Source organism: Ranitomeya variabilis, chromosome 3 (assembly GCF_051348905.1).
Source record: "Ranitomeya variabilis isolate aRanVar5 chromosome 3, aRanVar5.hap1, whole genome shotgun sequence".
Lineage (NCBI taxonomy): Eukaryota > Metazoa > Chordata > Amphibia > Anura > Dendrobatidae > Ranitomeya > Ranitomeya variabilis.
In genome coordinates, this window is record NC_135234.1 from 414,216,173 (window position 1) to 414,471,908 (window position 255,736).

Genomic DNA, 255,736 nt, shown 5'->3' on the forward strand with positions numbered 1-255,736 from the left:
AGCAGGAAGTGAGAAAAAGAGGTCTCCGTTTTCTGCCGGCTGTGAGAGCAGAGAGAGGTGTGCGGCACACTCCGCAGTGATAGAGGCAGCATGGAAACGTGCCCCAGTAGTGAACGCTCCAGTGAGCCAGTGATTGTTCAGAGTGCTGCGCGCCTAGCCAAGCAGAGTGCAGTGCTCACGCGGAGGAGCGGGTGCCAGTGGCAGGACCGTGATGTGCGTTCCCCATTGCTGATAGACGCGCAGCAGCACACGTGTGAGACAGAGACAACTGCAGCACTCCCCATTTGGCTGCACAGATTTATGGACTAGGGGCTCAGAGGGCAAAACCAGTGACCGCCCGTTGCCGCCAGAAGCTGGACCATGATTTTTTGTAATTCATCTGAGGATACCACGCCGGCCATTGCCGATGCTCCAGCTGCCATCAGACTGTATGTGGATGAGGCCCAGAGAAGATGATGATGTGTTGTTTCAATACTAGACTGTTGCGTTAACCGCTTTACTTCCCTTGTTTATTGTTTAGTAGCTCCATGCGAGGAGACCATTGCCATCCTTCTTGTTAAAAACTAAATAGCATTGTTATACAGCTTTGTTCTGCAATGCGTGCGTTACTGCATTCCTGCACCTGCTTACAGACGCAACCCAATAATCCTTTGAACAGACGTACAGTACATGAGTGCCTCCTGAAAGCAATGTTCCCATTATTAGGAAGTTGGTACTCCCATACTGTTTAACTATGCATTGAATGCAAGGCCTGCACTGCACCAAATTTAGACACACCCCAATATCCCTTTGAAAAGACATACAGGAGGGCCTCCTGAAAGCAATGTTCTCATTATTAGGAATTTGGTCCTCCCATACTGTTTGCCTATGCATTGAATGCAAGGCCTGCCCAAAATTTATGCGCACCCCAATGACCCTTTGAAGAGACATACAGGAGGTCCTCCTGAAATCAATGTTCCCATTATTAGGAAGTTGGTCCTCCCATACTGTTTGCCTATGCAGTGAATGCAACACCTGCCGCATATTTGGATGCACCCCAATAAGCCTTTGAAGAGAAGTTCAGGAGGTCCACCTGAAAGCAGTGAATTGCAGTGTTGATATTGAAGAACCGGAAGTGGAAAATTGCAGTGTTGAGGTTGAAGAACCTGCAGTGGAGAATTGCAATATTGAAGCTGAAGAACCTGCAGTGAGTTGCAGTATTGAGACTGAAGAGCCGGCAGTAGAGAACTGCAATACTAAAGTTGAAGAACCTGCAGTCAATTGCAGTGTTGAGACTAAAGAACCGGTAGTGGAGAATTGCAATATTGAAGCTGAAGAACCTGCAGTCAATTACTGTGTTGAGGCTGAAGAACCGGCAGTGGAGAATTGCAGTGTTGAAGCTGAAGAACAGGAAGTTGAGATTTGCAATATTGAAGCTGAAAAACCTGCAGTCAATAGCAGTGTTGAGGCTGAATAATCTGCAGTGGAGAATTTCAATGTAATAGCTGAAGAAACTGCAGTGGAGAATTGCATTGTTGAAGCTGAAGAACGTGCAGTGGAGAACTGCATTGTTGAGGCTGAAGAATCTACAATGGAGAATTGCAATGTTGATGCTTTCCTGACGGTGTTTGAAAGGGTTGCCAAGAGGGAGAAATTCCTGCCAGAGCAGTGGGCACACGTAGTGAACCATACTTTACAGGGGACCCCAGAAAGCATACTATGATTTAGCTATGCAGTACACTAAAAAGAATGGCAAGCTAAAACGGACAGTCTTGTACACTTGGGGGTAACAATGACTCTCAGGGACTAGCGGGTTCACCTTTGGCCGTATCACCGGGACAAACCACCGTGCTCCCAAATATTTGACCTGTTGCACCTGGTCCAGAAGTCCTCTACGCCTGCACAAATGGTAGAACGGGTGGTGATGGACTGGTTTGTGCTCTCCCTGCCAAGGCCCGTACAGACTTGGGTTGCCCAGGGTGATCCCCGGAATGCCGATGAACTTGTCGGACTGATCGAGAGATACCAGCTGATGGAAGGTTCCGTGGGAAAGCAGCCCACTCCATACTGGGGGTCCCAACAGGGGGGACGGAGACTCAAAAGAGGGTGGGTCTCCCATACTGTTTGCCTATGCAGTGAATGCTTAAGCTGCCTCAAATTTGGACGCACCCCATTACCCCTTTGAAGAGACGTTGAGGATGGCCTCATAAAACAATTTTCCCATTATTAGGAAGTGGGTCTCCCATACTGTTTATCTATGCAGTGGATGCAATGGCTGCCAAAAATTTGGATGCACCACACAATACCCCTTTGATGAGACGTACAGGAGGGCCTAATGAAAACAATGTTACCATTATTAGGAAGTGGGTCTCCTATAGAGTTTGCCTATGCAGTGAATGCAAGGGCTGCCAAAAATTTGAGCTCACCCCAATACCCCTTAGATGAGACATGGAGGAGGGCCTAATTAAAAATGTTCCCATTAGAAAGGAGTGGGTCTCCTATACTTGTAATGCCCATGCACTAAGTGCATACTGTATAACCATTTTTTTTTTGGTACGGGAATCAAACACCCTTTAAAAAAATTATGTGAGTGTTGCATCACGGACCAGTCACCCTGGTGATCTGGTGGTGTAGGATGAGGATGAGGAGAAGGAGGACAACAGTAAACAGACTAAATCAGTAAGCGTACAGCCATGTGTGGGTGTGAAGAGGTGCATGAAAATAGACGTCCCAAAAATAGACACAGGATTTCAGTTTATGTTACGCTGCTATCATTCAGTGGTATAGAGAAGTGTGGCCCCAGTCCAGCCCTTGTTCATTTTTATAAGAGTCAGCCTGTCAGCATTTTCAGTTGTCGGGCGGATGCGCCGCCACCAGCGGCACTAAAAACCCGCTTTGACAAAACGCTAGCGGCAGGGCAGGCCAGGACCTCCAAGGCGTAGAGAGCCAGTTCATGCCATGCGTCCAGCTTGGATACCCAATAATTATAAGGCACAGAGGAATCACGGAGGATGTTGGTATGGTAAGCAAGGTACTCCCTCAGCATCTTCCAAAACTTTGCACTCCTTGTGAGAGTAACCCGCGTCTCAGGGCCAGTGCGAAGGTAGGGTCTGAGAAAACTCTCCCAGAACTTTGTCAGTGTTCCCCTGCCTCTGCTGGATTGGAGTTGTGTCTCTCTCGCCTGTACTCCTTGGTTGTCCAATAAACTGTGACCTCTGCCACCAGCATTTTCAGACGGGAATTTTTAAAATAATTCTGCAACAAGGGCCCTCTGGTACTGCCCCATTTTAGTGGACCTGTCTGCCTCTGGAATAAGAGATAGAAAGTTCTTCTTGTAGCGTGGGTCTAGAAGTGTAATCAACCAGTAATGACTCAGCAATAAATTACTTGGCACTCAGGAGAACTTTTTGCAAGATAAGAGATTCATTTATTCAGTGCATCCAGTTCAACATAAACGTTTTCGTTTACTGTCGTGTGACAGTACAACAATTGTGGCGGTCTAAGTAGATCCGGCCCAGTGTAGCGTGAGTCGTGAGCCTCGTTCAGGGGATGCTAAGAACTGTGAACGTGTTAACGAAGAGATTGTGGTGAAGTGAACATGACAAGTCTTGTCAACGGACAATCAGGGTGGGATACTGATTGATAGACCACCCCTACACGATACATAATATGAAGTAACCTCCCAAGCTGCGAAGTCGTGCAGGGTGAACTGCCTAGAACATAAGAACATAGACACATAAAAACATACAAAAATGCCATTATAAAGGTTCAGTGCATGGTGACTAAGCATAAAGAAAGTAAAAGTATAAAGAATCAATCACGCTACACCGGGCCGGATCTACTTAGACCGCCACAATTGTTGTACTGTCACACGACTAGTGATGTCCTGTGTTTATTATTGAGCAGAATGTATCATGCTTGTATTTATACTGTGCATCATGTGTTTTGTCTAAAAAACTTTTTGTATTTTTACATATGTATTTCAGTATTCAAAAAAAACCTGTCTGATGAAGGTCTTGTGATTAGACCGAAAACGTTTATGTTGAACTGGATGCACTGAATAAATGAATCTCTTATCTTGCAAAAAGTTCTCCTGAGTGCCAAGTAATTTATTGCTGATGATTGACGGGTTGGATACCTAACTTGAGCACCTCCAAGAAGCCTAGAGTGCCGTGTCTACTATTACTACATATTGAATCCTTACACGAGCACCTCGGACGATGTCAAGCGAGACCTTCTCCTTTAATGCAACGGAAGCGGCAGAAATCCTTTCCAAGGTGACCGCACCTAGCGATTTTCTTCAAATTCCCACCAAAGAGCTTAAGAATCGCGACTTGGAACGCGAGTCCAGACGAGCAGTTAACCTAGAACTGCATATTATTACGATAGCTGAGTACCTCCGAGTCCAGAGGATCCCACGGGGCCTACGGGTCCCTCTACAACTTACTTACTGTACAAAGTTTGAACACATTTTGAACAAATGTTCAGCAGACCTGATGACTTTAACTCTCGCTTACCTCCAAAAGAACCTGGATACGGTAAACACTCAAATAAATGCCATAGAAAACCAACTGATCAGTACCATGCCCCAGGAAGAGTTCCAGGAACTCAAGCTAAAGAACCAAGAGCTATTACAGTCACACAGATTGGAAGTGGAAAAGAGGAAAAGATCGAAGTTTCTACGAGATACCGAGGATTATTTACAGAACCGAGTCTACCAGTGGCGAGATACTCGGCATTCCACCAGACGACACAGCTCTCTAAGCTCTTCTGGCTCCATCGACAGCAGGCCCGGCACTTCAAATCCCTCTACTTCCCACTCTTCTTCTTTTTTAGGGCACAATTGCGGCCGTCAAAAGGGAAAACAAGGCGGGGGGGCCAATGCCGCCGTGGAATCCAGAAACCAGATGGCGACACGCTCGCAGGTAAGGACCTCCCTCTGGTAGTCAATATTTCTTCAAAAAATTTGGACACAGATCAACTGGCCGTACTCCAAAAGGGCTTATCCTTCTGCCCAATGTACAAGTTCAACTCATTTGAACTCAGCATGGACCTACAGAGGTTTTATCGGAACCTCAGGCTACGTGTCCATTTCTCGGAACAACCTCCTGCATTAAATCCCTCAAGGCAGGACAAGACCTTACTTGAACTCCGTGACCTGGGGCTACGAACCCACAGCTTATATATGCCTCCACGTTCTAATCCACCAGTGGAAACTTTTGTTTCCCTTGTTGAAAGAGACATTCACACATTGACTCGTGAGATGGATCGGGGGAAGTTCCAGTTCCAAACCAATCTCTCACATTCAGAGAGACTTTCACTGGAGCAACTATCGTCGGATAAGTCTCTTATAATTAAACCAGCAGATAAGGGCGGGGCAACGGTAGTTATGGACAGGGCTGATTACCTTGAGGAGGTCTCTAGACAATTAGGGGACACTACAATATATAAAGTATTACCACGCAATCCTTTGAACCAGTTGGTCCTAAAAATTGCACCTATTATAGACTTCCATTTCCAAGCAGGCACTATCGACAGTAAAATGAGGGATTTCCTCATTAAAAAGGACCCCATTACCCCCATATTTTATATTTTACTTAAAATCCATAAAAGACTAGTCAAACCACTGGGCCGGCCCATCGTGTCCTTGACCGATTTTGTCTTGTCACCTATGTCAATGGTGCTTGAAAAGATTCTAACGCCACTAATTAAAAACACATGCTCTTTCGTGCTGGATACTAATGACTTTATACAAGTCATCAGATCCCTGGGCCCTATATCCCCCTCCTCACTTTTGATTACTTGGGATGTCAACAGCTTGTACACGTCGATAGTTCACGAAAAAGGCTTGACAGCCGCGGACAGACTCCTGAGTGATAACAAAGTGGACATTAAAATTCGTCATTTCTGTGCCGATCTTTTGGGCTTAGTACTTAAAGAAAATTACTTCACGTTTCAGGACACCTTCTATGCCCAGCAACAAGGCACAGCAATGGGCGCGAACGTAGCGCCCCCTTACACCGTAGCATACATGGCGGCCTTTGAAAATGACTACGTGTACAACCATCCCTTATTCATGGCTCATTGCAGGGTTTGGCGGAGATATATCGACGATATATTTTGCGTCTGGGATGGCCCAATTGATTCACTCTTGCCTTTTAACCAACACATTAACAACATATGGCCCGAACTCAGATTCTCCATACAACATGACATACACAGGATCAGCTTTCTGGACACTTTGATTTACAAGGAAAGGGAGGGTAACTTGGCGATTGATTTATTCACTAAACCTACGGATCGCAATGGCCTCTTACACTTCACCAGCTGCCACCTACCCTCTGTTAAGAACTCCATTCCCAAATCGCAGTTTCATAGAGTAGATAGGATTGTCTCTGACGTAGACGTTAAAAAAATCAGACTCAGTGAGATGGAACATTAGTTTACTGAGAGGGGCTACCCCCAAGGGGTGTTGACGGACGCTAAACGGAATTTGTCCAATAGTAAACCCAATGATAATCAAAAGAGAATCCCCTTTGTTTCTACTTTTCACCCTTTTTCTGGTTTAGTACAGTCTACTATTAGGAGACACTGGAACATCCTCACAAAAAGCTATCCCAATATTTCAGAGTTCAGGATGCCGTTCCTGTCATGTTTTAAGCGAGCTAGGAATCTTAAGGATAGGCTTGTCAAGGCAGACATTGGCCCAGGCACAGCGGTCCCCAAGCAAACTTTCCTTCAAACTCAGAAACGAGGTACATTCCCCTGTCTGAACTGCCTTCAGTGCAGTAATGTACAGAAGGGCTCCTGTGTTTTTCACCCACAAACTGGAAAGGTGATTCCAATAAAAGGTTTCTACACCTGTGAATCCACATTTGTGGTTTACCTCATAAAATGCCCATGTGGTTTGGCCTATGTGGGGGAGACCACGCAAACAGTGAGGGATAGGGTGGCCCAACATAAGTCCACGATTCGATGTAACAAGACGCATCTCCCCCTCCCATATCATTTCTCTGAAAAGAATCACAGCATTGCCCAGCTTCGATTCCAGGTTCTGGAACAAATAGACATGCCTAGGAGGGGCCAAAATCGTATCAAAATGCTCCAAAGGAGGGAGGCATTTTGGATTTACACATTACAGACTCTAGAACCCAAGGGATTAAATAGGGACTACGACGTCTCAGCTTTTTTGTAATATACTGTGAACATGAAGAATGTATTGGTGATGTACACTATGTTCCAAATTATTATGCAAATGACATTTTTCTCTGATTTTTCTAAATGGTCGGTGCAAATGACAATCAGTCTAATAAAAGTCATCACCCAATAGAGTATACATCGAATTTTATTGAAGAAATCTCCCAATGATAACAGTATAATCTCTAAAATGAATAAAAACTCAAAATGCACTGTTCCATATTATTAGGCACAGTAGAATTTCTAAACATTTGATATGTTTTAAAGAACTGAAAATGCTCATTTGAAGAATTTGCAGCATTAGGAGGTCACATTCACTGAACAAAAAAGCTATTTAACTCCAAAACATCCTAACAGGCCAAGTTACATGTTAACATAGGAACCCGTCTTTGATATCACCTTCACAATTCTTGCATCATTGAACTTGTGAGTTTTTGGAGAGTTTCTGCTTGTATTTCTTTACATGAAGTCAGAATAGCCTCCCAGAGCCGCTGTTTTGATGTGAACTGCCTCCCACCCTCATAGATCTTTTGCTTGATGATAATCCAAAGGTTCCCGATAGGGTTGAGGTCAGGGGAAGATGGTGGCCACACCATGAGTTTATCTCCCTTTATGCCCATAGCAGCCAATGACTCAGAGGTATTCTTTGCAGCATGAGATGGTGCATTGTCATGCATGAAGATGCTTCTGCTCCTGAAGGCACGTTTCTGCTTTTTATACCATGGAAGAAAGTTGTCAGTCAGAAACTCTATACATTTTGCAGAGGTAATTTTCACACCTTCAGGAACCTTAAAGGGCCCTACCAGCTGTTCTGGACCAAAACATGACTCCTCAACCTCCTTGCTGACGTTGCAGCCTTGTTGGGACATGGTGGCCATCCACCAACCATCCACTACTCCTTCCATCTGGACCATCCATGGTTGCTCGACACTCATCAGTAAACAAGACTGCTTGAAAAATAGTCTTCATGTATGTCTGGGCCCACTGCAACCATTTCTGCTTGTGATCACTGTTTAGGGGTGGCCGAATAGTAGGTTTATGCACCAAAGCAAGCCTTTGAAGGATCCTACACCTTGAGGTTTGAGGGACTCCAGAGGCACCAGCAACTTCAAATAACTTTTTGCTGCTTTGTAATGGTATTTTGGCAGCTGCTCTCTTAATTCAATGAATTTGTCTGGCAGTAACCTTCCTCAATATGCCTTTATCTGCATGAACTCTGTTTCAGTCATAAATCTCTTCATAGTATGATGATCACTCCTAAGTTTTCGTGAAATATCTAATGTTTTCATACCTTGTACAAGGCATTGCACTATTTAACACTTTTCAGCAGCAGAGAGATCCTTTTTATTTCCCATATTGCTTGAAACCTGTGGCCTGCGTAATAATGTGGAACATCATTTTTAAGTAGTTTTCCTTTAATTAGAATCACCTGGAAAACTAATTATCACATGTATTTAAGATTGATTTCAGTGATCCATTGAGCCCTGAGACACAATACCATCCATGAGTTTATCTGAAAAACAAAACGATTAAATCTTTATAACACTTAAATCCAATTTGCATAATAATTTGGAACATAGTGTATATTTTATGTGACCAACAATGTCTTGATTTTAACTGCTTCTTGTTTTCTTCTTGTGCCTCCACAGAACCGTTAATTGCACCCTATGCACTGAGCACTGGTTTTCCCTCACATGGTACAGTATTCCTACATTATGCCATACCAATATAGAGTGTTAGCTTTATCTCTATATTGTACCTGTGTGACCACCATCCAGGGATTTGCTATGTCATACACGATTATTTCTACCATCTGGCAGACTATCTGCCTCAGCGTTTACTCATAGTTCAGTTCTATCCCCCCTTTTTTCTCAGCGGTCCGGTCTTCACATAAACTACCCTGCACTGTGTCTCTACCGAGGTAGGGTCTCCGCCTTCATACACACAGCCTTTTTTAGGCTCTTGCTCCAGTGCGCAGGTGCCGCAAGCTCCATATATCTCTGAGGTTTTCCTCTTATGCCGGCATTCTTCCTGCGCATGCGCTACTTGCTTAGTCATGTGATTCCTATGACGCAATGGGTCAGGTGACCCTCTGTCAGCGCGCACTTAAACCCGGAAGTGCCGCTGCTGGCTCAGCAGTTCCAGGAGCAACGTGACCCCTGCAGCACGGCGCCGATGCCTCCAGTGGTAACAGGTACACCAGTGCACTGCACTAGCAGCCCTCCGCCCCTGTCCCTGACATTCTTCCAATCTTGGTTACCCATTTCCTGCCTTTCTCCTTACAGCGCTATCGCCCCTGCGAGTACCTCGCCTCTCTGCAGCGCACATTCCCTATACCTCTAGGCTATCCAAGGTAACACCTTTTTTTATTTTATTTTTTTATTTTTAAGACTTGGTTCCAGTTTTTGGGCTTCTGTCAGTGCTCTGCGGTACTTAAGAGTACCTGTTCTGTGATGTTTTTCTTAGACGGCTCTTTTGTCTCCTGGACTCTGTCTGACATTGGCACCATTGTGGGCCCATACAGATATTTTGTGACTTCCAGGTACATATATCCTGTTAGGACCTCCGGGGTGACACCTTACCTCTACTCTGTACACGGCACCATGCGATTTAGACCTGCGTATTCAGTATTAATGTAGAAGTATTCCTGGTGGTCACACATAAGTGTTATCTTTTACTTTCCTTATGCTTAGTCACCGTGCACTGAACCTTTATAATGGCATTTTTGTATGTTTTTATGTGTCTATGTTCTTATGTTTTAGGCAGTTCACCCTGCACGACTTCGCAGCTTGGGAGGTTACTTCATATTTTGTATCGTGTAGGGGTGGTCTATCAATCAGTATCCCACCCTGATAGTCCGTTGACAAGACTTGTCATGTTCACTTCACCACAATCTCTTCGTTAACACGTTCACAGTTCTTAGCATCCCCTGAACGAGGCTCACGACTCACGCTACACCGGGCTGGATCTACTTAGACCGCCACAATTGTTGTACTGTCACACGACTAGTGATGTCCTGTGTTTATTATTGAGCAGAATGTATCATGCTTGTATTTATACTGTGCATCATGTGTTTTGTCTAAAAAACTTTTAGTATTTTTACATATGTATTTCAGTATTCAAAAAAAACCTGTCTGATGAAGGTCTTGTGATGAGACCGAAAATGTTTATGTTGAACTGGATGCACTGAATAAATGAATCTCTTATCTTGCAAAAAGTTCTCCTGAGTGCCAAGTAATTTATTGCTGATGATTGACGGGTTGGATACCTAACTTGAGCACCTCCAAGAAGCCTAGAGTGCCGTGTCTACTATTACAACCAGTAATGACTGTCACCCAAAATTTTGAGAACGCGAGGGTCACGGGAAAGGCAGCATAAAATAAATTCAGCCATGCGTGCCAGACAGACACCAAGTGGACGACTGACCTTGCTCTGCTCCTCCTCCCTGTCCTGATGCCATCCACGCTGAACAGATGGTATGACAGTTGTGCTTTTAGTACCGTTTATAGTGCATGAAACAAGCTCCTAGTCTTCCTCCTCCTCCTCTTCCTCATTGTCACCCAATCCAAACCACATTGGGATGAGAAGAGGCTGGGCCTTGTGTAATCACCCTGTATGGTTCCTTGCTCCATCTCATTGTGCTCCGCCTGCAATGCATCCTCTTTGATTGTGAGCAGAGAGCGTTTCAGAACACACAGAAGCAGGATGGTGACTCTAATTATGGCGTCATCGCCACTTACCATCTTGGTGGAGTCCTCAAAGTTTTGGAGGATGGTACATATGTCTGACATCCATGTCCACTCCTGAGGTCTTATGTGTAGAGTCTGAACTGAATACCGATGGCCTTGTTGATGCTGGTAGTCAACAACTGCCCTCTTCTGCTCACAAATCCTTTCCAACATCTGCAGTGTAGAGCGCGGCAAGGGTGGCGGAAGCTGTAGCTGACCTTCTAAAATGGGCGTACTTTGACAAGCAGATCTGGCAGCTCTGGGTAGGTTTTGAGAAACCGCTGAACCATGAGGTTAAGCACATGGGCCAGGCATGGTACGTGTTTTAGCTTGCCTTGTTTCAGGGCCACCACCAGGTTCCGGTCATTGGCACACATGACCATGCCTGGCTGTAGGTTCAGCGGTGTCAGCCACAGATCTGCCTGCTCTTTTAGAGCTGTCCACAACTCTTCAGCATTGTGTGGTTTGACACATAAGCATATTAGCTTCAGCACAGCTTGTTGCCGCTTGGCTGAGGCAGTGCTACAGTGACTGATGTGGTCATTTCGAAGATGGAGGCTGAAGAGGAGGAGGAAGTGCAGGACCTGTAGACTGTGGGGGAAACCTTGATTGATGTAGGGCCAGCAATCCTTGGATTCAGGAGGACGTGTTCCATCCCAAGGTCCGACTGGGTCCCAGCTTCCACTATGCTAACCCAGTGTGCCATCAGCGATATGTACGCACTTATCCATTATCTTATTTCAGGTCCTGAATGCAGAATTAGGCATACAGGACCTGAAATTACGTCACGGCTTGCTGTGATTGGTCGCGTCGCGGTCACATGGGCGGCACGCGACCAATCACAAGCCGTGACGTAATTTTAAAATGCGCGCGTTTCCTGCCTCCCGTGACGTCACGGCTTGTGATTGGTCGCGTCGCCCATGTGACCGCGACGCGACCAATCACAAGCCGGATCGTAATTTTAAAATCCTGAATGCCTAGAATTAGGCATTGAGGACCTGAAAATTACGTCACGGCTTGCTGTGATTGGTCGCGTCGCACGCGACCAATCACAAGCCGTGACGTCACGGAAGGAAGTAAACGCGCGCATTTTAAGCAAAGAACGCTGCCGGTTCCCTCGGTGAGGTCCAGGCTGCGTCGGAGAGGTGAGTATAGCAATATTTTTTATTTTAATTCTTTATTTTACACATTAATGTTGTTTCGATACCGATACCCGATACCACGAAAGTATCGGATCTCGGTATCGGAATTCCGATACCCGCAAGTATCGGCCGATACCCGATACTTGCAGTATCGGAATGCTCAACACTACTTGTGACACTTTCCCACCATCGCCTTCGTGTGACCGTGGCTGCTCAAATATTTGGGCAATATTTTCAACGTTCACTACAAATGGCTGAATTTGGAGCAAACTTATATGTGATCCGTGTGAGGGAAAACCCCAGTGTAAAATATCTGGCCTGTAGGTAAATATTTTTTTTCAGCAAACTGGTGTCAATAACTTGACTAAGACACTGCAACAAAATTTAAATTGAAGCCTGAAATGGCACAATTTTGACCGCACTGATATGCGATCCATGTGTCGGACAACACCCCAGTGTAAAATATCTGGCCTGTAAGTAAATATTTTTTTTTTCAGCAAACTGGTGTCAGTAACTTGCCTAAGACACTGCAACAAAATTTAAATTGAGGCCTGAAATGGCACAATTTTGACCGCACTGATAGGCGATCCGAGTGACAGCTAAACCCCTGTTTAAAATAGCTGTCCTGTAGGTAACTATTTTTTTTCAGCAAACTGGTGTTTTATCTAAGACACTACAACAAAATTTAACTCTAGGCCACAAATGGCAGAATTTTCAATGCACTGAGATGTGATCCATGTGACGGCCAAACCCCTGTTTAAAATAGCTGGATTTTTTAGCTGTAATATAGAAAGGATCTCGCTGTATTCTGCAGTGCCAACCAACAAATGGAGCAGAAAAACGGTATGCCCTGGAATGCTTTTAAAGAAAATAATCAGGATTAACATCCCCAAAAAATTATTCCTGGCCCCTGGGACTATGTGTTAGGGGTCGAGTTCCTGCCTCTGCACAGGGGGAATCTCAGGCCATCTCCGCTGCGGTCTCCCATTCTTCTCCTGCCACAGTGGAGCCTGCTCAGCAGAGATGTCGGTCCCAGCGTCTCACTCAGTCTGACTCTGTACAGAGAGTTACTGCTGCTTTTCCAGCTTCTGCCATTGAAGTCAGTGCTGGGCAGCGGCGAGCAGACGCTTCTGGGACTAAGTCCTGCTTTTCTCGTTCTGAGCATGCCCAGAGTAAGATCTCTCAGTGGAGATCAAGGGTCACATGGTCAGACACTGCAGCTAAGGCCATTGGTCCTTCAGGAAGGTCCTGAAGGTGCTCACGCTCCATTGGTCCTTCTAGGAAGGTCCTGTACGTGCTGCAACTATTTAAGGCTCGCATGGCCTCACGGCCATGCGCTAGTATTGTTCTATGTTGTACTTTGCGCCAGAGTGGTCACGTATGTTTGTGTTCAGGGACCCAGCTGAAATAAGCCCCTAGAAAGCTGGCACCTCCGGCGAGGAGTTTGTGTGTTTGAGTATTCAGGCACCTGGCTGAAATAAGGCCCTAGCATGCTGGCACCTCCGGCGAGGAGTTTTTTGTGCATGCATGACCACTGACTGCCCTCGTTTGGGTAGTTAGCCTGTGCCACTGTGAAGTTTAACAGGGCGCAGTGCTTTGAGTTCACGGCTACTCTGTGAAGTAACAGAGGTAGCTCATACCGCCATTTAGTTCCGCCATTTGCTAGCAGCAGGTTCTCCCGCACGGTGGACCCCGGGCTACGAACGTATATATTATAATAAAGTCTCTATATCCATTCGGTGCGTTCCGCTAGCCCTAACACTATGTATATAAATATCTGTACTAGGCGGCAGCAGCAGACAGAACTGGAATGGACCCTTTTGCTATATGCAATGAAGTCTGCCACATACACTGCCTGCCTGCCTGCCTAGCACTGATATTTACGGTATATACCCACATACACTGCCTTCCTGCCTAGCACTGATATCTATATACACCTTAGGGTACTGTCACACAGTGGCACTTTGATCGCTCCGACGGTACGATCCGTGACGTTGCAGCGTCGCTTGATTATCACTCCAGCGTCGTAGACTGCGGTCACACTTTGCAATGCACGGCGCTGGAGCGATAATTTCATGACGTAGTTGCGATGTAGAAGTCATACGGGACATTGGGAATATCGTGCACACCTTTGTTACATGCTGCGATCATGCCGCCACAGCGGGACACTTGACGACGAAATAAAGTTTCAAACGATCTGCTACGACGTACGATTCTCAGCGGGGTCCCTGATCGCAGTAGCGTGTGTTGTGAACTCCGTTTTCAGGCTCCCTCTTGTGGTCACAGATGGTATTGTGTGACTTTGGTTTTTTGGCTCCCCCTGGTGGTTTGGTTTATTATCCTGCGGGTCTGCTGGATCAGCTGCCTCGTTATTCACCAGGGAGTCTCCTATTTAGCTCTGCTTCACTTCCACTTGTTGCCGGCTGTCAATGTATTCAGTGCTATTCTGATTACTCCTGATTATCTCGTTTTTTTGCCTCTTCAGGATAAGCTAAGTTCTGTTTGAATATTTTTTGCTCATCTGCCTGCAATATGATTTCTGTGTATGATGAGTCTAGTCCAGCTTGCTAACATGTGATTTCTTTTTGCTGGTAAGCTCTGGGGTACGGAGTTGCTTCCCCCGCACCGTTAGTTGGTGCGGGGGCTCGAGCAATCTCTGCGTGGATATTTTGAATAGGGTTTTTTTATTGAGTGCACAGTTCCCTTCCTATTTTCTGCTATCTAGTATTAGCGGGCCTCATTTGCTAAATCTGATTTCATCTCTGCGTTTGTGCTTTCCCATTAACTCACCGTTAATATTTGTGGGGGGCTATTCTATATCTTTGGGGTCATTCCACTGAGGCAAGAGAGGACTTTCTTTCCCTCCAGGAATAGTCAGTTTCTCAGGCCGTGAAGAGACGTCTAGGATTTTTAGGTAACGTTCCACGGCTGCCTATAGTTGTTTGCGGATAGGATCAGGTTGCGGTCAATCTAGTTACCACTTCCCCAGAGCTAGTAGTCTGTTCAGTTACTTAGCTAGTCCGACCTGCGATCCTTGCCACTAGGATCATAACAGTACAGCCGGCCTATAAAGTGTTAATTGCATGGCAGAAGCAGGAGAAAAGAAGCTTGGAGATATTTATTTATTTATTTTTTTGCTGCCGTGTGTCTAGCTGCTGTGTGTCTGGCTTCTCTCCTCCTCTTAATCTTGGTGTGGCTCCGAGTTCAGCTGCTGATATGGATATCCAGAGTTTAGCCTCCAGTGTAGATCATCTTGCTGCAAGGGTACAAAGTATTCAGGATTTTTTTGTGCACAGTCCTATGTCAGAGCCTAGAATACCTATTCCGGAGTTGTTTTCTGGAGATAGATCTAGGTTCCTGAATTTTAAGAACAATTGCAAGTTGTTTCTTTCTTTGAAACCTCGTTCCTCTGGGGATTCTGTTCAGCAAGTTAAGATTATTATTTCTTTCTTGCGTGGCGATCCTCAAGATTGGGCTTTCGCATTGGCTCCAGGGGATCCTGCATTGCTCAGTGTGGATGCGTTTTTTCTGGCCCTTGGATTGCTCTATGAGGAACCTAATCTTGAGAACCAGGCTGAAAAAGCGTTGTTGGCCCTCTCTGAGGGGCAAGATGATGCAGAGGTGTACTGCCAGAAATTTCGGAAATGGTCGGTGCTTACTCAATGGAATTAGTGTGCCCTGGCTGCAAATTTCAGAAAAGGTCTTTCTGAAGCCATTAAGAATGTCATGGTGGGGTTCCCTACGCCTGCAGGTCTGAATGAGTCAATGACTCTGGCCATTCAGATTGATCGGCGTTTGCGGGAGCGCAAACCTGCGCACCATTTGGCGGTGTCTTCTGAACAGACACCTGAGTCTATGCAATGTGATAGAATTCTGACCAGAAGTGAACGGCAAAATTATAGATGGCAAAATGGGTTGTGCTTTTACTGTGGTGACTCAGCTCATGTTATCTCAGCATGCTCTAAGCGCACAAAAAAGATTGATAAATCTGTCACCATCGGTACTTTACAGCCTAAGTTTATTTTGTCTGTTACCCTGATTTGTTCCCTGTCATCTTACCCGGTTATGGCTTTTGTGGATTCAGGTGCTGCCCTGAGTCTGATGGATTTGTCATTTGCCAGGCGCTGTGGTTTTGTTTTGGAGCCTTTAAAATTCCCTATTCCACTAAGGGGAATTGATGCTACACCATTGGCTACGAATAAACCTCAGTACTGGACACAAGTGACCATGTGCATGACTCCTGTTCATCAGGAGGTGATTCGCTTTCTTGTATTGCATAATTTGCATGATGTTGTCGTGTGGGCCTGCCATGGTTGCAGACTCATAATCCAGTCCTGGATTGGAAAGCAATGTCTGTGTCAAGTTGGGGTTGTCAGGGAATTCATGGCGACGCTCCTGTGGTGTCAATTGCTTCATCCACTCCTTCTGAGGTCCCTGCGTTTTTGTCAGATTACCAGGATGTATTTGATGAGCCTAAACTCAGTTCTCTACCTCCTCATAGGGATTGTGATTGTGCTATAAATTTGATTCCTGGTAGTAAGTTTCCTAAGGGACGACTTTTCAATTTGTCAGTGCCGGAGCATGCTGCTATGCGGAGTTATATAAAGGAGACTTTGGAGAAAGGACTTATTCGCCCCTCCTCCTCCCCTCTTGGTGCGGGGTTCTTTTTTGTGGCTAAGAAGGATGGTTCCTTGAGACCTTGTATTGATTATCGCCTTCTAAACAAAATCACGGTCAAATTTCAGTATCCTTTGCCATTGTTATCTGATCTATTTGCTCGCATTAGGGGGTCTAGTTGGTTCACCAAGATAGATCTTCGTGGTGCGTATAACCTTGTGCGTATTAAGCAGGGTGATGAATGGAAAACTGCATTTAATACTCCCGAAGGCCATTTTGAGTACTTGGTGATGCCTTTTGGACTTTCTAACGCTCCTTCTGTCTTTCAGTCCTTTATGCACGACATCTTCCGCGAATATCTGGATAAATTTATGATTGTGTATCTGGATGATATTCTGTTTTTTTCAGATGATTGGGAGTCCCATGTTAAGCAGGTCAGGATGGTGTTTCAGGTCCTGCGTGCCAATCCTTTATTTGTGAAGGGCTCAAAATGTCTTTTTGGAGTCCAGAAGGTCTCTTTTTTGGGTTTCATTTTTTCTCCTTCTGCTATTGAGATGGACCCAGTCAAGGTTCAGGCTATTCATGACTGGATTCAGCCTACATCTGTTAAGAGTCTTCAGAAGTTCTTGGGTTTTGCTAATTTTTACCGTCGCTTCATTGCTAATTTTTCTGGTGTTGTTAAGCCATTGACGGATTTGACCAAGAAGGGTTCTGATGTTACTAATTGGTCTCCTGCGGCTGTGGAGGCCTTTCGAGAGCTGAAGCGCCGGTTTTCTTCAGCTCCGGTCTTATGTCAACCAGACGTCTCCCTTCCTTTCCAGGTCGAGGTTGATGCTTCTGAGATTGGAGCGGGGGCTGTTTTGTCGCAGAGAAGCTCTGATGGCTCTGTGATGAAGCCATGTGCTTTCTTTTCAAGAAAGTTTTCGCCTGCCGAGCGGAATTATGATGTTGGTAATCGGGAGTTGTTGGCTATGAAGTGGGCATTTGAGGAGTGGCGACATTGGCTCGAGGGAGCTAAGCATCGTGTGGTGGTCTTGACTGATCACAAGAATTTGATTTATCTCGAGTGGGCCAAGCGGCATCGTTTGCTATTCATAATGTGTTCCATCGGTCGTTGTTGCGGAGGTATGTGGTGCCTGTGGTTCCTTCGGTTGAGCCTCCTGCCCCTGTGCTGGTTGAGGGAGAATTGGAATACGTGGTGGAGAAGATCTTGGATTCTCGTATTTCTAGACGGAGGCTTCAGTATTTGGTTAAGTGGAAAGGCTATGATCAGGAGGATAATTCCTGGGTTGTCGCCTCTGATGTTCATGCGGCCGATTTGGTTCGTGCCTTCCATGTGGCTCACCCTGATCGCCCTGGGGGTTTTGATGAGGGTTCGGAGACCCCTCCTCAAGGGGGGGTACTGTTGTGAACTCCGTTTTCAGGCTCCCTCTTGTGGTCACAGATGGTATTGTGTGACTTTGGTTTTTTGGCTCCCCCTGGTGGTTTGGTTTATTATCCTGCGGGTCTGGCTGGATCAGCTGCCTCGTTATTCACCAGGGAGGCTCCTATTTAGCTCTGCTTCACTTCCACTTGTGGCCGGCTGTCAGTGTATTCAGTGCTATTCTGATTACTCCTGATTATCCCGTTTTCTGCCTCTTCAGGATAAGCTAAGTTCTGTTTGAATATTTTTTGCTCATCTGCCTGCAATATGATTTCTGTGTATGATGAGTCTAGTCCAGCTTGCTAATATGTGATTTCTTTTTGCTGGTAAGCTCTGGGGTACGGAGTTGCTTCCCCCGCACCGTTAGTTGGTGCGGGGCTCGAGCAATCTCTGCGTGGATATTTTGAATAGGGTTTTTTTATTGACTGCACAGTTCCCTTCCTATTTTCTGCTATCTAGTATTAGCGGGCCTCATTTGCTAAATCTGATTTCATCTCTGCGTTTGTGCTTTCCCCTTAACTCACCGTTAATATTTGTGGGGGGCTATTCTATATCTTTGGGGTCATTCCACTGAGGCAAGAGAGGACTTTCTTTCCCTCCAGGAATAGTCAGTTTCTCAGGCCGTGAAGAGACGTCTAGGATTTTTAGGTAACATTCCACGGCTGCCTATAGTTGTTTGCGGATAGGATCAGGTTGCGGTCAATCTAGTTACCACTTCCCCAGAGCTAGTAGTCTGTTCAGTTACTTAGCTAGTCCGACCTGCGATCCTTGCCACTAGGATCATAACAAGCGTGTCAGACACAGCGATATCGTAACTATATCGCTGGAACGTCACGGATCGTGCCGTTGTAGCGACCAAAGTGCCACTGTGTGACATTACCCTTAAAGGGAATCTGTCACCCCATTTTAAACCTGTAAGCTAGGCCACCGCCATCAGGGGCTTATCTACAGTATTCTATAATGCTGTAGATAAGCCCCCGATGGAATCTGAAAGAGAAGAAAAGCAAGTTATATCATACTCACCCAGGGGCGGTCCCGATGCGGTCCTGTCCGATAGGCGTCGAGGTCCGGGTCTGGCACCTCCCATCTTCATACGATGTCGTCCTCTTCTTTGCCTCCTTTCATGGCTCCTGCGCAGGCGTACTTTGTCTTCCCTGTTCAGGTTACATCGGGGGCTTATCTACAGCATTACAGAATGCAGTAGATAAGCCCCTGATGGCAGTGGCCTTAGCTTATGGGCCTAAAATGGGGTGACAGATTCCTTTAATTAGTCCGCAGAAGGACTGTTGGTTGAGATGGATTTGGGTATTACAGATGGTATACCCACACTAACTAATAAAATTGAAAATCTGTCACTTTCTCAGCAGCAACTCTCCCTACACTGCGTGATTTCAGAGCTGACTGTCACGAGTAGGGCAGCGGCAGGTCTGATAGAGACCTGATGACGCTGTGCGGGCAGCCAATCACTGTAATGCCACAACCAACATGGCTGCAGCAGTACAGTGTGTGGCAGACAATCCCTGCATGTTGATTGGCACTCTAAAGAGCGCCAAACATGGATGGCGGGGACTCGAGCTCCCGCCGAGCAAAGACGGAAATACTCGGTGAGCTCTGAGCATCGCGAGCACTGCGGTGGTTGGGCGAGTAGTGGCGAGCAGGCTCGCTCATCACTAATGAGCACCACTATTGTAGGGTACTTTATCTGTTATTCTGACCTGTGACCTATAGCTATAGCCTATACATTTCTGGATTTTGGCTTTTCACGTAATTGATGAGGCCTTTTAACTTTTTTTTTTATATATATACAGTACAGACCAAAAGTTTAGACACACCTTCTCATTTAAAGATTTTCATGACTATGAAAATTCTACATTCATTCACACTGAATGCATCAAAACTATGAATTAACACATGTGGAATTATATACTTAACAAAAAAGTGTGAAACAACTGAAATTATGTCTTATATTCACCTTTTGCTTTTATGACTGCTTTGCACACTCTTGGCATTCTCTTGATGAGCTTCAAGTGGTAGTCACCGGGAATGGTCTTCTAACAATCTTGAAGGAGTTCCCAGAGATGCTTAGCACTTATTGGCCCTTTTGCCTTCACTCTGCGGTCCAGCTCACCCCAAACCATCTCGATTGGGTTCAGGTCTGGTGACTGTGGAGGCCAGGTCACCTGGCGTAGCACCCCATCACTCTCCTTCTTGGTCAAATAGCCCTTACACAGCCTGGAGGTGTGTTTGGGGTCATTGTCCTGTTGAAAAATAAATGATGGTCCAACTAAACGCAAACCAGATGGAATAGCATGCCGCTGCAAGATGCTGTGGTAGCCATGCTGGTTCAGTATGCTGTTGTGAATTCTGCTCTTGGGCTCCCTCCAGTGGTTGTAAGTGGTAGCACTGCTGTCTCTGAATCACAGCATTTATCAGGTGTTTTCACCTTTTGCAATTTGGACGGGGCTATTTAGTCTTGCTTCACCCTTTAGTCAGTGCCAGTTGTCCATTGTTCCTGGAGGATTCACATCCCTGCCTGGTTCCTTCTGCTTTTCAGTTCTTTTCATCAAAGATAAGTTCTGGCCTTGATTTGCTGTCCACATGTTGTGGTCTTATTGCTCAGTTCCTTTCTATGTTTTGTCCAGCTTGGTCTGTATTAGGATTTTTTTAGCCAAGCTGGTATCTCTGGAGATGCAGATATACCCTCCATATCTTTAGTTAGCTGTGGAGTTTTTGTATTGTCTGTGGTGGATATTTTCTAGTTTTTAATATTGACCGCATAGTACTCTGTCCTGTCCTTTCTATTTAGCTAGAAGTGGCCTCCTTTGCTAAATTCTCATTTCAGTCTGTGTATGTTTTTTCCCTCTCCTCTCACAGTCAATATTTGTGGGGGGCTGCCTGTTCTTTGGGGATTTTCTCTGAGGCAAGATAGTTTTCCCTTTTCTATCTCTAGGGGTAATTAGTCCTCCGGCAGTGTCGAGATGTCTAGGGAGCGCTAGGTACATTCCACGGCTACTTCTAGTTGCGGTGTTAGGTTCAGGGTCTGCGGTCAGTATAGGTACCACCTTCTCCAGAGTACGTCCCATGCTGCTCTTAGGCCACCAGATCATAACGGTACAACTGGCCATCAATGAATTAACCGCATCTCAGAAGAAGGGAAGGAAAGTGCTGAGCCATTTTTTTTTCTGTAGTCTGTTGTGTTTTTTTTTCCTCTTCCCTCTTTGCCTCTGGGTGGCTCAAGAGTTTGGCGCTGGTATGGATGTTCAGGGACTGGTTTCTCGTGTGGATCAACTTGCTGCTAGAGTACAGGGTATTTCCGATTATATCGTTCAGACTCCAGTTTTAGAGCCTAGAATTCCAACTCCTGATTTGTTTTTTGGGGATAGGTCCAAATTTCTGAGCTTTAAAAATAACTGTAAACTGTTTTTTTGCTCTGAAACCCCGTTCCTCTGGTGATCCCATCCAGCAGGTTAAAATTATATCTCTGCTGCGTGGTGACCCCCAGGATTGGGCATTCGCCCTGGAACCTGGGAATCCGGCGTTGCTTAATGTAGACACCTTTTTTCAGGCGCTTGGGTTATTGTATGACGAACCTAATTCTGTGGATCATGCTGAGAAGACCTTGTTGGCCCTGTCTCAGGGTCAAGAAGCGGCAGAATCATATTGCCAGAAGTTTAGAAAATGGTCTGTTCTGACTAAATGGAATGAGGATGCCTTGGCGGCAATCTTCAGAAAGGGTCTTTCTGAATTCGTTAAAGATGTTATGGTGGGGTTCCCCACGCCTGCTGGTCTGAATGATTCTATGTCTCTGGACATTCAGATTGATCGGCGCTTGCGCGAGCGCAGAGTTGTGCACACTATGGCATTGTCTTCCGAGCGGAGTCCTGAGCCTATGCAGTGTGATAGGATTGTGTCTAGAGCTGAACGACAAGGATTCAGACGTCAGAATAGGTTGTGTATTTATTGCGGCGATTCTGCTCATGTTATTTCTGATTGCCCTAAGCGTACCAAGAGAATCGCTAGTTCTGTTACCATCAGTACTGTACAACCTAAATTTCTGTTATCTGTGACCCTGATCTGCTCATTATCGTCATTTTCTGTCATGGCATTTGTGGATTCAGGAGCCGCTCTAAATTTAATGGACTTAGAATTTGCCAGACGTTGTGGTTTCCCCTTGCAGCCTTTGCAGAGTCCTATTCCTTTGAGGGGCATTGATGCTACACCGTTGGCTAAAAATAAACCTCAGTTTTGGACTCAGCTGACCATGTGCATGGCGCCAGCCCATCAGGAAGATTGTCGTTTTTTGTTGTTGCATAATTTGCATGATGCTATTGAGCTGGGTTTCCCATGGTTACAGGTGCATAATCCGGTATTAGATTGGAAATCTATGTCTGTGACTAGTTGGGGTTGTCAGGGGGTTTATGGTGATGTTCCTGTAATGTCAATTGCCTCCTCCCCCTCTTCTGAAATTCCTGAGTTTGTCAGATTTTCAGGATGTATTCGATGAGCCCAAATCCAGTTCCCTTCCACCGCATAGGGACTGTGATTGTGCTATTGACTTGATTCCAGGCTGTAAGTTCCCTAAAGGCCGACTTTTCAACCTGTCTGTGCCAGAACATACCGCCATGCGGAGCTATGTGAAGGAGTCCTTGGAGAAGGGGCATATTCGGCCATCTTCTTCACCATTGGGAGCAGGTTTTTTCTTTGTTGCCAAAAAAGATGGCTCCTTGAGACCCTGTATTGATTATCGCCTCTTGAATAAGATCACGGTCAAATTTCAATACCCTTTGCCTTTGCTTTCTGATCTGTTTGCTAGGATTAAGGGGGCTAGTTGGTTTACTAAGATTGACCTTCGAGGGGCATATAATCTGGTTCGTATTAAGCAGGGGGACGAATGGAAAACTGCGTTTAATACGCCCGAAGGCCATTTTTAATACCTTGTGATGCTCTTCGGACTCTCTAATGCTCCATCTGTGTTTCAGTCCTTCATGCATGATATATTTCGGAATTATCTTGATAAATTCATGATTGTATATTTGGATGATATTTTGATTTTTTCAGATGATTGGGAGTCTCATGTGAAACAAGTCAGGATGGTATTTCAGATCCTTCGTGATAATGCCTTGTTTGTGAAGGGGTCTAAGTGCCTCTTTGGAGTACAGAAGATTTCTTTCTTGGGCTTCATTTTTTCTCCCTCATCTATAGAAATGGATCCGGTTAAGGTTCAGGCCATTCATGATTGGATCCAGCCCACATCCGTGAAGAGCCTTCAGAAATTTTTGGGCTTTGCTAATTTTTATCGCCGTTTCATTGCCACCTTCTCCAGTGTCGTTAAACCCCTGACCGATTTGACAAAGAAAGGAGCTGATGTTACTAATTGGTCCTCTGCGGCTGTTTCTGCCTTTCAGGAGCTTAAACACCGATTTACTTCTGCCCCTGTGTAGCGTCAGCTGGATGTTTCTCTTCCTTTTCAGGTTGAGGTTGACGCTTCTGAGATTGGGGCAGGGGCCGTTTTGTCTCAGAGGAATTCTGATGGTTCCTTGATGAAACCGTGTGCCTTCTTTTCTCGAAAGTTTTTCGCCTGCGGAACGCAATTATGATGTCGGCAATCGTGAGTTGTTGGCTATGAAGTGGGCATTTGAGGAGTGGCGACATTGGCTTGAGGGGGCCAAGCACCGTATTGTGGTCTTGACCGATCATAAGAATCTGATTTATCTTGAGTCTGCCAAACGGCTGATTCCTAGACAGGCCCGATGGTCCCTGTTTTTCTCCCGTTTTGATTTTGTGGTCTCGTATCTTCCGGGTTCTAAGACTGTTAAGGCTGATGCCCTTTCTAGGAGCTTTTTGCCTGATTCTCCTGGAGTCCTTGAGCCGGTCGGTATTCTGAAGGAAGGGGTGATTCTTTCTGCCATCTCCCCTGATTTACGACGGGTTCTTCAGAAATTTCAGGCTGATAAACCTGACCGCTGTCCAGTGGGGAAATTGTTTGTTCCTGACAGATGGACTAGTAAAGTGATTTCGGAGGTTCATTGTTCTGTGTTGGCCAGTCATCCTGGGATTTTTGGTACCAGAGATTTGGTTGGTAGGTCCTTTTGGTGGCCTTCTTTGTCATGGGATGTGCGTTCTTTTGTGCAGTCCTGTGGGACTTGTGCGCAGGCCAAACCTTGCTGTTCCCGCGCTAGTGGGTTGCTTTTGCCTTTGCTGGTCCCTGAGAGGCCTTGGACGCATATTTCTATGGATTTTATTTCGGATCTTCCGGTTTCCCAGAGGATGTCAGTTATCTGGGTGGTTTGTGACCGGTTTTCTAAGATGGTTCATTTGGTACCTTTGCCTAAGTTGCCTTCCTCTTCTGATTTGGTTCCGTTGTTTTTTCAGCATGTGGTTCGTTTTCATGGCATTCCGGAGAACATTGTGTCCGATAGAGGTTCCCAGTTTGTTTCTAGGTTTTGGCGGGCCTTTTGTGCTAGGCTGGGCATTGATTTGTCTTTTCTTCCGCATTTCATCCTCAGATAAATGGCCAAACCGAGCGAACTAATCAGACTTTGGAAACTTATTTGAGATGCTTTGTGTCTGCTGATCAGGATGATTGGGTGGCTTTCTTGCCATTGGCCGAGTTTGCCCTTAATAATCGGGCTAGTTCTGCTACCTGTGTTTCACCCTTCTTTTGTAACTCTGGTTTTCATCCTTGTTTTTCTTCAGGGCAGGTTGAGCCTTCTGATTGTCCTAGGGTGGACTCTGTGGTTGACAGGTTGCAGCAAATTTGGGCTCATGTTGTTGACAATTTGGTGTTGTCTCAGGAGGGGGCTCAGCGTTTTGCTAACCGTCGTCGCTGTGTTGGTTCCCGGCTTCGGGTTGGGGATTTGATCTGGTTGTCTTCCCGTCATGTCCCTATGAAGGTTTCTTCCCCTAAGTTTAAGCCTCGGTTTATTGGCCCTTATAGGATTTCTGAGATTATCAATCCAGTGTCTTTTCGTTTGGCCCTTCCAGCCTCTTTTTCCATCCATAATGTTTTTCATAGATCTTTGTTGCGGAAATATCTGGTACCCGTTGTTCCCTCTGTTGATCCTCCTGCCCCGGTGTTGATTGATGGGGAGTTGGAGTATGTGGTTGAGAAGATTTTGGATTCTCGTTTTTCGAGGCGGAGGCTTCAGTATCTTGTCAAATGGAAGGGTTATGGCCAGGAGGATAATTCTTGGGTTCTTGCCTCCGATGTTCATGCTGATGATTTGGTTCATGCCTTTCATTTGGCTCGTCCGGATCGGCCTGGGGGCTCTGGTGAGGGTTCGGTGACCCCTCCTCAAGGGGGGGTACTGTTGTGAATTCTGCTCTTGGGCTCCCTCCGGTGGTTGTAAGTGGTAGCACTGCTGTCCCTGAATCACAGCATTTATCAGGTGTTTTCACCTTTTGCAATTTGGACGGGGCTATTTAGTCTTGCTTCACCCTTTAGTCAGTGCCAGTTGTCCATTGTTCCTGGAGGATTCACATCCCTGCCTAATTCCTTCTGCTTTTCAGTTCTTTTCATCAAAGATAAGTTCTGGCCTTGATTTGCTGTCCACATGTTGTGGTCTTATTGCTCAGTTCCTTTCTATGTTTTGTCTTGTCCAGCTTGGTCTGTATTAGGATTTTTTTAGCCAAGCTGGTATCTCTGGAGATGAAGATATACCCTCCATATCTTTAGTTAGCTGTGGAGTTTTTGTATTGTCTGTGGTGGATATTTTCTAGTTTTTAATATTGACCGCATAGTACTCTGTCCTGTCCTTTCTATTTAGCTAGAAGTGGCCTCCTTTGCTAAATTCTCATTTCAGTCTGTGTATGTTTTTTCCCTCTCCTCTCACAGTCAATATTTGTGGGGGGCTGCCTGTTCTTTGGGGATTTTCTCTGAGGCAAGATAGTTTTCCCTTTTCTATCTCTAGGGGTAATTAGTCCTCCGGCTGTGTCGAGATGTCTAGGGAGCGCTAGGTACATTCCACGGCTACTTCTAGTTGCGGTGTTAGGTTCAGGGTCTGCGGTCAGTATAGGTACCACCTTCTCCAGAGTACGTCCCATGCTGCTCTTGGGCCTCCAGATCATAACAGTATGCCTTCAGTTTTGAATAAATCCTCAACAGTGTCACCAGCAAAGCACCCCCACACCATCACACCTCCTCCATGCTTCACGGTGGGAACCAGGCATGTAGAGTCCATCCGTTCACCTTTTCTGTGTCGCACAAAGACACGGTGGTTGGAACCAAAGATCTCAAATTTGGACTCATCAGACCAAAGCACAGATTTCCACTGGTCTAATGTCCATTCCTTGTGTTCTTTAGCCCAAACAAGTCTCTTCTGCTTGTTGCATGTCCTTAGCAGTGGTTTCCTAGCAGCTATTTTACCATGAAGGCCTTCTGCACAAAGTCTCCTCTTAACAGTTGTTGTAGAGATGTGTCTACTGCTAGAACTCTGTGTGGCATTGACCTGGTCTCTAATCTGAGCTGCTGTTAACTTGCGATTTCTGAGGCTGGTGACTCGGATAAACTTATCCTCAGAGGCATAGCTAACTCTTGGTCTTCCTTTCCTGGGGCGGCCCTCATGTGAGCCAGTTTCTTTGTAGCGCTTGATGGTTTTTGCCACTGCACTTGGGGACACTTTCAAAGTTTTCCCAATTTTTCGGCCTGACTGACCTTCATTTCTTAAAGTAATGATGGCCACTCGTTTTTCTTTACTTAACTGCTTTTTTCTTGCCATAATACAAATTCTAACAGTCTATTCAGTAGGACTATCAGCTGTGTATCCACCAGACTTCTGCACAACACAACTGATGGTCCCAACCCCATTTATAAGGCAAGAAATCCCACTTATTAAAACTAACAGGGCACACCTGTGAATTGAAAACCATTCCCAGTGACTACCTCTTGAAGCTCGCCAAGAGTGTGCAAAGCAGTCATCAAAACAAAAGGTGGCTACATTGAAGAACCTAGAATATAACACATAATTTCAGTTGTCTCACACTTTTTTGTTAAGTATATAATTCCACATGTGTTAATTCATAGTTTTGATGCCTTCAGTGTGAATGTATAATTTTCATAGTCATAAAGATACAGAAAAATCTTTAAATGAGAAGGTGTGTCCAAACTTTTGGTCTGTACTGTATGTATATATATTAATTAAAATGTACAGTATATTTTATTGAATTCTCTCCCTGCTGCAAGTATATTATTAAAACTGTGTATAATATTATTAGTCTATTTTTAAAACATTTTCTTACTGAACTGAATATTTAATTTAAAAAAACAGCTGAAAATGCAAAAATGGTAAGCATGTGAAAGTATGCAAACAATGTCTAGGACTAAGCAAAGCACAATTTTTACATACAGTACAACAGTCTGCTTACTGAGAACTGCAGCTAGAAGTGTCTTAAGTGTAGTTTTCCTTTTTCTGAACAAATCATCCATTGTCTAGACCTGCTAATCTGGTCATGGTTGGAATGTGCTGTGGATCTTTCCTTGGTCAGCTAAAGGAAACCAGGTGAGAAAGAGCAGTTCAAGGTCACTTTGATGAAAGGGATGGCCTGATGAGACTTTTGAGGTGTCAAGTGATTTCTGTAAAAGATTCAAAATTCTGTTAACCATCTTGGTTGAACAGCAGCAAAACATGGACTGGCAAAGAACAGAATAAAGAGAGAACACAACAGTTCTTCATATTAAGAAAGTAGACATTTGACTGTATTTACTTAAAGGAGTTATATAAGACAATTTTTTTACTATTAAAAACCTACAGGCAGGTAGCTGCTAACATAGGTAGCAACTAACTGCCTGTTCTACCTGGCTCTGGCTCAAAGGGGTCACAGACCGATCCTGCTGGCGATTCAACTGCTCCACATCAACACAGCAGCGCTTCCTCTTCTGGGCTGCTCTGTCAAACGGACATGACTGCCGACATCATGCTGATTAACAGATGGCTCCCCTCAGTTTGCAACTACCTACCTGTTAGTTCTTAGGCCCACAGTAGAAAAATTACAGTATATAGTCCTACCAGGTAGGATAGGGTTAAATCCTAGCTCAGCAGGCTCTAGTTAGGTGCACTTGGCTAGTTCTGCATGTAAACAGGCTAGGTGTTCATCCAAGTCAATCAGCTGGGTGGAAGCTGACCAGAGTGGATTTGCGTTGGAACTAAAGCCAAAATGTCTCTGAGAAGAGATTGCACCAAACTGCAAGTATCAATGGTTACTATGGATGATAGCTGTTGTGTTTGACTGGATTGGCACTAGCTTAGCCGTGTGTGAATAGCTAGGGTCTGTTCTGTTTAGTTAGCTAATGGATAAGGCTCGGCTTGATAGGACAATGAATTCTGAATGTTATAGTAAAGCTGGGGTCACACTTGCAAATTCAATGTGAGAAACTCACATGAGTCTCTCGCATCAAGTCCTGGCACTGCCGCCGGCACTTGGGACCGGAGCGTGCAGCTGCATGTATTTCTATGCTGCTGAACACCCTGGTCCCAAGTGTTGGTGGCAGTGCCGGGACCTGATGCGTGAGTTTCTCGCATTGAACTCGCAAGTGTGACCCCTGCCTTAGGCTCTCCTGGTGATGTTTAATCCCTTTCACACCTTAGGCTGGAGTCACACACAACATAGACAAAATCAGTCCGTTTTAGAGGGACGAAAATCACACAAATGTTTCCTGAACATTGATCCTTCTGTCATCCGATTGGAATGCGAGGATGCACCCATAGACTTCCATTGGCGAGTCCAATCCGATAATCGGTGACAATCGCAGCACGCTGCGATTTTCTCGGCCCGAGGAAAACGGCCGACAAAAAATCGGCTGATGGGAGCTGGCCCATAGATTAACATTAGTCCGAGTGCAATGCGATTTTTTATCGCATTGCACTCGTCTGTTTAAGTCGCCAGTGTGACCCCGGCCTTAGATGTATAGCTATACGTATGAGCATGCCATTTTTCCTGAACATGTCAGCTGATTTGAACAGTTGACATGAGCTCCTAACAGCTGCCCTGCTGTGTGTAAGACAAGCAATCAGATGATCGTAGTTCAATGGAGGCTATTGAAGCAGGTAAAAAAAAAGTTTTTATAAATATTAAACAAATAAAAAAACATAAAAGTTCAAATCACCTCTCATTCAAAATAAAACAAGAAAAAAAAAATATTTGGTATCACTGCATTCAAAATCGCCTGATCTATCAATATATAAAAATAATTAATCAGATAGGTAAACGGCGTAATGAGAAGAAAAGTAAAAACGCCAGAATTAAATCTTTTTGGTCGCCGCAACATTGCATATACATCAAAATGGTATCAATAAAAATGTCAGCTTGGCACGCAAAAACTAGGCCCTCACCCAGCCCCAGATCACTAAAAATGGAGACACTACAGGTCTCGGAAAATGGCGACTTTTTTTTTTGTAAGAAACTTTAGATTTTTTTTCATCACTTAAATAAAAAAGAACCTATACATGTTTGGTATCTACCAACTCGTAATCACCTGTGGAATCATAAAGGCAGGTCAGTTTCAGCATTTAGTGAACATGGTAAAATAGCAAAACAAAAAAACAATTGTGAAATTGCACTTTTTTTGCAATTTCACCACACTTTTAATTTTTTTTCCCCGTTTTCCAGTACACTATATGGCAAAACCAATGGTGTCGTTCACAAGCACAACTGGTCCTGCAAAAAAACAAGACCTCACACAGCCATACTGACAGAAAAATAAAAAAAAGTTATGGCTCTGGGAAGTAAGGGAGCAAAAAACGGAAAGGATGGACACATGGACCCAGGGTAAAGCAGGCTGGAAGGCACGTAAAACATTTGGACCCGGACAACTGGTTATGCTGGACAAACAAGCAATTCAGGACATTCTAAAAGCCACAGAGACAGAAAATTCTCAAATAACAGTTTGATGTTCACAGCAAACAATGAGTTAACCCGCAGAGCGCTAGCGCAGTTTTAGCCAGTAGGTCTAAGGGTTTGGAGAAATCACATGAGTTTGCAAAGATAAAATGGAGCGCAGTGATTAGTCTCTGAAATTAATGTTAGTTCATAGTACTTACTGCAAATGATGGGTTAACTAGTTGGTCTTGTGGAGCTGTAGGTGCTACTTACAGAATCAAAGAAGTATGAGAATATAGTACAAAAAGAAGACTCTGGATATTCACAGAATTCAAACTGCAGCTGAAAACAGTACTGTCTTAAGGGCTCATACTCACCTGTGAGAAACTCGGATGAGTCTCGCATGTTAATACCCAGCACTGCACCTGCCACTCAGATCGGAGCGTGTGGCCGCATAGGAATACATGCAGCCGCACGCTCCGCTCCTGAGTGACGGGTGCAGCGCCGGGTATTGACATGCGAGACTAATCCGAGTTTCTCACAGGTGAGTATGAGCCCTAACATTCAGAAAAATGGGTGTGTCCATCTAAATATTAAAAGGACTAGGGATATTATGTCAGTGAGACATACTGGGTAGCACCCAACATGTAACACAGCAAAGGATGGTGGCCATAGGAGAAAGGAGTGGAACCCGGCCCAGTTGAGACAGGTGCATAACATTTTCCAGCAAATTCTAAAGGAAAATATTCAGACATCTGTCCATGACTTGAATTTCAAGAAAATGGGTCATGCAGCAAGACTATGATCCAAAAACACAAGTTGTTCTAGAAAAGAATGGTTAAAGCCCCATTCCAGCATTTGTTAGTTTATTCACCGCAGGAGTGGTGCTTTAAACATAAGCCCTCTGACCCCCGGTCATATGCTCACCCTCCAGTGTCTTCATCTTTTTGTGTCCGGTCCCGCGGCGCCATCTTGTGAGCACAGCTTCTGAATGGCCGGAACTCATAGGCTACTTCATAAGTTCTCAATGCAAGTTTATGAGAGTCAGAATGAGGGTTACATTGATTAGTAACCTCCGGCTTGCTCCATAAAACAAGGTGAGTATCAGACGAGGCAGGAGACTTGGATTTTCAGCACCACTCCAGTGGTGAAATAAAAAGAAAATGCTAGAGTGGTGCTTTACAAAAAAAAGTTGTTTTTTGAATGGTCAAGCATTTTGGAATGGTCAAGTCAAAGTCTTGACCTTAATCCTATGTAAATTTTGTGGAATATCCTGTAGCAAGCAGTTCATGGAAAAAACAAACATAATAGAGTTGACACTGTTTTAGGCCGGTTTCACACGTCAGTGGCTCCGGTACGTGAGGTGACAGTTTCCTCACGTACCGGAGACACTGACACACGTAGACCCATAAAAATCAATGCATCTGTGCAGATGTCATTGATTTTTTGCGGACCGTGTCTCCGTGTGCCAAACACGGAGACATGTCAGTGTTCGTGGGAGCGCACGTTTTACACGGACCCAATAGAGTCAATGGGTCCGCGTAAAACACGCACCTCACACGGACATTCTCCGTCTGGGGTCCGTGTGGCGTGCCGGAGACAGCGCTACAGTAAGCGCTGTCCCCCCCACATGGTGCTGAAGCCGGTATTCATATCTTCCCTGTAGCAGCGTTTGCTATAGAGAAAATATGAAGAATAGTGTTAAAAATAAAGATTTAGGTGTCCGCCGCCCTCCCACCCCCTGTGCGCCCCCCCGCTGGTCAGAAAATACTTATCCGGGTCCCCCGTCGGCTGTCGCTCCTTCCTGGTCTGGCCGCGCCTCCTACTGTATGCGGTCACGTGGGGCCGATCAATTACAATCGGTGGAGCCACATATTCATGACTGTAAATGATCGGGCCCACGTGACCGCATGCAGGAGAAGCCGCGGCAAGACCAAGAAGGAGCGACAGCCGACGGGGGACCCGGGTAAGTATTTTCTGACCAGCGGGGGGGCGCACAGGGGGTGGGGGGGGGCGGCGGACACCTAAATCTTTATTTTTAACACTATTCTTCATATTTTCTCTGCAGCAAACGTTACTGCAGAGAGGATATGAATCGCAGCTTCAGCACCATGCAGAGTGGGTACCACGTTTTATTTCATTAAACTACTTTTAAATCATGTGTGTGTGTGTTTTTTAACCCTTTCCTACAATTGGATTAATAATGGATAGGTGTCATAATTGACGCCTCTCCATTATTAATCTGGCTTAATGTCACCTTACAATAGCAAGGTGGCATTAACCCTTCATTACCCCATATCCCACCGCTACAGGGAGTGGGAAGAGAGTGGCCAAGTGCCAGAATAGGCGCATCTTCCAGATGTGCCTTTTCTGGGGTGGCTGGGGGCAGATGTTTGTAGCCACGGGGGGGCCAATAACCATGGACCCTCTCCTGGCTATTAATATCTGCCCTCAGTCACTGGCTTTACCGCTCTGGCGGAGAAAATTGCGCGGGAGCCCACGCCAATTTTTTCCGCCATTTAACCCTTTATTTCAGCAGCTACAGCGCTGAAATTTTGCACATACACACTACTAACATTAGTAATGTGTAGTGTTGAGCGATACCGTCCGATACTTGAAAGTATCGGTATCGGAAAGTATCGGCCGATACCGGCAAAGTATCGGATCCAATCCGATACCGATACCAATACAAGTCAATGGGACTCATGTATCGGACGGTATTCCTGATGGTTCCCAGGGTCTGAAGGAGAGGAAACTCTCCTTCAGGCCCTGGGAACCATATAAATGTGTAAAAGAAAGAATTAAAATAAAAAATATCGCTATACTCACCTCTCCGACGCAGCCGGGACTTCAGCGAGGGAACCGGCAGCGTTGTTTGTTTAAAATTCGCGCTATTACTTGGTTACGTGAATTCCCGGCTTGTGATTGGTCAGGTCGGCCATGTTGCCGGGACGCGGACCAATCACAGCAAGCCGTGACGAAATTACGTCACGGCTTGCTGTGATTGGTCCGCGTCCCGGCAATATGGCCGCCCTGACCAATCACAAGCCGTGACGTCACGGGAGGCTGGACACGCGCTCATTTTAAAATGGGCGCGTGTCCAGCCTCCCGTGACGTCACGGCTTGTGATTGGTTGCGCCGCGGTCAACCAATCACAAGCCGGGAGGCTGGACGCGCTCATTTTAAAATGGGCGCGTGTCCAGCCTCCCGTGACGTCACGGCTTGTGATTGGTTGCGCCGCGGTCAACCAATCACAAGCCGGGAGGCTGGACGCGCTCATTTTAAAATGGGCGCGTGTCCAGCCTCCCGTGACGTCACGGCTTGTGATTGGTTGCGCCGCGGTCAACCAATCACAAGCCGGGAGGCTGGACGCGCTCATTTTAAAATGGGCGCGTGTCCAGCCTCCCGTGACGTCACGGCTTGTGATTGGTCAGGGCGGCCATATTGCCGGGACGCGGACCAATCACAGCAAGCCGTGACGTAATTTCGTCACGGCTTGCTGTGATTGGTCCGCGTCCTGGCAACGTGGCCGACCTGACCAATCACAAGCCGGGAATTCACGTAACCAAGTAATAGCGCGAATTTTAAACAAACAACGCTGCCGGTTCCCTCGCTGAAGTCCCGGCTGCGTCGGAGAGGTGAGTATAGCGATATTTTTTATTTTAATTCTCTCTTTTACACATTTTAACATTAATGTTGTTGCGATACCCGATACCCGATACCACAAGAGTATCGGAATCCCGGTATCGGAATTCCGATACAGCAAGTATCGGCCGATACCCGATACTTGCAGCATCGGAATGCTCAACACTAGTAATGTGGAATATGCAAAAAAAAGGGGGATATGAGATGGTTTACTGTATGTAAACCATGTCTCATATCCTGTCGGGTTTGTGCAGGAGAAATGAGAAGCCGGCAATTGAATTAGCGGCTTTAATGCTATCTAGCGCTGCATTAAATATAAATATACATATATAGGTGTCTCACTGACATATATATATGTATATATACACATTCTATGTGTATATATCTAGTCTATTCTAACCTGTCAGTGTGATTTTACTGTACACCGCGCTGAATTACCGGCTTTTCAAAGGACACCGGTGCGTAAAAATCGGACAGAACTCGCATGGTGCGAGTGCTGTGCGATTTTTTTCTCGCACCCATTGACTTGCATTGGCGAGTCTCGTCCGAGAATCGCAGCAATACGCAGCATGCTGCGATTTTTTTCTCAGCCGATCCAGATTTTTCTCAGTCCGATTTCGGCTGAGAAAAAAATCGCAAATCAAAAGACACCTATTAACTAACATTGGTCCGAGTGCAATCCGATTTTTTATCGGATTGCACGCGTCCGTTTTCCTCGCAAGTGGAAAGGGACCCTAAGGGTACCGTCACACATTGAAATTTTCATCGCTGCGACGGCACGATCCGTGACGTCGCAGCGATCGTATGAATATCGCTCTAGCGTCGTAGACTGCGGTCACACGTTGCAATCACGGCGCTGGAGCGATGCCGAAGTCCCCGGGTAACCAGGGTAAACATCGGGTAACTAAGCGCAGGGCCGCGCTTAGTAACCCGATGTTTACCCTGGTTACCAGCGTAAACGTAAAAAAACAAACCGTACATGCTCACCCGTCGGTGTCCTTCAGGTCCCTTGCCGTCTGCTTCCTGCTCTGAGTGCAGCCGTACAGTGAGAGCAGATCGCAGCACCGCTGTGATCTGCTCTCACTTTCCGGCCGGCACTCAGAGCAGGAAGCAGACGGCAAGGGACCTGAAGGACACCGACGGGTGAGCATGTACGGTTTGTTTTTTTACGTTTACGCTGGTAACCAGGGTAAACATCGGGTTACTAAGCGCGGCCCTGCGCTTAGTTACCCGATGTTTACCCTGGTTACAAGCGAAGGCATCGCTGGATCGCTGTCACACACAATCCAGCGATGTCAGCGGGTGATGAAGCGACGAAAGAAAGTTCCATACGATCTGCTACGACGTACGATTCTCAGCAGGATCCCTGATCGCTGCTGCGTGTCAGACACTGCGATATCGTAACGATATCGCTAGAACGTCACGAATCGTAACGTCGTAGCGATGGAAATTTCAATGTGTGACGGTACCCTTAGACACATGCAGCACTGGTGGGTTACTCCTATTCTGACCATTGCTATAGTCACACCTCAGTAACTGTGATCATTATGTCCCTATCAGAGATTCTCAATTGGATTAGTATCTGGGGGATTTCTAGGTCAAATCAACACCTTGAACTCTTCACTTCATGTTCCTTATAACATTTCTGATCAATTTTTGCAGTGTGGCAGGAGCTGATCTTGCAACAGGTAGGTGTTGCATTTCAATATAACATCCACAGAGCGGCCAACAGTTCCAGATTCAGTGAGACTGTCTCGATTTCTGGGTGCAATCCCACTGTCCCCGCATGTCAGGGTTTTGTCCCAAATTCTACTCATTCTCTCTGTTATGTCTTATTCTTCTTGGTGGGCAGGGCCAGCATCTCTCTGCATACACTTATAATTAATTAAACAATTCTCTTCTTTTCTTGTGATCTGATCTCTCCAGGAATCAAACCCACAAATTGTATAATTGCAGGCAGCAGCTAAAGAGCCACAGGGTATACTGTCAAAGATGAGATGATTTTCTGTATGTGAAGCTGCATTGCAGGCTCTGAGGCCACATTCAAATTATATTCGTACATAAAAATAAAACTTTTTATACCAATGTATTCCTATGTCCCTGTAGCCTAGAGGGAAAAAAAATAAAATATTTTCTTTCTTATAAGAATGTATTCCTTTTTTTAGCCATTTAAAAAATTTAATTTTCTCTTCTTTCCTTGTTGTCTTCCCAGGACTCAAACCCACATCCTGTAGCATTGCAGGCAGCAGCATGAGCCAAAGCCTGCACTGACAAGAATGGAAGGATTTTCTATACTTGAAGCAGCATTGCAAGCTATGTGAACCCACAGGCAGATATGATGCTGATACATAGAGATACATCTATATATAGCAATGTATTTTTATGTACCTGTATTCTAGAGGGAAAATAAATCAGATTGTTTAGTATTTTATAGGAAGAAAAAATCATGAAAAACAATTACAATAATGTCATACTGCACTTTAAAAAAAACCAAAATGATTAACATCACAAATCAGAGTCGAATTTGGTGTCCCTGTAATCATAAGAACCTGAACAAAACACTGATCAGATTATTTATGGTGATTGGTAAATGGCGTAAATTGATTTTTTTTCTCCATTAAACCCATCTACTATATAATTGTCTAAGGGTCACTTCCATCTGTCTGTCTGTCACGGATATTCATTGGTCGCGGCCTCTGTCTGTCATGGAATCCAAGTCGCTGGTCTCGGCAGCTGCCTGTCATGACTACCGCGACCAATCAGCGACGGGCACAGTCCGATTATTCCCTCCCCTACTCCCCTGCAGTCATTGCCCGGCGCCCGCTCCATACTCCCCTTCCCCTCCAGTCACCGTTCACACAGGGTTAATGGCAGCGGTAACGGGCCGCGGTGTAACACACTCCATTACTGCTGCTATTAACCCTGTGTGTCCCCAACTATTTACTATTGACGCTGCCTATGCAGAATCAATAGTAAAAATGTCATGTTAAAAATAATAAAAAAAACCCAAAAACCTGCTATACTCACCATCCGCCGCCTTTCGGGCTCCTCGTGACGCTACGGTGACCGCTCCATGCAAGCGGCAGGTTCCAGTCCCAATGATGGTACGCCAGAAGGACCTTCCATGACGTCACGGTCATGTGACCGCGACGTGATCACAGGCCCTGCGACAAGGACCTTCCATGACGTCACGGTCATGTGACCGCGACGTCATCACACCCTGGGACCGGAAGCTGCCGACTCCTGTCATCACGGTCATGTGACCGCAACGTCATCACAGGTCCTGCGCGCCTGCGCTAGAAGGACCTGCCATGACGTCACGGTCATGTGACCGCGACGTCATCACACCCTGGGACCGGAAGTTGACGCCTGCACCGCGCACAGGACCAGGACTTCAACGGGCCTTCGGAGGGTGAGTATATGTTTATTTTTTTAGCTCTGTATACTACGTGGCTCTGTGCTGTATACTCCATCGCTGTGCAATATACTACGTGGCTGGGCAATATACTACGTGGCTGGGCAATATACTACGTGACTGGGCAATATACTACGTACGTGGCTGGGCAATATACTACGTGGCTGGGCAATATACTATGACTGGGCAATATACTACGTAACTGGGCAATATACTACGTGGCTCTGTGCTGTATACTACGTCGCTGGGCAATATACTACGTCGCTGGGCAATATACTACGTGGCTGGGCAATATACTACGTCGCTGGGCAATATACTACGTCACTGGGCAATATACTACGTGGCTGGGCAATATACTACATCACTGGGCAATATACTACGTGGCTGGCCAATATACTACTTGGACATGCATATTCTAGAATACCCGATGCGTTAGAATCAGGCCACCATCTAGTAATAATAATAAACTTTTTTTTTATATAGTAGTAACATATTCCACAGTGCTTTACAGTTTGCATACATTATCATCGCTGTCCCTGATGGGGCTCACAATCTAAATTCCCTATCAGTATGTCGTTGGAATGTGGGAGGAAACCGGAGAACCCGGAGGAAACCCACGCAAACACGGGGAGAACATACAAACTCCTTGCAGATGTTGTCCTTGGTGGGATTCGAACCAAGGACTCCAGCGCTGAAATGCTAACCACTGAGCCACCGTGCCCACCCATAAAAAATGAAAAAAAATGTAATATTGAGACTGTGTTCACATGTAGCATAAATACTGCATTTTTTGTAGAGCTTTATTCTGCACGTTTTCTGCAGGTGTCCACACAACACGACGCAATAACAATCTTCTATGATAATTGCACGTTTCCTGCATTTCTTTAATGCATTTTCCCCCTTATTTGATTTGTTTTTGGTGCAGATGTGAAGGATCGCTTTTAATACTTTTTTAATAATACAGAAAAACTTTGATTTTGCACTTAAAAATGCAACAGTGTATTTTTACATGCATTTTTTCAGGCTCCACATAGAAGCCTATAGGGAAAAATGCACCTATACCGCACAATACAGCAGCGTTTTTAGATGCACTGAGGGTCGGAGTTGTCATAAAGTCACATACATTTTGATTGAACAGTTAGGCCATGTTCACATGTAGCATAAATGCTACGTTTTTTCAGTTGTTTTTTTCACAGAAATTCCTTTGTGTTTAACTGTCCAAGCAAGGTAGATAATAATAATAATCTTTATTTATATAGCGCCAACATATTCCGCAGCGCTTTACAGTTTAACAGTTTCAAACACAACAGTCATAGGTAACAATGTTAACAATACAATAATAAAGCAAAATAAGACAACCCTGCTCGTGAGAGCTTACAATCTACAATGAGGTGGGGGAGATACAAAGTACAGGTGTGTATTTACAATAATGTATTTACAATGATGGTCCAGCCATCTTCAGGGGGTGGGGGGTAGATGGAGATAGTGAATGGGATACACACGCACAAACATAAAATGACTTTGATTAGTTTGATTAGTTAATGTGGTAGGCCACTCTGAACAAATGTGTTTTGAGCGAGCGCCTAAAACTATGCAAATTGTGGATGGTCCTAATATCTTGGGGTAGAGCATTCCAGAGGATTGGCGCAGCACGGGAGAAGTCTTGGAGTCGGGAGTGGGAGGTATGGATTAGTGCAGAGGTTAGTCGAAAGTAATTTGCAGAGCGCAGCGGTCGGCTAGGCCAATAGACCGAAATGAGGGAGCTGTATGGGGGTGCCGCACTGTGGAGAGCTTTGTGGGTGAAAACAAGTACTTTGAATTGTATCCTGTAATGAATGGGCAGCCAGTGTAATGACTGGCGAAAAGCGGATGCATCTGAGTAACGATTAGCCAGATGGACAACCCTGGCTGCTGCATTAAGGATAGACTGGAGAGGAGAAAGTCGAGTAAGGGGGAGGGCAATTAATAGAGCATTGCAGTAGTCAAGGCGGGAGTGGATCAGGGCGACAGTGAGGCTTTTTGTTGTCTCCATGGTGAGAAAAGGGCGGATTCTAGAGATGTTCTTTAGGTGTAAGCGGCACGAGCGGGCAAGAGATTGTATATGGGATGTGAAGGAGAGATTGGAGTCAAACAAAACACCCAGACAGCGCGCCTGCTGCCGGGGTGTTATTATGGTGCCACCCATGGAGAGGGAAATGTCAGATTTAGGGAGGTTAGTAGAAGGCGGGAGCAGAAGAAGTTCAGTTTTGGAGAGGTTGAGTTTCAGATAGAGAGCGGACATGATGTTGGAGACTGCAGACAGACAGTCAGTGGCGTTCTGTAGTACAGCGAGGGTAAGGTCAGGGGATGACGTGTATAGTTGTGTGTCATCAGCATAAAGATGGTACTGAAAGCCAAATCTGCTGATGGTCTGTCCAATTGGGGCTGTGTAGAGGGAGAAGAGAAGGGGGCCAAGGACTGAGCCCTGAGGTACCCCGACAGTGAGAGGAAGAGGAGATGAAGTGGAACCAGAGAACAGAACACTGAAGGAGCGGTCAGAAAGGTAGGAGGAGAACCAGGAGAGAGCAGTGTCCTTAATGACTAGTGAATGGAGCCTAGAGAGTAGGAGAGGGTGGTCAACAGTGTCGAAAGCTGCAGAGAGGTCGAGAAGAATGAGCTGAGAGTGGTCACCATTACATTTCGCTGTCAGAAGGTCATTGGTCACCTTGATGAGTGCAGTTTCTGTTTGAATGTAATGGGCGGAAACCAGACTGTGAAGGGTCTAGGAGGGAATGAGTGGAGAGGTAACGGGTAAGGTGGGAGTAGATCAGGCGCTCCAAGAGTTTCGAGATGAAGGGGAGATTGGAGACCGGTCTGTAGTTGTTTGTTTGTTTGTGCAGGATGGGTCGAGGGTGGGTTTTTTTTAGTAATGGACTAATGATAGAGTGTTTGAAGGAGGAGGGGAAAATGCCAGAGGAGAGGGAGAGATTAAAGATTGTAGTTAGGTGAGTTGTGACGACTGGAGAGATGTGATTTCATGAAAACTATGCTACTGAACTGTGCAGTTTTGGTGATATTTTTCTCCAAAGCAGAGATGTCAAACTCAAATACACAGTGGGCAAAAATTAAAAACTTGGACAAAGTTGCGGGCCAACTTTCATATTTATAACTAAACTAGCTGAAATGTCCGCCATTGCCCGGCCATAGTAACTAACTGTGGTTAGTTATAACAAATTATAATGATTATATTGCACATAAAAACATTTCACATCATATATTCAACACTACAGATTTGCAACACAAATTAACTAAATTATTACCCAAGTATTGAGAGTATTTTATTTTCAACTCATTCAAGAGCCTTTTGATAAACAACATTTTTGGTTTTTCCTTCCGGTGCAAAGATGAACAGATTTTTGGCATTTCCAACTCTTGAACAGGCCACGTAAAGTTGACCATGAGAAAAGAATGGAGATTGCAAATCGATCCCTACTACTTTCAAGGACTGTCCCTGAGCCTTGTTAATAGACATTGCAAATGCCAATTGAACTGGAAACTGGAGGCGTTTAAAATCAAAAGGCAAATCAGATGGAATGAGTGGAATTCCTGGAATGAAAATGTCCTCTCCTTTGGCACATCCTGTCAAAATGGTTGCTTCAATTACATGTGTAAACAGGTTCTTAATCAAAGTCTTGTTCCATTACACAACTTTGGTGGATCTAAATTTCTCAACAGCAGAATAGGTGCTCCTGGTTTTAGAAAGAGTTTATGCGGAGGAAGTCCTTGTGGTTCCAAAAAGTTGAGGAACTCTACTGGATAGAATAAGCAGCTTTTGTTCTGATGTCTGCAAGTCTTGCTTCTCTGCTGATTGAGAGCATCAATAAAGTAAATCATGGCATGAGCACACCGGTTCAAAAGCATACCTGTGCCCAGGTTGTAGAGGAGATATTGGCGATATGCACACTGAGATGTATGGGACAGCACAAGGGGAGTACACGCTGATGTAGGGAGGAGAGGAAGGAACTTCCGGCTCAGGTGAATGGTGGTCAGGAAGTGCATCATAGCTGGGGAGTGCGTTACTACGGGGCGTATTGTATTCATCCTTGTAATAACCAGGGCATGTGCCGGAGAGGAAACTTGAGATTTTTAGTTTACCGGCAAGCCAGCTCTAGTAGACATTTGGCATTTTTCTCCAGGCCAAATATAATTACACTGATTTGGCCAGCAGGCCTGAGATTGACATCTGTGCTCTAGAGGCTTCCATGTGGAGCCTAAAATAAAATAAAAAGTAAAAAGCTACAGTCATTTTTTTAAGTGTAGAATACAAGCTTTTCTGTACTATAAAAAATACATTAAAAAAACACTGCCTCACATCTGCACCAAAAATGCAAATTTTACAAATTCCAACACATCAACTTGTAGAATTGACTTTTCCCTTGCGGTATAATATATCCCACCTTGTGGTAAGTGCCATAATGAATGTTAATCACTTCACCTCTCAATAGTTTTAATGTTATGACTTAGGCTACTTTCACACTAGCGTCGGGCTCGGTCCGTCGCAGTGCGTCGGGCCGAGGTCACCGACGCTAGCGTTGTCTCCGCCGCACAACGGGGGCAGCGGATGCATTTTTCCAGCGCATCCGCTGCCCCATTGTGAGGTGTGGGGAAGTGCGGGGAGGTGGGGGCGGAGTTCCGGCCGCGCATGCGCGGTTGGAAAAAGCGGACCGTCGTGAGCAAAAAACTTTACATGTAACGTTTTTTGCTCCCGACGGTCCGCCACAACACGGCGCAACCGTCGCATGACGGTTGCGACGTGTGTCAATGCGTCGCAAATGCGTCGCTAATGTTATTCAATGCAGAAAAAACGCATCCTGCAAGCACTTTTGCAGGATGCGTTTTTTTGGCAAAACGATGCATTGCAGTTAACGCTAGTGTGAAAGTATCCTTACTGTTGTATGAGGTAAACAGTCTCTAGATGGCAGCACACTCTAATCAAACAAGCACAGAATAAGTGAACACTAGAGTTGAGCAAATTTGTTCGGATTCGGTTCCGAATACAATCGGCAGCGAATATTGTTTTTGCAATATTCGTCGAACACAGCCGAACATCATTACAGTCAATGGGAGTAGAAATTACAGTCATTCAGCACAAATAGGGTACCAATATTGCACAAATATAGCAAATTCAGATTCGGCAACTGAAAGCGAACAAATTCACTCAACTCTACTGAACACCAACTCCTGTTACCTAGAAAACAATGGTATTGTGAGGGTAAGGCTAAGTTCACACTGGACGCTTTTGCTGCATATTTTTTATGTTAATTTTCAGCTGCTTTTACAGTTCCAACAAAGCCTATGAGATTTCAGAAATCTCATGCACGCACATTGTCTTTTTTTGTCATCAGTATTTTGTGCTTTGCATGTTTTTTTGGACACAGAGCATGTCACTTCTTTTAGCTTTTTTCAATGGGTGGTGAAAAAACACACCAAAAACGCACGTATCAGGTTTTTGCAGCATTTTTTGTGCCAAAACTTGATTCTTTGGAATAGGACTTGTTTTTTCAACACTAAACTTTGCTAATATGCACAAGAGACAACTCTACCATGCCAAAACCGCATCAAAAATGCAAGAAAAACAAAGTAAAACATGCTTTTTTTCTGCAGCTTGCAGCTTCTTTCCTGCCAAGGGAACAGGTTTTGCTGCAGAGAACTTAGTGTGAACTTACCCTAAAAAGGGCAGATACTCAGGGGCAGAGCCGGCTCCAGGTTTTTGTGGGCCCCGGGCGAAAGAGTTTCAGTGGGCCTCTTTAACAAACACCACGATTCATGATGCACAGATACGGCAGAGAAATATAGGTCTAGTACAATGCCAAAGATTTCACTTACTTCTTACATTACATGAGTGATATCTATTGTAAATTCTACAATAGCTCAGAAACCAGACAGTATAATGAGCACCACATAGTGCTCCATACAGAATGAGCCCCTTATATTGCTCCATACACGATTATGGGCACCTGATCTTACAGTATAATGAGCCCCATATATTGCTCCATACAGAATAATGGACCCTATATAATGCTCCAAACAAAATAATGAGCCCCATATAAGGCTCCATACAGAATAATAAGCCCCATACAACTGGCCACATAAGATACTCCATATAGAATTGGCCCCATAAGATGCTCCATATATGATGAGCCCCATAAGATGCTCCATATATAATGGGCCCCATATGATGCTCCATATATAATGGGCCCCATATAATGCTCCATATGTAACTGGCCCCATATGATGCTCCATATAGAATTGTCCACATACAATGCTCCATATGTAATTGGCCCCCTAAGATGCTCCATATATAACTGGCCCCATAAGATGCTCCAAATATGAAGGGCCCCATAAGATGCTCCATATATAATGGGCCCCATATGATGCTCCATATATAGTGGGCCCCATGTAATGCTCCATATGTAACTGGCCCCATAAGATGCTCCATATAGAACTGGCCCCATAAGATGCTCCATATAGAAGTGGCTCCATATGTAACAAACACCATAAGATGCTCCATATATAATTTGCCCCATAAGATGCTCTATATATGATGAGCCCCATAAGATGCTCCATATATAATGAGCCCCATATGATGCTCGATATATAATGGGCCCCATATAATGCTCCATATATAATTGGCCCCATAAGATGCTCCATATACGCTGCTCAAAAAAATAAAGGGAACACTAAAATACCACATCCTAGATATCTCTGAATGAAATATTCCAGTTGCAAATTTTTATTCATTGCATAGTGGAATGTGTTCAGAACAATAAAACATAACAATTATCAATGTAAATCAAAATTAATATCCCATGGAGGTCTGGATTTGGAATGATACTCAAAATCAAAGTGGAAAATCAAATTACAGGCTTATCCAACTTCAGTGGAAATGCCTCATGACAAGGAAAAGATGCTCAGTATTGTGCAAGGCCTCCACGTGCCTATATGACCTCCCTACTGTACAATGCCTGGGCATGCTCCTGATGAGGCGGCGGATGGTCTCTTGAGGGATCTCCTCCCAGACCTGGACTAATGCATCTGCCAACTCCTGGACAGTCTGTGGTGCAACATGATGTTGGTGAATGGAGCGAGACATGATGTCCCAGATGTGCTCAATCAGATTCAGGTCTGGGGAACAGGCGGGCCAGTCCATAGCTTCAATGCCTTCATCTTGCAGGAACTGCTGTCACACTCCAGCCACATGAGGTCTGGCATTGTCCTGCATTAGGAGGAACCCAGGGCCAACCGCACGAGCATATGGTCTCACAAGGGGTCTGAGGATCTCATCTCGGTACCTAATGGCAGTCAGGCGACCTCTGACGAGCACATGGAGGGCTGTGCGGCCCTCCAAAGAAATGCTACCCCACACCATTACTGACCCACTGCCAAACCGGTCATGCTGAAGGATGTTGCAGGCAACAGATCGCTCTCGACGGCATCTCCAGACTCTGTCACATGTACTCAGTTTGAACCTACTTTCATCTGTGAAGAGCACAGGGCGCCAGTGGTGAATTTGCCAATCTTGGTGTTCTGTGGCAAATGCCAAGCGTCCTGCACGGTGTTGGGCTGTGAGCACAACCCCCATCTGTGTACGTCCGGCACTCAGACCATCCTCATAGACTCGATTTCTAACTGTTTGTGCAGACACATGCACATTTGTGGCCTGCTGGAGGTCATTTTGCAGGGCTCTGGCAGTGCTCCTCCTGTTCCTCCTTGCACAAAGGCGTAGGTATCGGTCCTGCTGCTGGGTTGTTGCCCTGCTATGGCCCCCTCCACGTCTCCTGGTGTACTGGCCTTTCTCCTGGTAGCGCCTCCAGCCTCTGGACACTACGTTGACAGACACTGCAAACCTTCTTGCCACAGCTCGCATTGATGTGCCATCCTGGATGAGCTGTGGCCACTTGTGTGGGTTATAGAGTCCATCTCATACTACCACGAGTGTGAAAGCACAAACAACATTCAAAAGTGACCAAAACATCAGCCAGAAAGCATTGGCACTGAGATGTGGTCTGTGGTCCCCACCTGCAGAACCACTCCTTTATTGAGGGTGTCTTCATAATTGCCAAGAATTTCCATCTGTTCTGTATTCCATTTGCACAACAGCATGTGAAATTGACTGTCAATAAGTGTTGCTTCCTAAGTGGACAGTTTGATTTCACAGAAGTTTGATTTACTTGGAGTTATATTCTGTTGTTTAAGTGTTCCCTTTATTTTTTTGAGCAGTGTATAATGGGCCCCATGTGATGCTCCATATGTAACTGGCCCCACAAGATGTTACATATGTAACTGGCCCCATAATATGCTCCATATAGAATTGACCCCATAAGATGCCCCATATATAATGGGTCCCTTCTGATGGTCCCCATATATTGCTCCAAAAAAGAAAAAAAAATGAAATACTCACCACTCATCAATGGCCACTGCTCTGCTCCGGACTCCTCGGTGTCGCCGTCTTCTGGCTGTCTGCATTGTGACTGTTCATGCAGAGGGCACACACTAGTCACGTCATCAAGCCCTCTGACTAGTGTTGAGCATTCCGATACCGCAAGTATCGGGTATCGGCCGATACTTGCGGGTATCGGAATTCCGATACCGAGATCCGATACTTTTGTGGTATCGGGTATCGGTATCGAAACAACATTAATGTGTAAAATAAAGAATTAAAATAAAAAATATTGCTATACTCACCTCTCTGACGCAGCCTGGACCTCACCTAAGGAACCGGCAGCGTTCTTTGCTTAAAATGCGCGCTTTTCCTTCCTTCCGTGACGTCACGGCTCCTGATTGGTCGCGTGCCGCCCATGTGGCCGCGACGCGACCAATCACAGCAAGCCGTGACGTAATTTTCAGGTCCTTCTAGGCATTCAGTATTTTAAAATTACGTTCCGGCTTTGTGATTGGTCGCGTCGCGGTCACATGGGCGACGCGACCGATCACAAGCCGTGACGTCATGGGAGGCATGAAACGCGCACATTTTTAAAATTACGTCACGGCTTGTGATTGGTTGCGTGCCGCCCATGTGACCGCGACGCGACCAATCACAGCAAGCCGTGACATAATTTCAGGTCCTGAATGCAGAAATAGGCATTCAGGACCTGAAATTACGTCACGGCTTGCTGTGATTGGTCGCGTCGCGGTCACATGGGCGGCACGCAACCAATCACAAGCCGTGACGTAATTTTAAAAATGTGCGCGTTTCATGCCTCCCATGACGTCACGGCTTGTGATCGGTCACGTCGCCCATGTGACCGCGACGCGACCAATCACAAAGCCGGAACGTAATTTTAAAATACTGAATGCCTAGAAGGACCTGAAAATTACGTCACGGCTTGCTGTGATTGGTCGCGTCGCGGCCACATGGGCGGCACGCGACCAATCACAAGCCGTGACGTCACGGAAGGAAGGAAGAGCGCGCATTTTAAGCAAAGAACGCTGCCGGTTCCCTCGGTGAGGTCCAGGCTGCGTCGGAGAGGTGAGTATAGCAATATTTTTTATTTTAATTCTTTATTTTACACATTAATATGGTTCCCAGGGCCTGAAGGAGAGTTTCCTCTCCTTCAGACCCTGGGAACCATCAGGGATACCGTCCGATACTTGAGTCCCATTGACTTGTATTGGTATCGGGTATCGGTATCGGATTAGATCCGATACTTTGCCGGTATCGGCCGATACTTTCCGATACCGATACTTTCAAGTATCGGACGGTATCGCTCAACACTACCTCTGACCTGAACGTCACAGTCAGAGGAGGCGGAAGATGCTGCAGTGCTGAAACAGGGAGAAGTGAGCATCACACATGCTGGGGCCCGGAGCAAGCGGGGGTCCCCCTTGTGGGTGGCAGCACCGAGCCCCCATACAGCGCTGGGGTCCCCGATTGCGAATTGTCCCCCCCCGCTCAGGGCTCCAGCACTTGCCGAGGTGCTGATGCCGGCCCTGCTCAGGGGCTTCCACCAGTTAAGGCTTTCACCTCTCGCTTCTATGAGTTACTTCCTAGATAACATACAGTGGGTACGGAAAGTATTCAGACCCCTTGAAATTTTTCACTCTTTGTTTCATTGCAGCCATTTGGTAAATTCAAAAAAGTTTTTTTTTTTTCACTTTAATGTACACTCTGCACTCCATCTTGACTGAAAAAAGTCAGAAATGTAGAAATGTTTGCAAATTTAATAAAAAAAGAAAAACTGAAATATCACATTGTCATAAGTATTCAGACCCTTTGCTCAGACACTCATATTTAAGTCACATGCTGTCCATTTCCTTGTGATCTTCCTTGAGATGGTTCTACTCCTTCATTGGAGGCCAGCTGTGTTTAATTAAACTGATAGGACTTGATTTCGAAAGGCACACACCTTTTTATATAAGACCTCACAGCTCAGAGTGCTTGTCAGACCAAATGAGAATCATGAGGTCAAAGGAACTGGCCAAGGAGCTCAGAGACAGAATTGCGGCAAGACAGAGATTTGGCCAAAGTTACCACAGAAATTCTGCAGTAGTCAAGGTTCCTAAAAGCACAGAGGCGTCCATAATCTTTAAATGGAAGAAGTTTGGGACCACCAGAAGTCTTCCTAGACCTGGCCGTCCAGCCAAACTGAGCAATCAGGGGAGAAGAGACTTGGTGAGAGAGGTAAAGAAGAATCCCAAGATCACTGTGGCTGAGCTCCAGAGATGCAGTAGGGAGATGGGAGAAAGTTCCACAAAGTCAACTATCACTGCAGCCCTCCACCAGTCAGGACATTATGGCCTCCTCAGTGCAAAACATATGAAAGCCTGCATAGAATTTGCTAAAATAAAACACATGAAGGACTCCCAGACTATGAGAAATAAGATTCTCTGGTCTGATGAGACAAAGATAGTGTCACTGGAGTACTGGGTAGACTAAGGCTGGTTACCCGGGCCCCTGCGATATCCCTCAGGCTAGGGAAATCCTGTCTGTCCCTTTCCCAGAAGTTACACTAAAGGTGTGCATGTCTGGGCCGCCAGGCCTGACCCTGTCTCCTATTTCAGCCCTAAGCTGAAACCACCACCCGCCACCCAGTGAAGAGACCACACACCAATCCCCACAGAAAGCACAGACAGGGAAAACTGAAAAACGCACCACGCCCCGCAGACACACAGGAATACACTATAATGTGCACAGGGAAAAACAAATACAAATATAGGAAGGAGAAATATGACAAAGGATAATACACCACCAGATACGATATTCCTACAACAAGACCACCACTCCAGACCGGAATCACTAGGCACAAAGCACAAGCTATAATCGGCGACGCCCAAAGTCCAGTACGACTATTTAAAGGCCGTGGGCGTGACCCAGCCTCCAATCAAATTACCAGCTAGATTAACCCCAAGCAAGCTGGATAAAATCTAGCCGACGCCACTGAGCGTGTAGTGGACGTATGTGGAATTACCGCTGTCTGTCGGACGCCCTAGTGTGAACAGCGTCCGACATGACAGATAGGTGATAATTCTAAGCGGTATGTGTGGAGAAAACCAGGCACTGCTCATCACTTGCCCAATACAATCCCAACAGTGAAACATGGTGGTGGCAGCATCATGCTATGGGGTTGTTTTTCAGCTGCAGGGACAGGACGACTGGTTGTCATTGAAGGAAACATGAATTCAGCCAAGAACAGATATATCCTGGATGAAAACCTCTTCCAGAGTGCTCTGGACCTCAGACTTGGCTGAAGGTTCCAACAGGACAATGACCCTAAGCTCACAACTAAAAGAACAAAGGATTGGCTTCAGAACAACTCTGTGACCATTCTTGACTGGCCCAGCCAGAGCCCAGACCTAAGCCCAATTGAGCATCTCTGGAGAGACCTGAAAATGGCTGTCCACCAAGGTTCACCATCCAACCTGACAGAACTGGAGAGGATCTACAAGGAAGAATTGCAGAGGATCCCCAAATCAAGGTGTGAAAAATTTGTTGCATCATTCCCAAGAAGACTCATGGCTGTACTAGCTCAAAAAGGTGCTTCTACTCAATACTGAGCAAAGGGTCTGAATCCTTTGGCCATGTGATATTTCAGTTTTTCTTTTTTAATAAATTTGCAACATTTTCTACATTTCAAGTTTTTTTCAGTCAAGATGGGGTGCACAGTGTACATTAATGAGAAAAAAATGAACTTTTTTTTAATTTACCAAATGACTGCAATGAAACAAAGAGTGAAAAATTTAAAGGGGTCTAAATACTTTCCGTACCCACTGTATAAGAGTCTAAAAAATGTTACGTTACAAAGATATAAAGTTTTCATATGTGGATCAATAATGGGATTATGCAGATTTCACCCCTCTGCCTGCTCCCAGAAGGCTGCTATCGCGTTTGATCGCAGCATTTAGGAGACTAAAGTGCCGGTAGCGCTGCATGACTGCTCCTGGCACTTAGTGGCGGGCGTCAGCTGTCAGAATCAGTTGACACGCAGCAGTGATCGCCCCCGCGCACAGCCCGTGTGCACGGGCGATCGCAATGACGTAATAATACGTCCCTGGTCAAATAGGCCCAGGGCACAGGGACATATTATTACCACAACTGTCAGAAAGGGGTTAAATGCTGCTGTCAGAGTTTGACAGAAGCATTTAATATGTTAACAGCCGTGGGTGGATCGCGATTCCACCCGCGGCTGTTCAGGGCACATAACAGCTGGTTAGATCAGATGTCATGTGCCAGAAAAGGAGCCTGCACCAAAGAGGAGATGGCCAATATTGGATATATCCGTCATTGGACATTAAGGGGTTAAACAAGTTTGTCTGGGATCACTCAAACTATGGATTCATTTTAATACCCTAAGTAAGCCTAAAATGAAAGGGGGGAGCGGGTATGCATAATATTGAACGTTATTACTAACGTTGCTGAGTGAAAATTGCAAATTTCCTATTGTTGTGCCTTTACATTGTAGTGCCCAGTAAGTTGTAATGCGCAGCTCTTTCTTCTGGAGACATGCACCCGTTAGGCTACGTGACGCAACCAACAACGCATGTACACAATGCAGCGTTTTGCGACGCATGCGTTGTCATAAGATCCTACAGATCGGGACTTTCGGCGCAGGGAAAACGCTACAAGTAGCGTCCCCTGCGCCCTGTCTTGTGCGTCTATATGACGCATGCGTCGTAAAATGCAGTACAACGCATACCGGCGCATGTCCATGCGCCTCCCATGTTAAAGATAGGGGCGCATGACGCATGCGTCGGTATGCGTCGACGACGCTGCACCCAACAACGCAAATGTGAACGTAGCCTAAATGAGGTGGGCTCTGATCGCTACAGAAATGCCAAATGCTTGAACCCTAAATGCGGTTTAGGCACACTCTGGGGCTTATAAGGGAGGGGGCATTGAGATTTGGGAGTGCAGAATCCCCTAAATTTCTTTTGGGGGCCGAGGATACATAGTGCTTTTCCTGAGCCAATTGCTACAAGTAACATGGAAGCCCCTATATTTCCGTTAACAGATGACGGACCTAAGTAAGGACTTGCTTTTTCTGTGGATTGAGTATAAGCTTATGTTGGGAACATTTTACATACCATTTAGGATCACATTTATCCGTCACTCTACGCTGAGCACTTACTTTGGGATTTAAATCTAAGTCTCTGAATGACGTAATTCAGATGACATGCTGGACCAATCCATTCACTATAACGTAATAATACGGGGACAAGGGGACTCCTAACTTGCCTCCAAGCCGGCCGGACACTGCCTGCCCTGTGATCTGGTACCCTGGACTGTGGCTGCCTGAAGTCTTCAGTAAACAAGGTAAAGAGACTGCAAACCTGAGTCCTCGTTTCTTGCTGCGCCATTCACCATCTTCCATCTACACACTGAGAGCACTGGGGATACACTTCACCTGTGGGAAGTTATACCATCTAGCTGCCATAACATCACCCCAGAGGACCCCCTTAAAGCAGCGTCGGTCCCCACTGACCGAATACCACAGGTGGCGTCACGAACATAAACTTTATTCCCTTTAAAGACCTTTCCCTTTTACATGGGTGCCCAGGGCCACGGACCGGGTCGCCACCATGACATCCCCCTGTGAAACACCGGACCCGGTACCCCACGGCCCTGGCGGGGCGACTCATGTGCACATAGCCGAAAATCTACACTATAATCTGGCGCTCCTTCCCTTCTGAGCTTTGCACTGTGCCGGAAAAGTAGTTCCTGATTACATGTAGTGCATTGGCGCACTCAGGCAAAATTGCTTAACAAACTACAACATTTTAGTGGTAAAAATTTAATTATTCTTTCTTCCCCGCCCAATGGTATAAAATTATGTGAAGCACCAGGGGGTTCAAGGTGCTGACCACTAGTCAAGATTAGGGTTGAGCGACTTTCATTTTTTTAAGATCGAGTCGGGTTTTGTGAAACCCGACTTTGTCCAGAGTCGAGTCGAGTGCAGTCGGACGATTATCGCTAAAAGTCGGGGATCGACCGAAACACGAAACCCAATGCAAGTCAATGGGGAAGCATAGTCGGCAGTGAGTGGAGGCCAGGAAAACACCTACAGTGCCCATTTTAATGCCAAAAACATCCACTCTTGTTTCTGAAGCTTGTCAATCTTAATTAACTTTATAATAATAGTTGGGCATTGGAACTTGGGGGTCATTTTGCAAAAGTTGTGGAGGGTAGGGCTGGTTCAAGCTTTTAGTGGGCCCAGGAAACGTGGACTACGTCACGGCGGTGGAGCAGTGAGAGGTAAGTATGTCAAGTTTGCAAGTGCTGTGATCCTAAGCAAGCAGGGAGGCCCCCTCGTTGGCATTGGCACTGGCACAGGGCCCCTCAAAGTACAGCGGTGTGTTTGCACGGCAGGGGCGCCTCCCACCAGCAGCGACACTTTTGCGTACTCTGAGGGGCCCTGTGCCAGTGACGTCGCCAACGAGTATACCCCCCCCACCTGATGAAGGAACCTGCACTTTCATCTGCACCTTCCTCTTTGTCCCTGTGTAAGGTGGTATAACATGCGGGAAGGGGAACCTTACTTTCAGCAGGGTCAGATTCTGGCTGTGTAGAGGGCAAGGGGAATGTAGTGGTCTAGGTCAATGTACCAGCAGACTCATCTAGCAGTGGCTGGGGAATGGGCAGGATGAGGAAACAGATATAGGGCCAAAGAATAAAGTAGGCTAAATGCAGTTCAAAATTGGTAACAGGACTAAACAGGCGGCATTGCTTTGTTGAGTGGAGTAGCAAACCCAGGAGCAGCAGACACTGTTTTAAGGGCACAAACACACTAATAGGCCAAATGCAGTTTAATATTTGCTACTGTAGGCCAAAAGCCAGAAGGTAGAAGCTCAGCTTTATTCAGTTGAGGACAACACCAGGCAGGGGAAGACACCGTTAGTAGGCCGGAACCACCAATCTTTTAAAAAACAGCACTTAATGAGAGCCAGAAGGTAGAAGCTCAGCTTTATTCAGTTGAGGACAACACCAGGCAGGGGCAGACACCGTTAGTAGGCCGGAACCACCGATCTTTTAAAAAACAGCACTTAATGAGAGCCAGAAGGTAGAAGCTCAGCTTTATTCAGTTGAGGACAACACCAGGCAGGGGAAGACACCGTTAGTAGGCCGGAACCACCAATCTTTTAAAAAACAGCACTTAATGAGAGCCAGAAGGTAGAAGCTCAGCTTTATTCAGTTGAGGACAACACCAGGCAGGGGCAGACACCGTTAGTAGGCCGGAACCACCAATCTTTTAAAAAACAGCACTTAATGAGAGCCAGAAGGTAGAAGCTCAGCATTATTCAGTTGAGGACAACACCAGGCAGGGGCAGACACCGTTAGTAGGCCGGAACCACCGATCTTTTAAAAAACAGCACTTAATGAGAGCCAGAAGGTAGAAGCTCAGCTTTATTCAGTTGAGGACAACACCAGGCAGGGGCAGACACCGTTAGTAGGCCGGAACCACCAATCTTTTAAAAAACAGCACTTAATGAGAGCCAGAAGGTGGAAGCTCAGATTTATTCATTTGAGGACAACTTGAATTAGGGACTGCAGACAGACTTACCAGGCTGTCCCCTGTGTGGACCATGCATCCAATACATTAACCCATTGCGCCACAAAGGACACGTAACCTTCCGTGGCCATGCCTACCGCTCCATGTGTCTGCTGTCAGGTGTACCTTTGGACTCACAGATTGACAGAATGAAAGGACAATGTGGTCTTTAACATGCTGGTGGAGGGGTGGGATGGCTTTTCTCGCAAAAGAATTGTCAACTGGGTAGCTCATAGCGTGGTACAGCGTAGTCCATCATGGCTTTATTAATATTAAATAAAATAAAAAAATAGGCTCTATGCACTGTAAAATAGGTTCCAGGGGTACACGGGCAGCAGTGGTCAGGTCAGTGGAGGCCTAGTGGAAGGAGGGACCGCAGACAGGCTTCCAAGGCCCAACATAATAAAATGGGCTGGCTGTAGGCACTGTAAAATAGGTTCCAGGGGTACACGGGCAGCAGTGGTCTGGTCAGTGGAGGCCTAGTGGAAGGAGGGACCGCAGACAGGCTTCGAAGGCCTAACATAATAAAATGGGCTGGCTGTAGGCACTGTAAAATAGGTTCCAGGGGTACACGGGCAGCAGTGGTCTGGTCAGTGGAGGCCTAGTGGAAGGAGGGACCGCAGACAGGCTTCGAAGGCCTAACATAATAAAATGGGCTGGCTGTAGGCACTTTATAATTGGTTCCAGGGGTACACGGGCAGCAGTGGTCAGGTCAGTGGAGGCCTAGTGGAAGGAGGGACCGCAGACAGGCTTCGAAGGCCTAACATAATAAAATGGGCTGGCTGTAGGCACTGTAAAATAGGTTCCAGGGGTACACGGGCAGCAGTGGTCTGGTCAGTGGAGGCCTAGTGGAAGGAGGGACCGCAGACAGGCTTCGAAGGCCTAACATAATAAAATGGGCTGGCTGTAGGCACTGTAAAATAGGTTCCAGGGGTACACGGGCAGCAGTGGTCTGGTCAGTGGAGGCCTAGTGGAAGGAGGGACCGCAGACAGGCTTCGAAGGCCTAACATAATAAAATGGGCTGGCTGTAGGCACTTTATAATTGGTTCCAGGGGTACACGGGCAGCAGTGGTCAGGTCAGTGGAGGCCTAGTGGAAGGAGGGACCGCAGACAGGCTTCGAAGGCCTAACATAATAAAATGGGCTGGCTGTAGGCACTGTAAAATAGGTTCCAGGGGTACACGAGCAGCAGTGGTCTGGTCAGTGGAGGCCTAGTGGAAGGAGGGACCGCAGACAGGCTTCCAAGGCCTAACATAATAAAATGGGCTGGCTGTAGGCACTGTAAAATAGGTTCCAGGGGTACAAGGGCAGCAGTGGTCTGGTCAGTGGAGGCCTAGTGGAAGGAGGGACCGCAGACAGGCTTCCAAGGCCTAACATAATAAAATGGGCTGGCTGTAGGCACTGTAAAATAGGTTCCAGGGGTACACGGGCAGCAGTGGTCTGGTCAGTGGAGGCCTAGTGGAAGGAGGGACCGCAGACAGGCTTCGAAGGCCTAACATAATAAAATGGGCTGGCTGTAGGCACTTTATAATTGGTTCCAGGGGTACACGGGCAGCAGTGGTCAGGTCAGTGGAGGCCTAGTGGAAGGAGGGACCGCAGACAGGCTTCGAAGGCCTAACATAATAAAATGGGCTGGCTGTAGGCACTGTAAAATAGGTTCCAGGGGTACACGGGCAGCAGTGGTCTGGTCAGTGGAGGCCTAGTGGAAGGAGGGACCGCAGACAGGCTTCGAAGGCCTAACATAATAAAATGGGCTGGCTGTAGGCACTGTAAAATAGGTTCCAGGGGTACACGGGCAGCAGTGGTCTGGTCAGTGGAGGCCTAGTGGAAGGAGGGACCGCAGACAGGCTTCGAAGGCCTAACATAATAAAATGGGCTGGCTGTAGGCACTTTATAATTGGTTCCAGGGGTACACGGGCAGCAGTGGTCAGGTCAGTGGAGGCCTAGTGGAAGGAGGGACCGCAGACAGGCTTCGAAGGCCTAACATAATAAAATGGGCTGGCTGTAGGCACTGTAAAATAGGTTCCAGGGGTACACGAGCAGCAGTGGTCTGGTCAGTGGAGGCCTAGTGGAAGGAGGGACCGCAGACAGGCTTCCAAGGCCTAACATAATAAAATGGGCTGGCTGTAGGCACTGTAAAATAGGTTCCAGGGGTACAAGGGCAGCAGTGGTCTGGTCAGTGGAGGCCTAGTGGAAGGAGGGACCGCAGACAGGCTTCCAAGGCCTAACATAATAAAATGGGCTGGCTGTAGGCACTGTAAAATAGGTTCCAGGGGTACACGGGCAGCAGTGGTCTGGTCAGTGGAGGCCTAGTGGAAGGAGGGACCGCAGACAGGCTTCCAAGGCCTAACATAATAAAATGGGCTGGCTGTAGGCACTGTAAAATAGGTTCCAGGGGTACACGGGCAGCAGTGGTCTGGTCAGTGGAGGCCTAGTGGAAGGAGGGACCGCAGACAGTCTTCCAAGGCCTAACATAATAAAATGGGCTGGCTGTAGGCACTGTAAAATAGGTTCCAGGGGTACACGGGCAGCAGTGGTCTGGTCAGTGGAGGCCTAGTGGAAGGAGGGACCGCAGACAGGCTTCCAAGACCTAACATAATAAAATGGGCTGGCTGTAGGCACTGTAAAATAGGTTCCAGGGGTACACGGGCAGCAGTGGTCTGGTCAGTGGAGGCCGATTGTAATGAGTGTCTGCCAGTTAGTAGTCAAAAACAACAAATAAATGTGAATGTCTCGCATTAAAACAAAACAAAAACACTAAAGGGTGCAATCATTAGGTTCAGGGGTGGGATCCTCTGCGTTGTTTCAGACCTACTAATTTAGCGCAAAGTATTTACTGTGGTAAATAGAGGACACTGCCCCTGACTATGTTAAGTACCATCATACATGTCAACACAATGGTATTGTCAGTGGCAGGTATGGAAGGATGTCAGCGCATAGACTAAACATTGGTGGAAGTGTGAGAGATAACTGTGGAAGTGGTAGAGCAATGTTTGACCTGGGGGTGGGTGAACTCTCTTGTGGCCGGCGGTACAGGCCCAGGGCCCCTCATGTTACAACAGTGTGTCTGACGTTGGGTGCGCACCACCACCGCCAGAGACACTTTATTGTACTATGAGGGACCCAGTAGCAATGCCGTCGACCAAAAGCGAGCACACCCACCTCTTCAGACAAACAGCAGTCTCACGGGTGCTTGCGCCAAGTCGCGATACCACGGCCCCGTGTGGGGAGTTTGGCCATTTAGGGAGGTGTAAACATGTCGTATGCTGGACAATCAGCTGCAGCAAATTAGACATTAGAAAAGTAATTCACAGTAGTCCACAGGCAAGAGCTTTTCATAGGAAGGCTAGGTGTCGGCCGGGCAAGGTGGGGCAAAAGATTTCGAAATCCAGTTGTGGTTCATTTTAATGAATGTTAGATCATCAACATTTTGGGTAGCCAGACGAGTCCTTTTTTCGGTTAATATTGAACCTGCAGCACTGAATACTCTTTCTGATAGGACACTTGCTGCCGGGCAAGCAAGCTCCTGCAATGCATATTCTGCCAATTCTGGCCAGGTGTCTAATTTTGATGCCCAGTAATCAAATGGGAATGACGGTTGAGGGAGAACATCGATAAGGGATGAAAAATAGTTAGTAACCATACTGGACAAATGTTGTCTCCTGTCACTTTCAATTGATGCAGCAGTACCTGTCCTGTCTGCGGTCATAGCAAAATCACTCCACAACCTGGTCAGAAAACCCCTCTGTCCAACGCCACTTCTGATGTGTGCACCCCTAACACTCCTAGTCTGCTGCCCCCTGGAGCTCGTGTGGGAACGATCACGTGCGCTGTGTGCTGGGAATGCCTGATGCAAACGGTCAACAAGAGTTGATTGTTTGGTTGCTAATATTAGTTCCAAGTTCTCATGTGGCATAATATTTAGCAATTTGCCTTTATAGCATGGATCAAGGAGGCAGGCCAACCAGTAATCGTCATCGTTCATCATTTTCGTAATGCGTGTGTCCCTTTTTAGGATACGTAAGGCATAATCCGCCATGTGGGCCAAAGTTCAGTTGTCAAATCTCCGGTTGTGATTGCTTGAGGGGCAGTTTCAGGCAAATCTACGTCACTTGTGTCCCTCAAAAAACCAGAACCCGGCCTTGCCACGCAACCAATTTCCAGTGCCCCCGGGAAAGCTTCCGCATTCAAAATATACTCATCCCCATCATCCTCCTCCTCCTCTTCGCCCGCTACCTCGTCCTGTAGACTGCCCTGACCAGACAATGGCTGACTGTCATCAAGGCTTTCCTCTTCCTCTGGTGCAGACGCCTGATCCTTTATGTGCGTCAAACTTTGCATCAGCAGACACATTAGGGGGATGCTCATGCTTATTATGGCGTTGTCTGCACTAACCAGCCGTGTGCATTCCTCAAAACACTGAAGGACTTGACACATGTCTTGTATCTTCGACCACTGCACACCTGACAACTCCATGTCTGCCATCCTACTGCCTGCCCGTGTATGTGTATCCTCCCACAAAAACATAACAGCCCGCCTCTGTTGGCACAGTCTCTGAAGCATGTGCAGTTTTGAGTTCCACCTTGTTGCAACGTCTATGATTAGGCGGTGCTGGGGAAGGTTCAAAGACCGCTGATAGGTCTGCATACGGCTGGAGTGTACAGGCGAACGTCGGATATGTGAGCAAAGTCCACGCACTTTGAGGAGCAGGTCGGAGAACCCAGGATAAGTTTTCAATAAGCACTGAACCACCAGGTTTAAGGTGTGAGCCAGGCAAGGAATGTGTTTCAGTTGGGAAAGGGAGATGGCAGCCATGAAATTCCTTCCGTTATCACTCACTACCTTGCCTGCCTCAAGATCTACTGTGCCCAGCCACGACTGCGTTTCTTGTTGCAAGAACTCGGACAGAACTTCCGCGGTGTGTCTGTTGTCGCCCAAACACTTCATAGCCAATACAGCCTGCTGACGCTTGACAGTAGCTGGCCCATAATGGGACAACTGGTGTGCAACAGTGTCATCTGCCGATGGAGTGGTTGGCCGACTGCGGTCTGTGGAAGAGCTGTAGCTTCTGCAGGAGGACGAGGAGGGGGTGCGAACGCCTACAGCCAACTGTTTCCTAGACCGTGGGCTAGGCACAACTGTCCCGAAATTGATGTCCCCTGTGGACCCTGCATCCACCACATTCACCCAGTGTGCCGTGATGGACACATAACGTCCCTGGCCATGCCTACTGGTCCATGCATCTGTAGTCAGGTGCACCTTTGTACTCACAGATTGCCTGAGTGCATGGACGATGCGCTGTTTAACATGCTGGTGCAGGGCTGGGATGGCTTTTCTGGAAAAAAAGTGTTGACTGGGTAGCTCGTATCGTGGTTCAGCGTACTCCATCAGGGCTTTGAAAGCTTCGCTTTCAACTAACCGGTAGGGCATCATCTCTAACGAGATTAGTCTAGCTATGTGGGCGTTAAAACCCTGTGTACGCGGATGCGAGGATAAGTACTTCCTTTTTCTAACCAGAGTCTCATGTAGTGTGAGCTGGACTGGAGAGCTGGAGATCGTGGAACTTTCGGGTGTGCCGGTGGACATGGCAGACTGAGAGACGGTTGGAGACGGTATTGTTTCCGCCGGTGCCCTATATGCAATATTTCCTCCTACAAAACTGGTGATTCCCTGACCCTGACTGCTTTTGGCTGGCAAAGAAACCTGCACAGATACTGCCGGTGGTGCGGAAAATGGTGGCCTTACAGTGACGGAAGGGATGTTGCGTTGCTGACTAGCTTCATTGGCCGAGGGTGCTACAACCTTAAGGGACGTTTGGTAGTTAGTCCAGGCTTGAAAATGCATGGTGGTTAAGTGTCTATGCATGCAACTAGTATTGAGACTTTTCAGATTCTGACCTCTGCTTAAGCTAGTTGAACATTTTTGACAGATGACTTTGCGCTGATCAATTGGATGTTGTTTAAAAAAATGTCAGACTGCACTCTTCCTAGCATCGGATCCCTTTTCAGGGATTGCAGACTGAGCTTTAACCGGATGGCCACGCTGTCCTCCAACAGGTTTTGGCTTTGACACGCGTTTTGGGCCAGATACGGGCCCGGCAGATGGAACCTGTTGCGATGTTGATGACTGCTGCGGCCCCTCCTCCACCTCCGCTTCTGAACTACTGCCGCCTGCACCCTGTTCCCCCAATGGCTGCCAATCGGGGTCAACAACTGGGTCATCTATTACCTCCTCTTCAAGCTCGTGTGCAACTTCGTCTGTGTAACCGTGTCGGTCGGTGGTATAGCGTTCGTGGCGGGGCAACGTAGTCTCATCAGGGTCTGATTGTGGATCAGTACCCTGAGAGGGCAATGTTGTGGTCTGAGTCAAAGGAGCAGCATAGTACTCTGGCTGTGGCTGTGCATCAGTGCACTCCATGTCAGAATCTACTTGTAATGGGCATGGCCTGTTAAGTGTTTCACTTTCTAAGCCAGGGACGGTATGTGTAAAGAGCTCCATGGAGTAACCCGTTGTGTCGCCTGCTGCATCCTTCTCTCTTGTTGTAGTTTTTGCTGAAGAGGACAAGGAAGCGACTTGTCCCTGACCGTGAACATCCACAAGCGACGCGCTGCTTTTACATTTACCAGTTTCAGAAGAGGAGGCAAAAGAGCTAGAGGCTGAGTCTGCAATGTAAGCCAAAACTTGCTGTTGCTGCTCCGGCTTTAAAAGCGGTTTTCCTACTCCCAGAAAAGAGAGCGTTCGAGGCCTTGTGTAGCCAGACGACGAAACTGGCTCCACAGCTCCAGACTTAGGTGGAATATTTTTATCCCCACGACCACCTGATGCTCCACTACCACTACCATCATTACCAGCTGACAATGAACGCCCACGGCCACGACCTCTTGCACCAGACTTCCTCATTGTTTTAAAAACTTAACCAAAGTAACTTTATTTGTTGCTGTCAAACAACTTACACGGTGAGCTATAACTTCAGTATGATTTCAATATCCCTTAACAGGTTGGTGAGACCACAAGGAAAATCAGGCACAATGTTACACACTCTGTTTTCTGTGGCACCAAATCACAGAGATGCCACACACGCAGGACTGTCACTCAAGCACAAATGTCAATATTAATCTCCCACCTACTTTTTTTTTTTTTTTCTCAGGGAGACTTTAGAAACCGAATAAGATAAAATGATTTTTTCAGGGACAATTTAGAAACCAAATAATAAAAAAAAAAGCCTTTTTATGGCCCACTGAGTGAGAGATGGCACACACAGGAGTCAGGAGTGGCACACAAGCCCTGAGGCCAATATTTTTCTCCCACTGATTGATGTAGTGATTTTTTTTCAGGTAGATTTTAGAACCCAAATCAAGCAAAAAAATAAATAGGCTTTCTATGGCCCACAATTTGAGAGAGAGAGATGGCACACCCAGGAGTCAAGACTGGCACACAAGCAGAAAGGGCAATATTAATCTCCCACTGTTTTCTTTTTTTTTTCTTTTTCAGGGAGACTGTAGAAACCAAATAATAAAAAAAAAGGCTTTCTATGGCCCACTGAGTGAGAAATGGCACACACAGGAGTCAGGAGTGGCACACAAGCCCTGAGGCCAATATTTTTCTCCCACTGATTGATGTAGTGATTTTTTTCAGGTAGATTTTAGAACCCAAATCAAGCAAAAAAATAAATAGGCTTTCTATGGCCCACTGAGTGAGAGATGGCACACACAGGAGTCAGGAGTGGCACACAAGCCCTGAGGCCAATATTTTTCTCCCACTGATTGATGTAGTGATTTTTTTTCAGGTAGATTTTAGAACCCAAATCAAGCAAAAAAATAAATAGGCTTTCTATGGCCCACAATTTGAGAGAGAGAGATGGCACACCCAGGAGTCAAGACTGGCACACAAGCAGAAAGGGCAATATTAATCTCCCACTGTTTTCTTTTTTTTTTTCTTTTTCAGGGAGACTGTAGAAACCAAATAATAATAATAAAAAAAGGCTTTCTATGGCCCACTGAGTGAGAGATGGCACACACAGGAGTCAGGAGTGGCACACAAGCCCTGAGGCCAATATTTTTCTCCCACTGATTGATGTAGTGATTTTTTTTCAGGTAGATTTTAGAACACAAATCAAGCAAAAAAATAAATAGGCTTTCTATGGCCCACTGAGTGAGAGATGGCACACACAGGAGTCAGGAGTGGCACACAAGCCCTGAGGCCAATATTTTTCTCCCACTGATTGATGTAGTGATTTTTTTTCAGGTAGATTTTAGAACCCAAATCAAGCAAAAAAATAAATAGGCTTTCTATGGCCCACTGAGTGAGAGATGGCACACACAGGAGTCAGGAGTGGCACACAAGCCCTGAGGCCAATATTTTTCTCCCACTGATTGATGTAGTGATTTTTTTTCAGGTAGATTTTAGAACCCAAATCAAGCAAAAAAATAAATAGGCTTTCTATGGCCCACAATTTGAGAGAGAGAGATGGCACACCCAGGAGTCAAGACTGGCACACAAGCAGAAAGGGCAATATTAATCTCCCACTGTTTTCTTTTTTTTTTCTTTTTCAGGGAGACTGTAGAAACCAAATAATAAAAAAAAGGCTTTCTATGGCCCACTGAGTGAGAGATGGCACACACAGGAGTCAGGAGTGGCACACAAGCCCTGAGGCCAATATTTTTCTCCCACTGATTGATGTAGTGATTTTTTTTCAGGTAGATTTTAGAACCCAAACCAAGCAAAAAAATAAATAGGCTTTCTATGGCCCACTGAGTGAGAGATGGCACACACAGGAGTCAGGAGTGGCACACAAGCCCTGAGGCCAATATTTTTCTCCCACTGATTGATGTAGTGATTTTTTTTCAGGTAGATTTTAGAACCCAAATCAAGCAAAAAAATAAATAGGCTTTCTATGGCCCACAATTTGAGAGAGAGAGATGGCACACCCAGGAGTCAAGACTGGCACACAAGCAGAAAGGGCAATATTAATCTCCCACTGTTTTATTTTTTTTTTCTTTTTCAGGGAGACTGTAGAAACCAAATAATAAAAAAAAGGCTTTCTATGGCCCACTGAGTGAGAGATGGCACACACAGGAGTCAGGAGTGGCACACAAGCCCTGAGGCCAATATTTTTCTCCCACTGATTGATGTAGTGATTTTTTTTCAGGTAGATTTTAGAACCCAAATCAAGCAAAAAAATAAATAGGCTTTCTATGGCCCACTGAGTGAGAGATGGCACACACAGGAGTCAGGAGTGGCACACAAGCCCTGAGGCCAATATTTTTCTCCCACTGATTGATGTAGTGATTTTTTTTCAGGTAGATTTTAGAACCCAAATCAAGCAAAAAAATAAATAGGCTTTCTATGGCCCACAATTTGAGAGAGATGGCACACCCAGGAGTCAAGACTGGCACACAAGCAGAAAGGGCAATATTAATCTCCCACTGTTTTCTTTTTTTTTTTCTTTTTCAGGGAGACTGTAGAAACCAAATAATAATAATAAAAAAAGGCTTTCTATGGCCCACTGAGTGAGAGATGGCACACACAGGAGTCAGGAGTGGCACACAAGCCCTGAGGCCAATATTTTTCTCCCACTGATTGATGTAGTGATTTTTTTTCAGGTAGATTTTAGAACACAAATCAAGCAAAAAAATAAATAGGCTTTCTATGGCCCACTGAGTGAGAGATGGCACACACAGGAGTCAGGAGTGGCACACAAGCCCTGAGGCCAATATTTTTCTCCCACTGATTGATGTAGTGATTTTTTTTCAGGTAGATTTTAGAACCCAAATCAAGCAAAAAAATAAATAGGCTTTCTATGGCCCACTGAGTGAGAGATGGCACACACAGGAGTCAGGAGTGGCACACAAGCCCTGAGGCCAATATTTTTCTCCCACTGATTGATGTAGTGATTTTTTTTCAGGCAGATTTTAGAACCCAAATCAAGCAAAAAAATAAATAGGCTTTCTATGGCCCACAATTTGAGAGAGAGAGATGGCACACCCAGGAGTCAAGACTGGCACACAAGCAGAAAGGGCAATATTAATCTCCCACTGTTTTATTTTTTTTTTATTTTTCAGGGAGACTGTAGAAACCAAATAATAAAAAAAAAGGCTTTCTATGGCCCACTGAGTGAGAGATGGCACACACAGGAGTCAGGAGTGGCACACAAGCCCTGAGGCCAATATTTTTCTCCCACTGATTGATGTAGTGATTTTTTTTCAGGTAGATTTTAGAACCCAAACCAAGCAAAAAAATAAATAGGCTTTCTATGGCCCACTGAGTGAGAGATGGCACACACAGGAGTCAGGAGTGGCACACAAGCCCTGAGGCCAATATTTTTCTCCCACTGATTGATGTAGTGATTTTTTTTCAGGTAGATTTTAGAACCCAAATCAAGCAAAAAAATAAATAGGCTTTCTATGGCCCACTGAGTGAGAGATGGCACACACAGGGATGGCACTCTAGCAGAAATGCCAATCTTAATCTCCCACAAAAAAAAAAAAAAGCAGGGACTGTCCTACAATTACTATCTCCCTGCAGTAATCTCAGCCAGGTATGGCAGGCAGCAATAAGGAGTGGACTGATGCACAAATTAAATAAAAAGTGTGGACAAACAAAAAAGATAGCTGTGCAGAAAGGAAGGAACAAGAGGATTTGTGCTTTGAAAAAAGCAGTTGGTTTGCACAGTGGCGTACACACAGCAACGCAGCTATCAGGGAGCCTTCTAGGGCAGCCCAATGAGCTACAGCGCTGAGGGAAAAAAAAAAAAAATGTAGCTTCCACTGTCCCTGCACACCGAAGGTGGTGTTGGACAGTGGAAATCGCTACAGCACAAGCGGTTTGGTGGCTAATGGACCCTGCCTAACGCTATCCCTGCTTCTGACGAAGCGGCAGCAACCTCTCCCTAAGCTCAGATCAGCAGCAGTGAGATGGCGGTCGGAGGGAATGCCCCTTTATAGCCCCTGTGACGCCGCAGACAGCAAGCCAATCACTGCAATGCCCTTCTCTAAGATGGTGGGGACCAGGACCTATGTCATCACGCTGCCCACACTCTGCGTTCACCTTCATTGGCTGAGAAATGGCGCTTTTTGCGTCATTGAAACGCGACTTTGGCGCGAAAGTCGCGTACCGCATGGCCAAGCCCGCACAGGGGTCGGATTGGGTTTCATGAAACCCGACTTTGCCAAAAGTCGGCGACTTTTGAAAATGAACGACCCGTTTCGCTCAACCCTAGTCAAGATAACTTCTTTGTGGGGTCTAGTTTCCAAAATGGGGTCACTTGTAGGGGGTTTCCACTGTTTAGGCACATCAGGGGGCTTTCCAAATGCGACATGACGCCCACAGACGATTACATCAAAGCCTGCGTTCTAAAACATCGTTCCTTCCTTTCCAACCTCTGTTGTGCACCCAAACAACAGTTTTCCCCCACATATGGGTTATCCATACCCTTTGGGGTGCATTTTTTCCTACCTTTGTAAAAATACAAATTTTGGGGCTAAAACAACATTTTTGTGGGAAAATTTTGATTTTGATTTCATAGCTCAACGTTATAAACTTCTGTGAATCACCTGGGCGTTCAAGGTGCTCACTACACATTTAGATAAATTCCTTGTGGGGTCTAGTTTCCAAAATGGGGTCACTTGTAGGGGGGTTTCCACCGTCCACAGAACAGAACCAGCTGTCATTGATGGAATTAAAACTCAGCTATACACAACCCCTGGCAAAAATTATGAAATCACCTTGGAGGATGTTCATACAGTTATTTAATTTTGTAGAAAAAAAGCAGATCACAGACATGGCACAAAACTAAAGTCATTTCAAATGGCAACTTTCTGGCTTTAAGCAACACTAAAAGAAATCAAGAACAAAAAATGTGGTAGTCAGTAATGGTTACTTTTTTTTAACCAAGGACAGACAAAAATTATGGAATCACTCAATTCTGAGAAAAAAATTATGGAATCATGAAAAACAAACAAACAAAAAAACACTCCAAAACATCACTAGTATTTTGTTGTACCACCTCTGGCTTTTATAACAGCTTGTCTCTGAGGCATGGACTTAATGAATGTCATACAGTACTCTTCATCAATCTGGCTCCAACTTTCTCTGATTGCTGTTGCCAGATCAGCTTTGCAGGTTGGAGCCTTGTAACGGACCATTTTCTTCAACTTCCACCAAAGATTTTCAATTGGATTGAGATCTGGACTATTTGCAGGCCATGACATTGACCTTATGTGTCTTTTTTCAAGGAATGTTTTTACAGTTTTTGCTCTATGGCAGGATGCATTATCATCTTGAAAAATGATTTCATCATCCCCAAACATCCTTTCAATTGATGGGATAAGAAAAGTGTCCAAAATATCAACATACACTTGTGCATTTATTGAAGATGTAATGACAGCCATCTCCCCAGTGCCTTTACCTGACATGCAGCTCCATATCATCAATGACTGTGGAAATTTGCATGTTCTCTTCAGGCAGTCATCTTTATTGATCTCACTGGACCGGCACCAAACGAAAGTTCCAGCATCATCTCCTTGCCTAATGCAGATTAGCGATTCATCACTGAATATGACTTTCATCCAGTCATCCACAGTCCACGATTGCTTTTCCTTAGCCCATTGTTACCTTGTTTTTTTTTTGTTTAAGTGTTAATGATGGCTTTCGTTTAGCTTTTCTGTATGTAAATCCCATTTCCTTTAGGTGGTTACTTACAGTTCGGTCACAGACGTTGACTCCAGTTTCCACCCATTCGTTCCTCATTTGTTTTGTTGTGCATTTCCTGTTTTGGAGACATATTGCTTTAAGTTTCCGGTCTTGATGCTTTGATGTCTTCCTTGGTCTACCAGTATGTTTGCCTTTAACAACCTTCCCATGTTGTTTGTATTTGGTCCAGATTTTAGACACAGCTGACTGTGAACAACCAACATCTTTTGCAACATTGTTTGATGATTTACTCTCTTTTAAGAGTTTGATAATCCTCTCCTTTGTTTCAATTGACATCTCTCGTGTTGGAGCCATGATTCATGTCAGTCCACTTGGTGTAATAGCTCTCTAAGGTGTGATCACTCCTTATTAGATGCAGACTAACTAACTAATTTGATGCAGTTGTTTTTTTGGGTATGAAAATTTACAGGGTGATTCCATAATTTTTGCCCTATGCTTGGTTACAAAAAGTAACCATTACTGACTACCACATTTTTTGTTCTTGATTACATTTAGCCGATACAGCAGACTGCATAGATGAGGGAAAGAGCGCGCAACGCTCCTTCTCCCATCACCGCCGTCAGCATCTGACGTCACCGACGCCGACAGTGGGCTCAGTGACGTCACCACCCGGCGCCCGCTGTCAGGAGATGAGCGGGAGCTCGGAGCACTGCTGGAACAAGGAGGAAGAGAGGTGAGCATTTATTGTTTTTTATGGGGGCTGCCTTATACTACAGGGTCTACCTATGGGGGTACTGTCTTATACTTACAGGGTCTGCCTATGGGGGTGCTGCCTTATACTACAGGATCTGCAGAGAGCAATATTACTTTCTAGGGGGCAAAATGTGGGCACTGTTTTCTAGGGCACAAGCACCCGGCATTACTATATTATAGAGGGGTGCTTTAGAATTTAGAGGGCACAGAGAATCACACAGCAGGTGCAGTATTAGGGACACATACGGCAGCAGCGGCTCAGTATTGGGGTACCAGGTGCAGTAATAGAAACACATACGGCAGCAGTGGCTCAGTATTGGGGTATCAGGGGCAGTAATAGGGACACATACGGCAGCAGCGGCTCAGTATTGGGGTATCAGCAGGATCAGGAGTTTGTGCAGGTTGGGAATAGATGGTGATGGGGCTGGAATGTGACATGTAAAATGTGTCTTTGTTGTATTCTCTGCAGGTGAGTCGTTGCTGGAAGAAGTTGTCATGTCGGTCTTGGCCAGATGGAAAAGATGGGAAAAGTGAAGGATTCCATCAGAAAGGACGTCAGCGGTAATTCATTATCTGTAACTGTGCTGTGATCTCTTACATGTTCTGTAGGGCTGGTATTTACCACTGACCATATGGCGGTAATATCCATGTTGGTCTTTGTATAGAGCTTATCTTCAGCAACAGCGCGGTCATCTGCTGAGGCTCTCCTCCACTATTAGGGTGCGGCACCAAGTTGTAATCAAGGTTACCTGGTAAGGGGCCCACTCAGAAGTTTCGCCCCCCCGAACCAAAACCCTAGCTACGCCTCTGCTTCAAGCTGATGGCGTCACTGCCAGAGGCTGCATCATCCTGTTGTGGCTGAGACAAGTGATGTGGCATATACTCCATGAAGCCCTCCTCCTCCTCACTACTGATACGCTTGCGAGAGTCTGTGGAGGCCAAGTGTGACCTGTATTTTGGATTAACATACATTTTGGATACTATTATAACGTTTAAGTAATTTATCATTTTTTAGTTTGACATTTTTAATGGCATCTTTTCTGGAAATAAAGACGGTAAGTAATACAATACCAAAAGCAAACAGGAAAGTCACAATTACAATTGCCCGCATTCATCCTTTGGCAATTCATCTTCTTTTTACGTTTTATGGAATCCATTTTGCCTTTTTTTTTTTTGCACCAAACCCTTCAAAATGCAGCATGTGATTCGTGAACATGACTTTTACAACTCTATTTTCGTTTTTAACCATTTTCTGGGACTTTTTTTAATGCGAAAAGCGGCAAATACTTTCAAAAGTCGCACCTGTGTCTTAAAAAAAATTGCTTCAAATGATAAAAAACGTCACCAGAAACCTTATGAAATGGGGGAAGATGCGCCAAAAGATGAGGATTGTGGTAAAAATCGCAATTCAGCAGTCTATGAACATCAGGAGGCAAAACGTTGTCAAGTGTTAAAAAAGGCGCCAATGACACCGGTGGCCCCGTGACGGCCGCTCGCCAGAAGTTCCAGCAGTCCGGCCCCCTTCAGGCTGTGCACTGACTAGGAAGGAAGTAGCGTCACATGACCGCCAGCTGACACGTGACTCCTACGTCACCGCTACCAGGTGCAGCTCCATTCTAGACACGGCCGAGCAGCGAGTAGACAGTTCCGGAGACGAGGGACGCTGCTCATGTGAGTGCTCGCCTTCCAGTCACCGCCCTATAGCTAGCTCGCCTGTGCCGCCATACCAGTGCTCGGTAGTGTCCGGCCTGTCCCCGGTGCCTAGGGGACGCGGAAGTGTGAGTGCTCCGTACACTTGTGCTAGTAAGTGGTGTGTGATGCCTGAGTCACCGGCTGCCTCTCCCAGCACTCCTCCTCAGGTGCCCGGGCTGCTGACAGGTGGTGACGTGCCTGCTGTGAGGGGGAGTAGTGGTCGCCTGACACAAGGTTGCTTCACCTGCTAGAAGTCGCAGTGTTGCCGCTGCCTTGTGGTGTCCATAGGGCGCAGTGATGCTTGGACACTGGTAGTACATAGGAGCCATAGCTGTCCTCACCTGGCTTGTGCTGGGGACATTGGGACTTTCCCAGAGTCATCATGAGGTTCTCAGAAAGCCTCTGTTTGTATTGCCCTTATGAGTGTGGCCATTGCCTTGGAGCCTTGTGTCCCGCATGCAGCAGGAGTCGCCAACTGTCGGGTGCTGTTTGTGTCCGTTATGAGATATCTGTTTCGAAGTTGTTTTTCTGTACTTATAACTGAACCCCCATTGCTAGTGTTAACCTAGTCTAAAATGCCAACCTTTCGCTCCTGTGCCCCCTACTGCTTGAGACCCCTGCTCTATTAGCCAGTACATAGCGCCTGTGGGACTCGGCACAAGCAAATATCAGACCAGTTCACGCATCCGTTTCATGGTCCAAGTACGAACTGCCATGTCCAGACCGACTGCGAGTCTCCTGACCTGAAGTCAGCAAGCTCATATATGCCAATGAGCAGTGGCGTAACTTGAAACTCATGGGCCCCGATGCGAAAGCTTCAACAGGGCCCCCAAATATTTTAAATCTTTAATAGCAATAGTCTTTTTCTTATAGGCCAAAGGGACTTTAGGGGCCCCCCAAGCTCCGGGTGCGATTGCAACCCCTGCACCTGTTGTAGTTACGCTCTGCCAATGAGGCAGTTGCATTTGTGTCAGATCTGCGACCAGTCCATATACATTGCAGGCTGAGCTCAGACCATGAAGCATAGACCTCCCTTTAGTTTTGGTGGACATCGTAAGCTAATTCAATTAGGTGCTTCATGAGGACTGTTATTTGAGGAGTTGTATTGATATGCAAGTCCATTTAGATGAGATTTAGTAAAGTTAAATTTACTTCGTAGTAAACTAAGTGTGCGTTTACATGTTCCTTTTTTTTTTTTTTTTTTTGTCTCAATTTGCAGTAGAACTTAAATGTTTTAGCTGCAATTTTGGAAATTTGCAACAAAGTTATGGCCCCGATTCATAGAGAACGGTGTTTTTTCTTTTTTTTTCTTGGCCGATATTGATGAAGGGGGTTATGGTGGAGTCAGATGCTCCTGATTCATGAAGGTTTGCACACACACTTCATGAATCCGCTGTGTCTGATGAGTGGCATGCGCCTCCGTGTACCACGCCAGAAACCTCACTATACTCGGGGACTGGAGGGAGATATCTGGTGTCAGGAACGCCGCAGCGCATCATGAATTAGATGAGCTGTGGCATCACACCCCACTGCCTCCCAGTCCTGCACCATCTCTACCCATTTTGGCACAGTTGTGAGAAACTGTTGTTAAATAGCCAAAAGTCACAAATTTTAGCTCAACATCGAGTTGCTCCAAAATTTTGTGACTTTTCAAAGTTTTTACACCACTTTTTGGGCATAAAAGCTTTAATGAATTGGGGTTTGTGTTAAAAAAACAAACAAAAAAAAACAGCACTCAAGAATTATACATTAGATGTGCCAATTTCCAGTGGAGCTGGGAGAATCTATTTGCATGGGCTTGGGTCTGTCGGCCAGGTCAGCAATCTGTGAGCGTCTTGCCATACAGGATTACTGGCTTTTCTGTTGATTAGCTGGGCCTAGTTAATCAAAGGAAGAGCCAAAAAGCAAGGAGATCCACAGGCCTCCGGCCTAGGGGTCACAAATTACTGACCTGCTTGATGGACCCGAGTCCTGCAAATCAATTCTTCAATCTCTAAATTCCACCCTTTAGGCTGCGTTCACACCCTTTTTTTCTGCAGTCATGTTACTGTTTACCTGCACCATCACTTATGGCAGGGATATGGCTGTTTTCCTATCGCCACAACAGCACCCATCAAGAGAGGGGATCCGCCCTCCATCAGGACAGGAACCTACAGCTTAAAAAGGGCGGTCCCCCTCGCCTCTTCAGTTTGGGTTCCTGTCCTGATGGGAACTGCAGGATTAGAACTTACCTGGGTCCAAGCAGCCTCTGCGTGGTGTCTGAGGGAACGGCAGAGCCTGGGACGCCGGAAGCAGCATTGGGGGTGCCCTGCATGCAGACCCCTCCTCTGCTGGGGGATGGATGTCACGATCCCAGGGTCTGGGGGAGACCGCCCTGGGTGGTGAGGGTGCAGCACAGGTGGAAGAGTAATCCCTGCGTTCATCTGGCTACGAGCTAGTAGCTGCAGAAAACAAAGTGCTCGTAACCTGGAAGTTGAACCAGGTACTTCCGGGGGAGACCGGGGAGGATTCACTGAGGAGGCATGGTCAGGCCGCCTTAGGTCGGTGCTGGATCTGTGGCCGGCATGCCAGCAGAATGTCCTCTGTGGGGGTTATGGAGCACCTACCGGTGTCAGAGGTGGCTGGGCAGCGCAAAAAAGGTGGTAGCGGTCGCTCTAGGAGCGGGACTACTGACAGCAAAGTCGAACGGGGGTGGCAGCATTTGGGGCCCCAACGTCATGCTGAATCCCCTCCTCTGGAACTGGTACTCCACTGAACAGCTTCGAGTGGTGGGTGTTTAATGATCAACCAAATAGCTGAATTTTCTCCTTCTGTCCTTAGTTTTTGCTGACTTTTTAACCTAAAACAAAGCACAAGCAGTGTGCTCTATGCACAGTACCCCTGCCTGACAGCTATGTAAAGAGGCTTTGTCAGGCCTGCATATGCCAAACCCTGGATGAAGAGGCTCCCCTTCGTAAATCAGATTTAAGATGCAACTATCGTTAGGGCTGTCCTCCCGGTGGGAGGTAGATTGAGGGTACCGTCACACAGTGGCATTTTTATCGCTACGACGGCACGATTCGTGACGTTCTAGCGATATAGTTACGATCTCGCAGTGTCTGACACGCAGCAGCGATCAGGGACCCTGCTGAGAATCGTACGTCGTAGCAGATCGTTTGAAACTTTCTTTCGTCGCTGGATCTCCCGCTGTCATCGCTGGATCGTTGTGTGTGACAGCGATCCAGCGATGCGTTCGCTTGTAACCAGGGTAAACATCGGGTTACTAAGCGCAGGACCGCGCTTAGTAACCCGATGTTTACCGTGGTTACCAGCGTAAAAGTAAAAAAAAAAAACGTACATACTCACCATCTGATGTCCGTCAGGTCCCTTGCCGTCTGCTTCCCGCTCTGACTGACTGCCGGCCGGAAAGTGAGAGCAGATCACAGCGGTGACGTCACCGCTGCACTCTGCTCTCACTGTACGGCCGGATCTCAGTCAGAGCAGGAAGCGGACGGCAAGGGACCAGACGGACATCAGATGGTGAGTATGTACGTTTTTTTTTTTTTTTTACTTTTACGCTGGTAACCACGGTAAACATCGGGTTACTAAGCGCGGCCCTGCGCTTAGTAACCCGATGTTTACCCTGGTTACCAGCGAACCTCGGCATCGTTGGTCGCTGGAGAGCGGTCTGTGTGACAGCTCCCCAGCGACCACACAATGACTTACCAACGATCACGGCCAGGTCGTATCGCTGGTCGTGATCGTTGGTAAATTGTTATGTGAGACGGTACCCTAAGTCATTTTTATCACCAATGGGCTAAGATAACATCCAGTACCTGGATCCTGGGAAATATTTCATCCGGGATGAAATTGGAGTTTCGGAAAATCCCTCCGAGCTCCTTCGTGCTAGCAACTTTAAATGCCCTGGACCAGCAACAAGCCCTGGAAATAGAAATTCTGCAGTTGAGGGAAAAGAAAGTTTTGGTAGAAGTCCCTAAAGGCCAGGAAAGGAAAGGATTCTATTCTCCCTTATTTCTAGTTTCCAAGCCTGATGATTCATTTAGAACCATTATAAACTTGAGGAAACTGAATAAATTCCTGCAGTATCATACCTTTAAAATGGAATCTATCAGGTCTGCAACTAAACTTCTATTTCCCAGGTGTTACATGACAGTTCTGGATCTAAAAGATGCTTACTACCATTTGCCTATTTTCCAAGACCACCAGCAATACCTCAGAGTGGCGATACGGCTAGGCGACCAGGTCAGACATTTTCAATTTGCTGCTATGCTGTTCGGGCTGTCTATGGCACCACAGGTATTTACTAAAGTAATTGCGGAGGTGATGGCTATCTCAGTGAACGGGATACCCTGGTTATACCTTAGGGCCCCTTCACACTGGTCGATTCTGCTACGATTACGACGCATTTGCGTCATATTCGACATCGCAGTACGAGCTCGTAGCCAGCGGTCACACTCTACGATGTTAACGCTTTTTCTGACGTAGTTGCGATGTGAACGTCACGCGTCGCAATCGTACGCTACCCTTCACACCGCCATAGTCCTACGACTCCGAGCGTGACGTATTACCAGCATGGGCGTGCTAAAACGTCACGCCCAATCAGGAGACAGGTATGCGGAAGCCCAACCCACGTAGTCGCATTACGAGCTCGTATGACCGCCGTCACATACTACGATTTCGACCGCCACAGCGAGACATTTACGACGAAAGAAAGTTCTGCTCTTTCTTTCACATCGTACGATGCTGGGCTGCGTCGCAGATCGTAACGCCATGTCACACTTTGCAACCTCGGAACGAGGACGGATAAACGTCACAAATCGAACGCTCGTTCAGACTTTGATTGCACAGTGTGAAGGGGCCCTAACTTAGATGATTTCCTAATAGTGGGAGGGTCGGTTGTCCAGTGTAGGACCCGCCTAAATCGTATAATATCATCCCTGCAGGATCTCGGCTGGTTAGTCAATTTAAAGAAGTCAAGGTTAGATCATTCGACTCGTCAGAAATTACTCGGCATCTTTCTGGACTCTGAAGCCCAACAATTTTTTTTTCTGGCGGAGGACAAAAAAATTGAACATCGTTCGCAAGGTTGTGGGAGTAAGAAACGATCCAAGTCTGGCGTTAAGAGATGCTATGTCCTTGCTGGGTTCCTTGACGTCTTGCATACCATCCATTCAGTGGGCTCAGTTCCACACCCGCATGTTGCAGAGCGAGGTACTCAGAGCAGACAGAAGACTTCAGGGCCGCCTGAGAGTAAAATTGCGACTGTCAATCTCCACGCTCGACAATCTGGTCTGGTGGTTGGACACGCAGCACTTGTCAAACCGGGTGCCGTGGGGAATAAAACCGGACAGCATAGTTACGACCGATGCCAGCCCCATAGGGTGGGAAGCCCACATGGGAGACAGGCTAACCCAGGGGAAGTGGTCAGCCATGGAAACTCAAGGCTCTTCAAACTTAAAAGAGCTCACGGCAGTGAAATAACTTCAGTTTCTACCGTCTCTGCGGGTTCACATGTGCGTATTCACACTTTCAAAATGACAGTGGTAGCCTACTTAAACCATCAAGGGGGAACAAGGTCACAATCACTGATGTCTACCGCAGACTACCTACTTACCTTGGCTGAGGCTTATCTCCTTTCTGTCGGCTCTTCACATAAGGGGGAGCACAATGTGCAGGCCGATTATCTCAGCCGTCACTCCCTACGACAGGGGGAATGGTCCCTGAACCGACAGATCTTCGGACAGATAGTCCATCTATGGGGCCTCCTGGTTATAGACCTATTTGCCACAAGGAACAGGCAGGTCGGGAAGTTTGCACCCCTACGGGTAGCGGACCGGCCATACATAGTGGACTCCCTTCAGGTTTCCCCCAATGTGCCTGATTTCCCTGGTTCTCAGGAAAATCGGGAATAAGGGGGTGAGAATGATATTAAATGCCCCCTTCTGGCCCAGAAGGCCATGGTTTTCATGATGAGGGCAATGTCGGTAACCGACCCTTGGGTATTATCAACAAGCCTGGAGCTTCTTTCTCAAGGCCCATTCCGTCATCCTCAGGTGGAATGTCTCCACTTGACGTCGTGGAATTTGAGAGGGAGCTACTGAGGCGTAGGGGGTTTTCGGAGACATTAGTTACCACCTTGTTGAGTAGCAGGAAGGAAGTTACTACTAAGATTTACTGTAAAACCTGGAAGAAGTTTTTAATGTTCCATCAATATCCTCTATTGGACCACGTTCCAATTCCGGTGATTCTGGCGTTCCTTCAGAAGGGCCGAGAATTGGGACTATCAGTCAATACCCTTAGAGTTCAGGTGTCAGCATTGGGAGCTTTGTACAATAGTAACGTGGCAGGTAACAGATGGGTCTCTAGATTCATCAAGGCTAGTGAATGCAGTAACCCGGTACATATTGCTAGATTGCCGCCATGGGATTTGAACCCCGTATTAGACGCATTGACAGGTCCTCCTTTTGAACCCTTAGAGTCAGGGTGGATTGATTGAAATCACGCCGATTTAAATCATGATTTAAATCACGATTTAAATCAAAAGATTTTTTTCTATTTAAATCGGATCGATTTAAATCATGATTTTAATCATGATTTAAATCACTGATTTAAATCAAAAGGTTTTTTTTAATATAAATCACGATTAAAATGAGAAGTGAGAGCAGTGCGCATGTGCGCCCATAGTTACACGGACGAAACTAGGGGCAACGATCTAACGCCAGGGTGAGGGGGGACCCCAAAGTAAGTAAAAATCTTTTTTGTTTTACTATATGGCAATAGGTAGGTGTTTAAAAGCAGCATGTCTTAATTGTATAAACTATTAATAGCCTCCACATTTTGTTCATACTGCCCCTTTAATTCCACACTTCTAGCTTGGTTTCACTTTTGGTTTAGTTTCTTTTTCCATTCAGTTGACATGCCCAAACTTGTTGGATAGTCGGCATCCTACAGAAACCTCTGGAAGAGCATGGCATTGTGAATGTTACACATATACAGCCTTTATTCTACTGAGTTAAACAACTCAGCTTTATCTCATGATGGAAGAACCTTTGGATGGTAAAATATTTTCCTCAAAAAGCAGTTTATTGAAAAAAATCCGATTTAAATCAAAAAAATCAGATTTTTTTGATTTTTTTTTAAAAAAACATTGATTTTTATCCACCCTGCTTAGAGTATGTGTCCACTTTCAGGATGGCCGGCGGTTTTAACGGAGCGGCAAACTTGCTCCGCCCAAAGCTCTGCCCCCTTCTGGAGACGCGATGATGCCGGATGTGTTCATTGCACACATCCGGCATCATTGCACCCCACACATAGGGCCCTGTGATTTACCTTGCGGCGGCGCAGCGTCGCTGAAAGGTACACGGACTTGCTGCGATCAAAAAATACGCGCCGCATGTCCGTAATTGCAGGGCCGCCGGGTGCGTGTTACCACGCATAGTGGAGACGGGATTTCATAAAATCCCCTCCACTATGCTGTAACATCTGGACGCTGCGGACTGAACGCTGCGGCTCCACGCAGCGTTCCATCCGCTGCTATTCCGGATTTAAAACGACACGTGGACACATACCCTTAGGTTCTGCCTCAATAAAGGTGCTGAACCTCAAGACGGCCTTATTGGTAGCCTTGACTTCCGCAAGATGGGTCAGTGACATCCAGGCGTTATCAGTAGATCCCCCTTTTCTAATGGTTTTTCAGGCTAAAATTGTTTTGAAACCAGACCCTCTAGAAGGTAGCTTCTAGATTCCATAGAAGCCAGGAAATCTACTTGCCATCCTTTTTATGATAGTCCTGTCACAGCAGAGGAGCAAAGGTTCCATACTCTAGATGTTAGAAGATTGGTGCTAGAGTATTTAGAAAAGACGCAGAGCTGGAGGCAGAGTAGTGCGTTGTTTGTTTCCTTCCAGGATCGAAGAAGGGGATCAAGTGTCACAAAGAACTCTATCGCCCGATGGATTAGAGATGCAATCTGCCTAGTCTATTCAGCCAAAGGGGAAACTCCACCAGAGGGAATAAAAGCTCACTCAGCACATGCTATGGCATCGCCCTGGGCGGAAAAGGCAGACGTCTCCATTGATCCAATCTGTAAGGCGGCAACGTGGTCGTCACCTTTTATAGACACTGTCTTGATCTGTCATCCACCTCCAGTTTAGACTTTGGGCGATCAGTACTTAATGCTGTGGTCCCTCCCAGGTGCTAGTCTCTGAAAGTCTCTCCGTGGGAGCTGTCGTGGCTATAGGAAAACCGATTACTTACCGGTAATAGGATTTTACAGAGTCCACAACAGCACCCACACATTTCCCCCCCCCCCGCCTCCCTGTTGTTAATCACTGGATTCCTGTCCTCTGAAGGAAGGTGTGTCATATAGATTTCACTCCGTAGTGGTGATGGTGTTTAGTATTATTAAGTTGAAGATTATCTTGTACTAATTGGATGGCGGTTCCTCTCGTACTCTGAAACACAAACTGAGGCGGCGAGGGGGACCGCCCCTTTTTAACCTGTAGGTTCCTGTCCTGATGGAGGGCGGATCCCCTCTCTCGTTGGGTGCTGTCGTGGTCTCTGTAAAATCCCATTACCGGTAAGTGATAATCGGTTTCGCTTGCAAGATGATGCAGTTGATTGTGTTGGCAACACAGCTTTTTCTTGTCACATAGTTGGTTTCCTGAGCGATTACGTCATTGTTATTGGTAAATGTTAATAAGACCACGGCCACACAAGGCTGTTGCAGCTACAGTCCTCAGCATGACCACTGCGTGTAAATGCACGCTCGAGGAGCGCTCTTCAACTATATAGCAGTTACATTTCTCCTGACGAGCAATCGTTTTAGAAGTAAAGATTTGTTTTGATGAACTTTAGTTTAATGTGTGTGGGCCTCTTTACATAGTAAATTTTCTCTTTTAGTAGAGAAAAATACTTCCTCCTCTATTAGGTCTACAAATTGCAGACTTGACAGTAGTTTGACAGGTGACATTAGTGACCAAGTAATGATGTGATGGATGAGAAGGAGGGATTACAGGGTCAATAAGAGGAATGTGATTACTGTTTATTGGGGTAATATATTTGTGATGAGGCAGTAAAATAGCGTTCTATTAGGGACTTTAGAGCAGATCAATTACCCCTCTAACTTGTCGTTATTTATGTATGTTTATTCATGTCTGAATTTTATCGATTATTGAAATAAATATTTCTCTATTCCCCATGACAGCACCATGGAGAGAGGGGATCCTCCCTTCAGGGAAAGGGAACCTACAGATAAAAGGGCGGTACCTCTCCCCCACGTCAGTTGGTTTCCTGTCCCTGATGGGGAAACTTCAGTTCGGCGGTACCTGAGAAGATGCAGGTGAAGATTCAGGTCCGGCCAGTCCGGGTTCTGGCAGCAGGAAGGCCCCTGCCATGGCTGGTGCGGTGCCTGACGCCGCCACCGCTGGGACCGAAGGGTCTTGCATAGTGAGCGGGGTAAGCGCGGCTGCCGCTCCGGAGAGGATGCAGGGGCTTCCGGGTTCATGGGGGCGCACGCGTGGTCAGCGTGCTCCCTGTTGACTGCTCCGCCGCTCCTGAAGTGGTGCGGAGCTTCCGGCGCATGCGCAGCTGAGGCGCTCCCTGGTGCCGCGGCCACAGGAGGAGGGCGCACCAGAAGTGAGGGGGAGGCGCTGGGTTGTAAACTCAAAAGGAGGAAAGAGTGCAGCAGAAATTGTGGCACGATGGATAAGTCACCATCTCAAAAAAACCCTTTACTGGATCCGATCCCTCCTCCAGAATCGGTTCCTGCGGCTGCTTCTGATGGGTGAGTGATCTTCATGAAAGTTCACCATTGCAATTGGGGTTATTAGTGAAGGAAGATATCGGAAAGAGAAAATGCTTCTTTGTGGATGAGGCATCAACATCATGGGATAAGGCCCCGAAATTAGATGTCACAGTGGCCGAGGCCTCTAAAAAAAAAAAAAAAAAAAAAGTCGCCCTCCCCTTTGAGTACATGGGAACATTGAAGGATCCTTTGGATAATAAAGCTGACACTTTCCTTAAAGGGGCATGGGATTCAGTGTGTGTGGGGGGGTAATCTTAGGCCCGCCATAGCAGCTACCTGTACCTCCAGAACCCTTATTATATGGGTGGATCAGTTAGAGAAGCAGCTGCAAGATGGGGTACCCAGGAACAAGGTACTGGAATCCATTCCCTTGATACCGGGTGCAGCCGCTTTTCTTGGTAGACTCATCAGCTGATTCAGTTAGGTTATCGTCCAAGTCTGCTGCTCTCCCAAATGCAGCCCTTAGAGCGCTCTGGCTCAAATGCTGACCGGGAGATTTTCAGACTAAAGTTATGTTAAATTCCATGTGAGGGGGAATTTTTGTTTGGGGAGACACTGGATGATATCCTTCAAAAGACTGGGGATAAGAAAAAAGGATTCCCTAATCTGGCCCCTTCCTCACTTAAACTGACCTTTCGGAGTACAAAATTCTTCCGAAGAAGGCCCCCCGAGGGAACAGAATAGATGGGATGAGGGGAAAAGGTAAGACAGGGGGTTCCTCTTTGGAAATTCCCCTCGAGATAAAAAAAAATCCTCAAAGTGATGGTTTTTCAAGGGTGGGGAGAAGATTATCCTGTTTCCTTCTGGCCTGGAAGAATATCTGAAACAGCCCCTGGATACTGAATTTGGTCGGGAAAGGCCTTTGGATAGGCTTCCATTCCTTCCCTCCCCAAAACTTTGTCTTAACTCCCCTACGATCCTCTCCACAAGAACAAACGGCCCTGGAATGCAAGGTTATGGATCTTGTAAGCAAAGCCATTCTCCAGGAAGTACCTCCTCAAGACAGGAAGAAGGGATTCTACTCCGCGTTGGTTCTGGTGACCAGATGGGTCTTACCGGACAATCATACTTGCGGAAGCTAAATGGCTATGTGAGAAATCAGAGATTCAAGATGGAATCAAGAAAATCTACCATCAAGATACTGTTTTCAAATTGTTTTATGACTGTTCTGGATCTCAGCGATGCTTACTATCATGTCCACCATTCACAAAAAGTCCCAGAGGTTCCTCAGGTTAGCAGTTTCCATAAAAGGGGAAATAAGGGAATTTCAGTACAAAGCCTTCCCTTTCTGATTATCAATAGCCCCTCGAGTATTTACCAAATTAGTGGCAGAAATGATGGCGCATCTGAGGGAACAGGACATTTTGATAGTCCCCTATCTGGACGATGTTTCACTAAAAGAGCTTCTTTGCTCTGAAAGCTTGCAAATATAAATTTTTCTGGGTAGCCAATAATTGTATCACTTCTAGAATAAGTTTGTCCTTTTTGGGCATAATTTATTTTTCTGGCTTACACTATACTACAGTGTAATTTTACTGTACATCAGCACTGGGCTGAAAGCACAACATCTGTTTGGAGTTTGTACGCTCTGCCCATGTTTGCATAGGTGTTGTTGCATACTCCAAAGACCAATGGCGAATATAGATTGTGAGGCCCACTGTGGAAGGAGATACTGGATACGGAAGTATGGCATTCCATCTCCTAGTGCATAGATATAAGGAGCCCGGCGCACATACTGTGCCTCTGTATGTTGTTATTTAGGCCTCATTCAGATGTCAGTGTTGTATCTTTTTTTTTTTTTTTTTTTCATGGATACAACATGTACCCATTATAATGAATGGTACTATTCACATGTCAGTGTTATTTCACCGACCGTTTGTCTGTGAAGACATGTCCATTTATATCCAGTATCACAGATGAAAAGAGCCAGTACAAGTCTAAGAGACCATGAAAAACATGTTTTGCACACAAGTGGCATCTGTGTGCTGCCCATGTTTAACTTGGCAAAGCATGGAAGAAGCTTTGTCATTTATTTATCCATCCGTGAAAAACCTTTCTGATTGGGAAAAATGGACACATGGACCATACACTGATCAAAAATACTGATGACACTAGCGCAATTTTTTCACATGTGTTTAAATCGAGCCTATCAGGATTGTGCTCAGTAACCTACAGACACTGTCAGGTTGGCCCATTTTACTGGTTAAAATAATACCTAGGGTAATGAAAGTATAGTTAATGAGATTCTTGTTCTCCGGGGCAGTCTGGGTCTTTATGTGGTGCTCTGCTTACATATGCATCCTTAGTGGGCTTAGGACAGGTCACTGATCTTTCACCTACCTGCCTCCTAATTTACATAATACATAGAATATTTTGGGGTTAGAAAATGAACTTTTATCAAAACGGCGCCAGAGGCATATGTGCAGTAGCATCTATCGCTTTCCTTCGCCATTTTTCTGCAGCCACTTTTTTTTTTTCTCCAGTAAAATGGCGGTGCATGTGTAGTATCATCTATCAGAATGTGCAGCTGCTGGTGCCATCTTGAAGATATATATATATATATATATATATATATATATATATATATATATATTTTTTTTTTACCTGACAATATTATATACATTATGCGATACATGCTAACCCCACGATATTCTATGCAGTATGTAAGCTAGGGGGCAGGGCACTCGGGGATCAGTGACCTATCAGAAGCCATACTGGCCACAGGTTGTCCTGGAGAACGAGCATATCATTAACCCCTTAACCCCCAAGGGTGGTTTGCATGTTAATGACCGGGCCAATTTTTACAATTCTGACCACTGTCACTTTTATGAGGTAATAATTCTGGAACGCTTGCATGGATCCTGCTGATTCTGACATTTTCTCGTGACATATTGTACTTCATGATAGTGGTAAAATTTCTTTACTATGACTTGTTTATTTGTGAAAAAAATGGAAATTTGGCAATAAAATTAAACTTTGCAATTTTTCCAATTTGAATTTTCATGCCCTTAAATAACAGCGCTATGTCACACAAAATACTTCATAAGGGCTGTCCCACACGTCCAGATAATTCCGGTACTGGAATAAATCGGTACCGGAGTTATCCGTGTGCCTGTGAACTCACGTAGGCCATACGTGCGGCACACGTGTGCCGCCCGTATGGCGAGTGGGTACCACACGGAGCGTGTGGTACCCACGCGTGTGGTACCCTGCATCGTGCTGAAGCCGCGATTCATATGTTCCCTGCAGCAGCGTTTGACTGTAAATGATCGGCCCCACGTGACCGCATACAGGAGAAGATGGGGCCAGACCAGGAAGCCGCGACAGCCAACGTGGGAGTGGGTGAGTATTTTCTGAACAGCGGGGGGGCGCACAGGGGGGTGGGGGGGCGGCGGACACATAGATCTTTATTTTAAACACTATTATTCATATTTTCTCTGCAGCAAACGCTGCTGCAGGGAACATATGAATCGCGGCTTCAGCACCAGTGGGGGGGACAGCGCTTACTGTAGCGCTGTCCCCTGCACGGCACACGGACTGCAAACGGAGACCGTCCGTTTGTGGTCCGTGTTTTACACGGACCCATTGACTTTAATGGGTCCGTGTAATACGTGCGCTCCCACGAACACTGACATGTCTCCGTGTTTGGCACACGGAGACACGGTCCGCAAAAAATCAATGACATTTGCACAGATGCATTGATTTTTATGGGTCTACGTGTGTCAGTGGCTCCGGTACGTGAGGAAACTGTCACCTCACGTACCGGAGCCACTGACGTGTGAAACCGGCCTAAGTAACATTTCCCACATGTCTACTTAACAGCACAATTTTGGAACCCCAATTTTTTTTTTTTTGTTAGGAAATTATAAGGGTTAAAAGTTGACCAGCGATTTCTCATTTTTACAACACCATTTTTTTTTTTTTTTTTTAGAGACCACATCACATTTGAAGTAACTTTGAGGGGTCTATATGATAGAAAATACCGAAGTGTGACACCATTCTAAAAACTGCATTCCTCAAGGTGCTCAAAACCACATTCAATAAGTTTATTAACCCTTCAGGTGCTTCACAGGAATTTTTGGAATGTTTAAAAAAAAAAAAAAAAAAAAAATTTTTTTTACTTCAGATCCAATTTGTTTTATTTTACCAAGGGTAACAGGAGAAATTGTACCCCAAAAGTTGTTGTGCAATTTGTCCGGAGTACGCTGATACCCCATATGTGGGGGTAAACCACTGTTTGGGTGCATGGCAGAGCTCGGAAGTGAAGGAGCGCCGTTTGACTTTTCAGTGCAAAATTGGCTGGAATTGACATAGGAAACCATGTCGCATTTGGAGAGCCCCTGATGTGCCTAAACATTGGAAACACCCAAAAAGTGATGCCATTTTGGAAATTAGAACCCCTAAGGAACTTATCTAGATGTGTGGTGAGCACTTTGAACCCCCAAGTGCTTCACAGAAGTTTATAATGTAGAGCCGTGAAGATTAAAAAATCTTTTTTTTTTTTTCTTCACAAAAATGATCTCCACAAAAATGATCTCTTCTCCCACAATTTTGTATTTTCCCAAGGGTATCTGGAGAAATTGGACCCCAAAAGTTGTTGTACAAGTTGTCCTGAGTTCTCTGATACCCCATATGTGTGTGGAACCACCGTTTGGGCGCATGGCAGAGCTCGGAAGGGAAGGAGCTCCGTTTTGGAATGCAGACTTGGATGGAATGGTTACAGGCGTCACGTTGCGTTTGCAACCTGAACAGTAGAACCCCCCCCAAGTGACCCAATATTGGAAACTAGACCCCCCAAGGAACTTATCTAGATGTGTTGTGAGAACTTTGAACCCCTAGTGTTTCACTAAAGTTTATAAATAGAGCCGTGAAAACAAAAAAAATTTCTTTTCCCCAAAATCTTTATTTTCCCAAGGGTAATTTAATTGTACCACAAAAGTTGTCCAATTTCTCCTGAGTACGCTGAAACCCCATATGTGGGGGTAAACCACCGTTTGGGCACACGGCAGAGCTCGGAAGGGTAGGAGCACCTTTTTACTTTTTCAATGCAGAATTGGCTGTAATGGAGATCGGACGCCATGTAGCGGTTGGAGAGCCCCTGATGTGCCTAAACAGTGGAAACCCCCCAATTCTAACTCCAACCCTAACCACACCCCTAACCTAAACACACCCCTAACCATAATCCCAATCCTAACCACAACCCTAATCCCAAACGTAATCCAAGCACTAACCCCATCTCTAGCCCCAGCCCTAACTTTAGCCCTAACCCTAATGGAAAAAGTGGAAATAAATACACTTTTTTTTTTCTATTTATTTATTTTATTATTTTTCCCCAACTAAGGGGGTGATAAAGGGGGGTTTGATTTACTATTTATGGTGGGTTTTTATAGCAGGTTTTTGTTTAGCAGCTGTCATACGCTAAAAGACGCTTTTTATTGCAAAAAATAGTTTTTGCATCACCACATTTTGAGAGCTATAATTTTTCTATATTTTGGCCCACAGAGTTATGTGAGGCCTTGTTTTTTGCGGGATGTGTTGATGTTTTTTATTGGTACCATTTTCGGGAATTTCTTTTGGGTTGGGGCGTTTATACTGTTCCACGTGTGGTAAAATTGATTAAAGCAGTTTTATTCTTCGGGTTAGTTCGATTACAGCGATACCTCATTTATATCATTTTTTTTATGTTTTGACGCTTTTATACAATAAAAACTATTTTATTTAAAAAAAAATTATTTTTGCATCGCTTTATTGAGGGCTATACCTTTATTTTTATTTTTTTGCTGATGATGCTGTATGGCGGCTCGTTTTTTGCGGGACAAGATGGCGTTTTCAGCGGTACCATTTTTTATTTATATCCGTCTTTTTGATCTCGTGTTATTCCACTTTTTGTTCAGCAGTATGATGATAAAGCATTGTTTTTTTTGCCTCGTGTTTTTTTTTTTTTTTTTTTTTTTTTTACGGTGTTCACTGAAGGGGTTAACTAGTGGGACAGGTCGGGTCATTATAGGTCGGGTCATTACGGACGCTGTGATACTAAATGTTTTTACACATGTCAGGGTGGGACATCACTGTATAAAGTCAGATCGCTGATCTGACACTTTGCCGAGCACTGTGTAGGACAGGCAGGCAGTGTAGGAGGCTTCTCAGCGCCTGCTCTCAGCAGGCACTGACAAGCCATCTCCCGGAAGGACCCCGCAGCTATCCTGGAGCCGGGGGCCTGCAGGGAGACCATCGCGTTGTTCTGAGGGTCTCGGGGAAGCACGCAGGGAGCCCCCTCCCTGCGTGATGCTTTCCTATGCCACCGGAATGCTGCGATCATGTTTGATCGCAGTGTTCTGAGGGTTAATGTGTTGGGAGCGGTCCGTGACCGCTCCTGGCACATAGTGCTGGGTGTCAGCTGTGATTGCGTATGACGTACTATTCCGTCCATGGGTAGTAAGGCCCAGGTCACATGGCCGGATAGTACGTTCAATACCAGAAAGGGGTTATCTGAAAAATACAAATTAAACAACCACAGGACTGACTTTACTCAACCAAGGTATCATTGTAATCAGTATAACAGCGCCAACCTGACAATGTGTGTAAACTGAGCACAATCCTGCCCACAGGTTCGTTTTAAATACAGTTTTGACTGGCCCTAAGGTACCTTCACACTAACCGATTTTGCAGCGATAACGATAGCGATCCGTGACGTTGCAGCGTCCTGGATAGCGATATCGTTGTGTTTGACACGCAGCAGCGATCAGGATCCTGCTGTGATATCGCTGGTCGTTGCTGAAAGTTCAGAACTTTATTTGGTTGTCAGATCGGCGTGTATCGTCGTGTTTGACAGCCAAAGCAACGATGCCAGCGATGTTTTACAGTGGTAACCAGGGTAAACATCGGGTTACGAAGCGCAGGGCCGCGCTTAGTAACCCGATGTTTACCCTGGTTACCATTGTAAATGTAAAAAAACAAACAGTACATACTCACCTTCTGCTGTCTGTCACACGTCCCTCGCCGTCTCCTTCCCACACTGACTGTGAGCGCCGGCAGTACAGAGCACAGCGGTGACGTCACCGCTGTGCTCTGCTTTCACTTTACGGCCGGCGCTCACAGTCAGTGCGGGAAGGAGACGGCGAGGGACGTGTGACAGACAGCAGAAGGTGAGTATGCACTGTTTGTTTTTTTACATTTACGCTGGTAACCAGGGTAAACATCGGGTTACTAAGCGCGGCCCTGCGCTTAGTAACCCGATGTTTACCCTGGTTACCAGGGGACTTCGGCATCGTTGGTCGCTGGAGAGCCGTCTGTGTGACAGCTCTCCAGCGACCACACAGCAACTAAACAGCGACGCTGCAGCGATCGGCATTGTTGTCTGTATCGCTGCAGCGTCGCTTAGTGTGAAGGTACCTTTAGATGTAGAATCTGTTGTCTCCACTATAATTGTTCCTCTATACAACTGGACATGCGCTTCTGATATTGATGCTCTTTCCTAAGAATAGATTATCAAGATCAGCTTGGGAAAAGTCAGATACCTGCCACTGTTAATTTAACACAGTCTTAATTTTGTGTTTTAGGTTGAGAACATGGTACATGAAGAAACCACTACTTTTCTGGATAGGATCATTTTAGAGTGATTTTCATCTGAAAAAATAAGCATCTGTAATATAGAATGGCAGCGGGCCCATCTCAAATTGGCGGAGCTGCAGGCCCTTCTGGATCTCCCACAGTGACAATTCAGTGGAATTCAGGACCTTATGCCGTGGCTGTTTGGGAATGGCAAGATGAATTTACTAAATGGAGGCCATACAGCAGTAGAGTGAGCAACTATATTGAGCAATGTATACAATCGTACCAGCTGCAGAAAAACACCCGTGCTCTTGGGAACAATAGTAGTATTGCACTTGGACAAGCTGATCCAACGCTTGCTCCATATATCATTGATATCGCAATGCTTGCACAGTTTCGTCAAGACACGGGTAAGTGTGCGCATTGTTTTTTGTTTTTAAATTAAATACTATGAGCATCTTATTGAATTGGCCAGCGTTTTATTAATATAAATAATCTTTATTTGTGGCACACAGTCTTATTTTTTTTTTGCCTTTATATCTGAATCATTATACATTGCATTTAAGGGTGCAGTCTCATTAGAAAACTCATTTACATTAGACAAGTATGTTCCAGCATATCTGCATGCATATAGAGTACATGCCTGGACAAATCTGACATTGCAGAATAGTTTTATTTCCGTTCTCTGATGTCTGCTATGTTGGTGGTTCCGTGGTGCGTATTCACGTACTATTTTTTTTCTTGGAGAATCTTGTAAGTACCCCAATGTCAAGCCTGACATCTTGCAGACTTGTCTAGATTTGTAATGGAATTCACCCATTATAGTGAAGTTTGCCATAAATTTTGGATGATTACTTTGATGGTATTTGTTCACTGCAAATCTGGTATGCTGCAGTGTAGCCTAAACAAGCTAAAAGGAGTGTACCCCTGAACTCTGTATTATTCTGCAATGAGCAAACATAAATTAAAGAACAATGTTGTCATTGGCTCACAGCTGGTACTAAAGGTACCGTCACATTAAGCGACGCTGCAGCGATAGCGACAGCGATGCCGATCGCTGCAGCGTCGCTGTTTGGTCGCTGGAGAGCTGTCACACAGACCGCTCTCCAGCGACCAACGATGCCGAGGTCCCCGGGTAACCAGGGTAAGCATCGGGTTGCTAAGCGCAGGGCCGCGCTTAGTAACCCGATGTTTACCCTGGTTACCAGCGTAAAAGTTAAAAAAACAAACAGCACATACTCACCAGCGCGTCCCCCAGCCTCTGCTTCCTGACACTGACTGAGCTCCGGCCCTAACAGCACAGCGGCTGTGCTTTCACTTTCAGTTTAGGGCCGGCGCTCAGTCAGTGTCAGGAAGCAGAGGCTGGGGGACGCGCTGGTGAGTATGTGCTGTTTGTTTTTTTAACTTTTACGCTGGTAACCAGGGTAAACATCGGGTTACTAAGCGCGGCCCTGCGCTTAGTAACCCGATGTTTACCCTGGTTACCAGTGTAAAATATCGCTGGTATCCTTGCTTTTGCTGTCAAACACGGCGATACACGGCGACCTAGCGACCAAATAATGTGCAGACCTTCTAGCAGCGACCAGCGACATCACAGCGGGATCCAGATCGCTGCTGCGTGTCAAATACAGCGATATCGCTATCCAGGTCGCTACAACGTCACGGATCGCTGGCGATATCGCCTAGTGTGACGGTACCTTTAGACTCCATAATTCGAACCTCCCATTTCCGCCTCCAAGACTTCTCTCTTGCTGCTCCAGTTTTCTGCAATGCACTACTTTGTTAAATCCGATAAATACCTAGTGCCCACATTTTTATGTCTGCTTTTTAAAAACGCATCTCTTTAGACAGGCTTATCTTTCACTTTACTAAGCTAACTCTCCCTGTTTTCCTCCTTTTAAATTTTACTCAATATGATCTTTCCTGTTCATCTGTCTTCATATCTGCCATGTACCCAATAGCACTTGGTAACTGTACCTAAACAGAAACTGGCTGATGACCGGCTCATGCAGCTTTATATCATTGCCCCTATTTATTATAATGAGGGCTGGGCCACACATGACAAACAATAGGTAAATAGTGCATCTCCATTATTTCCTTATAGATAGTTCAGCATTTACAGGAAAAGTGGGGGGGCCTGCTCGCAAGCTTACTATCTGTTACTTTGTGATGTCTTTATTGTCTGTACATGTTCTGGCTCAATTGTAAAGTGCTATGTTTATACGTTGGTGCTATAGAAATAAAATGTGGTGTTAACAAATGTTAGATAATTTAAATGTTCTTAATCGTGCAATTTTCATTCCAAACTGTCAACATATTGCTCCAACTTTTATATGGGTTTTACCAACAACAAGCATATGACCTACATGTAGGATCAGTGGAGTCCTAATGTTTGGACCACCATGGCTAATTCTGAGAACAGGGGTGTCTTGCTCCCTAATGCAAAGAAAGTTCTCTCTTCCTCATGGCTCTCTAAATTAAGTACTCAATCAGCTGAGTAAGCATGTTACAAAAGTTTGGAGAAAAAATAAAAACCTCAATCAAATACTTATTTGTGAGGTCCTAAAAGAAAGTCATACTGAAATCATGTGACAACATATTGGGAAAGCGGGAATAGAGGAAAAGGCTTAGGTAGTTTTCTAACCTTTTAGGCCACGTTCACACTTTGCGGCCTGCTCTGCGGGTTAATCCCGCAGCGGAATTGATAAATCTGCAGGGCAAAACTGCTGCGGTTATCCCTGGAGATTTATCGCGGTTTGTTCTGCGGTTTCCGCCTATACTATTGATGCTGCATATGCAGCAATATGCAGCATCAATAGTAATGTAAAAAATAATAAAAATTGGTTATACTCACCCTCTGATGTCCGGATCTCCTCGGTGCTGCAGGCGCTGTGCCGACAAGGACCTTCGTGACGTGACGTCACGGTCATGTGACCGCGGCGTCATCACGGTCATGTGACCGCGACGTCACCACAGGTCCTGCTCGCACAGCAACTGAGACCGGACGCCGCGTGCAGCGCTGAGAGGTGAGTATAGCATCATTTTTTATTTTAATTCTTTTTTTTTACACCAAAATATGGTTCCTAGGGCCTGGAGGAGAGTCTCCTCTCCTCCACCCCGGGTACCATCTGCACATTATCCGCTTAACTTCCCGCAACGTGGGCACAGCCCCATGCGGAAAGTGAGCGGATCAATGCATTTCTATGGGTGCAGAATCGCTGCGATTCTGCACCAAGAAGTGACATGCTCCTTCTTTTTTTCCGCAGAAAAGCCGCGCTGCTTTTTCCGCGGAAATCCGCAGCGTGGGCACAGCGGGTTTTGTTTTCCATAGGGTAACATTGTACTGTACCCTGCATGGAAAACTGCTGCGGATCCGCAGTGTCAAATCCGCTGCGGATCCGCGGCAAAACCCGCAAAGTGTGAACGTAGCCTTAAAGTTGATGTCTTAAAGGGCCACTGTCACCCCCCCCCCCAGCCGTTATAAACTAAAAGAGCCACCTTGTGCAGCAGTAATGCTGCAGTCTAACAAGGTGGCTCTTTTAGTTTTTGATTCATTTATTAGCTCAATAAAGCGTTTTATAAATTGGCCACACATACCAGATATTATACCTGGAGGCGGTCCGAAGCGTCCTGTATGAATCCCCCAACTGCCGTCACTCTTCTCTTCAGGGCCGATGGTACCCGCCCCCTTCGCGTTGTTGCTTCTTAAATCCGGCGCCTGCGCTGTGCGTGCCTGCCTGGGGCCTGCGCAGTCTTCATTATCAGTAGCAGCTCAGATGCAGGGGGCCTGACTGCGCAGGTGCGGGCAGTGCGGCCGCCCTGTTACTGAATCCCCGCCCCGCACTGTGTTATTCATTATGCACAGTGCGGGGCTGGCATTCCTGGGCATGCGCACTGCGCTTGTCAGACGCTCCCCCGGTCCCCCGCCTTCCAGCGTTGTTCTTTGTGGCTGTTCCAAACGTCGGCAATGAAACCTGTATATTCGGGCAATGCTGGAAGGCTGGGGACCGGGGGAGCGTCTGACAAGCGCAGTGCGCATGCCCAGGAATGCCAGCCCCGCACTGTGCATAATGAATTACACAGTGCGGGGCAGGGATTCAGTAACAGGGCGGCCGCACTGCCCGCACCTGCGCAGTCAGGCCCCCTGCATCTGAGCTGCTACTGATAATGAAGACTGCGCAGGCCCCAGGCAGGCGCCGGATTTAAGAAGCAACAACGCGAAGGGGGCGGGTACCATCGGCCCTGAAGAGAAGAGTGACGGCAGTTGGGGGATTCATACAGGACGCTTCGGACCGCCTCCAGGTATAATATCTGGTATGTGTGGCCAATTTATAAAACGCTTTATTGAGCTAATAAATGAATCAAAAACTAAAAGAGCCACCTTGTTAGACTGCAGCATTACTGCTGCACAAGGTGGCTCTTTTAGTTTATAACGGCTGGGGGGGGGCTGACAGTGGCCCTTTAAGACTATTTTCACCCTCTACTAATACCTGCTTGCTGAGACTGCAGACTTCCGCATTGTCAATGTTTATATCAGATTCAGGACTTATACTTGATCTCGCTGTACATGTTTAGCGGCCATTCAAGATATTGCGTTTAGTTGAAGTGAATGGCGAACTAATATATTGATGGCTTTATCCTAAGGCTATGTGCACACGTTCAGGATTTTTTGCGTTTTTTTCGCTATAAAAAAAGCTTACATTAAGCATCCTATTATAATGCAATCTGCAATTTTTGTGCACATGCTGCGTTTTTTTCCGTGGTGGAATCGCATTCTGGAAAAAAATGCAGCTTATTCATTCTTTCTGCGGAATCGCAGGGATTCCACACACACAGGAATGCATTGATCCGCTTACTTCCCGCTTGGGGCTATGCGGGAAGTAAGTGGATCATGTGCGGTTGGTACCCAGGGTGGATGAGAGGAGAATCTCCTCCAGGCCCTGGGAACCATATAATTGTTAAAAATAATAAAATATCGTGATATTCTCACCTTCCGGCGGCCCCGGCAGCCTTCCCGCACCTCCCGATGCTCCCGTTCCCAGTAATGCCTTGCGAAAATGACCTGCGACGTAGCGGTCTCACGAGACCGCTACCTCATTTGGGGTCATTGCCGCGAGGCATTACTGGGAACGGGAGCATCGCGAGGAGCGGGAAGGCTGCCGGGGCCGCCGGAAGGTGAGAATATCACGATATTTTATTATTTTTTTTTTTTTATTCTATCAATAGTAAAAAGTTGGTCACACTTGTCAAACACTGTTTAACAAGTGTGACCAGCCTGTCAATCAGTTCTCCAAGCGATGCTACAGATCACTTGGAAAATGCTAGCATTCTGCAAGCTAATTACGCTTGCAAAACGCTAGTGTTTAGCGGGAATACGCATGCCAATTCCGCATGCGATATACCCGTTGCAGGAGTTGCAGAATTGCCGCGGCAATTCTGCGACGTGTGCACTTAGCCTAAGGATAAAACATTCAATTTATAAAGACTGGATTACCTATTTAACATTACTGTATTAGCTCCGTCCAAAGCGCTGCCGGCTTTTGTACGTGCGGTGATTCCTCGTGTTCATTGAACACATGCAGGATCACTGCATCCTACAACCCCTGCCAAAAATTATGGAATCACCGGCCTTGGAGGATGTTCATTCAGTTGTTTAATTTTGTAGAAAAAAAGCATATCACAGACATGGCACAAAACTAAAGTCATTTCAAATGGCAACTTTCTGGCTTTAAGAAACACTAAAAGAAATCAAGAACAAAAAATGTGGTAGTCAGTAATGGTTACTTTTTCTTAACCAAGGACAGAGAAAATTTATGGAATCACTCAATTCTGAGGAAAAAATTATGGAATCATGAAAAACAAACAAACAAAAAACACTCCAAAACATCACTATTTTGTTGCACCACCTCTGGCTTTTATTACAGCTTGCGGTCTCTGAGGCATGGACTTAATGAGTATCATACAGTACTCTTCATCAATCTGGCTCCAACTTTCTCTGATTGCTGTTGCCAGATCAGCTTTGTAGGTTGGAGCCTTGTCATGGACCATTTTCTTCATTTTCCACCAAAGATTTTCAATTGGATTGAGATCCGGACTATTTGCAGGCCATGACAATGACCTTGTGTGTCTTTTTTTTTTTTTTTAAGGAATGTTTTCACAGTTTTTGCTCTATGGCATAGACTGATATTTCTCTTGTGGAGACTGAGCATCTTCACAAGATAAATTGATATGCTGCGGTCTATAAAGACACGCCACACGTGCGTATACGCAGGTCTGCCATCTGCGTCTTTGAACGAATAGTGGAGATGGGATTTCATAAAATCCCCTCCACTATGCTATAACATTAGGACCTTGTGAGTGTACGCAGCGTCCAATCTGCAGCAAATTCTGAATGTGGAAACATAGTCGTACATCTGGAGAATTCACTAAGTGTTAATCTGTCTAAAGTCAGCCAATTATGAACTCTGGCAATATCCAAGCAGGGGGCCAATCCAAACCGAATAGGGCTTAATCTACAAAGAGTCAGCAAAGGATTCCATAGAGGTGTTTGTTCACGAATCTCTGTTAAAAAATAAATAAATAAAAAAAAAAAAAATTCTCTTTTAAAGAGGGCGACATTTGGCATGTTTTTTTTTTTTGTATCTAAAATGGAAAAGGATGCAAATTGTTCTGTTTTGAAAATCTATAATTTTGTCTCCACGGCATCTGTTTACAATCAATTCCTTTTTTATATGTTGCATCGATGCATTTTTAGTATGAAGTAGTAAACCAAGAGAAGAATTTGATTGCACACAGTGAGACTACATAGCGTTTAGTGTCCGTTACCTCCCCAGACTAAAGGTCACCAGAGAGGCGCTGTCGAGGCAGAAGTAAATGTGAATTGTTAACATTGCACCCAATCACTTGTGTGGAATACTGTGTCTCAGCATGCCCACTGTTCTTGGTGCTTGAGTTCCAAGAGCTGTGGACAAACACCTTCATAGTGTTATGTTATATAAAATTATAATAAGTGTTTTAGTTTAAAGGGAACCTGTAACCCCCCTCAGTAGTTTGTAACTAAAAGAGCCACCTTGTGCAGCACTAATGCTGCATTCTGACAAGGTGCCTCTTTTTAGTTATGCTCCCTGCACACGCTGAAATAAACGCTTATAAAATGTGCCCCCTCATACTGTGAAATCGTCCCGGGGGCGGGTCTTTCCCCCCTAATCAGACGCAGCACAGCCGTCACTCCGGGCCTGTGCGCGCTGGGCGCAGCCTCCCCTTGCTTCATTAGCGTTCCCGGTGCCTACGCTGTAAGTATTTTTTATCCGGGCATGCGCAGTTGCGCTGCTCTTCTAACTTACAGCGCAGGTGCCAGGGACGCTGATGAAGCAAGAGGAGGCAGCGCCCGGCGCACACAGCTCCGGAGCAACGGCTGTGCTGCGTCTGATTAGGGGAGAAAGACCCACCCCGGGACGATTTCATGGCATGAGGGAGCACATTTTATAAGCGTTTATTTCAGCTTGTGCAGGGAGCATAACTAAAAGAGCCACCTTGTCAAAATGCAGCATTAGTGCTGCACAAGGTGGCTCTTTTAGTTACAAACGTGGGGGGGGGGGTGACAGGTTCCCTTTAAGCTACTTGCTTCAAGCTCATGTCCCGTGGGCTGAATCCGGCCCTTCATGTTATGTGGCCCGTGAGGCTCGAAAGCAGAACCGTGTCTACTAGCGGTTCTTCTCTGTCCACCACCTGTGAGTTACTGAAAGAATGGTGTGGACTGTTATGTCCTCAAGCTCAGAATCCAAGATGGCACAAGCTCCCTGTGCTTGTATTGCCCCCTCTACTATGCATAGGACACGCCGGCGATTAGCAGAGGGTACGGAGCAAGCACAAACAGTTGGTGCCATATTGGCACCAAGATATTAGGACCATCGTGTGTGTGTGTGTGTAGCCCATTCACTATCTCCATCTACCCCCCAAACCCCCCCCCCCCCCCCCCTTTAAGATGGCTGGACCATCATTGTAAATACATCACTGTAAATACACACCTGTACTTTGTATCTCCCCCACCTCATTGTAGATTGTAAGCACTCACGAGCAGGGTCGTCTTATTTTGCTTTATTGTATTGACAACGTTGTTACTTATGACTGTTGTGTTTGAAACTGTTAAACTGTAAAGCGCTGCGGAATATGTTGGCTCTATATAACTAAAGGTTATTTTTAATTATTATTATTATTATTATATTGGATTCGAGCTCAGACGCTCACCTCCACACCGTTCAGCATATCAAAAGTAGTGGCACATCGGAGTCCCCTACCCAGGCACCCCAGCCTCCCTTCATGATAGGGAGCTTAGTTCTAAAGAGGTTAAGGGGACCATGGTGCACCAAAACGTCTCTGGTGGAACAATTAGGGTATGTGTCCACGTTCAGGATTGCATCAGGATTTGGTCAGGATTTTCCATCAGTATTTGTAAGCCAAAACCAGGAGTGGGTGATAAATACAGAAGTGAAGCATATGTTTCTTTTATACTTTTCCTCTAATTGTTCCACTCCTGGTTTTGGCTTACAAATGCAATCCTGAACATGGACACATACCCTTAGAACTATTATACATCTTAGCTTGCTGAGGATTTGGTGCATAATACAACCTGTGTAACTTCTGCCTGTGGTCACCTGTGTCTGTTTTCCTATGCAATCCATAGAAACCAATAAACCGGCTCTCCATACACTTATTGTGACTGTCACACAGCAGCGACACATGCAGCTGTGGCGCCAAATAGCTGATTATCAGGAGCGCTCCAGGTATCCGAGTTCTCGATGCAGCTATTCGGTATGCGCTTTAGCTATTTAGATAAGGAGTTATCGAATCTATTCGTTCATCCCTAGCAGTGACCTTACATTAGAAACACCACTCCAGAGCTGAAAAAAACCTGCTGGAGAGGAGTTCAAACAATATGTTAAGGCGTAGTTACATTTATACTTCTTTACAGTTACAAATGCCCATTTGAAGGCAATCATAATTCTTATGTGGCCCTCAGTGGAAAAAGAGTTTGATGCCCCTGGTTTTAACACTTCTATTCAGTTTTGCATCATGATTCCAGCCATGGCTGTAATTTCCCCTATATAGGACTGAATGATCAGAACTGTGAGTTAGTAACTGGGGGTTTCCTGTGACACAATCTGAAACCAAGTAGATGATTACGTTCTGTAGAAATAAGGCTTAGGTTAATACAAATTGCAGTGGCTATTTTTTGTTCTCTTAAAAAGATAGCAGGCGTGTTTTAAAAGGGTGGAAACTGTTTAGCTGCGTGTTTTTTACTTTTTGAAAGTTGGCAGAATGTCAAGGCCGATCTACATGTTACAGCAGCCTCAGCATGAAAAAGAAACTGATGAAAACCAGTTTCACATTGTAATTACCATATGTATTGCCCAATCCTTCAGAATCTTTAAAGGGAACTTGTTTGATACCCAAGCCCTGCAAACCGCCCCTTGTCTTTTGTCATCCATAATACACTTTCCAACAAGCCCCTTTTAGTGATTTATTGCTTTTGTCGATCTTTCGTAAAATGGTTTTAGAATTTGTAATGGGATACGCTAATTAGTCGTGGGAGCGTTGCTTTTCCAAGACTTAAGGCTGAGTCACACTAAACGACTTACCAACGATCACGACCAGCGATAACAACGATCACGGCCAGGTCCTAAGTCGTTGTGTGGTCGCTGGGGAGCTGTCACACAGACAGCTCTCTCCAGCGACCAACGATCAGGGGAACGACTTCGGCATCGTTGAAACTGTCTTCAACGATGCCGAAGTCCCCCTGCAGCACCCGGGTAACCAGGGTAAATATAGGGTTACTAAGTGCAGGGCCGCGCTTAGTAACCCGATATTTACCCTGGTTACCATTGTAAAAGTGAAAAAAAAACACTACATACTCACATTCTGATGTCTGTCACGTCCCCTGCCAGCGTCCACAGGGTTAAAACTGCTTTCGGCAAGAGCGCTGCTAATGCACGCGCTGCTGCCGAGAGCATCCCTGCACTGAATGTGTCATCTCTGGCAGTAACCGCGGTGACGTCACCGCTGTGCTCTGCTTAACGGCCGGCGCTGACACAGTCAGTGCAGGGAAGCTCTCGGCCGGAGCGCGTGCATTAACAGCGCTCCTGCCGAAAGCAGTTTTAACCCTGTGGACGCCGGGGGACGTGACAGACATCAGAATGGTAACCATTTACAATGGTAACCAGGGTAAATATCGGGTTACTAAGCGCGGCCCTGCGCTTAGTAACCCGATATTTACCCTGGTTACAAGTGAACACATCGCTGGATCGGCGTCACACACGCCGATCCAGCGATGACAGCGGCTGATCAGCGACCAAAAAATGGTCCTGATCATTCCCCAACGACCAACGATCTCCCAACAGGGGCCTGATCGTTGGTCGCTGTCACACATAACGAGATCGTTAGCGGGATCGTTGCTACGTCACCAAAAGCGTGACGTTGCAACAATATCGTTAACGATATCGTTATGTGTGACTCAGCCTTAATTGTCCCTCTGATCACCTTTCACAGGGGCATGATAATTTAGTGACATGATTTGCAAATCTCTACTTCCTGGACAATGCATAGTAAGCTGGGTGTACACTCCCAAGCTTCTTTGGCACACTGCGCATGCCCAGGGAGGCAGCGGTGATGCTGGACTCAACCAGCTGTTACTGCTAGCTCTGCAAACGTGGCTGGCTGTTGTAGTACGCCAATGAAGCTGCGGTGTGTGGGTGTGTATACTAAGCTAGAATGTGCGTTGTCAGTGAGGCAGAGATTTGGAAAGAGTGGTGACTACAAAACTCAATGACTAGTTACTAATTACCATATCACAAGCTATATTATATAAACTATTTTATGGTGATAGACAAAGTAATAGGCTGCTTCCAGTGCTTCCCATCTTCATGCAATGACGTCCCCTTCCTTGCTTCTTTCACGGCTCCTGCAACAGCGTAATTCTCTGCCCTTTTGAGGGCAGAGCAAAGTACTGCAGTGCGCAGGCGCCGGGAAAGGTCCGAGAAGCCCAGCGCCTACGCACTTCAGTTTTTGCGCTGCCCTCAATAAGGCAGATAAAGTACGCCTGCGCCGGAGCCACGACAGAAGTAAGGAAGAGGACGTCATCGCATGAAGATGGGAGGCACCGGACCGCCCCTCCAGGTGAGTATAATCTAACTTGTTTTTCTTATGTTTCAGGTTACATGTGGGGGCTTATCTACAGCGTTACAGAATGCTGTAGATAAACCCCTGATGGCATTGGCCGCAGCTTATATATGAAAAAGTAGATGACCAATTCCCTTTAAGTGATAGTCAAGCCCAGGCTCACAGCCAAGAGCGATGACCACACCACTCCTGGCTCAAAAGTTTACATACCCCGGCAGAATTTTTGCTTTCTTAGCCTTTTTTCAGAGAATATGAATAACACCAAAACTTTTTCTCCACTCATGGTTAGTGGTTGGGTGAAACCATTTATTGTCAAACTACTGTGTTTTCTCTTTTTAAATCATAATGATAACCCAAAACATATGACCCTGATCAAAAATTCACATACCCTGGTGATTTTTGGCCTGATAATATGCACAGAAGTTGATACAAATGGATTTGAATGGCTACTAAAGGTAACATCTTCACCTGTGACCTGTTTGCTTGTAATCAGTGTGTGCGCATAAAAGCTGAGTGAGTTTCTGGATCCAGACTCTTGCATCTTTCATCCAGCCACTGATGTTTCTGGATTGTGAGTCATTGGGAAAGCAAAAGAATTGTCAACGGATCTACGGTAAATGGTAGTTGAATTGTATAAAACAGAAAAGGGATACAAAAAGATTTCCAAGGAATTGATAATTCCAGTCAGCAGCGTTCAAACTGTGATTAGCAAATAGAAAATCAGGGGCTCTTTTAAAGCAAAACCACGGTCAGGTAGGCCAACAAAAATGTCATCCACAACTGCCAGGAAGATTGTTCGGGATGCAAAGAAAAACCCACAAATAACATCAGTTGAAATACAGGACTCTCTGAAAAATAACGGTGTTGCTGATTCAAGATGCATAATAAGGAGGCACTGGAAGAAAATTGGGCTGCATGGTCGAGTCACCAGAAGAAAGCCATTACTGCGCAAATGCCACAAAGAGTCTAGCCTACAATAGGCAAAACAGCACGGAGACAAGCCTCCAAACTTCTGGAACAAGGTAATTTGGAGTGACGAGACCAAAATGGAACTTTTTGGCCACAACTATAAACATTACATTTGGAGAGAGGTCAACAAGGCCTATAATGAAAGGAACACTATTTCTACTGTAAAGCACTGAGGTGGATCGCTGATGTTTTGGTGATGTGTGAGCTATAAAGGCACAGTAAACTTGGTTAAAGTTGAAGGAAAGATGAATGCAGCACGTTATCAGCAAATACTGGAGGCAAATTTGCACTCATCAGCCTGGAAGCTGAGCATTGGACGTACTTGAACGTTCCAGCACAACAACGATCCAAAGCACAAGGCCAAGTCGACCTGTCATTGGCTACAGTGGAACAAAGTGAAGTTTCTGGAGTGGCCATGTCAGTCTCCTGACCTCAATATAATTGAGCCACTCTAGGGAGATCTCAAGCGCGCAGTTCATGCTAGACAGCCCAGGAATTTACAGGAACTGGGGGCTTTTTTGCCAAGAAGAGTGGGCAGCTTCACCATCTGAGAAAATAAAGAACCTCATCCACAACTACCACAAGACTCCACTACCACAAAAGGCCCCACCACCCCTCTAAAAAAAAAAAAAAATCCTTAATTGCTGTTTTTTGTTCATTCTTCCTCTCAAAATTCGGAATAGAAAGCGATCAAAAAATGTTGTGCCCCGAGAATACCAAAAAATGACCTCCCTTGACTGTCACAGAAATATAGAAAAATTATAACACTCAAAATATGGCAAAAACGATCACATACTAAAAGGTCTTTACTAGTGTTGAGCATTCCGATACCGCAAGTATCGGAATTCCGATACCGAGATCCGATACTTTTGTGATATCGGGTATCGGGATCGATATTAATGTGTAAAATAAAGAATAAAACTAAAAAATATTGATATACTCACCTCTCCCGACGCAGCCTGGACCTTACCGATGTAACCGGCAGCTTCCGTTCCTAAGAATGAGCGCTTGAAAGACCTTAGATGACGTCGCGGCTTGTGATTGGTCGCGTGGCGGTCACGTGACCGCTCACGTGACCAATCACAGGCCGCGACGTCATCTAAGGTCTTTCAAGCGCTCATTCTTAGGAACGGAAGCTGCCGGTTACATCGGTAAGGTCCAGGCTGCGTCGGAGAGGTGAGTATATCAATATTTTTATTCTTTATTTTACACATTAATATGGATCCCAGGGCCTAAAGGAGAGTTTCCTCTCCTTCAGACCCTGGGAACCATACAGGATACCTTCCGATACTTGGTGTCCCATTGACTTGTATTGGTATCGGCGATATCCGATACTTTTCGGGTATCGGCCGATACTATCCGATACCGATACTTTCAAGTATCGGACGGTATCGCTCAACACTAGTCTTTAGGGATTTTTTTTTTTTTATGTTTGCAAAAAATAAGAAACTGCAATCGTAGGGACACGGAGAATAAAGTCATCTTATCAGTTATACCACACAAGGAACGGTGTGAAAAATAGTAAAAATGCTTGACCTACTATTTGACTTGTTGATTCTGCCTCCCATAAATCAGAGTAAGGCTCGACTCCCATTTATCCATCGATCTACACTGAGCGCTTACATTGGGGTTGCCATCTAAATTTAGATGGAAACCCTGATGTAAGTGCTCAGCGTAGAGCACTGGATAAATATGATCCAAAATGTTCCCAATAAACGCTTTGACTCAATTCACAAGAAAAGCAAGTACCCACTCAAGTCCGTCATCTGTTAACGGAAATATGAGGCTTGCACTTTACTGGAAGCGCAAAGGCTCTAGAAAAGTGAAATGGCTCTCCCTAAAAGAAATTCAGTGAATTCTGCGTTTCCAATACCCCCTCCCTTCTTGCCACTGTGTACTTAAACCATATAAAGTGTCCTCATGTTTGGCATTTCTGAAGGGACGAGAGTCCACTTAACTTGCTGGTGAAATTGAAATTTTCACTCCAACATTCACTGCTGCTTGTTTCTGAAAAATATCCATGGAGTAAAATTGGCACTACACTTGTAGATAAAAATTCTCAGTGGTAAAATTTCCAAAATGGGGTCACTTGAGGGGGGATTTTGCTCTTCTAGCACTTAGAGGCTCTGTATATAGAGTCCGCAAACTAGTCAAGGAAAATCTGTGTTCCAGGAGGTAAATGTGTCAACATGCTCATTGCACCCCTAGAGGAATTTGTTGCCATCTAGTTTATAAAATGAGGTCACTTATGAGGGGGTTCTGCTGCTCTGGCACCTTAGGGGCTCTGCCAATGTGACTTGACACCTTCAAACAATTTCATCAAAATCTGAACTCTAATATGGCACTTCTTCCCTTCTGAGCTTTGCACTATGCCTCAAAAGTTGTTTTTGACCACTTATGGAGTATTGGTGTACTCAGGAGATTGCATAAAAATTGTACCCTTCAACCCTTCAATTTCTCCTATTATCCCTTTTGAAAATAGAAAACTTGTGGCCAAAACCAGGTTTTAGAGGAAAAAATTGTATTTTATTCGGTCTCCCATAACGGCTCCATAAGAGAGGGGATCCGCCCCTTCAGGGACAGGAAACCCACAGACTTAAAAGGGCGGCACCTCTCCCACATCAGTTTTTCTGTCCCTGACAGGGGAACCTTGTCAGACACACCTTTTTAAGAAAGTAAAAGATTGAAGTTTCGCCCGGGCTCGGCTGGCCAAATAAGGTAGCGGGGTCCCCTGCCTCGGTCTGTTTGGTGTGCTGGAAGTGCCAAACTGCAGAGGGACTGAAGGTGTAGGCAACAGTAGAGGAAGCAGCCTCCGTGAAGGAGAGCTAGTTTAAAGATGGTTCGTCGCCGCAGGTACTGGGTGAGTATGCTGCGTCTGTCCTCTGGGGCTGCGACCGGGCTGGCGGTGATGTTTTTTCCCCGGAGGCTGTGGCCTATGTGGTGGTGGGCTCGCGCGTCCATGTCGGGGCAGCTGCGACGCGTCTGACGGCGGGGCCTGGTCGCGACCTGTGAGTTGCGGCCAGCGTGGGGCGGAGCCGGGTGACGTGTCGGGCATCCGCTGTAGAGGCCGCGGCGGTCCTTGATGATGCGGCCAGGTGTGCCCTGATGACGTCACGGGTCGCCGGAAAGCATGGCGGCCCTCAACGGGAGGTGCGGGGCGCTGGTGGGCTGGCATGCATGGAGCGGAGGTCCGGGGCCAAAGGGGGAGATAGCCGCACGTGGCCTGGTGGGCATGGTCACGGGGAGGGGCGTTCAGCAGCCGGAAGGACATCGGGCTGGCGATTGGAAAATCCTGCTGGCCCCGGCCAGGGGTGGTATCTGAGGGGGTGACCGGTTGTTTAAGGAGGCCAGGATGGCTGCCAGGTGCTTTTTAAAATGGAATCACCAGAGCAGCAAATGGTGTTATCAGGCTGGTAAGGTTCATGGATATTGGATCCTTGCCAGTCTGAAATACCAGTCCCAGTAGTCTGCTTTACTATGGCTTAACAAATATAGGGGAACCCCATGCTATTATTTATTTATTTTTTTATTTATCAAAAAAGGAGTGGAGGACATTACGTTAAGCTGACCTCTCTCATGACCTCTCATTCCTGCACAGACCGACGCTGGAAGGCGGGGAACCTGGGGGAGCGTCTGACAAGCGCAGTGCGCATGCCCAGGAATCCCAGCCCCGCACTGTGCATAATGCATAACACAGTGCGGGGCGGGGATTCAGTAACAGGGTGGCCGCACTGCCCGCACAGGCGCAGTCAGGCACCCGGCATCTGAGCTATGACGGCCAATGAACACTGCGCCTGCCCCAGGCAGGCACGCACAGCGCAGGCGCCGGATTTAAGAAGAACAGCGCGCAGGGGGCGGCGACCATCGCCCCAGAAGAGATGAGTGACGGCAGTTGGGCGCTTCACAGAGGAGGCTTCAGACCTGCCTCCTGGTACAAAGATAGATATTTGGGGAAAATTATAAAACGCTTTATTGAGGGAATAACAGCAACAAACACTAAAAGAGCCACCTTGTTAGACTGCAGCATTACTGCTGCACAAGGTGGCTTTTAGTTTATAACGGCTGGAGGGGGTGACAGTGGCCCTTTAAGGTACCGTCACACTCAGCGACGCTGCAGCGATATAGACAACGAGCAGATCTCTGGAGCGTTGCTGTTTAGGTCGCTGTAGAGACGTCAAACACAGTAGCTCCAGAACGATGCAGGAGCGATCCAGTGACGTAACGGCGACTCACTTATCGTTCTCGCTGGTTGTTATCTCCTTGTAAAACATCGCTGACATAGTTGCTTTTGATGTCAAACATGACGATACACGCGGACCTGACGACGAAATAAAGTTCTGGACTTCTAGCTCCGACCAGCGATATCACAGCGGGATCCAGATCGCTGCTGCGTGTCAAACACAACGTCACGGATCGTTGTCGTTCTCGTTGCAAAGTTGCTGAGTGTGACGGTACCTTTACCTCAGAGAAAGCAGCATATGCGACATCATGCTGTCCTGTCCATATACTGTCTTGGTACTCCCCTGCCCAGGATCTGTGATATGTTCCAGCATGGTCAGACAGCCATTTCACGGCACATAGCAAGGGCACATATATGGTTCTCTTGGCAGCGTAACCTATTTTTTTTTTTTTTAACTATTGTGTGACTCTTTATTCCAAGATTTATTGATTAAAATGTACTGTACTTTGTCGGACAACCGCTTTAAGGGCTGAATAAGGACCTAAGGCCTGATGCATCAAGACTAACTAGCATTTTTCAAATTGGTTTTGATGCTCCTTATTCATGAATTATGAGTGGCATGCTGCAAATCTTACTCCAGGGCCTGGTGGAGTAAGATTTGTGGTGTAGCGGATGCTATTTCTTGCCATGAATTTGACAAGTAGTGGTCAACTTAGCCCTGTTAATGTTGTCATAGCTGGGAGAAAGTGGTGTATGGCCAAAAGTCACATAATTTTAGTGAAGCTGCCAGTTGCGCAACAAATATGCTACTTTTCAAAGCTTTTTATGCTAATCGAGCCTATAGGGTTGGCTTGGGGGGAAGTTGACAGATTTTGTTTAAGGCCTCTTTCACACTTGCGTCGGTACGGGCCCGTCGCTAATCGTCGGCGCGCCGTACTGACGCACGTTGTGAAAATTATGCACAACGTGGGCAGTGGATGTAGTTTTTCAATTCATCCGCTGCCCATTGTAAAGTCCCAGGGAGGAGGGGGCGGAGTTCCGGCCGCGCATGCGCGGTAGGAAATGGCGGACCCGACATGAAAAAAGTTCCCTTGAACGTTTTTTCGTGACGACGGTCCGCCAAAACACGACGCATCCCGTGCACGACGGACGTGACGTGTGGCCATACGTCGCGATCTGTCGGCAATACAAGTTTATGGGAAAAAAATGTATCCTGCGGGCACATTTGCAGGATCCATTTTTTCCCCAAAACGACACATTGCGACGGACGTCACACAACGCAAGTGTGAAAGAAGCCTAAAGGAGTTGCTGGATATTGGATGTATGGGCTTAAAACAAAAAATAGTGGCAATCCTCACAAGTGCCGCCATGGATCCATCGCAGGCCACTCTGGAGATCTACAGCAGCTCCAAAAGCGATGTCTGCTCCACATGGAAGTCACCTGACTGTTGTGGTGTCTTCCATACCGAGCAGGCAACTGATGGTTCCATAGCTGGCGTACACGACCGGAGCGGGGAGGCCTGTGCTTGGTCCGCGGGGGCTCTGGAAGGTGAGTATTCCACTTTATTCTGTATTAAATTCTTTCATTCTTTCCCCCTAAATCAGGCAGAAAATCTTATTAACTGATAATTCAAGATCTCTAGCTTTCTGTGGAGTTACAGGTATTTCAGCTGGTCGTCTGGGTGCTCAGGACAGGTGATACTTAATATAGCGTCAAGGGGCTAGTTGCATACATTCTACCAGCTATTTCACCTATTGCACTGCGCAAGGAAATTCTTTATACTCCAACCAGTTGGCTTTCTCTGGGGATACCTCTAAAAGACATGCATGCTCACATTGAAATATGCTTAGATCAGCAAGAAAAAACTTAAACTCTCTCCTGAAGTTAGAATTTTTGCTGCACACTGCATTTGGATTTATGTAGGCAATGAAAAATCTATCCTAAGCCTAAAGTAACACTAATGGATTTGCACTACAACAGGGCTATTCCTCTTGTAGATATGTCAGGAGCCTATATGTCCTAAAAGTTATTACTTAGCTGAAAACCGCTCAGAAGTTGATGGGTAAACAGTAACCTAAGCTCTGGGCTTTTGTAGGTGGTCAGGTTGCCTATTGCCCTAGAGAGACCCAGATGGGCTGTCTGAACCATTGGCTGAGTATAAGTAATCAGATATACTGTGTATTTGGAGGTTGTCAGGACAGACGAAACGGAGAGCTGACTTTTTTTTCCCCACTTTGTCTTCTGCCATCAAGTACATGTAAAGCACATTTATGTGAGGAATTTATGTCAGTGACTTCCTCTCCGAGAAGGATGGCTGTTTTTGTTATTCCTGATATGATCATTTCTTGGAATGTGATCACTTAGTCGGGCGTTGTTAATTTCCATTCCCGAGGGACATTTAACTATATTCTTCTTCACTTTGCAGGAAGTATCACACAAGTATACACTCAGACATTGCATTCTCATTCTGTTGGGAAGTCAAAGTTGTTTTACATGTAGTTTTTACATGTAGAGCATTCTAACCTTACGCCATCTTTTAATTATAGAAAGTTAATTTATGAAAGGTTCATTGTGTGTGTTAGGGTTTTCTGGAATTTTTTTTTTTAATCTGGCTTGTACCTTAAAAATTATGCAAACAAAAAAACCTTTACTTGTTCATTACCCCATCCATTGGTTGTTTCGGCAGCGCAGACTTAAAGTCCAGCATTCAGTTGATCAATGCAGCCATTCACTTGTATTCGCAGTTACTTCTTGCCCCTGTCGATAGAGCAGAAGAGAGGGAACTGCTCTGACAATGTGACATTGCAGGAAGTTGGAGAATCGCCGCCATGAACAATAGGCACATGTCTAAACAAGCAGGTAGTTGAAAATTACTTACCTTATACCTGTACTTATAATTTTACTTATGTCTATCCTATGCTTGGCATCATAAAATCAAATTAAATTCCCCAATAACTTTTCTAAGAGTCAGTCTCAAGAAGCAATTCACGAATGCTGTCTAAAGCTTCTGCTGCTTACATGTTGCTCCTATGTAAAGAATCCTTTGCATAAAGTGGGTTAGTGGTTGTTGCTATATGGTTCATATTTATTCTGTGTTGAGCAGTTTTATCAGGATTTCCATTTAATTCTCCAAAAAGCAGGATTTGGACAGGTATCCCTCTGAAACTATTCATTATAATGAGGCTGAAGAAGTAACTTTGAACTCTGGCCTCTGTTACGGCAGTGTCCTTTTATTTTTATGCATTCACAAAACCAGTTGATCACGCTTTTGAGCATGCCTAAAATAATGTATGCTGAATCAAGATGCAAGTTGGAGTCGACAAGTAACTCGATCTGAATCATTATAGTGAATAGTTCTGCCAGGGTTTCAGTCTGAATAGCGTTCTTCGCGGATCTGGACAAAAACCCCAATATAAGTGCTCAGGATAAATGCAAACAATAAGGCTGTGTGCACATGTAGCAGATTTTTCGCGTGTTTTTTTTCATGTTTTTTCGCTATAAAAACGCGAAAAAAATGCATACATTTTGCATCCCATCATTTAGAATGCATTCTGCAATTTTTGTGCACATGATGCTTTTTCCGCAAAAAAATCGCATCGCGGTAAGAAACGCAGCATAGCATGTTCATTAATTTTGCGGATTTTTTGCGGATTTCTCACTATATTATTGCATTGGGAACCTCCGGAAAAATCCGCAAAAAAAGCACGTAAACGCGCAAAAAACGCATGCGGATTTCTTGCAGAAAATGTCCAGTTTTGCTCATTAACTTTCTGCAAGAAATCCTGAACATGTGCACACAGCCTGAAGATTATTCTAATTTGCAGGGGGCAGAATGAAAAAAATAAACATGAGTTGATTACCGGTATTTTATTTTTTATTTTTTCTTACAGGTTTCTTTGAACACTTTATACTTTTTTTTTAGGGGGAGGGGGCAATACGATACATAACAGCTTTTTCTGTGTTTATTTTATTATTTTCACAGTACTCATATAAGGGTTAAATGTGGCAGCTTTTATTGCTTCGTTCATTCTGGACGCTACATCATTTGTGTCCTTTTTTTCCGTTTCTTTTTTTAACCCCTTCATGACCCAGCCTATTTTGACCTTAATGACCTGGCCGTTTTTTGCAATTCTGACCAGTGTCCCTTTGAGGTAATAACTCAGGAACGCTTCAACGGATCCTAGCGGTTCTGAGATTGTTTTTTCGTGACATATTGGGCTTCATGTTAGTGGTAAATTTAGGTCGATAATTTTTGTGTTTATTTGTGAAAAAAGAGTTATGTGAAACAAAATAGTGAATAAATAACATTACCCACATGTCTACTTTACATCAGCACAATTTTGGAAACAAAATTTTTTTTTTTTGCTAGGAAGTTATAAGGGTTAAAATTTGACCAGCGATTTCTCATTTTTACAACGAAATTTACAAAACTATTTTTTTTTTTTAGGGACCACCTCACATTTTAAGTCAGTTTGAGGGGTCTATATGGCTAAAAATACCCAAAAGTGACACCATTCTAAAAACTTGCACCCCTCAAGGTGCTCAAAACCACATTCAAGAAGTTTATTAACCCTTCAGGTGCTTCACAGCAGCAGAAGCAACATGGAAGGAAAAAATGAACATTTAACTTTAGTCACAAAAATGATCTTTTAGCAACAATTTTTTTATTTTCCCAAGGGTGAAAATAAAACATTTTTTTCTTCAAAAATTATTTTTTAGCCCTCAATTTTTTTTTTCTTTACAAGGGTAACAGGAGAAATTGGACCCCCAAAGTTGTTGTCCAGTTTGTCCTGAGTATGCTGATACCCCATATGTGGGGGGGGGGGGGGGAACCACTGTTTGGGCACACGTCGGGGCTCGGAAGGGAAGTAGTGACGTTTTGAAATGCAGACTTTGATGGAATGGTCTGCAGGGGTCACGTTACATTTGCAGAGCCCCTGATGTGCCTAAACAGTAGAAACCCCCCACAAGTGACCCCATTTTGGAAACTAGACCCCCCCCAAGGAACTTATCTAGATATGTGGTGAGCACTTTGAATCCCCAAGTGCTTCACAGAAGTTTACAACGCAGAGCCGTGAGAATAAAAAATCATTTTTCTTTCCTCAAAAATTATGTTTTAGCAAGCAATTTTTTATTTTCGCAAGGGTAACAGGAGAAATTGGACCCCAATAGTTGTTGCCCAGTTTGTTCTGAGTATGCTGGTACCCCATATGTGGGGGTAAACCACTGTTTGAATGCACATCGGGGCTCGGAAGGGAGGGAGCACCATTTTACTTTTTGAACACAAGATTGGCTGGAATCAATGGTGGCGCCATGTTGCGTTTGGAGACCCCTGATGTGCCTAAACAGTGAAAACCCCTCAATTCTAACTCCAACACTAACCCCAACACACCCCTAACCCTAATCCCAACTCTAGCCATAACCCTAACTACACCCCTAACCCCAACACACCCTTAATCCCAACCCTAACCCCAACACACCCCTAACCATAACCCTAACCACAAGCCTAATCTTAACCCTATTTCCAACCCTAGCCCTAATTCCAACCCTAACCCTAAGTCTATGTGCCCACGTTGCGGACTCCTGTGAGATTTGTCCGCACCATTTTTTTAAAATCTGCAGGGCAAAGGCACTGCGTTTTACCTGCGGATTTACCGCGGATTTCCAGTGTTTTTTGTGCGGATTTCACCTGCGGATTCCTATTGAGGAACAGGTGTAAAACGCTGCGGAATCCGCACAAAGAATTGGCATGCTGCGGAAAATACAACACAGCATTTCCGCGCTGTATTTTCCGCACCATGGGCACAACGGATTTTGTTTTCCATAGGTTTACATGGTACTGTAAACCTGATGGAAAACTGCTACGAATCAGCAGCGGCCAATCCGCTGCGGAACCGCAGCCAAAACCGCACCGTGTGCACATAGCCTAATTCTAAGGGTATGTGCACACGCTGCGGAAAAGGCTGCGGATCCGCAGCAGTTTCCCATGAGTTTACAGTTCAATGTAAACCTATGGGAAACAAAAACGCTGTGCACATGCTGCGGAAAAAACTGCGTGGAAACGCAGCGGTTTACATTCCGCAGCATGTTACTTCTTTCTGCGGATTCTGCAGCGGTTTTACAGCTGATCCTATAGAAAACCGCAGTTGTAAAACCGCAGTGAAATCCGCAGAAAAACCGATGTAAATCCGTGATAAGTCCGCAGCGGTTTTGCACTGCAGATTTATCAAATCTGCTGTGGAAAAATCCGCAGAGGACCAGAATACATGTGCACATAGCCTTACCCTAACCCTAGTTCTAACCCTAAGGCCGGCGTCACACTGGCGAGTTTTACGGACGTAAGAGTGCAGAAACTACGTCCGTAAAACTCGCATTACATACGGCACAATGCTTCTCAATGGGGCTGCTCCTATTAGCCGTATATTACGGTTCAGTATTATACGGCTTTCTACGGCCGTACAAAATCGCAGCATGCTGCGTTTGTCAGCGTATTGCGCAAAAAAATCGCTAATGAAAGTCTATGGGGGCGAGAAAAATACGGATTCCACACGGACCTGCAGTGTGACTTGCGAGAAATACGCAGCGCTGTTAGTGAAAAGTCGGTAATTCAATTGCCGGCTTTTCATTTCTCCTGCACAAACCCGACAGGATATGAGACATGGTTTACATACAGTAAACCATCTCATATCCCCTTTTTTTTTGCATATTCCACACTACTAATGTTAGTAGTGTGTATGTGCAAAATTTCAGCGCTGTAGCTGCTGAAATAAAGGGTTAAATGGCGGAAAAAATTGGCGTGGGCTCCCGCGCAATTTTCTCCGCCAGAATGGTAAAGCCAGTGACTGAGGGCAGATATTAATAGCCAGGAGAGGGTCCATGGTTATTGGCCCCCCCGTGGCTAAAAACATCTGCCCCCAGCCACCCCAGAAAAGGCACATCTGGAAGATGCGCCTATTCTGGCACTTGGCCACTCTCTTCCCACTCCCGTGTAGCGGTGGGATATGGGGTAATGAAGGGTTAATGCCACCTTGCTATTGTAAGGTGACATTAAGCCAGATTAATAATGGAGAGGCGTTCGGAGCACGCACGGGGGGGTGCGATCGGAGCACGCACGGGGGGGTGCGATCGGAGCACGCACGGGGGGGGGTGCGATCGGAGCACGCACGGGGGGGTGCGATCGGAGCACGCACGGGGGGGTGCGATCGGAGCACGCACGGGGGGGTGCGATCGGAGCACGCACGGGGGGGTGCGATCGGAGCACGCACGGGGGGTGCGATCGGAGCACGGGGGGAGCGGACCACAGAACGGAGGACTGGGGAGGAGATTGGTGGGGGGGCAGATCAGGGTTTCCAGCCATGGCCGATGATATTGCAGCATCGGCCATGGCTGGATTGTAATATTTCACCACTTTTCATAGGTGAAATATTACAAATTGCTCTGATTGGCTGTTGCACTTTCAACAGCCAATCAGAGCGATCGTAGCGACGTGGGGGCAAAGCCACCCCCCTGGGTTAAAGTATCACTCCCCCTGTCCCTGCAGATCGGGTGAAATTGAAGTTAACCCTTTCACCCGATCTGCAGGGACGCGATCCCTCCATGACGCCACATAGGCGTCACAGGTCGAATTGGCACCGACTTTCATGACGCCTACGTGGCGTCACAGGTCGGGAAGGGGTTAAACCTTTTAATGGCAGGAATTTTTTTTTTCTTTGTCTTTTAATATGATTTTTATATTTTTACCATTCTAAGCACACAAAGTATGACTGACCTATCCAAAATTGACATTGATATTAGATTTCTATTTCTTAGATTTCAAAAGGCTTGAAATCACAGCCCTTAAAGTGCTGGCCTAACACTGGATAACCCCTGCTTAATCTCTTAAGTTCCTTTTGTAAAATAATAGCAATCCTTTCCTGCCTCACTGCGGCCCCTTTCCTGCAATGACCATCACCCTTCAGTTTTTCATCAGGGTGGACCCATGCTTTTGTAATATGCATTTTTAAACATGCTTTCTTAATTTGAGTCTCTGTGAATCTGACTAGACTACGTACCACTTTGCAAGCAATTTTAGCTTTGTGTTATGATCAAGTGCGTCTTTTCGGTTAGCTTTGGTTATGTGGACTAGCTTTCTGATAGTGACAGGTTACGCTATGCAATATTACACCTCTGTGAAGTTATATCACACTCCTACTGAGTAACCTCGAACATCGTAACTCATTTAACCCCTTCATGACATGTGCCACTGTGGGAAGTGCGTTCCAGCGAACCAAAGTACATATTGCTCCGCTATTTCCGGTTACCCTGCTGCATCTCGTGGAGACCTAGTTAAGATGGCTGCTGTCTCTGACAGCATGCCACCCCAGCATGTTGCTTATCGGCATGACATTGGCAGTGACCCCTTTTTGAGGCCGCAGAGATCATCACTGGGCAGAACATGTATGTAGTTACCAACTACCTGTCAGTAAGTTCTTAGTCCCTTGCAAAAAAAATAACCAAAGTACTGGATAATCCCTTTAAGACACGTGCGCCTATTAATTAGGAGTGTCTGCCTTGTAGATCCCAACTCGTCAAGACCGGCAAGAAAAGCACAAGTGTTAACGAATCGAGTCCTACCTTTTTTCGCTAGATACCCTTCTATGTAAATTACCGTTAGAATACAAATAAACCCTTGATAAGGGCGATCAGTAGCAAAGCCCAGTTGGGCTTTGTTTCTGCCTAGTACACAGTAGAGAACACTATTGCTGAGTACTATAAAATCTTTAGAAAATATATTTAATAAAATGTCATTTTTAGTTGGGAGATTTTGAAGCTGCTGAGAATAATCAAGACGCAGATTTCCTGCAGAACTGCAGCGGATTTTTCTGCGCAGAAAAGGTGCAGTTCTGCATTGTGATTTACAGTACAATGTAAATCAATGGTAAAAAAAAAAAAGCTGTGCAGAAAAATCAGTGCGGAGTTGCTGCAGATTTAAATGAAGTGCATGTCACTACTTTTGTGCAGTTCTGCAGCATTTCTGCACCCCTCCATGATAAAAATCTGCAGTGGTAAAAACTGCACAGAAACCACAACAAAAACTGCAGATAATCTGCACCTGTGGATTCTGCCAGGAGATGCAGATTTAGTGCAGAAAATTCTGCACCACATTTCCTACGTGTGCACATAGCCTAAATCCGCTTCATTTCAAGGAAGAATATACGAGTCAGTCTGGTTCCCTGATTCATCTGTCTGCTGACCTACATTTTGTCCACCCTGTATAAGTAGTTTGGGAAATACCGTACATGAACTTCATCCCCTGTCCAGCTGTCAAGCTCCTTTTGTATAGCTGCTTTGCTTGTAAAAAAAAAATATTACATCCTGTTATTCTCAGCGGCTTCCTGGGAAGCGTCTACTGTCTGTCTTTTTAAAGTTATTATATACATGACATACTAGGCTGAGTAAACTACTTTATGTACTTGTATACTGTGTTTTCAATGATATGTAAAGTAAATAAACCAGACTTAACAATGGATTGTAAAAAGTGAACTAGCCATTGTACACAGATGAGTAGTAGCTTGGATGCATCTGTTGCTATCAATGCTGCCATGCCCATTAGATGGCTGTCATTTGGCTGGCTCTCCCATCATAGCTTATCAAGAAACAATGCGGTTGTTAGTCCGAAATCAGACAGGCCAGACCGGTATGTTCCCCAACAATTGTGCGGGGCTCTCATACATATTACACTCAGACGAACACATCAGTACCTGTGGCTTCAGCTGACATTTAATCTGTGTGTGAATGGGTCAAGAGATCCATCATTGTCCTCTCATTAGCAGAGTAGACAGATTTATGACCATAAGTGCTCACAAAATCATACACAGGATAAAGAAAACTCCTTATTAAATGCCTTGCCTTTTAAAAGGTTTCTGAAAGATGACAACTTTGGTAGTTGGAGTAAAGATTTGGTAGTTTAAAATAAAACAAAACAGACTGAGTTACCGCTGATGCTGGGACCAGAAAGCAGCGAAATGGAGTAGGGGGTCAGGGAAGTGTGGCTGAATCCTTTTCATATCTTCTCTCCTTTGCCCTTCTAACTACCCAGTTGATGTACATTTTGCAACGATTTACTATGTAAAATGTCTGTATACTATATAAATTACGTTTCATTTTGCCCATTATAAAAGCATTACTTCACAGGCAGATTTACTATTTAGCATTTGCACAGTTTTCATTATTTATACTGCTTGTGATCTAATGCTGTGTCATGCCAAGGCCTGATGTGCTGCTCTGCAGAGATTTTTCTTGTCGGGTACCATGAGGATATGTTTCCACCATCAGAATTAGCTCAGTATTTGCTCAGGTTTTGATGCAGGTGAAATCTGCATCTGATGTCACTGGCAGGTCACCTTTGTCTTTTTTTATGCGTTTTTTTACATGCGTTTTTGATGCTTTTTTTCCGCATACGTACTTGATGATTTTTTTTTTTTTTTTTTTGGTAACTTGAAAGTTGGCTTCTGGGTAGGAAAAAAAAATTATTTCCTATTTGCAGATATATTAGGGTATGTGCAAACAGTAAACGCTGCAGGTTGGATGCTGCGTACATCTGTAGCTTCCAACCCACAGCGTCCAGATGTTACAGGATAGTGGATGGGATTTCAAGAAATCCAATGTCCACTATGCGTTCAAAGATGCAGGCGGCAGACCTAATAAATGGACATGCTTTCTAGACCACAGCATGTCTATTTACGATGCAGAGACACTCAGTCCCTGCAGCGTAAATTTCCCATAGACTTTCATGTGGTAAAACCGCATCTAATTTAGTCACATGTTTATTAACTGTGGAAAAACCGCTTGCTACACGTGTACTACTTTACATAATGGTGACCAGGGCCGGACTAGCCATCGGGCACTTCCGGCAAATGCCAGAAGGGCCGGTGCCAGTAGTGGGCCGCTCGATCCGCCTCCCCCCGCCCCCGCCGTCGCATTCAACTATACCGGCGTATAGACGCCGGTACAGTTGAATGCAATGATGGAGAGAGAGCGCGTCTACATACGCTCCCTCTCCCATCATTCCCCGCTCTGCCTCTGACACTGCGGGTGCGCGATGACATCATATCATCATCGCGCACCTGCTGTGTCCCGGGCAGACTGCAGCTGCTGAGACAGGAGCAGGAACCAGGAAGCAACGCGGGGCACGAGGAGAGGTGAGGAGAGTTTGAGGTGAGTGGCTGCATTATACTATATGTGGGCTGCATTATATTGTATCGAGGACTATGGGGAATACGTTATACTATATGAAGAACTATGGGGTGCAGTAGTACATGGATGACTATGGCGGTGCATTATACTATATGGAGCACTATGAGGAGTGTATTATACTATGTGGAAGACTGAGCAGTGTATTTTAATGTGGAGGACTATAGGGAGTGTATTATACTATATGGAAGACTGTGGGGCACATTATAATATATGGAGGACTATGGGGTGTATTTTACTAAACAAGTAAAATGCTGCATATTCAGATTGTTCTTGCTGGAACAAAAATCATTGTTCTCAGCAGCACATCGCGGGTGTAAACTGTAGATGTGCTGCTGATAACATGATACTGTATGATATTCTGTTAGTGATCTATTAGTGATCGTTCTGTCCCATCATTATTCCTCAGTTGGTGGAAAGAGGCCGGGAAACAAGCGTTGAACAACTTCCGTATTGTCGATCAAACTCATTTAGCGGCCTGAACTCAGCGCACGTAAATACAACAGAAATGCTTTTGTGTGATGTGCAATATGTTAGCATTTGGGGCCCCATTTTAAACTTTACCTAGGGCCCCACTTTGCCTAAAACCGGCCCTGCCTACAAGTGTACAAAGATATTATACAGTCACCATGTGACAAGTGGGCCTGTGTAACTTCAAATGCCAGGGCTGAATTTTAGTCCCAGTCCGGCCCTGATGGTGACTCTTGTGTCACATCGGAAGTATGTGACAGGCTGGTGTCACACTAGTGAATGTGGTGCAAGAAACTCGCACGAGTCTCTTGCATCAACACCCAGCGCAGCTGATGGCTCTCGGGACCGGAGTGTGCGGCTGCATAGAAATACATGCAGCAGCACACTCCGGTTGTTGATGCGAGAGACTCGTGTGAGTTTCTCGTATCATAATCACAAGTGTGACGCCGGCTGTTACGGAACCCCCAGCCCCCAGAATATGTTGTGCAGTTATATGTATGTATAATAGGTTCCATGTGAGATGCATGGAACCTAATACATCAGCCCACAGGCTGCTCCCCTGGGCAGAGGGGACAAGCTATCCCCCTTCTGACCTCCCCCACCTTTGTAATTTAATTCCCACAGTAAATATCGGCAGGCTCCGGCCACCGACGGCTATTGTAATGTATGTCTGGCCTGCCGCTTTTCATTTGGCCTGCCCTCTGTATCTGTGTGATATATATTGTGTCCTGTGAGTAAAGTGGGTTCACACTGGAAATACGTGGAGAAGCAGTGATCTTTTATATTCGCCCATGTAACCAAGCAATTCCAGCCAGCGTCCTTCCATTCAGACTCTAGGCGAAGCAGTGTGGACCTCCTGAAACACGGGGTGGTACTGAAAGAGGTACTCCAGCACGTGGACCTCGTTACACCGGCCACACACAGTTCCTGAAAGCAGAGAAAGGTCAGTAATATATATGTACTGTCCTTCCCTTTTTTTTTTTTTTTTCTTATCTATTTAGTAATAAAAAAAAAGGCGTGGGCTCCTGTGCAATTTTGCAAACCAGACAGGGAAATGCAGCGACTGGGGACAGATGTTTATAGCCTAGGAAGGGGGCAATACCCATGGAGCTTCCCAGGCTATTAATATCAGCTCACAACTGTATATTTAGCCTTTACTGGCTTTTAAAATCGGGGGACCCCCAAAAAAATTGACTTGAGGTCCCCCATAACTAATAACCAGAAAAGGCCATGCAGACGGCTGCAGGCTGATATTAATAGCGTATGGAGGGGCCATGGATATTTCCCCCCCCCCCCAGCTACAAACACCAGCTCTCAGCTGCCCCAGAGAAGGCACATCTCTCAGATGTGCCAGTTCTGGCACTTAGCCTCTCTCTTCCCACTTGCCCTGTAGCAGTGGCAAGTTGGGTAATAGTTGTGGGGTTGATGTCACCTGTGTAATGTCTGGTGACGACAAGCCTATGGCTTAGTAATGGAGAGGTGTCAATAAGACACCTCCATTACTCATCCTATATTTGATACAGGTTACACTGCCTGACAGAAGTTATGCTGCTTATCCATGTTATGTAAATAAAAGCTTATAACCTGATGTTAAATTCATCCATTGGTTGTGTAAATTATTCTTTTGAAAGCTGAAACCCTCTGAAATGTGGTTTAGTTTAAGAAAATAAATTGACATCAATGCAGAAATATTGATCAGTTAATGGACACAGAATGGTCAGATTTTGTCAAGACAAAACTTCTGTTTCCCAGGTGCTTTATGGCAGTCCTCGACCTAAAAGATGCATATTACCATCTAACAATCTATATTGGACAAGTATGTCATTTTCAATATACAGCAATGCCCTTTGGACTATCAATAGCTTCCGGGGTCTTCACCAAATTAATGTCAGAAGTGATGTCATACTTAAGGTTAAAAGACACCCTTATAGTTCCATACTTTGACAACCTTCTAGTGGTGGGGAATTCCCCTTCAGTGTCAGCAACGCCTATTTGATACAATTTCATCTCTACATGAATTGGGATGGTTGATTAATTGGGAAAAATCCAGATTGTCCCCAACAACCCGCCAAACATTCCTAGGTCTTCTCTTAGGCCATGTGCCCACGCTGCGGAAAATTCCGCAGCAGATTTGATAAATCCGCAGTGAAAAACCGCTGCGGTTTTTACTGCGGATTTATTGCAGTTTCTAGTGCGGTTTTCTCTGCGGGTTTTCACCTGCAGATTTCTATTGGAGCAGGTGGAAACCCGCAGCGGAATCCTCACAAACAATTGACATGCTGCGGAAAATAAACCGCTGCGTTTCCGCACGTTTTTTTCCGCAGCATGTGCACTGCGGATTTCATTTCCCATCGGTTTACATTGTACTGTAAACTTATGGGAAACCGCTGCGGACCCGCAGAGCGAAATCCGCAGAGTGTGCACATACCCTTAGACTCCGTCAGAGGTGTTTCCTTCCAGAATCTAAACAACTAATAATGAGGAGTAAAGTACAATCGGTAGTCAATAACCCTATAATTTCCCTCAGGGAAGGCATGTACCTTCTTGGTTCCTTTACATCATGCATTCCGGCTGTCCCATGGGCTCAATTACATACTAGACGGCTACAGTATACCATACTACAGGAAGGAGAGTGAGACTACAGGGTCATTTAGGAAGTCGTCTATCCCAAGTGGCGTATCTAAGGGGGGGCAGCCGGGGCATGTGCCCCGGGTGCAGCCGGCAGGGGGGGCGCAGTCAGGCCGCCTAAAGCGACGGTCCGCAGTGTCTCCCTCGGCGGCTGCATTCTGCCGCCCCCCGCACTGGGAGTCAGCTGTTCTGTGCCGACTGTCAAGCTGACAGCCGGCACAGAGAAGCTGCAGCGTGCCGGCTTGCAACAGTCATCTGCGGTAACTAACATAGTTCTGTAGCTATGCTGGATAAAAAATATATACATCCTTGTCCCTTTAAGTTTAAGGCGTTCAGTGAGTCAGCAGACAGCTAGTGTTTTGTCCCTCAGCAGCTGCCGTCCAGGAGTGGTTTGGAGGTCGGGTGGCAGAGGTTACAGCTGCACCACGTGTGTGTGTGCTCAGCGCCGGCTCTGTCCTTCCAGCAGCGCGGTCCACCTCCAGCCCCAGCACAGAGGACATGGTGAGCAAGACGGAGGAGCCCGGCGTGCAGAGCCCCGCGGCCCCCGCACACTGCCCGGACAAGAGGCCCTGCTGCTGCGGTAAGGGAGCGTCCTGCTGTAGTGTGAGCAGCGGCTGACAGGGGACAGTCCGCTCCACGGCCCCGGGTTATTGCATGCAGGTCGGCAGTGCCCCCGCTGTGCTGCTGCTGACAGTGCCGGCCTTTGGGGGTGCCCAGTGCCACAGGTACTTCTGCACAGAATTAGTCACTAATCTTCTTTCTCAGCCCTGCAAGGTGTGTAGATTAATGATGGCCAGTCACTCCGGACCGTGACAGTCTGAATTGTCTCCTAATATGTGACTTCAGTTTTATGGCGTTTATTTTTATTTTTTTAGGATACGCCACAATAAGATATACTGCCACATGGTGCACCATCTCCAGAAAGCGGCATTGCGCAATTTTACTTTCTGCTCCACTACACCAGCCGCTGATTGTGCAGTTGTGAGCAGACAGATGTAATATCAGCCTGGCAGGTTCCAGTAGTCATCACATGGATACTTCACTCATATGTGACTTTCATACTTATGGTCCTGTGACATCGAGCTTCTCCTCCCGCTTCTCTCAGTTTTTCACTGAACATTGAGAGCATTAGGGAGAGGAGCTCGTGGGCACATGACTAAGTGTGCAAATCGCATACGTTTGGGGGGGGGGGGGGGGGTGGCAAACTGAATTCTTGCCCCTGGTGCCAGAAACCCTAGATACGCCTCTGTCTATCCCTACCAATAGGAGTAATCGAGTCCCTGACCTGGTGGCTAGAGCCAAATCATCTTGTAGGTGGGGTTCCTTGGGTGGTTATACCCTCAAAAACAATTTTTACTGATACTAGTGCTAATGGTTGGGGAGCACATCTAGGAGATCAGATAGTTCAAGGACAATGGTCTATTAGTGAGTCAGACGATTCATCTAATGAAAGGGAACTAAAAGCCATCTATCATGCCATCTGTAAATTCCTTCCGCAGTTACAAGGAACACACAAGAATATTATCAGACAACATGACATCTGTCGCGTACATAAATCATCAAGGAGGAACGAGATCAGGAGCTCACATGTCTATAGCAGACGACATCCGAACTATAGCCAAGAAACATCTTCTATCCTTGTCAGCACTTCATGTCAGAGGAGTGGACAATTCAAAAGCCGATTTCCTCAGCCGTCACACCCTCCACCAAGGAGAGTGGGTACTCAACCGTCACATCTTCAGAATGTTAACAGAGAGAGATGGGGCACACCCGAAATAGACATTTTCGCAACAAGGAGCAACAGACAAGTCGAAAAATTTGCTTCACTGTTTCTGACAGACAACCCCAATCTCCTCGATGCCCTCCAAGTTCCGTGGACATACCGGCAAGCATATGCATTTCCTCCAATGATACTCGTTCCGACAGTAATTGGGAATTTAAGGGAGGACAGAGCAAACGTGATTCTCATAGCACCATTTTGGCCCAAGAGACCATGGTTCTCCTTGCTCAGAGCCATGTCAATCTCGGATCTGTGGATTCTCCCAGAGGATCAGGATCTCCAGTCACAGGGCCCCTTCAACCACCCTCATGTGAAGGGCCTACAGTTGACAGCCTGAAATTTGAGAGGCAGCTACTAAAGCTAAGAGGCTTTTCAGACAAATTGATACCCTTCTACTGAGTAGGAAAAAGACTACAACAACTATATATGTAAGGGTATGGAGGAAATTTCTTAGCTTTTGCCAGAAGCTCTGTCAAAAGAAATTCCCATTTCCGCTATCTTAGAGTTTCTCCAAAGAGGGTGTGATTTAGGCCTATCAGTTAATACTTTGAAAGTAGAAGTATCTGTGCTGGGGGCCTTATATAGTCGCAATATTGCAGGAGACAGGTGGGTAGACCGATTCATTTTAGCATGTCAAGGATCAGAAGCTGTCCAAATTCCTCACATTCCACCATGGGATCTCAATCTAATTCTCGAAGCTTTTAACAGGAGACCCATTCGAGCCACTAGACTCAGCCCACATAAAATAAATCTCCCTTAAGGCTACGTTCACATTTGCGGTGTGCGCCGCAGCGTCGTCGCCGCATGAAAACGCATGCGTCGTGCGGCCCTATCTTTAACATTGGCGCCGCATGGGGCCGCATGTACATGCGTTGTCATGCGTTGTGTTGCGTTGTACGCCGCATGCGGCGTTAGGGCGCACCTGTCAGGGCGCGGCAAACGCAACATGTTGCATTTTTCGGGCGGCGCCGACGTTTTAAAAAACGCATGCGTCGTGTTTGCGTCGTCGATGCGCCTTATTCCCCATTGACTTGTATTGACAACGCAAGTACTTGCGTCGTGGTGCGTTGTACGACGCATGCGTTGTCCAATAAAAAATGCAAAACATTGTCTAGACTTTGTCTAGACACTAAAAAAAAAACTATATATATATATATAGTTGCCATTGTCTTTCACAAGGCTATCCAGACAAGACAGAGAGGAGCAATCTGCTTTCCAAACCTGTAAGTATATATTTCTCTTTGCATATTTTTTATTCTGTGTTTTATTTCTTGATTTTGATTAAATTTGTGCAATGTTTGGTCTGTGCTATTGTACGGTTATGGCACTGTGGGTTATTGAAATATTGTGTTTTGTAAATCTGGTTCTGATGTACTTTATGCTGGCGTTTATTGTCTTCGGCCTTGCTTGGTTTTGGACTGGTTTTAATGGATTTTGGGTTGTTCTGCTGTCATGCGGTTGTTCAATGTCTTTTTTTTGGCTGATTTTTTCTTGTTAAATTTCTGGTGCATGTCTTTTTCTTGTTTCTATTGTTGGGGGTAACCGTATGGCGTTTTCTTGGCTCATGTCTTGCTGTGTTTTATTATGCTGTTGGCATTTTTTTTTCTTTCCTTGAGTCTTTTCTTGCTGGTGGGGGGGCTACATTTATGATGTTTCATTTGTAATTCCGTGCGGCTATATGCCATTCTATTCAATTTTTTTTTTTTTTTTTTATCTCTGATGGGTTATCTTATCTAGAATGGTATTATCGCCTTTTTATGATGTATTTGTGTGGTTATGTTACCAGATGGTGTTGTTTTGGATCATGTCTTGATGTAATTGTAAAGTATGGCGTTGATTAGTTTGCTATTTCATTGTGCCTTTTTTTTTTTCCTGTATAAATAAAGGTTTTTTTTGTAAAGTTTTTATTTAAAAAAAATTCGGACATAGGTGTCTATTTTTGCTTAATTTTGTTTGCGTCTATTCTTGTGTTGTATCTTCTATTGTATTCTCTTGCAATGTATGGTGTTGTGGTGTCGCTTGTTGAGTTTGCATTGTCCTTTCATTCAACAGTCAATTGTGGTTGTAAATTTTTTTTTTTGGCCTATTTTATTATATGTGCCATTGTTAGCATTGGATGTGATTTTTTGCTCATTTTTTCTTTGCAGAACAATTTTTCAAGAATGCCAAGTTCTTCTGCAGCATCTAGCCAATCGGCGCGGGGGAGTGCGGTGAGTAATTATGTCCAGTTGCTTACTATTCGCTGCCATTTGTAGCATTGACAATAATTTTTGTAAACAATTTTTACAGGCTTCTTCAAGTGAGGGGGAAGGCAGTCAGCGGGAGCAGAGAGCTCGGGGCCAAGGTGTGGCGTCAGGCCGGCGAGTGAGTATTTTTTTTTTTATTTAAATTTTTTTTTTTATTGACTAGCATCCTGCTGTGAGGAACATTACATTTGAGGAGCATCCTGCTTTCACTAGGGATGTTTACAAAGCTTAATTACATTATAGCTTTTAAGGGCAGCAAGTATTGGGGGAAGGTAACATAAAGTTGAACTCCCTGCACAAAAACATCACAAAATACAGGTGTAGAAACCAGCAATATACATACATCAAATGGCAAAGACAGGATAGGGCAAAGGTACATATCATGACAGGTGCTGGTGGTTGTTAATATTTGCATATTTGTAACCTTAATGTTTTCTAATTTTTCTAGGTTTCACAACGGGACCAAGGAGATACCGGATTTGATGTGGACCTCCTGATCTCCAGCATCCAGGAGCGTGGCCCGTTGTGGGACAGCCGTGACCCCCGGCACATGGACCAGGTGGTGTTGAGGCGTTTGTGGGTAGAGGTGGCAAAGTCGCTGTGGGATGGCTTTGACAGCGCTTCAAACACGGACAAAAGCAACTTTGGTGAGTATTGCTGATACGCCCTGCTGATACGTTGCTATGACCCATCTTGCCAGGATAAACACAACCGTGTGTGATGCGATCAACGCCTAAACTTTGCAACGCACACGGTTGTTTTATCCTTTTAAAATGCTAAATATGTAACCTTTTTTTTTTCTTTGCATTCACAGTTAAAAAGTTGAGGACCAGATGGCGATCCATGAAGGACCGTTTCAATAAGGGGATCCGTGCTGAGGAGGAGCAAGCTCGCAGTGGTGCTGCTGCGTCCAAGTCGGTGCCCTACAAATATAACAGGGCACTACAGTTCCTAAGACCAATCCTTGGCCGCCGACAGTAAGTATTTTGTCCACATACCATATTGCACAGCCACATTGTACATTGCCCAGCCACATAGCATATTGCACAGCCACATAGTACATTGCCCAGCCACGTACATTGTGCATCCACATAGTATATTGCCAGGCCACTATATCGCAGCCACATAGTACACGTTCTAGCCACTTATCCACATAGTATATTTCCCAGGCACATAGTGTATTGGCCATCCATGTAGTCAGCGTAGCATATTGGCCATCCACGTAACTTTTTCCCTAGTGGAATGGTATATAGCCCATTAGTAATTTTTATGGTTAAGCGTGAGTCCTTGTAGTCCATGACAGGTTACGTTGTGAGTCAGGGTAGTTCTGATCGCAGGAATAATGATGACGTCTCGATCACATGATCCAAACGTCATGGCCGTTCCTGCGATCAGATCAGCAAAGTCACTGTGTATTTTTTTATTTTTTTTTTTTATTTTTATCTTGACTTTAAATTTTATACTATTTTTGCGGCATAGGCAGCGTCAAGAAAGATTTTTAGACAAAAATTTTTTTTAACGATGACAGAGGTATGAGGTAAAAAGGCTTTGGCAGTGGGAATGAACAGTCATTTTCTGCCGTAGGTATGTCCATGATTGTTATCATCAGCCATAACGGTCAGCTGGCGATAACAATCAGCAGTTTATTATAGGCCACACAGACTGAGAGACAGGGGATTGTAATGTATTGTTGTCATGTAATGTTAATTTTATTACAGGAGTTGGCGTATGTGATAGTTTATTAATTGAAGACTAATTTTTTCCTTATCTTTTCACAGGACACACAGCAGCACCCTCGAGCGAGCTCGCCCCGCAGGAGCGGACCTTCATGAATCGCCATCTGACCCGTCACAGCCCTCCCACAGCGACAGCAGGCTTGCACCACCATCTGGAGAACCGGCAGCCGGTCCATCAGGTGTTCCCCTGCCCGAGGCCTCTGGCGCACCTTCGTTCGGGAATTCCCGACAGCGCCAGCGGGCCTCGGACAGGCCAGCCATGCCCGAATTTTTGCATTTGAGCACGGTTTTCCAGAACTGTTTCAAGGCGTTGAGCGATAAAATGGACACTCGTCTGTCCAATATCGACCGGCGCCTTGAAACTATGGAATCCGAGCTCTCGAGTCCGGCCAAACATTTTTTTAGTACCATTGCTAAGGGCATGGTGGAACACCTTACGCCGGAACTCCAGATTTCGGTGATGCAGGCCTGCAACACTGCCTACGTGAGGGCTCTGCAGCAGGCTCGGGTCATGCAGTCAGCGACAATGCCCGTAGTGCCGTCGCTGGCTAGCATGACTCCGACTCCTGCTGCAGAGCCACTCCAGCCACCCCACCGAGGTCCATATGCCGAGCGACGCCACCACAGGCACCATAGCATTGTGCCGCCGACTCCTGCTCCTGCCAGGCCCTTATCCTCCCGTAGCCGTCATTCTGGGGCAGCTGCCGCGGGAGAGAAAAAAAGGAAGAGGACACACAGTGAGGCACACACTGAGGCTCTGGCTGCTCCAATACAGACACCAAGTACGCACCGGGGCTCTAGCCACAGCAGGAGCAGCCAGAGCCAACCAAGAAGCTGGCAAAGGCTTGTGTTGCCTCCTCCCTCCCCTACAGATGTGGCGGTTTCCCCAGTATACCCTGCGGAGGGTTTGGACCTCCCATCTAGCCTACTGGACTCTGACTCAGCATCCTCTTCCTCTCCCCGTTCCCAACCACCAGAGACATACCATTCACCGCTGGTAGCGGAGGTTGATACCCCCTAAGTTTCTTTCCCCTTTTTTTTTTTCTGTTTCCCCCCAATAAAAATTTTTCGTTTTAAAACAACAATATTTGTTGTTATTTTCCAGTATACTTCTCGGCAATTCACGCCGTGCGCCGTCTACACATTTTGTGCTTCAAACACCTCATATATGCAATGTCAGACAGTATTTTTAGAATTTTTATTTTGCCTTTTTTTGGGTGTCTCTCATTGCTGTATGAGGTGTTTTCAAACACTAAGGGTATGTGTCCACGCTCAGTATTGCATCAGAATTTGGTCAGGATTTTACATCCGTATTTGTAAGCCAAAACCAGGAGTGGGTGATAAATACAGAAGTGGAGCATATGTTTCTATTCTACTTTTCCTCTAATTGTTCCACTCCTGGTTTTTGCTTACAAATACTGATGAAAAATCGTGACAAAATCCGGATGCAATCCTGAACGTGGACACATACCGTAAAGGTACCTTCACACTTAACAATGCTGCAGCGAAACAGACAATGATGCAGATCACTGCAGCATCGCTATTTGGTCGCTGGAGAGCTGTCTGTGTGACAGCTCTCCAGCGACCAACGATGCCGAGGTCCCCGGGTAACCAGGGTAAACATCGGGTTGCTAAGCGCGGGGCCGCGCTTCCGATGTTTACCCTGGTTACCAGTGTTAAATGTAAAAAAGAAAAACAGTACATATACTCACAATCGCGTCCCCCGGCGTCAGCTTCCCTGCACTGACTGAGTGACGGCCCTAACAGCAGAGCGGTCACATCACCGCTGTGCTGTGCATTCACTTTACGGCCGGCGCTCAGTTAGTGCAGGAAGCGGACGCCGGGGGACGCGAAGATGAGTATATGTACTGTTTTTGTTTTTGTTTTTTACATTTAACACTGGTAACCAGGGTAAATATCAGGTTACTAAGCACCGCCCTACGCTTAGTAACCCGATATTTACCCAGGTTACCATTGTAAAACATCGCTGGTATCGTTGCTTTTGCTGTCATGGTATGTTATAAATTTGTTCTTTGAAGCAGGGTAGAAAACTTAGAAATTTTTTTTATTAAACAACAACATTTTAAAAACAAAGGGTTCCAAGTTTTTTAGATGAGGCACATTACATTTGTGAACTATAGGTAGATGCCAAATTTGACATAACCATACCAACCTAAACGGATTACATTTATTGCACATTTACTGGAGAATTAGTTTATTATTATATTACATTTTTAGCAGTCAAAGTAGATGTATTTATTGGTGTAGTTAAAACCAGAATACAGTCCAACAGTAACATTATTACTACACCATTTGATCTTGCCATGACACATGGCCAACATCTGACACAAAATAGGCCGCAAAACGATCCCTCATCTGCGCAATTTCCACACTTGTCCTCAGAGGATGATCTTGGTAATCGGCCAATGGGTTGGCTATGGGTTCATCGAGTTCGACATTCAGTCTCTCTTTGGCCATAATGTAATTGTGGAGAACCACACAAGCCTTCACCACCTCATCCACTGTTTCAATTTTAAGATTAATGGCGGATCCTAATATACGCCATTTGGAGACAAGGATGCCAAAGGCGCACTCCACAGTCCTTCTGGCCCTGGACAGTCTGTAATTGAAAACCCTTTTTGTATGGTCCAAGCCCCGACTGGAGTAGGGTTTCAATAGGTTGGCAGACATTTGGAATGCCTCATCCCCAACCACAACAAATGGCATCGCAGGGCCTTCGGTGTGGGGAAGAGGTCGTGGCTGTGGGAAATTAAAATTGTTGCCATATAATCTTTGGCCCATATCCGACTCTTTAAATGTGCGTGAGTCATTTGCACGGCCAAACGCACCAATGTCCACTGCGAGAAAACGGCAGTCCGCACCGGCAATTGCCATGAGCACAGTGGAACAGTATTTTTTGTAATTGTAGAAAACGGATCCACTTTTCGCAGGCTTGGTAATCCGAATGTGCTTTCCATCCACTGCGCCAATACAGTTTGGAAAAGAACACACTTGCTCAAATTTCTGTGCGTTGGCCTCCCAGATTTCAATTGTGGGGACGGGTAAAAATTCCTCCCGGAGATTATCCCACAAAGCGCGGCATGTGTCAGCAATAATTCTGGAAAGAGTGGAGACTCCAATCCGGAATTGAAAATGAAGTGATCTCAAGGTCTCTCCGGTAGCCAGGAAACTGCCAAGAAGATAAAGAAATTACATTAAAGTACATTGCAATTTATAAAAGTACATTGACCATACCAAACCCAAAAAAAATAAAAAATTAAAAAACACAAAGGGAAGAACATATCACAGTCATTCAAACAGCTACGTACCGTAGAGTCACCAGCAGCCGTTCCTCTGCGGAAATAGCTCTCCGGAGCTGCGTGTCCTGCCTGCTAATGGATCCTTCCACCCGACGCAGAAGATAGCGGAAGCTGTCCTGAGACATCCTGGTATATTCGAAATATTTCTCCAGGTTGTCATTCAGTTCGCCAAACAAGCAATGGTATGCTCCACGGCTCTCCCGGACTTCCACGATAGGGTGTATCCAAAAGCGGCGACGACTCCATCTCCGTTTTTCCCTTTCCCTTTGATGAAAACAGGCGACAGCATAGGCATTAGCCAAGGCAAATTCTATCTCCATATCCATGTAGATACTGTCCATGGGACGCTCCATCATGAATACCAGCAAAATGGGAGGAATTCATCTCTGCCAGGGTATATATACACACAACATTACACCAACCCTCTTCTAGCCATTGGTGGTCCTTATCTAGTGTGTAGACATTTTTTTTTTTTTTTTTTTTTTTTTGGGTGATGAAGAATGACTCACTGTAGGAAAACGCATGCGTCGAAAAACGCAGCGTTTTTGGACAAAACGCAACTGCGTTTCCAAAAAAACGCTGCGTTTTTCGACGCATGCGTTCAACGCATGCGTCGAAAAACCATGCGTTTGTACTGCGTTTTTGTTGCGTTGTGCGTTGCGGCGACGACACTGCGGCGCACACCGCAAATGTGAACGTAGCCTTAGACAGTTCTTCTTGTTGCTCTAGTATCAGCGAGAAGAGAAGGTGACATTCAGGCGTTGTCAATAGATCCTCCCTTTCTGTCAGTATACCAGGATAGGATTGTCCTAAAAACAGACCCTTACTTGCCTAAAGAAGGCACTAAATTCCATAGGTCTCAAGAAATCTTCCTTCCTTCTATAATAATCCCGCAAATCAGGAAGAGGAGAAATACCATACACTAGATGTGAGAAGGGCCATAATAGCTTATTTAGACAGAACTAGCCCCTGGAGGAAGAGCGGGGCTCTTTGTTTCCTTCCAGGGCCATAAGGAAGGATCTGGAGTCACAAAAAGTACGTTATCCCAGTGGATTCGGGATGCAATATGCCTGGCTTATTCATCAAAAGGGGAGAATCCACCTGAGATGGTAAAAACACACTCCGCCCGGGCGGTAGCATCATCCTGGGCTGAAAGAGTGGAAGTCCCAATTGAACTAATATGTAAGACCGCAACTTGGTCTTCTCCATCTACCTTTTACAGTCATTATAGATTGGACTTGTCTTCCTCCACTGACTTATCTTTTGGTAGATCAGTCCTTAACACGGTGATCCCCCCCCCCCAAATAACTATCTCTAAAAGTGTCTCAAGTGGGTGCTGTCGTGGCGAGGAGAAAAAAACGGATTACTTACCGGTAATACTCCTTCATAGAGCCACGACAGCACCCACTCACTTCCCTCCCTAATAACTATTTTGCATAAGAGCACTGATAAGGGTGAATGGTTAATTTAGCTAGTCATACTTAAGTAAAGATAAAGAAAAATATTGGATTGCCTATTAAAACTGGTGGGCGGTTGCTCTCATTCTCTGTAACCCAACTGTGGGAGCGAGGGGGACCGCCCCTTTTCTCTCCATAAGGTTTCCTGTTCCTAGGGGCGGATCCCCTCTCAAGCGGGTGCTGTCGTGGCTCTATAAAAGAGTATTACCGGTAAGTAATCCTTTTTTTTTACCTCTATACAAGTCACTTGTGCCACCACACTAAGGGTACCGTCACACATTGAAATTTCCATCGCTACGACGTTACGATTCGTGACGTTCTAGCGATATCGTTACGATATCGCTGTGTCTGACACGCTACTGCGATCAGACACCCTGCTGAGAATCGTACGTCGTAGCAGATCGTTTGGAACTTTCTTTCGTCGCTTGATCACCCGCTGACATCGCTGGATCGTTGTGTGTGACAGCGATCCAGCGATGTCTTCGCTTGTAACCAGGGTAAACATCGGGTAACTAAGCGCAGGGCCGCGCTTAGTAACCCGATGTTTACCCTGGTTACAAGCGTAAACGTAAAAAAACAAACCGTACATACTCACCCGTCGGTGTCCTTCAGGTCCCTTGCCGTCTGCTTCCTGCTCTGAGTGCCGGCCGGAAAGTGAGAGCAGAGCGCAGCGGTGCTGCGCTCTGCTCTCACTGTACGGCTGCACTCAGAGCAGGAAGCAGACGGCAAGGGACCTGAAGGACACCGACGGGTGAGTATGTACTGTTTGTTTTTTTACGTTTACGCTGGTAACCAGGGTAAACATCGGGTTACTAAGCGCGGCCCTGCGCTTAGTTACCCGATGTTTACCCTGGTTACCCGGGGACTTTGGCATCGCTCCAGCGCCGTGATTGCAACGTGTGACAGCAGTCTACGATGCTGGAGCGATGATTATACGACGCTGCGACGTCACGAATCGTGCCGTCGCAGCGATTAAAATTTCAATGTGTGACGGTACCCTTAGAATACTGTGTACAGTTCTGGTCTCTGGTGCATAAGAAAGACATAACTGAACTAGAGCGGGTGCAGAGAAGAGCGACCAAGGTTATTAGAGGACTGAGGGGGGCTGCAATACCAAGATAGGTTATTACACTTGGGGTTTTTAGTTTGGAAAAACGAAGGCTAAGGGGTGATCTTATTACAATGTATAAATATATGAGGGGACAGTACAGAGACCTTTCTAATGACCTTCTTATTTGTAGACCTGAGACAGGGACAAGGGAGCATCCTCTACTTCTGGAGGAAAGAAGGTTTAACCCCTTAACCCCCAAAAACGCATGCGGATTTCTTGCAGAAAATGTCCGGTTTTGTTCAGTAAATTTCTGCAACAAATCCTGACGGGTGCACATAACCTTACTGCTTCTTATGAGTTAAACATTGCAGTGCAGTTAAATATTCACTTAATTACAGCTGTATTTCCTTATGAGGATGTTGGTAATAGCACTTTTGGGACAATGACATTAAACTGAGAACTGCAAGAATCTGCAACAATGACGGAATGGAGGCAAATGAACTGGATTATTGTGCTGACAATGTATAGCGAAAAATGTTGTATTTGTCCTTCAAAGTGCTGCTCACAGATGCAACATGGATGTCGTGTGTACTTTTTAGTTTCAAACAGGGACCCATTGGGTGAGATTGGATCACAAGAAATGGATATGTGATGAGCCACAGTGTGTCTGCGCGCTAAGATAGCGCATGTATAATTTAGGCCTTTGTTGCGAAGTGGCATCATGAAAAAGAGGATTGTGTATAGATTTGTTCCTCAATCTACCAGGATTGAGTGAAAATTTTAAGGGATTGGTTAAGATTGATGTAATACATACCGTATATACTCGACACAAAAAACTGGGAAAACGTAATGACTCGAGTATAAGCCTAGGGTGGAAAATGCAGCAGCTACTGGTAAAATTAAAAAATAAAAATAGATACCAATAAAAGTAAAATTAATTGAGACATCAGTAGGTTAAGTGTTTTTGAATATCCATATTGACTCAGGAGCCCCATATACTGCTCCATACAGTTTATGATGAGCCCCATAAGAAGCTCCATGTTAAAATATCCCCCATACAATGCTGCACAAATGTTATGGCCCCATAAGATGCTTCGTACAGACATTTGCCCCATATAATGCTCTACAAATGCTGATTATGGCCCCATAAGATGCTCCATAGAGATATTTGCCCCATATAATGCTGCACAAATGCTGATTATGGCCCCATAAGATGCTCCATAGACACATTTGCCCTGTATAATGCTCCACAAATGCTGATTATGGGCCCATCAGATGCTACATAGAGATATTTGCCACATATAATGCTACACATGGCCCCATAAGATGCTCCATAGAGATATGTGCCCCATATAATGCTGCACATGGCCCCGTAAGATGCTCAATAGAGATATTTTCCCCATATAATGCTGCACATGGCCCCATACAGATATTTTCCCCATATAATGCTGCACATGGCCCCATAAGATGCTCCATACAGATATTTGCCCTATATAATGCTGTACATGGTCCCACACATATATTTGCCCCAGGGTCATTCCATATCAAGTGATCCACATATGAATATTTTTTTTACCTGACGTCTTTAGATTTTTTTTATTTTTTGTTTTTATGAAGTACAACTTTAGTTAATTACAAATTAAAAGTTTAGAATTTTTTCCTTCATCAGTTAATTTTTTACAGATTTTTTAAGTTTTAAAAAAGCGCAGATTTTGGCCTGGTATGGCTTTACATTTTTTATCATATCTCGGGCTAGAATTAAGATAAAGAGGTGGGAGAGGCAGCATTTTTCTCAGAACGGTACCGGCTTTCATTTGATATGTCACAAGACTATGTTTCTTTATATTTTGTTTTGGTGAAATAAAATTAAACATTTTGATGCGCAATTCTGAAAAAAACGTATGTTTTAAAATTTTGAAAACATGCATGTGTGTTACTTGTGTCCTTGTTTATATTTGTACAGGGATTCAACTTGGGACCTATCACATTTGTATTTTTTAAGCCTTGAATCATCTGATTTTTTGTTTGTGTGAGTTTCTTCCCTTTTTCTTTTCAAATTACAACTTATTGCATTCAACATTTATATGTAACAATAAAGAAACGCAACAAACTACCGAAGTGCCAGAATAAATACATCTTAATCATCATAACAACTTGCTCAGCATTTTCAACCTGAATGCATTGAACAAGCCAAAAGAAAAAACGTGATCATATCCTCAAGTGTGATTTTCTAAATACAGTCTGATCCTAATTATATGTTAAAAACAAGATTAAAAGAACCAATATTTTTACCACCTATTTATACATGGAACATTTTTTTTCTACTATATCACTAAACATGTTATTTCTGAAGTGTTTAAGAAGAATAGTCCAGTAGTTAAATCCTCGTACTATAAAATATGAACTAATCAAACAATTAATAGTAGGTTTTTACACTGGCCTGTTATCATCAATGTGTCCCTTCTAGTGGGTGAAATGTCATCTTGTCCATAAGCGCTCACTAGCAATGGCCGTTTCCTTTTGTGTCAGTATGTGCGGCTGTCATGGTGCTCGGCTCCACCTGAGTTATATCTGATTTTTGTTCACTTTTACAATGTCTGGTTTTCTTGGATACACAAAGGACGGCGCTGGACCAGAAGGTTCAAAAAAGTCACTTCTACGTCTTCATTTTCACAATCTTTGGAGAGTCCAGTAGCCACCAGCGCCGATCATATTCACAGGTCACATAGCCAGTTGTGTCATCCATGGCCGATCTTGTGCTGCCTTCTACCACGTCATGGACGTCGCTGTCTTTATTTCCACTACATGGGATGACAGTCCGGTATTGCTGAGTCGCTGTGATGGGTTCTGCTTCCTGTAACTGATGTTTTCACAAACTCTCCTCCTCCTCTTTGTAGTCCTGGTTTGTACAATACATGAACTGGATGTTAAGAATATTTTTCTCCCTCCATTTGAGGAGTTACCTCTCCTGGGTGATAAGATTTGGTGTGAATATGGCCTCTGGAGGCAGGAGCTGCCGGCCTGTCATCTGCTCTGCAGTCACCTTCTACCCCTGGTCATCCTCAGCCCTAACAAAGCTTTCTCCTCTGTCCTCTCCTGCTTCTAAGCTCTAACATAATAAAATAATACAGTAATATCTAGCAATCATGGATTATTTGGTAAATCTAGACCCCACACTGTTAGACCACAGGCTGAACAGATCTGAGATCAAGATTTTTGAACTGACAGTGTAATAGTTTTATTTTTTAAAATATGATCCCACCACGATGCCAGCTTGTATTTTGGTGCAGAAATGTCTAGGCGCATAGCAGGCACATGTGCAGTTTTTGAAATTTTTAAATTAAACGTTTTTTTCGGAAATGCGTTTTAAAGTTTTGCACTTGCGTTCGCATAGGTAAAATATTATTAAAGATACTCTTGTGACATCTGGTGAAAGCCTGTACAGTTCTGAGTAGAATGGTGTTTATTTTGCTTCTCTATCTCTTTTCTAGCCTGAGTTATGGGGAGAAATGTAATGGCAGGCAACACCGAAATTCGCAGTTTTTCCGAACTTTGAAAATCAATAAAAAATAAAAAAAATCTAGAATTTTTTTCTTCACATTTTGCATTCTCTGACACACTATTACCAAATAACAAAATCTCAAAAGAATTAAAAATATAGTGGTAAAAATCATTGGTTCACTTGACATGGAATGATATAACGCTGCACATGGCCCCATAAGATGCTCCATACAGACATTTGCCCCATATGCTGTTGCTGCGACTAAAAAAAATAATCATACTCGCCTCTCAGGCCCCTGGCACTTGCTATATTCACCTGCTCCCCGTTCCACCAACGGCCGCCGCTGTGTCTTCCCCGCGCGCACTAATCGCGTCATCGTGCCGTCTGATTTGAGTGTCACTGCAGAGGACGGGGAAGACGCAGCGGCAGACGGCGATGGAATGGGGAGCAGGTGAATATCGCGTACTGCGTTATACTCAACTGCTCCTGGCACGGTCCCTGCACATTTGTTCCCCAGCAGCTTCTTCCTGTAGTGAGCGGTCACATGGTACCTCTCATTACAGTAATGAATATGCGGCTCCGCCCCGTGGGAGTGGAGTCTGGTTTATATTCATTACTGTAATGAGCGGTACCATGTGACCGCTCACTACAGGAAGAAGCTGCCGGCGCCCGGGAACCAGGGACGTGCACGGACCGTGCCAGGAGCAGGTGAGTATTATTAGACAGCTGCCGCGCTCTCCCTCCCCTGCCGAGCCCTGGGAGTGACTGGAGTATAAGCCGAGAGGGGCAATTTCAGCCAAAAAAATGGGCTGAAATTCTCGGCATACTCGAGTATATACGGCAGTTGAAAAACAGGAAGTTTAATTTGCTGTACTTTATTGATGAAGTGCGTTTTCCTTTAGTTCTCCTTTTGCTAGCACTGTACATAGTTTTTATAGACAAAAAAAAGGAAAAGGATACTTATGAGCTCTCCCAGTTTTTAGTGCAGGTCATGGATCCACAAATTCTCAAAAAGATGCACGGATAATAGATTTCCATCTGGTTGTTACTGGATGGAGTGGAATAGGTGAGGGGAAAAAAATGTTTTTACACGTTTCAATTGCAAATCTTTATTCCTTACATACTGGACTGCGTTGAGAACAATAAAGCATAAAAATGATCACTGTAAATCAAAATGATTATCGCATGTAGGACTGGATTTGGAATGATATTCAAAATCAAAGTGGAAAATCAAATTACAGGCTGATCCAACTTCAGTGGAAATGCCTCAACACAAGTAAATGATGCTCAATAGTGTGTATGCCCTCCACATGCCTGTATGACATCCCCTACAACACCTGGGCATGGTACTGATGAGGCGGTGAATGTTCTCCTGAGGGATCTCCTCCTAGACCTGGATTAATGCATCAGTCAACTCCTGGATAGTCTGTGGTGCAACGTGGCGTTGGTAGATGGAATGAGACATGATGTCCCAGATGTGCTCAGTTGGATTCCGATCTGGGGAACAGGCAGGTCAGTCCATAGCATCAATGCCTTCATCATGCAGGAACTGTTAATAGACTTCAGCCACATGAGGCATATGCATTGTCATGCATCAGAAGGAACCCAGGGCCCAGTGCACCTGCATTTGGTCTCACAATGGGTCTGAAGATCTTGTCTCTGTACTACCTAATGTCACTCATTAGGCTAACACACGGAGGGCTGTGCGGCCCTCCAAAGAAATGCCTCCCTACATCATTACTGACCCACTTCCAAAGCAGTAATGCTGGAGGATGTTGCAGGCAGCAGAACATTCTCCGCGACCTCTCCAGACTGTCACGTCTGTTACATGTGCTCAGTGTGAACCTGCTCTTATCCATGAAGAGCACCGGGTGCAAATGTTGAATCTGTCAATCGCCCTGCACGATGTTGGGCTGTAAACACAACACCCCCTTGTGGATGTCAGGCCCTCATACCACCCTCATGGAGTCTTTCTGACAGTTTGAGTAAACAAATGGATGTTGGTGACCTGCTGGAGGTCATTTTGCAGGGCTTTGGCACTGCTCCTCCTGTTCCTCTTTGCACAAAGGAGGGGGTAGCGGTCCTGCTGCAGGGTTGTTGCCCTCCTTCGGCCCCCTCCACATCTCCTGGTGTATTGGTCTGTCTCCTCGTATCTGTGCCATGCTCTGTTTACTGTACTGACAGCTACTCTTGCCACAGCTCGCACTGATGTGCCGGCCTGGATGAGCTGCACTATCTGAGCAACTTCTGTCGGTTGCTACTGTACCTCTAGGGGTGAGAGCAATGACAAAATGTAAAAGTGACCAAAGCAATAGCCAAAAAGGATCAGGACAGAGAAATGTTCTTTGGTCACCACCTTCAAAACTACTCCTTTTATAGGTGTTGTCTTTCTAATTGCGTAGAATTTCTACCTGTTTGTTCCATTTGCACAACTGCAAGAGAAATTGATTCACAATCGGTGTTGCTTCATAAGTGGGCAGCTTGTTTTCACAGACGTGTGATTTACGTGGAGTTACATTGTGTTTGTGTTCCCTTTATTTTTTGAGCAGTGTATATTAAAACATCACATTTTAATAGAAAATCTTTAGAAAATCCATCATGAAAAATTATTTAAAAAAAAAATGAAACTATAAAATATGCATAGATGGCGTGTTTCGAACCACACTGGCTATGATTAAGAACCAGTGTGGTCGAAACGTGTCACCTATGCATATTTTGTGGTTCACCCTTTTTTTTTCCTACATTTTATTTTTTCTATCCGGTCTCATGATGGATTTTTTTATAGACTTCCTATTAAATGTGAAGTTTTAATGTCCCTTTTTTTTTTTTTTTCTACTTGCGATTGCTAGATTTTACTTTTTTCTATTACAAGTTTTTCTATTAGCCCCTTAGGATTGGGAATTTGTCGGTCATTAACCCCTTCATCCCCGAGCCTGTTTTCACAATCTTGATCAGGACAAATTTTATAACTCAGACCAGTGTCACTTTATGTGGTAATAACTCTGGAACGCTACAATGGATCCCATGGATTTGTTTTTTCATGACCTATTGTACTTCATTATAGTGGTAACATTTCTTAGATATGACTTGCGTTTATTTGTGAGAAAAAAACAAAACTGAGATTTGTCGAAAGTCTTTGCAATCTTCAAACTTTTAATATGTCCTTAAACCAGAGAGTTATGTCAGACAAAATAGTTAATAAATAACAACAGTTCCCACATGTCTATTTTACTTTACATCAGCACAATTTTTTAAACATCATTTTTTTTTTTCTTTGGAACTTATAAGGGTTCAAAGTTGAACAGAGATTTTCTCATTTTTACAAAAAAAATAACAAGCATTTTTTTTTTAGGGAACACATGACATTTGAAGTGACCTTTCGTCCATATGACAGAAAATACCCCAAAGTGACACCATTCAAAAAAGTGCATCCCTCAAGGTGCTGAAAACTAAATTCAAGAAGTTTAACCCTTCAGGTGCTTCACAGGAATTAATGGAATGTGGAAGGAAAAATGAACATTTAACTTTTTTCACCAAAAATTTAATTTAGACCCAATTATTTTCATTTTCACAAGGCTAACAGGAGGAAATAGCCCCAATAATTTGTTGTGCAATTTCTCCTGACAACGCTGATGCTCCATATGTGAGGGTCAACTACTGTTTTGGCACATGGCAGGGCTCAAAAGGGAAGGAGTGCCATTTAAATTTTTGAACGCAAAATTGGCTGGAATAATTAGTGGATGCCCTGTTGCATTTGAAGAGCCCCTGATGTGCTTAAACAGTGGAAAGCCCCCACATTTTGGAAACTAGACCCTTCAAGGAATGTATCTAGATGTGTTGAGCACCTTGAGCCCCCAGGTACTTCGCAGAAGTTTATAACGTAGAGCCATGAAAATTTAAAAAAAAAATAATTTTTCCCACGAAAATATTTTTAGCCCTGTGCAACAAATAAAAAAATAAAATAAAAAATGACGTGGGGCCTCTTCTGATTTTAATCTATTTTTGAAGCCCTCAGCTGTCAGCTTTATCATGGCTAGTTATCAAGAATAGAGGGGTCCCACACCGATTTTTGTTCAAACAACCCAGGGGTTTGAAATGAAGCGGCGTCAAAAAGACACCCCATTACTAACCCTGTAGTTACATTGTAAAAAAAAAAAAAGTGATGAAGTTCTTTAATTAAAATACACATACACCTTTATTTGAAATAAATATGAAAAGCAAAGTTATAATTGATGCCCATGTTCCCTGTAAAAGACAAAAAAACACCATATTCCTCACCTGTCCGACGATATTCCATTAATGTGTTTACGACCGCTATCCAGGCCTGGAGTGTGTAGCGGTGACGTGAGAAAAGTAACCGGAGTTCATAGCTGATGAATCCCAGTCACCTCACAGCACCGATCGCTGTGAGAACTTTTTCAAGTTACTGCTATACACTGCAGAAGTGTTTGCACACCTTTGTCTCTCTGTGAGCTGACTGGCTTGTTGGTCGTATCACTGATGTGACCGCTATCAAGGTCACCCATATCATCGTGGGACATGACCCATTACTGAACTATCATCGGACAGATGAGGAATAGGATGTTTTTATTATTTTTTTGTCTTTTACAGGGGACATGGGCATCAATGGATTAGGTGTAAAGCCCCCCACGTATCGCTGATAGATGCTACTGCGCCAGTGCGGCCGGTGCCATCTTAGTGGAGACAATTTTTTCTTTTGTCTGGCAAAATGGCTCTTGTGCAGTTGCATCTATCACGTTTCGAATTATGCTACTGCGCAGGCACGGCCGACGCAGTTTTGAGGAAGAATTTGTTTTTTTTCCTAAATAAGTTTATATTACTAAATAAAATCAAAATATGGATGTTATAGCTCCAATCATGCTACAGCGCCGGCGCCTGCATGATGAATGTAATTTTTTTTTCTCCAAACAATAAGATATAGAGTATGTAAAATAGGGGGCATGGAAGGATCAGTGACTTGTCATAAACCATACAGATGAATATGTAAGCAGAGCACCACATAAAGACCCTCACCGGCCGCCCTGAAGCACGAGAGTCTCATTAACTGAAAACCACAAATTAAGATTAAACAACCACAAGGCAGATTTCATCACCCCAGGTATCCTTGTAATCAGTATTACGGTGCCAACCTGACAGAGTGTGTAGGTTACTGGGCACAATCCTGCTGACAGGGTTCCCTTTGAGCAGGCAGTCACTCTCTATTGAAGGAAAGTATGCGAGTTACCAGGCTTCTTGCCACAGGGGCTGGCCTGCAGATACACTGTACCTAGAACATGGCACGATTGGCCAGAAGAGTCTTCAACACAAACGGCTGAGCTTTACATAGTTACTGTAAGTAGCTCTTAAATGGAATTTTTCACCAAGATCAAGGATAAGTGATAAGTACTACATCAATAGGAGATTTGACCACAGAGCCTCACTGACCCCCCATCAATTGCCAAAATGTACTGTTTGAATGATATGGAGACAGAGCATGCACACTGCCTCTGCAATCATTGCTCTATAGGACCACCCTACTGAAGAATAACTTGATTTTACTGGAAATTGGCAGCCATCATAGACCTTAGATCATCAAGAATGTAAGGTGTATGTTTAGAATGAATAAATCTTTTATGTCCTCTTCGCAGGGTTATTTCTTGTCAAGTGAATTTTACGGTGCTGCATCTTGTAACCCTTTGTCATGAACTAGCCAAATATCTATTTATATATTTGATGTCCACTTCCGTCTGGATGTCCTCGAATCCCACAATCCACCGTGCCGCACCGTAAGTACGCCGACCGCCATATTGGAATACCCAAGTGATGGGTATTTTAATATGGCACCCGCTGGTGGTATCAGGCCCTTGCGCAGTACCACCAGCGGGTCATCGCCGGACCTTCCGGGTCGGAGGGGGAGCAGCAGCTGTCCATCATACTCACCTGCTGCCGGCGTGTCTCTGCATGTCCCTGCTTTTTCCTATCGCCACGACAGCACCCTACGAGAGAGGGGATCCGCCCACCATCTGGACAGGAACCTACAGGACTTAAAGGGGCGGTCCCCCTCACCACTCCAGTTTGGGTTCTTGTCCTAGATGGGAACAGACAGGTGCTAAAGCACGAAGTTCTTTCCCAGGTCCTTCAGCCTCTGCGCGGTGTCTGCGGGAACGGCAGAGACTGGGTCACTGGAAGCAGCGTCGGGGGTGTCCTGCTTGCAGACCTCTCCTCGTCTGGCCATGTGGATATCGTGATCCCAGGGTCAGGCAGTGCCGCCCTGGGTCGCGTGAGCGCAGCGCTGGCTCGGCGTCCATCAGCGCTGGTGACCCGGAAGTAGATGGTAACAATTCCAGGGGAGGCCGGCGAGGAGGCGCGGCTGCAGGTATTAAGCAGCGGAGGCTGTGTGCTGGATGTGCGGCAACATGTCCTCGGTTGGGGACACAGCACCTTCAGGTGGAGGTGCCTGAGCAGCGCAGAAAAAGCGGTAGCAGCCGCTCAAGAAGTAGCAGCAGTGTGGTACGGGGGCAACAGCGTTCGAGCGCCCCAGCGTCACGTGTGGATTCACCTCCTCCAAAACCGGTACTACGGAGTTCAGCCTTTGGTGAGTGTTATAAATACACCTAGTAGCTGATATGGTCCATTTTTTGTGCTTTGTTGTAGGCCAAAAAGACAACTAAAACTACGCATAAGCAGTGTGCATTGTGTACAGTACCCTTGCCTGACAGCTATAGTAAAAAGCTTTGCCAGGCCTGTATTTGTCGGACCTTAGAGGAAGAGTCTCCCCTTCGTGCATCAGACCTCGGGGCGGTCATCAGGGAAGAGATAAATTATTCCCTTAAAGGCAGTCGGCATGAGAGGTCTATTGGGGTATCGCCAGGATCTAGCCCGTCCTTACAAGAGGGCGAATGTTCAGGTTCCTCATCGCCATCCTCCTCGGATGAAGAGGGAAGGCCATGCTTTTCGGTGGATGGTATGGATGTGTTGGTTAAGGCGGTTCGCACAACCATGGGGGTTGCGGAGAACAAGGAGCCAAGGTCAACCCAGGATATAATGTTTGCGGGGTTGTCAGAAGAATCGTAGGTCATTTCCTGTAGTGGACACGGTTAAGGACCTTATTAAACGTGAATGGGATAAGCAGGATAAGGGTTTTTTGCCATCATCTGCAAAGAGAAGATACCCCTTTGATGATAGTTTTAGCCGAGTGGGTGAAGGTCCCTAAGGTGGACGCAGCTGTGGCTTTCACATCCAAATTGCTGGACTCCCTGTCTCAGATTCGTGAGGGTGTGGCGTATTTGGCAGATGCGTCTGTAGACTCTGAGGCTTGCAGCCAGATCAGCGGGACTCTCGAATGCCACCCGATGAGCCCTATGGCTTAAGACCTGGAAAGGGGACGCTCAAGCTAGAGCTAAACTATGTACGATTCCATGCAGGGGTGAGTACTTATTTGGCCCTGTGCTGGATGACCACCTCGCCTAGGCAGAGGATAGGAAGAAGGGATTTCCTAAAGTATTCATTCCCACTTTTAGGAATACCTTCAGGAGACTCATCCCCTACCAAAGACCCTATTCAAACTGGGATTGGGAGCCGACGGAGCCAAGGAAGAAAGGTTCAGACTTCAATACCTCATCATCATCTTCAAGGCGTAGACGCAATTACAGATAAATCACATCTTCCAGTAGGGGATAGACTAAGTTATTTCTAGAATCAATGGGCCAAAATAACTTCCAGCAGCTGGATTTTGGGTATAGTTGCATCAGGATTAAAGTTGGAGTTTCGGAAGATACCTCCTGATTACTATGTATTAACTGCCCTTAGTTCGTCAGATCAACAACAGGCCCTGGAAAGAGAGGTTCAGCTGTTGAGACAAAAGGAGGTTATTGTGGAGGTACCGAAAGATCAGGAGAAAGAGGGATTTTATTCCCCTTTATTTTTAATCTCCAAGCCTGATGGATCCTTTCGGACCATCATAAATTTACGGAAGCTGAATAAATTTCTACAATACCATGCCTTTTAAAATGGAATCCATTAAATCGGCAACTAAACTTTTTTCCCAGGTGTTTTATGACCGTTCTGGATCTAAAGGATGCGTACTACCATCTTCCCATTCACAAGGATCACCAGCGATTCCTCAGAATGGCGGTGCAATTAAACAATCAGGTTAGACATTTTCAGTTTAAGGCAATGCCATTTGGATTATCTATGGCACAGAGGGTGTTTACTAAAATCATTTCGGAAGTAATGGCCTATATCAGAGAACAGGATACATTAGTTATACCCTACTTGGATGACTTCCTGGTTGTGGGGAATTCGTTTACTCAGTGAAAAATCCCCCTAAACTGTATAATATCATCTCTACAGGACCTAGGTTGGTTGGTCAACCTAAAGGAATCAAAGTTAGAGCCATCAAGGAGTCAGATTTTCCTCGGTATTCTGCTAAGTTCAGAAGATCAGCTGTGTTTCCTTCCAGAAGAAAAAAAGCAGAGGATTATTCGCAAAGTCAGGACTGTAAGGGAAGATCCAAATCTAACCTTGAGAGACGCAATGTCCCTTCTGGGGTCATTGACGTCATGTATACCGGCCGTTCAGTGGGCTCAATTCCACACTCGGGTATTGCAGTCCGAAATCCTAGAAGCAGAAAGGAGTCTTCAAGGTCGTCTGAATGGAAGACTCAGACTATCAGCCGCCACTCTCTACAGTCTAAAATGGTGGTTAGATATCGGACATTTGTCAAAAGGGGTACATTGGGGAATAGTATCGGACAACGCCGTCACAACCGATGCCAGCCCAATAGGTTGGGAAGCTCACATGGGAAGTGTTTGGACTCAAGGCTATGGTCACTTCTAGAAACCCAAAGATCCTCAAATTGGAAGGAGCTTACAGCAGTCAAATATACCCTGCTCAAATTTCTCCGATACTGCGGAATTCACATGTGCGGGTACAGACCGACAACATGACCGTAGTGGCATACCTCAACCATCAGAGAGGGACGAGGTCAAAATCGCTAATGATCACCACTGCAGACATCTTTACCATCGCCGAAACTCACTTCCTTTCTTTATCAGCAATCCACATACGAGGAGAGTACAATGTGGAGGCAGATTACCTCAGCCGTCATTCTCTACGTCAGGGAGAATGGTCTCTAAACCGGCTAATATTCAAACAGATAGACGGTCTTTGGGGGCTACCCGTTATAGATCTGTTTGCTACGAGGGAAAACAGGCAGATCAGAAATTTTGCATCCCTTCGGGTAGCAGACAAACCTTGTATAGTGGATTCCCTTCAAGTTCCTTGGGATTTCCCTCTAGCATATGCGTTTCCCCCAATGTGTCTGATCCCTCTAGTTCTCAGGAAGATCAGGCAAGAGAAGGCGAGAGTAATCCTAATTGCCCCCTTCTGGCCCAGGAGGCCATGGTTCTCCTTACTCAGAGCAATGTCAGTGACCCGTGGGTGTTGCCCTTCGAGTCTGGAACTTCTCTCAGGGTCCATTTCGTCACCCCAATGTGGAGTCTCTGCATTTGACGGCGGGGAATTTGAGAGGGAGTTGCTAGCACAGAGGGGTTTTTCGGACGCCTTAATATCTACCCTTTTAAGTAGCCGGAAAGAGATTATGACCAGGATTTACTCTAAGGTTTGGAAGAAGTTCCTTGCCTTTCATCAGCATCCCTTAACAGACAGGGTTCCAATTCCGGCAATTCTGATTGGCGGTAAATACCCTTAGAGTTCAGGTATCAGCCTTAGGAGCTCTATATAACAGCAATGTGGCAGGGAATAGATGGGTATCCAGGTTTATTAAAGCTAGTGAACTTAGTAACCCGGTCCATATTGCTAGATTACCGCCATGGGATCTAAACTTGGCTTTGGATGCGTTAATAGAACCCCCCTTTGAGCCATTAGCTTCTGTTTCCATTAGGCCATGTGCACACGTTCAGGATTTTTCGCGTTTTTTTCGCGTTTTTTCGCTATAAAAACGCTAAAAAAATGCTAACCTATGCCTCCTATTTACAGGGTATTCCGCATTTTTTGTGCAAATGTTGAGATTTTTTTCCGCGAAAAAATCGCATCGCGGAAAAAAAAGCAACATGTTCATTAAAAATGCGGAATTGCGGGGATTCCGCACACCTAGGAGTGCATCGATCTGCTTACTTCCCGCACGGGGCTGTGCACACCATGTGGGAAGTAAGCAGATTATGTGCGGTTGGTACCCAGGGTGGAGGAGAGGAGACTCTCCTCCACGCACTGGGCACCATATAATTGGTAGAAAAAAAAGAATTAAAATAAAGTCCTATACTCACCTTCGATGTCCCCGGAGTGTTCCCGCCTCTCACCGCTGCATGCTGCCGCTTCTGTTCCTATAGATGGTGTGGTTCGGGACCTGCGGTGACGTCACTGTCTTGTGATTGGTCGCGTGACCGCTCGCGACCAATCACAAGCCGTGACGTCACCAAATGCCCTGAACCACGCCGGCATCTATAGGAACGGAGGCTGCAGAGGGTGAGTATAACCATTTTTTAATTTTTTTTATTATTTTTAAACATTCTATCTTTTACTATAGATGCTGCATAAGCAGCATCTATAGTAAAAAGTTGGTCACACTTGTCAAACAGTATGTTTGACAAGTGTGACCAACCTGTCAGTCAGTTTTCCAAGCGATGCTACAGATCGCTTGGAAAACTTTAGCATTCTGCAAGCTAATTACGCTTGCAAAATGCTAAAAAAAAAGCGAAAAAAAACCGCAAAAAAACGCAAAAAAAAAAATGCGGATTTCTTGCAGAAAATTTCCGGTTTCCTTCAGGAAATTTCTGCAAGAAATCCGGACGTGTGCACATACCCTTAAAATTCTAACCTTAAAAACAGTCCTTCTGGTAGCATTGACTTCGGCTAGAAGAGTTAGGGTACCGTCACACAGTCACACTTTGATCGCTACGACCGTACGATCCGTGACGTTCCAGCGATATCCATACGATATCGCTGTGTCTGACACGCAGCAGCGATCAGGGATCCTGCTGAGAATCGTACGTCGTAGCAGATCGTATGGAACTTTCTTTCGTCGCTTGATCACCCGCTGACATCGCTGGATCGTTGTGTGTGACAGCGATCCAGCGATGTGTTCGCTTGTAAACATCGGGTAACTAAGCGCAGGGCCGCGCTTAGTAACCCGATGTTTACCGTGGTTACCAGCGTAAAAGTAAAAAAAAACAAACAGTACATACTTACATTCCGGTGTCTGTCCTCCGGCGTCTCAGCTTCTCTGCACTGTGAGCGCCGGCCAGCCAGAAAGCGAGCACAGCGGTGACGTCTGACGTCACCGCTGTGCTTTCCGGCTCTGCTGCTTACACAGTGGAGAGAAGCAGAATGCCGGGGGACAGACACCGGAATGTAAGTATGTACTGTTTTTTTTTTTTTACGTTTACGCTGGTAACCAGGGTAAACATCGGGTTACTAAGCGCGGCCCTTCGCTTAGTTACCCGATGTTTACCCTGGTTACCCGGGGACTTCGGCATCGCTGCAGCGCCGTGATTGCAACGTGTGACCGCAGTCTACAACGCTGGAGCGATACTCATACGATCGCTGCGACGTCACGATCGTGCCGTCGTAGCGATTAAAATGGTACTGTGTGACGGTACCCTTAGTGATATGCAAGCATTGTCAGTAGACCCTCCCTATCTAATGGTCTTTCAGGATAAGATTGTGTTGAAACCAGATCCAGCATATTTACCAAAGGTAGCTAAGTTCCACAGAAGTCAGGAGATATATTTACCATCCTTTTGTGATAATCCAGTTTCAGCAGAACAGAAATGTCATATGCTAGATGTTAGAAGAGCAGTATTGGAGTACTTGCAGAAGACAGAACCTTGGAGGCAGAGTAGGGCTCTGTTTGTTTCTTTCCAGAATCCAAGAAAGGGGGCGAGTGTAACAAAAGGTTCTATCGCCAGATGGATCAGAGATGCAATGTCTTGCCTATTCTGCTAAAGGACAAATACCACCAGAAGGCATCAAGGCCCACTCCACTCGAGCCATGGCTTCATCCTGGGCGGAGAAAGCAGACATCTCCATAGACGTAATATGTAAGGCGGCAACGTGGTCGTCTCCTTCCACCTTTTATAAACACTACCGTCTTGATCTATCATCTAAGGCCAACTTAGAGTTTGGGCGATCAGTACTTAGTGCTGTGGTCCCTCACAGGTGATTGGGCTTTGAAAGTCTCTCGTAGGGTGCTGTCGTGGCGATAGGAAAACCTTTTTTTACTTACCGGTAATAGGATTTTAGAGTCCACGACAGCACCCGCATATTCCCCCCCGGTAGTTATTCACTGGATTCCTGCACTCTATTGGAAGGTGTGCCTTTAGTTTGTCACTCTGTAGAGGTGATGGTATTTAGTAATGTTAAGTATATATGATTGTGTACTAACTCAATGGCGGTGTCCCTTATACTCTAAAACACAAACTGGAGTGGTGAGGGGGACCGCCCCTTTAAATCCTGTAGGTTCCTGTCCAGATGGTGGGCGGATCCCCTCTCTCGTAGGGTGCTGTCGTGGACTCTGTAAAATCTTATTACCGGTAAGTAAAACCGGTTTCCGGCAGCTTCTTCCTGTGTTCAGCGGTACGATGTGACCGCTGAACATAGGAAGAAGCTGCATGCAATGAAAAGAAAATAGCACCTCTGCACCACTGCAATACGTTAGACCCTAATGCCTCTAAACCTTTCTTTGCTGCTTAGCCGCATTAATACCCCTTTTGGAAAAACAAACCCGGTGCTACATCTATAAGACAAATCATCAAAGGAGCATATAAAGAGCAAAAAAGTGGAGCGCACTCACGGGTGTTGAACTGTCAAACTTTTATTCGGACATAATGTGATACAGCAGGGAGGGGTGTGAATACAAACGGCCGACGGCCGTTTCGTGCACGAGGCACTTCAACAGGTCCTGATCATAGGAAGAAGCTGCCGGCTGATATTCACCTGTTTCCGTTCCACCACAGCGCGACGCTCCGTCTTCGGCATCCTCTAGCTGGGACGTTCAGGTCAGAGGGTGAGATGATGTGGTTAGTGCGCGCCCTCTACGTGACGTGAACAGTCACTGCAGAAGATGTGAATATCGCAAGTGCCGGGGGCCTGCTCAGAACAAGAGGTGAGTCTGTCATTTTTTTATCGCAGCAGCATATGGTGCACATATTTCTATGGAGCATCTTATGGGGCCATAATCAACCATTATGCAGCATTATATGGGGCACATTTTCTATGCAGCATCTTATGGGGCCATAACCAACCTTTATGCAGCATTATTATATGGGGCTTGGGGACGAGAGAATCTCAGTGCTGCAAAGCCTGCCCCCATCGGGACGTCACCACCCGCCCGATGCGATAGCATCGGGTCTCCATCTAGTTTAAGTACATAAACTCTCTCTGCCATGCTATTACAGAAACAGGTGTTTAATGAAGGATGAGCCCTGGGAATAGTAAGTAGCATGCCTCAGCTGTTTCTCTGAAGAAGCTGAGTTAGCTGGGACGTGCGCTGCTGCGAACCATTGCTCTAACAACAACGATGGGAAATTCTGCATAACATCTGCACTTCTAAAGTAATGAGAATCTAGGAATACTTGCCAAAACTGCTGGCTGCGTGCATCTTTGTTTATCTTTTACATTTGGGATTATTAATTAGTTTCAGGCATAAAGGACATGTGTTCCTCATATAACTGCATCAAAAATCACTTCCAAGTAGCATTCTAAACCTGGAGGGCACGCTGTAGTCTTCTATAGTCCCCATTGGGGGTTACTTAAAAGTATGTAAAGCTAATAAGTACGGTAGTTGTGTATACTTTCACCCACCAAGGACAAATGCAGTTGTGCACATATCTAAAGTAATTCTAATGTGTTTGCCGTAATATGAGGCTTCAGGATAAGCCGTGTAATTAACATTTAAAGGGCACCTGTCACCCCGTTTTTTCCGTATGAGATAAAAATACTGTTAAATAGGGCCTGAGCTGTGCATTACAACAGTGTATTTTGTGGACCCCGGTTCCCCACCTATGCTGCCAAAATACGTTACCAAAGTAGCCGTTTTCGCCTGTCAATCAGGCTGGTCTGGTCAAAAGGGCGTGGTGTCTTCCCCCAGATCTTGCTTAGTTTTCCGTTAGTGGCGTAGTGGTTTGCGCATGCCCAAGGTCCCGAATCCACTGCACAGGGGAGTGAAAACAGCGCGATGTGCGTTATTTCCCTGTTGATCGGTGGGGGCGGCCATCTTCTTTGGCCGCGCGTGCGCAGATGCAGCGCTCTGCTGCCCGCGGCTTCAGGAAAATGGCCACGGGATGCCGCGCGTGCGCAGATGGAGATCGCGGCGGCCATTTTCCTGAAGCAGAGATGCGAATTAGCGTTTTGCCTAAGATACAAAGGAAATGTGTGGTCTTTAACTTTAGCCTTTTAACCCCTTAACAACTGCTGATACGCATTAAAGCTGCCCCGTTAAGGGGCTTTATTCCCTCCTTGCCGTTTTAAAACTGTGATCAGGAATAAGGTTATATCTTCCCCCAGAGTCAGAAAGTCTGCAAGGTTTCAGCAACCGGGGTTAGCTCAGACCCTGTAGAACATGATTAGGGCCAGTTCTTCCTGGCTCCGATAACTTGATTGCCGTTATTCACGTTAAAAATAAGTGTCGCTTAAAAACATTTTTCTCTTTTGAAATGATATACATGCCAGAAGAGCGAGGAATGAGGTCCCCTGGCTTGCCTCGCCTCCTTTTCCTGGAAAAAAAAAAAAAAAGTGAGCGTATGCGCAGTCCGCCCCCTGAGAACTACTGGCCGACACCTGGCAACAGCAGGATTTTTCCTGTTGGTTTCTTTTTGATCACTGCGCTAGACCCTATCACAGCAATCAAAAGCCAATAATTAGTATGTCCCACCTCACCCCCACTTGTCATCCCCTTAGTCAGATTACATTTTTTTTTATATTTTCTTTTTTTTTTTCTTTTTTTTTTTAAATTTCCATTAGGGTTAGGCTTAGTGTTTGTTTAGAGTTATGGATGGGTTAGTTATGGTTGGGTTAGAGTTAGTGTTAATTTACAAAGTAAATGAAAAAAAATTATGACGATATGACTGTTAGTGCTGAGCTCAAGTGCTCGCTACTAGTTTGCATCGGAATTGCTTGAACACCACTGTTTAGGCATATCAAGGGCTCTCCGCACGCAACATGGCTTCCGCTATCGATTCCATTTGTGTTCAAAATGTCAAAACAATGCTGCTTCCCTTGCGAGCCCTGCTATGTGCTCAAACAATAGTTTCCCCCCACATATAGGGTATCGGGCGTACTTGGAAGAAATTGCTCAATTTTAGTTTTGTCCATTTTCTTCTGCTGACCTTGTGAAAGTTAACAGTTTGGGTCTAAAGCAACATTTTTGTGGAAAAACAAAAAAGTAAAATGTTAATTTTTCCTTCCACATTACCTTAGTTCCTTGTAGCACCTGAAGGGTTAATGAACTTTTTGAGTGTAATTTTGAACACCTTAAGGCTACTTTCACACTAGCGTTGTTGGCTGTACATCGCAATGCGTCGTTTAGGAGAAAAAAATGCATCCTGCAAGGTTGTCTGCAGGATGCGTTTTTTTCCCCATAGACTAACATTAGCGACGTATGGCCACACGTCGCAACCGTCGTGCAACGGTTGCGTCGTGTTTTGGCGGACCGTCGAGACGAAAAAAGTTACATGTAACGTTTATTTGCGTTATTTTGTGTGTTATCTGATTTAAGGGCATACAAATTTTAATTTGAAAATAACAAAATTTTCAAATTGTCACATTTTTTATATTCTCTTAAATATGCGCAAATCATATCGACCAAAATTTACCACCAACATGAAGTACAATGTCACGAAAAAAACTGTCTTAGAATCCGTAGGATCCCGTTGAAGCATTCAAAAGTTATTACCACAAAAAAAGTGACACTGGTCAGATTTCCAAAATTTGTCCTGGTCATTAAGGTAAAAATTAGCGCAGTTACTAAATGGTTAAGAGATTTTCATCTTCAACTAGCTTAACTGTTCACAGTAACAGTAATTTTGACCAGGGGTGTCCAAACCTTTGCATGCCACTGTATAGTTTACCTGCTTGTTCAGTAAAAAATGCAAGTTTAAAAGGGCATTACATGTCCTTTATTTTAAACCAAATACATTTTATTCTAGAGTGGTTGTGTATTGGTCCTGTGACAAGTCACTTTCAATCCACCCCTGATCCTCGGCCTTTACGCAGGTACTTATGATGGCAGTTATTGAAAGACCTATGTATCTTTTTCACTGACTTTGATGTTTATGCTGTGCATTACTGACAATTCCGGTATTATACATGATGTAATTGTCGGGGTTTACAGAATATAGGCGAGGCGAAACATGCATTTCTATATCACTGTCTTAATTTTCACTATTTTTTTTCCTCAGGAACTCTGAGGCCTGTGCGAAAAAGCCTTTATCCTCCAGACTCTGCACCAGCCAAGGGAATTTGTTGGGAATGGATAAATGATGATGGTTGTTGGACATCTTATGAAACTCAAATTTGCATATTTCTGGAGGAAAACTTTTGCAACCACAAACCATCTGTAGATCTGAGAGTATTTGGTTTCTGCTACATTGTTGACTTTCACACACTTTCTCAGATAAATCAACTTACTGGTTTTCGACGGCAGATACAGAGACGTCTTGATACCCCTTATCCAGTGATTACAAAGATGGGACCTGCACATAAAGCATCTGCCTGTGCTTGCCACCAGTGTCTTGCAAATAGTGGTGCCGGGCCTATGCCTGTTCGATATAGACACTCGATGATTAACTTGTCCACTTCCTCAAATTACCCAAACAGCAGTCGGACATCTAACGCTAGTGCTAGTTACCTACCTTATCCAAAACCAATAATGGCTAGTGCAAAATCTGCACCAAAGCTAAACAGCACTTGGTTAGTCCCATCAACATCAATGCAGATTCCTGGCCCATCATCTGCCAACGGAATGCAAGCACTTGGATCTCCTCCTTCTACTAATGGGCTAAGGTAAACCCTCGATTTTTACATGTTTACATTTTTCTATTACCGGTATGTATTTAATAGATTTATTATGTAGCTGCTGCTACTAGTTTAATAGGGCTAGCCCATCTCCTGTGTTCATAGACACATTGCTTTCCAGACATCCATCTTCCTGTATATAGGAAGTGGTGTGTGCTTCTGATTGACAGTTCTGGCTCGCGACAACACCTCACCACTGGCCTGAAAAGTGTAGTTACTGTATGAGGTATTTTTATTTCAGCAGAATCGGAAGTGTAGTGGCACTGAAAGTCGCCTTGATTGTTCGCTAAGTGTTCTCCAGTGATACTGCCCCGGCTTAGTGCAGTGTTTACAAAGAAAGAATGGAGTGTGTAAGCACTGCTCCTGTCTCCCCCTAGCCACACACTACCTGTAAACCATAAAATTAGAAAAAATACTGTTATCAGGAGAACGCTGATTTTAATAGTGACATGAAAATTGCTGGGGGGGTTTTACAAGCCCTTTCCAATAATGCCTTTTTCTGCAAATTGAAACAACCCCTAGTAGTCATTGATCTAAGGTCCAAAGCATGAACAGTTCAAGCCACATAAAGCATATTTTTGTGAATTAAAATGGAAGTTAGGCACTGTGTAAATGTATTTATTTGGAAATTTCTTGTCATTATAATTATTACTATATAATGTTTCTCTCAGCTTTTTGGCTTTTGTGTGGTGGCTCTATGGCAAGGGTGGGGAACCTTTTTTTCTGCCGGGGGCCATTTGGATATTTATACCATCATTCGAGGGCTGCATAATATTATCAACTTGAAAATGACCCCATTATTTTTGGCCGAACATTTAATTAACGCCCCACTAATGTAATTGTTGGAGCACTTTATCTTTGGTGAAGCTATGAGGTTAGGTTGTACAAGGGGGTGTTGCTACTCGTAACTACTTTTCTAGATTTGCGTCGGTCTGGAGCGCAGTCGACTCTTTGCGATACATTTTGTAAAGAACTCACAGCAGTAAGTCGTGTCGAACACAGATGTACATTATACTGCAGGTCTCCTCACAGAGGGAAACTCCTCACTGCTTAAGTAACGTTTATAGATCTCAAGCACAGGTATGAGACAGAGACTGCTGTATATACATTATATAGGATACACTGAGACTATTGTATATTCAAGTGTTTTTCACAAAATGTGATCATCAAAAAGATAATTTATTTCAGTGATTCAATACAAAAAGTGAAACACATATAAAGTCTTTATAAAGTGTTCACTTTTTGCATTGAAGAACTGAACGATATTAACTTTTTGATATTGGGTCATTCCATGTCAAGTGGACCAGTGGTCCCCACTCGACCTTCTCCGATTTTGCTGAAAATTTATAAGGATGTACATGTATGTTTGAAAAGAGGTTCTGTAAATTTTTAGGGCCAGATCTCAAATACATTGGGCACTGTTGACCTTTCACTGGAGGTTCCACCAAGCCTGCGGCTTCAGCTAAGAGGATTTTGCAAACTTTGGCACATAGCCATTAGAGTTCTATACTGGCTATGATGCTGAAATTTGGCATACTAGCTCAACTTTTGCTGCTAAACACGATAAAATTATTACCGGCTATGACAAAACAATATTTCGGCCGCAATTTTGTGTCAAAGTAGCTTGAAAAACGCGTCGCATAAAAGTTATGCCAAACTTTGCCCATATATAACTCAAGACCAAAAACCAATAGTAACTGGTGCTTTGCCCTGTACACCAAACATCTACATGACTTTGCATTGCTGCAATATCACGGTCAAAGCATATGTATTTGTGGAAATATTCACACCCACATATGATGAAAAACTTAAAAAAAAAAACGAATTTTACCTATTTTTAGGTCAAATTTCTCAAAAAGGGTACCCCTAAAATATATTAATTCTGATATCATTAGAAAGAGCACATTTTTCTCTACAAGGATCATTGGGTTTTTTTTTGGAGTCTCTCAGTTTAAGAAATGAAAAATGCCACTGCATTTACGATAGGAACTGGTGGATTGGAAATATTTCTGAAATTTCAGTCGACAAGCATGATGCATTAATAAATTTTATGCATCCTCATGGACCAGCTAACTTCTTTCACTGGCCTGTGAGAAATGATACATGCTGGATTCCCGAGCAGTCAATCATTGCAATAATTTCAGCACAGCTGCAACAGCAATGGGCCGACAATACAGCTTCTCTGAACCGATTATGTTGCAAATTCAGCAACAATTCCAGACCACTTAGACTGAACATTATGGCTTGGGAACCAACAAAAGATACCCAATATTAGGCTTGGGATCCTAGGCAAAGACACCCACCCTCAGGCTTTGGAACCTGCAATAAAGAGACCGCCCGAGGCTCGCCTTGCACGGCTATCGGCCATGGCTCCTAGGCGATGGGGCTGCCAATTCTCGAAAGACAGCATTATTACAATTCTTAATAGGATTATAATACCAATTCTTAGGGAATTGGTTGTGGTATAACCACCATGGACCAACGCAAGGGTTTGAATAGTGCAGTTACCATTCATTGCGTATTAATAAATAACACCATGTTCAGTGGCATTTTTCATTTCTTAAACTGAGAGACTCCAAAAAAAAAACCCAATGATCCTTGTAGAAAATTTTTTTCCCTTTCTAATGATATCAGAATTAATATATTTTAGGGGTACCCTTTTTGAGAAATTTGACCTAAAAATAGGTAAAATTCGTTTTTTTTAAAGTTTTTCATCATATGTGGGTGTGAATATTTCCACAAATACATATGCTTTGACCGTGATATTGCAGCAATGCAAAGTCATGTAGATGTTTGGTGTACAGGGCAAAGCACCAGTTACTATTGGTTTTTGGTCTTGAGTTATATATGGGCAAAGTTTGGCATACATTTTATGCAAAGCGTTTATCAAGCTACTTTGACACAAAATTGCGGCCGTAATATTGTTTTGTCATAGCCGGTAATCATTTTATCGTGTTTAGCAGCAAAAGTTGAGCTAGTATGCCAAATTTCAGCATCATAGCCAGTATAGAAATCTAATGGCTATGTGCCAAAGTTTGCAAAATCCTCTTAGCTGAAGCCACAGGCTTGGTGGAACCTCCAGTGAAAGGTCAACAGTGCCCAATGTATTTGATATCTGGCCCTAAAAATTTACAGAACCTCTTTTCAAACATACATGTACATCCTTATAAATTTTCAGCAAAATCGGAGAAGGTCGAGTGGGGACGATTTTTAAAACTGGTCCACTTGATGTGGAATGACCCTATTCTAATTTTGTTAGAAGCACTTGTACATAACATAGACCCCAACACTGCTGCATATTCATCACATAGGAGACACCGAGGCTGCAGTATATACACCACATAGGAGACTTGGGGCTGCAGTATAGACCTAATCACTGGAGATGCTGCTGTCGTCTTCTGTTTGACGGGAGCACATTGCGCACTAACTCTGCACGCAAAGTATGTTCTGACACTGTCACTGGCCAGCGTCACAACGTAATCTTTCATAGCTTGTGCCACAGCTTTCAGTAGTGAATTCTGCTTGTCCATTTTAGCAGAGTAAGAAGAAATTTAAGGGCCGCCAGCTGTCAAAACTCAGGTGCCGGCCCAAGCATTGCAGTCACTGAGTATCTGCACTGGAGCCGTAGGAAATGTCATCGAGGGCCGTAAACTGCCTGCATCCCTGAGGTTCCCCACCCCTGCATTTATGGGCTTAAGAGCTAATGTTGAAGCAGAGGCAGCATTTTAGACATTTGCCATGTGTAATACATTCTTTTGTGTTCATTTTGGATTTCTAGCTTACCATCACTTCCTATACAGACTCAGAACAGTAGTTCCTTGAAACAGGCTTTTGCAGGTAAGATATGTGCTGATTAAAAACTTAACATTTCTGGACTTGTAAGTCTTGTTTATTTTATTTGATGTGATTTTTATTGGAAAAGTCCTGTTCACACGTCTTGGGTTTCAGTATGTCCGGTTTCTTTAGCAATTTTTGACCTGCTGAATAGTGTTGCATGTTGTGCTATCGTTCCCAGTTTAAAGAAAAAAAAAAAGCAGTTTTACTATGGTGAACAGATCCTAATGCTTGTAGGCTGTGTTAGTATAGCTCTAACATGCTTTAAAAGGTCTTCCTTCTACTTAATACTTTAAGACGCTTCTGCTTGCCTAACGCTTGCCTTTACTAAACTGCATTATTATGTCAGTGCTCTAAAAAGTAGTATATGTCAGGGCTAGCTTTCAGCTATTCATTTTCTATACTGTGGGAGCTTTGGAACAGCCTCTGTAAATGCTAGTGCACCATTCTGGACCATGCACTTGGCATTTAGTTATCAACTTTTTTCAAGTTTTTTTTCTTCTTAACTCTGTTAAAACTGACATCATTACTTACTTTTTTCATAAGCACTGCCTGTTATCTAAGCAGTGCGGCCATCGTGACAAATATGAAGAATGTAGTACCTGCATCCACCTCACGTTATTGGGTCCAGAATAGCCCAAACAGTATAAGTTGTACTGTCACTCCTGCAGCTTTGACTTCTGATGCTGCACCTCTGGCCAAGCTCATGATAATGGGTTACAAATGATTTAATTTCATTCTAGAACTACACATCAAGGTCGCGTATTAAAGGGGTTGTGCAGCGTAAAAAATAAATGTAAAATAATGAACAGCCTCCCACGACCACTATATCCCCCATTTTTCCATTGGGACAGAAAGCGATGACATCGCATCTTTGGTAATCTGAGACCTGTAATGGCAGCGTTCAGATGTCTGGTACTGGACAACATCAGGGCGCCCAGTGCTTTATGAATGTCGTATATTTCTTTGTTTTTCAGGAGTACTCCACTTCCCAGTCTCCCACTTGCTCCTGAGGATTGACAGTTTGTACCAGTGGAATGGTTGTGCCGCTGATCCAAACTGTGTGCTCTCCCATGCTTTAAGTGACAGCATCGATACCTCTTCAGCATTAGAAGAGTATTTGGTCTCTGGACTTTGCTGGTATGTGCCTCCTTGACGAACAACTGGCCACTTCTTGTACACTGCAGAAGTGTCTGGTAACCTAGCAATGGGGCAATAAACTAAATTAAGAATCTCTCCATTCTTGAGAGCAAAGAGGATTTTTTATAAGTAAATTACAAAGTTGTTTCTTTTTTACAAGCAATTTTACCCATTTTGCAACATGAGGCAAGTGCACTTTCAGAACAATTTGGCATGTCAGAGAGACATAGGAGTCTTGTGCTGAGACCCCCAGCCATAACTAAGAGGAGGCAGAAACCCATCGGTGCTCTCCTCCAGGGCTGACCTTAATAGAGAGTCTGTGAGCCCTTCTTCAGCCTCAGAGGCTCTTTATATTTCTTCAGGCCATTCACTACTGCACAGGGATTGCACTGTTATTTTACGGTTTCATTACAAGGTACTCTGAATAGAACTAATATTCAGACATTCGTTCCTGTAAAATCAATAGTGTTTTAGAGTCTTTTACACAGCAAAGGCTTCCTGCATTGCAGTGACATTTTATAGTTTCGATCTCCTCCAGGCAGGGTGCAGCCTGCCCTCCAGACTGCCAGCAGCAGATTGCACATATTTCTTACATTTTCCCTGCTACAGCCTTGATCACAGGCATGTGAGTGGGATTTGAAGCTCAGCTATACCTTGGCCTCTAATCCTTGTATCACATGCTCCTCATCTAGGCTGTGACAGGGGGGAACACATGCATCATTGAAGTTGGTAGAAGAAGCGGAGTACATTTATCTGCAAAATTAATCAAGATAGGTTTGGGTTTTTTTCAGTATAGTCTCGGAATGTAATAAGGCTATAATCCTTTTCTGTCCCCCATCATGTGCACTGCATACATAGAATACTAAAAAATTAATGCATTTACAAGTGAGAGAATAAGATACGAAACTGGCTATAGAGGAATTGTCAGCAAAAATAAGCTTCTCTAGACAGAACGGATGATAATGGCCACACAGCGAAGACAAAATGATACTTGAACATTATGTGTATCAGCAGCCATCAGTTTACAACCACTGACCTAATTGTGTGTTCTTCTCCCTCATTTCACCAGAACGGCTTTGAATCTGCAAGAGCTAACTTCCAAAAAAAAACACTGAAAAGTGTCAGATAAAATTAATAATAATCTAACTATAACAACTTTTTTTAAAAAAAAATTTCAAATGATGATATGGCAGTATTAAAATAAGGAAAAATAAATATACCGGTATATCTCTGCCTACGAACCCTTGACACTTTAGTACTGCTGCCAATGTCCCTCAACTTGTCTCTGGGCTTCCTCCTACTTGGATTAAGATTGGAGGCAAACTGACAACCTTGAACCTTTTGTCATTCGTCTCAAACCATTTCTGGACAATTTTTCAGCTGACAGACCACCATTGGGTGATGCCATCGCTAAGAAGGAATAACATCCATTTGAATTCCAAAATGATGTAAAAAGAAAATGGGTTCATCTTACTAGGTGTCAGGAGACAGCCAGAGAATCTTGTAAATATTCCACTGCTGTCTTTCTTTGTCAGGAGACATCTGGGGGATCTCCCTGTGATTCCACTACTGCCACCAAATTGCCAGGGTCCAGCTGGATCTTGCGGCGTTCCCACCGCTGTATCCTTTGTCACAAACTAGCTCTTTGCTGCCTACAATTGTCAAAACAATCACGCAAGAGGAATTAACTTTACATCCTTATTCAGAAAAGTAGGCAGTGTTTATAAAAATTTACAAAATATATTACAAAAAAGGGACTAAACAATACATTACCAGGGGTGTCTTAGTGCTGATGTCCCTAATCTGGCAGAGGTGGGGGAGTGGCAGCGGCAGAGCAGCGAGTCACAGGAAGCAGGAGCCGGCTGCTGTGGCTAACTCCTGTGCCCGCTGCTAAAGGGAAATTAATATTTGCTCCATTCCATGCCCATGGGCGTGCAAAGGAGTGAATATTAATTTCTCTTTAATAGCGAGCACAGTGTTAGCCGCAGCAGCCGGCTTCTTGCAGCTTCCAGGCTTTCGAGTGTGCAGGCTACTTAAGGCAATGAATATTCACTGCATTTCACTCCCATATTCCTTCCCTTTAGGAGCTGCACATGTGAAAGCTTGGCAGCTGCAGGAACTCGGTGGCTGCAGCTAACACTGTGCTAGCTGAAGAGCAATGAATACTCGCTGTGCTCCGCGCATATAGTCCTGGCATGGAGAACAGTGAGTATTCGGGCAGCTGTCCTGGTAGACTTGTAGGCAGCACATGACGTCACTGCCATTCGCTTCTTACAAGCATAAAACAGCTGCTGGCACCAGAGCAGGGCGCGCAGGGAAAGTAAGTGTTTTTTTTGTTTGTTTTTTGTTTTTTTTTCTTTTGTTTTGTTTTCTGCTGGGGACCATGCATACCTGGATGGAGTGGGGGCCCTGCATACCAGGATAGGGATGAGGTCCTTGCATACCAGGTAAATATTCCCCTAAAGGTCCCAGGCGGGAGATATTAACCCCTTACTGCCATTGAAGGGGATAGTACGTCCAATGGCAGTACTCCCGCTTTGATGTGGGCTTCGGCGGTGGCCCTGCATTAAAGCCGGGACATGTCAGCTGTTTTGAACAGTGAATCGCGATCCACCCACTCCTATTAAATAGTTAAATGCCACTGTCAAACTCTGACACTGATATTTAATGCGTGCTTCCTGCCTTCCGTCTGGAAATGTGCGCATTGGTGACCTCCATTGTTTTGTCGGCATAGCAACCAGAGGTGTCCTTGAGACCTCTATGGTTATTGATGCAGGATTGCTATGAGCGCCACCCTGTGGACGGCGCTCATAGCAATGCAATACTTCTGCTACATAGAGGCGATCTGAGCATCGCCTCTATGTAGCAGAGGTGATCGAGTTGTGGCAGCTTCTATCCTCCCATGGAGGCTATTGAAGCATGCCAAAGCTTAAAGAAAAATAGTTTTAAAAATATATATAAAAAAATATAAAAGTTTAACCCCTTCCCGACCTGTGACACAGCGTATGCGTCATGAAAGTCGGTGGCAATCCGACCTGTGACGCATATGCTGTGTCACAGAATGATTGCGTCCCTGCAGATCGGGTGAAAGGGTTAACTCCAATTTCACCCGACCTGCAGGGACAGGGGGAGTGGTACTACAGCCCCCGTGGCTACGATCGCTCTGATTGGCTGTTTCACTTTCAACAGCCAATCAGAGCAATCTGTAATATTTCACCCATGAAAATTGGTGAAATATTATAATCCAGCCATGGCCGACGCTGCAATAGCATCGGCCATGGCTGGAGACCCCGATCTGGCCCCCCCACCGACTGACGGCGGTGATCTGCAGCCGCCGTCATTGTTCCCTACCCCTCCTTCCTGTCCTAAGCACCTTCCTCACCCCTCCGACCCTCCCCCGTCCTCCCTTCCGGCCGCCCCCCCCCGCTGTCCGATCACACACCCCCATACTTACCTAGTCCCGGTGTCCTTGGTCTTCTCGCATGGGCGCCGCCATCTTGGAAAATGGCGGGCGCATGCGCAGTGCGCCCGCCGAATTTGCCGGCCGGCAGATTCGTTCCCTGTACATTTTGATTTCTGTGATAGGTTCTATCACAGCGATCAAAATAAAAAAAATAGTAAATATACCCCCCCTTTATCACCCCCATAGGTAGGGACAATAATAAAATACAGAAAATATATTTATTTTTGTTTTTCCGGTAGGGTTAGGGTTGCACTTAGGGATAGGGTTGCACTTAGGGCTAGGGCTAGAATTAGGGCTAGGGTTGGAATTAGGGGTAGAATTAGGCTATGTGCACACGGTGCTGATTTGGCTGCGGATCCGCAGTGGATTGGTCGCTGCGGATTCGTAGCAGTTTTCCATCACGTTTACAGTACCACGTAAACCTATGGAAAACCAAATCCACTGTGCCCATGGTGCGGAAAATACAGCACGGAAACGCTGTGTTGTATTTTCCGCAGCATGTCAATTCTTTGTGCGGATTCCGCAGCGTTTTACACCTGCTCCATAATAGGAATCCGCAGGTGAAATCCACTCAAAAAACACTGGAAATCCGCAGTAAATCCACAGGTAAAGCGCAGTGCGTTTTACCTGCAGAATTTTCAAAAACTCTGCGGAAAAATCCGCACACAAATCCGCAACGTGGGCACATAGCCTTAGGGTTGGAAGTAGAGTTAGGGTTGGAATTAGGGTTAAGACTAGGGTTAGGGGTGTGTTGCGATTAGGGTTAGGGGTGTGTTGGGGTTAGTGTTGGAGTTAGAATTGAGGGGTTTCCACTGTTTAGGCACATCAGGGGGTCTCCAAACGCGACATGTTCCACCATTGATTCCAGCCAATCTTGCGTTGAAAAAGTCAAATGGTGCTCTCTCCCTTCCGAGCCCCGACGTGTGCCCAAACAGTGGTTTACCCCCACATATGGGGTACCAGCGTACTCGGGAGAAACTGGACAACAACTTTTGGGGTCAAATTTCTCCTGTAACCCTTGGGAAAATAAAAAAATTGTTGCTAAAAGATAATTTTTGTGACTAAAAAGTTAAATGTTCATTTTTTCCTTCCATGTTGCTTCTGCTGCTGTGAAGCACCTGAAGGGTTAACAAACTTCTTGAATGTGGTTTTGAGCACCTTGAGGGGAGTAGTTTTTAGAATGGTGTCACTTTTGGGTATTTACAGCCATATAGAACCCTCAAACTGACTTCAAATGTGAGGTGGTCCCTAAAAAAAAAAAAAAATGGTTTTGTAAATTTTGTTGTAAAAATGAGAAATCACTGGTCAAATTTTAACCCTTATAACTTCCTAGCAAAAAAAAAATTGTTTCCAAAATTGTGCTGATGTAAAGTAGACATGTGGGAAATGTTATTTATTAACTATTTTGTGTCACATAACTCTCTGATTTAACAGAATAAAAATTCAAAATGTGAAAATTGCGAAATTTTCGCCAAATTTCCGGTTTTTTCACAAATAAACGCAGAAATTATCGACCTAAATTTACCACTAACATGAAGCCCAATATGTCACGAAAAAACAATCTCAGAATCGCTAGGATCCGTTGAAGCGTTCCTGAGTTATTACCTCATAAAGGGACACTGGTCAGAATTGCAAAAAATGGCCAGGTCATTAAGGTCAAAATAGGCTGGGTCATGAAGGGGTTAAATCACCCCCCTTTCACCCCATTCAATATAAAACAATAAAAAAAAAACCATACACATATTTGGTATCGCTGCGTTCAGAATCGCCCGATCTCTCAATAAAAAAAAAAAAGGATTAACTTGATCGCTAAATGGCATAGCGAGAAAAAAAATCAAAACGCCATTAAAATGCAATAACGGGTGATCAAAAGAATGTATGTGCACAAATGTGGAATCATTAAAAACGTCAGCTCGGCGCACAAAAAATAAGCCCTCACCCAACCCAAGATCACGAAAAATGGAGACGCTACGGGTATTGGAAAATGGTGCAAATATATATTTTTTTAAGCAAATCTTGGAATTTTTTTTCACCACTGAGATAAAAATGAACCTAGACATGTTTGGTGTCTATCAACTTGTAATGGCCTGGAGAATCAAAATGGCAGGTCAGTTTTAGCATTTCGTGAACCTACCAAAAAAGCCAAACAAAAAAACCAGTGTGAGATTGCACCTTTTTTTGCAATTTCAACGCACTTGGAATTTTTTTCCCTGTTTTCCAGTTCAAGACATGCGAAAACCAGTGATGTCATTCAAAAGTACAACTTGTCCCGCAAAAAATAAGCCCTCACATGGCCATATTGACGGAAAAATAAAAAAGTTATGGCTCTGGAAAGAAGGGGTACGAAAAACTAAAATGCAAAACAGAAAAAAGCTCTGGTCATGAAGGGGTTAATGCCATATTTCCTATCATTTTAGCTTTCTATAGATGGTAAACATGGCATATATACTGTTAACAATCGGGCTATTATTTTGGGGCGGAAGTGCAGACAACCTAGTGATGTAAACAACTGTGTTTGTTTGCCAAAGAAAATGTCTCCAATAACTATAGAACTTGTGATGGTCACAAAAAAAAAAATATTCATAACTCAACTCAACATCGGCTCCAAAGAGTCTGCTTGGGAAGCCTCATCTCCACTGGCGCTGAAAGTCTCATCTCCCAGCTTCTTGTACAAACTGTCCTAACCCACTTATAATAATAATAATAATAATAATAATCTTTTTTTTATATAGCGCTAACATATTCCACAGTGCTTTACAGACGTTATCATCGCTGTCCCCGTTGGGGCTCCCAATCTAAATTCCGTATCAGTATGTTTTTGGAATGTGGGAGGAAACCAGAGAACCCGGAGGAAACCCATACAAACTCTTTGCAGATGTTGTCCTTGGTGGGGTTTGAACCCAGGACTCCAGCGCTGCAAGGCTGCTGTGCTATACACTGAGCCACCGTGCTGCCCCACTTAAATTACCTTTTCACAGCAGGAGGTCATAGTTGAACAGGGTTTTGATGTTTAGAGTGCTAGCTCTTGACCACTTTCCGAGTTATGATAAAGCCATGCTTCAATCACCAATATGAGGGAGACGCGTCCTCTCTCAAGAGACTGTTTAGATATTGGTCCTATTTCACCATTACATCTGACACTAGGCCTTTACCTTCATTGCTCTATGGTCCTATTCTTATGTTCACATGCTAATTAGTTGTAGGCTCTTAAGACAGTGGGTAGTATGATTATATAGCAAGCTGTATTTTCAATATATTTTTAGACCTTTCTATCATAACCATCATGAAGTTATTTAGTTGGGGTTACACTAGCTCTTCTGTGTGATCAGACCAAAAGGACTAGCCTCCTCTCCCAATACTTCTCAGTGAGATTTGAGCGCCCCTGAGGCTAGTTTCCTGGTTCTCTTTTTTTTTTTTTTTTTTTTTTTTTTTACCTTTTTTTGTTCGTGTTCGCTGTGTATCAGAAATGCCAAAAAGACCTGGTGTTTAGGAGGTGCTCCAACCCAGTCATCTAATAATCAGTTTGTCTCTTGTCTGAGTTGCACAGACTCTTACAGATAAGAGACCCTTAAAGCCACACACTCGTATAAATTATAGAACTATAAATGCAATAATGTTTAATACATAATAGTGATAGCCCCAGGTGGTCAGTGGTAAAGAGTGGTGACTGTTAATTTGTGGCCAGATAAATCCCATGCCTTTTACTGTTCCAATGAAATAAGATCATAGTTGTGCACTTAGTCTATGTTTCTGTTCACACGTTCAGGTTTTTTGTATGCAGTTTTTAAGTGTACACGTTGCAGAATTGCCGCAGAAATTTCTGCGGCAATTCTGCAACTTCCTGCTGCGGGTATATCGCATGCGGAATTCACATGTGTTTTCCCGCTAAACACGAGCGTTTTGCAAGCATAATTAGCTTGCAGAATGCTTGCGCTTTTACAAGCGATCTGTAGCATCACTTGGAAAATGATTGACAGGTTGGTCACACAAGCATAGTGCTTGACAAATGTGACCAACTTTTTACTATTGATGCTGCCTATGCAGCATCAATAGTAAAAGATAGAATGTTAAAAATAATTATAAAAAAAAGTTATTCTCACCTTCCGACGGCCCCGATCTCAGCGGCTTTCCCAGCGGCTTACGTTCCCAGGGATGCATTGCGTGAAGGACCTTTGTGACGTCAGTCACGTGACCGCGATGTCATCCCAGGTCCTTCGCGCAATGCATCCCTGGGAACGGAAGCCGCCGCGTGCAACGCTGAGAGGCGGGAGGACTTCGGGGTCCATCGGAAGATAAGTATATCAATATTTTTTTCTTTTAATTCTTTTTTTTTTTTTTTTCTTTTACAGAAATATGGTTCCCAAGGGCCTGGAGGATATAGTCTCCTCTCCTCCAGACCCGGGTACCACCGCACATGATCCGCTTACTTCCCACATGGTGGCGATTCCGCAAAAAGAATGAGCATGCTGCGTAGTTTTCCACGATGCGATTCCGCCGTGGAAAAATACGCAGCATTAGCACAGCATTGCGGAATCCCATTGAATTCAATGGGCTGTGTTGTGTATGCGTTTTCTGACCTGTCAGGGCAGACAAAGTACACCTGCGCCGCAGCCGCGGCATGAAGACCAGAAGAGGATGTCATGGAATGAAGATAGGAGGCGCCGACCGGACCTGAGACACCCATCGGACCCGGACTGCAGCGGGACCGCCCCTGGGTGAGTATAATCTAACGGTTTTTTTTCTCCTCTTTTAGGTAACATCGAGGGCTTATCTACAGCATTACAGAATGCTGTAGATAAGCCCCTGATGACGGTGAGCTTACCTCACCATCGATTTTGGGGGTGACGGGTTCCCTTTAAGAATATCTTTTCATTAGTAATTTAGTCTTGAGTGCTGCTGGCTTGGCTATATTAACCCTTTAACTACCTGTGCTGTACATTTTTTTTTTTTTTTTTTTTGTCATTTGTGTGTATGGAGAGAGCACGGATGCATTATTTACCCCATTAGGGTATTATAAAAACTGCAGCTTAGTGTGAAAGTAACAAGCCCTCATGCAGATCCACTAACGGAAAAATTAGCTACATGTTACTGCAAATGTTTTTTGTTTACATAGTTCAGATTTTTTTTAAAAACTTTTACAATATGAAAAGCCCTTAGACATGGCCCTAATCATATTGGCTTAGAATCATATTGTGAGGCCATTTGTAGAGTTGATCTAATTTGTTTGGGTTTGTTTGGATCACGCCAGGTGATCCGTGCCACGGCTGCATGTTGTGGCTCTGTGACTGTCACTGTCACAGCACATGCATGGAGAGTGTAACAAACAGGCTCTAGGAACTTAAAGGGAACCGGTCACCAGGATTGTGCACAGTAACCTACAGTGTCAAGTCTGTGCCGTTATACTGATTACAATGATCCCTTGGTTGTTGTGTAATCTTTATTTTCAGTTAATGATATACTCGTGCCCCGGGGCGGCCTGTGGGGTGTCTTCATGTGGTGCTCTGATTAGGTATTCATAATGCAGACTGCTGATCTTCCCCCTAGTTTGCATAATGAATATCTGTACATAGTGAAGAAAAAAAAAAAACGCTTCTGCAGGCAGGTGGCGGCCGTGGCTCATGTGCTGCAGCATAATCACATGTTTAGTGTCCAGTTAATAAGTATTCTTGAGTTATTGAGCAAAAAAAAAAAAAAAATTTGAAAATGACGCCTGAGAAGTAGCAGCTATCGTGTGTATAGAGATCCGATAGCTACTATTGCTCAGGCATCGGCGGCGCCATCTTGCTGTAGAAGAAAAGAACTTCCTCCTCCAAGATGACGCTGCCTGCGCAGCAGCAGTTCTTGCAGATCAAGATCTTGGAGGAGAAAATTCTTATTCTTTTTTTCCTTCTCCAGCAAGGTGGTGCTGCCTGCGCAATAGGAGCTATCGGAAGACGTTTTTAGCGATTCCTAGTTTATTTATATCTGGGTTTTTTTATCACGTTTTATTCCACTTTTTGTTCAGCGGTATGATGATATAGCATTGTTTTTTGCCTTGTTTCTTTATTTATTTTCTGGTGTACGCTAAAGGGGTTAACTAGTGGGACAGTTTTATAGGTCTGGTTGTTGTGGACTCAGCGATACTAAATGTGTACTTTGTTTTTTTTATACAAATATTTATTTATAGATACAATCTTTAGTTTTATTTTTGATTGTTTTTTTATATATTTTTACAATTTAACTTTTTAATTTTTTTAATTTTTTTTTTTACTCTGTCACACTATGGGACTATCATTTGTTGCAGGCTGATCGCTTGTACAGCAGCATCCCCATGCTGTACAAAAACTGTTAGTTCTGCACTGACCAAGTTGCCTATCATGCACTGCGCATGATCAAGCAACTTTCTTAACTCTGGTGAGCCAGATGTCATCATGACTACATTGGGTCACCATGGCAATTCTCAGGACTCCGCATCACGCCGCGGGGTCTCCTATCCAAATGTAGAATAGCAGTCCTGCCGGCTCCCGAAATGCTGCAATCGCATTCGATTGCAGCTTTTGGTGGGTTAACCCCTTTACCCCGAAGGGTGGTTTGCACGTTAATGACTGGGCCAATTTTTACAATTCTGACCACTGTCAGAGTTTATAACTCTGGAACGCTTCAACGGATCCCGGTGATTCTGACATTTTCTCGTGACATATTGTACTTCATGATAGTGGTAAAATTTATTTGATATTACCTGTGTTTATTTGTGAAAAAAGCGGAAATTTAGCAAACATTTTGAAAATTTCGCAATTTTCCAAATTTGAATTTTCATGCAATTAAATCACAGAGATATGTCACACAAAATACTTAATAAGTAACATTTCCCACATGTCTACTTTACATCAGTACAATTTTGGAACCAACATTTTTTTTTTGTTAGGGAGTTATAAGGGTTAAAAGTTGACCAGCAATTTCTCATTTTTACAACACCATTTTTTTTTTTTTTTTAGGGACCACATCTCATTTGAAGTCATTTTGAGGGGTCTATATGATAGAAAATAACCGTGTGAAACCATTCTAAACTGCACGCCTCAAGGTGCTCAAAACCACATTCAAGTTTATTAACCCTTCAGGTGTTTCACAGGAATTTTTGGAATGTTTAAATAAAATGAACATTTAACTTTTTTTCACAAAAAATGTATTTCAGCTCCAATTTGTTTTATTTTACCAATGGTAACAGGAGAAAATGGACCCCAAAAGTTGTTGTACAATTTGTCCTGAGTACGCTGATGCCCCATATGTGGGAGTAAACCACTGTTTGGGCGCAAGGGAGCGCACGGAAAGGAAGGAGCGCCGTTTGACTTTTCAATGCAAAATTGACAGGAATTGACATGGGATGCCATGTTGCGTTTGGAGAGCCACTGATGTGCCTAAACATTGAAACCCCCCACAAGTGACACCATTTTGGAAAGTAGACCCCCCTAAGGAACTTATCTAGATGTGTGGTGAGCACTTTGACCCATTAAGTGAAAATTATTATTAAAAAATAATAATTTTTTAGCCCCCAGTTTTTTATTTTCCCTAGGGTAACAGGAGAAATTGGACCACAAAAGTTCTTGTCCAATTTGTCCTCCGTGCACTAATACCCCATATGTGGGGGGTGCTGTTTGGGCGCATGGGAGAGCTCGGAAGGGAAGGAGCGCCATTTGGAATGCAGACTTAGATGGAATGGTCTGCAGGCATCACATTGCATTTGCAGAGCCCCTAATGTACCTAAACAGTAGAAACCCCCCACAAGTGACCCCATAATGGAAACTAGACCCCCAAGGAACTTATCTAGATGTGTTGTGAGAACTTTGAACCCCCAAGTGTTTCACTACAGTTTATAATGCAGAGCCGTGAAAATAATAAAAAATTTTCACAAACTATTTTTTAGCCCCCAGTTTTGTATTTTCCCAAGGGTAACAGGAGAAATTGGACCCCAAAAGTTGTTGTCCAATGTGTCCTGAGTACACTGATACCCCATATGTTGGGGTAAACCCCTGTTTGGGCACACGGGAGAGCTCGGAAGGGAAGGAACACTGTTTTACTTTTTCAACACCGAATTGGCTGGAATTGAGATCGGATTCCATGTCGCGTTTGGAGAGCCCCTGATGTGCCTAAACAGTGGAAAACCCCCCAATTCTAACTGAAACCCTAATCCAAACGCATCCCTAACCCTAATCCCAACGCTAACCCTAACCACACCCCTAACCCTGACACACCCCTAACCCTAATCCCAACCCTATTCCAACCGTAAATGTAATCCTAACCCTAACTTTAGCCCTAGCCCTAACCCTAATGGGAAAATGGAAATAAATACATTTTTTACATTTTTTAATTTTTCCCTAACTAAGGGGGTGATGAAGAGGGGTTTGATTTACTTTTATAGGGGTTTTTTAGCGGATTTTTATGATTGCCAGCCGTCACACACTAGACGCTTTTTATTGCAAAAAACATTTTTTGCATTACCACATTTTGAGAGCTATACTTTTTCCATATTTTGGTCCACAGAGTCATGTGAGGTCTTGTTTTTTGCGGGACGAGTTGACTTTTTTATTGGTAACATTTTCGGGCACGTGACATTTTTTGATCTCTTTTTATTCCGATTTTTTGTGAGGCAGAATGACCAAAAAACAGCTATTCATGAATTTCTTTTGGGGGGGGCGTTCATACCTTTCCGCGTTTGGTAAAATGGATAAAGCAGTTTTATTCGTCGGGTCAGTACGATTACAGCGATATCTCATTTATATCATGTTTTTATGTTTTGGCGCTTTTATACGATAAAAATTATTTTATAGAAAAAATAATTATTTTTGCATCGCTTTATTCTGAGGACTATAACTTTTTTTTTTTTCGCTGATGATGTTGTATGGCGGCTCGTTTTTTGCGGGACAGGATGACGTTTTCAGCGGTACCATGGTTTATATCCGTCTTTTTGATCGCGTGTTATTCCCCTTTTTGTTCGGCGGTATGATAATAAAGCCTGGTTTTTTGCCCTGGTTTTTTTTTTTTTTTTTTTTTTTTTTTTTTACACGGTGTTCACTGAAGGGGTTATCTAGTGGGACAGTTTTATAGGTCGGGTCATTACGGACGCGGTGATACTAAATATGTGTACTTTTATTGTTTTGTTTTTTTTATTTAGATAAAGGAATGTATTTATTGTAACAATATTTTTTATTTATTTAGGATTTTTTTTTTTTTTTAACACGTAATTTTTTTTTTTTTTTTTTACTTTGCCCCAGGGGGAGACAATCACAGTAAAGTGACAGATCGCTGATCTGACACTTTGCTGTGCACTGTGTCAGATCAGCGATCTGACGCGCACAGCAGGGAGGCTTCCCGGTGCCTGCTCTGAGCAGGTGCTGTGAAGCCACCTTCCTGCAGGACCCGGATGCAACCCCGCGGCCATTTTGGATCCCGGCCTGCAGGGAGGAGGAGGTATTAGACCCTTGCAGCAACGCGATCACATCGCGTTGCTCCGAGGGTCTCAGGGAAGCACGCAGGGAGCCCCCTCCCTGCGCAAAGCTTCCCTATACCACCGGAACACTGCGATCATGTTTGATAGCAATATGCCGGGGGCGGTCCGTGACAACTCCTGGCACATAGTGCCGGATGTCAGCTGCGATAATCAGCTGACACCCAGCCGCGATCGGCCGCGCTCCCCCCGTGAGCACGGCCGATCGCTCTGGAAGTACTATTCCGTCCTTGGGAAGTAGGGCCCACCCCACATGGACGGAATAGTACGTCTAATGGCAGAATGGGGTTAAAATCCCGGGAGTGGTGCATAACTGCTCCTGGCACTTAGTGCTGGGTGTCAGCTGTCAGAATCAGCTGGCAGCGATCGCCCGTGCACAGCCGATCGTGTTGACGTAGTAATCCATTCCTGGTCGGCTATATGATATGGTCCCTTTAAAAAATGTAAAAAAAGTTTCGGAAATGAAAAAGAGAAATCGCTGATCGACATTTAACCCAAAATCGACGCCATTCTAACAACTGCACCCCTCAAGGTGCAAAACCACATTAAAGAAGTTTATTAACCCTTCACATACTTCACAGGAACTAAAGCAACATGGAAGGAAAAAATAAACATTTAAGGTTTTTTTCACAAAAATTTTACTTCAGATCCCAATTTTTTTATTTTAATAATGTTAACTGGAAAATGGGTCACAAAATTTGTAGCGCAATTTCTCCTGAGTACACCGATTTCTCTATTTAGTTCATGGGCTGATTCTAGTATTGTAGTTGAGCCCCGTTATAATTTTAGGCAGCCTTTTAATAGAACCCCTTCTCCATGGTTCTTATTACATAGGGGTTTTGGTATAGTTTTCTTCTTTTCATTGCAAGTATTCAGGTTGGCTTGAATTAACACCTTATTTAAGCTTCGGAATGCTACTAAAATATTTCTTGTTTCTTTTAATGCTCTGTTTTATACCCAATTTAGACTAATCCTTCTTACATAGCTAATAGTGATGAGTGTGCAAGCTCAGATAAGGTGTTATCCGAGCCCACTTGTGTGGTAATAATATTCTGGCTGCATGTCTCGCGGTTGTTCGACAGCCACTACACATGCTGGGATTGCAGTCATGGTAACCTGAACAAAGTATTTGAGCATGCCGAAGACACTCTATTAGCGCACGAGCATGCTCATTTATCACCTTATCCGAGCATGCTTGCTTATCACTAATAGCGAACAGTAGCGCGCTGAGCATTGTTCTGCCTGTTTCTTCTTGCTTTGTGCTTAATATAAAGTTTAGGATTTTGTGTCCTTTTTATGATAGTTCAAAAATGTATTTCTAATATGACATGAATTTAATAAAACATGCACTCTTAGTATTATTTAATACAGTTGCTTAGGGCAAACATTTGCTTACAAAAAAACTGACTGTACACAGCATGCGGTGGAGACTAAAAAGAACCTATTGGCATAAGGTAATCTACCTTTCATGTAGTGTAGCGCTGTAAATATAAATCTTAAGACAGTGAAGTCAAATTTAAAGTTTAAAGGGAATTGGTCAGCAAGTATTTGCTATGTAATCTGACAGCTGCGTGATGTAGGGACACATACTGATTCTAGCGATGTTTAGTGGGTGCAGCAGTTATGATAGTCGGCCTTCTCTACTGCAGATCTAGCATAGCTCTGTTGTTGAGCTATATAAACCGCCAACACCCCAGCTTTCTGCCTACATTGTATAGTGACTAGAGATGGGCGAACCTGAACAGTAAAGTTCGGCGTCCGTACCGAACACCTACTGTTCGGGCACGAACACCCAACACGGACTTCACCAGGAAATAAGTGTTACTGTTCGGGTTCGGCTGCCCAAACACCGGGTGTTTGTTGCATAGTCATGTGCATAGCAGCGTGGCAAATACCGTTTCTGATCGGCTGTGAAATCGTCCCAGCCAGTCAGAGCCGCGGTTCCCACACTGTCAAGACAGTGTGAGCGCTCAGCTGTGATCAAAGGTATAACGTTTACCTCCGGTCACTGGTGTCAGCTGATGGGACTACCACTCCCATCATCCGACACCTGCTGCCACTAATAACAGTGAGAGCAGGCCGCGGCGGATGGGAGTATTCATCAGCTGCTCCTGCACTATAAATAAATAATTAAAATAAAAAAAAACTGCGTGGGTTCCCTTGTATTTTTGCTAACCAACCAAACAAAACTCACAGCAGGGGGCTGCAACCCTCAGCTTCAGCAAGGCTGGTTATCAAGAATAGAGGGGCCCCCACTCGTTTTTTTTAATTATTAAAATAAATAATTTAAAAAAACGGCGTGGGGTACCCACGCTTTTGATAACCAACCTTGCTAAAGCTGACAGCTGGGGGCTGGTATTCTCAGGCTGGTAAGGGGCCATGGATATTGCCCCCCCCCCCCCCCCCCCCCCAGGCTAAAAATAGCCCCCAGCTGCCCAGAAAAGGCACAACTATTGATGCGCCAATTCTGGCGCTTGCCCTGTAGCGGTGGCAAGTGGGGTAATATTTGTGGAGTTGATGTCACCTTTGTATTGTCCGGTGACATCAAGCCCACAGCTTAGTAATGGAGAGGCGTCAATAAGACAGCTATCCAGTACTAATCCTATAGTTATATGTTAAGAAAAGACACAGCCAGAATAAAGTCCTTTATGTGAAATAAGACTAAACACCATTTTCCATTTTTATTACGTCTAATTCCACCGAAGCCCTTGATCTCCTGTAATAAAAGTAAAATAAAAAAACAACAATAATACCATACCTGTCCATCGTTCCGTCCCACGCCATAATCCATGTCTGAGGGATAAACCGTTTTCAACCTGGACGGTGCCAAGATGCGACGGTCCAGGCTGAAAACCTCTGGTGAATGAGCTGCTGGGAACGCAGCGTCAGAGACCGGTGGTGGCGTCATTGAGGTCACGTCTGGTCACTGAGGCTCCGTTCCCAGCTGGGCTGAACTGCTGTGACCTCGGTGACATTCCCGCTAGCACCACAAGTTTTTCTTGGGAACCAAGGCTCTGACCGGTGGAGATGATTTCCCTGTCGATCAGAAGCCGTGTTTGCAGTGCTATCATGCACATGACAGCGCAGCAAACACTCAATGTCCGGGCCCCCCATTCAAGTGAATGGGGTTCGGGTCTGGGTACTGTCCTTGTACCCGAACCCGGACTTTTTGTAACTGTTCGGTTAAACCTGCCAAACCCGAACATCCAGGTGTCTACCCATCTCTAAATAGTGACTGAAAACTGCTAATCAGTAGTGGAGGAGGGTTTGCACTAAGGCACAAGTCCAGTTGTCCTGCAGTGATAATCTCCTGCTGATAAAACAATGATTTGTATTTAAACGGTAAAACAGAGCAATAAGTGACACATCACTGTATTCACGGTTTCTCCTAAATTATGGGGCTCTCAGATTACTTAGCAAAAACTTGCTGACTGATTCACTTTATTGAATCAACAAGCACACACCATTTTTCAACCCATTTATTTACTATGAATAGCATTTTTTTTATTTGTTTGTTTTTAACATTTTGTTCAATTTGACATTTCCTGCCTATTTTATTTAGCATTTATTTGTATTTTATTATTTTTATTTCTTATCCTCCCCATTGTTTCCTTTTTGCATGTGAATTTTCATGTAAACCTAGGCATGACGGCTATTCTGATGTCTGCAGCTGGGCTCCCTGTGCGTCTTACCTCTGCACCCACCAACCCACAAGTGGCCAGTAAACGTGATAAACAGTCAGTTAGGAAATTGAGGAAAATGCCCAAGAAAGGTAGTTTATCAACCCTTTCACACCCCTTTTTTATCTTTATTTGAATTTTAAGCTGTCTTTTTATACTGCACCACCTCAAATAATATCCTTTTCTTGCTCACGCTGTTGTCCTCGCACTTACATGTTTAGACCTTTAGGGTACGTTCACACAGGACTTTTTTGCTGCTTTTTTTTGCTGCTTTTTTTATGCTAATTTAGGTGCGTTTTTTTGGTGCGTTTTTGGTGCGTTTTTTGGGTACGTTCACGCAGGACTTTTTTGCTACAGATTTTTGCTGCAGATTTTTGCTGCTTTTTTATGCCAATTTTCAGCTGCTAGGACACCTCACAATGGCTCTTCACACCTTACTACCAGGAACTCCCTCACAATAGATCACAATCAGGACACCTCACAATGTCTCTTCACACCTCACAATGGCTCTTCACACCTCACTACCAGGAACCAAGTCACAATAGATCACAAACAGGACACCTCACAATGTCTCTTCACACCTCACAATGGCTCACAATGGCTCTTCACACCTCACTACCAGGAACTCCCTCACAATAGATCACAATCAGGACACCTCACAATGGCTCTTCACACCTCACAATGGCTCTTCACACCTCACTACCAGGAACTCCCTCACAATAGATCACAAACAGGACACCTCACAATGGCTCTTCACACCTCACAATGGCTCACAATGGCTCTTCACACCTCACTAACCACACCCCTAAGCTCTTGGCTGTGAGATCCCTTCCTGCTGGCCATGATTTTCTGCACAAAAAATGCAGCAAATAATGCTACATGCGTTTTTTCAGCGTTTTTTCAGCGTTTTTTTCATCACCCATTCAAGTCAATGGATGAAAAAACGCTGCAAAAACGCAGCAAAAACGCTGAAAGAAGTGACATGCCCTATGTCCAAAAAAAGCAGCAAAGCAGAAAAAACTGATCAAACAAAAAACCAACGTGTGCATGAAATTTCTGAAATCTCATAGGCTTTACTGGTACTGTAAAAAGCAGCTGAAAATTAGCATAAAAAAAGCAGCAAAAAAGTCCTGTGTGAACGTACCCTTAAACTGTCCATTATGAATGAAGAGCATTTTCTCAATGTTCCTTCCTTCCTTGCATTTATTATTAGCAATCTTTTTCTTGTAATCACTCCCTTTTGAAAACAAATTGCTTTTTTGTTTCCTGTTGAAATCCAGCGTAACTTCTTATTGTATGTCAGGGCTTGGCGAACTGCAGGAGCCAGTTACCTAGAGCACTTGGAAAATTGCGTTTGGGGCGTACATTTTTGTTTTCTATCTACTATGAACGGTATTTAAAGGGAACCTCTCATCCCCAAAATCGAGGTTGAGGTAAGCCCACCAGCATCAGGGTCTTATCTACAGCATTCTGTAATGCTGTATATAAGCCCCCGATGTATTCTAAAAGATGAGAAAAAGAGGTTAAATTATACTCACCCAGGGGCGGTCCCTGTCCGGTCCGATGGGAGTCGCGGTCCGGTCCGGGGCCTCCCATCTTCATCAGATGACATCCTCTTCTGGTCTTCACGCTGTGGCTCCGGCGCAGGCGTGCTTTTTCTGCCCTGTTGAGGGGAGAGTAAAGTACTGCAGGTGCTGGGCCTCTCTGACCTTTCCAGCGCCTGCGCACTGCAGTACTTGGCTCTGCCCTCAACAGGGCAGAAAAAGCACGCCTGCGCCGGAGCCACAGCGTGAAGACCAGAAGAGGACGTCATCCTATGAAGATGGGAGGCGCCGGACCGGACCGCCCGCCCAGGTTAGTGTAATATAACCTCTTTTTTTCATCTTTTAGGTTACATCGGGGGGCTTATCTACAGCATTACAGAATGCTGTAGATAAGGCCCTGATGCCGGTGGGCTTAGCTCACCTTTGATTTTGGGGGTGACAGGTTCCCTTTAATGCATGGCCAATAAAAAATCAAACCAAAAGAAAGCACCACTTTCTTTTTTACATCTCAGATAACTTTTGCAGCCTGACCCTCCTCTGCAGATATTACATTTGACTATACACTTCTAATCACCAATCCTATTACCCTTCATTATTCTTGCTCGGTCTGTCTCTCATCCGTGACCAGTTAACATTTTCTCCATATGGATGCTGGAGTCGCATGATGAACTTTGTGGAAAGTCTGAACCATGCCTCCTCTAGCTAAAGCTCTGCAATGAACGAACACAGATGACCACGTAAACAGTAATAGGAGGCGTGATTCAGAAATTCTACATCGCTCGTTCCTATTGTGTTTTTTTTTTTTTTTAAACCATTTTTTTGAAAAAGAGAACTGAGCACTGATGACAGACAGTTGCAGTGGCAGCATAATAGAGAAAATTAGGGATGGTGAAAACATATCAGAAGTGTATAGTCACATTGAAAGAGAACCTGTCATCATGATTTTGTTATGTAAAGACATGACTGTAATGGCGCTGTAATATAGATTACCTTGATACCTTGGGTCAAGAAATCCGCGTTATTTTTTTTAAAGGGAACCTGTCACCCCCCTCAGGCATTTGTAACTAAAAGCGCCACCTTGTGCAGCACAAATGCTTCATTCTGACAAGGTGGCTCTTTTAGTTATGATGCCTGCACATGCTGAAATAATCACTTATAAAAAATGCCCCCTCTTACCCTGAAATCGCCAGGGAGGTGGGTCTTTCTTTTTCCTTTCTAATCAGACGCAGCACAGCAGTCACTCCGGGCCTGTGGGCGCCGCCTCCTCTTGCTTCATTATCGTCCCCGGCGCCTGTGCTGTAAGTACAAAGGGCAGCGCAACTGCGCACGCCCGAAAAAAAAAAACTTAAAGGGAACCTGTCACCTGAATTTGGCGGGACCGGTTTTGGGTCATATGGGCGGGGTTTTCGGGTGTTTAATTCACCCTTTCCTTACCCACTGGCTGCATTCTTGCCGCAATATTGGATTGAAGTTCATGCTGTGTCCTCCGTAGTATACGCCAGCGCAAAGCAATATTGCCTTGCGCAGTCGTGTACTCCGGAGGACAGAAAATAAACTTCAATCCAATATTGCGGCCAGCATGCAGCCAGCGAGTAAGGAAAGAGTGAATCAAACACCCGAAAACCCCGCCCATATGACCCAAAACCGGTCCCGCCAAATTCAGGTGACAGGTTCCCTTTAATGCGCAGAAGCCGGGGACGACAATGCAGCTAGAGGCGGCGGCACCCGGCGCGCACAGGCCCGGAGTGACGGCTGTGCTGCGTCTGATTAGGAAGGCAAGACCCGCCTCCCTGGCGGATTCAGGGTAAGAGGGGGCATTTTTTATAAGTGATGATTTCAGCGTGTGTAGGCATCATAACTAAAAGAGCCACCTTGTCAGAATGCATTGTTTGTGCTGCACAAGGTGGCTCTTTTAGTTACAAACGCCTGAGGGGGGTGACAGGTTCCCTTTAACCCCTTCACCCCCAAGGGTGGTTTGCACGTTAATGACCGGGCCAATTTTTACAATTCTGACCACTGTCCCTTTATGAGGTTATAACTCTGGAACGCTTCAACGGATCTTGGCGATTCTGACATTATTTTCTCGTGACATATTGTACTTCATGATAGTGGTAAAATTTCTTTGATATTACCTGCGTTTATTTGCAAAAAAAATGGAAATTTGGCGAAAATGTAGAAAATTTTGCAATTTTCCAACTTTGAATTTTTATGCCCTTAAATCACAGAGATATGTCACACAAAATACTTAATACGTAACATTTCCCACATGTCTACTTTACATCAGCACAATTTTGGAACCAAAATTTTTTTTTGTTAGGGAGTTATAAGGGTTAAAAGTTGACCAGCAATTTCTCATTTTTACAACACCATTTTTTTTTAGGGACCACATCTCATTTGAAGTCATTTTGAGGGGTCTATATGATAGAAAATACCCATATGTGACACCATTCTAAAAACTGCACCCCTCAAGGTGCTCAAAACCATATTCAAGAAGTTTATTAACCCTTCTGGTGCTTCACAGGAATTTTTGGAATGTTTAAATAAAAATGAACATTTAACTTTTTTTCACAAAAAATTTACTTCAGCTCCAATTTGTTTTATTTTACCAAGGGTAACAGGAGAAAATGGACCACAAAAGTTGTTGTACAATTTGTCCTGAGTACGCCGATACCCCATATGTGGGGGTAAACCACTGTTTGGGCGCATGACAGAGCTCGGAAGCGAAGGAGCGCCATTTGACTTTTCAATGCAAAATTGACTGGAATTGAGATGGGACGCCATGTTGCGTTTGGGGAGCCCCTGATGTGCCTAAACATTGAAACCCCCCACAAGTGACACCATTTTGGAAAGTAGACCCCCTAAGGAACTTATCTAGAGGTGTGGTGAGCACTTTGACCCACCAAGTACTTCACAGAAGTTTATAATGCAGAACCGTAAAAATAAAAAATCATATTTTTTCACAAAAATTATTTTTCGCCCCCCAATTTTTTATTTTCCCAAGGGTAAGAGAAGAAATTGGACCCCAAAAGTTGTTGTACAATTTGTCCTGAGTATGCTGATACCCCATATGTGGCGATAAACCACTGTTTGGGCGCATGGGAGAGCTCGGAAGGGAAGTAGCACCGTTTGACTTTTCAATGCAAAATTGACAGGAATTGAGATGGGACGCCATGTTGCGTTTGGAGAGCCACTGATGTGCCTAAACATTGAAACCCCCCACAAGTGACACCATTTTGGAAAGTAGACCCCCTAAGGAACTTATCTAGATGTGTTTTGAGCGCTTTGACCCACCAAGGGCTTCACAGAAGTTAATAATGCAGAGCCGTAAAAATAAAACAAAAATTTTTTCCCACAAAAATTATTTTTCAGCCCCCAGTTTTGTATTTTCCCGATGGTAACAGGAGAAATTGGACCACAAAAGTTGTTGTCCAATTTGTCCTGAGTGCGCTGATACCCCATATGTGGGGGGAAACCACCGTTTGGACGCATGGAAGGGCTCGGAAGTGAAGGAGCGCCATTTGGAATGCAGACTTAGATGGAATGGTCTGCAGGCGTCACATTGTGTTTGCAGAGCCCCTAATGTACCTAAACAGTAGAAGCCCCGCACAAGTGACCCCATTTTGGAAACTAGACCCCCCAAGGAACTTATCTAGATGTGTTGTAAGAACTTTGAACCCCCAAGTGTTTCACTACAGTTTATAACGCAGAGCCGTGAAAATAAAAAACCTTTTTTTTTCCCACAAAAATTATTTTTTAGCCCCCAGTTTTGTATTTTCCCAGGGGTAACAGGAGAAATTGGACCCCAAAGGTTGTTGTCCTATTTGTCCTGAGTACGCTGATACCCCATATGTTGGGGTAAACCCCTGTTTGGGCACACGGGAGAGCTCGGAAGGGAAGGAGCACTGTTTTACTTTTTCAACGCAGAATTGGCTGGAATTGAGATCGGACGCCATGTCGCGTTTGGAGAGCCCCTGATGTGCCGAAACAGTGGAAACCCCCAATTATAACTGAAACCCTAATCCAAACACACCCCTAACCCTAATCCCAACAGTAACCCTAACCACACCTCTAACCCTGACACACCCCAACCCTAATCCCAACCCTATTCCCAACCGTAAATGTAATCTAAACCCTAACCGTAACTTTAGCCCCAACCCTAACCCTAACTTTAGCCCCAACCCTAACTGTAGCCTTAACCCTAGCCCCAACCCTAGCCCTAACCCTAGCCCTAATGGGAAAATGGAAATAAATACATTTTTTTTATTTTTCCCTAACTAAGGGGGTGATGAAGGGGGGTTTGATTTACTTTTATAGCGGGTTTTTTAGCGGATTTTTATGATTGGCAGCTGTCACACACTGAAAGACGCTTTTTATTGCAAAAAATATTTTTTGCGTTACCACATTTTGAGAGCTATAAATTTTCCATATTTTGGTCCACAGAGTCATGTGAGGTCTTGTTTTTTGCGGGACGAGTTGACATTTTTATTGGTAACATTTTTGGGCACGTCACATTTTTTGATCGCTTTTTATTCTGATTTTTGTGAGGCAGAATGACCAAAAACCAGCTATTCATGAATTTCTTTTGGGAGAGGCGTTTATACTGTTCCGCGTTTGGTAAAATTGATAAAGCAGTTTTATTCTTCGGGTCAGTACGATTACAGCGATATCTCATTTATATTATTTTTTTATGTTTTGGCGCTTTTATACGATAAAAACTATTTTATGGAAAAAATAATTATTTTTGCATCGCTTTATTCTCAGGACTATAACTTTTTTAATTTTTTGCTGATGATGCTGTATGGTGGCTCGTTATTTGCGGGACAAGATGACGTTTTCAGCGGTACCATGGTTATTTATATCTGTCTTTTTGATCGCGTGTTATTCCACTTTTTGTTCGGCGGTATGATAATAAAGCGTTGTTTTTTGCCTCTTTTTTTTTTTTTTCTTACGGTGTTTACTGAAGGGGTTAACTAGTGGGCCAGTTTTATAGGTCGGGTCGTTACGGACGCGGCGATACTAAATATGTGTACTTTTATTGTTTGGTTTTTTTTATTTAGGTAAAGAAATGTATTTATGGGAATAATATATATTTTTTTTTTCATTATTTTGGAATATTTTTTTTTTTTTTTTTTTTTTTACACATTTGGAAATTTTTTTTTTTACTTTTTTATTTTGCCCCAGGGGGGGACAATACAGATCGGTGATCTGCCAGTTTGCATAGCACTCTGACAGATCACCGATCTGCGAGAAGTGCAGCCTGCTTCACAGTGCCTGCTCTGAGCAGGCTTCTGTGAAGCCACCTCCCTCCCTGCAGGACCCGGATCCGCGGCCATCTTGGATCCGGGTCTGGAGCAGGCAGGGAGGGAGGTAAGACCCTCGCAGCAACGCGATCACATCGCGTTGCTGCGGGGGGCTCAGGGAAGCCCGCAGGGAGCCCCCTCCCTGCGCGATGCTTCCCTGCACCGCCGGCACATCGCGATCATGTTTGATCGCGGTGTGCCGGGGGTTAATGTGCCGGGGGAGGTCCGTGACCGCTCCTGGCACATAGTGCCGGATGTCAGCTGCGATAGTCAGCTGACACCCGGCCGCGATCGGCCGCGCTCCCCCCGTGAGCGCGGCCGATCGGCTATGACGTACTATCCCGTCGAGGGTCAGATAGGCCCAGGTCACCTCGACGGGATAGTAGGTCTAAGGTCACAGAGGGGTTAATCACCATTTGAACTTTTCTGATCATTAGATTTCGATGAACAGGGGCTGGACTGTGCACAGGTTTTCTTCTCCCTGTCCGAGATGCCACAGCTACTCTGCCTGCCTCCAGTCTATTAATGATCTGCCTCCACTGTTTGGAATCTCAGCAGAGACGTGTCATTCACAGGCCAGAGGCGGGCAGAGGGGCCGGGCAATCAGAGAGAGGGAGGAAAATACGCAGTGTACAGTCCGGCCCCTGTGCACGGAAATCAGATTAGCAGAAAACTTCAAATGGTGATTAAAGAACAAGAAAAGTGGATTTCTTCCCCAATGGTATCAATTTAATCTGTATTACAGCACCACTACATCCATGTCTTTACATTACATTACAAAATTATACAGACATGTTTTCTTTTTAACTTTGGGGTTGTGTGTCGTCTTGAGTTATTTAGGCAACATTGGGGTTATTAGTGCTGACTTGCATCTGTGGCATGCTTAGTTGAACATCTTGCGTCCACAGCCAATTTTCATAACCGGAAAATCGCCTTCTCATACGAAGCTAGTCAGTGCCTCCGCTCCATTTTTAAATGCCAGTTTGACAGCAGCATCTAAATGGTTAACAGCAGAAATCGGTGGTGCATAGCTGAGGTTGCTGCTGTTAAACAGATTCTGGCTATGTAATACCTACCATATGTGGATAGAGCTCAACTACTGAGCATCCTTCACATAGTGTCTCCCAGCACTGACCTACATGTACATGGTTTTGCTCTAAAGTGTTAAATAGACTAGGGCATGCATTATCTTGTGCCCTGTTGTGTATAAATATGTAACCTTTCAGATTTTGTGCTATTCTATGAGTGATGAAGAGACTTGAGTAGTCTGGAAAGCTTGCAATTTGTTACCACTTTTTCATTTGGCTACTAAAAGGTATCGACCACAGAGGACTCTTAAATGTTAATATTTTTCTAGAGCAACATTTGGCATCTTGTAATGTTCCCCATGACTGTATTGGCATTGTCACTCTGTACAAATGTATCTTTGGCCCAGATGTGCGTATGAGGGGGAAATGATATGGAGCAATTTCAGCAGTGTGGAACCCAATAATCAAAGGATTTGCTTATTGTGTACTGATTGGAAGGGAATGGTGGATTTAGGTGCCCTAAAGTTAAAATGGGAGGATACTAGTGCAGGAGACTAGTGACCTCACTAGCAGGGTGGCACTAGTCTCCTGCTTGCTGGGTATTGTAATACCGCTCTGCTGCCGGCTAAGTATTTAAGTTAAATAAAGAAATGTTAGGTTAGGCTATGGGTTGCACTAGATGGACTTAGTCTTCCTTCAACCCTTTAAAAAAAAAAAAAAAAACTATATTACTGAAAACAACTTGCCTGTAACAATTTACAAGTAGATTGTTCTATCACAGTACCTAAATGGATAGACCCATTATTGAATATATCATTTATTATATAGATTTATTATCGATCATAAAAAATTAACAGTTGTTTGCCATTTTACAAGTAGTAGAGTGTAATAATTATTCAATTACTTCATTGTATGGTGTGCCACCTAGTGTTGAGTGTATAGCAATGTGCACTGTCTAATGAGCTGAATGCTGATTCACCCCATGGTCATTCACCCATAGGCAGACCTCTGTGAACTGATTCTCTGGTCACTGCAGAACAGACTATGGAATTTGGTTTACTGCCATGTTTTTCAGGGCAGTAGCATAGCTCCTGCAGCAGCATAGCAGAATAAGTGACAAGGCTGCTTCTGCTAGGGGTGTAAGAAGTGACCCACATTGTCAACTGCTAGAGGACTAACAGACTAAATCCAGAGCTGGCTCCTCAAAAAGCACAGACTAGCAGCACCAAGGGGGACACATGAAGGTATTAAAATGTACATAAAATACTTCTATTAAATGGGAACTATACTTTTATGTTTGCTAAATCAATAGTACAGGTGGATATAAGAAACTTTTGTAATGTATAGTGGGGAAATAAGTATTTCAGTGGGCAAACTTATAAAATCAGATCAAAGACATGAACAGTCTATAATTTTGAGGGTAGGTTAATTTTAACATTGAGAGATGTAATATCAAAAATAAAATCCAGAAAATCACATTGCATAAATTATATACATTTATTTGCATTTTGCAGTGAAAAATAAATATTTGATCCCCTACCAACCATTAAGAGTTCTGGCTCCTACAGACCAGTTAGATGCTCCTAATCAACTCGTTACCTGCATTAAAGACAGCTGTCTTACATAGTCACCTTTATAAAAGATTCCTGTCCACAGACTCAATTAATCAGTCACTCTAACCTCCACAACATGGGCAAGACCAAAGAGCTTTAAAAGAATGTCAGGGACAAGATCATAGACCTGCACAAAGCTGGAATGGGGTACAAAACCTTAAGTAAGATGCTGGGTTTGAAGGAGACAACTGTTGGTGCAATAGTAAGAAAATGGGAGAAATACAAAATGACTGTCAATCGATCTGGAGCACCATGTAAAATCTCGCCTCGTGGGGTATCCTTGATCATGAGGAAGGTGAGAGATCAGCCTAAAACTACACGGGGGGGGGGGGGGGGAGGCGGAAGACCTGTTAATGATCTCAAGGCAGCTGGGACCACAGTCACCAAGAAAACCATTGGTAACACATTACGTCGTAAATGTGTAAAATCCTCCAGTGCCCGCAAGGTCCCCCTGCTCAAGAAGGCACATGTGCAGGTCCATCTGAAGTTTGCCAGTTAACACCTGGATGATTCTGTGAAAGATTGGGAGAAGGTGCTGTGGTCAGATGAGACAAAAATTGAGGTCTTTGGAGAAAGAGAAATGCTGCTTATGACCGAAAGAACACCGTCCCCACTGTCAAGCATGGAGGTGGAAACATTGTTTTGGGGGTGTTTCTCTGCTAAGGGCACAGGACTACTTCACCGCATCAATGGGAGAATGGATGGAGGGATGTACCGTAAAATCCTGAGTGACAACCTCCTTTCCTCCTCCAGGACATTAAAAATGGGTCGTGGCTGGGTCTTCCAGCAAGACAATGACCCAAAACATACAGCCAAGGCAACAAAGGAGTGGCTCAAAAAGAAGCATATTAAGATCATGGAGTGGCCTGGCCAGTCTCCAGACCTTAATCCCATAGAATAATTATGGAGGGAGCTGAAGTTCCGAGTTGCGAAGCAACAGCCTCAAAGTCTTAAAGATTTAGAGATAAAATGCAGAGAGGAGTGGACCAAAACTCCCCCTGACGTGTGCAAACCTCATTGTCAACTACAAAAAACATCTAACTGCTGTGCTTGCCAACAAGGGTTTTGCCACCAAGTATTAAGTCTAATTTGCCAGAGGGATCAAATACTTATTTGTAACTTCATGTCACCGCTGTGCTCTTCTTTACGGCCGGCACTGACAGTCAGTGCGGGAAGCTGACGGCGGGGGACGTGACAGACATCGGAATGTATGTACTGTTTTTTTTTTGGTTTTTTTTTGTTTGTTTGTTTTTTAACTTTTACAATGGTAACCAGGGTAAATATCGGGTTACTAAGCGCGGCCCTGCACTTAGTAACCCAATGTTTACCCTGGTTACAAGTGAACGCATCGCTGGATCGGCGTCACACACGCCGATCCTGCGATGACAGCGGGTGATCAGCGACCAAATAAAGGTCCTGATCATTCCCTACGACCAACGATCTCCCAGCAGGGGCCTGATCGTTGGTCGCTGTCACATATAACGAGATCGTTAGCGGGATCGTTGCTACGTCACAAAAAAGCGTGACGTTGCAACGATATCGTTAACGAAATCGTGTGAAGGTACCTTTACTCCCTGAACTTATCATTCACTATAGAAAAACATCTCCAGGGCTACCAACGCACTGAGGTGTTAGTTAAACAGCCTTTATTATCTAAGGAGGAGGCTCACTGAACAGAGTAAGAGAACAGGCAGAGTGAAACCCAGATCGTGCTGAACATTCAAACAAGTCTTGCCCAACCCCAGACCTTAAGTTACATCTCCGTACTGCTGTATTATTTCCTCCATGCTATTGCGGCTTCTGCCTAGGTGCTACGTAATGAAAAGCAGGAATCCATCTTTCTGTGTATGTGAGAGATCATTTCAGCTAGTCTTTCAGAGTACGTTGCAAATTAAAAAGTGTAGCCTACAGATGATAGAACTGGTGAAAATGCAGGATACGAGTCCTATAATTGCTAGAAGTGATTTTTTCTCATGTATGTGCAAAAGGACCGTTTATTTTGAAAAGTTGTTAAAAGGATATCAGTAGTTTTGGTATGAAAATTATTTCTGTAACTAGTGATGAGCGAATATACTCGTTACTCGAGATTTCTCGAGCATGCTCTGGTGTCCTCCGAGTATTGTTTAGTTCTCGGAGATTTAGTTTTTCTTTCCGCAGCTGAATGATTTACATCTGTTAGCCAGCATAAGTACATGTGGGGGTTGCCTGGTTGCTAGGGAATCCCCACATGTTCTTATGCTGGCTAACAGATGTAAATCATTCAGCTGCGGCAAGAAAAACTAAATCTCCGAGCACTAAACAATACTCGGAGGACACCCGAGCGTGCCTGGGAAATCTCGAGTAACGAGTATATTCGCTCATCACTAGTAATAACACTTAACCCCTTTACAACCCATGACGTATAGCTACATCATAGGCCACCTCCCCCTGTTTGATGCGGGCTCCGGTGATGAGCCCCCAACTTTTCCAGCACATGACATTTTACGCCTAAGTGCCGCGGGTGGAATCACGATCCTCCCATCAGGGCTGTGGAGTCGGAGTTAGTTTTGGTCGGAGTCGGTAGAAATGTACCGACTCCGACTTATTAATATATTTTTTTTTATTTATTTTTTTTTATTTCATAATTAAACTTTCATATGAATTTTATAAATGTTACTCAAATATATATGTTCTATCAAACTATGAACAACAGTGATAAGCAGTTCTGCTGGAGATAGAGACATTTCTTACTTCTTGTGTGTCACTGTTCTCCACTGCCCTTATCTAATCTTATACTTGGTTAACATCATGCTGCCCCAACCCCCTACTTACAATGTATGAAACTGAAAGTGAAAATGTGTTGCAAATTCTTAGTAGTAAAGCTCCTCCTCTAGACTAGATGTTTACTAGGTGTGCGTCTTCCAAGCATCTCACAGCTGCTACTCAGAAGAGGAAGACTGTAAGAAGTATTATCCTTTCAACAAACTTTGCATCAGTTAACTGTGAGTACATGAGGAATATCTGTATTACTGACCACTATATCAGTTGTACGACCTGGTAATAATTTTGTACAATTGTTTTTAGGAAAAACAATTGTCATTTGGATTGTGAATTCAGAATTAAAAAAACTGAGAATGTCAAAGAAGCGTCACATTAAATCAGCTGTATTTGAACATTTCACCATCACTCAAGATAGAAAACATTGTCTGTCAGTGTATGACAAATGATCCAGACGAAAACAAATGCTGTGAAGCCAAGATCAGTGCATATTCAGGCAAAGATAAAAATGCTCCTACCAGACCTTCTAATCTAAAGAGACATTTACAGCGCTTTCATCCAGAAGTACTGAAAGCAGTGGATGAGAAAGACTGTCTCCAGACCAATGAACCAGTGCTGAGCTCTTCCAGCCAAACAAAGGAGCAGAGAACTTTGCATCCATCAGTTGCAAGATATTTTGTCAGTGACAGTTACTGTGACAATGACAGTAGATACACTTTACAACAAGCTCTATGATCTGTTTTTTAAGGACAGTGTGCCTATTTCATTATTTTCACGACCAGCTTTTATGTGTCTGAATGGGGAAATGGCCCGCAAGCTTGGTGTTTCTCTGGAGAGAGAGAGAGTATTAGAAAATTAGTAATCGAAGAAGCTTTTAAACAAAAGGAAGAACTTAAAAAAAAAAAAAAAAAACTCTCAAGGGACGCTTTGTTTCTTAAAATTGATGCCTGCACACGTCACAGAGTGAACTATTTTGCCATCAATGTCCGATTTGTTTGTGACAAAAATGAAATAGTTACCAAGACATTGGCAGTAAAAGACACCAAAGCTCATCACACCAGTGAGTTTCTCCAGGTCTTGGTGGAAAAGGTTCTGCAAGACTATGAACTTAAAAAAAGAGCAAGTTCTTTCTGTCGTAACTGACAATGCTTCAAATATGATAAGTACTATTAAGCTAATGAATTAGAGTAATGATGGTGACCAGCAGCTAGAAGAACATTCTGGGTCCACAGACACAGAAATGTTTGAAATAGAGGAACACAGTATTGTAACTGAGGAGCAAGCTGAAGTTGCTTCAGATGAACAGCAACATGATAGTTTAGATGATCTTGTTGAAACTGTGTCAATACGTTCTTTCATTCATCACATGCGCTGTGTTGTTTATACGCTACAGCTGGCTATAAGACAGTCTGCAAAAAGGACATGCTGCTGCACTGATAGGCAAGGTGAGAAAATTGGCTACTGTTGCCAGAACCCCTAAAGTTGACTCAATTTTGAAGAGATGTGCTGGAGAAGGGGCAATTATTGATCAAGCCACACGGTGGGGCAGTACTTACTTAATGATTCAGCGCTTGGTTGAACTGAAAACCTTTCTTGTAGACATGGCTAACCCTCAACTGACGCTAAATGAAAGTCAGTGGAATCAGGTGACTGAGCTGGAAAAATTGCTAAAGCACCCATTTACAGTGACTAAAAAATTACAAGCAGAGGACTTAACTCCAGGTATTTTCTTAAAGGAGTGGAAGAACCTGAGGTTTCGCCTGTCCCAAGGAGGAGGGTTAATTGCAAGTGGCATTGCTACATCAATGAAAGGGAGAGGAGAGCTACTATTACAAAACAACATTCTTTTGGCAGCTGTTTATGTAGACCCAATTCATCGGATTCTTCTAGATGATCAACAGCTAACTAAAGGAAAAGAAGCTCTGTTTGAAATAGCAGTAAGGATGAAAGGGATGCAGAACAGTCAGGAGGAGCAAGAAGAATTTGGTCGTCCTGCCACATCTTCACCCTCATCAACTGATGAAGAATTTAATTTAGAAAAATATTTGGATCACAAGGACCATGCAAAGCGTTCCCGCATAGAAGAAGAGTCATCCCCATCAAAGAACACAGCCAGTACATTTCAGCAGAATTTTTTATGTGCACTAAAAGAAATTGAGAAATTTGACCGTTCATCAAAAATAACAGTGCAACAAGCGATTCCTCTGTATCCTGACATTGTCAGAGATGTTGCCCGAGTGGTTACTGCTTTGCCACCAACCCAAGTTAGTGTAGAGAGGTTGTTCTCTGCTCTCAAAATAATTAGATCAGATTTGAGGGCATCCATGAAGGAGGATCTGACAGAGGCAATACTTTTTCTGAGGACAAATTTATAGATTTCTTCTTATGAACTGCATAAGTGTTTATTGCATATTTACTTACAAGAGTTTAGAAAAGTTTATTAAGTTATTTGCTATATTCTAATTGTATTCTAATAAATATAGTTTTTGCTCTAAGTGGTCTGATTACTTATATGATGGTGAGAAACTGAATAAGCACGATGTTAATATTTTACAACAGTAAATTTATTGTTACGAATTGGCCATTTATGAAGGAGTCGGAGTCTGATAAAATCCAGGAGTCTGAGTTGCAACTGTGGCTTACCGACTCCACAGCCCTGCCTCCCATGGCTGTTACCATGTTAAATGCTGCTGTCAACATCTGACAGCGGAATTTAACATGATCATGCCGGAAGTGCGTCATTAGTTTCACCCATTGACGCCCTTGTCAATGTAGCACAGGCGATCGGATGATCACGCCTTGGAGTCTATTGATGCCAGTAAAAAAAAAAAAATTCCCGATCTATGTATTTATAAAAATAATTAATCTGCTTGGTCAGCGGCGTAACGATAAAAGCGCCAGAATTCTTTTTTTTTTTTTTGTCGCAGCAACAGTGCATTAAAAATATCGTATCTACCCCAAAATGGTATCAATAAAAACGTCAGCTCGGCACCCAAAAAATAAGCCCCCACCCATCCCCAGATCCCAAAAAATGGAGAAGCTACAGGTCTCAGAAAATGGTGCCATTTTTATTTTTTTTGTCAAAATTTGAATTTTTTTTCATCACCTAAATAAAAAAAGAACCTATGTTTGGCATCTGCGAATTCGCAATTAGCTGGAGGACCATATGGTAGGTCAGTTTTAGCACTTAGTGAACATGGTAAAAAATTGTGGAGTTTTTTTTTTTTTTTTTTTTTTTTTTTTTTTAAATACAATTTAACTGGAATTTTTTTTCCCATTTTTCAGTACACTGTGTGGTAAAACCAATGTACAACTCGCTCTGGAAAAAAGGGGAGCAAAAAAGTTTTTTTTTTTTTTTGTTATTTATTTACCCCCCTCTATTCTTGATATCTATATATTTATTTAAATTATTTATTTTGAGCGCAGACGACGGCTGATGAATACTCCCATAAGCCGCCCCTGCTCTTGCTTTCATTAGCGGCAGCTGGCTTAGGCTGATGGGAGTAGTAGTCCTATCAGCTGATGCCAGTGACCAGAGGCAAACTTTAAATCTCCAGTTATAGCTGTGGGCTCACTCTGTCATTTGACAGCATGGGAACCGCAGCTCTCTGACTAGCGGTAATGATTTTACTCCAGATCAGAGCTGCCAGTTTTTCTCGCGTTGTCATGCAGATGACAGCGCAAGAAACACCTGGAGTCCGGGGGTGCCGAACTGTAAAACTGACTTCCTGGTGAAGTCCGAGCCCAAACAGTAGGTGTTGGCTACAGACCCTGAACTTTACTGTTCAGGATCATCTATCTCTACTCCTCTATCTCTGTCACTATCACAGCACAGGCTCTCCATGCCTGTGCTGTGACAGTGATACAGCCGCAACACATGCAGCTGCGGCATTGGACAGCTGATCAGCCGGCGCGCTCCATGTATCCGGGTTCCCTCTGCAGCTTATTTGGCAAGCGCAATAGCTTTCCGAATAAGCAGGGACCTGATCAAATTCGTTCAACTCTACTCATGAGTTAAAGGGAACCTGTCACCCCAAAATCGAAGATGAGCTAAGCCTACCAGCATCAGGGGCTTATCTAGAACATTCTGTAATGCTGTAGATAAGCCCCCCGATGTATCCTGAAAGATGAGAAAAAGAGGTTAGATTATACTCACACAAAGGCGGTCCCGCTGCGGTCCGGTCCGATGGGCGTCGCGGTCCAGCGCCTCCTATCTTCATAGGATGACGTCTTCTTCTTGTCTTCACGCTGCGGCTCAGGCACAGGCGTACTTTGTCTGCCCTGTTGAGGGCAGAGCAAAGTACTGCAGTGCGCAGGCATCGGGAAAGGTCAGAGAGGTCCGGCACCTGCGCACTGCAGTACTTTGCTCTGCCCTCAACAGGGAAGATAAATACGCCTGCGCCGGAGCTGCAGGGTGAAGAGAAGACGTGATCGTAAGAAGATGGGAGGCCCCGGACCGCAACGCCCATCGGATCGGACCGCAGCGGGACCGCCCCTGGGTGAGAATAATCTAACCTCTTTTTCTCATCTTTTAGGATACATCGGGGGCTTATCTACAGCATTCCAGCATCTTCCATTTTGGGGGTGACAGGTTCCCTTTAAAGGGAATCTCCAGCGAGTTTTTGTGATTTAATTTGATAGTAGCATGATGTAGAGGCCGGGATCCTGATTCCAGCAATGTCACTTACTAGGCTGTTTGTAGTTTCATTAAAGTCATGGTTTTATCAGCAGATTACCACTAGAGTACTAGTTGTCCCGTTCTTTGTAACCCCACCATTGGTTGACAGCTCTGTGTACACTGTACAATGCCAGGAAGCTGCCAATCGGTGAAGTGGGCGATTTTATAAAAGGCTCCATAGTCAGTGTACTGTTAGATCCTTGGCAGGTAAAACAGGGATTTTATCAAAACTGCAGCAAGCAGCCCAGTAAGTGTTTCATCATTGTAATTAGGGTCTCTGTCTCGCCATTTTGCTTCTCTCAGATTAGTTGGCAAAAACCTGGTGACAGATTCCCTTTTAAATGTTGTCCACTACCTCTAAGGCCATTGTCTATGTAGCATAAATGCTGCTTCTTTTCAGTATGTTTTCTGCAGGTATTTGCACCAAAATATTCCCAATACTCATTATTGCATTTTTTTGTTTCAGATTTATTTGATGCAGAAATGCATCAGTTTCACACTTAAAAAATTTGTGTCATATCAGAACTGCATTTTTAAGGCTCCTCACAGAAGCCTATCCATTGGATAGGTGATAGTTGTTGATCGATGGGGGTCCAACCGTTGGCAGAACAGAACATATTATGGCAGCATCAATAGTACAAATTTGGTCACACAGGGTTAATAGCTGCGTAACCTGAGTGCGTTACACCGCGCTCCGGTAACGCTGGCATTAACCCTGTGTGAGGGCTGACTGGAGGGGAGTATGGAGCGGGCACTGACTGCGGGGAGGAAAGAGTGGCCATTTTGCCGCCAGACTGTGCCCGTCGCTGATTGGTCGTGGCAATGGTCGTGGGCGTTTTGCCACGACCAATCAGCGACTTGGATTCCATGACAGACAGAGGCCGCGACCAATGAATATCCGTGACAGAAAGACAGACAGACGGAAGTGACCCTTAGACAATTATATAGTAGATTTTTGTAATTATTTTAATGTGGGCTGTGACTTGATGGTGATTGGTGCCCTGTGTGGTATCCACACTACTTAAGCCAGCCTTTTGCACTGTTATGTATGCTTGAAAAAGACCAGACTGTGGTCGAAACGTCGCTGTATTATGGCTGAATAAATACTTCCTTTTTGATACTATTACACCTGGCTGGAGCGCTTTTCAGCTGTACTTCATAGTCAATGTACGGCTGACCTCAGGACTTTTGACTCCAGCTAACAGCCTCATAGATACACATGAGGCTTTTATATAAACTGAAAATTGGCCTTCTGAGGTAAGGTTCAGACGAATATATTTCATGGACTTCAATGCCTGGACAATGCCTCGTCTTAAGGTACCGTCACACTCGGCGACGCTGCAGCGATATAGACAACGAGCCGATCGCTGCAGCGTCGCTGTTTAGGTCGCTGTAGAGAGGTCAAACACAGCAGCTCCAGAACGATGCAGGAGCGATCCTGTGACGTAACGGTGACTCACTTATCGTTCTCACAGGTCGTTAGCTCCATATAAAACATTGCTGACATCTTTGCTTTTGCTGTCAAACACGATGATACACGCCGACCTGACGACCAAATAAAGTTCTGGACTTCTAGCTCTGACCAGCGATATCACAGCGGGATCCAGATCGCTGCTGCGTGTCAAACACAACAAGATCGCTAACCAGGACGCTGCAACGTCACGGATCGTTGTCGTTCTCGTTGTAAAGTTGCTGAGTGTGAAGGTACCTTTAGAGAAAGTAGCAAGTCGTGAAAGGAGGTTGATGAGCTGGATGAAAGCGAAAGCATCCAAGTCTTCAGGTAGAGCAGTTCACATTGTAGATATGGAGGAGAATATACAAGGCAGGGGCTTGGAGTGATCATAAAGACTGTGTATAAGTGTAGAGAGAAAGTAAAAGGTAAGGTTTCTCCTTGTGGAGAGAGACTTACCAGCTCTGGCTTATAAAGGTAAGGAGGCTTATTCGCTGTGCAATGCTCCTCTGGGAAATTTTATATGCAAATTGCCTCTTCTGAGAAAAAGAGGACTTGAACTCTATACAGCAACCTATTGGAAGTAGCGATCCTACAAGTCACAATCATATTGTAAGACTTGTTAAAGGGTTGATTGTGACTTGTAGGATCGCTACCTCCAACAGGTGGCGCTATAGAGTTTAAGTCCTCTTTTTCTCTGAAGAGTCAATTTGCATATTTAATTTCCCAGAGGAGCATTGCACAGCGAATAAGCTTCCTTACCTTGACAAGCCAGAGCTGGTATGTCACTCTCCACAAGGAGAAACCTTACCCCTTAGACCCCAGTCCAGAGCCTCTCACGTAGCCAAATCAGAAATCATGCTTCTCACTGACGAGGGCCAACAGCAAGATCACTAGTGATGAGCGAACTTTCTCAGATAATGTCTTATCCGAGCATCTGGGTGTGCTGATATATTGTGTTCTAGTCTCCGTGGCTGCATGATTTGCGGCTAATAGACAGCCTCAACACGTGGGGATTCCGTAACAAACAGGCAGTCTCAGCCGCAAATCGTGAAGCCACAGGGACTGGAACATAATGTAAGAGCACGACCCAGATACTCTGATGACACTCGAGCATGCTCAGATAAGACGTTATCTGACCACGTTTGCTCATCACTAATAATCACACACAAAAAAAATTCTTTCTCTTAGAGCACATGGTCTGAAAATAGAAGACATGAAGATTGCAGCAAGATTGTACATTATACAGTTAGGTCCAGAAATACTTGGACAGTGACCGAAACTTTATGATTTGGGATCTGTGATGTTATTTTGAATTTAAAATGAAAACACTGAGGTGCTCTTTAACCCCTTTCTGACCTCAGACTGGATAGTACGTCCTAGGTCAGATCCCCTGCTTTGATGCAGGCTCCGGCGGTGAGCCCGCATCAAAGCCGCAACACGTCAGCTGTTTGAACAGCTGACATGTGCCCGCAATAGCGACGGGTGGAATCGCAATTCACCTACTGCTATTAACTAGTTAAATGCTGCTGTCAAACGCTGACAGCGGCATTTAACTAGCGCATCCAGCCGGAAATCAGGGGGTCCTATGTATAGGACCAGCAGTGGACACCGCGTCCATACATGCCACAGTGGCACACCGCACATGACTCTCTCATTATGCAGGCCCTATTCACTCCATCCCTTACCCCAGGACGAAAAGTCTTCTGATCTAGTGATCTATCACTGAACCTATTGGTCCATCTGACACAATAGAATCACTGCAATTGGTAACTGAGGAAGGTCTAATGTAAGACCTAAACGTTTTGATAACTACATTGACCAACATTAAATTACCGTTTGATCACTTAAGTTGAGTGCCGGGTTTCTTATTACATACTAAGGGTACGTTCACACAGGACTTTTTTGCTGCTTTTTTTTGCTGCTTTTTTTTATGCTAATTTAGGTGCGGTTTTTTGGTGCGTTTTTTGGGTACGTTCACACAGGACTTTTTTGCTGCAGATTTTTGCTGCAGATTTTTGCTGCTTTTTTTATGCCAATTTTCAGCTGCTAGGACACCTCACAATGGCTCTTCACACCTCACAATGGCTCTTCACACCTTACTACCAGGAACTCCCTCACAATAGATCACAATCAGGACACCTCACAATGGCTCTTCACACCTCACAATGGCTCACAATGGCTCTTCACACCTCACTACCAGGAACTCCCTCACAATAGATCACAATCAGGACACCTCACAATGGCTCTTCACACCTCACAATGGCTCTTCACACCTCACTACCAGGAACTCCCTCACAATAGATCACAAACAGGACACCTCACAATGGCTCTTCACACCTCACAATGGCTCACAATGGCTCTTCACACCTCCCTAACCACACCCCTAAGCTCTTGGCTGTGAGATCCCTTCCTGCTGGCCATGATTTTCTGCACAAAAAACGCAGAAATAATGCTACATGCGTTTTTTCAGCGTTTTTGCAGCGTTTTTTCATCACCCATTCAAGTCAATGGGTGAAAAAACGCAGCAAAAACGCTGAAAGTGACATGCCCTATGTCCAAAAAACAGCAAAGCAGGCAATACTGATCAAACAAAAAACCAACGTGTGTGCATGAGATTTCTGAAATCTCATAGGCTTTAGGGTATGTGCACACGTTCAGGATTTCTTGCAGAAATTTCCTGAAGAAAACCGGAAATTTTCTGCAAGAAATCCGCATTTTTTTTTTTGCGTTTTTTTCCGTTTTTTTCGCGTTTTTTTAGCATTCTGCAAGCGTAATTAGCTTGCAGAATGCTAAAGTTTTCCAAGCGATCTGTAGCATCGCTTGGAAAACTGACTGACAGGTTGGTCACACTTGTCAAACATACTGTTTGACAAGTGTGACCAACTTTTTACTATAGATGCAGCTTATGCAGCATCTATAGTAAAAGATAGAATGTTTAAAAATAATAAAAAAAATAAAAAAATGCTTATACTCACCCAGACATCTCATCAGCGGCGTCCGTTCGTCTTCCTATAGCTGGTCTGTGCGCACAGGGCCTTCCGTGACGTCACGGTCACGTGAGCGGTCACATGACCGCTCACGACCAATCACAGGACAGTGACGTCATCGGCAAGGTCCTTCGCCGCACATCAGCTACAGAAACCGAACGGCAGCGTGCAGCGGTGAGGCGGGAACACTGCGCGGGACATCGAGGGTGAGTATAGGACTATTTTTTTTATTTTATTTCTTATTTTTTGACCACTTATATGGTGCCCAGTGCGTGGAGGAGAGTCTCCTCTCCTCCACCCTGGGTACCAACCGCACATAATCTGCTTACTTCCCGCATCGTGGGCACAGCCCCGTGCGGGAAGTAAGCAGATCAATGGACTCCTAGGTGTGCGGAATCCCTGCAATTCCGCATTTTTAATGAACATGTTGCTTTTTTTTCTGCTATGCGATTTTTTCGTGGAAAAAATCGCAACATTTGCACAAAAAATGCGGAATACCTTGTAAATAATAGGAGGCATATGTTAGCGTTTTTTTCGCGTTTTTATCACGTTTTTATAGCGAAAAAACGCGAAAAAAACGCTAAAAATCCTGAACGTGTGCACATGGCCTTACTGGTACTGTAAAAAGCAGCTGAAAATTAGCATTAAAAAAAGCAGCAAAAAAAAGCAGCAAAAAAGTCCTGTGTGAACGTACCCTAATGGTGTCGGAACCTACCCTGGCACCCTTAATAGTAGTGCGCACAGTTCTTCATTATAACAAGGTGATGAAGGAACTGTGCAGGCTCCTCAAGATAAAGCAGTTGCACACGTCGGTGTACCACCCCCAGACCAATGGGTTAGTCAAGCACTTTAACAAAACCCTCAAGTCCATGCTGAAAAAGGTGGTTTCCATGAATGGAAGGGATTGGGACATGTTGTTGCCCTACTTGATGTTCGCCATTCGTGAGGTACCGCAGGCTTCCATGGGATTTTCACCCTTTGAGTTCCTGTATGACAGTCATCCTGGGGGTCTGCAGGACATAGCCAAAGAGACGTGAGAGCCTACGCCACATAAGTGTCATTGAGCACATGGCCAATATGCAGGACCGAATTGCATCGGTAAATTAGTTCGTAAACGAGCATTTGGTGGATGCTCAGGCAGCGCAGGGCCGTGTGTATAACAAAAAGGCCATGGTCTGCTCCTTTAAAGGAGATCGGGTGTTGGTTTTGGTGCCCACCACCGAAAGCAAACTTATGGCCAAGTGGCAATGGCCATATGAAGTTCGGAAAAAAGTGGGGGAAGTAAACTACAGAGTTTACCAGCCCAATCTGTTAAGTGTGGAAAGACCGGGAGTGTGTGCCTACAGAAGTGACTCCAGATATGTCATTTGTGGACCCTACAATATTGGCCCGGACGGAGGCAGAGACAGAGGTAAAGGTAGGAGACACCCTCTTGAAACAGCTGTGGCAAGAGGTGCGGAAATTAGTAAAAAGAATATGGATGTATTCTCGGGACTACCCAGTTGTACCTTTGTCATCCAGCATGACATTGTCACCGAGCCTCACGTAGAGGTACGAATGAAACCATACTGTACTGACCAAGGCCCGGAGACAAGCCAACGTGTGTGAGGTAAAACAAATGCTTCAGCTGGGAGTAATAGAGGGAGGGAGTCCCAGAGTGAGAGGGCTTGTCCCATTGTGCTGATCCCGATGCCGGACTGATCCTAACTGTTCTGTAATGATTTCCGTAAGTTGAACGAGGTGTCGAAATTCGATCTATATCCAATGCCTGAGTGAAGAGCTGGTTGAGAGACTGGGTCATGCCCAGTATTTTACCACGCTCGATCTGTTCAGGGGTTATTGGCAGGTGCCTCTTACTGAGTCAGCAAAAGAAAATACCACCTTCATAACACCAGAGGGTCTGTATCACTGTCATCTTGCTCTTTAGACTGCATGGGGCACCAGCCACGTTCTAGAGGCTGATGGACATAGCACAACAGCATCATCGGACGCATGCCTCAGCGTACTTGGATGACATAATCATCTTTAGTTCTGACTGGCAATCCCACTTGTCCCTGGTGCAAGCGGTTGTAGATTAGCTCAGAGCCGCGGGTTTGACGGTGAATCCCAAGAAATGTGCGATAGGGCTTGAGAAAGCCCGGTACTTGGGATACGTGATCTCTCTTGGGGTTATAAAACCCCAAATTAATAAAATTGAGGCCATTCAGAACTGGCCCTGACCTGTTGCCACCAACAGGTGAGAGCATTTCTCGCACTCATCAGGTATTACCGGAGGTTTATTCCTAATGTTTCGGGGAGAATAACACCCCTAACCGATCTCCTCAAGGGGAAAAAGTCAGTCATAGTTCGGTGAAACCCCCAGGCGGAGGAAGCATGCCAATCCATGAAGGTGGCGCCTTGCGGGACAGCCCATCCTCATTAGCTCCAACTTCCAGTAACTCTTCATCGTGCAGACAGATGCCTCTAACGTGGGCCTAGGAGTAGTCCTGTCACTGGAAGTGAACGTAGAGGAACATCCAGTCACCTTCCAAAGTAGGAAATTCACCCCGGTTAAGAAATTATAGCATAGTGGAGAAGGAGAACCTTGCCATGAAGTGGGCCTTGGAGTCCATATATTATTATTTACTAGGACGACAGTTTAGCTCGTTGATAGATCATTCACCCTTGGTATTGATGAGGAATGCTCGGGTCAACTGATGGTTTCTCTCTCCACAGAATGTTAACGCTTTATAGGTCTTTTGAGATGATTGTCCAATTACTTTTGGTTTAAAGAGCTGTAATTCCTAAACTCTTTCTCCAATTAGGATGTAAATACCCACAATTTAAAGGGGAGACAAAAAAAATTATCCTAATGGTTATACCTTCTTAAACTATTGAGATGAATAGTTTAGTTTTCCATCCTCACAGTAGCTGTAATTCTGTGATGCTGGAGCTGCTCCTTGCTGCTCCCCCTTTGTTATGTCACCCATCAGGGGGCATGTCAGCAGTCAGGCGCCTGATATCATCTGCTTGTATTCACACCAATATCAAGGGGCTTGGCCTGCTCCCTGCTGCTAATAGCAGCCAGTCCCCCAGATAGTATTTTCTTCTCCCCATCCTAGATCATGGAGCAGGCCACCACTCCTGATCTAGAACTGAATACAAGCAGATATTCTGGAACTAGCAGTGGGGAGCAGGCCTCGCCCCGTGATGTGAGGTAATGTCCCATAAGGGAAGAGGAGCAGCCCCAGAGTCACAGAAGTACAACTACTGTGTGGATGGAAAACAGCACTATTCATGTTCACCTAACAGTCTATGAAGGGATGAGCATTAGGATAATTTTTGATTTCCCCCGAAGTACCCCTTTAAACCGGAGTCTTCACTCAGCCCATATTGTTTATATAAGAGTGCTTTCACATTGAGTTCAGGCACCCAATCGTTGGCTCCATCGGGGCTTATGCCCCAACCCCCTGCAAAACGGGATTCAGACTTATGTGCCGACGGGGCCATAGATTATGATGCTGCCAGAAGAGCGACCATGCACTGTGCCGTACATCATTTTCGAGCATGTACGCCAACTGGAGGCTGACACTCAGTCGTAGTAAATTGCGTTTGAGTGTCCGTCATTTTGTGACTAGGGTGTATAGGATGGATTCTGTGTTCTGCAGTGGAATTAAATGCACAGGTAATGCAAACGTGTGAATGTTCCACTGTGTTTAAATAACTGAACCATGTTTTTTTTGCTTAAGAAACTGTTACATGGTCAGCTTTACCAATGTAGAAGATGCAAGACTCTCTTCGAAGATTCTTTTTGATATGTACTCTATACATAACATGTGAACACTTCCTGTTTGTTGTTGTTTAACATAACTTCATAATTGTTTGGGGTGAAATCTGGTGCAGGATTTTATAGTAAGGCCATGTTCACATGCCAGTATTTTGGCTAGTATTTCAAATCCATATTTTCATATAGTACCCTGAGGATAGGGAATATAAAAAAGACAGCACCGCGCAGGATCTAAGCGCAATATTAAAAATGTCACAAATAAAAGTGCAAAGCTGATGCACTCGCCAAACTGAGGTTGAAGGAACAACGTATTGGCCCTGGGGGAGTGTCCCAAACCAAGGTCCTAATTACTCGGTCTGCTGCACGGCTCCTGGTCAACAGGGCGATCCTCAGTCATCACCAGGCGCTCCCAAAGATTGTAACGTGATAGATCAGCTTATTTAAAACAAAAAAAAAAATTATAATTATAACAAACCTAGCGAGAGAGAGAGAGAACTTTTTATAATTTTTTTTATATCTACTATATACCGTAATTGTCTAAAGGTCACTTCCGTCTTTGTCTGTCCTTCTGTCTGTCGCGGATATTCATTGGTCGCGGCCTCTGTCTGTCATGGAATCAAAGTCGCTGATTGGTCGTGGCTGTTTTGCCACGACCAATCAGCAACGGGCACAGTCCGGCGGAAAAATGGCCGCTCCTTCCTCCCCGCAGTCACTGCCCGCACCGTACTCCCCTCCAGTCTGCCCTCACACAGGGTTAATGGCAGCGGTAACGGGCCGCGTTATGCCGCGGTGTAATGCACTCCGTTACCGCTGCTATTAACCCTGTGTGACCAACTTTTTACTATTCATGCTGCCTATGCGGCATGAATAGTAAAACGATCTAATGTTAAAAATAATTAAAAAAATAAAAAATTGTTAGATACTCACCGTCCGTCGGCCCCCGGATCAACAACAGGCCTTACCCGCTCCTCCCGACGCTCCATGCTGCGATCTAGCGAGATGATGATGTAGCGGTCTCGCGCCACCGCTACGTCATCATCTCGCGAGACCGCAATGCACTCTTGGGACCGGAGCGGGCGAGGAGCATCGCTTGGATCCGGGGGCTCCGGAAGGTGAGTATATAACTATTTTTTTTTTTATTTCTTTTTTTAACAGGGATATGATGCCCACATTGCTATATACTGCGTGGGCTGGACAATATACTACATGGGCTGTGCTATTATACTACATGGGCTGTGCTATATACGTGGCTGAGCAATATACTACGTGGCTGAACAATATACTACATGGGCTGTGCTATATACGTGGCTGGGCAATATACTACGTGGGCTGTGCTATATACTACGTGGCTGGGCAATATACTACGTGGCTGTGCTATATACAATGTGGCCTGCGCAATATACTACGTGGGCTGCGCGATATACTGCGTGGGCTGCGCAATGTACTGCGTGGGCTGCGCAATGTACTGCGTGGGCTGCGCAATGTACTACGCATACATATTCTAGAATACTCAATGCGTTAGAATCGGGCCACCAACTTGTATGTATATATGTGTATGTATGTATATATATGTATATATATATATATGTATATGTGTATATATATATATATATATATATATATATATATATATATATATATATATATATATATTTATATATATATATATTTATTTTATATTTATTTATTTTGGGTGTTGTGGGTTTTTTTTTTTGCTTTATAATGGATTATTACCTTTCACTTCAACATAACTTTTTAAGATATGTGAATTATATCTTTTATCCACCTGTGCTAAAGAGTTAAACCAATTGTGAGGAGTATGCAAATTAAGTGAAGGATTTGTGCTAGTAACACTACTCCCTTTCCATTTGTAAAAAGGGTTTATAAAGACATGGTTATTGTTTCAGTATGGATGTATATATTTCACCTGATGAAGGCCTTTTTTTTTTTAAGCTGAAACACGTTGTTTTTACTTGGTACATTTCAGAATAAAAATCTTTTTTTCTTTTTTATTTTTAAATAAGCCTATCTATCACATAACAATTTTTCGGAGCGCCGGCACCAGACTGGATTTCTGTTCCTTTTTCAAATCCATATTTGTAAGCCAAAATCAGTAGTGGGTGAAAAATATGTGGTTGCAAGTGTTCCCATTAGTTTTTGGTGAGTGTTTGAGTCTGCGTATTTCCACTGCACCAAAATCTCAGCACCTTGCAGGATTTATAGGAATCTCATGTCCTCTGTATCCATTCCTGAAACAAACTAAAACCTCATACTATCCGCACATGACTATATATATATATATATATATATTTTTTTTTTTTTTTTTTTTCTCCTTGTCAGTCAAATGCCAGGAAGTGTCAAAAACAAGTGGTTCTATTTAACCCCTTGGTGACCGGACCAAATTTTTTAAAATCTGACCAATGTCACTTTTATGTGGTAATAACTCTGGAACGCATCAACAAATCCTAGTGACTTTGTGATTGTTTTTTTTCGTGGCACATTATACTTTATGATGATGGTAAAATTAGGTCAATATGATTTGTGTTTATATATTAAAAAAAAAATCTGAAATTTGACAAAAATTTAAAAAATTTACAATTTTCAAACTTTGAATTAGATTACCCCTTTAATTCAGATAGTCATACCACACAAATACATTAATAAATAACATTTTCCTCATGTCTGCTATAAATCAGCACCATTTGTAAAATGTTGTTTTATTTTGTTAGCATTTTAGGAAATTTAACCCCTTAGTGACCACAGATTTCTTTTTACTGACCTGAGATATAAGAGACTAGCAGCTGTCGGCTGTGCACTATAGCTGACAACTTGCTGAATTAGCCACAGTCTGCTGCATCAGCCCTTAAATGCTGCTGTCAATAATGACTACAGCATCTAGATAGTTAACAGTGTGGAGGCTCCCTCATTAACCCATTCGGCACCCTGAGATCTTGATTATGTGGTCTTGTATGTTTGCCATCACAGTTCATGGCCAAATAGCGGCCTTAGACTGCCGGCTATAGCGGCCTGTTCAGAAGTTAGAAACATTTAGGTGGTAAAAATACATTTCTTCATTTGAAAAAGAGGGGGTAAACACTGGCGCTGCACTGTCCAAACAAAAGGAGAAGGGGAAGGTAAAGCTGCTGGTGAGGTGACAGAGACTGTGCTGAACCCTGTCTAGAGTAAATAAATAAATAATGTAATAAACCGATACCTCACCTGCGCTAATGGGAAAAAGAACGCTGCGTACACTACAGCGCTGCCTGCTGTGAGGGAAAAAAAAGGGATTTGGACATCTACTGATCTCCGTGACTATCCTCACGCCTACATCTAGTAAGTGTATGTGCATGTACATAAACTGTCTGCACCACGGACTTTCTCCGCTAAGCAGAGCACAATTGGCCCCGTTTTTTTCCCTCACAGCAGGCAGCGCTGTAGTGTACGCACATTTCTTCATTTGTTATGCCACTTTGCATTAATTACTGAAGAACACCTGAAGGGTTAATAAATTAGCTGAAAGCAATTTTGAACATATTTAGGGCGCTGTTTTTAACCCCTTTCTGCCATTAGACGTACTATCCCGTCGAGGTGGGGTGGGCCCGTATGACCACCGACGGGATAGTACGTCATATGCGATCGGCTGCGCTCACAGGGGGAGCGCGGCCGGGTGTCAGCTATGTGCCAGGAGTTGTCACGGACCGCCCCCGGCACATTAACCCCCGGCACACTGCGATCAAACATAATCGCAGTGTTCCGGCGGTATAGGGAAGCATCGCGCAGGGAGGGGGCTCCCTGTGTGCTTCCCTGAGACCCCCGGAGCAACGCGATATGATCGCGTTGCTCTGAGGGTCTCTTACCTCCTCCTCGCTGCAGCAGGCCCGGATCCAAAATGGCCGCGGCATCCGGGTCCTGCAGGGAGGTGGCTTCACAGCGCCTGCTCAGAGCAGGCGTCGGGAAGCCTGGATCTGTGCACGTCAGATCGCCAATCTGACACAGTGCACAGCAAAGTGTCAGATCGGCGATCTTACACTATAACATCAGGACAAATTGTACAACAACTTTTGGGGTCCATTTTCTCCTGTTACCCTTGTTAAAATAAAACAAATTGGAGCTGAAGTAAATTTTTTGTGAAAAAAAGTTAAATGTTAATTTTTATTTAAACATTCCAAAAATTCCTGTGAAACACCTGAAGTGTTAATAAACTTCTTGAATGTGGTTTTGAGCACCTTGAGGGGTGCAGTTTTTAGAATGGTGTCACACTTGGTTATTTTCTATCACATAGACCCCTCAAAATGACTTCAAATGAGATGTGGTCTCAAAAAAAAAAAAATGGTGTTCTAAAAATGAGAAATTGCTGGTCAACTTTTAACCCTTAACTCCATAAAAAAAAAAAAAAAAAAATGTTGGTTCCAAAATTGTGCTGATGTAAAGTAGACATGTGGGAAATGTTACTTATTAAGTATTTTGCGTGACATATCTCTGATTTAATTGCATAAAAATTCAAAGTTGGAAAATTGCGACATTTTCAAAATTTTCGCCAAATTTCCTTTTTTTTTTCACATATAAACGCAGGTAATATCAAAGAAATGTTACCGCTATCATGAAGTACAATATGTCACGAGAAAACAATGTCAGAATCACGGGGATCCGTTGAAGCGTTCCAGAGTTATAACCTCATAAAGGGACAGTGGTCAGAATTGTAAAAATTGGCCCGGTCATTAACGTGCAAACCACCCTTGGGGGTAAAGGGGTTAAAATAGTATCACTTTTGGGGGTTTCCAATTTATAGGACCCCCAAAGTCACTTCAAAACTTAACAGATCCCTAAAAAAATAAGTTGTAAATTTTCATCATTGGGTAGAAAAGTATTCACATAGATTTTTCTGGCTAACACTGTACCACAATATAATTTATTGTACATCATTTTTTCATGGAAATTTGTAAAAAAAAAAAATTGTATTTTTTTTTTTTTTTTTTTAGGGACCTATCCAGGTTTGAAGGGACTTTGGGGGTCCTATATATTGGAACCCCCCAAAAGTGATGCCATTTTAAAAACACCCCCTGACATACTGAAAACTGCTGTCCGGTAGTTTAACCCTTCAGGTGCTTTTCAGGAATTAATACAATGTAGCCTGATAGGAATGAAAGTGTGTATTTTTACCACCTAAATGTCGCTAACTTTTGAACAGACCACTGTAGCCGGAAGACTCTAAGGCTATATGCACACGTTGCATTTTTCCTGCGGATCCGCAGCATTTTTTTCCGTGCAGAAATGCTGTAGATCCGCAAGTGATTTACAGTACAATGTAAATCAATGGCAAAAAAAAATGCTGTGCTGAAAATTCCATGCTAAAAACGCAGCGGATTAAGAAAAGGACCATGTTAATTGTTTGTGCGGATCTACAGCGTTTCTGCACCCATTCCATAATAGAAATCCGCAGGGGTAAAAACGAATGAAATCCGCACAGAATCCGCAGTAAATCCGCAACAAAAACGCGCAAAATCCGTAAAAAAAGCGCAGATTTTGACCTGAGTTTTTTTTCCAAAAGATGCGGAATCCGCACAGAAAATTCCACAGGCAAATCCGCAATGTGTGCACATACCCTAAGGCCGCTATTTGGTCATGAATTGCCATGGCAAACATCAGGACCACACAATCATGATCTCAGGGTGCCAATGGGGATAAATAGGAAGCCCCCACACTCTGTTAACCATTTATATGATAGTCACTATTGACAGCAGCATCTAATGGGTTAAACAGATATGGACGGTTACAACACTGATCGTGGCTGATGCAGCAAGTTGTCATCTATAGTGCACAGCCGACAGCTGCAGGATTGTCACCGGTATGGGGATGCTATTCTCTTATTTCCCAGGTCAGTAAAAAGATGTATTGGTGGTCATTAAGGGGTTAAAATATGACATACAAAAAAGCGACAAAAGCCACAGCACTAAATAGCACATGTAAAAAAAAAAAAAAGAACTCAAACGCAATGACCTAATTTTTCTAGTAGGTGCAGACATTCTGCAGCTGCAAAAACTCACCAAATACTTATTGTAGGAATGTAGCCTTATATCTATTCTCAGATTGTTCCACTCTAGCTTACAAATACTGACGTAAAAAAAAAAAAAAAGCCAAATACTCACTCATTTGTTTGTGGCCTTAAAACTGAACGTGTAATATTATGATTATCTACTCTAACTGAATTGTATTTATAGCAGGAATTTCATTAGACCCAGAGCAAGTTGTGAAGAAATACCTGGAAAACCTCCAGAAACCACCAGAAGAGGTATAGTAACTCAAATCTTTTCTTATAGTTAAAGGGTCATCTCATGAAATACATTTGTAGCATAATGCTAGAATATGCCACCAGTATCTGAACAAATACTGGTTACTAGAACAGAGTGACAACGTCGCTAGAGAAATGCTGTGCAACCTTTGCTCTCTGTAGGTTGCGACATTGGCACCTTGTTTGAGCAATCTGCATTGGTCACAATAAAGATTCTTCCTATTTTGCGGTCAGCTCTTGGATGAAGACCATGTAAAAGATCTTTTGACTCTTTAACTTGGTGTTGGTGCTGTGTGGCAGCCATTGTTGCTGCGGTACTGTTCCTGGGTGGTATGACCTAGAGATACAGGGGCATTGCTTAACATCTTGAGTACTGAGGGCCACCTCTCCTCCCCACCTGCTGGTGCGACATCAAGGTCACTTGTTAAGATCATAATGTTCATTAAAAACCTCATTCAGTTTAGTAAATTTTTGTTTGGCAGCAATAGATCAGTGTGTGTTTTGGACTGGAGCTCCGTGGCTTTTTTTTGTACAGGTATAACACTTCTCACCTATTTAGGCTCACTGTTAAGACCTGACCCCAATCAAGCTTAAACCATTTAAACTTCACTGTGGCCATATAAGGGTCATCAGCTTTAAAGAGGTATTCCCATCTCAAAGATCCTATCCCAATATGTAGTAGATATAATAATAATAATGGCAAATATCTCAAATTAGAAACGTAGTATAGTTCTCCAGATTTGCTATGTTGCTATGCCCCCATGTGCAGGGCATTGCAATAGCGAAACGTGCTTCAGGATTGCTGGCACGGTATCCCACATGGGGCGATATGAGTAGAAGATGATCTTCCTGCCCCAAAATTGATGTGTGGACTACATGACACCAATATCTGATTCAATTTGCCGTTGGTTCTATATATATATATATATATATATATATATATATATATATATATATATATATATATATATATATATATATATATATATATATATATATATATATATTTATTCGAGTATAAACCGAGATTTTCAGCCCATTTTTGGGGGCTGAAAGTCTCCCCCTCGGCTTATAATCGAGTCATACCCAGGGGTCGGCAGGGGAGGGGGAGCTAGGGCTGTCTAATTATACTCACCTGCTCCTGGCGCGGTCCCTGGCTGCCCGGCGCCCCGGCTTCTTCCTGTACTGAGCGGTCACATGGTACCGCTCATTACTGTAATGAATATGCTGCTCCACCTCCCATAGGGGTGGGGCCGCATATTCATTACTGTAATGAGCGGTAACGGTGACCGCTCAGTACAGGAAGAAGCTGCAGCGCCGGGGAAGCAGGGACTGCACTGCGCCAGGAGCAGGTGAATATAATGGGGAGGGGGAGCGCTGCGCGATATTCACCTGCTCCTCGTTCCGATGCCGCTCCGTCTTCTGCAGTGACGCTCAGGTCAGAGGGCGCGGTGATGTGGTTAATGCGCGCCCTCTGCCTGAACGGGAGTGCAGAAGACGCTGAAGATGGAGCGGCGCCAGAACGAGGAGCAGGTGAATATTGCAAGTGCCAGGGGCCTGAGTGACGGAGAGGTGAGTATGTGATTTTGTTTTTTTTTATCGCAGCAACAACAAATGGGGCAAGTGTCTGTATGGAGCATCTTATGGGGCCATAACGTTTGTGCAGCACTATATGGGGCAAGTGTCTGTATGGGGCCATAATCAACATTTGTGCAGCACTATATGGGGCAAGTGTCTGTATGGGGCCATAATCAACGTTTGTGCAGCACTATAATGGGGCAAGTGTCTTTATAGAGAATCTTATGGGGCCATAACGTTTGTGCAGCACTATATGGGGCAAATATCTTTATGGAGCCTCTTATGGGGCCATAATTAACGTTTGTGGAGCATTATATGGGGCAAGTGTCTGTATGGAGCATGTTATGGGGCCATAATAAAGGTTTGTGCAGCACTGTATGGGGCAAATATCTTTATGGAGCATCTTATGTGGCCATAATCAACATTTGTGCAGCATTATATTGGGCAAGTGTGTCTATGGAGCATCTTATGGGGCCATTATTAACCTTTATGCAGGATTATATGGGGCATATTTTGTATGGAGCATCTTATGGGGCCCATCATAAACTTTATGGAGCATAATAGGGGCTCCTGATTCAATATGGATATTCAAAAACACTTAACCTACTGATGTATCAATTAATTTTACTTTTATTGGTATCTATTTTTACTTTTGACACTTACCGGTAGCTGCTGCATTTCCCACCCTAGGCTTATACTCGAGTCATTAAGTTTTCCCAGTTTTTTGTGGCAAAATTAGGGGGGTCGGCTTATACTCGGGTCAGCTTATACTAGAGTATATACAGTATACACACTATTTGTCATAATCTAATGAAAATGTATGAAATTTTATTGGTGGTCTATCATTTATCCATCATCCATTTAGCTTACCTTCATAGGCCCCTGTTTTTAAGCCATAGGGCCCTTGACATATTTTTAATGTAATATGTTCTCTGTTCTGATGGTAATGTTACATATCTAATTGGTGATATTTGCTGCTATTATTATTACTAAACCTACTACATATTGGGATAGGATCTTTGAGATGGGATTACCCCTTTTAAGTTCTAGCTATTAATGGTAGTTTCAATTATGGGGCTTACAGCAATTGGACATTTATCCACTAGACTGTCGATCAGTTATTTTGTTGAGACAAAACATTTACTATTTTCCTAATGTAAAATAAAGTTAATGTAAAAAGTTTTTTTTCTATATTTTCAGGACTGCATTATCTGCATGGAGACGCTGACTTCTGCATCTGGCTACAGCGATTCCTCAGAAAGCAAACACATTAAGGATACTGCTGTAGGGAAACTGAAGAAGTGCGGTCACATTTTCCATCAGCTTTGCATGTTTGAAATGTATAACAGTGGGAACAAGGTAATATATCCAGTTTCAATTGGTCAATTACGTGCCACAAAGCCCTTGTTTTCTTCTTTGTCATTGTGGATAACCCGTATAAACTAAGTTTCCTGAATAACTGGTTTAGAGAGTACATACATTAGGGTCTTGGTATTTACCACCCCATTCTCATACATCTAAGCCTTGTGTGTTTGTAGAATGTTAAGTGGTAAAGTTTCAAGATGTTTCATAGATGCCAAAAACAATATTTTCTTTTTCCTTCCCAAAGTACACCATGTCTTTTAGTTTAATATATAATGCTAGTGCTCAGTTCTCACTGCAATCTTGATCTACTTAGATGATGACTAAAGCACAGAAATAGTTTTCTCTGTGGTAAGTACAGTGTGAATAAATCTGCTTGGCATCCTCGATCGGCTGCAGCGTATCAATGGCTAGGTTTTCTGAATAATGGCAGGATAGTAATTTTGTCACTCACTGACGCCAGTTGGGCTCAAAATGTATATGTTCAAAATCTTAGACCTTCACATACTTCATGGCTGTTTTTATAGTGTATTTGTAGTCTCTAGAAATCATTTGTCGCCTACAGTACTGTGCAAAAGCTTTAGGCAGGTGTAGGGGAAAAAAAATGCTGCGACATAAGAATGTTTAAAAAAATAAAAAATAAAATGTTAAAGGGTTGTCCACTAATGGATAACCCCAGTTTAATCAAATTAGGACCCCATATTAAAATAAAAGTGTGTACTGCCCTCCTGCATGAGCGCCATTCCACCAATATTGACGCCTCTTTCCGTAGTGACAAGCCTAGTTGTCATGTGAATGCTGCAGCCAATGAGTGGCCGCTTGTCAGCAGCAGCCTTTACGATTTTATCTGACCAGACTTCTGTTCTGACCCAATATTGTTGAGGGCAACCCAAGAGGGGCCTGAAAAACAACCTCATGGCATTATTTGATCTCCACTTAACTTTACATTTGTTCACAATGCATTCAGGCAGGTAACATTCTCTTGGAAGTCGCCAAACCCAAACCAGTCCATCCATCAGACTGCCATAGAAGTGTGATTCTTCACTCCATAAAGCACGATTCCATTGCTGCTCCAATGGTGGTGTGCTTTACATTACTACATGCGAAACTTTGGCATTGTGCTTGGTGATGTAAGGTTTGCACGCAGCTGCTCAGCCATAGAAGCCTATGCCTTGAAGTTCTCACCTTGCTCTTATCCTAATGTCATAGGAAGTTTGGAGTTCTGTAGTTATTGTGTCAGCAAAGCATTGGTGGCTTTTATGCTCCATGTGCCTCATTAGTCATCGACTTTGCTCTGTAACTTTTAAGTTGTCTGGCAGTTCATGGCTGGGTTGCTGCTCCTAAATGGTTTCTATTTCCAATAACCGCACTCACAGTTGATCGTGGAATATTTTAGGGGGAAAGAAATTTCACAGAATGGCTCACTTGTGGCATTCTATTACAGGACCATGGTAGATTGAGCTCTTTAGTACAAACCATTCTTTCACAAATGTTGGTAAAAGGCAGACTGTACCACTAGGGCCTGGATTTTATACACCTGTTGTAATGGGATTGAATGAAAAAACACAATTCCATAGAGATGAGCAAATTGATTTCTGGACTCTAATCAAGCGGCCATGCCTGGGATCCATGATGTTGCGCTAGGCCTACTAATTAGAATATAAACATAAGGATGAATGACCTCGGGGAGATCAAAACATCCAACACTGCAGAGACACCATCACGTGTTTCTCAACGCAGTGATCCAGAACACTGCCCCCATCCCTAAAAGGGAAATATGCAAATGCATGTAGAAAAGCCGCGGAGACACCATCACGTGTTTCTCAACGCAAGCAATGACCTGGCTATTCATTGCTTGCGTTGAGAAACACGTGATGGTGTCTCCGCGGGTTTTCTACATACTAATTAGAAAAGGCGCCCAGGATTCTGAAGGTATGAAGGAGTTTGCTGGGCTCCCATCCGGAGACCATGGCCCTGTCAATCAATTTGCTCATGTATAAAATTCAGTGATTAAGAGCTGTGTTCAAATACTCTTTCCCATATATTCTATATTGTCACACTTTTATCCAACTTGACAGATGACAGCCAATGGTGCCCCACTCATCACTGCATGCTTGCAATGAGAAACGTGTACATTCCTTATTATATAGTATTTGCCTTTCAGACTGTGCTTTGTTCTAAGTAGACACTTTCTCCTCTAATTTTTATTTCACAGGATGGAAGTTTGCAGTGTCCAGCTTGCAAGACGATATATGGTGAAAAAACTGGAACCCAACCGAATGGAAAAATGGACATTTTCCCAATCCCTCAGTCCTTGCCTGGTCATCAAGATTGTGCCACGATCCACATTGTGTATACCATCCATGCTGGAATACAGGTAGAAAAATGTTTGCACCCATCTCTTGACTGTCTAATATGCTGTGTGCGCTTTCCATGCGCATACATTAAATTTGTCCTAATCATCTGAATGGGTTTGTGTTGGTAAAAAACACATGGATTTCTACAAGTTTAATTTAGATGTAAGATACAGTTGCAGACATTTCTGCATCAACATCTGCCTTGTGTGACTCCTACAGTGATGTAATGGCACTGAACAGAAGTCATTTAAAGGGAACCTGTCAGCAGGTTTGGACAATATAAGATACAACCAGCACCTTTCAGGGCTGATATACAGCATTCTATAATCTACTATATAATCGTCTAAGGGTCACTTCCGTCTGTCTGTTTGTCTGTCACGGAAATCCCGCGTTGCTGATTGGTCGTGGCCCGAGGCCGCGACCAATCAGCGACGGGCACAGTCCGACCGTGAGTTGGCCCCTCCCTCCTCCCCTGCAGTCAGTGCCCCCTCCCTACTCCCCCCTCCCCCCAGTCAGCGCCCACATAGAGTTAACCGGACTGCCTTACACCACGGCATAACGCGGTGTAAGGCAGTCCGTTAACGCTGCCATTAACCCTCTGTGTGACCAACTTTTTACTATTGATGCTGCCTATGCAGCATCAATAGTAAAAACATATAATGTTAAAAATAATAATAATAAAAAATCATTATATACTCACCCTCTGACGGCCCCTTGATCCAGCCCAGTCCTTTCCCGCTCCTCACGCGCCGCTCCAGTCCCCAGAATGCATTGCAGCAATGACCGGTGATGATGTAGAGGTCTCACGAGACCGCTACATCATCACGTGTTATTGCCGCTTGGGACTGGAGCGGCAAGCGAGGAGCGGGAAAGGCCTGGGCTGGATCCGGTGGCCGTCGGAGGGTGAGTATATAACTATTTTTTAATTCTTTTTATTTTTTAACAGGGATATGGTGCCCACATTGCTATATACTGCGTGGGCTGTGTTATATACTGCGTGGGCTGTGTTATATACTGCGTGGGCTGTGTTACATACTGCGTGGGCTGTGTTATATACTGCGTGGGCTGTGTTATATACTGCGTGGGCTGTGTTATATACTGCGTGGGCTGTGTTATATACTGCGTGGGCTGTGTTATATACTGCGTGGGCTGTGTTATATACTGCGTGGGCTGTGTTATATACTGCGTGGGCTGTGTTATATACTGCGTGGGCTGTGTTATATACTGCGTGGGCTGTGTTATATACTGCGTGGGCTGTGTTATATACTGCGTGGGCTGTGTTATATACTGCGTGGGCTGTGTTATATACTGCGTGGGCTGTGTTATATACTGCGTGGGCTGTGTTATATACTGCGTGGGCTGTGTTATATACTGCGTGGGCTGTGTTATATACTGCGTGGGCTGTGTTATATATACTGCGTGGGCTGTGTTATATATACTGCGTGGGCTGTGTTATATATACTGCGTGGGCTGTGTTATATATACTGCGTGGGCTGTGTTATATATACTGCGTGGGCTGTGTTATATATACTGCGTGGGCTGTGTTATATATACTGCGTGGGCTGTGTTATATATACTGCGTGGGCTGTGTTATATATACTGCGTGGGCTGTGTTATATATACTGCGTGGGCTGTGTTATATATACTGCGTGGGCTGTGTTATATATACTGCGTGGGCTGTGTTATATATACTGCGTGGGCTGTGTTATATACACTGCGTGGGCTGTGTGATACGCTATGTGGGCTGCTGTATACTACGTGGCTGTGTTATACTACGTGGCCGGCCGCGAACAATCAGCGACAGGCGCACTCCGGCCGCGAATTGGCACGGGATTTGAACCACGCTTCGCTAATTGGTCGCGCCCGGCCAGCCGAATTGTGTATTCATTGTATTATTCTAAAATCTTCATAAATAAACTACATATATATTCTAGAATACCCGATGCGTTAGAATCGGGCCACGATCTAGTACTGTATATCTGCCCCCAACCTGTAAGAGAAGAAAAATAACTTTTATTATACTCACTTGTGGGGCGGTCCGGTCCTGTCTCCCATCATCTTGCGATCGCCGCCCTCCTTCTTGCTGCTTGTCGTTCACGCGACACTGCAACATCCACAGTCTCCTCGGTACAGCGCTCTTGCACAGGCGTAACTCTGTCCTGTTGAGCGCAGAGCAAAGTACTGTAGTGCGCAGGTGCCGGGGCTCTTTGACCTTTTTTGGCACCTGTGCACTGCAGTACTTTGCTGTGCCCTCCCTCAACAGGGTAGGTAAGTACTCCTGAGCAGGAGCGCGGTGCAGAGGAGACACTGTGGATGATGCAGGGTCGCGTTATCCGCATGAAGCAAGCAGGAGTGTGGCGATTGTAAGAAGATGGGAGGCGCCAGACCTAGACCAAATACGCCCATCAGACCAGACCGCCCTGCAGGTGAGTATAATAAGTTATTTCCAGTTCTTCCAGGTCGGGTTGGGGCTTATATACAGTGTTATAGAAAGCTGTATATCAGCCCTGAAAGGTGATGGCCATATCTTATAGCCGCTAAAACTGCTGACAGGTTCCCTTTAAGCCCAAAGCAAGGCACTAGGTGGATAATAATCATGGAATTGGTGTGCTTGCTGGGAATTGCCTCTAATTTTAGTTATGAAGAAAAGAATTCTATTTCTTTAGTTATGAGAAGAAACTGCGAAGATTGGACACTAGTAGCTTGTATAAAAGAGCACACTGTCATTTCTGGATAATTAAGCTTTAAATTCAAAGCTCCTTTACTACTAGTGCTGTGGAAAAGCTTATTTCAGGAGCTGGTCACAGCAGTAACTGTATGTGGCTTAACCCCTCAATGACTGTCGATACCCTTAATCCTTAGCCCCAAAGAAAGATGTTTGTGCACACGTAGAATGGTCCACTGCGGATTTTTCCGCAACGGATTTGATAAATCCGCAGGGCAAAAACACTGCGTTTTTCCTGTGGATTTACCTTGGATTAACCGGTTTTTGTGCGGATTCCACTGCGGTTTTCTATTATGGAGCAGGTGTAAAACCGCTGCGGATTCTGCACAAAGAATTGACATGCTGCGGAATGAAAACATCTGCGTTTCCGCGCGTTTTTTCCACGCAGTTTTTTCCACCGCATGTGCACTGCGGATTGCGTTTCCCATAGGTCTACATTGTACTGTAAATGCATGGGAAACTGCTGCGGATCCGCAGTGTGTGAACATAGCCTTAATAGCTGCCCTGACAGGTGTAAATACAGTAGGGGTCAGCTACTTATTGTACTGGATACCCCATTCCATTGGCTATGATTGGTTTTAGTACACATTGTGGTCATTTAACCCCTTTGATATGGCTGTCGATTGCGACAGTGGCATCTAGATGGTTAACAAAGGTAGAGAGCTCCCTCTAAAAGCCCCAAGGCCTAATGTTTGCCTTGGTGTACAGTGGTTTGTTATTGCAGTGCGTGAGACCAGTGCTCATTGAATGAAATTTATACATGTCCTGTAGTGGGACTTAACCCTTTCACGACATGCGCCGTACATGTACTGCGCATGCCGTGAATCCCCCTTTGATGTGGGCTCCGGCGCTGAGCCCACATCAAAGTCGCGACATGTCAGCTGTTTTGTACAGCTGACATGTGCGCGCAATAGCGGCAGGTGAAATCGCTATTCACCCGCCGCTATTAACCTGTTAAATGCCGCTGTCAAACGCAGACAGCGGCATTTAACTAAAGCATCCGGCCGGAAATGACGTCATCGCCGACCCCGTCACATGATCGGAGGTCGGCGATGTGTCAGGACAGTAACCATAGAGGTCCTTGAGACCTCTATGGTTACTGATGCCGGCCTGCTGTGAGCGCCCCCCTGTGGTCGGCGCTCATAGCTCACCTGCATTTCAGCTACATAGGAGCGATCTGATGATCGCTGCTATGTAGCTGAGCCAATCGGGTTGTGCCAGCTTCTAGCCTCCCATGGAGGCTATTGAAGCATTGCACAGGTAAAAAAAAGTTTTTAAAAATATGAAAAAAATTTAAAAAACAGAAGTTTAAATCACCCCCCTTTCGCCCCATCCTAAATAAAACAATTAAAAAAAATCAAACCTACATGTATTTGGTATCGCCGCGTTCAGAATCGCCCGATCTATCAATAAAAAAAAAGCATTAACCTGATCGCTAAACAGCGTAGCGAGAAAAAAATTAAAAACGCCAGAATTACGTTTTTTTGGTCGCCGCGACATTGCATTAAAATGCAATAACGGGCGATCAAAAGAACGTATCTGCACAAAAGTGATATTATTAAAAACGTCAGCTCGGCACGCAAAAAATAAGCCCGCACCCAACCCCAGATCACGAAAAATGGAGACGCTTCGGGTATCGGAAAATGGCACTTTTTTTTTTTTTTTTTTTTTTTTTTAAGCAAAGTTTGGAATTTTTTTTTTCACCACTTGGATAAAAAATAACCTAGACATATTAGGTGTTTATGAACTCGTAATGACCTAGAGAATCACAATGGCAGGACAGTTTTAGCATTTAGTGAACCTAGCAAAAAAGCCAAGCAAAAAACAAGTGTGGGATTGCACTTTTTTTTGCAATTTCACCGCATTTGGAATTTTTTTCCCGTTTTCTAGTAAAAGACATGGTAAAACCAATGGTGTCGTTCAAAAGTACAACTCGTCCCGCAAAAAATAAGCCCTCACATGGCCATATTGTCGGAAAAATAAAAAAGTTATGGCTCTGGGAAGGAGGGGAGTGAAAAACGAAAACGCAAAAACGAAAAAGGGCCGCGACTTGAAGGGGTTAAGGTACCTTCACACTAAGCGACTTTGCAACGATAACGATCCGTGACGTTGCAGCATCCTGGATAGCGATATCGTTGTGTTTGACACGCAGTAGCGATCTGGATCCTGCTGTGATATCGCTGGTCGTTCCTGAAAGTTCAGAACTTTATTTAGTCGTCAGATCGGCGTGTATCGTTGTGTTTGACAGCAAAAGCAACGATGCCAGCGATGTTTTACAATGGTAACCAGGGTAAATATCGGGTTACTAAGCGCAGGGCTGCGCTTAGTAACCCGATATTTACCCTGGTTACCATTGTAAAAGTAAAAAAAACAAACAGTACATACTCACCTTCTGCTGTCTGTCACACGTCCCCCGCCGTCCGCTTCCCGCACTGACTGTGAGCACCGGCCGTAAAGTGAAAGCAGAGCACAGCGGTGACGTCACCGCTGTGCTGTGCTTTACGGCCGGCACTCAGTCAGTGCAGGAAGCAGACGGCGAGGGACGTGTGACAGACAGCAGAAGGTGAGTATGTACTGTTTTTTTTTTTTTTTTTTTTTTTACATTTACAATGGTAACCAGGGTAAACATCGGGTTACTAAGCGCAGCCCTGCGCTTAGTAACCCGATGTTTACCCTGGTTACCCGGGGACCTCTGCATCGTTGGTCGCTGGAGAGCTGTCTGTGTGACAGCTCCCCAGCGACCACACAACGACTTACCAACGATCACGGCCAGGTCGTATCGCTGGTCGTGATCGTTGGTAAATCGTTTAGTGTGAAGGTACCTTAAGTTAAAATGTAAAAAAAAAATTCTCTAAAACCTATAAAAAAAAAATGTAAAAAAAAAAATTTTGCTTTTAAAAATGCAGCTTTAATGTAAAAATAACTATAAGCAAAAAAAAACCAAAAACCTACATATAACTTATAGCTGTCCTATTATAAAGCATGCTATTTTGTAAAATGGTTTTAATGTGAAAAGTAGCAACACGAGCATAAAATAAAATCTATATAAATCCGGCATCTCTGTAATCCTACCGAGCTGAAGAACAAAGCTGTCTTATCTCTTTCATTACACAGTGACCTGAGTGAACAAACAACCCCTGAATTATCTGCTTCTTCACACCCAGCCTATTGTCCCCTTCCTGACAAGGCCATTATTTTATTTTTTTTTTTTTTTTTTTTTTACCTGTGACACTTTGATAATAACTCTGGGACGCTTCAACATATTCCAATGATTCTGAGATTTTTTCGTGACAAATTGTACTTCATGTTAGTGGTAAATTTCTTATTCTAGGTTCTTCAAAGTAGCCACCTTTTGCTTTGATGACTGCTTTGCACACTCTTTGCATTCTCTTGATGAGCTTCAAGAGGTAGTCACTGGAAATGGTCTTCCAACAATCTTGAAGGAGTTCCTAGAGATGCTTGGCACTTGTCGGCCCTTTTGCCTTCACTCTGTGGTCCAGCTCACCCCAAACCATCTCGATTGGGTTCAGGTCTGGTGACTGTGGAGGCCAGGTCATCTGGCGTAGCACCCCATCACTTTCCTTCTTGGTCAAATAACCCTCACACAGCCTGGAGGTGTTTGGGGTCATTGTCCTGTTGAAAAATAAATGATGGTCCAACTAAACGCAAACCGGATGGAATAGCATGCCGCTGCAAGATGCTGTGGTAGCCATGCTAGTTCAGTATGCCTTCAATTTTGAATAAATCCCCAACAGTGTCACCAGCAAAGCACCCCCACACCATCACACCTCTTCCTCCATGCTTCATGGTGGGAACCAGGCATGTAGAGTCCATCCGTTCACCTTTTCTGCGTCGCACAAAGACACGGTGTTTGGAACCAAAGATCTATAATTTGGACTCATCCGACCACAGCACAGATTTCCACGGGTCTAATGTCCATTCCTTGTGTTCTTTAGCCCAAACAAGTCTCTTCTGCTTGCTGCCTCTCCTTAGCAGTGGTTTCCTGGCAGCTATTTTACCATGAAGGCCTGCTGCACAAAGTCTCCTCTTAACAGTTGTAGAGATGTGTCTACGGCTAGAACTCTGTGTGGCATTGACCTGGTCTCTAATCTGAGCTGCTGTTATCCTGCAATTTCTGAGGCTGGTGACTCGGATAAACGTATCCTCAGAAGCAGAGGTGACTCTTGGTCTTCCTTTCCTGGGGCGGTCCTCATGTGAGCCAGTTTCTTTTTAGCGCTTGATGGTTTTTGCCACTGCACTTGGGGACTCTTTCAAAGTTTGCCTAATTTTTCAGACTGACTGACCTTCATTTCTTAAAGTAATGATGGCCACTCGTTTTTCTTTACTTAGAATTTGTATTATGGCAAGAAAAAACCAGCTAACAGTCTATTCAGTAGGACTATCAGCTGTGTATCCACCAGACTTCTGCACAACACAACTGATGGTCCCAACCCCATTTATAAGGCAAGAAATCCCACTTACTAAACATCAAGAAAATTCCAAGAGTGTGCAAAGCAGTCATCAAAGCAAAAGGTGGCTACTTTGAAGAATCTAGAATATAAGACATATTTTCAGTTGTTTCACACTTTAAGTATATAATTCCACATGTGTTAATTCATAGTTTTGATGCCTTCAGTGTAAATGTACAATTTTCATAGTCCTGAAAATACAGAAAAATCTTTTTATGAGGTGTGTCCAAACTTTTGGTCTGTACTGTATATGTGTATGTAGTAATAAAATGTGTGTGTATGTGAGCTTCTATCTCCCTTCCTGCTCTGCACTAGTCTTTGTCAGAAAGGCTGCTGGAGCTTGACTTGACAGTTGCTTGCAGCCTGATCAAGAACTGCAGAATATGGTAATGCATAGTGTGTCTATATGTGCATGTAATAGCGCTATGTGTATATGTACGTGTAGCAGAGCTGTGTGTGTGCATCTATATGTGTATGTCTATATGTGCATGTCTATATGTGCGTGTGGAAGAGCTGTGTATGTGTTCGTGTAGCTGGACTCCGTCTATGTGTGTGTAGCAGGTCTGTGTGTCTATATATGCATGTAGCAGAGCTGTGTGTGCCTGTTCGTATAGCAGAACTGTGTTGTATGAATAACACTGCAGAGATGCACAATAGATTTATTACCTCACTATTCTACCCTAGTACATTAAAATTAGTGGTAATAGTGACCCCTCTACTTTACACTGTCAGGAAAGTTTTAACCCCTTCACGATCTTAGATATATCCATACATCCGGGTTGGGAAGGACTTCCCAACCTTGGATGTATGGATACGTCTTGGTGGATAGCTGTGCCTGGCTCTCACTGCCAGGAACTTCACTGCTTCTGACAGTTTAACCCTCTAAATCAGACCTGGGCAAGATGCGGCCCGCCTGATGATTTTAAACAGCCCGGCACCGCTCGGCCAGCCGCCAGAGACAGTGCAGCGGCTGCGCGGCGCTTAAAGGCCAGGTTCCCCTTCCCTTCTGTTTGCCACGCCTGCGCCTGTGCGCCCTGCCCTGAAACCCCTGTCCGCTGAGAGGCGCTGACCGCCGCTGGCACTTCCGCATCAGGGAAGCGCCAGCAGCGGGTGACAGGCTGCTACGCTGCTCCTTCGTCTGTTGCGCAGGACGCCGGTGTTCTGTGCGGCTGTTCTGTAGTGTACTTGCGTTGGAGTCGGACGGTGACGTCGGTCGGGTGGGGTGCCGTTGGTCGGTGGTAAGTGCTCCATACCGCGGCCGCGGAGATCGGGTAATGGAGCTGCCTGGCGCCTACATGCATGATAGGGGTGGGGGAGGGAGCAGCGGCCAGCCCTGGGGGGGGATGCGGATGGGGGCAGCACAAACAGGACATTATGGGGCTGTGGGGCACAATTATCAGGAGTCAGGACAGTATGATGGGGGCACAAGTGACAAATCCGGACAGTATGGGGGCACAAGTGACAAATCCGGACAGTATGGGGGCACAAGTGACAAATCCGGACAGTATGGGGGCACAAGTGACAAATCCGGACAGTATGGGGGCACCAAAATGAATTCTTGTATTGTAAATCTTTGCATTGTTTAACATATACTGTTTGTTTATGAAAAGATAGCATATGTATACTACAGTATTGGGTAAAAATGAGTTAATTGTTAGTTCGGCCCTCTAAAACCATCCAAATTTCTCATGCGGCCCCATGGCAAAATTAATTGCCCACCCCTGCTCTAAATTCTGCGCTCTAGATCGATCGCAGTGTTCAGGAGAGTGGGAGGGACCTCTCTCTCCCCTCCGATCAACACCCCCCATGACCTCATCGTGTGGGCTTGATCGTTGCTATGGGGATGCCGATGCATTGCAATGCATTATAACAGCGATCAGAGTGCTAAAAGTGAAAATCCTATAGAGGGACTAAGTGAAAAAGTATAAAAAAAAATTTACCCATAAATAAGTATTTTTATGTATAGATAAAGATACTTTGGTATTTCCGCGTCTGGGACACCCCAGCCTTTAAAACTGTCACAATATAACTGTGGTATTGCTGTGATCATACTGACCCGAAGAATAAAGCTGCCTTATTAATTTTACCACACACAGTATGACATAAAAAAAAAATATCCTGAATTGCTGGTTTTTGTTCATTCTGTTTTCCAAAAATCAGAGTAGAAAGCGATCAATAAATGTAAGGTGCCTGAAAATGGTACCAATAAAAACGTCAACTTTTCCCACTAAAAACAAGTCCCCACATGACCGTCATAAAAATATGGAAAAATGATAGCTCTCAAAATGACGATGCACAATAAATAGCATCTTAGTGTTTGACAGCAGCCAAACATAAAAATCCAATATAAATTTTGGTATCGCTGCAATTGCACCGACCCGAAGAATAAAGTCGTCTAATCACTTATACTGCACAATGAACGGCATAAAAAATATGTAAAACCAATTCTTAACATACTTTTGATTTTATTCTGCCTTCCAAAGATCGCAGAAAGGCTCGCCTCACATTTATCCCGTTCTCTACATAGAGCGTTTACATCGGGGTTTCTGTGTATATCTCTGAAATACGTGACTCAGACAGAACCCCCGGCAGAAGATTCCCAATAATGAGGCAGATGGAGATATTGTGGACGCCATCTGGCCTATGATCCGGCAGTGTCAGTCTTTTTTTAGGCGTGCATAAAGGCGTGGTTGGCCACAGTTTTGTGCACCTCTGAAAAGAACCCGCTGAACAGAGGTCAGACAGAGTCCGGGAATAACTCTGCTGCCCCATTATAGTGAATTAATCTCTTGGGGATTTTATCTGTTTCACATCACTTTGATATTTAAATTGGGTACCCCGATGTAAGTGCTCATTGTAGAGCACAGGATAAATGTGATCCCAAACATTATGTAAGATGTTCCGCATAAAAGCTTTAAGTCAATCCAAAAAAAAAAGCAAGTCCCCACTCAGGTCCGACATCTGTCAATGTAAATATAGGCTTCCACGTTACTGGTAGTACGAAGGCTCTAGAAAAACACTGGCTTCTCGTCCCACAAAAGAAATCTAGGGAATTCTGCTATCCCAAAACCAAATGTCCCTCTCTTATGAGCCCCACAGTTGTGCCTAAACCACGTTTAGTGTCCCAATGTTTGATATTTATGTAGCAATGACAGCCTGCCTAATTTACGAGTATATGTCTCCAGAAGCATGAGATGGGCATAATGTACAATATACGGGCACTACAATAGCAGATTTGCAATTTTCACTTCCCAACATCCACTGCTTGTTTAAGGTTAACATCCATGGAGTCAAGTCCTCACTACAACTACACTACATACATTTCCAAAGGGGTATAATTTCCAAAATGGGGCACTTGAGGGGGGCATTCTGCTCTTCTAGCACTTAGCGGCTCTGTATGTAGAATCCGTTAACTCTTCTAGGAAAATCTGCGCTCCAGGAGGCTCCTGCCCTCCCAAGTCACGTGGCTAAGCAGGACTGTGCAGCCACATATGGAGTGTTGTCTTGTATGACAAATTTTGGTGCCATTTTTATCCATTTCCCTTTGTGAAAATGTAAAATCTGAGGCTAGAACTACATTTTTGTGGTAAAAATATAATTATTTGTTCTTCCCAGCCCAATTGTATAAAATTCTGTGAAACACCCATGGTGTTAATATCAGATTCATCACTGCACGCTTAGATGAATTAATTGAGAAGTGTAGTTTGTAAAATGGGGTCACACATGGGGGGGTTCTGCTGTTCTGGCACTTCATGGGCTCTCCCAGTGGGTCATGGCACCCACAGACCATAACCGTAAAACCTGCAATATAATATGTCGCTCCTTCCTTTCTGAGCTTTGCTCTGTGCCTGAAAAGTATTTTCCGATTACATGTAGGGTATTGGCACACTCGAGAGAAATTGCACAACAAACTGAGAGGTCCGTTTTTTCCCATTAACACTTAGAAAAAAAAAATTGGGGGCTTAAACAACATTATATTAAAATTTGGGGCGAAAACAACATTATAAAACAACATTATATTAAAATTTCCTCACCGTCTAATGGTTTAAATTTCTGTTACCAACCTTTGGTGTCAACATGCTCACTGCACCCCTTGATGAATTCATTGAGAAGTGTAGCTTGTAAAAAGATGTCACATATGGGGGGTTCTGCTTTTCTGACACCTCAGGGGCTCTGCCAATGTGACATGGCACCCTCAAAGCATTCCAGCAAAATTTGAACTCCAATATGAATTATAAGTTTGAAAATTGCAAAATTTTTGAAAAGTTTCCCATATTTTCACTAAAAAGGCAAGTCATATCGAACCAATTTTACCACTATCATGAAGTATACAATGCACAAGAAAACATTCTGAGAATCTCTGCGATATGTTGGAACCGTTTCCAGAGTTATTACCTCATAAAGTTACACTGTTCAGAATTGTAAAATTTGGCCGATGAGTAAAGTGAAAACAGGGTGGGTTAGGGTTTAAAGGGGTTTATAGGAAATAATAATTTTCCATTTGGAGGTGTATATACCATACACTCGCTGTGCGTTCCCAATAACTGGCCTAGTAGTGGAAGCAGCCGCAGATTCATCCATCACTCATCAGTCAATTGCATAATTGTCCTGACAATTGGAGGCAGCAGAGTTGCAGCAGGTTAGGTAAATCTTATCTCCAAATGGGGGTTAATTGAATGGATCTTTGGTGCACAGGCTGAAAAAAATGTAAGGATCGCACTTGCGTAATAACTTGTTGATTTCCACCTAGCGGAAGAGTCTCGATCTCCCAGATAAAAACCAATCTCCTACATTTCCATTTGTTGCTCTGTCTCGTTCACCATTTAGGATAACTATGTGATGCTGTCCTTGTTTGCCCACATTTATGAGCACAGAAAATCAAGCACGGGCTGCTTGATATAAAATCTGAAATGGGCTTCCTCTTGACATCGCTTTGTGGTGGCGGTGCTGGTCTCTTCATGCTGGGTCTTCCTCTTCGTGCACTGACAGTGTGCTCTTTTGCCAGACATAATTCGACATAAGCTCAGAGCAGGGGCAATCCCAGCCCCTGAAACGGAGGTCGCTGATGACGCTGATTCTCAAACGAGGTGTCCTCAAAAAGGAAGTAATAAAAAAAACAAAAATAAACACTATATTAGAAAATGGATTAGATTATGGCAGTAAAAAGGCATTCAGGATGAAAGTGTGTTTTTGGACCACCCCTTTAAAACCTTTTGTTTTGTTCACCTATTTTTCAATGGAAGCATCTTGTCATGATGGCACAGCTTCCCACTGATGCCTCTGCAGCACACACGCTTCTAATGCGCAACCAGAAAGGCTAGAAGCGTGCTCATCCCAGGGATGTTACTGCTACCTTGCCACTATCACACTGGTCTGTGCTTAGATTGCAGTGAAAATGCTCCGATCATGGCAAAGACCAGTGTGATAGTGCTAAACATTGAAGTTGCAGAGCGTCAGGGAAAACTGAAATATATTTAGCACTGATGAATGGCGGTGGAGCAGCAGTATGTCCCTGGGATCAGCGCACCCTGACTGCACAGATCTGAACATGGTATCTGAATAGTTCAACTACTCTGCTCAAAGCAGATCCATCACTTCTGTGCTGTGGATTGTCATGGTGCCATTAGGTATGGCAGGAAATGGCGACGACTTTCTACTGATAGTCGTATTAGCATATCTTTTTTTCATGGTAGTTTAAACAACCCTTTCTCTTAAGGATTTTTGATTACAATTCAAATAAAACAGAGGGTAATTTTTCATGATATTTTCTCTTTAAAATTTATCGATTTTGTGATTTCCATGATTCCGCTTTTTCTTCTTGGTGCTTTGTCTTCAATATTCAGTCTCGCATGTGTATATTCTAGTAAGAAGTGTCTGTTGTGTGCTTTTCTATTTTTCCACCAGGGGCCTGAACATCCTAATCCAGGAAAACCGTATACAGCAAGAGGATTCCCTCGTCACTGCTATCTCCCAGACAATGCCAAAGGAAGATTGGTAAGCTCCAAACCACTTCTGGGTGCCTGTATTGATTTATTCCAGCACTTTGGTCATTCACAAAACTACTACTAGATCTAAATACATTACAATATTGGTACAATAAATACGTTTGACATACTGACCTGTTATTGACTACGTGTTTTACACAGCCTCATAAATACAATGTCACAGTGCAATCTAAAAGACCGCTGATATTGCATACTTTTATGCAGGCAAGGGAACAAAGCTAAAAACAGAAGGAACGATCTTTTCTGTTCCTAAATAAAGATTTAGATTTGTTCCCATTTTTTTTTAGCCATCTTTAGGTCTGTTTTTAACCCTTTCACGACCCGCGCCATACATGTATGTCGGATGTAAGTGTATGGAGCAAGCTCACGAGGTGATCTCGCCCCATACTCTGCAGGCAATGGGTGTGTGTTACTGCCAGGCCCTTTCTCTAACAATCATGGGTGTCAAACTCTGACAGCTGTTTTAGCAACACACAGGCATGTGGGTCGCCTCATTCTACTTGCCCATCGTCACGCTTGTTACGTGATCATGGGTCACCGATGTAATCCTTCTGTTCCAAAGCTATCCTTTTCCAATTGTTATGCAGTTGAGGCACAAGTGCAGGGATTGTCCTGCGCTTACAGTGCTCCATACTCTTTCCATCTTTCCCTACCTATCAACATTCGAAGCTCCCAATTGTCAGGTCACTCCTAACCTAGTGACATGCCTCCCCATTCTGAAATCTCACTCAGGCTCCTTAATTCGCAGTGATGCTGGCGCAATTACCTCCTGAAATCATGGCTCGCTTTGTAAGTGACTGGATTAGGGCTATGAATCTGTGCATACACTGCTTCTTATGAGAAGACAACCGGAGTAGGGTATGGCAGTGCCTGTGCGAGTTTTCGGATTGGGGAGGCAGGTCACTTTGACGTTTCTTGAAGAGACGTCACTTGTTTCTGATGGTGGCGGGCGGGCAAAGATGCCATAAAAGGTATAGCTGTAATCTGAATCACAACAACCTAACATCGATGTGTTTTGGTTTATGACACAAAAATCAGTTGACCGTTTCCCCTTAACATTGGCCTGACCCGCTGATTTTGATGGGATTAGCCAACTATCTAATGTGGTTGTGACCCAACTTTCTCCCAAGTCTCTGACTATGTCTCCACTCTCCCACTTGAGAACACCTGCTTCGGGAAGGTGTGCATCTGTGTAGGGGTGGGAGAAATTGCTGTTGGCCACAAAAACTTGGGCACATGGGTTGGCTTTAAACAAGCTCTAATTAATGGAATGATGTATGTGTAGAATATGAAGAACATCTCTCCTTATTTTGGAATGTATTTATTTTCCATTAGGTACTGGAACTCTTAAAGCTGGCTTGGACCAGGAGGCTGATTTTCACGATTGGTGTTTCCAGCACAACTGGTGAATCGGACACCGTAGTTTGGAATGAAATCCATCACAAGACAGAAATGAACTCTAACATAACAGGACACGGTTACCCGGACCCAAACTACCTGGACAATGTTATTGCCGAGCTTTCTGCTCAAGGGGTAACAGAAGATTGCTTAAATATATAAATGACTCTTTGGCTGCCTTCACAGGAGGTGTTCATTCTGTTCATGTAAATGATGCCTTAAAGATTTGGTTTAAGTTAGCATTATATTTTTTGTAAAGCAATACATATTCAAAAAAGGTTTACAAAAAAATGCTGGGGAAATAATGGCTTTCTTTGTACAAGACTGGCATGTGAAGTCGTAGAGCAACCCTGCTGGACAGGGACCAGCCATTATAAATGTTCCACCATATCTTTCCCTGCATACGGTATATGTAACATCATTCAGTAGTCATTGCGTATATGAAAGGAAGAATGCAGATTTTTTTTTTTTTTTCTTTACAAAGATTGAGGCAATTCAGATGCAATATTAACATGGATTTCTGTTGCTGTTTATACAAGGTACTTGACGAATGTGATAAAATTCAGTCTTGACTGGGTAAGTGGTAGCTGGCTTTTGAATCCTCTCGGAGCCCGAGCCAAAACTTGGAAACTTGTTTTGGCTTTTGTGCCATTGGCTTGCTCTTCTGTTTGATTCACTGAAAATATTTAGTTATTTTATATTGAAAGTCTGTATACAAATTTGCAAAAATGTATGTTTATTGTTAAAGTTAACTATATCAATTTAACAGCAGCACATAAGAAGAAAGTTGCTTCTTTACCAACAGCTTTTTATAATATATACTTATTACTTAATAAACATTTTATGGAGGGAAAAAAAAATCTTTCTGAACAAGTTCTTTAATACCTTGTCAATTTTTCTTTTTCAAGTTACTCTCATTTTAAATTCACATATTAAGTATTTATTCCAGTCCATAGGATAGGGGTTAGCTTATTGATCAGAGTACAGTGGCCTGCTATCTCCAGCAGTATGATTCTGGAATATTACATACATATTATTCGAGCACACCCAAGATCCTCGGGTAACATGTTATCAGAGCACGTTCGCTCATTACTAGTGAGCACCTTCAACCCACAGGTACTTTACGGAATTTTACAATGTTGATCTGTAAAAATGAAAAAAAAAAAAAATTTTCCCCACAAAAACGTTTTAGCCCCAAATGTTCACATTTTCACAAGGATAGCAGAAGAAAATGGACACCCAAATTTGTTGTGCAATTTCTCCTGAGTACACTGATACCCAGTGGTTGAAAACTACTTTTGAGGCACAGTGCAAAGCTCAGTCCAGCAAAATCTGAACTCCAATATGGCACGTCTTCCCTTCTGATTTGAGGGTGCCATGTCACATTGGCTGACCTAATTTTCCAAACTACACCCCACTAATGAATTCATCTTGGGGTGCAATGATTGTATTTACACATGTGCCTCACAGAATTTTATACCATTGAGCGGTGAAGAAAGAATAATTACATGTTTACTACTAAAATATTGTTTTGGTTTTTAATTTTTCTAAGTGCTAGTAGGAAAAGATGGACCTCAGTTTGTTGTAAAAATTTGATTGTGCCAATACCCTACAAGTAATCAGGAAATACTTTTCAGGCACCGTGCAAAACTCTTGAAAGGGACAGAGCACCATATTATAGTGCCAATTTTACTGCTATGATTTGTTGGTACACAGATACTCCATAAGTGGTCGAAAACTACTTTTGAGAGGCAGAAGGGAAGAAGCGCTATATGAAAGCAAAATCAAAGTTGCCGTTGCAGAGCCCCTGATGTGCCAGAACAGCAGAACCCCCTGTAATTGACTCCCATTTTACAAACTACACCTCTCAATAAATTCATCTGAGGGTGAAATGATCATATTGACACCACAGGTGTGTCATAGAATGTAATAACATTGGGCACTGAAGAAGAAAAAATAAATTTTTACCACCAAAATTTTGTTTTAGCCCTAGATTTTACATTTTCACATGGGGACATGGGTAAAAATGGCACCAAAATATGTCCCACAAATTCTGCTAAATGTAGAAATACCCCATATGTGGCTGTACAGTACTGCTTAGCCAGGCAGTGATACTTGGGGGGACGAAGTGCTGTTTGCCCCCTGGAGTGCAGATTTTCCTACAATAGTTTGCAGACACCATATACAGAGCCCCTAAGTGCTAGAAGAGCAGAATCCCCCTCAAGTGACCCCATATAGGAAATTATACCCCATTTTTGGAATTTATCTACAGGTATAGTGATGATTTGGACTCCATGGGTGTTTTCCAGAAACAAGCAGTAGTAGATGTTGCTTAGTAAAAATTGCCAACTGGCATTAAAGTGACCAGTACTTTATAGTGCTTGTGCTTATGAAGACACGCTCCCGTTAATTAGGCAGGCTGTCATCCCTACAGAAATGGCAAACATGTAGACGCTGAATGTGGTTTAAGCACATTGGGGCTCAGAAGGGAGGGGGAATTTGGATTTGGAAGCACAGAGTTAGGCTACGTTCACATTTGCGTTGTGCACCGCAGCGTCGGCGACGCAACGCACAATGCAAATGTGAACGCATGCACAACGCAGCGTTTTTTGACACATGCGTCCACTTTTGCATGGTTTTGGGCGCAGAAAAAACTGCAACTTGCTGCGTTCTCTGCGCCCTGACGCATGCACCACAGCGACGCATATGTCACAAAACGCAAATGCAACGCATGTCCATGCGCCCCCATGTTAAATATAGGGGTGCATGACGCATGTGGCGACGCTGCAGCGCCGAACGCAAATGTGAACGTAGCCTTAGAGATGTATTTAGAATTGAGTCCTCAGTGGTTGATACCTTTTAATGGCTAACTGAAAATATGGCAACAAATTGCAAGCTTTCGAGACTACTCAGGTCTCTTCAACAGGCATAGACTAATGCACATTCTGAAGAATCACATATTTATGCACAACACAGCACAGAAATAATGTCATAGATAAGAGAGGTGACGTGAAGCAGAATTACCATTATGGGAGAGTGATAAACAGTTATGTCCATAAATATTGGAACAGTTCATAGATAAAGAGTGTGACTGTTTTATTGTTATGATTTCTTTATGATGCCCCCACAAGATCTGAGGAGCAAATTCCTTAATTGATGTAAAAAGACATAAATTCATGCAACACATTCATTCCTGCACTGAGTGTGTCAAAGGTTGTCATAAGTTTATACTCCCAGACTCTTCTGTCTCTCTGAGATTTGAAGTTACCTTTTAATATAAGTAATCTCATGTCCATGGTGCTGTGATCTGGGATACAAAAATGTTTCATCACGCCTGATGAAGAGACCTGTGTAGTCTCAAAAGCTTGCAATTTACCATCTTTTCAGTTAGCCATTAAAAGGTATTAACCACCGAGGACTCTCAATTCTAAACATATTTCTATCTACTGGCTAACGCAGTACAAAGATGTATATCTTTCCTGAGTTAGAGATGGTGACTCAGACTTACATCTCTTGCTGGTATACTACATTCACTGGACTGTTGCATGTAGTGTGGATAAATCCCCCCATGGGTGGTTTCCTTTAAAGAAGATTATTGTTGGTGATGAGCGAGTATACTCATTGCTCGGGTTTTCCCAAGCATGCTTGGGTGATCTCTGAGTATTTATGACTGCTCGGTGATTTAGTTTTCATCACGGCAGCTGAATGATTTACAGCTACTACCCAGCCTAAGTACATGTGGGGGTTGCCTGGTTGCTAGGGAATCCCCACATGTAATCAAGCTGGCTAATGGCTGTAAATCATTCAGCTGCCACGATGAAAACTAAATCTCCAAGCAGTCATAAATACTCCGGAGGTCACCCGAGCATGCTTGGGGAAAACCTGAGCAACGAGTATACTCGCTCATCACTAATCATTGTAGGTCAATGAAAGAGCACAAACAAAACTACATACAAGGTGGCACAATTGCAAACAAATCCCTGGAAGCTGATATAACCTTACACCACAGGTCCTTGTTTGCTTTACAGAGGCCACAGCAGTGCCAGACATTGACAGCAGAGAGTGCTCTGGTGCAGGTTAAGTTTGTTTCCGCAAACGCAACATGTATATATTGTAATGCAATCATACATGTTACTAGCACATAACATTAGACACATTTTGCACAACATCTACAAGTTGTATTAGTAATTTGCACATTACACAAATTACAATGTGCACCTATGCAGTGCGCGCACACACAAAGTGACTGCAGACTTCTCATTTTAGACCGGACAATCCCTTAAATTATAGATGGAGTAAAATGCACAATAATGATTGTGTAGGCGCTTATGCAAAAAGGTGAACCAGATGTGTTTCCAGAGATGTAATGTTATATTTTCTGTTCCAGCAAAGAATGAAAATTCTCCTGTCCTTCTCATGTATCATGACCTGCTGACCAACATAGCATCTCAACCACATTTTAGCAATAATATGTCTTAGCTGTGGTCGAACCAATCCTCGAAATATCAACTGCAATTATTTTGGAATCTGTAGTTGGGACAAGGAACTGGATGTGTGGTGATTTCACTCTACATTGTCTACCCCATGTATTTGAGGGCTTATCCTTTTACTGTGTGCAGTAGGTGTCTGTTAGGAAGGGACAACAGCTATTAGACAAGCGTGAAGAAAGAGAGGAGAAAGTGTAGTGTAATAAAGGGGATAAGAGGGGGGTGGTAATTCTGGAGAACACACTGATACAAGACTTGTTGAGGCGTGTGACTAAGCTAGGTGGATACAGGGAATGTATTTACTTGTTACAGTATATTACAAAAGTGAGTACACCCCTGACATTTTTTAAATATTTTACTCTGTCTTTTCATTGGACAACACTGTAGATATGATACTTTGTTATACAAGCTGCACACTGATTACTTTACATTGTATCAATGCAAATGTGGTGTAATATACATAATAAAGGAGACTCGGCAAGATAAAATATATACAGTGTATATATTTATATATAGAGATTGGAACAGCATTTGATACTACCTCAAGTGTCGTGCAAAACTTTCACGACCAATGATCAAATGGCTTTCAAAATAGAAATAAAAAAATAAAACTGCACCTGAAACTGGACTTTATTGCCACATGGGCACTCTCTCTCGCTGCCTGTCTGTCTGTGTGTGTGTGTGTATATATATGTGTGTATATATATATATATATATATATATATATAGATAGATAGATAGATAGATATATAGATATATAGATATATATATAGATATAGATATAGATGTGTATGTGTGTGCCCAATTAAATGGCCACATTTTTCACCTTGGACTGGTGTGCTACCTTCATTTTTTAATATTTTTTAATGTGTGTGTGTGTGTGTGTATATACAGTATGTGTATAAATTAGTGATGAGCGAGCCTGCTTGGAGCGTATTTCTGGGGTTGCTCGGAACATACAGGGATTGTCTGCCACACACTGTAATGCCGCAGCCATGTTGGTTGTGGCTTTACAGTGATTGGCTGGCCGCACAGCATCATCAGGTCTGTAGCAGACCTGGCACAGCCATGCTCGTCACAGTCTACTACGGAATCAGCATCTCATATGTAATTGCTTAGATAGTATGGCACTTCCAATGAATAAACACATCAGATAGAAAGAACAAGGAGGTATTATGCCATAAAAGTTCAACATTTTATTAATGTATATTACAAAAATCATTACATTTTAATAATAATAGGGACAAAAGTGCAAAAGAAAAGCGCTGCAAGGAACCAGTGTCAGGTAAGTATGTATGCTGTTTGCACAAGATAACCCACAGTATATAAGTACACTTCAAAAAGCAAAAGGAAAGAAGGGGGGGATGAACAGTTATAACAAATGTCACGTCAATCAAAAGAAGCAGAGTTCATGCCTTACTTACGGTTTACTTGTTATAACTGCATCCCTAGTATATATATTGGTAATTGAAGGGAAAGGTGGTTATCCCCCCAAAAAAACTTGGCCAGTGCTAATATGGTCAATGATGCATTATACAGATAAGTAGGATATACTGTATAAGATGCTAGTAGCGCACAAAAAATGGCAAGGCTGAAGTATATATTAATGTGGCAGATATCTAAGACACTGTACCTTTAAGCGGCGCTTCAACCCCGACGCGCGTTTCGTATGTTGCTTTATCCAGGGGAGGTGTAATGTAGCCATGTTGGTTGTGGCATTACAGTGATTGGCTGGCCGCACAGCGTCATCAGGCCTATATCAGACCTGGCACAGCCATGCTCATCAGTCCACTACGGAATCAGGCAGTGTAGGGAGAGTTGTTGCTGAGCTAGGGAGAGATTTGCTTGATTCTTAGTGTGGGTATACCATATATTCTACACATATCCATCTCAACGAACAGTCCTTCTGAGGACTAATAAAGCTGCATCAGTGCTAGACAGGCAGGCAGTGTATGTGGCAGACTGCAGTGCATATAGCAAGAGGGTCCATTCCAGTTCTGTCTGCTGCTGCAGTATTACTGATATTTCTAGTCATCGCCCCAGGTATCAGGGACCAGGAATATTTTTTTTTTTACAGACCAGCTATTTAAAACTGTGGTTTGTCTGTCGCACACAGATCAGAGATAGTGTGCTCCAAATTCTGCAATTTCTAGCCTCCCTTTAAAATTTTGTTGCAGTGTGTTAGCGAAGTTGATACCAGTTTGCTGGTAAAAATAGTTATCTACAGGCCAGCTATTTCAAACTGTGGTTTGTTTGTCACACGGATCACATACAAGCGCGCACCAAATTCAGTCATTTGTAGTGAACGTGGAAAATATTGTCCATTTAAAATGGGCAAGGTGCGTGGCAAGGGACAGGGAACTGGACGTGATGGTGCCAGCAGAGGCCGAGGCCAAGCTGAAATTGTGCCACAACAAACACCCACATCTTCTCGCCCGACTTTCCTGTCCCAATTATTAGGGGACCGCATCACACCACTATTGAACCCAGAGCAGTGTCAAAAGGTTGTTGGTTGGAAGCATTATCCACTATCCAGTCACTTTGCCACCACCACCCTGTCTTCCACACAGTCAAGTCTCAGTAGCCGTGAGTGTGGACTGCATATTACTCACCCTGATCCTCCTTCCTCTCACCAGGCCGAGAGCCCGGAGACAACTGATCCTATACTTGGGCACTCCAAAGAGCTGTTCACTTTTCCATTTATTGATTCGAGCCTCTCACCCGGTCCACTTGAAGCAGGGTAAAAGGAAATCACATGTAGCGATGACCAAATATTTGAGCAGGCAGAGTCACACGAAGGTGTCGCAAGAGGTGGACGATGATGAGACACAATTGCCAGAAAGTCATGAAGAGGACCAGGGTGAGGAAGTGGAAGATGTGGTGGATGATATAGTAACTGACCCAAGCTGGCAGGAGGACATGCAGAGCAAGGACCGCATCACACAGGGGGAGGGAGGCGTAGCACCCCTACAGGCAGGAAGAAGCAGTGTGGTGGCCACAGACAGAAGGCGGGCAACTGTTCTCCGTAACACCAAAAAGATGGAAGTTGCCAGTCCAACTGTTAGCTCTTCTCGAGCCTGGTTGTTTTTTTCAAGACTGTCGATAAACCCAAATAGGCCATTTGTACCACCTGCCAGGCCAGCATCAGCAGGGGTAGCAAAACTACCAGCCTGACCACCTCCAGCATGATCAGGCACATGGAGAAAAACAAAAAACTGAGCCAGAGTATGACTTAAAAACATGCATGGTGTAAAGGCTTGTTCACACTGGCCATGAAAGAAAAAGCAAAACCAAAAGAAGACAATGTGGGCATATACCCTAATGAAAATAATAATTAAAAAAAAGCAAGTTAATTAAATAACATGGGTTATTTAGTAAACACTGTTTTTGATTTTAAAAAAAAGTATAAGGGTATGTGCACACGATGCAGATTTAGTGCAGAATTGGTGCAGAACTGCAGCAGATTTTTCTGCTGCAGAAACGCTGCAGAACTGCACTGTGATTTACAGTACAATGTAAATCAATGGGGAAAAAAAAGCTGTGCACATGGTGCAGAAAAATCTGCGCAGAAACGCTGCAGATTTCAAAGAAGTGCACGTCGCTTCTTTTGTGCAGTTTTGCAGCGTTTCTGCTGCAGATTTTTCTGCACCATGTGCACAGCTTTTTTTTTTCCCCATTGATTTACATTGTACTGCATAGAAACTGCATAGAAACTGCATAGAATCTGCGCAGAATCTGCATAGAATCTGCATAGAAACTGCACAGAAACTGCATAGAATCTGCGCAGAAACTGCACAGAAACTGCATAGAAACTGCACAGAACCTGCATCAAATCTGCAGATGCAGATTTAGTGCAGAAAATTCTGCACCACATTTCCTACGTGTGCACATAGCCTAAAACTGTCCCACCGAGACAAAGTATACCCAATTGGGACAGTGTTTACTAAATACCCTGTTATTTAATGCACTTGCTTTTTTACTTATTTATTTTCATTAGGGTATATGCACACATAGTCTTCTTTTGGTTTTGCTTGTTTCTATGGCCAGTGTGAACCTGCCTTTACACCGTGCATGTTTTCAAGTCATACTCCGGATCAGTTTTTAGTTTTTCTTTCGTGTTTTTGTATTTGGTACAAATAGGGTGTGGCCCCCTTTTTCACTGAGCTGGGCAGTTCATATTTAGTCTCTCCAAAGATGTGTCCGTTTGGGACGCGGTGACTCTCTACCACTGTTCACACCACTAGGTAGGTTTTTAACATTGGAGAGTGTAGGTCTGTCCCAATTGGGTATACATTGTCGCGGTGGGACAGCTTTTTACTTTTTTTTTTTAAATCAAAATGCACTTGCTTTTTTACTTATTTATTTTCATTAGGGTATATGCACACATTGTCTTTCGGTTTTGCATGATCAAGCACATGGCATCAAAGCACCCGAGTTTCTGGGCTGAACCCCAGGGTCCAGGAACAGTGTCTGCGGGTGACACTACTGCTTCTTCTGCTGTTGTGCGTGCAAGCCTGCATCTGTCGTCAGGGCCGTATTTAGAGTTTCTGCTGCCCTAGGCACTTTTAGTGCCGCCTCCCCCATTGTTGAGTATGACAGTATCGGCAGTGACTTTGTCAAAAATCGCTGATGTGAATGTAGCCTTTTGCAGCACATCCGGCAGTTTTTCCGCATCTGCCACGTAACAGATCACTTACGGCAACACTGCGTTCAGCCTCATTCATTCCCTATGGGACTGTGGACATGTGCTTCACTTGCGGTTTTTCCGCGATCCGGCAAATGCGGTACTTGCAGCAATGGGAAAAAACGCTTCAAGCAGTGTTTTTGTCTCGCCGCACATGTCCGCAAGTAGCCTCACTACCTGTCCCTGCACCTTGCTAGCTCATCCCTAACCATCCCTCCCTGACCTAAAACTGCACTATAAAGCTTTAGAACAATAATTTATTAAAGGGAGTCTGTCACCCCAAAAATCGTATGAGATAAGGCCACCGGCATCAGAGGCTTATCTACAGCATTCTGTAATGCTGTAGATAAGCCCCCGATGTAACCTGAAAGATAAGAAAAACAGGTGATATACTCTCCCAGGGGCAGTCCCGCTGCGGTCCGTTCTGATGGGCGTCGCAGTGTGGGTCTAGCGCCTCCTACCTTCAGACGATCACGTCCTCTTGTCTTCCTGCCACGGCTCCGGCACAGGCGTACTTTGTCTGCCCTGTTGAGGGCAGAGCAACCTGCAGTGTGCAGGCGCCGGGAAAGGTCAGAGCCGCCAGGTGCCTGCGCACTGCAGTACTTTGCTCTGCCCTGTTGCTGGCACAGGGCAGACAAAGTGCGCCGGAGCCACGGCAGGAAGACAAGAAGAGGACGTCATCGTATGAAGATGGGAAGCACTGGACCCGCACCGCAACACCCATTGGACCGGACCGCCCCTGGGTGAGTATAATATAATCTGTTTTTCTTACCTTTCAGGTTACATCGTGGGCTTATCTACAGTATTACAGAATGCTGTAGATAAGCTCCTGATGCCGGTGGCCTTATCTCATATACGATTTTTGGTGTGACAGACTCCCTTCAACTGACATATTCCTATGATAATGAGGGCACCAGGCTACGGTGTAGACTGGGACGGGCAGTCTCCGGGTCTCCATTCTCTGTGCACACCCTCAGTCCCTGCCTCACTGCCTGTGCTGCACTGTGCACAGACATCCCTCCACCGGACCTGGTAACCATCGCTCACAGTAGCATACCAGCAGAGGTGTATCTAGGGTTTCTGCCACCAGGGGCAAGAATTCATTTTGGCGCCCATCCCCCAGGACATATGCGATTTGCACACTTAGTCATGTACCGACGAGCTGCTCTCTCTAATGCTCTCAATGTTCAGTGAAAAACAGAGAAGCAGAAGAAAAGCTCGTTGTGACAGGACCATAAGTATGAAAATCACATATGAGTGACGTGTCCATGTGATGAATACTGGAACCTGCAGAGCTGAATCCTGACATCGCAGGCTTCTGAATTCTCACAACGCATGCACTGCACACTTTTACGATTCTCCCTTGCCGGTGGACAGTCATGTCAGCACAAGCATGCGATTTGTATACTTCTGACCACATTCCGACTAGGCTTTGCCCGGCCTCGCTCAGTTCATTTTCATTGAGTGAGGCCACACATGTCTAGTCAGCACGTGACCGCATGTATGTAAATCGCAAGCAGGAGAGAATCCTGACAGCGTGCAGTGCGCACTGTGAGAATTCAGAAGTCTGCAGTCACAAAGAATTACTGCAGACTCATTACAAACCTGGACAACCCCTTTAATGCTCCTAACATAAATAAAAACATGAGTTAGTTAGTATCACAAATAACATTTATATCCAGGTACCTTATAGATGACGTCGTCTCTGGAGCCGTTCTCCTTCTTTTCTTCATCTTGTCCAGACCCCATGATGAGTTTTCTCATCCCCAGCTCGTCTCTGCAAAAGATGCAGAGAAGATGGAAGTCTGCAGAAAACCTCCACATGATGCCCTTAAAGATACAAGGGTCATTATAATGCTCCTGAAAAAAAATATTGCCCCTCATTATATTGTCTGCACAAAATATGACCCCCACCCTGTTCCTCTTATGGTTCATGCTCTTCACACTGACCTCTCCTTTCCATACTGGCCCCCTCTTAACACTGTCCTCTCATACTGTGTCCCCCCTATAGGGCCCAGTATTTATGCTGTACTCTCATCACACTCCCCCTCCTTGGTATACTGTCCCCTCCTGGCTGTGCCCTTACCCCCCCCTGTACCCCCCCCCCCCATGCCACGAACCCACTACTCTGTTTCTATTCTGTGCCCACTCACTTTTCTCCCCCATACTGTCTCCTCACTCTATTCTCCTCCCTCATACTGTCTCCTCTCACATCCCTCCTGTTCACCATACTGTCTCATATATTTAACCCCTCACTTTTTATACTGCCTGCTCACCTGGCTCACCATACCGTCCTCCATCCTCCCCTGGGCCATCATACTCACCCTCCTCACAGCGCGCTGAACGGACTCCCTGCATCTCTGGCCCCGACTCTCGGCGCTGCAGCTTCTTCCTGTGTGAGCGGTCACGTACCACTCATTAAGGTCATGAAAATGCATCCATATTCATCACCTTAATGAGCGGTACCATGTGACCGTTGAGACAGGAGCTGCAGGCACCGCTAGAGGAGGGTTAGTATGTCGTCTTCAAGGAGGGGGGGTAGGTGGGTGGGTGGTTGACCCCAGACTTTAAAAAAAAAAAAAAACACCTTGCTCAGGTGCCGCCCGCATCCTGGCGCCCTAGGCACGTGCCTAGTGGCAAATACGGCCCTACCGGTGTACACACTCAACTAGTACCATCAGCAAGCATGTCCACATCCTTGTCCCAGCGCAGTACATTATTCAGTTGTCCACACTCCAGGCCTTAGAATGCAAGTGCAAATACGCAGCCAAAGCCCCACAGGCCACACTACTAAATTCACACATTTTGCGACTACGCTCAAAATTTTTTAGGCTCGTGGAGACGGAACCTTTCTGCAACCTGATGGCAGCAGCCGTTCCTCGGTACTCGCTCCTCAGCTGCCACTATTTCTCTTGGTGTGCCGTCCCCGCATTACATAAGCAAGTGTCCCACAACATTAGCCAAGCCCTCAACAATGCAGTTATTGGGAAAGTCCACCTAACCATGCACACATGGACAAATGCTTGTGGGCAGGGACGGTACATCTCGCTGATGGCACACTGGGTTAACATACTGGAAGCCGGGACCCAGTCGGTCCTTGGGATGGTGCACATCCTCCCCATGCTGAGGATTGCAGGCCCTACGTCAATCAGGGTTGCCCCCACCATCTAAAGCTCCTGTACCTCCTCCTCTTCAGCCACCATCTCCGAAATGACCACTTCAGTCACAAGCTGGAAGCACTGCAGCACTTCCTCAGCCAAGCAGCGACAGGCTGTGCTGAAGAGTATGCTTAGGTGACAAACCACACAATGCTAAAGAGTTAAGGACAGCTCTGAAAAAGCAGGCGGATCTGTGGCTGACACCGTTGAACCTACAGCCAGGCATGGTTGTGTGTGACAATGGCTGGAACCTAGTGGCAGCTCTGAGGCAAAACGAGCTCACACACGTACCATGCCTGGCTCATGTGCTTAACCTTGTGGTTCAGCGGTTTCTAAACACCTACATGGAGCAGCCGGATCTGCTTGTCAAAGTATGCCGCCTGTGTGACCATTGTAGAAAGTCAGCTACACCTTCTGCTGCCCTTGCCGTGCTTCAGCAGCGTTTGCAGCTTCTGGCTCACCAACTGGTATGTGATGTCCCCACACGGAACTCTACACTGCAGACGCTGGAAAGGATTTGTGAGCACAAGAGGGTAGTTGTTGACTACCAGTGGAGTGGACATGGATGTCAGACATATGTACCATCCTCCAAAACTTTGAGGACTCCACCAAGATGGTGAGCGGCGATGACGCCATAATTAGCGTCACCATCCCGCTTTCCTGTGTTCTGAAATGCTCTCTGCTCACAAAGAGGATGCATTGCAGGCGGAGCACGATGACGTGGAGCAAGGAACCATACAGGGTGATTACACACAGCCCAGCCTCATCTCATCCCAACCTGGATTGGGTGACAATGAGGAAAAGGAGGAGGAGAAGGAACAGGAGCTTGTTTCATGCTATAGACCAGTGTTCCCCCAAGTCCGGCCCTCAAAAGCCACCAACAGGTCATGTTTTCAGGATTTCCTTAGTATTGCACAGGTGATAATTGCATCACCTGGACAGGCAAGCATTCAATGACCTGTGCAATACTAAGGAAATCCTCAAAACATGACCTGTTGGTGGCTCTTGAGGATCGGAGTTGGGGAACACTGCTATAGACGGTACTTCCTGCACAACTGCCATACCGTCTGTTCAGCGTGGATGGCCTGAGGACAGGGAGGAGGAGGAGAGCATGGTCAGTCATTCTCTTGGTGAGGACACGGAAGTCTTGCCTGTTAGCAGTCTGGCACGCTTGTCTGAGTTTATGTTACGCTGCCTTTCCCGTGACCCTCGCATTCTGCAAATTTTGGATGACCGTCATTACTGGTTGGTGACACTTCTAGACCCACGCTACACTGACAAAGTTCTGGGAGCGTTTTCTCAGACCCTCCCATCGTACAGGCCCTGAGGTGTGGGGTACTCTCACAGGGCGGGCAAAGTTTTGGAAGATGCTGAGGGAGTACCTTTCTGACTGTACCAATGTCCTCCATGATTCCTCTGTGCCTTATAATTATTAGGTATCCAAGCTGGACACGTGGCATGAACTGGCTCTCTATGCCTTGAAGGTCCTGGCCTGCCCTGCCGCTAGCGTTTTGTCAGAGCGGGTTTTTAGTGCTGCTGGTGGAATTATAACTGATAAGCGCATCCACCTGTCAACATGAAATGCTGACAATAATAACAGAAAATCCGAATACATGGCAAATAAACCCGGGACAAAATACTAGCGATTATGTAAGGTAATAACCCGGATTGTAAAATTCATCGCTCCAAACATAGATATCAAAGAACAGGAGAACCAGGAGCCAGAAGTACAAATATATAAAAAGAAACTTTATTAGTACACAATATTAAAATCAGGACATAGGTACTAATGCCAAGCGTTCCACAGCACTACATGAAAGGGGAAAGAAAAAGAGCCCTAAACCAATCCACCCCAATGCTATGCAAAATGAAGACACAAATAGTAATGGGCAATTAGCCCTGTGTGGTAACCCCTAAGATTAAGGGTCCCACACAGCGGTATAAATAATGAACATTACACAGCAGAAAGTGGTAAAGGCATGGAAAAATACAAGGCAAAAAAGTAGAATGACTGTGTCAATGGCCGGCCAAAAAGGTCTAAGACAAGTGCACTAGTTCATCGTGTTACACCAGTCACCGGTGGGATCCCTTCTCCTCTTTCCCCCCCCTGCATGAGTAAGCATGGCGCTCATACTTATTGCAGCTGTGTCTTAGGCTGGTGTAACACGATGAACTAGTGCGCTTGTCTTAGACCTTTTTGGCCGGCCATTGACACAGTCATTCTACTTTTGTGCCTTGTATTTTCCATGCCTTTACCACTTTCTGCTATGTAATGTTCATTATTTATACCGCTGTGTGGGACCCTTAATCTTAGGGGTTACCACATAGGGCTAATTGCCCATTACTATTTGTGTCTTCATTTTGCATAGCATTGGGGTGGATTGGTTTAGGGCTCTTTTTCTTTCCCCTTTCATGTAGTGCTGTGGAACGCTTGGCATTAGTACCTATGTCCTGATTTTAATATTGTGTACTAATAAAGTTTCTTTTTATATATTTGTACTTCTGGCTCCTGGTTCTCCTGTTCGATGAAATGCTGACAGGCTGACTCTTAAAAATAAACAAGAGCTGGATTGGGCTAGACTTCTCAACACCACCGAATGAGAGCAGCATAATATAAACTCATATCCAGTGTCTTTTTTTGGGAGGTCTATTCCCATGCATCTCTTCACACCAACACATGGGTATAAGCTTCATGATTTTGGCTATTTGCTGTTGTCCTTCTCCACTACCATATCATGCAACACCCACATAATTTTTTTAAAGGGTGTTTATGATGCCCGTAAAAAAAAAAATGGTTATGCAGTATGTTAATGTATGCCCCCCAGGGGTAAATGTTTGTCAGCCCATACACTTAGTGCATGGACATTACAAGTATAGGAGACCTGCTCCTTTCTAATGGGAACATTTTTTCATGAGGCCCTCCTGTACATCTCGTCAAAGGGGGATTGGGGTGCGTCCAAATTTTTGGCAGCTCTTGCCTTCACTGCATAGGCAAACACTATGAGAGACCCACTTCCTAATAATGGGAACATTTTTTCATGAGGCCCTCCTGTATGTCTCGTCAAAGGGGCATTGGGGTGCGTCCAAATTTTTGGCAGTCCTGCCACTCACTGCATAGGCAAACACTATGGGAGACCCACTTCCTAATAATGGGAAAATTGTTTACAGGAGGCCCTCCAGTACGTCTCTTCAAAGGGGTATTGGGGTGCGTCCAAATTTTGGGCAGCCCTGACACTCACTGCATAGGCAAACACTATGGGAGACCCACTTCTTAAAAATGGGAACATTGTTTACATATACATAGACATATGAGTTTTTCTATCATTTCTGCAGAGGTTAAAGGAGTGGTGGAGCAGCCTGTCAGTGTTCAGACCATACGCCGCACACTACTTCAAATTGGTCTGTATGGCTGTTGTCCCAGAAGAAAGCCTCTTCTAAAGATGATGCACAAGAAAATCCCACAATTTGCTGAAGACAAGTAGACTAAGGACATTGCTTACTGTAACCATGTCCTATGGTCTGATGCGACCCAGATAAACTTATTTGGTTCAGATGGTGTCAAGTGTGTGTGGCGGCCACCAGGTGAGGATATACGTGGGTGAGATGTGTCAGTAATATACTCTTACTCTGACCTTTTGTGTCGGCTTGGTTACACGTTTGGGTCGTGCGTCCTGCTCTGCATTAAGTGTGGACTCTGCTCCTGGAGCATCTGTGGTGTCAGGAACATGATGTGATTCTTTCATAGAGGGATCCACAGTGTTTATTGTGGACATGCTTTAGCTAAGATGGTGGACGGTCATAGACTTGCTAGCAGACAATCCATATGCATACAGACACTGTAGACTTAGGTCTCTTGTTACTATTCTGCCACCGATGTACGTGGAAGAGATGTGTCTGAGGGGTGTGAACACGGTTCTCTGTATAAGCAATAGCAGGTAGCATTAACTCGCTAACTTGTGCCTCTAATCCTGATGAGCTGCACGTGATTAGTCCAGAAGGATAATGCAATGATGAATTCAATAGGTTTTTATTCACAGTACTTTGATGAGATGAGGTGAGTTATCAGGGAAGATGAAGGGATGAACATGAGGTAGGAGTTAGAGCTGATATTAGAAGCACAAAATTAGAGGTAACAAGAGAATCCTTTCTCCAGTCCTGAAGCATGTGTTGTCCAAGATGGCACTGACCACAAGAATTAAGTGAGATAAAGATAGGAGTTGCAGAAAGAAAGGTATTATGGGTAAAGCACAGTAATATTACATGAACAACATAATATAACAACGGCCAGTAGATGGCAGCAAAGTACATAAATACAATAGATAGAATTATACCATATACATTGGATAATGTCCTATAACGACTGAAAGTCTTTGCAAAAGATTAGCTAACAGCAAAAGTACAAAGACAAGTGTGTCTTGCCTACAGTCAAACATGGTGGTGGGAGTATTATGTTTTGGGGCTGCATGAGTGCTGTAGGCTATGGGGAGCTACAGTTCATTAAGGGAATCATGAATGCCCACATGTACTGTGTAATACTGAAGCAGAGCATGATCCCCTCCCTTCAGAAACTGGGCCGTAGGACAGTATTACAACATTATAATGACCCCAAACACACCTCCAAGAAGACAAATTTCTTGCTAAAGAAACTGAGGGTAAAGCTTCTGGACTGGCCAAGCATGCGTCCAGACCTAAACCCTAATGACCATCTGTGGGGCAACCTCAAAAGGAAGGTGGAGGATCGCAAGGTTCCAACATCCACCAGCTCCATTATGTCATCGTGGAGGAGTGTAAGAAGATTCCAGTGGCAACCTGTGAAGCTCTAGTGAACTCCATGCGTAATAGAGTTAAAGCAGTGCTTGAAAGTAATGGTGGTCACAGAAAATATTGACACTTTGGGCACAGTTTGCCTATTTTCACTTAGGGGTGTACTCACTGTACTTGCCAGCAGTTTAGACATTAACCCCTTCAAGACGCGTCCCTTTTGCGTTTTCGTTTTTCGCTCCCCTCCTTCCCAGAGCCATAACTTTTTTATTTGTCCATCAATATGGTCATGTGAGGGCTTATTTTTTGCAGGACGAGTTGTACTTTTGGACGACACCATTGGTTTTACCATGTATTGTACAAGAAAACGGGAAAAAAATTCCAAGTGTGGTGAAATTGCAAAAAAGTGCAATCCCACACTTGTTTTTTGTTTGGCTTTTTTGCTAGCTCCACTAAATGCTAAAACTGACCTGCCATTGTGATTCTCTAGGTCATTACTGGTTCATAGACACCAAATATGTCTAGGTTATTTTTTATCTAAGTGGTGAAAAAAAATTCCAAACTTTGCTAAAAAAAAAACAAAAAAACGCCATTTTCCGATACCCGTAGCGTCTCCATTTTTCGTGATCTGGGGTCGGTTGAGGGCTTATTTTTTGCATGCCGAGCTGACGTTTTTAATGATGCCACTTTTGTGCAGATACATTCTTTTGATCGCCCGTTATTGCATTTTAATGCAATGTCGCGGCGACCAAAAAAAACGTAATTCTGGCGTTTCAAATTTTTTTCTCACTACGCTGTTTAGCGATCAGGTTAATGCTTTTTTTTTTTTTTGATAGATCGGGCGATTCTGAACTCGGCGATACCAAATATGTGTAGGTTTGATTTTTTTTAATTGTTTTATTTAGGATGGGGGGAAAGGGGGTGATTTAAACTTTTATATTTTTTTTATTTTTTTCATATTTTTAAAAACAACTTGTGCCATGTTTCAATAGCCTCCATGGGAGGCTAGAAGCTGGCACAACTCGACTGGCTCAGCTACATAGCAGCGATCATCAGATCGCTGCTATGTAGCTGAAATGCAGGCTTGCTATGAGCGCCGACCACAGGGAGGCGCTCACAGCAGGCCGGCATCAGTAACCATAGAGGTCTCAAGGACCTCTATGGTTACTGTCCTGACACATCGCCGACGCCCGATCATGTGACGGGGTCGGCGATGCGCTCATTTCCGGCCGCGCGGCCAGAAGCGCTAGTCAAATGCCGCTGTCAGCGTTTGACAGCGGCATTTAACAGGTTAATAGCGGCGGGTGAATCGCGATTTCACCCGCCGCTATTGCGCGCACATGTCAGCTGTACAAAACAGCTGACATGTCGCGACTTTGATGTGGGCTCAGCGCCGGAGCCCTGCATCAAAGGGGGAGACACGACATGCGCCGTAATAGTACGGCGCATGTCGTGAAGGGGTTAATGACTGTGTGTTGACTTATTTAGAGGGCACCAAATTTACACTGTTATACAAGCTGTACACTGACTACTTTGCATTGCATCAAAGTGTCGTATCGCCGGTGTTATCACATAAAAAGATATATTAAAAGATTTACAAAAATGTGAGGGGTGTACTCACTTTTGTGATATACTGTATATGGCTACGTACTCTGTTATTTACTATTATATCAGAAATACTTACATTTATGCACAGTACGCCAATATTCACATATTCATATTAACCCCTTCATGACCTTGGGATTTTCCATTTTTCCGTGTTCGTTTTTCGCTCCCCTCCTTCCCAGAGCCATAACTTTTTTATTTTTCCGTCAATATGGCCATGTGAGGGCTTATTTTTTGCAAAACGAGTTGTACTTTTGAACGACATCATTGGTTTTACCATGTCGTGTACTAGAAAACGGGAAAAAAAATCCAAGTGCGGGGAAATTGCAAAAAAAGTGCAATCCCACACTGGTTTTTTGTTTGGCTTTTTTACTAGGTTCACTAAATGCTAAAACTGACCTGTCATTATGATTGTCCAGGTTATTACGAGTTCATAGACACCAAACATGTCTAGGTTCTCTTTTATCTAAGTGGTGAAAAAAAATTCCAAACTTTGCTAAAAAAAAATAAATAAATTGTGCCATTTTCGGATACCCATAGTGTCTCAATTTTTCGTGATCTGGGGTCGGGTGAGGGCTTATTTTTTGCGTGCCGAGCTGACGTTTTTATTGATACCACTTTTTTGCAGATACGTTCTTTTGATCGCCCGTTACTGCATTTTAATGCAATGTTGTGGCGACCAAAAAAAAGGAATTATGGCGTTTCTAACTTTTTTCTCGCTACGCCATTTAGCGATCAGGTTAATGCTTTTTTTTATTGATAGATCGGGCGATTCTGAACGCGGCAATACTAAATATGTGTCGGTTTGATTTTTTTTTTTATTGTTTAGGATGGGGCGAAAGGGGGTGATTTAAACTTTTATATATTTTTTTTTTTTTTCATATTTTTAAAAACATTTTTTTTAAACTTTTGCCATGCTTCAATAGCCTCCATGGGAGGCTAGAAGCTGGCACAACTCGATCGGCTCAGCTACATAGCAGCGATCAGCGTTTGACAGTGGCATTTAACTAGTTAATAGCGGCGGGTGAATCGCTATTTCACCCGCCACTATTGCGGGCACATGTCAGCTGTTCAAAACAGTGCATTGAAAAAGTATGCATACCCTGTGAAGTTTTTTCACAGTACACCCACAAACAAATGCATTTTACTGGGATTTCATGTGACATACCAACACAAAGTAGCAAGTATTTGTGAAGTGTAAAGGACTTTTTTAAAAATATTTTAAATATATATCAACTGTCTCTTCAGAGAGGAAGAGGACTAGAACTCTAGTGCCACCTATTGGAAGTAGCAATCCTAACAGTCAATGTCGACCCTTTAACGAGCCTTGTTACATGACTTAGGATAATAGCCAAACTAGAATCTCAATTTGCAGACAGTGTGTTTCGGGGTACTGCCCCTCGTCAGTGCAAAGTGGAGATCTGGTTTGGCTGTGCAAATATATACCGTAAGTCTGATATTTGTGATGTGCATTTGTATTCAGCCCCCGTCTGTGCCAATACTTTGTAGGATCACTTCATTTCTTTGCAATTACTGCTGCAAGTCTTTTGGGGGTATTTCTCTATCAGCTTTGCACATCCAGAGGCTCAAATTTTCTTTTTTAACCTAGCTCTAAAGCTGTGTGCCCACGTTGCGTTTTTTATGTGTTTCGGACGCATTTTTGTCACAGCGGAAACGCTTAAAACCTCATTCCCATGCAATCCTATGGGATTCTGCAGTTACTGTGCCCATGCTGCGGATTTTCCCGCTGTGGAATCACATAGCGGTAAAATCCGCAGCATGTTCATTATTTTTGCGGAATCGCGGCAATTCCGCCGCCATAGGATTGCATTGAAACGCTCACTTTACGCATGTGGCTATGCCCACCAAGTGAACGCTTCATGTGCGGATGGTACCCAGGGTTTGGAGGAGAGGAGACTCTCCTCCAGGCCCTAGGTACAATATTCCTGTAAAAAAAGAATTAAAATAAAAAATAGGGATATTCTTACCTTCTGATGGCCCCCAGAGTCCTCCCGCCTCTCAGCTGTGCACGCGGCGGCTTCTGTTCCCAGGGATGCATTGCGCAAATCACCTGAGATGGCGTCGTGGTCACGCGACAGTGACATCACAAAGGTCCTTCGCACAAAGCATCCCTGGTAACGGAACGTACCGGGAGCGCCTTTGAGATCGGGGGCCGTCGGAAGGTGAGAATAACCATATTTTTTATTTTTAACATTCTGTCTTTTACTATTGATTCTGCATAGGCAGCATCAATAGTAAAAAGTTGGTCACACTTGTCAAGCACTATGCTTGACAAGTGTGACCATACTGTCAATCACTTTTCCAAGTGATGCTTCAAATCGTTTGTAAAAGAGCAAGCATTCTGCAAGCTAAAAATGCTTGCAAAATGCTTGTGTTTTGCATGAAAATGCATGCGAATTTCCGCATGCGTTTTACCCACGGCAGGGAGTTGCGGAAATGCTGCAGACATTTCCGCAGAATTTCTGCAACATGGGCACATAGCCTAACTCAGCAAGATTGGATGGAGGCGTCTGTGAACAGCAATTTTCAAGTCTCCCAATGGGATTTAGGTCTGGACTTTGACTGGGTCATTCAAACACATGAATATGCCTTGATCTAAACCATTCCATTGTTGTTCTGGCAGTATGTTTAGGGTCATTGTCCTGCTGGAAAATGAACCAACATCCAGGCTCAAGTCTGTTGTAGCCTCTAACAGGTTTTTTTTCCAGGATTGCCGTGTATTTAGCTCCATCCATATTTCCATCAATTCTGACCAGCTTATGTTCCCGCTGAAGCAAAGCATCCCAAAAGCATAATGTGCCAGCCATCATGTTTGACAAGTGGGAATGATGTTTTCAGGGTAATGAGCAGTGTTAGTTTTCTTGCACCCATAGTATTTTGCATTTAGCCAAAAAAAAAAAATCTACTTTGGCCTCATCTGACCTCAGCACCTTTTTTCGCATGCTAGCTAAGTCCCCTACATGGGTTTTTGCAAACTACAAATGGGACTTCCTATGACTTGCTTTCAAAAACACCTTTCTTCTTGCCATTCTTTCATAAAGGCCATATTTGTGGAGTATAGAACTAATAGATGTCCTGTGGGCGATTCTCCCACCTGAGCTGCGGATCTTTGCATCTTCTCCAGAGCGATCATGAGCCTTTTGGATGCTTCTCTAATTAGTACTTAGTACTCTCCTTTCTCTCCTTGCTTGGGATATCAGTTTAGTTAGACAGCCTTGTCTTGCAATTGTGCTAGACTCCTATTTTTGGATGATGGATTGAACAGTGCTCTGTGAGGTGTTCAAAACTTGGGCTATTTTTTTTTTCTTATAACCTAAACCTGCTTTACTCTTCTCCACAAATTTATCCCTGACCTGTCTGGAATATTCCTTGATTTTCATGATGATGTTTGATCCCTAGTGTTCTCAAACAAACCTCTGAAGTCTTCCCACGGTCCAGAGGTGACCGCAGTTCAGGCTGTGAGAGAGCGTAGCTTCAGTGACATCACCGCTAATCACTGAAGCTGCTCTCAGCATCTCATTCACGAGTGATTTTCAGCCAGGACATACACATCTTGGCACCGTCCAGGTTGAAAAGTGTATATTCCCCAGATATGGATTACTGTGTGGGACACAACGACGGACAGGTATGGGTATATTGTTGGTTTGTTATTTTACTTTTATTACAGGAGATCGAGGGATTCGCAGGAATTAGGTGTGGTTGTAAGTATGGGTTAGTTAAGAGTAATAAAGGAGTCTGTGTCTTTATTTCAATTAAAGGATTTTTACTGGGTGTCTGTGTTTTCTTAACAATCTTATTGATGCCTCTCATTACTAACCTCAGTGCTTGATGTCACAAAGGTGACATCAACCCCCCCAACTATTACCCTACTTGCCACCACTACAGGGCAAGTGGGAAGAGCAAGGCTAAGTACCAGAATTGGCGCATCTTAGAGTGCTGATGTTTTTAGCCAGGCGGGGGCAATATCCATGGCCTCTTCCTAGGCCATTAATATCAGCTGCAGCTGTCTGCATAGCCTTTGCTGGTTATTAATTCTAGGGTGACCCCGGGTCATTTTTTTGGCTATTTTAATAGGCAGTAAAGGCTAAGCATACAGCTGTGAGCTTATATTAATAGCCTGGGAAGCTCCATGGGTATTACTCCCTTCCCAGGCTATAAACATCTGCCCCTAGTCGCTGGATTTCCCTCTGCTGGTTTTGAAAATTGCACGGGAGCCCATGCCATTTTTTCCTGTAAATTTTTTTTAAATTATTTAAGTACATGTCCAGTAATTTGCACACACACTGTACTAATTGTATTTGTCACTGACATCTTTATATATCTACTAGTGATGAGCGAATATACTCATTAATTGAGATTTCCTGATCACGCTCGGGTGTCCTCCGAGTATTTTTTTAGTACTCAGAGATTTAGTTTTTCTCACCTCAGCTGAATGATTTGCATCTCTTAGCCAGCTTGATTACATGTGGGGATTCCCTAGCAACCAGGCAACCCACACATGTACTTATGCTGGCTAACAGATGTAAATCGTTCAGCTGCAGCAATAAAAACTAAATTGCCAAGCACTAAAAAATACTCGGAGGACACCCGAGCGTGCTCGGGAAATCTTGAGTAACGAGTATATTCGCTCATCACTAATATCTACCTATTCTATTTGTATTTACTATATGTAATTCATCTCTTCTATCCTGTTGGCTCCTGCAGTGATTTTACAGAAGCCGGCAGATGAATTGCGAGCTTTTCTTCTATCTTTCTGTACAATATAAATACTCACACACACACACATATATATATATATATATATATATATATATATATATATATATATATATATATATGTGTGTGTGTGTGTGTTACTGACATGTATATATATATGTATGTATTCTATGTGTACATATCTATTCTATTCTAACCTGTCAGTGTGATTTTACTGTACACGGCTGTTGTGAACTCTGTTTTTGGGCTCCCTCTTGTGGTCACAAGTGGTACTGTGTGAGTGCTGTCTTTGGGCTCCCTCTGGTGGCTCTTTGTGTCATTCTGCAGGTCTGAGGCAGGATCAGCTGTCTCGTTATCTGTTAGCTGGTTTCCTATTTAGCTCACCTGGACTTTCAGTGTTTGCCTGCTGTCGATGTATTCAGTGCTATTTTGATCTCTCCTGAATTCCTTCGCTATCAGTCTCTTCAAGAGAAGCTAAGTTTTCTGTTTGGTTATTTTTTGCTCATCAGTGTTCAATATGTTTCTTGGTTATTTACTTGTCCTTGTCCAGCTTGCTAATATGTGATTTCCTTGCTTGCTGGTAGCTCTGGGGGGCTGAGTTTCTCCCCTCACACCGTTAGTGGGTGTGGGGGTTCTTGAATTCTCGGCATGGATATTTTGTATAGGGTTTTTTACTGACCGCACAGTTCCCTGCCTGTCTTCTGCTATCTAGTATTAGTGGGCCTCATTTGCTGAATCTGTTTTCATTTCTACGTTTTGTATTTTCCCATTACCTCACCGTTAATATTTGTTGGGGGCTTCCTATATCTTTGGGGTCATTTCTCTGAGGCAAGTGAGGTCTTACTTTCTCTATAGGGGTAGCAAGTTTCTCAGGCTGCGTCGAGACGTCCAGGAATTTAGGCACGTTCACCGGCTACCTTCAGTGTGTTTGGTTAGGATCAGGTTTTGCGGTCAGTCCAGTTACCACCTCCCTAGAGCTCGTTCTATGTTCAGTTACTTAGCTAGTTCATTCTGTGATCCTCAGTCACTAAGGATCATAACACACGGCACATAAATTACCAGCTTTTCAAAGGACACCAGCGCGTAAAAAACAGACAGCACTCGCATGGTGCGAGTGCTGTGTGTTTTTTTCTCGCATCCATTGACTTGCATTGGCGAGTCTCGTCCGAGATACGCAGCATGTTGCTATTTTTTTCTCAGTCCGATTTCAGCTGAGGAAAAAATCGCAGATGAGATGTAACTCATTGAATAACATTGGTCAGAGTGCAATCCGATTTTTTATCTGATTGCACTTGTCCATTTTTCTCGCACATGAGTATGAGCCCTAAGGATGATCCCTCTACACTGTGACATCCCTTCAGATATTTGTAGATTGCTATTAAGTCTCCTCTTAGCCTTCTTTTTGCAAGCTAAGCATTCCAAAATCCTTTAACTGTTCCTCGTAGGACATACTTTGCAATCAGCTTACCATCTTGGTAGCTCTTCTCTGAATTTGCTGTAGTTTTTTAAAATATGTCTTTTATAAAATGTCTTTTTTAAAATGTGGTGCCCATAACTGGACACAGTATTCCAGATGAGGAGTAGAGGGGGATAATTACTTCACGTGATCTAGACTCTATGCTTCTCTTAATACTTTCTAGAACTGTGTTTGCTTTTTTTGCTGCTGCATCACATTGTTGACTCTTGTGCAGTCTGTGATCTATTAGTATACCCAAGTCTTTTTCACACGTGCTGTTGCGTAGTTCTATTCCTCCTATTCTATAGATGTAATTTTCATTTTCTTGCCTAGATGTAGAATCTTGCGTTTCTCCCTGTGATACCATTATATTAGTCGCTTTCTATTGTTCAAGCTTATCTACTGTAGATCCTTCTGAACCCTTTCTCTACTCTAGTTTTAGCTATCCCTCCTAGCTTTGCATCGTCTGGAAATTTGATTAGTTTGCTTTCAGTTCCCTTATCGAGATCATTTATAAAAATGTTGAACAAAACTGGGCTCAGGACAGAGCCTTGTGGTACCCAACTTGAAACACTCTTCCAATTGGATGTACAACCATTTATTACCACTCTTTGAGTACGATCACTGAGCCAGTTATGAATCCACCTAACCATAGCCTTGTCAATCCCATTCTTGGTCATTTTTTCAATAAGGATAGTATGAGATACTTTATCAATGATTTGCTAAAGTCGACATATACAGTCTTTCTTTTTTAATAAATTTGCAAAAATTTCAACATTTCTGGGGTTTTTTCAGTCATGATGGGGTGCAGAATGTACATTAATGAGAAAAAATGAACTTTTTTGAATTTACCAAATGGCTGCAATGAAACAAAGAGTGAAAAATTGAAAGGGGTCTGAAAACTTTCCGTACCCACTGTATATGATACCATATACCTATAATAATCTTTTGTTTTTGTAGGGTCTAATATATTCCGCAAAGTTTTATAATTAGTAGACAAAAATTAACCAAAGTAAAATGAACAATTTGAACATTTTCAGTCTGAATATTTATAGTTTGACATTTATTGATATTAATATTAGTGATGGCCGAATATACTCGTTACTCGAGATTTCCCGAGCACGCTCGGGTGTCCTCCGAGTATTTTTTAGTGCTCGGAGATTTAGTTTTTATTGCCGCAGCTGAATGATTTACATCTACTAGCTAACACGGGACAAAGATATATTTTCCTTTGTATAAAAATTACGTTTTAGGATTTTTTTTTCAGTGCATACATGTGGGTGTATTATGTTAGTCTATCACTAGAGGGCACCAGCGCTTAATCGTGCACTCAACTCTAGTATCTCAGCAAAGTATGTTTTTTTAGTAAATTAAATTTTTTACCCATAAATTATATCAATATGAAGAGAATATTTTCCTATCTTTTCTTTTTTATTCATCTACAATATGTCAACAAGGGCTGCCTCAATTAGCACAGCTGTTACGCTCAGGTCAGGAGAGCCGCCGGCCAGTCCATGCACTGTGATGCTATCATCATCAGTGTTGTACGGCCGTCTGACTGCGTTCTTAGAGCCATACATTTTTTCATCATCATAGCCCTGTAAAGGCTTGCTTTTTCTGCAATGGGTTGTAGTTTTCACTGACGTCATTCTTGTTACTATATTAGAAAGGAGATTTGTGGATAGGATTTCCGCACTGCTGAGTGAATGAAGACGTCAGTCCAGAAGTTGGTAGATAAAAGATATTTGTGATTTATTCAACGCATTTTGATCACTTCTTCAGGAAGCAACCACATGTACATAGGAGATACAGGCAATGGATTAAATAGGTTAACACACAGAGAGACCCAAGAGACAATCTCCTTTTGTTTTCTCATGAAATATTGTAGTTCATGTTAGTGGTAAAATTGCTTTGATTGCAGTACACACACACACAGCAATGTGCATGTGATGCACACAAGCAAGGGCATGTGTCATTGGAAGAACCAGCCATTTGCCCCGTCGTCACCATTTCCTCACTGCTGCAGCTTAGTGTTAGACAGCACCGCTCCTGCTGTGGGCGCTATACACAATAAGAGTGTTTTTTTGGAGCAAATTGTCAGAGAGATAGGTTTAGGGAGTCGGGAGGAGTCGGGACTAGTTGTAGTATCAGCCCTTTTCAGGGTAGGTTACAGCAGTTCATAGCACTGTTTGCCAGGCAGGTCTGAGCCAGTGCTGTGCAAGTGTTTGTCACAGCATTTGGTGTAATCTAGCTCAGCCAATCCTTTTGGGCTAGTAGCATTGTCTGGTAGTCATCTGAGTAGCCCGCCTGTGAAGCTAGCTACACCGCCTGTGTATCTCTATTTTCACTGCATCTAATCCAGTTAACAGTTTTGGGCCTAGGAGCAGTGTCTGCATGTCAGCAGAGTAGCCCGCCTGTGAAACTAACTACACCGCCTGTTTACCTAAGTACTATTTTGTAACGGCATCTAGCCCAGGAGATCCTTTTGGGCCTAGTAGAATTTGGTGCTACTCAGTAGCGTACCCCACCCATGAAGCAAGCTACACCGCCTGTTTACCTAACTACTATTTTGTAACGGCATCTAGCCCAGGAAATCCTTTTGGGCCTAGTAGAATTTAGTGCTACTCAGCAGCATACCCCACCCATGAAGCAAGCTACACCACCTGTTTACCTAACTACTATTTTGTAACGGCATCTGGCCCAGGAAATCCTTTTGGGCCTACTAGCAATTTCTGCTACTCAGCAGAGTACCCCACCCATGAAGCAAGCTACACTGCCTTCTTTCTTTCTCAATCTAACCCCTCGTCTCTGGGGTGTCCACTCTCCCTCCAGCCCTCTCCTTCTCACAGGTGGACTACCGCGTGTTTTCACACTGTGGCGAATCTTTTGGGCCCAGGCATAAGAAGTCATCGAGGTAATGGATAATATGTGCCACCTTACAAACGTCCATGACGACACATTCGAGGAAGCAACTAAACGCCTCAAATAGTGAGCAGGATATGGAGCACCCCATGGGCAAACAGTGATCTATGTAGTATGCTCCTTCACAGAAGCAGCCCCATGGGAGGACACTATTCGGAGGCACAGGTAGTAACCGGAACGCCCCCTCAATGTCTGTTTTGGCCATTAGGGTGCCCCTTACCAACTTCTTGACCTGATTGCCTCGTCAAAGGAGGTACAGTGCATAGTACTGTACTTGGTTCCACGTCGATGTTGTCGTTTACTGACCTGTTCTTTGGATATGACAAATGGTGGATTAGTCTGAATGTATTGGGTTCATTTTTTGGCACAACTCCCAACGGGGGTACCACTACGTCTTCTAAGGAAAATGTTCTGAATGGACCCGCCGCCATTCTACCTAAAGATATTTATTTTTTTATTTTTTTTGTCAAGACGTCTGGGTGTTGGTAGAGTGAGTTTAGATTTTTACTCTAGCCTTTCTTGATTTTAGAAGGGCATGACATGGCTATATCTGTGTCTCCTCCTCCTTTTACTCCTCCGCCTCTTTTCTTTTCGCATGACTATATGTAGTTGTGACTTTTCCATGTGTTTGTTGTGTCTTCTGAGCAGTTTGTCAGCTTTTGGACACCTTTTAAGGTGTTTTCTATGTGTTTTCCATGTGTTTGTATGTGTTTGTGTTTGCCTGCCATTGGTTTCAATGGGGTTCGATGGTGTTCATCGAACGTTCGACGAACAGTTCGTCGAACACCTGCCTGTTCGACGAACCGAACTGAACCTGAACACTAGGGAGGTGGCTCATCTCTAGTTATAAGGGTTTACCCTTGATTTCTCATTTTTTACAAAAAAAATTGTAAAACCATTTGTTTTAGGGAACACCTCACATTTGAAGTGACTTTGAGGGGCCTATATGACAGAAAACACCCAAAAATGACACCATTCTAAAAACTGCACCCCTCAAGGTACTCAAAAAAACATTTAAGAAGTTTATTAACCCTTCAGGTGCTTCACATGAATTTTTGGAATGTGGAAGGAAAAAATAAACATTTACTTTTCTTTCACAAAAATTTTCCTTTAGACCTCATTTTTTATTTACTTTCGCAAGGGTAACAGGAGAAAATGGACAACACAATTTATTTTGCAATTTTTCCTGAGCATGCCAATACCCCATATGTGGGGAAAATCTACTGTTTGGGCGCCCGGCAGGGCTCGGAAGGGAAGGAGTTCTTGAATGTAAAATTTCCTGGAATAATTAGCAGATGCTATGTCATGTTTGGAGAGCCCCTGATCTGCCTAAACGATGGGAATTACCCATAAGTGACACAATTTTGGAAAATAGACCCCTTAGGGAACATATCTAGATGTGTATTGAACACCTCTAACCCCCAGGTGCTTCACAGAAGTTTATATTGTTAAGCCGTGAAAATAAAATCACATTTTTCCCAGATAAATCTATTTTAGCACCAATTTTTGCATTTTCATAAAGGTAACAAGAGAAAATGAACCCCAAAAATTTGTTGTGCTATTTCTCCTGAGTTCACCGATAACCCATATGCCATCAAAAACTACTTTTGAGGCACAGTGCAAAGCTCAGAAGGGAAGAAACACCACATTACAGTACAGATTTTGCTGCACTTGTTTGTGGGTGCCATGTTACATTGGCAGAGCCCCTGAGGTGCCAACACGGCAGAACCCCCCCATATGTGACATAATTTTGCAAACTAAACCTCTCAACAAATTCATCTAGGGGTGCAGTGATTATATTGACACCACAGGTGTGTCACAGATATTTATTCCATTGAGCAGTGAAGATAAAATAATTTACATTTTTACCACCAAGATTGTGTGTTAGCCCCAAGTTTTACATTTTCATACTTGGAAATTAGTAAAAATGGCACCAAAATTTGTCCCACAATTTCTACCGAACGTGTCAATACCCCATATGTGGCTGTACAGTACTGCTTAGCCATACGGAGAGACTCGGGAGGGACGGAACGCTATTTGCCTACTGGAATACAGATTTTCCTAGAATAGTTTGCGGATTCCATATAGAGAACCTCTAAGTGACCCCATATTGGAAATTATAACCCTTTGGGAATTTTTCTACAGGTTTAGTGATGATTTTGACTCCATGGGCATTTTCCAGAAACGAGCAGCAGTGGATGTTGCTGAGTGAAAATTGCAAACTGCCGTTGTAGTGACCAGTACACTGTAGTGACCAGTACACTGTAGTGACCAGTACATTATGCCCACCCAGCTCATGCTTCTGGAGACATGCACCTGTAAATTAGGCGGACTCTCATCACTACAGAAATGCCAAACATGTGGGCGCTAAATGTGGTTTAGTTACACTGTGGGGCTCAGAAGGGAGAGGGGGCATTTGGATTTGAGAGTGGAGAAATTTTTTTTTGGGGGGGGGGCGAGGAGCCATTTAGCTTTTCCAGAGCATTTGTGCTACCAATAATGTGGAAGCCCCTATATTTCCGTTTTACATAAAGTTTTGGATCACGTTTATCCAGCACTCTACGCCGACCACTTACTTTAAGGTTTCCATCTAAATCTTTGAGTAACGTGATTCAGATGAAACCACCGATGGATCCATTCACTATAATGATGCAGCAGAATTACTCTGGACTCCGTCTGGCTTTTGTTCAACTGTGTCCTTTTCAGAAGTGCACAAAACTGTGGCCCACAGAACTTTTATTCAATCCTAAAAAGACTGACACCACCGGATCACAGGTCCTATGGCATCCACAGTGCCTCAATCTGCTTCATTATAGGGAATCTTCTGCCAGGGGTTCTGTCTGAAACATGTATTTCAGAGATTTACACGAAAACCCCGGTGTAAGTGCTCAGCGTAGAGCGCAAGATAAATGTACGCCAAACCTTACTGCGATCTTTGGGAGGCAGAATGAAAAAATCAACAGCAGGTGAAGAATTGGTTTTATTTATTTTTTACGCCTTTCCTCTTGTGGTCTTAGTGATTAGGCGACTTTATTCTTCAGGTAGGTGCGATTACAGCAAAACCAGATTTATATCGGGTTTTAATGTTTGGTTGCTGTCACACACTAAAAAACGCTTTTTATTGCAAAAACTAGTTTTTGCATCACCATATTTTGAGAGCTATAATTTTTCCATATTTCGGCTGACAGAGTCATGTTATGGCTTGTGTTTTGTGGGATGAGCTGACGTTTTTATTGGTACCACTTTCGGGCGCATGACATTTTTTGAGCGCTTTCTATTCCGATTTTTGAGAGAATGAACAAAAACCAGCAATTCAGGAATTGCTTTTTTTTATACCATTCTGTGTGTGGTAAAATTGGTAAGGCAGCTTTATTCCTCAGGTCAGTACGATTACAGCAATACCCAATTTATATATTTTTTTGCGTTTTGGCGCTTTTACACAAAAAAGACTATTTTATTGAAAAAATAATTATTTTTGCATCGCTTTATTCTGAGAGCTATAACTTTTTTATTTTTCTGCTGATAAAGCTGTATGATGGCTTGTTTTTTGCAGGACTACTGTATTTCCAGCATTTTTAGCTGTACCGTTTTTAGTTACCTTCATTTTTTCAATTGCGTTTTATAGCACTTTTTGTTTGGCGGTATGATGATAAAGCATTGTTTTTGCCTCATTTTTTATTTATTTTTTTTACGATGTTCACGGGGTTAAGTAGGACAGGTTTAAAGTGCGTGTCATTACCGACACTGCGATACCAAATATGCGTACTTTTATTATTTATTTTACATAAATGTATTTATTGGATATATATTTATTTCTTTTTTTCTTTATTTGGGGATTTTTTTTAATATTTTAACATTTTTTAATTTTTTTTTTAATTTTTTTTTTTACATTGTTTCAGGATGTGACATTACTGTATAACATCAGATCGCTGATCTGTCTGATGTTCTGCAATGCATCTGCACTGCAGGGCATTAGACCAGGACCTGACAGGCAGGAAGGAGGCATCTCAGGTCCTGCTTTGAGCAGGCACTGGGAAACTACCTTCCCTGCAGGACCCGGAAGGACCCCGTGGACATCTTGGGGCAGGGGGTGTCCATGGAGACCATAAGGACTACATGACCGCATCACGTTGTCCTGATGGAAGTGCGCAGGGCACTCCTTGCACCATGCCCCTCTATGTCACTGTCACTACTAGTATTGAGTGCATTCACTGAGCATACATTTCAGTAGGCCAACATTTTGGATTTTAAAATCATTTTTCAAGCTGGTGTTTTAAAGTATTCTAATTTACTGAGATAATGACTTTTGGGTTTTCATTGGCTGTAAGCCATAATCATCAACATTAACAGAAATAAACCCTTGAAATACCTCACTCTGTTTGCAATGAAGCTATCTAATATGAGTTTCACTTTTTGTATTGAAGAACTGAAATAAATTAACTTTTTGATGATGAAGTAAACAAAACAAATATCTGAAGAATTACTGTAAAACGCAAAGAATATTAGCAGTAAAGCTTCATTTATATGGTGATTAAGGCAAGATATGAGAGAATCATTTCATAGGACCCTGATCCAGCTGTCATATCAGTACACCATGGCTGCTGAACAGGACACCTGCAAACAAACATACTTGCTACCTGCTTGAATACACTGCTCTTCTGATTTATAAGCCTGATGTGATGTCATCATTGCCTCATGATGCCCACATGATGTCACGCCAAGCCAGTGGCATATCCAGGGGGGGCAGCCGGTGCATGTGCCCCGGGCGCAGCCGACGGGGGCGCCAGCGGGTCGCCTGATGATGCGGCGGTCCAAGGAGGCTCCTTGTCCTGTTCTGAGCGGTCACATGGTACAGCTCATTACAGTAATGATTATGCGGCTCCACCTCCCATAGGGGTGGAGCCGCATATTCATTACTGTAATGAGCGGTAACGGTGACCGCTCAGTACAGGAAGAAGCTGCCGGCGCCTGGAGCAGGTGAGTATAACGGGGAGCGCAGCGCGATATTCACCTGCTCCTCGTTCCGGCGCCACTCCGTCTTCAGCAGTGACGCTGAGGTCAGAGGGTGCGGTGACGTAGTTAGTGCACGCCCTCTGCCTGAAAGTCAGTGCTGAAGATGTAGCGGCGGCTGGAACGAGGAGCAGGTGAATATTGAAAGTGCCGGGGGCCTGAGCGACGGAGAGGTGAGTATGTGATTTTTTTTTTATCGCAGCAACAGCAAATGGGGCAAGTGTCTGTATGGGGCATCTTACGGGGCCATAACGTTTGTGCAGCACTATATGGGGCAAGTGTCTGTATGGAGCATCTTATGGGGCCATAACATTTGTGCAGTACTATATGAGGCAAATGTGTTTGTATGGAGCATCTTATGGGGCCATAACGTTTGTGCAGCACTATAACGGGGCAAGTGTCTGTATGGGGCCATAATCAACGTTTGTGCAGCACTATATGGGGCAAGTGTCTTTATAGAGCATCTTTTGGGGCCATAACGTTTGTGCAGTACTATATGGGGCAAGTGTCTGTATGGAGCATCTTATGGGGCCATAACGTTTGTGCAGTACTATATGGGGCAAGTGACTGTATGGAGCATCTTATGGGGCTATAACATTTGTGCAGTACTATATGGGGCAAATGTGTCTGTATGGAGCATCTTATGGGGCCATAACGTTTGTGCAGCACTATAACAGGGCAAGTGTCTGTATGGAGCATCTTATGGGGCCATAACATTTGTGCAGCGCTATAATGGGGCAAGTGTCTGTATAGAGCATCTTATGGGGCCATAACGTTTGTGCAGCACTATAACGGGGCAAGTGTCTGTATGGAGCATCTTATGGGGCCATAACGTTTGTGCAGCACTATATGGGGCAAATGTGTCTGTATGGAGCATCTTATGGGTCCGTAATTAACGTTTGTGCAGCACTATATGGGGCAAATATCTTTATGGAGCATCTTATGGGGCCATAGTCAACGTTTCTGCAGCACTATACGGGGCAAATGTCTCTATGGAGCATCTTATGGGGCCATAATCAACGTTTCTGCAGCACTATATGGCGCAAATATCTTTATGGAGCATCTTATGGGGCCATTATTAACCTTTATGCAGGATTATATGGGGCTCCTGATTCAATATGGATATTCAAAAACACTTAACCCACTGATGTCTCAATTTATTTTACTTTTATTGGTATCTATTTTAACATTATGGGGATTCAGGAATGTACCTTGGCTTGGTCATACAGTTTCAATAGAGTTAAGGTTCAAATGGGGGAGGTTTGGGAGGGGGAGGTTTTTTTTTGGGGGGGGATGCTAAACTGATCCTTTGCCCCGGGTGCAGGAAAGGCTAGATACACCTCTGCGCCAAGCTCACTAATCAGAAGAGGCACTAATAATGTCAGTGAGTAGGAGGCTGTTTGCAGAGCTTCAGTCTGAGGAACATGGAAAACTGATATGCACACTGGACCAGGGTCGATTTGTTCATCTCTAATCAGCACTCTAACAACAGTAAATGTTACTGAAAAATGGTAAAGGAGTGGTCCACTATTAAAACTGCTGGAATCCCTGGCAGACTCCTGGCTTCTTCTTTCAACGGATGGCGTCATCTGCCAGAACAGAATGTCGTAAGACAGATGAACAGTGGAATGAGCAAGCGTTTTGTGTTCCAGTGGTTTAGTATGTTTTTTTTTTCTATTTTAGCAACCCCATAGACCTAAATTTGAAAAGATTTTAGTAGTAGCCACAAAATGGCTGTAGCCTGCTGTTGTTTGCTTGTACTCTCCCCACTTAATTTCTACTGCTTGCTACAAAATAA

At 44.3% G+C, this 255,736-nt stretch overlaps 2 protein-coding genes and 1 long non-coding RNA gene across 8 annotated transcripts; 2 read left to right on the forward strand and 1 right to left on the reverse strand.

Moving 5' to 3' along the window:
• The first annotated feature begins 66,786 nt into the window (after positions 1–66,786).
• Positions 66,787–222,261, forward strand: DTX2 (deltex E3 ubiquitin ligase 2). Of its 6 annotated transcripts, none has more exons than XM_077296298.1 (10): positions 66,787–68,164; positions 85,441–85,842; positions 147,596–148,199; positions 151,990–152,048; positions 169,773–169,901; positions 201,154–201,224; positions 204,003–204,161; positions 206,380–206,541; positions 219,620–219,709; positions 221,056–221,990. In XM_077296298.1, the coding sequence occupies exons 2-10, from the start codon at positions 85,536–85,538 to the stop codon at positions 221,278–221,280; spliced, it is 1,806 nt and encodes a 601-aa protein (XP_077152413.1). In that variant the 5' UTR covers positions 66,787–68,164; positions 85,441–85,535; the 3' UTR covers positions 221,281–221,990. The 6 variants fall into 6 exon arrangements, with proteins under 6 accessions (XP_077152413.1, XP_077152411.1, XP_077152414.1 ...); XM_077296296.1 differs by having other exon boundaries at positions 66,787–68,057; XM_077296299.1 differs by having other exon boundaries at positions 66,787–68,057; positions 201,157–201,224.
• On the forward strand, positions 119,573–123,494 carry LOC143816202 (uncharacterized). Its single transcript, XM_077296303.1, has 4 exons — positions 119,573–120,232; positions 120,563–120,761; positions 120,929–121,091; positions 121,893–123,494. The coding sequence occupies exons 1-4, from the start codon at positions 120,089–120,091 to the stop codon at positions 122,869–122,871; spliced, it is 1,485 nt and encodes a 494-aa protein (XP_077152418.1). The 5' UTR covers positions 119,573–120,088; the 3' UTR covers positions 122,872–123,494.
• On the reverse strand, positions 170,297–190,609 carry LOC143816205 (uncharacterized). Its single transcript, XR_013223898.1, has 3 exons — positions 190,258–190,609; positions 170,421–170,548; positions 170,297–170,326 (listed from the first exon to the last, which is right to left on the reverse strand). It is a non-coding gene; the product is annotated as an uncharacterized LOC143816205 (long non-coding RNA).
• Positions 222,262–255,736: the final 33,475 nt, after the last annotated feature.

What these genes read in the sequence shown, in the direction of transcription:
- DTX2 (XM_077296298.1), top strand. Translation starts at nt 85,536, where the DNA reads ATGGCAGCGGGCCCATCTCAAATTGGCGGAGCTGCAGGCCCTTCTGGA. An exon ending in CTTGAAACAGGCTTTTGCAG is followed by an intron (nt 152,049 to 169,772) that starts GTAAGATATGTG and finishes ATGTAAACCTAG; the next exon opens with GCATGACGGCTATTCTGATG. An exon ending in TCCAGAAACCACCAGAAGAG is followed by an intron (nt 201,225 to 204,002) that starts GTATAGTAACTC and finishes CTATATTTTCAG; the next exon opens with GACTGCATTATCTGCATGGA.
- LOC143816202 (XM_077296303.1), top strand. Translation starts at nt 120,089, where the DNA reads ATGTCCAGTTGCTTACTATTCGCTGCCATTTGTAGCATTGACAATAAT. An exon ending in GTGTGGCGTCAGGCCGGCGA is followed by an intron (nt 120,233 to 120,562) that starts GTGAGTATTTTT and finishes TAATTTTTCTAG; the next exon opens with GTTTCACAACGGGACCAAGG. An exon ending in CCAATCCTTGGCCGCCGACA is followed by an intron (nt 121,092 to 121,892) that starts GTAAGTATTTTG and finishes ATCTTTTCACAG; the next exon opens with GACACACAGCAGCACCCTCG.